A 262,274-nucleotide genomic window follows, 5' to 3' on the forward strand; every position below is an offset into this window, starting at 1 on the left:
GTAAGAAAGCCGTGTCAGAGGTTAGGAGCAGGCGACCTGCGGCCCGGCTGGGTACGCACCTCCAGGTCTAAGAGGACACTCCGCAGGAGCTGTTCCCACGATGACACGCTGATAGCTAGACAAGCCTTTCATCGGTTCGCGCTCCAGATCCACGTGCGCCGTTAGCCCTGGCAGCTCCTGAGGAGCCCATGCAAACTGCCTGGGTGGGTTTTGCTATGGTCTGAGGTGAGTTATCCTGCCACTGGCTCACCCTGCGTGTGAGACGCACCTGCGCACACCTCCCCCAGGGGAAGCACACACGTTCACAGCTAGCTGGCTGCTACAGGCAGCTCCTATCGCCCAAGTGATTTTTCAAAACCTTGGTTGAACTGAGCTGCTGGTCCTGGCTTGCGGCAGCACCACACCAGATGAAGCCTCGTCACAGCACTCTCTCGAAGGCTGTGCGCCCACGGTGACACCACCCACTGCGCCGGCCGAAGAGAGAGGGCGCGGCCCCCAGGCCTTTGCAGGGAACACTGTTCAGCTTACTTCAAAACCAGTCTGATGCTGGAAGCGGATGCCTTCCCAGAGTCGGTGACCGCTCAGTCTCCCCCCCCCCCCCTTGTGGTGGAAGAGCCTGTGTAAAAATAAACTGACCTAAGAATTTTCATCTGCTGATGGAGCTCATCAGTTGGCTGCCTGGCTTATTCTCCCGCTGGGCTGAAGACTTCCGTGTTTGAACCATGACATGGTTGGTTCTGGGGTGGGGAGCTGGCTATTTTCCACTAGAAATAAAGAGATCAAGCAGCTTCTAAAGGTCCTTACAAGAGAGACAACAAAAGAGCTGGTGGGGGGGACACTTGGGGCGGCGAGGGGGGCCCCTTTCAAAGCCTGCTTATGCCTTCCACACCGCACGGCTCCCGGGGAGACTTCTCTACTCTTGTTTCTAAGGAAAACACACTGCCACACAGCCTACTATACTTTTATAAACTGTTTAAAGGTACTTTTCTATTGTCATTTTAAAAAATAAAGTGCTTTTTCCAGCTGTCACACTATTGCTTGGCCAATTATTTTCTGCAAGATCAAGCAAGAGCCTCCCACCCTGCAGCCCAGCAGGTTCTTTCCCATTCTCGGTGCTGACAAAGCTGAGGCCAGAAGGCCTGAGGAAAGGGGATGGGATGGGACAGCCAGAGAGCAGCCTCTGCCACTGCTTGGCTGGGGGCACGCGGTGACCCACTGATGCCCTAGGGCCCGGAGGAGGATCTCCAGGTAGGTCCGCTCCCTCCTGGATGCCTTTTATCACACCCAACAGACCTCGCACCCACGTCAGCCTGCAAAGCCTTCGAAGCCTTCAAGCGTTCACTGAAGGGTCATTTAAGTGACAAGCCAAAGCAGGGACAGCCTGAGGCCGGTGACTCAGACCCATTTAGCCACCGCTTCTGCCCCCACCCCCCACCCCAGGGGCAGAGGAACCCACAGTGCTCCGTTCTGAGTAACCGCAACAACCAGGAGTACCTCTCCAGTAGTCTGGTGGGCGCTGACGCAGAGGGCCCAGTGTCCTTCAGTGCTCCCTCTGCGGAGGGACCACCCACCCGAAGCAGGTCCCAGTCCCGCCCTGGAGCGTCAGTATGACCACAGGCGGGGGGGGGCACTGGGCGGTCTGGGAACGGAGGGCAGCTGGCCCCAAAGGTGCTGCTCTGGGATGCGCCATCCCAGCCAGCAGCTCAGCACCAGCATGTCCATACGCTGTGTCCTCCGGGCCCCGGGCAGCGCTCTGCTGGTGGCCATCGCGACAGGTGCCACACTGGATGGATGATGTATCAGATATGTCCCCACTGACCAGTATGAAAATCCATATTCTCTGTCACCCTGGAACACGGCCACTCAGTCCTCGGTTTTGTCTGGTTGCCAAGTGACCCTTCGTGTTCACTTGGGCCACTTGTGAGCACAGGGCTGGCTATAAAGCTGACACCTGAAATTGAATACTATGCCTTCCATCTCTGAGACAAAACTACAAATTAATTTGGAAAATAACCCTAACACTTGCAAAATGAAAGGTACACTTCCAGGTGATCATTCAAGGGCTTCAGATTCCCCTTTTTGAACTTGGCCACAGTAACTTCTTGCAAGATACATCCACGAAGGCAAAAGAAACAAAAGCAAAAATGAACTATTGGGACTTCATCAAGATAAGAAGCTTTTGCACAGCAAAGGATACAGTCAACAAAACTCAAAGACAACCTACAGAATGGGAGAAGATATTTGCAAATAACATATCAGATAAAGGGCTAGTTTCCAAAATCTATAAAGAACTTATTAAACTCAACACCAAAGAAACAAACAATCCAATCATGAAATGGGCAAAAGACATGAAGAGAAATCTCACAGAGGAAGACACAGACATGGCCAACATGCACATGAGAAAATGCTCTGCATCACTTGCCATCAGGGAAATACAAATCAAAACCACAATGAGATACCACCTCACACCAGTGAGAATGGGGAAAATTAACAAGGCAGGAAACAACAAATGTTGGAGAGGATGCGGAGAAAAGGGAACCCTCTTACACTGTTGGTGGGAATGTGAACTGGTGCAGCCACTCTGGAAAACTGTATGGAGGTTCCTCAAAGAGTTAAAAATAGACCTGCCCTACGACCCAGCAATTGCACTGTTAGGGATTTACCCCAAAGATTCAGATGCAATGAAACGCCGGGACACCTGCACCCCGATGTTTCTAGCAGCAATGTCCACAATAGCCAAACTGTGGAAGGAGCCTCGGTGTCCATCGAAAGATGAATGGATAAAGAAGATGTGGTTTATGTATACAATGGAATATTACTCAGCCATTAGAAACGACAAATACCCACCATTTGCTTGAACGTGGATGGAACTGGAGGGTATTATGCTGAGTGAAGTAAGTCAATCCGAGAAGGACAAACAGTGTATGTTCTCATTCATTTGGGGAATATGAATAATAGTGAAAGGGAATATAAGGGAAGGGAGAAGAAATGTGTGGGAGATATCAGAAAGGGAGACAGAACATAGAGACTTCTAACTCTGGGAAATGAACTAGGTGTGGTGGAGGGGGAGGAGGGCGGGGGTGAATGGGTGATGGGCACTGAGGGGGACACTTGTCGGGATGAGCACTGGGTGTTATTCTGTATGTTGGTAAATTGAACACCAATAAAAATTAATTTATTAAAAAATAAAAAAAATTAAAAAATAAAATGGTTAAAATTAAAAAAAAAAAAAAGGGGGGGCTTCAGATTCACCGCACAGATGCTGGACCAACTGGGCGATCCCGGCCTTCACCTCTGAGGTTCACCCAAAGCCTAGGACCCCATGGCATCTTCGGGTCCTGACTTGTGTGGCATAAAGAACATTCTTGAGCATGAGGAGGTGTGGCTCATCTCTGTGAATTCCTTATATACTCAGCCGGTTTCGGGGTGACGAATCCGCTAGCTGTTCCTGGGGGCTCTGAGCAGGGAACGCTGAGCCTGAGGAGTATGTTCAGATTTCCCCGTGCTCCACACCACTGGGGCATCTGAAAGTTGGGTGAAAAGGGCATTCCTACCAGCCTGAAGAGCAGCGGCACGTGGCTGCCCTGAAGCTCCAGCTCTAAACCCCGCACCTTCTCTTGCTGCCACACACTTCCAACATCCTCAGAAGGCCCTAGAATACTTGTTACTGGTGAGATATTACCTGAAACTGCCCTCAAGACGCCTACACTAAAACCCACTGTGCTCATCTTGGGTTCTGAGTCTGAGCCCCAAGTAGGGCATACAGATTAAACAATTTGCACTCACTTGACACTCCCACGAACAGGCCAGAGGACACGTTCCAAGGTCCAGTTAGTGCAAGGGGGGTTCCTAGAGGACCTAGGATCTGCAGCCCACCCTCTGCTCCCACAGAACACCTATCAGGACGAGCTCAGGACGGGCTCACAAAAGACACGCTGGGCAAGAACATAATGTCCTACATGAACCCCCAGGGACAGCACTACGCTGATGACAGGTCGGCCTGTCACTGCTGTCCCCGCAGTGCCACTCCTGCCTTGCTACGCCGTTGACTGCTGGTCCTGACTTGTTCAGAACAATCTGGAAAAGCCTCACAAAACCCCCTATCTTCCTGGCAAACGAAACCTCTAATCAGCAGCTACAAGGAAGAGGGGACACTGAGTCTCACCCTCCGGCCTCAGAAAATCATCACTAGCTGGTAGGAACTGGGGAATTTACAAATCCAAATGCCATCATCCCACACTCAGAACATGTGTTGTCTGCCGGTGATTTCAAACAGCTCACCGAACAAATCACGGACGGCGTATTCATAGTGCCCTCCCCACGAACACGGACTGGACACGGTGGGTATCCCCCGCACTGCCTTCCAGCTGGGCCTCTGCTGCTCGGGCAACAGGTGCCCCTCCGTCATCTAGGGTGTGACAGCAGCAGCCGTATGTTCGTTATGTTTTGCCCAGGCACAGCCACCTGCCTCTTCCCTATCCCCTAAAAGCCTCAAATGTCATCAATTATAGAATAAAATACACTGCGGGTTGTCTTCACGTCTTAAATCACCCAGCCATGCCCAGTCCCACTTGCTTCTAGATGGCCAGCAGGCCCAGCAGAAATGGGCTGAGGCAAGAGCGGGACTCCACCTTGAATTTCTAGTGGCTATGTTTTTAGACCAAGAAGGTAAAAGCCTTCTTGTTGTGACACAACTGGGTCCCTCTCACAACTTCCCACAAAGGTGTATCTCTCCCCGTGTGTCACCAGGTGCCCCAATCCCGATACCGCAAGAACAAGTAGATAGAGAAATCTCTCTCCCACATACTGGGCAGAGGGGATCAAGGCATAACATTAAAAAAAAAAAAAAAAAAAAAAAGCAACTGGGCAGCCCTGGTGGCTCAGTGGTTTAGTGCCGCCTTCAGCCCAGGGCCTGATCCTGGAGACCCGGGATCGAGTCCCACGTTGGGCTCCCTGCATGGAGCCTGCTTCTCCCTCTGCCTGTGTCTCTTGCCCACCCCCCCCTCATGAATAAATAAATAAAATCTTTTTTAAAAAATGCAAGTAAATGAGGTAAAGCTACAGAATTTGCAAGCATGACCATTTAGCAAAATACTGCATTTCTCTACATCTCAATCTCTTTAGTTCTGAAAGGAGCTTAGACAAAAATCAACAAGCTGGTTTACAATACCGGGGAGCACAGGCCTAGCTAGAAACTACTAACAGCACATACCTGGAAGCAGGGTAGCTCACCTGAGAATCTGACGGCGGCCTTCAGGTATTTCTCCTTGCAAAACCAGATGAAGCGTTTGAGATGTCTGAAATGCATTTCCAGACCTAATCAATACAACAGGATGGTGACAGGTGATACCACCAAAATGGCAACCTAGGTCATTCCTGACTTTGCTCCCCTCACAAGAACAACTATACAAGGCCAAGACTACAGAGAAAATTCTGGAACACAAGGGGAGGTTGAAGCACCCTCCTGTGCCACGGAGACCAGACCCACCCTATCAGTAGAATAAAAGGAGCAGCAACTCACTGACTGCACCGCCCCCCTTGGCCTAGAGCTCCTCCAGTGGCAAGAACAGCCAGGGTGGCCATCAAGCTTCCCAACATTGTGGGTCACTTCTCAGGAGGCCCAACTCTGGTGTGGCCGCACCAGGATTTCAGGGGAATCTGCGGAGTTTGACCACTAGGAATCTGACCGTGACAGAGAAGGCAGGAAGGGCTCGCAGGAGCCAGCACTCAGACCGCAGTGGCCTGGGTTCTGACCCGTAGCACCCAAGCAGCAGCTCCAACCAGTGGCTTTGTTCATCTGCAGAAGTCAGTAGGTGATCCATTCTGACCAGGGAACCCAGTGGGGTGTAGAGCTGCCTGATTTTAGTCCTCAAGTGAAGAGGTTTTCCAGCCCTGGAAGGAGTATAGCTCAGGCCCCTGCCTGACCAGAAAGCCTGGCCAGAACATCTGGAGAGCGACGTAGCCCAAGACGCTCAAGCAGAGTCTGGCAGGAAGACTTCAGTAGTCTGCAAAGCCAGTGGCCCTGTTCAGCAAGAGAACCTGGGATGTGGGTTGGCTTAGATCAAGGCAAGTCTTACTGACCTTGAAGCTGGTTCTGCTGAGCCTGGGCAGGGAGACTGACCCGTAGCTCCCCCACTGCTGAATATAGCTTTCAGCCCCGCCAGCCAGGGAGCCTCACCAGAACACACAGGGAGCTGCGTGGATCACCTAACAGCCCTGCTTATGGTAGCACCTGAACAGAACACATACTCCCCACGTGTAGCGCAAAGTCATGGGTTCTAACTAAGCAGAGAATTCAATGTACAGTCATGCCTGATGTGGGTACCCAGACAATGAGCCACGCAGGCCCTGAGGCCTGTCCTGCTGCCCAACCATGGTAGAGAGGCTAATTCATAGCCCCACCTACTAAGTACGGTACCAAGTCCTGACCATCTAGAAAACCTGACCAGAGAACCCAGGCAATTGGAGAGTCCACCCTACAGACTCACTCTGGCAAGGAACCAAGCCAGTAGTCCTATCCAACTGCTCTCAGCCAGTAATACCTACCCCCCCACCCCTGACCTCGGAACTTGGGCGTGGCTTCATCAAAATACAGACCTGATAGCAAACCCTACCTGCCCAATGATGTTACTATCAGACAGCTCCAGAAACCCAAAGTAAGCTCACAGATAAATGTCTCTGCTAAAGTAAACATGCACAGTCTGAAAGAAAAGGAGATCTATGACCTTTGTCAAAGAATTCAAAATAATCCTTTTCAGGTTTAGTGAATTACACAAACAATGTCAAAAAACAATAAATGAACAAAAATGAGTTCAACAAAGAAAAAGAAACCACTAAAAAAAAAATTTGAGAGCTGAAAATACAATGATTGCACTGAAAAATTTTATTTTATTTTTTTGCACTAAAAAATTTTAATAAAGAGTTTCAAAAGTAGAGGAATCAGCAACCTGGGGATTAAAAATCATCCAGAGTTGCAAAATGAAAAAAGAATGAAAAAGAGTTAAGAAAACCTGTGGGATTTACTGGACAATCAAAAGAAACAACACTCATGGTATGAGAATTCCAGAAGAGAAAGGGAGAAAGTATACATAAAGCAATACTGGCAAAAGACTTCCCAAACCTGGGAGAGAAAAGGGACATTCAGACCCTGAGGCCCAAAAGAAAAGGCCCCAATTAGGTTGGACCCAAATAGGGATACACCAAGACACATTAAAAAAAAAAAAAAAAAGTTGTTAAAAATCAAAGAAAGAGGGCAGCCCCAGTGGCATAGCGGTTTAGCGCCGCCTGCAGCCCGCGGCATGATCCTGGAGACCCGGGATCGAGTCCCACGTCAGGCTCCTTACATGGAGCCTGCTTCTCCCTCTTCCTGTATCTCTGCCTCTCTGTGTCTCTCATGAATAAATAAAATCTTTTTTAAAAAATCAAAGAAAGAATTTTGAAAGCAGCAAAAGAAATTACATGCAAAGGAACCCACATAAGAATACTAGAGGATGTTTTTTGGGGCACCTGGGTGGTTCAGCAGGTGAGCATCTGCCTTCGGCTCAGGTCGTGATCCCAGGGTCCTGGGATTGAGTCCCACACTGAGCTCCCCGCGGGGAGCCTGATTCTCCTTCTGTGTCTCTGTGTCTCTCATGAATAATTTTTTTTAAAAAATCAAAAAATTGAAATACAGAAAACACCTTGACTGTATTAAAAAACAAGATCCAATGAAATGCTGCCTACAAGACACTCACTTTAGCCTTAAAGACATACACAGACTAAGATTGAAGGGACAATAAAAGATACTTCAAAGAAATGATAACCCCCCAAAAAGGAGTAGCTACATATAGCTCAGACAAAATAAACCTGAAATAAAAATGGTAAAAACATACAAAGTTCAATATATAATGATAAAGGGGGTCAATCCTTCAAGAAGATATGACAACTGTAAATATTTATGCACCAGGGGATTCCTGGGTGGCTCAGCGGTTTGGCACCTGCCTTCTAGCCCAGGATCAAGTCCCGTGTCAGGCTCCCTGCATGGAGCCTGCTTCTCCCTCTGCCTGTGTCTCTGCCTCTCTCTCTCTCTCATGAATAAATTAAAATCTTCAAAAAAAAATTTTTTTTAAATATTTATGCACCAGTACCAGAGCCCTCAAATATGTAAAGCAAAAACTAACAGCTAAAAGGTAAAATAAAGAGCAATACATTAATAGTTGGGGGTTTAACACTCCACTCTCGACAATGAATGGATCATTCGGACAGAGAACCAACAGAAAACAGATCTGAACAATACTTATAGACCAAATGGACCCAACAACCACATATAGAACATTCTATCTGACAACAGCAAGCTACACGTTCATCTCAGGCACACATGTAACATTTTCTAGGATAAACCACATGGTAGGCCAAATAATAAGTCTTAGTAAATTTAAGAAGGCTGAAATCATGCTAAGTTATCTTCTCTGACCACAATGGTATGAAACTAGATATCAATAAAAGAAAACTGGAAAAACCACAGATACATGGAAATTGAACACTCTCCTGAACAACCAATGGATCAAAGAAAAAATTAAATGAGAAATCAGAAAGTATCTTGAGACAAACAAAAGGGAAACCCAATCTACCAAAACTTATGGGATGCAGCAAAAGCAGGTTTTTTTAAGATTTTATTTATTTATTCATGAGATACACAGAGAGAGAGGCAGAGACACAGGCAGAGGGAGAAGCAGGCTCCCTGCAGGGAGCCCGACTCGATCCCAGGACTCCAGGATCCCACCCTGGGCCGAAGGCAGGCACTAAACCGCTGAGCCACCCAGGGATCCCCGAGGTTAACATTCAAAAATATTAAACTACAACAGCAAAAAAAGAAAAAAAAGAAAAATCCAACTAAAAACTGTATTTTTTTTTTTTAAAGATAGATACAGAGACAGAGACATAGGCAGAGGGAGAAGCAGGCTCCATGTAGGGAGCCTGATGCGAGACTCGATCCCAGGACTCCAGGATCACGCCCTGAGCCAAAGGCAGATGCTCAACTGCTGAGCCACCCAGGCGTCCCTAAAAACTGTATTTTCTCAAGAAAATATACAAATGGCCAACTGGCACATGAAAAAGATGCTCAACATCACTAATCGTTAGGGGAATGCAAATTAAATTACTATTAGCTAATAGAATGGCTAGCATCAGAAAAAATGAACAAATGCCGGGAAGGATGTGGAAGAAAGGGAACCCTTGTGCACTAATGGCGGGATTGGAAACTGGTACAGCCACTATAGAAAACATGGAAGTTTCTCAAAACAAAACAAAACAAAACAAAAAAAAAAGTAGAACTACCAGGTGATCTAGCAATTCCACTTTTGGGAATATAGCTGAAGTAAAAGAGAACAGTATGTGTAAGAGCTATCTGCATCCCTATGGAAATAACTTAAACGTCTATTAAGAGATGAGTGGAGGGGATCCCTGGATGGCTCAGTGATTTGATGCCTGCCTTCGGCCCAGGGCGTGGGATCGAGTCCCACATCGGGCTCCCTGCATGGAGCCTGCTTCTCCCTCTGCCTGTATCTCTGCATCTCGCTCTCTCTCTGAATGAATAAATAAAAACTTAAAAAAAAAAAAAAAAGATGAGTGGAAACAAAACAAAAAAAAACCCCGGAAACTCATAGAAGAGATCACATTTGTGGTTACCAAAGGCAGGTTTGGGGCAGCGGAAATTGGACAGAGGTGGTTAAAAGGTACAAATTTCAGTTCCAAGTAAGTACTGGGATGTAATGTACAGCATGATGATAGTTAACCCTGCTCTGTGGTACATATGAAAGACGTATATGGTATATATTAAGAGCAAATTCTAAGAGTTCTCACCATATGGATAAAATTTTCTATTTTTTTATATGAGATGATGGGTGGTAACTAAACTTACTGCGGTTATCATTTCCTAATATATTTTAAGTCAAATCATTATGCTGTACACTCAGCAGCTGAGTGTCTCTCTTTGGCTTGGCATGATCCTGTGGTCTGGGATCGAGTCCCCTATCAGGCTCCTTGTGGGGAGCCTGCTTCTCTGTCTCTGCCACTCCCCCTCTCTGTCTCTCATGGATAAATAAAATCTTAAAAAATAAACTCCTGCTTTATATCAACTATACCTAATATAACAGGGAAATACAACAGAATGGTGTTTATAGACCAAAAGTAGGCATACTTAGAGATAAGCTAGCTTCAGAATTTTTACAAGAAAACTAGTCTTGGGGCAGCCCGGGTGGCTCAGCGGTTTAGCACTACCTTCGGCCCAGATTGTGATCCTGGAGACCCGGGATCGAGCCCCACATCAGGCTTCCTGCATGGAGCCTGCCTCTCTCTCTTTCTGTGTCTCTCATGAATAAATAAATTAAATCTTTTTTTTTTTTTTTAAAGAAAGAAAACTAGTCTTATGTCATTAGACATTAAAAGTTCCTCCTTACAAGCAAAAAACAAAAACAAAAAACCAAAAAAAAAAAAAAAAAAAAAACAAAAAAAAACCCTGATACAAAGACACACTGAACATTCCATATTCTAAATTACTGTGGGGAGCCTCAGTTTTACATCTTCTGGGGCCATGTTTGGGGGCTGGGATGTAAGAAAGAGGAGACAAAGACAGGACTATATAAATGGATGAGAAATAAATCAAAAGGATAAAAAGAACTAAAACAGCAAAAAAGCTCATTTACATAAAGTACTTCCTGCTCTGGGTTACCATCACACCTTTCTTGAGAACACTGAATCTTTTTTTATAATCCTCTGCAATTTCAATTTATGCTATGAGGACTGTAAGAATCAACCCAAAGGACCACCATCCCAAGTGACAAGCAGAGATAAGGAAAACAAGTAGTTTGTAGTTTGCCATAGAAGGCTGGAATAACCACACAGACTTCCCTCCTATAAATCACTATGACCGCTAAGAACCCACATATTTGATAATGGCTCTCACGAGTTCAGCAGGTGAAGACAGAGGGAGTCTCCCCCTCCAAAAAAAATCAGGGTCAAATTCCATGAGGGTTGGTGCAGGGTGTACAGATGATGTTCAAGTTGGCAAGAAGACTCTATCCATCTTTGCTGGAGATGGCTTGAGCCCATGACTTGCAAAATCCAAGAAGCTAAATACTGATTTATGCTTTAAAAATATATATTAAAAATTACATACAGTGTATCTTTATTATCACATTTGCTAACAAGAGGCACGTCTTGTGTTCCAATTGTGAGATCCATATGCTTGGCACCACAGCACAAATCACAGTCTTCAACAACATCCCAAACATGCATCCTGTGGAAGTTAAAGACCAGAGCTGCCGTCTGCCATTGACAAGGACAGAAAGAAACAAACTGAATTCACTAACATCTTAGAGTTCCTTCTACAATGATTTTATTATAAATATGTTCTTTTGGAATAAACAAATATTGCATTCAAGACTATTTATCTGCCAACTTGTTCTAAAGTAATAAAGGAAGAAAAATGGAACCAGGAACCACTTAGAAATAGAAGTAGCAAAGACACCTGCATGCCATGCTAAGCGCCTTTCCCCCAGAAGTAACAGAAGGTTAACAGGGAATATCACATATCTCATTAGCCCATTCAATTAAAGAAAGCTTTGAGTTTGGTAATTTGCTCTTGTTCTGTAAACTGAACAGCTTCTCCCCTCAGTCCTAAGTAGCATGGGGAGACATCCTCAGAGCCCAGCATCAACAAGAAAGATCTTGAACTGTGTACTTATTAACTCCTGGCTCATGAACAAAACTGTTCCCTATTTGCCAGGAGCAATGTCAGAGTAGTCCTTCAGCACTCCAGCCAGGTGTTCGTTGTGGGTCTTAAACCGGCGCTTTTTCTGCGAAGCAGGCTTTTTCCTTCTCTGAATAGGGGCCTATAAGAAAAGGTAAAAACAGAAACAGCTACTCAGAAGGGCAGAATAGTGAGGATGTTATTAACAATGAGGAGAAACCTTTTTTCCTGCTTGGTGGACCAGCTTCATGTGCCAATCCCTCCCACGCACCCCAGCCTCTCCACTCTCCCCAGTATGCTTCCCAGCCACAAACGAGGCCAGAGTGACAGTGCCAAGCACAGCTCCACTGGGATAACTAGGCAGACACAAAAACCTCCCACAACTATCCTTGACACTAAGTGGATTCAAAAGAGGCAATAAAGTTCTTTTTCATTTCTATCATTAGGCTTAAAAATACATCCTCCATTACCAATAAAAAAGACTGGACATAAATATGGCTAAACACAGAGTTACACCAAATGGGGGAGTGGATGGGCACACAAAGATTTGTTAAATATTATTCCCCATTCTTTTCTGTGTACTTGAAATTTAAAATCACATGATTAAAAAAACATCAACAAACTAAGCAATAACAGGAAAAAAGAGCTCATAAAGTGCTACAACTCCACGAATTCAAGGAGATCACTGGGCAATACACCTTGCCTTTTAAGAAGTCCTACAAATTCATTAAATAAACACACATACACACACAAAATCACAAAGAAGGCAAGTTCCAAAGACTGAGAGTAGAAAAGGGAAAGGGAGAGGGGAAGAGCAGCTACAGTTAGGGTGTTCCCCAAACCAGGTTCATCCTTGGACTACAGACAACCAATTAGCAGGTACAAGGCAATTCACGTGTTTTTCCATTATAAATCCCTCCACTGATGGGGCTTTCGGGCTACGTGGCAACTGGTTCCTAAGGAATCTGAAAGCCCACAAGAACAACAGGGGCTGTGATAGGGGCTAAGGCAGAGCCAGGCATAGAGGCCATAGGGGTGGGTGGTGGAGCGAGGGGGAAGGGAGTGCCATTAAGGCCAAGATGAAGAAACAAAGTCCTTTTAGAAACCAGGAGGAAACAAATGAGCACTAGAGGACAGTCAGTATGACTTGAGTACTCACTGCTGGGACAAGGGCTGGAAGGGTAACGAGGAACGCTCCCACGTGCCTGGGTAGCAGCATCCGGGGGCAGAGATCCATTGGCCCCCAACATATCAGACAGGAACTGGTTTACATCTGACCAAGATCACTGATTAGGACACAGAAAAAACTAGAAGGGAGAACTGACTACCTCCTCTTCAGAGAGGCTCACAGTTCAAAGAATAGAGGATTACTTTTTTTATCCTCCCAAGAGACTACATACCACTTTCTTTGGTCCGGATTCCTGCATGGAAGAAATACCCTGTCGCTTCAGATATTCTTCAATTTTCTCCTCATCCATCGAATCCACAGTGACACTCCTCCAGAGTTTCTGAAACTCTACCGACAAGACAGCAGTTATTTTACAACAGATGTTTACAAGCTATAGCGTCTGTGACTGAAATCCAGGACTCACGATGATCTCTGGTCTGAAGTAGCACATTTAAGATTTCGTTCTAAAATCAAAGGCAGGGATCCCTGGGTGGCACAGCGGTTTGGCACCTGCCTTTGGCCCAGGGCGCGATCCCGGAGACCCGGGATCGAATCCCACGTCGGGCTCCCGGTGCATGGAGCCTGCTTCTCCCTCTGCCTGTGTCTCTGCCTCTCTCTCTTTCTCTCTCTCTCTCTCTCTCACTATATGACTATCATAAGTAAATAAATAAAAAATTTAAAAAAAAATAAAATAAAATCAAAGGCAGTGAGAAAAGAACACTTAAAGGCTGGACAGTGAGCAGCAGGAGGGCCTGAGACTACAAATGTAATCACGGACCAGAGCGTCGTATTCTACTCTTAGTCTAGTGATGCCAGCCCAGGTCCCTGAGAACTCCCTGCAGTGGAGATTCTCTTTTTAGTCCAAAACTCCATTCTCTCCAATGAAATAGTTACAAACTCCTGTTCATTCTCTAAACAACATGAAGGGAGATGGGGACTGAAGATTTATATGAGGATAAGAAGTTGTAAGAGTTAACGAGACTTCTGAAACCAAATAATCTGGAGATGAGTGACTGAGGCGTCATAAAAACTCTTACACAGTTTGGGTCATTTTTTTTTTTTAAGATTTTTTTCATGAGAGAGAAAGAGAGAGAGAGAGAGAGAGAGAGAGAGAGGCAGAGACACAGGCAGAGGGAGATGCAGGCTCCATGCAGAGAGCCTGACATGGGACTCGATCCCGGGTCTCCAGGATCATGCCCTGGGCTGAAGGCGGCACTAAACTGCTGAGCCACCCGGGCTGCCCGGGGTCAGTCATTTTAAAGAACGGCCTTCAGTTTGGGGTTGTCTAATACTTCATGATTAAACTGAGGTTATAAATTTTTGACAATAAGGCCACAGAAATGACATTCTGCCCTTCTAAGCACAAAGGGTACATGATGTCAAGGTCTCATTAACTGAGGCTGATAAACTGGTTGCGATTAAGCTGGTATCTCTCAGATTTCTCCATCGGGAAGCTATTATTTTTCCCTGTGTAATTAATGAGGATCTTGGAAACTAGCCCTTTACCTGATACGTCATTTGCAAATATCTTCTCCCATTCTGTAGGTTGTCTTTTAGTTTTGTTGACTGTATCCTTTGCTGTGCAAAAGCTTCTTATCTTGATGAAGTCCCAGTAGTTCATTTTTGCTTTTGTTTCTTTTGCCTTCGTGGATGTATCTTGCAAGAAGTTACTGTGGCCGAGTTCAAAAAGGGTGTTGCCTGTGTTCTCCTCTAGGATTTTGATGGAATCTTGTCTCACATTTAGATCTTTCATCCATTTTGAGTTTATCTTTGTGTATGGTGCAAGAGAGTGGTCATTCTTCTGCATGTGGATGTTCAATTTTCCCAGCACCATTTATTGAAGAGACTTTCTTCCAGTGGATAGTCTTTCCTCCTTTATCGAATATTAGTTGACCATAAAGTTCAGGGTCCACTTCTGGGTTCTCTATTCTGTTCCATTGATCTATGTGTCTGTTTTTGTGCCAGTACCACACTGTCTTGATGACCACAGCTTTGTAGTACAACCTGAAATCTGGCATTGTGATGCCCCCAGATATGGCTTTCTTTTTTAAAATTCCCCTGGCTATTCGGGGTCTTTTCTGATTCCACACAAATCTTAAAATAATTTGTTCCAACTCTCTGAAGAAAGTCCATGGTATTTTGATAGGGATTGCATTGAACGTGTAAATTGCCCTGGGTAACATTGACGTTTTCACAATATTAGTTCTGCCGATCCATGAGCATGGAATATTTTTCCATCTCTTTGTGTCTTCCTCAATTTCTTTCAGAAGTGTTCTGTAGTTTTTAGGGTATAGATACTTTACCTCTTTGGTGAGGTTTATTTCTAGGTATCTTATGCTTTTGGGTGCAATTGTAAATGGGATTGACTCCTTAATTTAACTTTCTTCAGTCTCATTATGTATAGAAATGCCACTGACTTCTGGGCATTGATTTTGTATCCTGCCATGCTGCCAAATTGCTGTATGAATTCTAGCAATCTTGGGGTGGAGGCTTTTGGGTTTTCAATGTAGAGTATCATGTCATCGGCGAAGAGGGAGAGTTTGACTTCTTCCTTGCCAATTTGAATGCCTTTAATGTCTTTTTGTTGTCTGATTGCTGAGGCTAGGACTTCCAGTACTATGTTGAATAGCAGTGGTGAGAGTGGACATCCCTGTCTTGTTCCTGATCTTAGGGAAAAGGCTCCCAGTATTTCCCCATTGAGAATTATATTTGCTGTGGGCTTTTCGTAGATGGCTTTTAAGATGTTGAGGAATGTTCCCTCTATCCCTACACTCTGAAGAGTTTTGATCAGGAATGGATGCTGTATTTTGTCAAATGCTTTCTCTGCATCTAATGAGAGGATCATATGGTTCTTGGTTTTTCTCTTGCTGATATGATGAATCACATTGATTGTTTTACGAGTGTTGAACCAGCCTTGTGTCCGGGGATAAATCCTACTTGGTCATGGTGAATAATTTTCTTAATGTACTGTTGAATCCTATTGGCCAGTATCTTGTTGAGAATTTTTGCATCCATGTTCATCAGGGATATTGGTCTATAATTCTCCCTTTTGGTGGGGTCTTTGTCTGGTTTTGGAATTAAGGTGATGCTGGCCTCATAGAACGAATTTGGAAGTACTCCATCTCTTTCTATCTTTCCAAACAGCTTTAGCAGAATAGGTATGGTTTCTTCTTTAAACGTTTGATAGAGGGGATCCCTGGGTGGCGCAGCGGTTTGGCGCCTGCCTTTGGCCCAGGGCGCAATCCTGGAGACCCGGGATCGAGTCCCACGTCGGGCTCCCGGTGTGTGGAGCCTGCTTCTCCCTCTGCCTGTGTCTCTGCCTCTCTCTCTCTCACACACTGTGTACCTATCATAAATAAATAAAAATTTAAAAAAACAAAAACAAAAAACGTTTGATAGAATTCCCCAGGGAAGTCATTTGGCCCTGGACTCTTGTGTCTTGGGAGGTTTTTGATGACTGCTTCAATTTCCTCCCTGGTTATTGGCCTGTTCAGGTTTTCTATTTCTTCCTGTTCCAGTGTTGGTAGTTTGTGGTTTTCCAGAAATGCGTCCATTTCTTCTAGATTGCCTAATTTATTGGCGTAGAGCTGTTCATAATATGTTTTTAAAATCGTTTGTATTTCCTTGGTGTTGGTATAGATCTCTCCTTTCTCATTCATGATTTTATTAATTTGAGTCTTCTCTCTCTTCTTTTTAATAAGGCTGGCTAATGGTTTATCAATCTTATTAATTCTTTCAAAGAACCAACTCCTAGTTTTGTTGATGTGTTCTACAGTTCTTCTGGTCTCAATTTCGTTGAGTTCTGCTCGAATCTTTATTAACTCTCTTCTTCTGCTGGGTGCAGGATCTATTTGCTGTTTTTTCCTCTAGCTCCTTTAGGTGTAAGGTTAGCTTTTGTATTTGAGTTCTTTCCAGTTTTTGGATGGATGCTTGTATTGCGATGTATTTCCCCCTCAGGACTGCTTTTGCTGTATCCCAAAGATTTTGAATGGTTGTATCTTCATTCTCATTAGTTTCCATGAATCTTTTTAATTCTTCCTTAAGTTCCTGGTTGACCCTTTCATCTTTTAGCAGGATGGTCCTTAACCTCCACGTGTTTGAAGTGCTTCCAAACTTCTTGTTGTGATTTAGTTCTAATTTCAAGGCATTATGGTCTGAGAATATGCAGGGGACGATCCCAATCTTTTGGTATCGGTTCAGACCGATTTGTGACCCAGTATGTGGTCTATTCTGGAGAAAGTTCCGTGCGCACTTGAGAAGAATGTGTATTCAGTTGAGTTTGGATGTAAAGTTCTGCAGATATCTGTGAATTCCATCTGGTCCAGTGTATCATTTAAAGCTCTTGTTTCTTTGGAGATGTTGTGTTTAGACGACCTATCGAGTGTAGAAAGCGCTAGATTGAAGTCACCAAGTATAAGTGTATTATTATCTAAGTATGTCTTAACTTTGGTTATTAATTGATTATATTTGGCAGCTCCCACATTCGGGCCATACATATTGAGGATTGTTAAGTCCTCTTGTTGGATAGATCTTTTAAGTATGATATAGTGTCCCTCTTCATCTCTCACTATAGTCTTCGAGGTAAATTTTAGTTTATCTGATATAAGGATGGCTACCCCTGCTTGCTTTCTTTTTTAAAAAAAAATATTTTATTTATTTATTCATGAGAGAGGCAGAGACACAGACAGAGGGAGAAGCAGGCTCCATGCAGGGAGCCCGATGCGGGACTTGATCCCGGGACTCCAAGATCATGCCCTGGGCCAAAGGCAGGCGCCAAACCACTGACCCACTCAGGGATCCCCTACCCTGCTTTCTTCTGAGGACCATTTGAATGGTAAATGGTTCTCCAACCTTTTCATTTTCAGGCTGTAGGTGTCCTTCTGTCTAAAATGAGCCTCTTGTAGACAGCAAATAGATGGGTCCTGCTTTTTTATCTAGTCTGAAACCCTGCGCCTTTTGATGGGGTCATTAAGCCGTTCATGTTCAGAGTTACTATTGAAAGATATGAGTTTAGTGTCATCATGATATCTATTCAGTCCTTGTTTTTGTGGATTGTTCCACTGGACTTCTTCTTAAAGGGGAATTTTAAGAGTCCCCCTTAAAATTTCTTGCAGAGCTGGCTTGGAGGTCACCTATTCTTTCAGTTCCTGCCTGTCTTGGAAGCTCTTTATCTCTCCTTCCATTTTGAATGAGAGCCTTGCTGGATAAAGTATTCTTGGTTGCATGTTTTTCTCATTTAGGATCCTGAATATATCCTGCCAGCCCTTTCTGGCCTGCCAGGTCTCTGTGGAGAGGTCTGCTGTTACCCTAATACTCCTCCCCATAAAAGTCAGGGATTTCTTGTCTCTTGCTGCTTTAAGGGTCTTCTCTTTATCTTTGGAATTTGCAAGCTTAACTATTAAATGTCGAGGTGTTGAACGGTTTTTATTGATTTTAGGGGGGGAATCTATTTCCTGGATCTGAATGCCCGTTTCCCTTCCCAGATTAGGAAAGTTTTCAGCTGGGATTTGTTCAAATACATATTCTGGACCTCTGTCCCTTTCGGCGTCTTCGGGAACCCCAATTAAACGTAGGTTTTTCTTCCTCAGGCTGTCATTTCCCTTAATCTATCCTCATGGTCTTTTAATTGTTTGTCTCTTTTTTCCTCAGTTTCCCTCTTTGCCATCAACTAGTCTTCTATGTCACTCAGTCGTTCTTCTACCTCGTTAACCCTCGTCGTTAGGACTTCTAGTTTGGATTGCATCTCATTCAATTGATTTTTAATTTCTGCCTGATTAGATCTAAATTCTGCAGTCATAAAGTCTGTTGAGTCCTTTATGCTTTTTTCTAGAGCCACGAGTAGCTTTATAATAATGCTTCTGAATTGGCTTTCTGACATTGAATTGTAATCTAAATTTTGTAACTCTGTGGGAGAGAGGACTGTTTCTGATTCTTTCTTTTGAGGGAGGTTTTCCTTCTAGTCATTTTGCTCAGTGCAGAGTGGCCAAAAACAAGTTGTATTGAGAAAAGGAGAAAAAGAGAGGAGAGAAGGAAAGAAAAGAGAAAAAGAAAAAAAAAGGAAGAAAAAAAGAAAAAAGAGAAGAAAATAAGAAAAAGAAAGAAAGGAAAAAAAAGGGTGGGGAAACAAACAGAAAAAAAAAAAAAAACCACGGGGGAGTATCTTCTGATTCTGTATACTTTAAGTCCCTTTACTTCCCCTGGAACTGGTCCATCCAGCTGGTCTTCTGGCGGAGGGGCCTGTTGTGCTGATTTTCAGGTGTCAGCACTTGGGGGAGCTGCTCTGCCCCTGCCTGGTGCAGGGCTCAGTGGGGGTTGTTTACCCCGTGAGGCCCCAGGAGGAACAACCCCAGGGGCGGGGCCAGCTCTGGAGCCCTGGATTCAGCTCCCGCAGTAGCTCCAGAGCTCTGTCTGCAGAGGCCTGGATGCTCCGGGGTGGGGCCGCTGATCTGCTCAGCTCGGGGCAGGAGCATCCTCGCTGTCCTGGGCCCTCCTGGCCTCTGCCTGTCCTGGGGGGAGGCCGGATCCTGGGCTGTGTCCCCGGCACCCAATGCTCCCGGGGCCACGCAGTCCCCTCCACGTGGAGCCTCTTCCTCTGCCGGAGCCGCCTCCGAGCTGCGCCCCTAAAGATTTTTTTCATGAAAGACACAGGGGCATGGGGGCAGAGACACAGGCAGAGGGAGAAGCAGGCTCCATGCAGGGAGCCCGATGTGGGACTCGATCCCAGGACTCCAGGATCATGTTGGGCCCACTTTAGAGTCTAAGTCTAAAGCAGTGAAGCCAAAGTGGGCTCCAGGTAGGGTCAAGGTCAGAGGAAATAGAGTAGACAGCTCTGCAGCTGTGTGAAGCCATGTCCCAGGCAACAGCAGGCCCCACACCTGCCCCACACAGCCACACACAGAGAAGTGTGTCCCAGCCTGGGCGGGGATACGGCAGACAGCTCCCACCCTGTCTGGCCTGCACCCTCCTAGCTGTAGCATTCCTGGTGCCCTTAGGAGCCACCACCCAACAACAGCTGAGATGGCAGCTCCCTGTGCACCAGTGTGGCAGCCTCACCAGTTGGCCTTCACTGCCTTGATGTCACTCATGAGGTTCTGGGCCAGGCAGATACCAAAGATCTGGGGGAGGGCGATGCCCACAAAGTGCCCGGCCCCAACACGGAGGCTGTCCTGCAGCCACTTCTCAAACTGGCCTGTGCAGCCTATGGTGTGGGTGGAGCCCTGCTGCTCCAGCTCCAGCCTGAGCTGGCTCCTGCAACCATACTGGGTGCTGAGCACTTCTTCTGCTGTGTCCCTGACGCAGCAGAAGGGGATCCTGCAGTGCTCCCCGCTCAGGTTCAAGTCAGTGCAGTTGAAACAGATATTGAGGTGCCATTAGGCCCTTTGGCTCCAGAGCAAAACCAATATTCTGGAGCAAAGGGACAGTAGAGGTTAACATCATCCTGACAGGGCTTGACACTATTACTGATAGAAGAAACTGAGCTGGCCTCAAATCCAGTCCTTGAATACAAAGGACAGGATCCCCTGTTGCCAAACTCCAGGAAGAAAATGAGGCTGAGGAACTTGAGCAAGAAGGCGTTCTCCCAGAGAGCCCAAGATAGCCATCAAAACGCAGCGCCAACACAAAGCCTCCAACCACTACAAACAGCCACGTGGGGTCACGGGCTCCCAGATGGGTCAGTGCTGAGATGCTGGGAGAGAACACCCTTCTCACCCCAGGCCCAGAGGCCAGTGGCCAAGAACAGGGCCTCCCAGCACCCAGAAGACGTCAAAGTCAAAAAGGAAGTAGTTCCCATGGCAATCGACCTCTGGTTCCTGAAGTGATGCTGCTTGCCCAGCAACCGGAACTGGGGTCGGGTCAGCCCTCCATGAGCCACCCTGGGGTAGAGCTGCCCAGGCTATATCACATCCTCTTTATCCATTCATCAATCCATGGATATGGGGATCCCTGGGTGGCTCAGCGGCTTGGCGCCTGCCTTTGGCCCAGGGCGCGACCCTGGAGTCCTGGGATAGAGTCCCACGTCGGGTTCCCTGCATGGGGCCTGCTTCTCCCTCTGCCTGTGTCTCTGCCTCTTTCTCTGTGTGTGTGTGTCTCTCATGAATGAATAAATAAATAAAATTTAAAAAAAATCCATGGATATTTGGGCTGCTTCCACATTGTAAAAATAATCCTACTATAAACAGAGGGGTGCATACCCCTGAGTCAGTGTTTTTGTATCTTCTGGGTAAATATCCAGTAGTGCAATTGCTGGATCCTAACATAGTTCTGTTTTTAACTTTGTGAGGAACATCCATACTGCTTTCCACAGGGGCTGTGCTAGCAAATTACTTTTAATCCAGGTCTTCTTCATATTTAAAGAGAGTTTCTAATAGACAGTATATACCAGGGCCTGCTTTTGTTTCTAATCTGCAAATCTGTCAATTATTATGTTTAGACAATTTACATCTGTCTCAATTATTATGTTTGAACAATTTAATATTAAAGTATTCAGATGATTTTGGATGTTTAAAGAGATTAAAGTCTTCATTAGTATGTTAAATGATTTAACATAATTATTAATAATGGTTGGAATAAAATCTATCATCTTACCATTTCTATTTGTTCCAGGTACTCTTCTGCTTTTTTCCTTCCATTTCTGTGTTCATTTGGACTAAGTGAATATATTTTTTCTGATTACATTTTATACTTGCTATTGGCACACTATACTTTTTTATTGAGATACAACTGACATTTAACACTGTATTAGGTTTAGGTGTAAAACACAATCATTTGATATATACATATATAAAAAAATGATTACCAAAGTAATTTAATACCCATCACACAGTTTTTTTTTCGTGATGAGAACTTTTAAGATCTACTCTCTTTCCAATGTATAATACAGTACTTTTAAGTATAGTTCCTTCTTTTTTGAAAACAATGATTTTAGTGGTTGTCCTAGGGTTTATAATACATATATAATTAATCAGAGCCTAGTTGCAAGTAAATTATACCAGTTCACATATAATGTAAACATGCTATATACAATACTGGGGGCACCTCAGTGGCACAGCTGATTAAGTGTCTGACTCTTCATTTTGGCTCAGGTCATAAGACTGATCCCCATGTTGGGCTCCATGCTTGGTGGGTGGGGACTCTGCTTGAGATTCTTTCCCTCTCCCTCCACCCCAGTCCTACACACACACTCCCTCTCTAAAATAAATCAACCTTGGGGCACCTGGGTGACTCAGTCAAGTGTCTGCCTTTGGCTCAGGTCATGATCTCAGGGGTTGTAGGATGGACCGTGCATGCGGGGGAGGGGAATTTCCACTCAGCAGGGGCTCTGCTTCTCCTCCTCTTTCTCAAATAAATAAAAAAAAATTTTTTTAAATTTTTATTTATTTATGATAGTCACAGAGAGAGAGAGAGAGAGAGGGAGGCAGAGACACAGGTAAAGGGAGAAGCAGGCTCCATGCACTGGGAGCCCGATGTGGGATTTGATCCCAGGTCTCCAGGATCGCGCCCTGGGCCAAAGGCAGGCGCCAAACCGCTGCACCACCCAGGGATCCCTAAATAAAAATCTTTAAAAACAGGGACGCCTGGGTGGCTCAGCGGTTGAGCGTCTGCCTTTGGCCTGAGGCGTGATCTGGGATTCGGGATCGAGTCTCGCATTGGGCTTCCTGCATGGAGCCTGCTTCTCCCTCTTCCTGTGTCTCTGCCTCTCTCTCTCTCTGTGCCTCTCATAAATAAATAAAATCTTGGGAAAAAAATTTTTTAAACATAAATAAATCTTTAAAAATAAAAAGATGTTATAATAGTATCTTTCCCTCTGACCTTTCAGCTATCATAAATTTTACTTCTATATTTGCTGTAAACATAAAATACATTTCTATTACTTTTCCTTTATACTGCTATCTTTTTCTTTTTAAAGATTTTTAAATTTATTTCAGAGAGAGAGAGCAAGAGAGACAGCACAAGGGGTAGGGGCGGCACAGAAGGAGAAGTAGAGTCCCCACTGAACAGGAAAGGACACGGGGCTTGATCCCAGTACCCTGGGATCATGACCTAAGCCTAAGGCAGATGCTTAACTGACTCAGCCACCCAAGCACCCTTTTTCTTTTTTCTTTTAAAAAAAAATTTTTTTTAATTTTTATTTATTTATGATAGTCACAGAGAGAGAGAGAGAGGCAGAGGGAGAAGCAGGCTCCATGCACCGGGAGCCCGATGTGGGATTCGATCCCGGGTCCCCAGGATTGCGCCCTGGGCCAAAGGCAGGCGCCAAACCGCTGCGCCACCCAGGGATCCCTCTTTTTTCTTAAGTAGGCTCCAGAACCCAATGCGAAGCTCGAGCTCAGAACCCTGAGATCAAGACCTGAGCGGAGATCAAGAGTGGGACACTTAACCAACTGACCCACCCAGGTGTCCCTTGAGCTCAACTGATAAGAAAAAAAATTTATTACATTTTTTAAGTGCTTTAATTAGAAAAACATGAATTTTATATTCACCTTCTATTTACAGCACACCTACTTATCTATATAGATTCAGGCTACTATCTAATATCATATCCCTTTTGCTTGAAAGAATTTCCTTAGTGAATCTGGTGACGCAGGTCTAATGACAATGAATTATCTCAGTTTCTGTGATACCCAGAGAATATTACTCTGAAAAACTATTTCTCCTTCATTTTTAAAAGACTGATTTTGTGGAGCACCTGGGTAGCTCAATTGGTTAAGCATCTGCCTTCAGCTCAGGTCATGACCTCAGGGTCCTGGATAGAGCCACACATCGGGCTCCCTGCTCAGTGGGGAGTCTGCTTCTCCCTCTCCCTCTGCCCTTCCCTTCACCTGTTCATTCTCCCTAATAAATAAAATGTTTTAAAAAAAGAAAAAAACTGATTTTGCTGGGTAGAAAATTCTAGGTTGAAAGTTTTTCCCTTTTGATCCTGCACTGTCTTTTGGTTTCCGTAGGTTTAAGTGACAAGTCTGCAGCAATTCTTTTTTTCCTCTATACTTTCAGTATTTTCTAATCATCATCAACTTTCAGCCAGTTTGAATATTAATTAACACGTGGGTGTTTCTATTTCCTATTTGTTTTGGGGGACTATTAGTGTGGTATCTACCATTACTTTTTCAAAATCTTTGACCATTATTTCTTTTGTCCTATTCTTTCTTTTCTCCTTCTAAGATTTGAATTACACATTCAGAACATGTGATATTATTCCCTCATAGACAACGGGTGTTCTATTATTCAGTTTTCTCTTTGCATTTTAGTTCAGATAATTTGCAATGGGGCTATGTTCATGTTGATAGATTTTTCCTTTGGTTATGCCAAGTATATGATGAGCTTATTGAAGGGATTCTTTGTCTATTACGGTATTGTTCACTTCTAAAATTTTCATTCAGGAGCACCAGCTTTGCGCAGTGGCAGTATCGTAGCCAATGAGGTTTACCCGAGGCGTGATTACTGCTAATTGAAAACTTCATTCAGGAGCACCTGGGTGGCTTGGTCAGTTAACTATCTGCCTTCAGCTCACAGTCTCGGAGTCCTGGGATCAAACCCACAGCAGGCTCCCTGCTCAGCAAGGAGTCCTTTTCTCCCCCTCCTTCTCCCTCTGTGCTCACTCTAAATAAATAAAAATCTTTTAAAATAGGGACGCCCAGGTGGCTCAGCAGTTGAGCATCTCCCTTTGGCTCAGGGTGTGATCCTGGGGTCCTGGAATCGAGTCCCACATCCAGCTCCTTGCAGGGAGTCTGCCTCTCCCTCTGTGTCCTTCATGAATAAATAAATAAAATCTTTTTAAAAATCTTTTGAAATAAAAAAACAAGGAAATAAAAATTTCATTTTCTTAGAATGTCTACCTTTGAAATATCTTACCTGATTGTGCATGTTACCTGCCTTTTCTACCAGAGGCCTTAACATATAAATCAGTTATCTTAAATTCCATGTCTAACAATTTCCAGTAACTGTGTCCTGAGGATTCTAACTCCCGTCTCAATACTCTATCACTTTTCTCCTTGTTTTTATACCTCATGGAGAGAGAGAGCAAATGTGTGCACGCAGGACATCCTCTGTAGGACAGCTGAGACTGAGATAAACAGTCTTTGTGTCTGGATATGACCATATCTTTCCTTATGTTAGGCCTTTAGTGTGTGGATGTAGAGTCATTCTATTGTCAGAATATGAGCTTGGTCTGGAATCTGTTGCTGCTGTGGATACCCATAATGCACCACAGTGTTCAAATTGCTCTAGCCATACCTTGTGTTTAGGGAAGAGGTTGTTTGCCAGAGACTTTTTCTCAGTGTCTACTCAATCTACGGTTTTAGGTCTTCCACTTAGGCTGCATCTCATACGGTCTCTCTGCCTCCAAGCTCCTGTGACTCTCACAGAATTCCAGTTACCCATTCCTCTACATCTCTTACCCTGGTATGAAGTGGGATTCTCTGAAATTCTGATCAAGCCTTGGTCACAGACAAGTACTATGTTCTTGGTATCTGGCATGTAGCCTTCTCCACGTTCCTGTCCACCCCCTAAGCTAAAGTTCAGGGTTGAGCACATATTTCTGCCCCTTCCCCAGGGTGGAAGGCTTTCTTTCTGTTCCATTACCTCTGCAGTTTAAGGTTTCTGTCTCACAGCAGACAGGCAGGACTCAGACAGGGCTTCATGTCTTTACAGAAGCATCTACCATTCCCTTCCTCCAGACCTGCCTAAAGACAACAGTACCCAGCCCTATATCTTTTTTATAAGCATCCAGTGAAAATCTATGGAAGATAGCCTGCAAGTAGGTATGAATTCTCTCCTATGGGTTCTCAGCTCCCAAGGATTCTGTATCTTCTTACTAATACAATTTAAGCCCTTAGCAGTTCTTTAGAATTGTCGAGTGGTGTTCATTTTGTCTGTCCCAGGTAAACAAGTGCTTGCATCCCATCTTTTCAGAGGTGCCTGTTTTTCCTTAGATTTCAGGGAAGAGCTGCAACCTCAGGTCTCTGACAGATTCAAGAAAACTGTAAATTTGCAGCTGTTTAGGGCTTATTATTATTACTGTAAGAGTAGAACAATACTTGACCAGCTTTCTCCATTTTAAGTGGAAGCCAGAAGTCCCCAACTATCCCCCTTTTTGGCTAAAGAACAATGGGATTGGGCAGCCCGGGTGGCTTAGCGGCCTTCAGCCCAGGGCCTGATCCTGGAGATCTGGGATCGAGTCCCACATCAGGCTCCCTGCATGGAGCCTGCTTCACCCTCTGCCTGTGCCTCTGCCCCTCTCTCTCTCTCCTGTGTATTCTCATGAATAAATAAATAAAATCTTAAAAAAAAAAAAAAAAGAACAGTGGGCTTAATGCAACTAGCTCTGCTCACTTTGGGCTTGTGTGAGAGAAAATAGTTTCAGGTCAAACTTCCAAGTCAGCAATAAAAACATGACTCTAATTCCAAGAAAACACAGAATATTTTTAAAAAATATGTATCAGAGGAGCCTTGGGTGGCTCAGCTGGTTAAGCATCGAACTTGATTTCAGCTCAGGTCATGATCTCAGGGTCGTGAGATCCAGCCCTGTGTCAGGCTCTATGCTCTGTGGGGAGTCTGCTGGAGATTTTCTCTCCCCCCCTCCTCTGCCCCTCCCCCTGCTCACTTTCTCCCTCTAAAATAAATATATTTTTAAAAGATTTTATTTATTTATTCATGAGACGGAGGAGGGGGGCAGAGACACAGGCAGAGGGAGAAGCAGGCTCCATGCAGGGAACCCACCGTGGGACGCCATCCTGTGTCCCCAGGATCATGCTCCGGGGCTGAAAGCAGCACTAAACCCCTGAGCCACCTGGGCTGCCCAATAAATAAATCTTTAAACACAAATAGGTAAATAAGTAAAATATATACCAAACCAGAATTTTATTCGTCAAATTTACCACAGTTGTTGAAGTATGTCACACCAAGAAGAATAATTCAGGCATTTTAACCCATGGCTTGTTAAATTCTAACTATTCTTCGTTTATCTAGAGTTAAGTATCACATGATATAACTGTATCTAGAATAAGCATCACATAATATAACATGATACTATGATACAGTATAACTATATACTTTTCTCTGTATAAGCAAAAAGAGAATAAAAGTACATATATGATAAAGACATCTTTTATTCAGAGGTAACTTCAGTCAATACACTCTTTATCAAGCATCTGTATTAGTAGCACTGCAAAATTTCAGTTCCTTTTTTTTTTTTAATTTATTTATTCATAGAGACACAGCTAGAGAGAGAAGCAGAGACAGGCAGAAGGAGAAGCAGGCACCATGCAGGGAGCCCGATGTAGGACTCGATCCCGGGTCTCCAGGATCTCGCCCTGGGCTGCAGGCGGTGCTAAACCGCTGCGCCACTGGGGCTGCCCAAAATTTCAGTTCCTTGAAGACTGAAACTACTGTGACTTTCTACTTGATATGTAGAAAGCTTATAGACTTCAAGCCTCTTATTATACAATCACAGAAGCAATAATACCTATTGGAATAGTGACAGAATGGTCTAGTAAGAATATGTATACTAGTACCACCAAAACAATACACAATATAAATTGTAATGGCACAATGGAACTGAAAGTACATTAAAACTGAATCTAACTACTTTCTTTTGCTAAAAGTGTTGCTTATACTATTTTCTGAGGAAAATCCATGAAAAAAGAACTCTTCAATGGGGACGCCTGGATGGTTCAGTCAGTTAAGCATCTAATTCTTGACTTCAGGTCATGATCTCAGGGTTGGGAGATTGGGCCCCACATAGGGCTCTGCACTGGGTATGCAGCCTGCTTAAGATTCTCTCTTCCCCTCTCCCTCTATCCCCCACCCTCCCCAAAATCTTTTTAAAATATCATTGTTTTGCGATAAAACATTTCTACATTAATCCCTGCCTTTCCTTAGCTTAGTGCTATCACAGTATTTAAATATTACATGTACTATATAAATGTATCACAGCTGCATAAATACTTTAAGATGAACAATGAAAAGCAGGGCCTAATTTTAGAGGCATGATCTCACAGGATCCCAAATTTAATTACATTATAATGTATGCAGGAACAAAAAATGTAGAGTTGAGAGAGGTACAAAATCATCTGATTTTCTGTAATTTCATAAAGTCAGTGCAAGAAAATACAAATTCAAGATAATCTCTATTTTCTATGAAGCTGGCAAAGTCAACTAAAAATATCTGGTACTGGTGATGGTAAATAATTGGATACTTTTTCATATACTGCTGTAAAGGGTAAATGGGTCCCAAAATATTGGTGCAAACTTTACAAAAGGCATAAAAGGCAAAGTGTTGAAAAATTTTAAAATACGCTTTATCTTCTGATCTTGCAATTCTACTTAAAGAACTACAATAAGGAAATAATCAGGCAAGGACACATATATTTATGTGCAAGTATTATTTTTAATAGCATATAGCAAAACAAAATCAAAAATTGCATTTCTATCTTAGAGCATCAAAAAAATTGTTTTAAGGTACATCCATACAATAGAAAGCCATTAAAAAATAATGAACTAAAACAGCATCAGAGCCCCATGAAAAGGGGCTCTGGGAGAAGGCCGTATTCTAAGGATAAAGTTGAAATCATTAGCAGCAATGAAAGAAAAGTCAGACTGTTATTGGATTTCTCACCAGGAATGCCCAGAAACTTTACAAAACTGCAAAAGATCACTGCAAATGTGACCTCACGTGGCTAAACTGGCTCTGGTTCTTTGCTATCTAACAAAACACAAAATTACAGATCCACCTAGTCAATAACCAGAGAGCTCAGTAAATGTGAATAAATAACTAGAATAGATTTAAGATTTAAACACCTAGTATTTTGATACCATTTGATATTTCGAATTCTACTAATAATAGCTAATAATACTATTACTATTACTACGTGCCAGGCTCTGTTCCAAGCTCTATGCACATTTATTTTTAACTCATTTAATTCTCATAAGGACCATGAGACAGATACCATTACTCCTATTTTATAAATGAGAAATCTCAGAAGTACCTCACCTAAGCTAATAAGGAGCAAAGGTAACATATACACCTACAGATTAACTATTCAAACCATCCTCTTGACCACTGCATTTATACTGCCTCTAAATGAATAAGATCCTGATAAAAGGAAATAAATGGCTTTGTGAAATAAGATATATACCTAAATTAAACTACTGTGTTCACTTACCCTATTTGACTTTCTAAATTATTACAAATAAACTCTCTCGTTTTGTGCTATATCTCATTTTAGAAGATTTGCTTCTATTACAGATAAAATGAAGGCTATCCTCAGCCTGATGGAAAGCTTCATCACTCAGTAATGCCTCTTTAGCTAAGACTGCCACCTACTGGGCTAAAACAAATATCTTCATCAATGCAATCAGGACAAAGCATTTTGAGTAAAATATGAACAAAAAGTGAGAGAAGACAAATGTTAGAATATGAATCAATTTCAGTGGATATTCTCTGGAAACACAATTTATATCATTAGCAAAAACTCATTTTTTTAAAAACTAGTGATTTATGCCATACTGACCATTTCAACTACAATAGTGTCCCAACCTTAAAGTTCCTATAGGTTGTGACTGTTCCCTCAAGTGTCTATAGTGTACAAACAGCACAATGATAGTATGCAAGAACCACTGTGTTCCTGTGTCAATCTTCCCTCAGTCTTAGGTAAGCTCAAGAACAGAGACCTTATTCACTTTGACATTCTTGCATCACTGAATGTGTTGAATGAAAGAATTCAAGAAAAGAAGCATGAAGACAACATGTCTTAATTAACTGTTGTCTATTTTATAAACATAAACCATACCTTTAAAATAATTTTCAACCCAGATAGTTCGTTTTATGGGGAACATTTGGAAATGTCTGGATACATTCTGGTTGTGACACACTGTGGGGGAAGGTACACTACTGGCACCTGAAGAAGCCAGGGATTCTGTTAAACATCTACAATAAATAGTGACAACCCCAACACCAAAATAAAAAAATTTATCCAGCTCCAAATCAATATTGTCATTGTTGAAAAATCTTTCTTCCTCCCAGCCATCTTTCTTAGAAAGTAAAGAGATTAATGAAAAAACACCAGCTGATGATAAGAAACTGAGCCTAGGGGACACCTGCGTGGCTCAGTAGTTGAGCATCCACCTTTGGGCTCAGGTCGTGATCCCGGGGTCCTGGGATCAAGTCCTGCATCAGGCTTACTGCAGGGAGACTGCTTCTCCCTCTGCCTATGTCTCTACCTCTCTCTGTGTCTCTCATGAATAAATAAATAAATAAAATCCTTAAAAGAAACAAAGAGGGCAGCCTGGGTGGCTCAGCGGTTTAGTGCCGCCTTCAGCTGATCCTGGAGACACAGGATCAAGTCCCAGGTCAGGCTCCCTGTATGGAGCCTGCTTCTCCCTCTGCCTGTGTCTGTGCCTCTCTCTCTCTCTCTCTCTCTCTCTGTGTGTCTCTCATGAATAAATAAAATCTTTAAAAGTCCTATGAAAGAATAGAAAAAAAAAAAAAAGAAAGAAAAGAAAAACTGAGCCTAGAACCAAATTCTGTTTACATATATAAACAAAGAACTTTTTATATTGGTTTAATACACACATGATTTTCTAGGAACATACAATGTATAATATAGAGAGAATACAGTACGATTAACCTTTGAAAAACTTCACTGTGTATTTTGCAGACCTCTGCCAAGAATTCTTTATCACTTATGGAAAACACCAATTATGCTATATAGGTTGCCACTGCATCACACCTGTACTGATCCATTTGTAGCTATCACATTCAATGGTGACTCTACATATTAATGTAAACAATTGTTACTTATATCCCTTTTATATTTTAATATAAACATGCTTGAATGATTACAAATATTAAAATACATTTTTAAAAAATAAATCAATTTCCTTTTATTTCTCCTTCTATTACAGTTAGAGTATTATACTTCTGGGGGAGGGGGGCAGAGGAAGAGGGAGAGAAAGAATCTTAAGCAGGGTCCAAACTCAGTGCAGAACCGGGTGTGGGGTCTCACAACCCTGAGACTATGAACTGAACCAAAATCAAGAGTTAGACATTTAACTGACTGAGCCACCCAGGGGCCCCACTTTTTTTTTAAGTAAGCTCTACACCCAATGTGGCACTTAATTCACCACCTGGAGATCAAGAGTTACATGCTCTATTGACTAAGCCAGCCAGGCCTCCCTGCATTATACTGACTTAAGAAATTATGTCTCAAAGTAGGCTATATGATCCAGAAATTATATATGACTAACGAACAGATTACAAAATATTTGTTCTCAGGCTGCACTGAATCAGATTTAATGATTAAAAACCACTAACCTATGAAAAAAATCAGAATCTTTACTATAGCCTTCGCCTTTACTACTCTCTGCTTGAACTCCACAATGGCACATACATGGACACCACTCTGGTACTTTGCAAGGTTAGCTCCATCTCATTTTTCCACAGCAGTCTTCTCTGAGTTCCACCCCTCCTACGGATTTACTATCTTGCACTACTTTATTTGTCTCTTTTCTAGAATTTGATACAATCTGTCATCATTTTTTATTTTTTATGTTGTCTATTTTATCCTTCAAAACTATGTAATAAACTCCACAAAGGCAGAGAGTTGCATACCTCCTTCATTACTGTGTCCCCTGCATTTAGCAAAATGACTGGGGCATATAACAGGACATCTGAATTTGTGCTGAATAAGTGAATTCATGAATACACAATAATAAATTGTTACCCAGAGTCCCCAGAAAGTGTTAACTAGGAAATAAAAATGAAGTTGATAAAATGATACCTAGAAGTTTAAGCAAATTACTTAGAGATCTAGAGAATCACTTTGTATATGAGAACCTCCCAAAATTATACACGTACCAAATAATGGGGCGAATATATCATGTAATAAAGATAATAAATATAAAATGACACTTCAGAACGTTAAAACCAACTTTCTGCCAATTACAAAGAAATTATTTAAACAAAAGATGACAGGGTATACAGTAAAAGAATGGGAAAAATATGAGTCCCCAAAAAAGGGCAAGGGATTAAAAGAATAATATGAGAGATTTCAAAGTAAAAGAACATTAAATACAACCAAGAGGGATGCTTTACAATGATTTTGAACACAATCCTTACACCATGAATGTCAAAAATCTTAACAAACCAAAAACTCTGCAGGAAAACATATACAGGAAGGAATAGCAAAATTAACATAACAAAAAAGTAATGGCAGATTTTAATGTTTGCTCAGTCACTACTCATACCAAATAGTCAAAAACTAGTACATAAAGGGTGATTTGACAGATTGTATTTTCCTTTAAAACAAAAATACAAAAGTAAAATAGATAAACCAACAGTATAAGGAAAAGAAAGTCCAAATACAAAAAGTTAGCAATAAAAAAGGGAAAACTACAGAAAAAAATTAAATTATAGGGCCATACTCTCCCAAAACCATATTAAATTTGAAATTAAAAATGGATTTTAGGAAAACAAAAATTACCAAAATTAATTCACAAGGTGGGAAAGTTAATGAAGGACATAACCAAAGAAGAGATAAAGAATACTGTCAAAGAGGCAACAAAGACAAATACTACTCATGGGCATCTGTGTTCAAATCTTCCAAGTAATTGAATATTCTCATAAAAATGGAAAGGGAGGGCAAAGGGTAGGAAGGAAGAGAGGAAGGGAAAACTGTACTTCTCTTTTGATGTACCAGCATCACACACAAACCAAACCCTGAGAAAGTAAACAAAAAAAGAAACTGGATACTAAAGCAAAAGTCCTTAAATACATAGAAAAAGAGTCCAGAGATATATAAAGTTAAAAAAGGGTTATTCTAGGCATATAAGGACAGCCAGTTTTAGGAAATCTTAGTAATACATTTCAAAACCTATTAAATAAGCTAACAACAAAGACTTAATAGATGCAAAAATAACTTATCAATTTCCCTTCCCAATACCTTCTGATATATATAGCTATTTCATTAACATAAAGAATGCATACACATATGCAGCATGTAAAGGGTTTAAGAATATTTGCTGCAGCATTAAGTACTTAAAATATCCATTCATCAGGTACACATACATAATGGAATACTAAGTAGCCACATAGCATTATAGAATATCTCTAATAGAAAAAAAAATAAACATCAACTTATATAATTTATTTCCAGATATGTGGGATTTTACTACCAAGCATATATGGTTACTTATCATCTGAGTGGAAAAAAGTGAAAATCCTCATCTTGGGGCACTTGGGTGGTACAGTCGGGTTAAGCGTCTGACTCCTGGTTTTACCTCAGGTCATGATTTCAGGGTCATGTCCTGCACTGGACTCCTGTTCAGCCCAGAGTCTGCTTAAAATCCTCTCTCCCTCTCCTACTGCTCCTTCCCATCCCAATCTCTCCCTCAAATAAATTACAGAGAGAAAAGGAGAGATGGAGGGAAAGAAAGAAAATTAATCCTCATCCTGTCCTTATAAACCAAGTAATGAGGAGATGGGAAAAGTTTAAGCCAACAAAGCCCATTAAAAAAATGGCAAATGAAAACAGGGGTAATATTAAGAAATAGAAATACAGAAAAAGATGCGCAAACAGGAAAAGGCTGAGCAAAGTTAAAACACAGATATCCACAGAAAAATCACACTGGGGACAGAAAATACTAATGATTTGGTATAATGATTAGTGTGAGAATTACAGCAGAACAGAAAGTATACTCTTAAAATTTCTCCAATAAATATTATCAAGAAATCCTAGAGTTCCATACTACTCCTAAAGAGCTACTGTAACCTCAATATTTGCTTCAATTTGAATATCTATGTAACAGAACAGATAAGTTACACTATGCTGCCATCTGAAGAGCAGACTTAATGCTAAAACTTCCCAAAGAACATTCAATTATTTTGATTGTTAAAGATACCAGAAAAATGGTAGAGAAACTAAAACAAGTGCTATACTGTATTAGAAAGTGGAGAGACAGAAGGTTTAATCAGCAATAAAAGAGTAAGTCATTCTAATACTTCAAGCTGAAAAATCAAGAACTAAAAATACAAGCATATTATTTAATACATTAAGGGAAAAACCACCCAAAGAATTAAAATAGGGACACCTGGGTGGCTCAGCAGTTGAGCATCTGCCTTTGGCTCAGGGCGTGATCCCGGAGTTCCAGGAACAAGTCCCATATCGGGCTCCCTGCATGGAGCCTGCTTCTCCCTCTGCCTATGTCTGTGCCTCTGTGTGTCTCTCATGAATAAATAAGTAAAATCTTAAAAAAAAAAAAAATTTTAAACCAGTTAAGTACTGCCACAAAGGGACCCAAAATAGTGAAAGGAAAAAATATATACACTTTTCACTGTAAGATCTTCCCACCTGAATAGGTGATACTCAATGTTCTTTAAAACTGTACATTTTTTTTTCAAATGGATTAACTATGTCAAAGAATAAAGGAATTAACTTTTAAACTTTCAAAAATAATTTTTTAAAGATTTTATTTACTTATTCACAAGAGACACACAGAGAGAAAGAGGCAGAGACACAGACAGGCAAAGGGAGAAGCAGGCTCAATGCAGGGAGCCCGATGTGGGACTCGATCCTGGGTCTCCAGGATCATGCCCTGGGCTGAAGGCAGCGCTAAACCGTTGAGCCACCTGGGCTGCCCAAACTTAAATTTTTAAAGAAGTTCACTTCTACCTAATTTACATACAAAAAGCTTACCTTATTACATAGTACAATACAGAATAACTGAAATACTTTGAAAAAAATTTTCTAAAGTAACAAACATTTACTGAGAACCAACTACACGCAAAGTACTCTCAAGCACAATTTTCCACCAAAACACAACATTCTATTTCCTAAAACAAATCATGGTCATCTAAAGTAACTTCAGGTTGACTGAACTCCTATCTACAAGCACCACAAGCCCAAATATCTACAGCCAGATAACATATTAAAAAAAAAAAATCTCAGCGCTATTGTACAAAATACAAAGTCATAATCAAGACATGTATGGGCTACTAAAGGGACAAGAATTCTATGTGCATTTTTAATACATTATTTCTTCAATAGAATCTCTTTTATTCGATACAATAAACAAGAGTCACTAGCACTACCAGACAGTTATAGCAGTTAGTTTCACTATTTGCAATCTAGTGTCACTTTTTTACTTTATGTAATTCTATACTGTTAGAATTTTTTGGTATGAGTTTGTACTACTTTTCAAATTTTATAATTAATATGGCATTTAATTATTTTCTTGCCTTTCAGTTTAAAATTACTACAGATTTACAGTACAATATCACATTTTTCTAATTGAGAATTTCTCTACTTGTATGCTAGAGATTTCCCAAGACTAAACTCTTGTTTACTATTTTATCTGACAAATACTGATGAAATATTTTTTAAAGATTTGAAAGAAAGAGAGGGACAGAGAGGGCCTGCACACAAGGGGGAAGAGAGGGGCGTAAGAGGAGGAACTGAAATCATGACCTGAGCCAAAATCAAGAGTCAGACATTCATCAACCGAGTCATCCAGGTGCCCCTGAAATATTTTTTAACTAAAATCCAAAACACAGGCATCACACATTTAGTACAAGACTCCTCAGAAGCTTATTAGCATCTGACTCGACAAGAGTCAGAAAAAAGTCATTTTCCCTATCCAATCTGATAATCAAAAGACTCAAAAATTACTTAAGAGAATATCAGTCACCAAGAAAAAGGTTTTTTTCCCATCCTGTATCAAGCTTTCACATCAAGATATGAATACTTGTAGAATATTAGAAATAAACTAGTACAGCTGAGCTATAAGCATAAGATATCATAACCTACTATACGATTACAATTAACCTAAAATCTTTCAAATTATATATTTCAAATTGCATTGAGAAACACTGTTAGTGCTGAGATTATTAGCTACGCTCTAAGAGATGATAAAGCTAATGAGCACTACTATAAAATTTAAGTTATATTTGGATTATAAATTGTGTCATCCTATATTTGTAACATACTTGAAAAATAACAGAAAGGCTCACCTTCATCCACGGAAAACTGACAGCTCTTATCATTGAAGAAAAGAATTTTCTTCTTATCAGGACGATTTACAAATATTATCTGGTCCCCTAAAGCCTTAAATGATAAAAAAAAAATTTTTTTTTCAGTCAATTCCAGAATTACATCACCCCAAAAGATTTTTTGTTAAACAACAAAGGACTCCTACTTCTTTTAACCTTCAGTATACTGTTAGGGTCTACTGCACCCAATTTTATTCTTGAGTTTCTTTCATGAGCAGTCTGGATTGATATTTCAAGACTAAATCTTAGACATTTTCCAAAGTACAAAAAAAAATTACTTATTTTTGAAAAACAAAACCCAATCTATGTTGCAATTATGATTTGAGTGCACTGGGGTCTAAAAATCTAAGAAAAATTGTGTGATCTTAGTGTTCTTACTTTTCCTCTACCTTAAAATACTGTGCCACTTATTTATCGTTATCCATCAATTATTTCCATTATGCTTTAAAATAAAACTAAAATAGTATTTTTTTAAGATTTTATTTATTTATTCATGAGAGACACACAGAGAGAAAGAGAGGCAGAGACACAGGCAGAGGGAGAAGCAGGCCCCCTGCAAGGAGCCCTATGTGGGACTCGACCCCAAGTTCCCAGGATCACACCCTGAGCCGCAGGCGGCACTAAACCGCTGTGCCACCGGGGCTGCCCTAAAATAGTATTTTTTTAAAAATGAGAGAATGATTAAATCACCTAGAAGTGTGATGCAACAGTGAAAAGCCACCTTTCAATTTTCTTACTGCATTGCCCAAACTGTTGTATCATCTTTCAAGAAGACATAAAAGACCACAGAGTGATCTTTGTTGTCTTTTAGCTTTCATTATATACAGTAGACAATTCTAAATTTTTTATTTCCTGCTTCTCAGAGCAATGACAAGAAAACTGACAAAGGATACTTCACTATTATTAATAAATGAAAACAAGAATGCAAAAAGCCTGGGATGCCTGGGTTGCTCAACGGTTGAGCACCTGCCTTCGGCCCAGGACATGATCCTGGAGTTCCGCATGGAGCCTGCTTCTCCCGCCTATGTCTCTGTCTCTCACGAAAAAATAAATTCTTAAAAAAAAAAAAATGCAAAAAGCCAGATAGTAGCACTCACTCTAGACTCTAATGGTGAAATGCATCACAGGAATAAAGTCTAAAAGTATGAGTCTTTAGATGACAATAGCTCAGATGAAACAATCTCAAGCTTAAGAATCAATGACTTGGGATCCCTGGGTGGCTCAGCAGTTAGCACCTGCCTTTGGCCCAGGGCGAGATCCTGGAGTCCCGGATCAAGTCCCACATCAGGCTCCCTACATGGAGCCTGCTTCTCCCTCTGTGTCTCTCCCTCTCTCTGTGTGTCTTTCATGAATAAATAAAATCTTAAAAAAAAAAAAATCAATGACTTAATGACCTATTTCTAAGAACGGAAAAAATTGAGGTATTTTCATTAAGTTATTCAACAGGAAGGAAGTCACCATGGAATACTGTGTGATAAGAGCCTTTACCATTTCACTTTGCTAAAAAGACATTATAGTATTCTTTTATCTTTCTGATGCATTTGCCAAAATATACTTGATAAAGAAGTCTGCTATGTCAAAATCTTATAAAAAATGAAGCTATTTTCCACCACCCCTTCATTCTTATCTATATAAATTATTCATGCATAAAATACTTTGAAAAATAATAGACTCCAATGGGCCCAAGTGGTGAATCATTATATATTAAAATAAACTAAGAGAACTCAAAAGACAGTGCAGAGAAGAATTAAAGACCAGGGCAGCCCGGGTGGCTCAGCAGTTTAGCACCGTCTTCAGCCCGGGGCCTAATCCTGGAGACCCAGGATCGAGTCCCACGTCGGGCTCCCTGCATGAAGCCTGCTTCTCCCTCTGCCTGTATCTCTGCCTCCTTCTCTGTGTATCTCATGAATAAATAAAATCTTTAAAATAAATAAATAAATAAAAAGAATTAAAGACAACACAAATAAATGAAAAAAAATCCATGTTCATGGATTAGAAGACTTAATATTTTTAACATATCAATAGTACTGAAAACAATGCACAGATTCAATGCAATCCCTACCAAAACTCCCAACGGTGCTTTTTGAAGAAGTGGAAAAATTCTTCCTGAAATTAATGTAGAGTGGCAAAAGACTCTTACCAGCCAAAACAATCTTTAAAAAGAATAAAGTTGGAGATCTGATAATTCCTAATTTCAAAACATATTATAGAAGATTCTAGAAAGAAGGCAAACTGTAAGAAGCACCAGGAAGCTGTCTCCCAACATAGACAACAATTACACTGGCAACATCAGTCTCCTGTAACTATTTTGAAATTCTAAGTCTTTAATAGCCTTGCAACTTCCAGGGGAAGATTAGGACAAAGTTAAATACATACAAAAACAACTACATAAACAAAGAAAATTACAGTGACAATGCATGCTGAGGAAAAAGATTCAGAATCTAAGTCCTTTAAAAATATTAAGTTTATACCTCCAGCTAGTCCTTAGCAGAGACACCTTACAACAATCTAAAACAAAAAGAAAATAAACAGGAAAACCTGGGGAAGGATGAGAATCCAATATCCAGAGTTATTATCGTATTATTAGATCCAAATGTCTAGTTTTCAACAAAAAAAATCGCAAAGCATACAAAGAAACAGGAAAGCATAGCCCATTTGAAGGAAAAAACTAAATTAACAGTCCCTAAAAAGACCTGATGGTAAATATATAAACAAAGACTTCAAAACAACTGCCCTAGAGATGATCAAAGAACTAAAGGAAAATGTGGAGAAAGTAAAAACAATATATTAATGAAATGGAAATACTGATAATGATAGAAATCACAAAGAAATCCTGGCGCTGAAAGTACAAAAAAATGAAATGAAAATTTCACTACAGGGATTCAAAAGTATTTTTCAGTAGGGAGAAGAAAATAAAGATCACTGAACATGAAGAATGGAAATTATTAAGTTTAAGGAACTGACAAAAAGAATTGAAAAAAGAGTGAACAGATCCTAAGAGACTGCTAGGACACCAACAAGCAGACCAACACACACTGTGGGAATCCCAGAAGGAGAGAGAGAAATGGGCAGACTATATTTCAAAAAAGAATGACTGAAAACTTCCCTTGAGGAAAGATATGAATATAATAAACACCCAAGAAGCTCAATGAACTCCAAAGAATATGAACTCAAAGAAACCTATAATGAGACACATTATAAACTTTCAAAAGATGAAAAGAATCTTGAAAGCGAGAGAAGCAAATCAGCACATACAAGGGATCCTCAAAAAGACTGCATTTCTCACCAGAAACTTTAGAGGTCAAGGGTAGCTATCTGGTAGCTCAGTCAACTAAGCATCCAACTCCTGGTTTTGGCTCAGGTCATGATCTAAGGGTCATGAGACACCCCCCCCATATTAGGCTCTCTGCTCTGTGCTGAGTTGGCTTGAGATTCTTCCCCCACCCCGTCTCCCTCCCATTCACACTCACCTTCTATTTAAAATAAATAAATAAAATATTTTTAAAAAGAAAATTTAGAAGCCAGAAAAGTAGCAGGCTAATATATATAAAATACTAAAAGAAAAATCTGTGAACCAAGAATCTTCTATCCAGCAAACCTATCCGTCAAAAGGAAAAAAAAAAATATTCCTAGATAAAAAAAAAAAAATTTGTTTACATATTTATTTATTTATTCACGAGAGACACAAAGAGAAGGAGGCAGAGATATAGGCAGAGGAAGAAGCAGGCCCCCTGCAGGGAGCCCGACGTGGGACTCGATCCCAGACTCCAGGATCATGCCCTGAGCCAAAGGCAGCACGGCGCTAAACTGCTGAGCCACCGGGCTGCCCCAAGACTAATAGATTTAAAAGAATTATTAGGGGGCAGCCCTGGTGGTGCAGCAGTTTGGCGCCACCTGCAGCCTGGGGTGTGATCCTGGAGACCTGCCTCTCTCTGTGTCTCTGCCTCTCTCTCTGTGTGTCTATAAATAAATAAATAAATAGATAGATAGATAAATAGATAGATAGATAGATAATAAATAAATAAATAAATAAATAAATAAATAAATAAATAAATAAATAAATAAATAAAGAATTATTAGTTTATGTTTTCGAGCAATGTGTGAACATGTAATATTATGACTTTTACAACAAAAAAACAGGGTGGGAATGCAGCTGTAAAGCAGTAAACCTTTAATATGCTACTGAAGTTAGGCTAATATAAATACAAACCAATAAAAATGTTATAACTTTAAGAGGTTAAATATAATCCCCATAGTAACCACAAGGAAAATAGCTATAGAATATACATGAAGGAAAAGAGAAAAGAACTTACACATTTCAGTATTTAAAAAGCACCAAGGGGCACCTGGGTGGCTCAGTCAGTTAAGCATCTGACTCTTGATTTCTGCTCAGGTCACGATCTTGGGGTCATGAGATAAGAGTCCCACATCAGGCTCCACATTGAGTATGGAGCCTGCTTAAGATTCTCTCTCCCCCACAAAAATAAATAAACACAAAACATAACAGTAATGAAGGGCACCTGGGTGGCTCAGTTGGTTGAGTGCCTGCCTTCAGCTCTGGTCATGACCCCAGAGTCCCGGGATCAAGCCCCATATGGGGCTCCCTGCTCAGAGGGTAGCCTGCTTCTCTCTCTCCCTCTGCCACTCCCCCTGCTTGTGCTTTCTTGCTCTCTCTCAAATAAAATCTTTAAAAAGAAAAAATAATGCAATAAAAGAACAAAAATGCAAGAAGGCATATAGAAAACTAATAGCAAAATGACATCCCCTTGAAGTAATTAAAATATAAAAAGATTAAACTCTGCAATCTAAAGAAAGAGGTTCCAAGCAGCATCTGCATGCATCGGAGCCCTTCCACAACACATCCACCCACCACCCAGTAGGCAGCTTCCAATAGCACCAGCAATCCACTCTCAAATAGCCTGTATTCTGGGGATTCCAGCCATGCACAGTAGAGAGTGCCTGCAGCTATTTGCAGGCAGGTCTCTCAGCCAGATAGGTCAGAGGCCAGCTCTATTCACCAGTAAACCACTAGCAGCTGCCACTGGGCCTCACAGACACAAAGGACAGTCCTGCACATCAACAAGTTCACACCAATTGTAGCCCAGACACAAAAGAAGAGTACATATATACAACTCACAAAGGGGATATCCCCAGGGTGCCTGCCTCGGGTTTGTACAGCTGAGCCCCACAGGACACCTTTTGCATAAAGCCACTCCTTCAAAACAAGGACATGCAATTGATCTAATATATAGAAACGCAGCTAGGCAAAGTAAGGGGACACAGGAATAGATTTCAGAGGAACAAAACAAAATCTAAAAGCAACAAAAACAAAAAACCCTAAACAAAATAGAGATAAGCAATCTACCAGATTATAAATTCAATGAAATGCTCGCCAAATTCAGAAGAATAGGGGAACACAGAACTTCAACAAAGAGGAAATTTAAAAAGAGACCTGAAGAATCAGAGCTAAAGAATACAACTGACAGGAAAAATACAATACAGGGAATTAATTACGGATCAGATGATACAGAAGAATGGATCAGAACAGGATAGTGGAAATGACCCAGTTGGAATAACAAAAAGAAAAACAACTCAAATATCTGATTAGGGGTTAATATCCCAAATATATAAAGAACTCATGGAACTTAATAATAAAAAACAATCTAATTTATAAATTGGTAGAGGATCTCAACAGACATGTTTCCCAAGAAGACCTACAGATGGCCACCAATATACTCAACATCACAGTCAGGGAAATGCAAAAATCACAATGAGATATCATCTCACACCTGTCAGAACAGCCATTATTAAAAAGATAGGATAGGACTAGTGGATAAAATGTGGAGAAAAGGGAACTCTCAAGTACTATTGCTGGGAATGTAAACTGGTACAACCACTGTGGAAAACAATACAGAGGCCCCTCAAAATATCAAAAATAGAACCACCATATGCTCCAATAATCCAGTTCTGGTACTTATCCAAAGAAAGCAAAAACACTAACTTAAAAAGATATATACATCCCCTTGTATACAGCAGCATTATTCACAATTGCCAAGAAACAAAAACAACCTAAGTGTCCACTGATGGATAATTGGATAAAAAATATGATATACATACACAAATGGAATATTATCTAGCCATAAAAGAGTGAAATCTTGCCTCTGTAATAAAATGGATGGATCTTGAGGGCATTATGCTAAGTGAAATAAGTGAGATGGAGAAAGACTAATACTGTATTTGTATTATTTCATCTTTATGTGGAATCTAAAAAAAAGAAAAAACAAAGCCTTGGAGGTTGCCAGCACAGCAGGTGTGGGATAGGGAAAATGCATGAAGTAGTCAAAAAGTACATACTATCAAGTTATAAGTCATAGAAATGTAAGGTTCAGCATGGTAACCACATGTTAATAATATTACATTGCAGATTTAAATGCTATTGAAAAGTTCTCATCACTAAAAAAATTTGGTGCTATGTATGGAGACAGGTGTTAATCAGACTTATTGTGGTGATCATTTTCACAATGTATACAAATATTGAACCATTAGGTTATACATCTAAAATATGTTATGTGTTTATTCTTATTTATTTTATTTATTTATTCATGAGACACACACAAAGAGAGGCAGAGACACAGGCAGAGGGAGAAGCAGACTCCATGCAGAAGCCCAATGTGGGAATCGATCCTGGGACCATGGGACCACGTCCTGAGCCAAAGGCAGATACCCAACTGCTAAGCCACCCAGGCGTCCCTAACGTTACATGTTTAAAAAACAGAAGAACTGTTTGAATAAAAGAATTCATCAAAGTAGCAGGATACAAAGTCAACACACAAAAATCAGTTGCATTTCTATATACTAACAATGAACAATCTGAAATGGAAGTTACAAGAACAATTCCATTCACAAAAGCATCAAATAGAATAAAATATTTAGGAATTAACTAAAACAAAGAGGTGGAGGACTTGCACCATGAAGATTGTAAAACGTTGCTGAAAGAGGGCATCTGGGTAGGCTGTCATTTAAGCATCTGCCTTTGCATGATCAAGGGCGCTGGGGTCCCTGCTCAGAGGGTACTCTGCTTCTTCCACTTCCTCTGCCCCTCCCCCTGCTCATGCTCTCTCTTAAATAAATAAAATCTTTAAATAAACTTCCTACGAGGGGATCCCTGGGTGGCGCAGCGGTTTAGCGCCTGCCTTTGGCCCAGGGCGCAATCCTGGAGACCCGGGATCGAGTCCCACGTCGGGCTCCCGGTGCATGGAGCCTGCTTCTCCCTCTGCCTATGTCTCTGCCTCTCTCTCTCTCTCTCACTGTGTGCCTATCATAAATTAAAAAAATAAAAAAAAAACTTCCTACGAATCTATAGTAATTAAAAGTGTAATACTGGCATAAAGACTGTTGAAGAGGGGTGTCTGGGTGGCTCAGCAGTTGAGTGTCTGCCTTTGGCCCAGGGAGTGATCCCAGGGTCCTGGGATCTAGTCCCACATTGGGCTCCCTGCGAGGAGCCTGCTTCTCCCTCTCCCTATGTCTCTGCCTTTTCTCTGGGTCTCTCATGAATAAATAAAATCTTTAAAAAAAAAACAAAACAAAACAAAAAAACACTGTTGAAGAGAGTGTCCAAAAATAAATCATCACACGTATTATGGTCAAACAACTTATGACAAGAGTGCCAGGACATTCAATGGGGAAAGACAATCTTTTCAATAAAAAATGCTAGGAAACTGGATATCCACATACAAAAGAATGAAACCTGACCCTTACCTAACACCATATATAAACAAACATTAACTTGAAATGGATTAAAGGCCTAAATGTAAAATGTGAAACTATAAAAATCTAGAAGAAAACTTAGGGCAAAAGCAAAAATAAATTTTTGCTTTTTAATAAAATAAATTTTTAAAAAATTCAAAGGGGATCCCTGGGTGGCTCAGTGGTTTAGCGCCTGCCTTCAGCCCAGGGCGTGACCCTGGAGTCCCGGGATCGAGTCCCATGTCAGGCTCCCTGCATGGAGCCTGCTTCTCCCTCTGCCAGTGTCTCTGCCATTCTCTCTCTTTGTCTCTCTCATGAATAAATAAATAAAATCTTAAAAAAAAAAAAAAATGAAAGCAGTCTTGAAGATTTTTACAACCATATCCACAGTAGCATTATTCCCAATAGCTAAAAAATGGAAGCAACCAAAATGATAAGCAAACTGGTGTGTACATATAATGCAGTATATCAACCTCAAAAAGGAAGGAAATTCTTATAAATGCTGCAACACAGAAGAAATTCAGATACTGTGCTAAGTATAATAAGCCAATTATAAATCAATAAGGTACAATTCCACTTTGCTGAGTTAGAGTAGTCTAAATCATATGAAGTAGAATGTTACTTGCTAGGGATTAGGAAGCAGGATGAGGAAAAGTGTTTAATGGATTTAGAGTTTCTGTTTTACAAAATATAGAAGTTCTGGATTATCTTTTGCACAAAAATGTGAACATACTTAACACTGATGGTGTATTCTTAAGACATGCTTATTATCTCCAACTTTACCTTATGTGGTTTTTACTGCAATCTAAAAAAAAAAAAAAAAAACCTTTTTTTAAACTAAAAAACAACCCGAGGAGTTGCTCGTTCAATATGTACTTTAAAATAAATCCTATTTCAAATCTGAATAGGTTCTGCTTCGGATAATGGCCAAGTCCCTCCTAAGGGACCAATTCTCTCACAGAAAACTTAACTGTAAACTCTGGATATTTTTAAAAGCATTAAAAGAAGAAAGAAGATGTATTATATGCCACCCACTGCAAAGAAGAGAAAGTTTGGAGTTTGAGTCTAGCCAAGTTAACTACCCATTTAAATATAAAACCAGGGTGCCTGGGTGGCTCAGTAGTTGAGTGTCTGCCTTTGGCTCAGGTCAGGATCCTGAAGTCCTGGGATTTAGTTCCGCACTGGGCTCCCTGCAGGAAGCCTGCTTCTCCCTCTGCCTATGTCTCTGTGTCTCTCATGAATAAATAAATAAAATCTTTAAAAAAGAAAAAAAAAAAACAAAACCAACAAAAACTTTCTAGAGGAATATAACAAAATCCTGAGTCTTTATTACACATATAATTCACAATATTTAAGACTCAAAAGAAATTTATTAGACATACAAAGAAACAGGAAAACATGATCCATACTCAAGAGACAAAGAGAGTCAGTACAGACCAGTTTCAAAATGACCCAGCTGTTGAATTAGAAAAGGAACATTTTTAAAGCAGTTGCAAGAAATTATACTTAAGAGTATACTGGAAAACAGGTTTATAATGAATAAAAACAAAAAAAAAAAACAAAAACTCAGCAAAGGAACAGAAACATAAAAAAAGAATGAAAAACCTAGAACTGAAAAACACCATCTCTAAAATAAGAAACTCACCAACGGGAATTCACAACAAATTAGATGTAAAGGAAAAAAATCCATGAACCTGACAACAGATTACAACAAAACAAAAACACCTTGAAAAAAATAAACAGAACCTCAATGACCTGTAGGATAACAAGTGTAACTTCATTATCAAGAAGTATAGGAAAGGGGCAAGTTTTACTCCATAGGTAGCAAAACAAATGAACTATCAATGATTAGCAATCAATCATTAGCAACTGTAGAAACAGAGATGAGCAGTCTTTCCGAGTGAGCTCCAACTTTAAACTGGAAATGTAATCTATAGCTTTCACTAGATAGCCTTTTAGGAATTCAAAACAGCCAGGTTATTAATCAATGCTTTCATGTCTAATACCTCTGGTTCCTCAGGTTAGCAGTGTCCGCAAGCATTGCTGAAGCAGTTCCTCTATACAAACATAATTTCTGAGAAAAAGACTAATGTCTTTGAGGAAAACTTACCAGAAATATTCTGAAAACACAATCATACTCAAAAATGATACAAAAAGGAGCTGTCAAAGTTATACAAAAATGTGTGTGCTCTGTCCTGCTCTGTAGCACAGAACCCAAATTTCAAATCTTCAGCTGGCTCACCGCAACCCCAAGTATATATAATGGAAGCTTTTTTTTTTTTTTTAAGATTTTATTTATTTATTCATGAGAGAGACAGAGAGGCAGAGACACAGGCAGAGGGAGAAACAGACTCCATGCAGGGAGCCCGATGTGGGACTCGATCCTAGGACTCCAAGGATCACGCCCTGGGCCAAAGGCAGGTACTAAACCGCTGAGCCACCCAGGGATTCCCTATAATGGAAGCTTTAAAAAAAATTTTTTAAAAACACTTGCTGTTTCTTTTAAAACAAGGCATTATTAATTCAAATTATACTAAGGCTTAGAAAGAAAAGAGAAGTTACCTTGACAGCTTTCTGGGAATTGGGCAGTCCTTCCTCTATGTCTTCTAAAAGAATTCCTCCTAAGCCTCGCTGGTCATGTTTATCTAACAGCCTAAGTAGGGCTTTCTTATCTTTCAAGTTGTATTTGGGCTTGAAGGCATACTTCCCATCTATTACTTCAATTTTGGGATTATTGACTAATGCCTGTAACAGTGACACAATTTGGATATATTAATAAAAGGAGAAACCTCATATACACATTCTTAAATTCTACTAATTATTTAAAAAATACTGATACCCAATACAATTGTAAATTACAAAGTATATTGTGAATATCAACTAGCAGATCTAAAATACTGGACATCCAGGATCCAAAAACCAACAGGTAGAGAGCAGCATGTTACTCACTTTTTATGATGATACTTTTTATTATTACATTAATTCTTTAAAGGAGAAAAACCATTTCATCACAACTGATGTGAAGAAACTGTACCCATATTTTTTGGAAGATAAAAGAAGATAAAGAATCAATAAATGCCAATTAACATTAATAGACAAAGTGAACTGGGTACTGCCTATCCCACCCTCAAAGTACAGTTTATTATATATTGACATTATGTGTAAACATAACCCTGGGATGAATATACCAACAGTCTGCCCCACCTGGTATCAGATGGCAATTACAGGTGTGGAAGGAACGGAAAAGCACCAGACTAGTGCATACAAGAAATTTACCTATAATGGCAGCTTGAGAATGAAACTGAGTAGGAATGCAGGAATTATTGAATATAATTATATTCCTAGTCAGTTCTGCTGTACAGCTACTACCAGAAGGAAAGCTCTTCAAGGAAGAGCTACCCTATTTATTTTCTTCTGCAGCTGCCAGCCTGACCCTGAAAAGGAGAAAGAAAAGAAACATAGAAGAAAGGAGGGAGAACAGAATAGTAATAAAAATAATTTTTAACTATTATTGGTAGCCTATGAAATTTCAAGATTAGGTAAAGCAACTGAATTCAAATGTGGATTACAACTATTTGTATATCACAACCACAACAAGCTATAATGTTACTGATTAGCCATTGATTTTATATTATAAAAATTAAGAACAATACTTTGCTCAGTAAAATTACTGAATTATACTTTAGGAATTTTACATTTGATCTTTAGAATACAACATGGGTCACAGAAAGTATTCCTAATTTTCATTTCATACTGAAATAGAAAAGACTGAAATGTGTGAATTTTTAAAAATGCTATTTCCAAATTAGTAGGGCCAGTGATTATTGTGGGGTTTCTTTTTTTTCCAATGATGTGTGTACATACACAATGTAAGGATGAGTTTTCCAAGTAATCTGTCAGAGTAACATCACTATCAACTCATAATAGTAGTAAGAATATAACAAATATTTCCCTAGCCCTACACTACCTCATAATTCAAATATTCTAAAATATATATAAAAACAATATAATTCTAAATTTAGCAATTAAAAAAGTATCAATTATCTGTAAAAACTTAAATGGAACCAGTACAATGACTGACTTCTTTATAATTCCATGCTAAAGGTCTTGGACATTTTAGATAAATACATAAATTTTTAAGAAAATCAAGAAATCAAACCACCTTAAAAAATGTGTATGTTTAAAAAACAAAGACCCTATACCAATTCTTTTAAGAATAAGTAAAAATAATTATCAGATTTCAGTATATTAAAAACCTTAGTTGTAATAAATATTTCATGGTAACCAACTAATTTTTTTAACTCCATTTTAAGCCTATTCTTACCTCAGTCATTAGCCACTGTTTCTGCTTGAGTCCTATATCTAAATGTTGTGTTTCATCCAAAATTTCTTCTAAAGTGAGAGGATGCGTATCTCCTCGCTGATGCCGTGTCTATTGAGAGAAGAAACTGTTATTAGGAGATAGTTTTAAACTGCTAGATGCATTAAGTAATAGAAGTAATGTAGAACATGTATTATTTGAGACAATACAATTATAGTGATGAAGAAAATGGACTATAAAATCAGAACCAGGTTCAAACTTGTAGCTCTTTAAAATCAAATGATAAACTGAGAGAAAATATTCTCAACCTGTATCACAAAGTAATCCTCCTAATATTTTAAAAGTCCCAAAACCCTAACAGGAAAATGACCCACAGAACAGAACATACATAATCACAGAAAAGGAAGAGGCACTGGGTGACTCAGTTAAGTGTCCAACTCTTGGTTTCAACTCAGGTCATGATCTCAGGGTGGTGACTAAGCCCCGCATTGGGCTCCGTGCTCAGTGTGGAGACTGTTTAGGACTCTCTTCCTCTGCCCCCAGCCCCAGCCCTCTCTTTTTCTCTAAGATAAATAAATCTTAAAAAAAAAAAAAAATCACAGAAAATGAATGGAAATAAACATATGAAGAGATACTCAGTTTCCACCAAAATATTTCAAACCTATTACACTGGCAAAATCCATGTTTGATGACTCCGTCAGTTATAAGGAAACACGCCCTCCCAACACACTGCTGGTAAAAACGCAAATTAATACAACTCCTAGGGAACACAATTTGCCAATAAGAATGCATTTAACCCTTTGGCCCAGCAATCCATTTCTAGGAATTTACCTTACAGATAGATATGCCCACACAACTCACAATTAGTGACACAGTCACAGCAGCCCTGGTTGCAAAAAGAAAACATTAGAAATGACCCATGGTCATCAACAGAGGACTAATTACATAAACTATAGCACCACTACAATACTATACAGATGTTTAAAAAGAAAATGCAGGGGCGCCTGGGTGGCTCAGTCAGTTGAGTGTTCAACTCTTGGTTTCAGCTCAGGTCATAATCTTGTGGGATTGAACCTCACTCAAATCGGGCTCTGCCCTCAGCAGGAAGTCTGCTTGAAGATTCTCTCCCTCCCACCCTCATCCCACTTGTGCCAGTGTGCATGCACTCTCGCTCTCCAAAATAAATATTGTCTTAAAAAAATAAAATGCAAATGTTCTCTACGTGCTAATAGGGAAAGATGTCCAGGACAAAATACTGAGTTAAAAAACATATGCAGATGTGCAGCCACTGTAAAAAAAACATGGAGGTTCCTCAAAAAGTTAACAATACCATATAATCCAGTAATTCCACTGCCAGGAATTATACTTACCCAAAGAAAACAAAAATGTTAATTCAAAAGGATACATGCACCTTATATTTACTGCAGCATTATTTATAACAGCTAAGACAGGGAAGCAACCCAAGTGTCCATCCATAGATAGATGGACAGATGTGGTGTACACACACAAACACACGGAACCTTATTTAGCCAAAAAAAGAAAGGAAATTCTGCCATTTATAACAACATGGTCAGACCTTGAAGGAATTACCCTAAGTACAAGTCAGACAGAATCTCATATGTGAAATCAAAACAAATTTACAAATTTACAAATAGAAATAGAGGCATGGAGTTTAGAGTAAGTGTACTGTATCTCTAGGTATAAAAACAATAGAAGAAGATATAAATGAAGAAGTCTTGTTCTCACATCTAATTCTACTTATTTTCTCCCCTGCCCTGTTTCCTAAATCTCTTTTTTCTGTTTCTAGTGATTCCTTATGGAGAAACAATGTATGAATATATGTTTTTATTTGGTTTCAGCTCAGGTCATGAACTCAAGGGTCAAGAGATCAAGCCCCAAGTCAGGTTCTTCAACTAGCATGGAGTTTGCTTGAGGATTCTCTCCCTCTGCCCCCTACTCACAAGTGCTCACTCTCTCAAATAAAATAAATCTCTAAAAGAAAACTATTCCTTCAAAGTCAAACTAGAATATTAACAGTGTCAGTTACAAATTGTTTTTTTAAAAAAAGTTTATGCAAAAAAAAAAAGTTTATGCTATGAAAAGAGTATTTTGAAAATATTTTAAGTTTTAAAATACAATAAAAACTCTCACTTCTATGTTAAAAAATTTAGAGAGGAGCCTGGTTGCCTCAGTGGGTTAAGCATCGGACTCTTGGGATGCCTGGGTAGCTCAGCAGTTGAGCATCTGTCTTCATCCTGGTTGGTGATTCTGGGATCAAGTCCCACATTGGGTTCCCCACAAGGAACCTGCTTCTCCCTCTACCTGTGTCTCTGCCTCTCTCTCCATGTCTCTCATGAATGAATAAATAAAATCTTAAAAAAAAAAAAAAAGCATCTGACTCCTGATATCTGCTTAAGATTCTCCCTCTGCCCCCTCTCCTCACTTCTTGTGCTTTCTCTAAAAGCAAAAAAAGGAAATTCAGAAATAATCTTTTATTCTTTTTTTTTTAAATTCCTTTTTTTTAATTTTTATTTATTTATGATAGTCACAGAGAGAGAGAGAGAAGCAGAGACACAGGCAGAGGGAGAAGCAGGCTCCATGCACCGGAAGCCCGACGTGGGATTCGATCCTGGATCTCCAGGATCGCGCCCTGGGCCAAAGGCAGGCGCTAAACCACTGCGCCACCCAGGGATCCCTAATCTTTTATTCTTAAAAGTCTTCCAAGTAAACCCCTCCTGTGAGTTTAAAATCAATTCATTAAAAAAATTTAAAATTATAAAACCTTTTGATACATTTGCATGAGCTGACTGGCATAAGGACAAATGGAAATTTACCTCACCAAACTGCTAATTTGTGAGATGGATTTTAAAAAATTAGAGCCATGGGGCATCTGGGTGGCTCAGTCAGTTAAACATCTGACTTTGGCTCAGGTCATGATCTCAAGGTTCTGGGATCCACACTGATCGAGGAGGCAGCTTGTCCTTCTCCTTCTGCCCCTCCACCCCACTTGTGCTCTCTCTCTCTCTGGTATTCTGCTCATTTTGGAAATACACAATATATTTATGCAAATTTTAGATATATAGACCTGAGAAGGGCACAACCTAAACTGGAAGGAAAAAAGGAGTTTAGTTTTACTTGTCTAGGGACAGCCAAATCAAGTCTTCAAAATACTTATTGTAGCCTTCATTATCACTGATTATCAAATCTAACATATAGGTCTTAGTTTTCTTGTTAAAAACTTTTCTGGGGTGCCCAGGTGGCCGAGTCGATTAAGTGTCGAACTCTTGATTTTGGCTAAGGTCATGATCTTCGTGTTGTAGGATCAAGCCTGGCACTGGGCTCCATGTTGGGCTCTGCACTGGGTGTGCAGCCTGCTTAAATTTCTCTGTCTGCACCCTACCCCCTACCCGCACCTCCACTCTCTCTCTTTAAAAAAAAAAAAAAAAAAAATTCTCTTCTCCCTTTGTCTCTCCCCCACCACTCTCTACCCTTCTCTTAAAAAGGAGAAAAAAAAAAAAAAAGAGAAAATTATTATGGGGCAACTGAGTGGTTCAGTCGATTGAATGTCCAATTTTTTTTTTTTTTAAGATTTTATCTTTTCATGAGAGACACAGAGAGAGGCAGAGACACAGACAGAGGGAGAAGCAGGCTCCATGCAGGGAGCCCTATGTGGGACTTGATCCCGGGTCTTCAGGATCAGGCCCTGGGCTGCAGGTGGCGCTAAACCGCTGAGCCACGGGGGCTGCCCTGAACATCCAACTCTTGATTTCCACTCAGGTCATGCATGATCTCAGGATTGTGCGATTAAGCCCCAAGTCCTACTCCACACTGGGCCTGAAGCCTGCTAGAGAAAGACTCATTCCTCACTCAATCTCTCTGTTTCCCCTCTGCCCCTCCCCTCCATCCCTCTCCTTAAAAAAAAAAAAAAAAAAAAAAAAAAAACTTTTCCCTCATTAGGTTAAATATAAGATTATCAAAAGGTCAATTTATCAGGAAATAAAAGCAAAAAGAATACAGCTCAAGAAAAATAAAAAAGCACTAACTCTGTCTTTATTAGTTTTTAATTTTAAAAGTGGAATTTTTAGAATCAGGACAAGCTCAAAAACAATACTCAACGTATGAAAGCCTCATCATTTTCACTGAACTACGTAAACAGAGAAGCCAAAAATACAGCTGTCAAATTGTCAAGTGAAAAGCTCTTATAAACAAAATGAGTAAAAAAAAAAAAAAAAGAAAAGAAAAGAAAAGAAAAGAAAAGAAAAAGAGATAAACCTGAGAAACTTGAAATTACTTCCTTATTTCTTGCTCTTAGATCAGGAAGATTTGGGACGCCTGAGTGGCTCAGTGGTTTAGAGCCTGCCTTTGGCCCAGGGTATGATCCGGGGGTCCCAAGATGGAGTCCCATATTGGGCTCCCTGCAGGGAGCCAGCTTTTTCCTCTGCCTATGTCTCTGCCTCTCTGTGTCTCTCATGAATAAATAAAATCTTAAAAAAAAAAAAAAAAAGAATCAGGAAGACTATAAAAAAAAAAAAAAAAAATGGAGGATGCCAGAGAGAATACATAATACTCTAAAGCTAAAGACTTTACCCAGTCTTCAGTGAAAAACAAATTACACATCTTTGTTAATTTTCTTCCTGGTCATTGGATGATTTTTGTATATGGCACTTCATATGTTATTTCATTTTCTAATTTTTTAAGTCTACAAAAACTGTTTTTCTTTATATTGGCCTTATTTTTAGCAACATTACTCAATACACCTTAATTCTAATAGTTTGCAGATTTTCCTGGCTTTCCTATGTACTTAATCATGTCATCTATAGTTTTACTTCTTCCTCTACAATTTTTATGTTACTTCTTTCTCGCTTTACTGCACTAGGTGGAACTTCCAGTGTAACACAGAATTGGTGTGACAATATCATTGTCTTTTTCTGATCTCAAGAGAAAAACATTCACTATTTTACCCTAAGTAGCCTCATTTTCATAGATACCTTCTCATCACAGGGTCTCTCGACCAGTATTCCACAGAACCCCAGGGTTCCATAAGAGGTCACTAGGGGCATTATAAGAAATTATGACTCTAAAAACAAACATCAATTTTTCAACTGCATATACCCTGTAACCTGAATGCTCCCAGTAACAGGCAACTACCAAGCTGCCACGCTAACGTTTTCATTAGAAGTCTCGGCACCATGTAGTAAGTAGGACTATGTTCATTTGGCTAAGTCCATTATTAGTTTTCGATGAAATAGAGAAGCCATCAATAACTGGTAAGCTCTATATTGCACAATGGAAGCACAGTAGGCTGACAATGTCAGCAATTCCCTTCCGAATTATCTCCCCCAACCTTCCATTTTACCATGCCAACTGACTTAGGGAATAAACGAGCTCTTCTGGCAAAAAAGGAAATCTGAGGGAAACATTCATTCTAAACAAGGAATTTTTACACACCAGGACTCAACTGCCCCAGGCTGCTCTGTTGTAAATGTTGTAAAATACAGATCACATAGCAAAAAAAGTAAAATACAATGTGAAGTGTTTGTGTTTTTTGCAATATTCTATTTAGTAATTCCCCGGGGTTTTATAATTTGTTAACATTTGTTGCATACACGTCTGACAACACAGTGCAATGATTTAGGATGAGATTAGTGACAGAAGACGATTCTAAGCCTAGACCCACAAACAATTCTAATAAGGTTAGTAAAAACAAAAACAAAAACCTGTAATCCCTTGTTAAATCACTATACTGTATACCTGAAACTAATATAACACTGTATGTTTACACTGGAATTAAAAACGTAATAAAAAAAACTAGGGGTGCCTGGCTGGCTCAGTCAGTAGAGCATGTGACTTTTGATCACGGGATTGTAATTTTCAGTACCATGTCGGGTACAGAGATTATTCAAAAATAAAATATTTTAAAAAACAAAACGCTATAACAGTCTGAGCCATTTCACTATACCAGTGCAACAAGTATGGATAGTTAGATTAAAAATATATTAATATTTTGACCGTCACAGTAAAAGGGATAGCTACTATAAAATGTTTATTGGGGGCTGTTATTCAAAGTATGTAATTGGAATAGGTAGAACGGGGAAGGGTGGATAAAAAATATAATGGTTATGAATAAAATTGTATAGTAGATTATATGAGTGCTCACACACGTATTGAACGGGACTCAATATAAGTATTTTAGGTGTTTTTTAGAGTTGGGTATGTATTGAAAAAAAGTGATTGAGTGTGGTTTTATTTTTTTTTTTATTGGTAAATGGATGATTTTATTAGAAATGGTAGATTGGTGGGTTTTTAGGTGGTGAATGTTTTGTGGGGGAGGTTGGTGGTTTGATATTAGGGTTGTTAATTTGGTTGGGTCTAAGGGGGAGGGGTGGGGTGAGAGGGAGTTAGAGAGTGTAGGCGAGAGTTTAGAGTATAAAACTCTGGTGGGAGATTGTTGGCGTTTTGGTAGTTTGGTGTTGGGGTATTTAGTTGTGTGGATATTGTAGATTGTGGGGTTGGTTTAGGTTTAATTTTGAGGTAGTTAATGGGGGGTATTTATGTGGGAAACAGACACATTGTTATATGTAATAGTATAAATTAGTGATTATGATGTTTTTTTGTGAACAGAGGATGGAGTGTGTAGAGTGTGGGATTTTTTTAGGTCATGATTTTTTAGTAATATTTTTTGATTTGTGGAGGATTTGGGGTTTGAGGGGAGGGAAGGATTTTAGGGTTTATTTGGGATGGAGGGGTGGTTAATAGGTAAGAAATGTTGGGAAAAATTATTGGGTGGAGATTGTATTTGGGGTTAGAGGGTTTTTTTATTTAATGATGTGGATATTATATAGAGGGAGGATGTGTGGTTATTGGTTATTTTTAACGCGAGTGTGAGAGAGTAGAGTGTGAAATTTTAAAATTAGTTGATTTTTTTGGTAGGAAGGTGGGTTTATGTGACCAATGCACCTCACCACAGAAATCTGCTACGTACGGAAATTCAGAGGCTTAGCAGAGGAGTCCTTCAAAGAACATTTAAGCTGAAAGGTGAATTACCAAAGTGCTTTCAAGAAAATAGTAGGCCATACTATACTGAATGCTTTGAAAATGAAGAATGACTGCAGAAGCTAGCTTTCTTAGCAGACATTTTTTAAATCCTATGAAACAATGCTTTTAGTGACAAGACTTCTAGATTCCAAAGGAAAACACAATCTCTGGGAAATCATGTGACAAAAGAAAATTCTGTAATGCTATTTGGTCTTGAGAGTGAGAAAGGATACCAGCAAGTCTCAAGCCTTACTGAAAACTACCTAGAAGAACATGAAAGAAAACAAATTTAAACAATGTTTCCCCTCCCTTTCAACACAAAGGTACACCTTGGATGAGGGACCCTTCCTCTGATTCTTCTGTTCATTAGAGAACAAGTTTCCTACTTAAATAAGGTTAAAAAAAAAAATCATAGATGGGGCACCTGAATGGCTGAGTTGGTGAAGCATGCAACTCCTGATCTCAGGCTTATGAGTTCGAGCCCCACGTTGGGTGTAAGGACTACTTAAAATCTTTAATCATAGAAAAAACTGAATTTTACCTATACTACTGATTTGCATTATAACTGATACACTTTTTCTGGGGAGGAGGAACCACACACAAAGAATAGGCAAAAAAAGAAAGAAAAAAGAAAAAGAAAAAGAAAAACCCGGGGCAAAATACCTACAAAGACAGAAAAATGTTATATTCTCCTCAAAAGAAAACTGACAATTACTGGCTTATTATATCTACAACTTACTGATTAAATAATATACCTCAACTTTAGATATAACAATTATTACAAAGGTCCTCTGAGACCTAAAAAAAAAAGAAAATATTTCAAGGGTTCTTTCAGGGTAAGATGACTGACAAAAGGCTCTTCTACTGGTTTAAGGCAGTTTGCTTCTACTACTCGTCTGTTAGAAGTTTTCATCATGAATTGGTGTTAAATTTTTTCAGAAGCGGGCAGCCTGGGCGGTTCAGCGGTTTAAGCGCCTGCCTTCTGCCCAGGGCATGATCCTGGAGTCCCCGGATCAAGTCCCACGTCAGACTCCCTGCATGGAGCCTGCTCCTCCCTCTGCCTGTGTGTCTCTGCCTCTGTGTGTGTGTGTCTAGCATGAATAAATGAATAAAATCTTAAAAAAAAAAATTTTTTTTCAGAAGCTTTTTTTTGTATCTGAAATGATCTTATGATTTTCTTTACTCTGTTAATATGACTTACACTGATGTTCAGATATTAACCACTACATTCCTAAAATTTTTTTTTTTAAAGATTTTATCTATTTATTATTGAGAGACAGAGAGAGAGAGAGGCAGAGACACAGGCAGAGGGAGGAGCAGGCTCCATGCAGGGAGCCTGACATGGAACTCGATCCCAGGTCTCTAGGATCACACCCTGGGCCTAAGGCGGCGCTAAACCACTGAGCCACCCGGGCTGCCCTACGTTCCTAAAATTCACTGTACTTCATCATAATATATTATCCTTCTCATGAGTAGTTTCCACTTGTTCATACATTTTAAGGATTTTTATGTCTGAATTTATGAGAAATATTGATATATAATTTAAATAATTTAAAACTGTAAATTAAAAAAAATTTGTTTAAAAACTAAATAGGGGCACTTGGGTGCCTCAGTGGTTGAGCATGTGCCTTTGGCTCAGGTCATGATCCTGGGGTCCTGGGATGGAGTCCTGCATCATGCTGCCTGTGGGGAGCCTGCTTCTTCCTCTGCCTATGTCTCTGCGTCTCTCATAAATAAATAATATATTTTAAAAAATAAAATAATTCAGGTTCTTGACCCATCCCTGCTATCAAACAGAACTGTGCCTATGAGCCAGTCATTTAATTTCTCCGGACTTCAGAGTTTCTAAATTCAAATATAATTGTTAGAATTAATTCAGACAGGAAGGGGGGTACCAGAGTGCCTCAGTTGGTTAAGTATTTGCCTTCAGCTCGGGCCATAAGCTCAAGGTCCTGGGAAAGAGCCCCTCATCTGGGCTCTCTGCTCAGCAGGGAGCCTACTGCTCCTTCTCCCTCTGCCCCTGCTCTAATAAATAAAAAAAAATCTTTAAAGAAATCAGACAGGAGGTAAGCCAGTTAATTCCCAAATTTTAGCTTGCATCAATCAGAATCACATGAAGGGCTATTAAACCAGACTGCTGAGCTGCTCTCCCAGAGTTTCAGCCTGAACAGATACAGGAAGGGGCCCTGAAAATTTCACTCCTAACAAGCTCCCAGGTTAAAAAAAATTAAATAACTACCCACGTGCTGCTGATGTCACTCACTGGAGAATGACACTCTGAAGACCACAGAGCTAGGCAAAACCAAACTAACCAAATTTTTCAACATGATGTTTTAAATAACTGAGATACATCTACATAAAACCACAGAAAAGGGGCAGCCCCGCTGGCTCAGCGGTTTAGTGCCTGCCTTCAGCCCAGGATGTAATCCTGGAGTCCCAGGATCAAGTCATGTCAGACTCCCTACATGGAGCCTGCTTCTCTCTCTGCCTGTGTCTCTGCCTCTCTCTCTCTCTCTCTCTCTCTCTCTCTCTCTCTCTCTCTCTCTCTCTCTCTGTCATGAATAAATAAAATCTTTAAAAAAAATAAAACCACAGAAAGGGCTAATAGTAAGAATCAGGAGAAAAATCATTCTATCAAAAAAAAAAAGTATACAACTGAAATACTATATGAGGACTACCAGTGTCTCATAAGGAGAAAAAGGCATCCTTCATAAAGGAATAATTTGGAGTGGGGTTTTTTAGACTTATTTTTTTAAGCAATGAAATTTGTTTTACATAAATTGTTTCTATTAAAATCCTTCTAAAATGGACCATGAAATTCTTTTATCTTCTCAAGTAGGCCTGCTAAACTTAATCATTTTGAAGTCCCAGTTACAGTTATACTGTAAGCTACTAGGCTATGGTATAATAGTAATAATCCCAGGAGTTAGTGAGATGTGTTGGGCAGTTTGTCCCTGTGCCATATGTCATCAGTATTAGGATTTTGAAGTGCTTGGGCAACCCAGATGGCTCAGCGGTTTAGTGCTGCTTTCAGCCCAGGGCCTGATCCTGGAAACCCGGGATCGAGTCCCACATGAGGCTCCCTGTATGGAGCGTGCTTCTCCCTCTGCCTGTGTCTCTGCCTCTCTGTGTCTCTCATGAATAAATAAATGAAATATTAAAAAAAAAAAAAAAAGAGGAAGAAGGGGGAACTGACAGACATTTGCAAAGTCTTGGTAAAGCCTTTATGACATACTTCCCAGAAACTAAAAAACAAGGACCAGGTAACAATCCTTGGCAAGTTAGGTGGTTCTTGTTCTTTCACTTTCAACAAAACTGAAGGAGAACATAATACAACTGTCAATTGATGGACACCTGATGAAAAATCTTTAATTTTCTTACTACCACAAAAATTCCAGTAGAATGAACTTACATGCACATTCATTTCTTAATAAATCTACCTATAAAACTTAAAAATGCCAATAAGGAAGAGGTGGGACAATTGCATTCACTTCATTAAAAAATGAACATCTGGGGATTCCCAGGTGGCTCAGCAGTTTAGCACCTGCTTTTGGCCTAGGCCTGACCCTGGAGTCCTGGGATCGAGTCCCATGTCGGGCTCCCTGCATGGAGCCTGTTTCTCCCTCTGCCTCTCTCTCTCTCTCTCTCATGAATAATTAAATAAAATCTTAAAAAAAAAAAAAAAAAAAGAACATCTGTTGGGGTGCCTGGGTGGCTCAGTCAGTTAAGCATCTGGCTCTCAGTTTCAGCTCAGGTTATAATCTCATGGGCAGTGGGATCAGCACTGTGTGGCGGTGGTTCAGGCCGGGGGGGGGGGGGGTCTGCATTTAGTAGGGAGTCTGCTTGAAGATTCTCTCCCTCTGCCCCTCCCCACTGCTTATGCACTCTCTCTAAATAAATAAATCTTTTTAAAAAAATGAATAAAAATGGACCTCTGTGGAGTAATTATTATATACAAAGTGAATTTTATCAAAATTTTAATGTGAGTTGTTCTAATCAGCTGTATGCTGATAATAATTGTGATAGTACTTAGAAGCTTATGGTCACAAGAAAAACACTTCTATTTCCAACTTATATATATTATTGTGGCAAAGAAGTTTGACAGATGAGGACTAAAATAGTTTCAAGCATAAAAATATGTAACATTAGGCTAAAATGCCATAGGAGTAACAGAACAGACATACAAGTTCAAAAGGAAAATAATTAAAATTTCCAAACATATGTTTGTATTTATATATAAATTTTTAAGATTTATTTATTCTAGAGAGACAGCATGTACACATGTCGGGGTGGGGAGGAGGAGAGTTGGCCTTAAGCCAACTCCACACTGAGCATAGAGCCCAACACTGGGCTCAATCTCATGACCCTGAGATCACAACCTGAGCCAAAACCAAGAGTCGGTCGCCCAACAGATTATGCCACCCAGGAGCAATTTTTTATATTTTTAATTAATAATGGCATTTATTAGATCCCCTCAGATAAATGAAAAACAGTGAGGTATTTGGTTGAAATATTACAATGTCAGAAATTCCATTCTTTGTCACTATTTCAACTTTTGCTAAAAAACTGTAATTGTCAAAAAAAACCTGTAATTGTCATTTAAACATGTGCAAAAGGATACACAATTTCTCAAAATTGTTCTAGGAAATAATTGAGCACAAATTTAAAGATTACAGTCCTAAAGAAAGATATTTTGGGGTTTTTTTTTGGGGGGGGGGTTGTTTTTTTCTTAAAGATTTTATTTATTTATTCATGAGAGACAGACACAGGCAGAGGGAGAAGCAGGCTCCCTAAGGGGAGCCTGATGCAAGACTCAACCCCAGGACCCCCAGGATCACACTCAGCTGAAGGCACATGCTCAACTACTGAGCCACCAAGGTGCCCCCAGTCCTAAAGGAAGTTAAGGATCATCTAGAGTAAGTGAAGACTGTACTAGTAGCATAGCAAAAACATGACATTTGAATGTCAATCTCCCTCAACAGACTAACAGCCATGAGGGCAAACACTTTTCGGAGTAGTCCCACCAATAGTGCTATAATAAATAGCATACAGTAGGTTTTAATAATTGTTTACAATATGGGGGAATGGGTGGATGGAATGAATGAACTGGGAATATGTGTCAAAGTGTATTATTTGATAATGGGAAATTATAAACTAACAGATTTCTTCTACAAATCAAACTACAAGATTTCAGACATAGCCAGACATTAAGTCTCTTAAATTAAAAAAGCCCTAACAGGGGCAGCCCAGGTGGCTCACCGGTTTAGTGCCCCCAAGGCCTGATCCTGGAGACCCAGATTCGAGTCCCACATCGGGCTCCCTGCGTGGAGCGTGCTTCTCCCTCTGCCTGTGTCTCTGCCTCTCTGTGTGTGTCTCTGATGAATAAATAAAATCTTTTTTAAAAATAAATAAATAAATAAATAAATAAATAAATAAGCCCTAACATAAAAACTTAATTTACATTTTAAGCAATATATAGCTGAAATTTGAAATAACATATACAGCATTTTGACTTTTTTCAAAACATGCAACTAGTAACAAAACAGGAATGAGTTTGGCAGAAGAAGGGAACAAATATGAAATTATTTAGCCATTTACCTATAAATGAACTAATGAACTAATGGGTTTTAATAGGTTAGGATTATTCAAAGTCTTTGGTAAAGCCAAAATGCCATATCATCAAAATTTCAAATCTTACTTCAAAAAAATAGTAAATCTTCTATCAAATCTTAAATTCTAAGTCATTTGTGAGTCAATGTTTTCCTAAGACCGTCAGTAATTTTCCAGTTTTCTCCTCCAAAGATCCAGAAAAGCCATCACCACCATATGCCTCAACTATATAGTAAGAATAACAGCCTGCAAATCATTCACCTCTTCCCATTGGTTTTCCCAACAAGTACTGAGTAATTAAGAAGTGACTGTACCTACTGCCTGGGATAATTTATAAGTGAAATGGTGGACTAAAATTGTATACTTGAATTAACATAAATTAAACATACTTAGGTGACTCATTGTAGTGCTAATATGATATAACATAAAAGGCTTGAAATACTAAGTATTTTTTGGTTTTACTGAGATGTAATAGGGATACAACAGACTGCACATACTGAAACACACAATTTGACATATTTTGACATGTATATACAAACTTACTCCTGAAACCCCAATCCTCTTCCTCTGCCAAAAAGTTAAATAGGATGTGTGTTATTTAAGAAAAATACTTACCTTCATGTAATTCACAATCTTAGCAAGAACGCCAAACTTATATCCAGAGCCTCCTGATAGAGCTTTCAAGTTAAATGATCCATTGCTATGATCTGGAAATGAGGTCCAAAAAACAATTATAACATTGTCATATTAGATTTGATTATGACTTTTAAGCAGCTAAAATAATTTTTAACTTTAGTAAAGTATTTCTTGTTTTGAGTTTTACATCTACTGAATACTACCCTGTAAAACTTTGGTGAAAATTCAAATCTTTAAGTATATAATAAACAACAATTTTCTCCACCATGGATAGGAATAAAGTCTAAATAATTCAAAAGTACTGAAACAGGGCAGCCCCAGTGGCACAGCGGTTTAGTGCCGCCTGCGGCCCCAGGCGTGATCCTGGAGACCCAGGATCGAGTCCCACATTGGGCTCCCTGCATGGAGCCCGCTTCTCCCTCTGCCTGTGTCTCTGCCTCTTTCTCTCTCTCTGTATGTCTCTATGAATAAACAAATTAAAAAAAAAAAACTTAAAAAAAAAAAAAAGTACTGAAACAGGGACTCCTGGGTGACTCACTGGTTGAGTGTCTGCTTTGGCCTCAGGTCATGATCTAGGGGTTCTGGGATCAAGTCCCGCATTAGGCTCCCTGTTAGTGCCTGCTTCTCCCTCTGCCTATGTCTCTGTCTCTGTCTATCATGAATAAATAAATAAATAAAATCTTTAAAAATAAATAAATAAATAAAAATAAATACTTAAAATCTTAAAAAAAAGAAAAAATATTTCAGAAGTATACATCCTATTAGCAAATCATCAACTCAGATTATTATAAAGTTCCCATACAGCTGCTGATTCACAAAGGAAGAGGTTAAATAAAAGGTGGGGGTGAGGGAGAGTAATCTCTGGCACCAGCTTGGTAATAACAAAAGAATGCATTAGAACAATGCAGTCAAATGTAACAATTGTCAGAGATCCAAAAGAATAGCTTTTAGATGGCAACATAATACTTCTTAGAGATTAGTTTGTGAAAAGGCTTTACTATATGCTTTCTCTTGAGACTAAAATGAGATTTGATATGCAATTTTCCTTCAAAAAGCACTGTTACAATTTTGACACCTGAACTGGCACATTATAGCTTACTATGTTTCCAAAAATAATATTATGGATGCCTTACAAGTATACTTTCATATTCATTATTTCAATTATGAAATACTACCTACATGGTTCATTTTCCCAAGGTGTTCAGGACATTTCAACAATAAAAGTAACTAAAAGAGACTCCTAGGTGGCTCAGTGATTGAGTGTCTGCCTTTGGCACAGGGTGTGATCCCAGAGTTTAGGATCGAGTCCCACCATCCGGCTCCTTGCAGGAAGCCTGCTTCCCCTCTGCCTGTCTGTGCGTCTCTCATGAACAAATAAATAAATCTTTAAAAAATAAAAATTTTAAAAGTAAGTAAATAAAAGTAACATTGGGAGGCCTGGGTGGCTGGCTCAGTAGCTGAGCCTCTGCCTCTGCTCAGGTTGTGATCCTGGGGTCCTGAGATGCAGTCCTGCATTGGGTGGAGCCTTGCTTCTCCCTCTCCCTATGTCTCTGCCTCTCCTTTTGTGTCTCTAATGAATAAATAAAATCTTTTTAAAAAATAACACTTACTGAACAGTTATTATTTGCTAAGTGTCATGCTAAATATCTGATTTTCTCATTTAATCCCTCCAAAAAAATCCTACTTAGGAAGTATCGTTGTCCCCTTTTAAACCTAAGAAAAGTGAGAGCAGTGCTCGTTTCGGCAACACATATACTAAAAAGAAAGTGAGAGCACTAAGTAGAGGAATACAGTTTCAAATTCGTTTGTAAACAGTGTGTTACTGCCTGTATAAGAATCATTAGTCTTTAATATAATACAGATTATTTCATCTGAAACTGGCTACTATTTTGTCAGAGTATAAAAATTCATAAACACAGATTTAATGTTTTCTTGTTTAATTTAGTAAAATATTGTTTATCCTATACTCCTATATAAACAACCAACTGGAAAAACTAAGAAAAGCAGATGACACTATGTTAAGGATAGGCACTATACAAATGCTCAATCATGAACTACATGCAGTTTTAGGTATCATGGAGTCTTGAACATTTATCTCAATGACAGGCCGAGTGAATACTCAGTAAGTACTAGCTGAATGAATAAATGAAGGTAGTAAGAATATTCCTATGTACCCCTTTATGGGCCTAGAAACAATATGCTAATTTGTAATTTTTTAAAAATAATGTGGTAGCACTGGGTGGCTCAGTCGGTTAAGTGTGGGACTCTTGATTTTGGCTAAGGTCATGATCTTGGGGTCCTGGGATCGAGTCCCACACTGGGCTCCTGGTTCAGCATGGAGTTAGCTTGAGATTCTTTCCCCCTCCCTACCCCTCTGCTCCTCCCCTGCTTGCACTCTCTCAGTCTTAAAAAAAAAAAAAACTATAAAATAAAGTCTGCACAGCAAGCATTTATTCAGTCTACTGTTGCTCTAATAGCCACTTTATAATTTAAAACCTCGATTTTGTTATCTTGGACCACAAACAACTCTAAATAATAGAAGACAGAATAAAATATTCTATTTTCAAACATTCATTGAGGATTCTTCTGTCATTTTAAAAAATATTTTTAAAAAATTTTTTGAGGGGTGCCTAAGTGGCAGAGTCAGTTGAGTGCCAATTCTTAGTTTCAGCTTAGGTCAATCAATGATCTCAGGGTCGGGGAGCCCTCGGGCTCCGTGTGGGCTCTGCCTGACATCATCTCTCCCTCTCCCTTCATCCCTCCCACTCATCCCCTGTCTCTCTCTCTCTCTCTCTCTCTCAAATAAATCTTTATAAAAAAATTTTTTATGTTAGTTTCCGGTATACAACACAGAATTCAACTTCTCTATAGACTATGCTATGTTCACCACAAACGTAGCTGCTGTCATCATACATGATTATAACATTTTTTTTTAAGATTTTATTTATTTATTCACAAGAGACACAGAGAGAGGGAGAGACATAGGCAGAGGAAGGAGCAGGCTCCCATTTGGAGCCCTGGCTCCATCTCAGGACCCTGGGATCATGACCTGAGCCAAAGGCAGACACTCAACCACTGAGCCACCCAGGCGTCCCTGATTATAACATTATTAACTATATTCCCTATGCTATATCTTTTATTCTCTTTTTTACCATTTAAATTTCACACACTGCTTTTTAATGTCAATAGTATATCTACCAAAACTAACCCTCTCCCTACTAGAACTGAAAACCTTCTTTTCCCTTAGAATTTCTCTTAAATAAAACCACCACATAGAAATAATCACTTCCAGAGGGCAAGATTTATACAACACAAGTATGGAAAGAAAATATCATTTATGAGATTTTATGCCCACTTCCTAAAGAAAGTATCAAGCTGGTAAACCTGGACTGTTTGTTTCCTAGGTTACTACCTCTCTCGACATTACCTTTTAGCCTGAGCAGTGAAATATTCACCGAAGGATCCAAAATCTTACCATTAAACACTAAGGAATCATCAGTTTGTTACTAATTCAAATTCCTTTACAGAAATTTAGCTTGAGGACAAAAAATAAGGCAAGAAAAAGAGGTGACAGTTGATATCCCAGACAGCTCTATTCAAGTTTATGAATGATTTACATTTAAGGGTGGCAGGACTTAATGCAAATGAACGAAGAGGAAATTGTCAGCTGCATTGTGGTTCAACCAATAGAAGCACAGCTCCATCTTGGATGTGCACTGGACTGCATTACAAACAGACGATACCATCGCTTCAACAGCAGCCTTCAGACAAGAGGTAGGTTTATACAATCTTTTTCATTTAGTAATACATGTCTTTATGATGTAATATAAAAATATTTTACCATAAAAACCAAGCAGAAAGCTTTGTTCCTGTAAAGATCAAAAAAAGCAATGTATTCATTTCACTGCTTGGTAGGATTTTATTATGAAAATGTGAAGACTGCCTGTGCTATTTGATAAGCACCCTTACCATCTGTGCCTTATGGAAAATTCATGAGATTTTCTATGAACCTGATCTATATCCAGACCTCAGAGTAAGCCATAAGCATTTAATGTTAAGTGGTTACTTGCTAATTTATTTTCTCTGAGCTATTTCATTTCAGCAAATTGGTCTGCCTTAACAAAGGATTTTTCTTAAAGAAAAATCTAGACTAAAAACGAATCCTGGACTAAAGCTTTCTGATTATATGTGCAAATTGTATTGGCTGGTAAAAAGCAGTTACTTAGAGGAAAGTTTGTTATATTTTTTAACAAATACAGAAAATAGTTCAAAACGGTTTATTTGACTTTGAGTGTAGATGCAAAGAATGCCGAGAAATTTTAATGACTGTGATTTATAAAAAGACCATAAAGGTACCGTTATATAGGCTGCATTATCCTATAACCAGAGATCATTTGTAGAGCTTCAGACTTTCCTAACATTTTACCTAAAATAATTTCTTATAAATATTAAAACCTGTATTTCTGTAATATACAAGTCATCCTATTATTAAATAACCTTCTTAAATAGCCTTTTATTTTTTAAATGCCACAGAAATACCTATAACCATATTTTATTTAAAGATTTTATTTATTTATTCATGAGAGACAGAGAGAGAGGCAGAGACACAGGCAGAGGGAGAAGCAGGCTCCATGCAGGGAGCCCGATGCGGGACTGGATCCCGGGACTCCAGGATCACACCCTGGGCTGAAGGCAGGCACTAAACTGCTGAGCCACCCAGGGATCCCCTAACCATATTTCAATATAATGTTAAAATTATTCTCCAACTGATTCCTCAAAATAAACACCGATTAAGTCTTTTTGATAAATTGCATTTTAAAATAAAAGTAGGTTTTAAGAAGAACTGGTTAGGGAAGAAGGTATGGTACCTTTCAAGGTAGGTAATAAGATCACTTTCATGGCTCAGAGTAACTATTCATGTCCACTAAAAATTGTACAACTACTGGCCAAATTTCTAATTTTATAAAGAGTTGAGCATAAAAATATCATTATGTAGAAGATCCTAGAATTCCAGGGTATTACTCAGACATATCAACCTAAAGATCCAACTTCAGACCTTTTCTTTGCTGATAAATCTATTTAAATTTTAAAAGATTATTTTCAAAACTTTTATTCCTTCTATTTCTTATTCAGCATTAAGTCAGCATGACCAAAGCATACCTTACAAAGCCCAAAGGTTGCTGTAAGAAGATATTAGAGCTCTCCAGGTTCAGAACAATGAGGCTAATTACCTAGAAAATATTCCTGCTTGCTGTACAAAGTATGGGAGCCAAAAAAAAGTCTCAGATAAAAACAACCTTGTCAAATAAAACTGTTAACTTAGAACTGAAATTTCAGGTAAACTCTAAACAGAAAAACCTCTACCACCCCCATTATTAGCACTATAATCAGGCTACATCTTACTGATATATGTAGAGCTGGCACAGATGTAGTAGGTTCATTGCTTTTTCACCAAACTGACTAAATGCTTGGTGCATCTCAGAGAGTTCCAGGGCTGGGTGAGCTGCTCTATATTTAAAGGCCAATATCATTAATTGATCACATTTCAAAGTGGTGTGTTTAAAAAAGCACTAGAGAATTCAACTCAAGGGCTTTTACCATAATTAGAGCAAGAGCATAATTTTATTCTGATCTGACAATTCAAGGTTCCAGAAGTTTTTTTTTTTAAGGTTTTATTTATTCATGAGACAGAGACAGACAGAGAGAGAGAGAGAGAGAGAGAGAGAGAGAGAGAGAGAGGCAGAGACACAGGCAGAGGGAGAAGCAGGCTCCACACAGGGAGCCTGACATGGGACTCCATCCCGAATCTCCAGGATCATGCCTGGGCTGAAGGTGGCGCTAAACCGCTCAGCCACCCAGGCTGCCCCCCCAAAACAGTTTTAAGTTCTGTCTCCATAAATATTTCACTAGGGCCTTCTGAAATGGGAGGAAAAATAGGTGAAGAGAATATATCAAAAATAAACTTCAAAATATATATATAAGGGGCAGCCCAGGTGGCTTAGCGGTTTGGCTGTAAGAAGATATTAGAGCTCTCCAGGTTCAGAACAATGAGGCTGATTACCTAGAAAATATTCCTGCTTGCTGTACAAAGTATGGGAGCCAAAAAAAGTCTCAGCCTGACGTAGGACTTGATCCCAGGTCTCCAGGATCACACCCTGGGCCGAAGGCAGCACTAAACCACTGAGCCACCCAGGCTACCCTCCTAGAAATCTTTCAGTATCATTACACAGTTATCTCTCAGTAATAATCAATTGTATGGATACACTATACTAATTTTAACCAGAATAGTTCATTGACAGGTACAAGTTAACTTCAAATAACTGAATTTTGTTTGTGTCTGTCCACCTTCTCCCTTCCCTCCCTCCATTTTTTCTGGGGGGGAGTGAGGCATGAGAGGGCTTGAAAAATTTTTAAACAGTTCACTTGTTTCCCAAAAATAAATAGAATACTGGGGCACGTAGGTAGCTCAGTTGGTTAAACACTGACTCCTTGTTTTAGCTTGGGTGATCTCAGGGTCATGGGATCGACCGGAGAGAGGGCTCCATGGTCAGTGGGGAGTCTCCTTGGGATTCTCTCTTCTTCTGTCCCTCCCCCACCCAATGCTCACACTTGTGCACACTCTCAAATACATCTTTTTAAAAAAATAAATAGAATATAAAGTTAAAATTTTAACTAATTCACTTGCACCTCAAAAATAAATAGAACAAAGTTTCTTAAACCAACTTTCTGGTAATTTTAAACTTTTATTTTGAAATCGAAACTGAGAAAAGAAAAGTTTGATATGTTAGGGAGACAGTATTAATGAAGCTTTTAATTTTTATTTAAAATCATAATGTAGGGATCCCTGGGTGGCGCAGCGGTTTAACGCCTGCCTTTGGCCCAGGGCGCGATCCTGGAGACCCGGGATCGAATCCCACGTCAGGCTCCCGGTATATGGAGCCTGCTTCTCCCTCTGCCTGTGTCTCTGCCTCTCTTTCTCTGTGTGCCTATCATAAATAAATAAAAAAAAAAAATCATAATGTAAAGGAAATAAAATTACAAGTTTCTGAAATCAATAATGAAATGACATTTTAAGTTAACATTAAGTTAATTAATAAGGCACATTAAACTAATTTTTAAGATTTGAGAGAGAGCACACATGTGCACACATGACGGGGTAGGTAGTGAGAATCCCAAGCAGACTCCCCACTGAGCACACAGCCCCACTAGAGGCAAAATCTCACAACCTAAGAATCAGGTATCATGCATGACCTGACCCAAAACCAAGAGTCAAGACACTAAACCCACTTAGCCATCCAGGTGCCCCTACATTAAATTAAAGGACATAATGTGGAAAGAAATCCCCAGATTTTAAAAAGGAATCAACCTAGGGCACCTGCGTGGCTGGCTCAGTCAGTAGAGCATGTGACTCTTGATTTCACGCTTGTGAGTTCAAGCTCCACACTGGGTGGAGAGATTACTATAAAACAAAACAACGAAAGAATCAACCTGAAAAGCCTTAACAGAAAGTCTAACGAATATTAAGCATCAATGCTGGAGAGGTCCTAGGTTAGTCCAGGTAAAATTATAAGGTACGCCCTCCAGTGATTCTTCCCATGCTTTCTACCTACCAATATAATAAATGGCACTGTTCTCACATTCCTCAAGATCCTCTTCTTCCTCTCCTCCTCTATGTGCTTGGTCTCTCAAAAAGGACCTGAAACTCATTCACACTGAAGTAAAAATAACTAACAATGTGTGCTACCCCTTCCAGGAGTAGCGTATTTTTGTTGTACTAAAAAATTTTAAAGGAGTTCCAAACCTGAATATTTTTTAGGCATTTGCATGTGTGTACACACCCATCACTACCCTATGATGAAGGCTGGTCAAAAGGAACTAACATGGGATCCCTGGGTGGCGCAGCGGTTTGGCGCCTGCCTTTGGCCCAGGGCGCGATCCTGGAGACCCGGGATCGAATCCCACATCGGGCTCCCGGTGCATGGAGCCTGCTTCTCCCTCTGCCTGTGTCTCTGCCTCTCTCTCTCTCTCTCTCTGTGACTATCATAAATAAATAAATAAATAAATAAAAAATAGAAAAAAAAAAAAAACAAAAGGAACTAACATTCTCTCCATTTGAGTTGGGTGTGTGGTGATTAGAATCAGAGGCAGAAACACTGCAGAAGCTGGACAAGTGGACTATCAGGACATCCACATTAGACTTGAAGGGGCACCACTTACAGTGTATTCTACGTGAATGGCACCTTACAATACAGCATGAATGGTGCTCCCTCGAAGGATGCAACATAGCAGCCCTTCTTTCTATAAAAATGCACTAGGAACAGAAAATGTTTAGGAAAGAAAAGGGTAACTCTAAAAGGCTAGATCTCCAAACAGTTTGAAAACACTGTAATATACTGGGAAGTTCCTCACATACCAGTGTTCCGGACAATATATTTTTATATGTCCCAGAACTAATAAAAGCAATTGATTCAATTACTGTCCATTAGTCTGTTGTCCCTCATTTCAAGATGAAGGATCACCACAAACCATGAAACTGAAGGATTCTTAAATTCAAAAAGAAAAAATGAATTTAAGCCTTACTTCTGGCCTCAGATCATTAATTTAACCCTCAAAATACAAAGAAGAAACCAAGTCCATCCGGAGAGGTGAAGTTACTTGCCAAGCAAATGTGATTTAAGATAGAAAACAAAAACCTTTGGGGCGCCTGGGTGGCTCAACCAGTAGAGCATGTGGCTCTTGGTCTTAGGATTTTGAGTTTCAGGCCCCATTGTTGGGCAGAGTTTATACTTAAAAAATAACACAGAAAACAAAAACCTTAGAAAATATTAACTTACCGACATCAAAGTTTTAAAATTACATTTATAAAGAAGACAAATTGAAGGAATTATACTGTTATGGCTTTGGTTTTAAGTCACTTTTTCATTTGTGGTGTGAAAATGATACTGTGGTTATATTTAAAAACAGAATTCTACCTTTTAAGAGATATACACTGAGTTATGTCTAGATGAAGTGATGATGTCTAGGATTTGCTTCAAAATAATCTACAGGTGGAAGCAAATGGGTGGATGTATAGATGAATTAATAAGTGAAGCTATGTTTTGACCATATAGGGAAGGGTTCATCATACTCTTATCTTTTAAAGGTTGATTTATTTATTTCTGTTTTGATTTGGCTTCTACTCAGGCCTTCTCAGCTCTTCATTTTTTTTTTTGATTTTATTTATTTATTCATGAGAGACAGAGAGACAGAGAGAGAGAGAGAGGCAGAGACACAGGCAGAGGGAGAAGCAGGCTCCATGCAGGGAGCCTGATGTGGGACTCGATCCCGGGTCTCCAGGATCACGCCCTGGGCTAAAGGCGGCGCTAAACCATTGAGCCACCCAGGGATCCCCCATTTTTTTATTTTTAAATATTTTAATTTAAATTCAATTTCATTAACATACACTATAAAGATTTATTTACTTACTTTGTGGGAAGAGAGAGAAAGCACAAATAGGAGGAACAGAGGGAGAAAAAATCCCAAGCAGACTCTGCGTACTGAGCACAAAGCCCAATATGCAGGGCTCTCAATCTCACAATCGTGAAATCAATATCTGAGCCACAATCAAGAGTCAGATGCTTAACTGATAGACCACCCAAACACCCCACTTTTTTTTTTTTAAGATTTATTCTAGAGAGAGGGAGACTATGCATGTGCAAGCAGGGGGAGGGGCAAAGGGAGACTGAGAGGGAGAGAATCTCAAACACACTCCTTGCTCAACATAATCTCCACATGGGGCTCAGTCTCCCCACCCAAAACCAAGATTGGGATGGCCAACTGACTGAGCCACCCAGGTGGCTCATTATACTCATACTCTTAAACTACCTTTAAGTTTCCTTTAATTGAAACATATACACATAAATATCGCCAGCATTTAGAAAACTATTTGATACACATTTATAAAAATGAATGAAAATCTAATAAAGCAAACTGACAACAGTCATTGAATTAAGGAAGTGGAACTTCTTCCTCTTATTTCCAAAAATTTCTTAGTATAAAAGCATCTTATAATTTCTTATTCTTTAAAGGATATTTTTGAAAGATCAAGATAATAAAATCTTCAATCTCATTTAAAGGCTAACAAGTATCAGGTCAAAAGAGTAAATCTTAATGCAAGAATACTAAAACTTGGGCAACCCTGGTGGCACAGCAGTTTAGCACCGCCTGCAGCCCAGGGTGTGATTCTGGAGATCTGGGATCAAGTCCCACGTTGGGCTCCCTGCATGGAGCCTGCTTCTCCCTCTGCCTGTGTCTCTGCCTCTCTCTCTCATGAATAAATAAATAAAATCCTTAAAAAAAAAAAAAAGAATACTAAAATTTTAACTCACTGGTTAATTTTGTAAAATGGAATGATAATTTAATAGTCAATATACCGGAGATAAATATACTGATTTAAAATACTCATTTCCGGGGGCAGCCCCGGTGGCGCAGCAGTTTAGCGCCGCCTGCAGCCCGGGGTGTGATCCTGGAGACCCGGGATTGAGTCCCACATCGGGCTCCCTGCGTGGAACCTACTTCTCCCTCTGCCTGTGTCTCTGCCTCTCTCTGTCTCTCATGAATAAATAAATTAATTAATTATTTTAAAAAAATTCGTCTCCGGGATGCCTGGGTGGCTCAGTGGTTGAGCGTCTGCCTTCGGGTCAGGGTGTGATCCCAGAATCTGGGACCGAGTCCTGCATCAGGCTCCCTATGAGGAGCCTGCTTCTCCTTCTCCCTCTGCGTATGTCTCTGCCTCTCTGTCTCTCTGATGAATAAATAAATCTTTAAAACATCTCCATAGCCCATTCATCTATATAAAACAGTTAATACTATCATATACATAACAAAAAAATCCTAAGATTAAGGTCTCTTCATAGGCAACTTGAACTTACTCTGAAAATTGTCATTATTTAGCTTTTCTTTCTCTAAGGTGTTTCACTTAGCCACTATTTCCTGATTTAGGTCACCTGTCCTCGAAGTTTTAAGGACTGGAAATAAAAATACACTGAGCCAACAAGGTAAGAAGGATCCACAAAGGTAATGAGAAAAGCCTTGGGGCCGGGGGTGGGGGGAATAGTGTAAAGAACACCACCTTAAAACACTAAGATTTTTTGTAAACCAATTCAGCTTCTTTTTCTGCTTCTATTAGCGTTAATTTCTGTTCAGAAATCTTAAACTTACATATTTGTCTAGCAAATGATACACATAAAAATACATAGTACAGTTTATAGGGTACAGTGCCATAAGATACAGAAAAAAAATTCAAAATACCATTTGGGCATTAATTCTGGCAGAAAACAACTCACATTACCTATAAAAATTTAATAACAAACCTTTGTACTGAGACTTGAATTGACAAATCTTTAGACTTTGGTTACATTTATTCATTTTCTACCTTTGTACAGATTCAAAAGAGAAATAAAAGAAGTAGAATCCCTAAGAATGGCCTCCCTAAGCTCCAGCCTCTGGAATGAAACCACTACATCTGTTTATCAGTACCTTGGTTTTCAAGTTCAAAAAATTTACCCTTTTCATGATAACTGGAACACTGCCTGCTTTGTCATTCTGCTTTTATTTATATTTACAGTGGTATCTTTAGTGGTGCTGGCTTTCCTTTATGAAGTGCTTGACTGTTGCTGCTGTGTAAAAAACAAAACTGTGAAAGACTTGAAAAGTGAACCTAACCCTCTTAGAAGTATGATGGATAACATCAGAAAACGTGAAATTGAAGTGGTCTAGCACTCTACCTAGGATGAACAAATCTCTGGAAACAGCTTTCAACTACTGAGAAAAAAAGGAAAATTTTCTGAGACAAACTGTTGTTATGAAAATTGACTCTGAATGATTAAAAGATTTCTAAACGAAGGGAAAAACAAGTCCAATATGCACTTTCTGTGTGTGTATCCCTTTCATTAAATGTACAGTAAAACTTTACAAATGTGAATAAGTTACCAATTTACTTAAAATGACAATTCAAAAACTAAATAAAAGATCCCTAGATTTCAATAGTAAACAACAAAAGGTAAGCCAGAAAACATAAGATCAAATAACTCTGACCTAAACAAACCATGTGGACTAAAAAATAAATTACCCTCCATGTATTTTGGTAATAAAAATGCTATTTAAAAGTACTACCTAAATCCAAAATAAAATAATTCCCCTTATACGTAAAATCCCTACTTATTAAAAAGCAGTTATTTTCTAGTTTATAGGACAACTTATACATTTTTTTGAAGATTTAGTTTTATGTGGGGATTAGCGTGGGGGGAAAAGTCTCAAAATAGAAAGGTAGTAAGTATACTTGCATATAAATCTCATAAAACTGACTTACTGTTTAATAGGAAACACATGGTATAAGAAGGGCAAGGTTATTTTCTTTTTTTTTTTTTTTAAGATTTTATTTATTTATTCATGAGAGACACACAGAGAGAGAGAGAGAGAGGCAGAGACACAGGCAGAGGGAGAAGCAGGCCCCATGCAGGAAGCCTGACGTGGGACTTGATCCTGGGACTTCAGGATCACACCCTGGGCCAAAGGTAGGCACTAAACCGCTGAGCCACCCAGGGATCCCCAGCAAGGCTATTTTCAAAATAAAACTTAACTATGGGATCCCTGGGTGGCTCAGTGGTTTGGTGCCTGCCTTTGGCCCAGGGCATGATCCTGTAGTGCCAGGATCAAGTCCCACACTGGGCTCCTGGCATAGAGCCTGCTTCTCCCTCTGCCTGTGTCTCTGCCTCTCTGCCCCCGCCCCCCATCATGAATAAATAAAATCTTAAAAAAAAAAAAAACTTAACTAGTATACCCCCTAAATTATATTTCCTGAGCCTATTCTTTCATTTTGCTGCTCATATTCATATTCTCAAGGGCTAAGGTACCCAATGCAGAAAAGATAACAACAATAACAAAAATGTGAAAAACAGGACCACAAAACATGTTAAACACTGCAGTTTTATTTCTTAGAATAACAAGGGCTGTGCAGATATATTTTATAATCCTAATACTATTTTGCTACCATCCATGAACAAAACTAAACATGCTCTTAACCACTACAACTGCCCTTAACCAGAAATATCATTCCTGGGAATTCACCCTGAGAAACTAGTTCAAAAGAAAAAGGCTCAAGATACAAAGAGATATCTAAAAGCATTACTCAAAAATAACAACCAAAAATGGAAATAACAGCCTTTAAATATAACAACATAGATTATTAAGAAGCTACTGAAAATTAAGGCACAATAAAAAATATCTGATATATGAAGTGAAAAACACATATCTATGGGGATCCCTGGGTGGCTCAGCGGTTTAGACCTGCCTTTGGCCCAGGGCGTGATCCTGGAGTCCTGGGATCGAATCCCATGTCAGCTCCCGGCATGGAGCCTGCTTCTCCTTCTGCCTGTGTCTCTGCCTATCTCTCTCTCTCTCTGTCTCTGTCTCTCATGAATAAATAAATAAAATCTTAAAAAAAAAATACATATCTAGGGGCACATGAGTGGCTTGGTCAGTTGGCTGTCTGACTCTGGTTTCAGCCCAGGCTTTGATCTCTTGGGTCTCAGGACTTGATTTCACAGGTTGTGAGGTGGAACCCCAAGTGGGGCTCAGCAGGGAGTCTGCCTGAAATATTCTCTCTTCTACCCTTCCCCCAGCTCTCCCTCTCTTTCTCTCTCAGATAAATAAATCTTAAAAATACATACCCATCATTTTAAACTTAGAGAACCTTGTCAGGGGATCCCTGGGTGGCTCAGTAGTTTAATGCCTGCCTTCGGCCTAGGGCGTGATCCTAGAGTCCCAGGATCCAGTCCCACGTCAGGCTCCCGCATGTAACCTGCTTCTCCCTGTGTCTCTGCCTCTCTCTCTCTCTCTCTCTCTCTCAGGATCCAGTCCCACATCAGGCTTCTGCATGTAACCTGCTTCTCCCTGTGACTCTGCCCCCTCTCTCTTTCTCTCTCTCTCATGAATAAATAAAATCTTAAAAAGAAAAAAACGATAATGTAACCAATTTTCAAAGTACTTGTGAAATGTGGTATACAAAATATTTTTGGTAACAGGAGATATTCCAAGCACTGTTAAAACCACATTTTCAGGGACGCCTGGGTGGCTACGTGGTTGAGCATCTGCCTTTGGCTCGGGTCATGATCCCAGGGTCCCGGGATCGAGTCCTCCATTAGGCTTCCCTCCTACTTCTCCCCCTGCCTGTGTCTGTGTCTCTCATGAATAAATAAAATCTTAAAAAAAAAAATAACACATTTTCATAAATGGCAAACTTTGGAGTCCTTGCCATAGATGAGAAGCATACAGATCCTTTAATTACTAAATTTCTTGATAATGGACACTACTTTTCCCTATGTAGGCTGTAATTTAACCACTCAACAAACATGTATCAAGTCCTTCTATGTATGAGAGATTAGGTTACAATGGCAAACAAGTAATCATGTAATTACAATGACACACAATAGCTTTGTCAGAAATAATGAGTGCTATGGGAATCAAAGGCTAAGCTCTGAATTCAAATAGGAAAGTAGAAATAATAGGACTTTTAAGCTCCAACCTAAAAGAGGATTAGAAGTTAGCCAAAGGAAAGAGAAGCTAAGAAACAATATTCCATCAAGAGGACATAATGTGGACAAAGGTCAAGAGGCCAAAGGGAGTAAAGCATGTTAAAGGATCTCCAGGCCAGTGTCGCAGGACAGAGTATAAGAAAAAAGTGAGATATGGATATAAAAGGAACTGGAGACTAGATCATGCAGGGCATGCAGACAGCAGGAAAAGATGGACTTCATGTGAAAAGTAATGATGATCAGGGATACATGGGCGGCTCAGTGGTTGAGCATATGCCTTTGGCCCAGGGCGTGATCCCAGGGTCCTGGGATCGAGTCCCCATATCAGGCTCCTCTTCCTCTGCCTGTGTCTCTGCCTCTCTCTGTGTCTCTCATGAATAAATAAATCTTTTTAAAAAAAAAAAAAGAGGGAAAGGAAAGGAAAGGAAAGGAAAGGAAAGGAAAGGAAAGGAAAGGAAAGGAAAGGAAAAGAAAAGAAAAGAAAAGAAAAGAAAAGAAAAGAAAAGAAAAGAAAAGAAAAGAAAAGAAAAGACGATCAGCTTTAAACAGTCACATCATCAGACTGTGGATTAGAAAAATCACTGCTAGGCAGCCCCAGTGGCGCAGCGGTTTAGCACTGCCTGCGGTCCAGGGTGTGATCCTGGAGACCTGGGATCGAGTCCCACCTCAGGCTCCCCGCATGGAGCCTACTTCTCCCTCTGCCTGTGTCTCTGCCTCTCTATGTCTCTCATGAATAAATAAATAAAATCTTTTAAAAAATTTTTAAAAAAAGAAAAATCACTGCTGTAGAGAGACATCAAGAAGTTAAGCGAGGAAACCCTTTAAGTACCTAATCAGGCAATCAATCCACTGATAGTGACCCAATCAATCTAGGGTAGTACGGCAATCTTCGGTGTTTATATCCAGTATTTCCAGCTCTCCCTTTTTAGAGAACTTGGAACCCCTTGTGTCTGGGTACAGCCCTGTGACTAGCTCTAGAAAATGAGTTGTGAGAGATAGTGATGTCTCCTCTCCAGGCAAGAGGATCTGAACTGCCAGGCAAGATCTTCAAGTTCTTTTTCCTGCTGGGACTGAAACCAACAACTTTTGAAATATCAGGTACTCTATGAGTCTGGGTCCTTTCAGTGATTATAAGGAGCTAACATCTTTGCCAACAGGTGATAAACACGTGGTATGAAAGAGAAACAAATCTTTGTCTTTAAGCCACTGAAATTCTGTAGTGTTTAAAAAAAAAAAGAAACCCACAGACCCAAATTCATGTCACTTTGACCAAGTTCCAAAATTGGTGCTTAAACTCCTAACTCTGGGAAACGAACTAGGGGTGGTGGAAGGGGAGGAGGGCGGAGGGTGGGGGTGACTGGTTGGCGGGATGAGCACTGGGTGTTATTCTGTATGTTGGCAAATTGAACACCAATAAAAAATAAATTTATTTTAAAAAATTGGTGCTTAATATAACACAATAGTTACAGTTCCAAACTCCCTCAGAAAAGTAGGGACACCTAGGTGGCTCAGCAGTTGAGTGTATGCCTTCGGTTCAGGGTGTGATCCTGGGGTCCTGGGATCAAGTCCCACATCGGGCTCTTTGCATGTATGTAGCCTGCTTCTCCCTCTGCCTGTGTCTCTGCCTCTCTCTCTCTCTGAATCTCTATGAATGTATAAATAAAATCTTTAAAAAAAAAAAAAGGTAACAGTCTAAGACTAAACTCAAAATAAGAAAAAAAGGAAATAATGGTGACATAGAAATAAAATAAAAAATAGAAAAACACAAAAGAAAAATAAATGAAACCAAAGTTGGCTTTTTGAAAAGAACAAATAAAACACAAATTCCTATAATCAGAAATGAAGGTCGAGAGGAATTATCATTACCAACCTCATAGAAATCAAAGGATTCCAAGAAAATATTGGAAAACTTTAGACAATGTAGATAATGAAATGGGCAAACTCCTAAGAGGATACAAAACACCAAAATTAATTCAAGAAGATAACAGATAACCTGAATTTCTACAAGAGCTTCCCACAAAGGAAAGTTCTAGCCCAAATAGCTTTACTCGTGAACTCTACCAAACATTTAAAGGGAAAATTATATCAAACCTTCACAAACTCTTCCAGAAAACAGTGGAAAAGGGAACACTTTACCAATCATTAGGCCAGAAATACCCTAGTGGGCACCACAAGAAAACTATACAAATCATAAACCTCATGAATATAAACACAAAATTCCTATACAAAATACCAGCAATCTGAATTCCATACCTCATAACATAACGAAGTAGGATTTATTCTAAGAATGCCAGATTGGCTTAACATCTGAAAATCAATTAATGTAATATTAATAAAGAACAAGAACAACATGATCTTCTCAATAAATGCAGAAAAAGCATTTGACAACATCCAATATCATTTAAGATTAGAAACTCTCAACAAGACGTAGACAGAAACTTCAACCTGATAATGGGCATCTACAAAATCTATGCAGCTAAGATCATACATAAAGGTGGAAGATTGAATGCCTTTCCCCTAAGATCAGGAACAAGGGAAAGATGTTCACGCTCACCATCTGTAGTCAATATCATATAGTCCAAGGAGGAAAGGAGGAAAAGAAGGAAGGGCATTCCAAAGGCATTTGGAGATCCCTGGGTGGCTCAGGGTGTGGTCCTGGGGTCCCAGGATCGGGTCCCACATCAGGCTCCCTGCATGGAGCCTGCTTCTCCCACTGCCTGTGTCTCTGTCTCTGTCTTTCATGAAAAAATAAATAAAATCTTTAAAAAAAAAAAAAAAAGGCATTTGGAAAGGACACAGTAAATCTGTCCTTCTTCACATATGACATAATCTTGTACATAAAAAGATCCTACAGAATTTACACACAGAACTAGAAACAATGAACAAGTTCAGCAAGGTTGCAGAATACAATATCAATGTAAAAAACACTATTGTATTTCTGGGGCACCTGGGTGGCTAAGTATCTGCCTCACTCTGGTCATAATCCCAGGGTGTTGTTCAGCAGAGTATCTGTTTTGCCCTATGCCCCTCCCCCATTCATACTCTCTCAAATCTCATTAAAAAAATTATTTTAAAAATCTATTGAGGGGATCCCTGGGCGGCTCAGCAGTTTAGCACCTGCCTTTGGTCCGGGCCTGATCCTGGAGTCCCGGGATCGATTCCCGCGTCAGGCTCCTGGCATGAAGCCTGCTTCTCCCCCCTCTGCCTGTATCTCTGCCTCTCTCTCCCTCTATGTCTATCATGAATAAATAAGTAAAATCTTAAAAAAAAAAAATCTATTGTATTTCTATATACTAATGAATAAATCAAAAATCAAAGTGAGAAAATAGTTTCATCAACAATATCAAAAAGAATAAACTACTTAGGAATTAATTTAATAACAAACATAGGGCAGCCCCGATGGCTCAGCAGTTTAGTCCAGGGCGGGATCCTGGAGACCGGGGATTGAGTCCCACATCTGGCTCCCTGAATGGAGCCTGCTTCTCCCTCTGCCTGTATCTCTGCCTCTCTCTGTCTCTCACGAATAAATAAATAAAATCTTAAAAAAATAAAAAATTAACATAAATGTAACACTTATACATAAAAACTATAAAACTATAAAAAAAGAAAAACCGGGGATCCCTGGGTGGCGCAGCGGTTTAGCGCCTGCCTTTGGCCCAGGGCGCAATCCTGGAGACCCAGGATCGAATCCCACATCGGGCTCCCGGTGCATGGAGCCTGCTTCTCCCTCTGCCTGTGTCTCTGCCTCTCTCTCTCTCTGTGTGACTATCATAAATAAATAAAAATTAAAAAAAATTTAAAAAGAAAAAAGAAAAAAAGAAAAACCTAAATTGATGAGAAGATATCCATGTTCATTGCCTGGAAGACTTAGTATTGTTAAGATAGCAATTCTCCCCAAATTGATTTATAGACTCAATGCAATCCCTATAAAAATCACAAATAGGGGATCCCCGGGTAGCTCAGTGGTTTAGCGCCTGCCTTTGACCCAGGGCGTGCTCCTGGAGTCCAGGATCAAGTTCCCCATCAGGCTCCCTGCATGGAGCCTGCTTCTCCCTCTGCCTGTGTCTCTGCCTCTCTCTCTCTCTCATGAATAAATCTTTTTAAAAATACTAATAATTAAATAAAAATTTAAAAAAACATGGATGCCTGCGTGGCTCAGCAGTTGAGCATCTGCCTTTGGCTCAGGGCATGATCCTGGGTTCCCGGGATCGAGACCCACCATATCAGGCTCCCTGCATGGAGCCTGTTTCTCCCTCTGCCTGTGTCTCTGCCTCTCTGTCTAAATAAAAATAAATTTAAAAATATTTTTAAAACCATATACACACAATGATATCACTTTATAACTACTAAAATACCTATAATCAAAAAGACAATAACAAGATTTACAAGAATGAAAAAAATAGAACCCTCATGCACTGATGGTGAGAATGTAAAATGTAAAATGGTATAGTCATTTTGGTAGTTTCTTAAAAAGTTAAACATAAATATACCACATGACTCAGAAGTTCCACTCTTAGGTACTCTATCCAAGAGGGAAAAAAAGTCCACAAAAAAGCTTGTACATTAATGTTCATAGCAGCAGCACTATTCATAACAGTCAAAAAGATATAATCAAAATGTCCACTGACTGATGAAGGGATAAACAAATTGTAGTATACCCATACAATGGATTACTTGCCAGCAATAAAATAGAATGAAATACTGACACATGCTACATATAGATGAATCCTGGACCAAAAAAATACCAGCAAACTGAATCCCACAATAAATAAAAAGAATTATACACCACAACCAAGTAGGATTTATTGCAAGAATGCAAGGACTGGTTTAACATCTGAAAAACCAACTAATGTAATATATATCATGTTAATTGCATAAACAACAAAAAAGAATACAATCATCTCAAAAAATGCTATATAAAAGAAGCCATACACTAAAGACTACATATTGTTCAATTCCATTTATATGAAATATCCAGAAAAGGCAAATATACAGAGACAGAAAATAGACTGTTTATTAAAAAAAAAAAAAAAAAAAGACTTATCTGGGGCAGGGGCGGAGACAAGAAGTGACTGCAAATGGGTGCAAAGGATCTTTTGGAGATGATGGAAATGTTCTAAAATTCAATTATAGTAATGATTGCACAATTCTGTAAATTTACTAAAAATTTTTGAATTGTACACTTTAAACGAGTGAACTAAACAGTATACAAATTAAAGTTATTTTCTGAAAAGATAATAACCTAAATTCTACCTATAATACAAGACTATTAACATCTTAAAAGCGATATATTCTCTTATCATTACATTCCCTTATACTTAACAGTGTTTAACAATAAATACAGATGGATGTTGGACTAAAAAATGAACTTGCCATGACTAAATGGTTTTCTGAAAAATAAAAACTAAACAATCCGAAAGTCAATTTTACTAACCAGAATTCTGTTTAGAGCCTGATGATCCTCCATGTTCTAGCTTTGCTTTCTTCTTCTTTGATGATGATGATGATGATTCAGAAGATACTGAACGTTTTTCTACTACAGGAGTGGAGAGAGCTCGTTTTTTGAACAGCTCCCGTTCTCTCAACAGGCTTGGATCCATAATTCTGCAAAGATATAAGTAAGTATCTTTAATACAAGCTCTAATCATTCAAACATATAGACCAAATCTCTAGCTCCCAAGAAGAATTACTTCCAAACAAAATTACCTTTTATTACCAGCTCTCCAGCATTTGTATTTATTCATTTAGTCACTCACTTAAAAATCTTTAATTAGTGCCTATTGTGTGCCAGGTACTATGCTAGACACTAGTAAAAAGAATTATTCTCTAAAGCTCCAGAACTATACTGTCCAGTATGATAGCCACTGGCCACATGTGCCTATGGAACACCTGAAATGGGGCTAGAATTGAGATGCACTTTAAGTATAAAATACAAATCAGATTTAAAACATAGTACAAAGAACTTTTAGAATTACTGATGATTTTTTTTTTTAAGATTTTATTAACTTATTCATGAGAGACACAGAGAGAGGCAGAGACATAGGCAGAGGGAGAAGCAGGCCCCTCACGAGGAGCCTGATACAAGACTCGATCCTGGGACTCCACAATCACACCCTGGGAGCTGAAGGCAGACACTCAACCACTGAGCCACCCAGGCATTCCTGATGAGATATTTTAGATTACATGTTGATGTGATAATATTTTGGATACACTAGGTTAAATAAAATATTAAAATTAGGTCACCTGGATGGTTCAGCGGTTTAGTGCCTGCCTTCGGCCCAGGGTGCGATCCTGGAGTCCCAGGGTGAGTCCCAGATCAGGCTCCCTGTATGGAGCCTGCTTCTCCCTCTGCCTAGGTCTCTGCCTCTCTCTCGAATAAATAACATCTTAAAAAAAAAAAAAAATTCCCCAAACAATATGATCATCTAATACATAAAAAGCATTTGACAAAATAAAAATCTGTTCAGGATAAAAATTCTCAACAAAGTGGGTTTAGAGGGAACATACTTCAACATAATTAAAACCAAATATGAAAAACTCAAAGTTAACATCATACTCAGTGGTAAAAGCTTTTCCTCTAAGACGAGGAATAAGACAGGGATATCTACTTTTATTCAACACAGCAGTGGAAGTACTAGATGTAGTAATCAGAAAAGAAAAAGCATCCAAACTTGTGGGGCACCTGGGTCAATTAAGTGTCTGACTTTGGATCAGGTCACCATCTCAGAGTCCTGGGATTAAGTCCCACATCAACCTTCATGCTCAGAAGGAGCCTGCTTCTGTTTCTCCCTCTCCTTCTCTCTACCCTTCCCCCTGCTTGTGTTGTCAAATAAGTAAATAAAATCTTAAAAAAATATACATATTTTTAAAAGGCAAACTAGCAATGAACACATAAAACTGTTACTATTTGCAGAAGACATAACTTAATATACAGAAAACCCTAAAGACGCCACCAAAAAAAATAGTACATGAATTCAGTAAAGTTGCAGGATATAAAAATCAATATACAGGAATTTGTTCTGTTCCTATACTCTAATAACAAAGTAGCAGAAAGAGAAATTAAGAAAAATAACCCCATTTACAACTGCACCAGAAAGAATAAAATACCCAAGAATAAATTTAACCACAAAGACCTACACTCTAAAAATTATAAAACATTGATGAAAGAAACTGAAGATGACATAAATGGAAAGATATTCCACATTCACGGATTAAAAGAGTATCATTAAAATGTCCTTACTTCTTAAAGCAATCTTCAGATTCAATGCAATCCCAATCAAAATACCATTAGCATTTTTTCACAGAACTAGAACACATAATCCTAAAATTTGTATAAAATCACAAAAGAGGGGATCCCTGGGTGGCGCAGCGGTTTGGCGCCTGCCTTTGGCCCAGGGCGCGATCCTGGAGACCCGGGATCGAATCCCACATCGGGCTCCCGGTGCATGGAGCCTGCTTCTCCCTCTGCCTGTGTCTCTGCCTGCCTCTCTCTCTCTCTCTCTCTCTCTCCATCATAAATAAATAAAAATTAAAAAAAAAATCACAAAAGAGGGGTACCTGGGTGGCTCAATCCCTTAAGCATCTGCCTTTGGCTCAGGTCATGATCCGAGATCCTGGGATCAAGCCCCACGTCAGGCTCTGTGCTCATCAAGGAGCCTGCTCTCTCTCTCCCTCTGCCTCTCCCCCTGCTTGGTGTCTTTCTCTCTTAACAAAATCTTAAAAAGAAAACAACACAAAAGACCCTGAGTAGCCAAAGTATTCTTGAAAAAGCAGCACAAAGCTGGAGGTATCACAATCCCAGATTTCAAGATATACTACAAAACTATGTAGTATGGCTCTCTCACAAAAAGAGACACCTAGATCAACAGAACAGAGATCCCAAAAACAAATCCATACCTATGTGGTCAATGAATCCATGACAAAGGAGGAAAGAATATACAACAGGGAAAAGATAGGCTCTTCAACAAATGGTGTTGGGGAAAACTGGACAGCTACATGCAAAAAAAAAAAAAAAAAAAAGCCCACGATGAAACGGGACCATTTTCTTACACCACACACAAATATAAACTCAAAATGGATTCAAGACCAGATGTAAGATCCGAAACTTTAATAAAACTCCTAAAAGAAAACATAGACAGTAATCTCTTGGACACTGGCCTTAGCAACATTTTTTCTAGATAGGTCTTCTCAAGCAAGGGAGACAAAAGCAAAAATAAACTACTGGGGCTTCATCAAAATAAAAAGCTTGTGCACAGCAAAAGAAACCACCAACAAAAAGATAACCTACTGAACGACAGAAGATACTTGTAAATTATATACCCGATAAGGGGTTAGTATCTAAAATATATAAAGAACTTATATAATTTAACACCAAAGGCAAAAAAAACAAAAACCCACAACCATGGAGTTCAAGCCTCTATTTAAAAACAAATGAATACTTGACGGGATGAGCACTGGGTGTTATTCTGTATGTTGGTAAATTGAACACCAATAAAAATTAATTTATAAAAAAATAAAATAAAATAAAAAAATAAAAATAAAAATAAAAACAAATGAATAAAATACTTGTTGAATGATCTGTGGCTTCCCTGGTTATACTGAAGCTGCTCAGAACTGGTGTTTTACAACTGGGGGGAAAAAGAAAAAAACAAAACAAAACAAAAACAAGAGTCCTGGGCAACCTGGGTTGCTGAGTGGTTTATCGCCGCCTTCTGCCCAGGGTATGATCCTGGAGACCCCAATGAGTCTCACGTCGGGCTCCCTACAGGGAGCCTGCTTCTCCCTCTGCCTTTGTCTCTGCTTCTCTCTCTGTTTCTCATGAATAAATAAAATCTTTTTTTTTTAAAGAACTCTAGTCCCACCTCCTTCTAAATCAGAAATTTTCTGTAGATATTTTTAATAAATTTTAATCCACAACCACTCTGATTAAAAAAATGGGTAGAGGATCTGAATAGACATTTTTCCAAAGACGACATACAAGTGGCCAACAGATATATGAAAAGATGTTTAACATTACTTAATCCAGGAAATGCAAATCAAAAACCACAGTAAGATTATCACCCAACATGGGCAGCCCAGGTAGCTCAGTGGTTTAGCACCGCCTTCAGCACAGGGTGTGATCCTGGAGACCTGGGATCGAGTCCCACATCAGGCTCCCTGCATGGAGCCTGCTTCTCCCTCTGCCTGTGTCTCTGCCTCTCTCTCTCATGAATAAATAAAAATCTTAAGAAAAAAAAAAAGATATCACCCCACATTAATCAGAATGGCTAATATCAAAAAAAAAAAAGAAAGAACAAGTGTTGACAAGAATGTGAAGAAAGGCAACCCTCATGCACTGTTGACAGGAAAGCAAACTGGTGCAGCCACTGTGGAAAACAGTACGGAAGTTCAAAAAAATTAAAACTAGAAATACCATATGATCCAATAATTCCACTACTGGCATTTACCCAAAGAAAACACTAATTCAAGGAAATATATGCAGCCCTATGTGTATTGCAGCATTATTTACAATAGCCAAGATATGGAGGCAACCCAAGCATCTGTCAACAAATAACCTGTGATACACACTCACAAGGGATATTAGCCATAAAAAAGAGTTCTTGCCATTTGAGACAACACTGCTAAACCTAGAGGATACAATGCTAAGTGAAATAACCAGAGAGACAAATACTGTATGATTTCATTTACATGTATAACCTAAAAAAAACAAATGAACAGACTCAAATACAGAGAACAAACTCATGGTTGCCAAAGGAGAGGTTGGTGGGGAGATAGGCAAAATAGGTAAAGACAATAAAGAGATATAGACTTCCAATTTTAAAATACCTAAGTTATGCAGATGAAAAGTACATTACTAAATATACTCAATAATAATGTTGCATGGTGACAATTGGGGACTATACTTATGGTGAGCACTGAGTAATGTATATAATTGTTGACTCAATATGTTGTACACCTAAACCTAATAAAACATTGTAGACACCTAGAGTCGATTATACTTTTTTTTTTTTTTTTTAAAGAAGTCCCCGAAAAGGTGTGGTTTAAAACTGGTGAACTCTCAGGATGCCTGGGTGGCTCAGCGGTTGAGTGTCTGCCTTTGGCTCAGGTCTTGATCCCGGAGTCCTGGGATCAAGTCCCACATCAGGCTGCCTGCATGGAGCCTGCTTCTCCCTCTGCCTGTGTCTCTGCTTTTCTCTCTCTCTCTCTCTTAAATAAATAAAATCTTAAAAAAAAATCTTAATAGAACTCTCTATTAAGTAAAATCAAAAATTTTACTCCAATTAAAAAAATTGGATTAAAATTAGTTAAAAATACCTACAGAAAATTCCTGATTCAGAAGGTGGTGAGACTAAACCTCTTTTGTTTTTTTCCCAGTCCTAAAACTCCAGTTTTTTTTTTTTGTAGTTTTATGGTTTTACTAACACAAATATGACATGCACATAATGTCAATTCATTTTCTTTGCTAAGCAGCCTGGCATTAGGATTGGTGACTCTGATGGCCAGCTGAGTTGCTCTTTCCACAATGGCTTTAGGGTTCTTGGATACATTGTGAGCAATCTCTGCACAGTAAGATTTGTTGCACATCAGCAGCACTTCAAGCTCCTTGACATTGTGGACTAGGAACTTCCTGAAGCCACTGGGTGCTTCACGTGCACGTGCTTTGTTTTCTTGTTGCTCCCACAACCAATGTTGGGCATCAAGATCTGGCCCTTGAATCTTCTATGTACCCTATTGTCAATGCCTCTGGGTTTCCACCAGTTGTGCTTAAATTTGACATATCGGTCTGACTGAATGAACTTATGAACATATCGGTGCTGGATGAACTCCTTGGTCCTCTTTTTAACGATCTTGGGCTTCACCAGAGGTCTGAGGGCAGCCATGATGCCCAGCATCAATGGCTGCCCTAAAACTCCAGTTCTAAGCAACTTCAGTACAACCAAGAGCCACAGATCATTCATGGATTTTATTTTATTCATTTGTTTTTAAGTAGGGGCTTGAACTCAGAATCATGATATTGAGACCTGTGCTGATATCAAGAGTCGGATATTTAACCTACTAAGCCACCCAGGTGACCCTCGACAAGTATTTGAATATGTTCCTCTCTTCTTTTACAACCCAATAATCATACTACAGGGTATTCAACCAAGGAAAACAGAAACTTGGGATGCCTAGGTGGCTCAGTTGTTGATAGTCTGCCTTGGGCTCAGGGTGTGATCCTGGTCTGGGATTAAGTCCTGCAACAGGCTCCCTGCAAGAAGCCTGCTTCTCCATCTGCTGGTGTCTCTGCCTCTCTCTCTCTCACACATGAATAAATAAATAAAATCTTTAAAAAAAAAAGAAAGAAAAATTACAAAAACTAATTCGAAAAGATATATTCACCCCCATGTTGACTGCAGCATTATTTACAAAGTCAAATTATGGAAGCAGCCCAAGTATCCACCGATAAAGGAATGGATAGAAAAGATGTGGAATATATACACAACAGAATGATTCAGCCATAAAAAGAATGATATCTTGCCATTTGCAACAATATGGATGGATCTGGAGAGTATAATGTTAAGCGAAATAAATCAGAGAAAGACAAATACCATATAATTTCATTCATATGTGGAATTTAAGAAACAAAACAAAGCAAAAACAGACCCTTAGCTATAGAGAACTGATGGTTACCAGGGGAGAGGTGAGAGAGATGGGTGAAATCGGTAATGGGGATTAAGAGTACACTTATCTTGATGAGCAAGGAGTATCGAATTGGTGAATCACTGTATTATACACCTGAAACTAATACAACACTGTACATTAACTACACTGGAATTAAATTCTTTTTTTAAAAAAAATTCCTCTCTTCACACCAGTAAGCACAGAATAAACTAATGGTTGCCAGAGAGGAGGTGGATGAGGGGAATATGGGGGACATGGGGATGGGCAAAATGGATGAAAGGGAGTGGGATATACAGGCCTCCAGTTATGGAATGAGTAAGTCATGGGGATGAAAGATTTAGCACAAGGAATAAAGTCAATGGTATCATAATAGCATTGTACAGTGACAAATGGTAGTTATACTTCTGATAAGCATAACATAAGGTACAGAGTTGTAAAATCACTATTTTGTATACTTGAAACTAATGTAAAATTGTGTGTAAAATACACTCCAAAAAAGTTCCCCTCTTGTTTGAACTCTCCCAGAATATGTGGAAAGTCTAGGAAGCACAACAAGTTGACCATGTAAATGATTTTTGCATTCTTCACAAGCAGGGAAGGAAGGTCTGGGAGGAAAAAGATCCTATCTTTGCTTTTGTTTTGCTTCTAAGTAGGTTCCCTGCACTGTGTGGAGCCCAACATGGGGTTTGAACTCACCCACCCTGAGATCAAGACCAGAGCCAAGCTCAAGTCAGACACTTAACCAACTGAGCCACCCGAGGGCCCCTATCTGAACTTTGAAAGCCTTCATGCAGAGAATAGCTCAATATTTGTTAAATGAATAATGAACACAAAAACATCTTTAAGTGGCTTTAGCCTTGTTACAGGTTTCACAAATCTTTATTAAATGTCTTGTGTTTGTGACTCTAAGCTTTGTATAGTTGTCTTGTGTTCATGTACTCCAGGTTTTGAAGAATTCTAGAAGATAAACCCTTGCCTTCAAGCAGCTTACATTTGAAAAATCTGAAAGAACTGAGCATCTTGCTTAAAAAGAAATGAATAAGGGCGGCCCGGGTGGCTCAGCAGTTTAGCGACGCCTTCAAGCCCAGGCCGTGATCCTGGAGACCAGGGATCCAGTCCCCCACAGGCTCCCTGCGTGGAGCCTGCTTCTCCCTCTGCCTGTGTCTCTGCCCACACCCCCCCCCCGTCTCTCATTAATAAATGAATAAAATCTTTAAAAAAAATGAATAAAATATGACTCAGAGTGCTAAAAGTCAAAAATATAAGCACTGATAGAAAATAATCAGAGTAAACTTGAATGAGTAAGAGCCACTGGCACTGTTATCAAAGACCTGACTTCTGGAATCCTCAGTAGTAATCTGTAACTGCAACATGACCTAGGCAATCCATAGACCTCACTAAATCCAATTTTATTATAAACAAAATGAAGATACTGTCAATGCTATCTCCATCTAACCCAACTTTAAAATGAGACAATACTTGTGAAAAGCAATTTTTTGAGTAAAAAGGCTATACAAATGTTACTTCACTGCTACTGTTCTGAGTTGGATCTGAAAAGGAAAAATAACAGGAGGATTATGCTAGGGTATTGGAAAGATAGCAGGCGAGGGGGGAGGGTAAGTGTTTGTGGGGAGGAGAAATCACAAGTGATTAAATGGGGGCAACAAGCCTAAAACAGGAAACATCTGTAGCTGTTTAAGTCATTGTGTTAGGACAGGTAATCAAACCAGGCTTTTAACCATGATTTTAACACAGGCTTAAACAAAAGCCTTACAATTTACAAAAACCTAAATGCTTACAGCAATTTGAGTCTCACAACTCTCTGAAGTGATAGGTACTAGTTTTATTCCTTATTTTAATACGTGAAATCTGAAGTGAGGAGGGGACCCTTAGGGTCACACAGCTGTTAAGTACCTAGGTCAGGACACGAATACTCGGCCTCCTCAATCAAAAGCTTCCTTACTCCAGACCTGAAATGCTGGTCAAGGCCTCTAATAAAACAAAGGCGACCTGTGCGATACCGGTAACGTTCAATGGCACCTAGGAGCAGAAGGCTGAAGGTCTCCCTCTCTCTCTCTCTCTCTCTCCCACCATCGCATGCTCCGCTTAACTTTTCCACCTCTTTTTTCAGACTACTCAGAAATCTGCAGTTTCACATATACTGACCTATGCAGGAGACCTATGCCCATTTCCCATTAAAAAAAAAAAAAAAAATCGGGATCCCTGGGTGGCGCAGCGGTTTGGCGCCTGCCTTTGGCCCAGGGCGCGATCCTGGAGACCCGGGATCGAATCCCACGTCGGGCTCTCAGTGCATGGAGTCTGCTTCTCCCTCTGCCTGTGTCTCTGCCTCTCTCTCTGCCTCTCTCTCTCTCTCTCTCTCTCTCTCTCTCTCTCTCTCTGTGACTATCATAAATAAATCAAAAAAAATTTAAAAAAAATCATCACAACTCAGGGAGTTCACGTGTTCTTCCATGGTCACTGAGCAGCCAAAAATTAAATCAAAATCTAGCTCCAGAGCACACGTTCTTCCCCCTCTACCATTCGCCTTTTATTTTTCAACCTTTCTACTTCTCCTTTGCTTCCTTCTCCGCATAAGCCCAAGAACATTGCCAAGAACAGCCGGCAAGGTAGGAAACGACACCGCTTACCTCCTAAGTCCCAGGAATGGGGGGATGGACGAAAAGGTACCCCAGTGTTTGGATTTGGAGCAGGTCTTAAGACTTTGCAGACATCGACTATAATAACTAAAGTTCAGGAATCATTACAAACCGAGTCTCCAAAACGCGGCTTAAAAAAAAAAAAAAGAGCCCTCCGAGGTGCATCCAAATCACCGCCTTTAGCTGGACCCCGCGGTTCCCTCAACTCCACACACGTCCCGCTCAGTTACGGCTCCTGTAAAGTCGGGGGCCAGGAAGAGAGACAGTCAGCTCCCTGACTGCGAATTTCCCCCTTTCCAACCCAAAAGTTTGCTCAATGGACCTCCGGCCTAAAAGACAATGCGTCCCAGAAGTTGGTACAGTTTGGCGTTTCGCGCAAGAACCGCAGACCCCGCGGTCTTCCGAGAGACGGAAGACAGGCTCGCCCCGCGGGAGGAGGCGGCCCCGAGGAACAACAGGCCGGGGCTCCGCTCCCCACACCCGGCGGCCGCGGCCGCGGCCCCTACCTGAGCGAGGAGGGCCGCCCCACGCGACCGGCCGCCGCCTCCCAGCGCCTCCACCTCGACCAGCCGCCCACGCCCGCGTGGCCGCAGCTTCCTGCTCCTCTTCAGCAGCGCCCCCGCCTGCCCGCACGCACGCCCAGCGCAGCCCCGCCAGGTCGGGGTCTCGGCACTGGCGGCGGCGGCGGCGGCGGCGGCGGCGGCTGAGGCGGCGCGACTCGGCCGGGAACTCCGCCCGCCACTTCCTGATCAGGCTACGAGGAGCTCCGTCCCGGCAGGCACCGCGGCGCCCCCGCCCGCGAGAACGCGCGTGCGCCGTCACGTGCCCCGCCAGGAGGCCCGCGGGAGGGGAGTCGGCCGGCCGGGGCGTCCCGGATTTCCAGGACAACGGCAGGCGGGCGGGCGGGCAGGAAAGGGGGGGGGGGGCGGAGAATGAGGCTTACGTCGGAAGAGGAGCGATTGCCAAAATGGAAAACAAAAATCTTTCCTTTCCCTGGGCGGCTCAGCGGTTTGGTGTCGCCTTCGGCCCAGGGCGTGACCCTGGAGACCTGGGATCGAGTCCCACGTCGGGCTCCCCGCGTGGAGCCTGCTTCTGCCTCTGTTTCTGCCTCTCTTTGTGTCTCTCATGAATAAATAAATAAAATCTTTAAAAGAAACAGAAGTCGGGTGAAGCTCAATGACCTGCTCAAGACGGCACAGCGCGCAACCAATTACGGGCGTGGAGCCCAGCTTAAATCCCCAACCACCACACCTGTGAACCCCCTTAGACAAGGATTTAGACTTAAAAGCTAGCATGAAGAGATAGGAGTAACGAATGAATGCTACGAAACAGACAACTGGCGCGGCCCACCGCCTGCAGGGTATTGGAGTGTGTCATATTTCCTGCGGCTGTCCTTTCTCTTACTACCGGCGGTGGCAGCAAAGCCAGTGCTCAACGCTATTATTTAATTACTTAGTGCTGGTTGGTCAAGTTACTTAACCTGTGCATCGGTTTTTGCATTTGAGAAATGGGAATAATTGTACTACCAAAATAAGGTACTTGCATTGGGCTGTTGTGCAGATTAGATGAAATAATAAATTTTTATTCAAAACTTGGAAATAAAGCCAAAAGATAACTGATGTGTGGCTTTTTTTTTTTTTTTTTGATGTGTACCTTTTTGAAATTAGTTTCATTCTGGAGGATTTCCTAATAAACTCACTTGATGTTCATGTGATACCTTCAAGAAATGTAACTTTGCTGGAATATTACAACCCGGTAAAGTCAGAAATTGGTTAAAAAAAAAACAAAAACTGATGAAGTGTAATGGGGAGAAGGGGCAGGCAGCAAATGAAAAATACTAACCCAAAAGTTAAAATTACCCTGTTCTGAGAAATAGGAGCCAGTTTTGTATCAATTTATTCCCTAGCATTGATGCTCTCTGCTCCCTTAGAGCCTTTCCCATACTTCTTAGGTAGCTTACCCAATTCTGTAAATATCTTTCCAGGACCCTGCTTCCTTCTCAGGCATTCATCCCATAAAGAAAAAAAGGTCTTTTTTCCGCTCTATCCATGTTAAGTTCTCCCAATAATTAGACTAACAAAAGAGACCATAACAAAAGAAAGACAAGTTTATTAGTGACCAGCACACATACACTTGGGAGATGAGTGATTCAAAGGGGTGGATAGAATTTGAGCTTATTTAGTATTTTTTTTAAGATTTTATTTTTAAGGGACGCCTGGGTGGCTTGTCGCTTAAGCCCTTCTGCCTTCGGCTCAGGGTGTGATCCTGGAGTACCTGGATGGAGTCCCACATTGGACTCTCTGCATGGAGCCTGGTTTTGGCTCTGCCTGTGTCTCTGCCTCTCTCTCTCTCTGCGTCTCTCATGAATAAATAAGATCTTTTAAAAAAAAGATTTTTTTAATGACAATCATTTTATATTATTTTTTTAATAATAAATTTATTCTGCGGGGCCACCCTGGTTTCAAGTGCTCTTACTGCCTCGGGGTATGGACCAGCCCCCCTCCAGCGCGTTGGGCTCAGGTCTGGCTGCCTTCGTGGACGAATTCGCCCCAGGAGGGGCAGGGACGATGCTTGGACCTGGATTCCTTATCTTAGCTCCTGCGGTCTGGCCGGTCAACACGGTCTGTCTCAAAAAAAATAAATAAAATAAAATAATAATAATAAATTTATTTTTTATTGGTGTTCAGTTTGCAAAAGATTTTATTTTTAAGTAATTGCTACATCCAACGTGGGCCTTGAACCCACAACCCAAAGATCAAGAGTGGCAAGCTCCATGGACTGAACTGTCTTAGCATCTTAACAAAAGAGCACTAAGGAGTGCCTGACTGGCTCAGTCTGTAGAGCATGTATCCCCTGGTCTTGGGGTTGTAGGTTTGAGTCCCATACTGAGTATAGAGATTACTAAAGAATAAAGTCTTTAAAAAAAAAAAAAGAATAAAGTCTTTAAGACAGATAGATATCTAGATAGATAGATGGGCAGATAGATAAATAAATATTTCTCTGGTAAAGAGAGCATGGGGACAACACCATTATAATTTATGTCCTACCTTTAGGCAAAAAGTGAGGAGAGGAAAAAGCTTTCTTATACCTGCTTCTCAATTATCTTCAGTTCATAATAATCTTTATGCCAAAGTGGCATATTTAAAAGGTGGGGGGGCATATTTTGTGGTGGCATATTCCACTACCGAAGACTACCCATCTTCGCTCTCACAAATTTTCTCCAAAAAGAAAACATTTGCCACTGCCTCTGCCTAGAACCTTTTACTCCACAGGGGTTCAAATACTAGCCTTGGAGCCAGATAGATCTGGCCTGAATTCCTACTCCACCACTTCCTACCTCTCTAATCCTCACTTGTAATGGAAAGGATTGTCTTAGTCAGTTTGGGCCGCTTTAACAAATTACCAGAGACTGGGTGACAGGCGTAAGCAACAGGCATTTATTTCTCAAAGTTCTGGAGGCTGCAAAGTCCAAGATCAAGGTACCAACAGATTTAGTATCTGGTGAGAGCCTGATTCCTGATTTGCTGATGGCTGTCTTCTTGCAGTGTCCTCACATGGCAGAGAGCAGAGAGGGGGCTGTAAAAGAGAGAGACTGGAAGGAAGCAAGTAAACTCTCTCCAGTCTCTTTTTTAAAAGCACTAATCCCATCCTAAGCACCCTCTCCTCTCAACCTAATTACCACGCAAAAGCTCCAGCTCCTAATACCATCCTTTGGGGAACTGGTTTCAACATGCAAATTTGAGGAGGAGCCTCTAAAGAGGATAAAAGTGACTTAATAAATAAAAGGCAACTACCATATTGTTTATTGTATGTAAACAATAGCAAGTAATCAGTCATTAGGGCCATTACCATTATTGCTCTTGATCCTTTGGAGATGCTGTGCCTGGAAGATCTATCAATTGTAGAAAGCGCCTTATTCAAGTCTCCAAGTAAAAGTGTATTATTATCTAAGTATGTCTTAACTTTGCTTAGCAATTGATTGATATCCGTGGCAGCTCCCACATTCGGGGCATAAATATCCATGATTGTTAGGTCGTCTTGTTGGATAGATCCTTTAAGTATGATCTAGTGACTATTTGAGGTTTCCCACATGGAGGATCATGTCCTCTGTGAAGAGTGAGAGTTTGACTTCTTTGCTGATCGGGATGCCTTTTCTTTCTGTTTTGGAATGTCACTGCGAAAGCTAGGACCACTACCACTCTGCCGGACAACAGCGTTGAGGGTGGACACCCTGTCGTGTTCCTGACCTTAAGGGAAAAAGCTCCAGGATTTTGCCAATGAAGAGGACGTTCCCTCTGGGTCTTTTGTAGATGGCTTTTATGATAATTGAGGTTTGCTCCCGGTATCCATACCTGGCAGAAGGTTTTCATCATGAAAGGATGGTCTGTTTTGTCAAATGCTTTTTCTGCATCTCCTGAGAGAATTCTATGGTTCTCGTCCTTTCTTTCACTAACGTGGAGAGGGAAGGAGAGACAGAGAACCGGAGGGGAGGGACGGACAGACACAGGGACGGGGACACAGACAGGGAGGGAGAGATAGGGATGGAGGGAGAGACAGTGAGACGGCGAGGGAGAGACGGAGACAAGGAGGGAGAGAGCCAGACACGGAAGGAGAGTCAGAGAGACAGGGAGGAAGAGACAGAGAGACAGGGAGGGAGAGAGAGATGGAGACAGGGAGGAGAGATTGAGACGACGGGGGTGAGAGATCGAGACAGGGGGAGAGACACAGGACAGGGAAGGAGGGATCCAGAGACAGGGAGGGAGAGATGAGCCAGAGGGGAGAGACCAAGGTGCAGGGAGGGAGACCGAGAGACAGGAGGGGAGACTGAGACAGGGAGGGAGAGTCAGAGACAGGGAGGGAGGAGAGACCGAGACAGAGACAGAGACAGGATGGAGAGAATGAGACAGGGAGGGAGACAAGTGAGAGACCGAGAGACAAGAAGGTAGACACAGGGACAGGGAGACAGAGACAGGGAGGGACAGGCCGAGATAGGGAGTGAGAGAAGAAAGACTGGGAGGGACACAGAGGCTGGGAGGGAGGGAGAGAGAGACGGGGGTCGGGGGGGGGGAGGGAGAGGCAGAGAGACGGGGGAAGGGAGACAGGGCAAGACCGGGAGGGAGAGACAGAGACCGGGGCGGGCGGAGGGACAGGGAGGGAGGCACAGAGCCAGAGAGAGGCTTCGTGCCTCCGTGAGCAGGAGGCCCTCGGGACTGAGCCGGGGGCGCAAGGCCCGGGACCCCGGCGCCGCGACCAGTCTAGCGGGCGGAGGCAGAGGCGGTCTCGGGTCCCCTCCGGGCTCGGCGGGGGGCGTGGCCGCGGCGTGGCCGGGGGCTTGCCGGGGCGCCTGACCCCGAGCGTGACCTGAAGGGCGCCGGGGCGTGGCCGCAGGAGGAGCTGGGCGCAGACGCGGCGACCCGACGCGGCCGTGGCAGGCGGTTGCGCGGCGGCAGCGCGGCTCCAGGCCTGCGGTTCCCGGCGCTGCGGGCTCCCGGCAGCGGCTCTGCAGGCCCCGGCCCCCGGCGCGCAGGTCGGCGTGGGCCCCGGGAGGCGTGAGGGGCCCCGGGGTGGCTGTGCGAGAGGCATGTGGCCCTCGCGTGTGGCGCGGCGGGTGCCTGGGAGGGGCCGGGCGGGGGACAGCGGGCCTCGGGGGCCGCCCCCCTTTGGGCCGCCAGGGTGCCGGGCCGAGGGCTGCGCGGGGGAGGAGGGGCGGGACCTGTTGGCGGAGGGGGGTTGCGTTGCGGTGGGGCCTCCTCCGGGTCAGGGCTCCTCCGGGCGGCTCAGGGAGGGTGCGGGGCCCCTCCCCCGGGGCTCGGGGAGGTGCCGCCGAACCCTTGCGCGCGCGCTCGGAGGGGTGAGGATGCAGGCACCGTCCACCGTCAGGGCACGGCCTTGGGGCGGTGGCTTGAGGGCCTGGGCTGCTGGGCCCCAGGAGCCCCCCAAGGCCCTTGGCTCTTCCTCCGCCCCCCTCCCCCCTCCCCGCTCTCAGGTCCCATCCCCTAAGCTCCCTAGCCTGGCCGGGAGCACGCGCCCCCCCCCCCCGCCCTCCCTTGGTCCCTATCAGGTGAGTATGGCTACTTCTGAAAGTTTTGAATTTTGAAAACGTGCCCCTTTCTCCACGGCCTCTCCCACATTTGGTGTTTCCTGCCCTGGCAATGTTCTCACCGGTGAGAAGTGTGAGGTGGGATCTCATTCTGGTTTTGATCTGTATTTCCCTGATGGCCAGTGATGCAGAGCATGGTCTCGTGTGCCTGTTGGCCACGACTACGTCTTCCTCGTGACTTTTCTGTTCGTGTCATTTGCCCATTTCCGGATTGGATGGTTGGTCTCCTTGCTGTGGAGTTGCAGAAGTTCTTCAGAGATCTTGGATGCTGGCCCTTTATCTGACGCGTCATTTGCACGTATCTTCTCCCGTCTGGAGGTTGTCTTTGAGTTTTGTTGAGTGCTGCTTTTGCTGTGCGGAAGCTGCTCATCTTGATGAAGCCCCAGTAGTCCATTTTCGCTTTTGTTTCTCTGGCCTTCGTGGATGATGTGATTTGTAAGGAGTTGCTGTGGCCCAGTTCAAGAAGGGTGTTGTTGCCTGTGTTCTCCCGGAGGATTTTGATGGAATCTTGTCTCACATTTACATCCTTCATCCATTTTGAGTTTTATCTCTGTGTACGGTGTGAGAGAATGGTCCAGTTTCACTCTTCTGCATGTGGCTGTCCAACGTTCCCCAGCAGCCTTTATTGAAGAGACTGTCTTTCTTCCAGTGGATGGTTTTCCTGCTTGGTGGAATATATGGTCTTGACCGTAGAGTTGAGGGTCCACTTCTGGATTTCTCTCTTCTGTCCCTTTGATCTGTGTTGTGTGTGTCTTTGTGCCAGTACCACACTGTCTTGATGAGCACAGCTTTGTAGCACAACCTGACATCCGACATTGTGATGCCGCCAGCTGTGGTTTTGTTTTCTAATATTGCCCTGGCCATTCAGGGTGTTTTCTGATTCCACACTAATCTTCAGATGATTTGTTCCAACTCTCTGAAGAGAGCCCGTGGTATTTGTGATAGGGATTGCGTTCAATGTGTACATTGCCCTGGGTCACGTTGACATTTTCCCAGTATATTAATTCTTCCAATCCAGGAGCATGGAATAGTTTTCCATCTCTTTGTGTCTTCCTCAATTTCTTTCAGAAGTGTTCTGTAGTTTTTCGGGTAGAGATCCTTTACCTCTTTGGTTAGGTGTATTCCTAGGTATCTCATGCTTTTGGGTGCAATTGTCAATGGGACTGACTCCTTAATTTCTCTTTCTTCAGTCTCATCGTTGGTGTATAGAGAGGCCACTGATTTCTGGGCATTGATATAGTATCCTGCCACGCTGCCGAATTAGCCATATGAGTTCTAGCAATCTTGGGGTGGAGTCTTTTGTGTTTTCTAGGTCCAGTATTATGTCATCGGCGAAGAGGGAGAGTTTGACTACTTCTTTGCCGGTTTGAATGCCTTTTATTTCTTTTTGTTGCTTGATTGCTGAGGCTGTGACATCTAGTAGTATGTTGAGTAGCCGTGGTGAGAGTGGACACCCCTGTCTCGTTCCTGATCTTCGGGGAAAGACTCCCAGTGTTTCCACATTGAGGATGATAATTTGCTGCGGGCTTTCTTTTCCGTAGATGGCTTTGAAGATGCTGGGGAACATTCCCTCTATCCCTGTACTCTGAAGCGTTTGGATCAGGAATGGATGCCGTATTTTGTCAAATGCTTTCTCTGCATCTCTTGAGAAGATCGTCTGGTTCTTGTTTCTTCTCTTGCAGATCTGATCAGTTACGTGGTATGCTTTCCGAGTGTTGAACCAGCCTTGCATCCCTGGGAGAAATCCCACCTGGTAATGGTGAGTAACTTCTTAATGTACCGTTGGATCCTATTGGCTCGTATCTTGTGGAGAATGTTTGCATCCGTGTTCATCAGGTCTATCGGTCTATAACTCTCCTTTTTTGGTGGGGTCTTTGTCTGCTTTTGGACTTAAGGTGATGCTGGCCTCCAAGAACGAGTTTGGAAGTATTCCATCTCTTTTCTGTCTTTCGGAACCGCTTTAGTAGAACAGGTACGGTTTCTTCTTTAAACGTTTGATAGCATTCCCCAGGGAAGCCATCCGGCCCTGGACTTTTGTGTCTTGGGAGGTCTTTGATGATGACTGCTTCAATTTCCTCCCTGGATATTGGCTTTTTCGGGTTTCCTTTTCCGGTTTTGGTAGTTTGTGGTTTTTCGGAAATGCGTCCGTTTCTTCTCGATTTCCCAATTTATTGGCGTTTAGCTGCTCAGAATGAGTTTTTAAGATCGTTTGTATTTCCTTGGTGGTGGTGGTGGTCTCTCCTTTCTCATTCATGATTTTATTAATTTGAGTCTTTTCTCTCTTCTTTTAATAAGGCTGGCTTAATGGTTTCTCTCTCATATTAGTTCTTTCAAAGAACCACCTCCTGTGTTTCCCCAGTTCTTCTGCTCTCTATTTCATTGAGTTCTGCTTGAATTTTTATTAACCGTTGTCTTCTGCTGGGTGAAGGTTTCATTTGCTCTTCCTTCTCCAGCTCCTTTAGGTGCAAGGTCAGCTTTTGTATTTGAGTTCTTTCCAGTGTTTGGATGGATGCTTGTTTGCGATGTATTTCCCCTATTTGGGACCGCTTTTGCTATATCCCAAAGATTTTGAATGATTGGTTGTATCTTCATTCTCATTGGTTTCCGTGAATCTTTTTAATTCTTCTCTAATGTCCTGGTTGACCCTTTCATCTTTTAGCAGGAAGGTCCTTAACCTGCACGTGTTTGAAATCCTTGCAAACTTCTTCTTGTGGTTGAGTTCTAGTTTCAGAGCATTATGGTCTGAAAATACGCAGGGGACGATCCCAATCTTTTGGTATCGGTTACGACCTGATTTGTGACCCAGTATGTGGTCTCTTCTGGACAAAGTTCCACGTGCACTTGAGAAGAATGTGAATTCAGTTGCATTTGGATGTAAAGTTCTGTAAATATCTGTGAGATCCATCTGGTCCAGTGTATCCCTTATAGAACCCAACTCTCCAGTTAAACTCTTTTCAAAGGTCACTGATGCTTTCCCAATTGCCAAATCCAATGGCATCTGTAGTAAACTGTATAATTGTTCATAATTATTCACCTCCTCTTCCAGAAGGAGTATACTGCCACCCTGTTGAACATAGGAGTGCTATGTGACTTGCTTTGGCTAATGGAATATGAACAAAATGACACATGTGACATCCAAGGAGAAGATTTCACTTAAGGGATGCCTGGGTGGCTCAGCAGTTGAGCATCTGCCTTTGGCTCAGGATGTGATCCCGGGACACGCATCCAGGGATCCATGATCAAGTCCCACATAGGGCTCCTTGCAGGGAGCCTGCTTCTCCCTCTGCCTTTGTCTCTGCCTCTCACTTGATATGTCTCTCATGAGTAAATAAATAAAATCTTTAAAAAAAAAAGATTTCACGTAAGAGCTATCTTTTAAAAAGCACCGTCTTGCTTTTCCCTCTGCCATGAGACCTTGCCATATTCCAGATTGGGGCACTTTGTCAACCTGATCCTGGAGTGAAGAAGGTATGAAGCAAAAGTAGGTACGGCCCATCCACAAGAACCATGTGGCATGAGTGAGAAATAAACTTCATGGTTGAAAGCCATTGAGTTCCTCCCAGCCAGATAAAGTGTGAATGCACTGACACTTTTTAGCTTTTGTGCCTATAAAGCTAAGGACCAATCTGTGTCCTACTACTTCATTAAGACTCCTCATAAAGTGGTCAACTGGTCTCCTAACACAACGTCTATAGTTAGTCTCTCTCTACTTTCAATGCCATCTTTTCTCACCTACAGCCTCTTAATATGCAAGTCAACTATTCCCAATAACCCCTTGCCTGACAGGGTCCTTACTGTCTTTCTGATAAGAACATATACAGATAGTGCATCAGTCAGCTCTATCCATTGCCAACATTTGCCTTGCTTTTGACAAGGTAGACTCCTGGACTCATTCTCATCCTTTGAATTCACTCCTTCTTCTGGAGCAATTTGTTGGATCTAATCCCTTTAAGTACCTTAACCTGATCTCTGAGTCCTTATTAACCCCTTCCACCTTTGCCTTTGCAAGGGAGCTTCCTACCATCAGGGTGCTCAGCCCTACCCAAAAGTCCCATCCACAGATCCCTTATAGCTCCTTTTCATCCAGTCCCTTCTTCATCTGAGATTCAGGCTAGTGAATCTTGAAACCCATCCACAAAACTGGGTGTTGAGCTACCACTCTCTCCAGGTATCTTACATAAAAATCATACTTTGTGCAGATATATATATATATATTTCTGTCTCCTCTGAAGGACCTACATCCCAACCTAGCCTGTTCTCCAACATCATCTCTAATTCCTTTAGTGCAGTGTCCAATCTTCATGCCCATCCCCCATGCCATGTTCTCCCCATTCAACAAATGCTATGATCTACGTTCTACCTCAGTGCTTTTTGTTGTTGTTGTTGTTGTTATTTTGTTTTTTAATTCATGAGAGACACAGAGAGAGAGAGAGAGGCAGAGACACAGGCAGAGGGAGAAGCAGGCTCCATGCAGGAAGCCCGACGTGGGACTCGATCCCGGGTCTCCAGTATCACGCCCTGGGCCGAAGGCGGCGCTAAACTGCTGAGCCACCCGGGCTGCCCCCTCAGTGCTATTTGGACACACAGATGAACAATACAAAGTTCTTATCTTAGTGGAGCTATTTTAGTGGGGAAGATAGACATACACACTCACAGCTATAAATATATCTATATACCTGTATGTATATGTAGACATATAAAATGTATTTGTATATATAAGTGTATAAACTATATATTTGTATGTTACTTTATATATTCATATGTATGAAACACATGACATTTGTTTAAGAATTAGTAAGACCAGAGGATAGGGAGTGACAGCATCAGAGAAGACACCTCTGATAAAGTGAGAGCGGAGAAGAGTGCTGAGGTAAAAGGAAAGATGAGCCATGTTGGGGAGAAGGGTGGGGAGCAAAGAGAAGAGCTTTTTTAAGGAGAGGGAACTGATGCTTTTTTTTGAGAGGAAGCCAGTGCATCACAGAGCAAATTTTATAAAGCCCTGCAAGCCATTTAAGAACCTTCACTTAAAAAAAAAAAAAGAAAAGAAAAAGAACCTTCACTTAGGGGCAGCCTGGGTGGTTCAGCGGTTTAGCACCACCTTCAACCCAGGGTGTGAGCCTGAAGACCCAGGATCAAGTCCCACATCAGGCTCCCTGCATGGAATGGAGCCTGCTTCTCCCTCTGCCTGTGTCTGTGCCTCTCTCTCTTTCTGTGTGTGTCTCTCATGAATAAATAAATAAAATATTTTTTTTAAAAAAAGAACTTTCACTTAAAGAGTGAAGTCAACAAAAAATTAAAATTAAAAATTAAATAGTGAAGTCAAGGATGACTACAAATCTTGGCTTTGAGTAACAGTGAATGGTGATCCATTTAATGAGAAAGCTGCATTAGGAAAGAAGCAAGTCTGGAGGAGGATATTGTTTTGTTTGGCCACATTAAGCTGACAATGCCTATCAGATATCTAGAAAGAATTGTTGGGTAGGCACTTGGCTGTAGGAATCAATTTAGAGATAGTATTTAAAGCCACAGAACTGGATCAGCTCCTCTACAGAGCAAATACAGATAGAAAAGAAAAGAAGGCCAAGGAATGAGCTTGAGGACACTCGAAGGAAGACCACCAAGGATGCTGAGAAGGTGTCAGTGAAGGAGAATAAGAACCAAAAGGGAGGGCAGCCCTGGTGGCCCAGTGGTTTAGCGCTGCCTTCGGCCCGGGGTGTGATCCTGGGGAGCCAGGATCAAGTCCCACGTCAGGCTCCCTGCATGGAGCCTGCTTCTCCCTCTGCCTGTGTCTCTGCCTCTCTCTTGGTGTCTCTCATGAATAAATAAATAAAATCTTTAAAAAAAAAAAAAAAGAACCAAAAGGGAGTGGGTATCCCAGAAGGCTGGTGAAGGCATTTCATGAAAGGTTTGATCAAATGATAAATACTGGTGGGAAGTCATGCAAGATGAAGCTTGAGAATTAACCATTGGGAGAATTAACCATTTCATATCACATGGTCATTAGTAACTTGTGCTGGGGCAATTTCCATGATGTGATGGAGATGAATGCCTGAGAATTGAGGAAGTAGAATGTCTACACAATTCTTTTAAGACTTTTGCTAGAAATAGATGCAAAGTAATGAAACAAGAGAGGATACAAGGTCAATGAAAGGTTTGGGTTCAATGGAAGCTAATTATAGAATTGTGTATGTTACTGGTTCTGATCCAGTAAGAAGACGTGGAAAGAAAAGGAAAGTTCTCTAGTCCAAAGCCTTCTCGGACCCCTCAGTGTGGGTTTCTCAGGCCCTTGGTTTGGTTCTAGCTCCTGGTACTACCCTAACATAACTCTCGCTACACTTGGCTCACGTGTCAGCTTTCCCTCCCCATAATTAGCAATTTGGTGAATGGATAGGGCTACATTTAGGATGAAAAAACCCAGGTTTGGGATGCCGGGGTGGCTCAATGGTTGAGCATCTGCTTTTAGCTCAGAGCATGATCCTGGGGTCCTGGGATTCAGTCTTGCATCAGGCTCCCTGCTCAGCAGGGAGTCTGCTCATCCTTCTGCCCCTCACCCTTGTGCTCTCCCTCCTACCCCCTATTTCTTTGCATCACTGGTTTCTGAGTAGTCAGGGGCAGATACATCTGATTGCTCAAGACTATGTCATGTGCCTTCTCTGTAGCAGCAAGGGAGCCGGGGAAGCATGCATCTGGCACTTTCAGGTTTATGTGGAGAGATAGGCTTTGTTTCTGAGACTCATTAAAGTTTGGGCCCCAAACTTAAGGAATCTAGATGCTGAACAGCTAAAGAACAAATGTCCGCTACTACAACTTATAGATAAAGAACTTAAAATAGGGAGCATGCGGGTGGGGGTGCCTGGGTGACTCAATCGGGTAAGTGTCTGCCTTTGGCTCAGGTCATGATCCCAGGGTCCTGGAGTTGGCTCCCTCCTCTGTGTGGAGTCTGCTTCTCATTCTCCCTCTGTCCCTTCCCCTCTCGTATGTGCTCACTCTCTCAAATGTCAATAAAATCTTTTAAAAAGGAGGAATTATTTCCATAAAAATTTCAAGTCTGGATACAACCAAGCCCTTGCATCCAACACTTTTCTACCTTTTGACACTGCCCCAACACATTAAATAGCACTTAAAACATACTACACAGGGACGTCTGGGTGGCTCAGTGGTTTAGCGCCTGCCTTCAGCCCAGGGCCTGATCCTGGAGACTGGGACCGAGTCCCATATCAGGCTCCCTGCATGGAGCCTGCTTCTCTCTCTGCCTGTGTCTCTGCCTCTGTCTTTCTCTCTGTGTCTCTCATGAATAAATAAATAAAATCTTCAAAATAAATAAATAATAAAAACACCTTAAGAAAACATACTACACAGAATACAGAAATGACTATATAATCACTTACCTTTAAAACACTGATCTTCACTTAAGAATCAACGTGCTAAAATACTGTACCAATGGCAATAAAGAGTATTTCTGAGTTAGGCACAATGAAAACCATCTTCTGTATCCATCTCTAACAGCTCTTCATCTACATCTACGAGGTCAGATTCATAGAATGGGAAAAACCTGTTGAAGACCTGAACACCCAGCCTATAATTTTTCAAAAAAGTAAAGGATAAGAATGTTGGCCTTTTCTACTACTTTAGTGTCAAAAATCACACAGTAATACGCGTTTGCCTTCTTGCAGCAAAAGTTGCTACAGGATATACTAGGAACAATACTGTGAAACTCAATACTGAGACTATAAAACTGATTGATGTTAAGTGTAAAATGACCAGGTGAACACGTACTGCAGACCCACTATGTGACTACAGTCCTACTATAAGGCAGGGTGTTATGGAAATATATAATACATAAAACTACTATAGAAGTACTATAGAAGTCTTCACAAAGATGGTTTAAGGTAAGCCTTGTAAACTAAGTTGGTAGGTGTGTGATTAAAGATGGACAAACTCTACCACACCTTCAACTGAAAGGTGAAGTCCGATTCACTTCCTCAAAAATCTGGGCTGGCCTTAGTGATTTGCTTAACCAATAGCATGTGGCACAGGTGATGTTCTAGAACTTCTGAGGTTGGATCATAAGGCTTGCAGCATCTGTGTAGGAATCTTGAAAACAATCTCTGAGAGCCCTGAGCTTCCATGTAAATCTACCAACTTTTAAGACTGCTAGGCTGGGAAAATCTACATATAGGCAACTCAGTTCACAGTCCCAGGTAAGGCCAGTCTTCTAATCAGTCATCCTTGTCTAAGTGCCAGATGAAAGAATGATGATTTTAGAATCTCTAGACCAGCCCCTTTGCCATTTGAGTACCAACAAATGATCTTTGCCAACAGCAACAGAAGAGTCATCCTTGCAAGCTGAGTCTTGCTCCTATTCCTGACCCTCAAAATTGCAATACATTAAAAAAAAAATTGCTATAAGGCATTAAGCTTTCAGGAAGTTTGTTATGGAGCAACACATAACCAGAACATCAGATAAATAAGTGGGGAAGAACATTCTACATAAAACCAACATCCACTCTAATGCTCCAACCAAATTGAACTCTATCATTCTCATATGTACTTTGCCCAGTTCTGCCTCACTGCACCTTCAACATGTTCTGGTCTTCTCCACAATCCCAAATTCCACACCCTATATAATCTCTTCTTCATGCCCTTTAGTTTTCCCAGCAAAATGGTACTTTCTGCCTCTTAATTTGCATACTTCTACCTCTTCCAATAATGCTTAGAGTGGCACTGTCCTGTTTTTCTACAATGGTACAAATTAATGCCTGTGGTTCCAGTTAATTAATAGTGCCCCCCCTTTCACTCCCAACGGTGTCCTATTCTAGGCAATAGATCATATGGTCACCCTGTGACTAGCACACTGTTTTGAATGAGTTATTAATGTAGAATTTTATCTCTAATTTCTAGACTTGAAAATACAGTTGATCCTTGAACAATGGGTTGAGGGGGTTATGGGCATCAATTCCCCCATGTAGTAAAACACCTGAATAACTTGACTCCCCATCAACTGAACTGCTAATAGCCTATGGTTGGCTGGAAGCCTTACTGATAACCTAAACAGTTGATTAACACATTATTTTGTATGTTGTATGTATTATATACTGCATTATTACAATAAAATAAGCTAGAGGGGTGTCTGACTGGCTGAGTCAGTAGAGCAGGAGACCTTGTGACTTTTGATCTTGGGGTCATGAGTTCAAGCCCTATACTGGGTGTAGAGCTCACTAAAAAACAAACAGATAAAACAAAATGTTAAGAAAATCAAAAGGAAAATACATTTACAGTACTGTAAAATACCCACATATAAGTAGATCCACACGATTCAAACCTATATTGCTCAAGGGTCAACTGTACCACACCTTTCCCTCAGCAAATATCTACTGGGGACCAATAATGTGCCAGAGGTTATACAATGTGCTACCTTGTACAGCTTCACATTGCCCAGTGCTTTGTGTAACCAAGCCTGTGGTGCTAGATCAACTCACAGGTTAGACCCATTTGGGAACTGATAAGAATGAAGGCCACAACTTGGAAAGGGTTTTCTGTATGTTGGTTTACTACAGACCCAGTAAAAAGCAGTGCAAAGAACATTGAAGATAAAAAATATATGGTGTTACAGTGGATGTAACTAGGAGGGTGTCCCCTATTCTTTACAAAGTCACACCCGAAGTCTGGGCCCTATGCAGAATAAGAAACAAACCAGGTCAGCAGAGCCCAGAACCTTAGTCCACTACCTTTTAGGCTATTGGCAAAGAGACTCGGGGACGGTGAGGAGGGGATATCAGTCCATGCCCAGGTTTTTGGATCCTATTTTCTTGCTGCAACAGTTACATAATCTAGTTATTAACATAGCATTTTTTTTTCTGTTGACATTGGGCTTACTCAACAAGTCAGGACAGCGACCTGGCCATGGCTAACCAGAAAGACATTCAGTAAAAGCTCCGTGAAAAAAGTCAGTAGCACTATGTCACTAATGAAAACTATGGAAAAATGTAACTAACTTACCTAGTTGGTACAAGCTAATGGTAATAAAATGCTAAAAACTAAGTGATTTCTAAACTGTTCTTCCTTTTCAATCATTAACTCTGTTTATTTTTTTTTTAAGATTTTATTTATTTATTCATGAGAGACACAGAGGCAGAGACTTAGGCAGAGGGAGAAGCAGACTCCTTGTGGGAGCCCAATGTGGGACTCGATCCCAAGACCCCAAAGTCATGACCTGAGCCAAAGGCAGACACTCAACCACTGAGCCACCCAGGTGTCCCTAAATGTTTCTCTTGAATACTGCTCTCAATCTATAAAAATCCACCTCTCATAAGGCCTTAAGCCTACATAAGGTAGCTCACTATTAGCATGTAATCTCCAACATGAAATAGTCTTAGAAAATGAACTATTAGCTATAAATTCATAATAACAGGTTTTTTTGAAAGATTTTATTTATTTATTCATGAGAGGCAGAGAGAGAGAGAGAGAGAGGCAGAGACACAGGCAGAGGGAGAAGCAGGCTCCACGCAGGGAACCCGACGTGGGACTCTATCCTGGATCTCCAGGATCACACCCTGGGCTGAAGGCGGCGCTAAACTGCTGGGCCACCAGGGCTGCCCATAATAACAAATTTTATAAGAAGAAAAGGCTATGCTTTTATTTTCAGGTTTTTGGAAATAGTTTTCAGGAAAAAAAATGACAAGAACACATAAAAAATTGAAATCATTCATTGAACTATGAACTCTTAGCAGAGGAAGAGACTTTGAATTCTTCTCCTTCTGAAAGTAGAAACTACTTCCAAAATGTCCCTCACTTATGAGGCACACATCTTTTCCAAGTGTGATGTACTTCACTTCATAAAAGGAACACGATTTTTAATCATTTTAAACAAAAATAAAATAAAATAGGGAAGGTGGGTCTCTCATGTTATGCTTTTAGAAAAAGGTCACATCTTTGAAGCAGCTTTGCAATATGCAGAGCACAGTACTGGCTTCAAAAGTTAACATGACTGTGCACTTGCATTATCTAAATGTGAAGAGCTGTTGTCATCTTCATCTATAAAAATTAGCAAGTTAATTTCTTTCAAGTACTTTAATTACCTGTACTTCATATAGTCTTCTACCTGGGATAAGGCTGAAACAAAAACAAAATAGAACAAAACAAAACAAAAAAACAGCTAGCAAAGAGCTGTTAATAAGGAAAAAAACAAAACAAAACAAAACAACCACCTTTAAAATATTGATTACTGTGAGATGCAATCAAATGAAAATCAATCCTGGATGACAAAACAAATTTCTAATTACATAAGTTCTATTATGCACTGAAAATTTCCACTATCAGAATATTCTGATTACAACAAAGAGATACATAAAATGGGAACAGTGAGAAAACATGTTATTTGGTTCGTTTTAGGTCTACTGGTCCACCTGCTGGCCATACAAGTCTCTGGGTTTTCAACGAAGTGTGACCAGTTCTTCGGAAGAGGTAGGGTGAATAGCAACTGTGTTGTCAAAGTCAGCTTTGGTCGCTCCCATTTTTACCGCAACAGCAAAACCCTGCAGCATTTCATCACACCCAATTCCTTGCATATGGATCCCAACCACCTGGGGGTAAAGAGGAAAAATTCTTAAAAGTTTTTATTAGGTAGACTAATATATTTTTTATTCGTCATGCAAGATATGTGATATTTTAAAACCTCTAAAAAACCTGAATCTCTTATCTGGACATGGCATGCCACAGCCTACAAGGTGCTACGCAGGCAGTCCTGTGTCCATATATTTCCCGGCCCACCCCACACAACCCTCCCTGCTCAGGCTCACCTCATTCTGGCCCCACTGGCTTTTCTTCTGTCCTGAGTATTCACCATGCTCTATCCTTTGTACAAGCTGTTACCTGTCTGGGCAATTCTTCCTCCCCTTTGGAGTTAAAGCTCCTTCATTCTTCAGATGGCCATACTTGCCTTCCCAACCAAGTTAAATTGTTTATCATGTGATTTCTCAGCACCAATATTTCTCCATCATGACTCTATCACAACCACAATGTTCTGTTTATGTGGAGATGGAAAATTAGAGTCCCATCTTCCCTGCAGATTTTACTCTCTAGACAGAGGGGACCTGCCTACATTTGCTTCCCACTCTCGCCATACAACGAAGCAAAAGATGGTGCTCAGTCCATACATACTGGACAACTGCTTGAAGGACCACTAAGAGGCATTTGTTTCATATTGTATTTTCCAGTTAGGCTTCTTAATAATTTCAAAACTATGCTAATGTTCACCCCAGCAAATACCCTTAGCAAAGTTAGAAAGTATAAAATGTAGCTCAAGAATATTTTGTTTAAAAATAAATCAAGGGACACCTGGGTGGCTAAGTGGTTGAGTGTCTGTCTGCCTTTGGCTCAGGTGATCCTGTGGTCCTGAGATCGAGTCCTGCATCAGGCTCTGTCTATGTCTTTGCCTATCTGTGTCTCTCATGAATAAATAAATAAAACCTTAAAAAAAAAAAATCAGGGGCAGCCCAGGTGGCTCAGCCGTTTAGTGCTGCCTTTGGCCCAGGGCCTGATCCTGAAGACCTGGGATCGAGTTCCATGTCAGGCTCCCTGCGTGGAGCCTGCTTCTCCCTCTGCCTATGTCTCTGCCACTCTCTCTCTCTCTGTGTGTGTCTCACGAATAAATAAATATTTTTTTAAAAATAAATAAAATAAAATTCAAGAATAAGGGTGGCTGGGTGGCTTAGTGGGTTAAGCATCCACCTGCAGCTCAGGTCATGATCCTAGGGCACTGGATTTTTTTTTTTATAATTTTTTTTTAATTTTTATTTATTTATGATAGGCACACAGTGAGAGAGAGAGGCAGAGACATAGGCAGAGGGAGAAGCAGGCTCCATGCACCGGGAGCCCGACGTGGGATCCGATCCCGGGTCTCCAGGATCGTGCCCTGGGCCAAAGGCAGGCGCTAAACCACTGTGCCACCCAGGGATCCCAGGGCACTGGAATTGAGCAGAGTCATAAAGTCATGCTCCCTGCTAAGCAGGGAGTCTGCTTCTCCCTCTCTTGCCCCTCTGCCCACTTGTGCGCTTACACTCACTACTCTCTCTCTCCCAAATAAATAAATAAAAATCTTAAAAAAAAAAATAAATCAAGAATATACTACTGAATGCTACACTTACAGTGGTGGGGGTAGAATGGAGCAGAGGGAGAGAGAGAAGCAGATTCCCTGCTGAGCAGGGAGCCCAACGTAGGACTTAATCCTAGGGCCCTGAGATCATGACCTGAGCCAAAGGCAGACACTTAATTGACCAAGCCACCCCAGGTGCCCCTGGAACCTTCTTTCTATATGAATTATTACAAAGAACTCTAATATATGTAGGCAGATAAAAGTGGGACTGCACTAGTTGAAACAGAGAAGGCTTAACTCCTTACTTGGTCTCTCTACCCCACACCTCACCAAAATACCCCCCCACACACAATCCCTGCCAAGTCTGAAGATATCCTTTAGTTTCCCACATTTTTCCCATACCTTTTCCTCCATGGTGGCACAAACCATTTTCATCACACATTTTGTTTTTCTTTTGGTAACTGCATGATACATTGGGGTAAAGGTGGTTGAATAGGTCTTCACATTTTCTTTTCCATATTTATAAATGGCCTCATCTATAATGCACAGGGAAAAAAGTATCTGTCAAAAACCTAAACAATTCCACTGAGCTATTGAAGAGATGGCCAGAAATATATAACCTGAGTCAAATCAGGAGGAAATATCAAACAAAACTACAAGGATCCTGGGACATTCTATAACATAAATGCCAATATCATGAAAGATGAAAGAAAAGCTAAGGAATTTTGTCTCTCAAATTAAACCAAAGAGGTATGAAAACTAAATACAATGCATCCCCTGGACTGAATCCTGGCCCTGGGGGAAAAAGTGTTAAATGACATTATTTGAGGGGCACTTGGCTGGCTCAGTCAGTGAAGCATATGACTTGATCTTGGGTTTGTGTACATTGGGTACAGAGATTACTTAAAAAAAAAAAATGGAAAGGAAAGAAAAATGATATTTGAGATAACTGGCAAAATGTGAATAAGATCTAAAGTTTGGATAATTTTGTATCAATTTACTTCTTTTTTAATAACTTTTTTTGTAAACTGAAGTATAACTGACATACAATATTGTTAGCTTCAGGTGTGCAACATACTGATTTGACAATCATAAACATTACAAAATGCTCACCATGATTAAGTGTAGTCACCATCTGTCAGCATACAAAGTTATTATAATATTAATAACTATATTCTCTATGCTGTGTTCTTCATTCCCATGACTTATTTATTTTATAAATCGAGGTCTTTACCTTCTACTTCCCCTTACCTATCTTGTCTATCCCTACATCCAATTTTATATCAATTTAAATGCTATCCATTTGAAAATTGTGGCTTGCTTATGTAAAGGAATGGCCTTGTTCCCCAGAAATAGATACTGGTGTGCGTGTGTGTGTGTGTGTGTATAGAGAAAAACTATGGTATAGCAAAAATGTTATAGATACACAGGAGTCCTTTGTACTATAATAGTCTCCTCTTATCCACCGGGAAAACATTCAGGGATTCCCAGTGGATGCCTGAAACGGTGTATAATATCAAAGCCTATGTATATAAATTTTTCCTATACATATATACCTATGATAAAGTTTAATTTATAAATTAGGCACAGTAGATTAACAATAGATAATAAAACAAGTAGATTAACAATAGATAATAAAACAAAAACAATGCACAATAAAAGTTACATGAATGTGGTCTCTCTCAAAATACCTTACCATACTTACTCGCCCTTCTTCCTGTGATGACATGAGATGATAAAATGCCTATGTGATGAGATGAAGTGAGGCAGTGATGTAGACACTGTGACCTAGCATTAGGCTACTATTGAGAGTAAGTCAGGAGGATCATCTTCCAAGACCACTGTTGGCCATGGGTAACAAAACCATGGAAAGTGAAGCCACAGATAAAGGGAACTACTATATTTTTGCAACTTTTCTTTAAACTTGAAATTAGTTCAAATAGAAAAAGCTTAAAAAAAAAAAAAAGGGCAGAGACACACAGGGCAGTGTGAGGAAAAGGAATTCTATTCCCCAAGTGTTAGCAGTTAGGGAGAAAACTGGAATTGTGAGAAGAGGCCAACCAGGAAGGAGTGTAGCTTAGGGGGTGAAGATAGATTTAGTCAGTAACTTCCCCCTGCATTTGGGGGAAGACAGAAACTATAAATTACCCATGTTTTTAAATACCTACCTTCTGTGAGTCCCACTGTCCCAATCGGGGGGTGGCTGAAGACGACTGTAGGGATGTTGTCATAGTCTAATTTGGAATCTTCTTTGCATTCAAAAAGTCTATGGGCAAGTTTTCGGCCAGCAGCTATGGCAACTACAAACATAATTTATTTATTTATCTATCTATCTATCTATCTATCTATCTATCTATCTATCTATTTATTTATTTATTTATTTATTATTTTTTTTTTTTTACAAACATAATTTTAAATCAGTGTTTCAGTTTATTACTCAACTTTAAAACTACCAGATGGTTCCACTAACCATTTCCTCATCTGGCTCAATGTACTACTTTTGCCAAAGTTTCATGCTCATGTTCATTATAGTATCTATGTCAATATAATGAAGACATAACAATGCCTTAGTTAACAATTCAAAACTACCAGCTTTGGCAGCCCTGGTGGCTCAGCGGTTTAGTGCCGCCTTCAGCCCAGGGTCTGATCCTGGAGACCCCGGATCGAGTCCCACGTCAGGCTCACTGCATGGAGCCTGCTTCTCCCTCTGCCTGTGTCTCTGCCCCACCCCACCCCACCCTCTCAGGAATAAATAAATAAAATATTTTTTAAAAAAATACTAGCTTATATAAATTCTGTAAATTCTCTCAGGGCAAAAAAAAAAGGGGGGGGGATATGTTTACTAGTTCCTGATCATCTAGCAGTTACCTAATTAGAGTATTAGCCTTTTGATACAATATTAATGAAGCAAACTATTTTAGTTTTGAGCAACTTCATTTGTACTTTTATAACCTCTACTTTTTTTTTTCTTTTAATTCCATAGAAGGCCCCCAGCCTCAGCCTCTCTGTCAGGTTATATCGTGACTCCTCTTCTCTGGCTGGTTCCGACAGATTAGGGCTCTGGTTGATAAGGATAAAGACCACAATCCTGGATGGTGAATGACACATTCTACCTTGCTGTCCAAGGGGACTTCTGATGACCATGGTTCTCAGACAATCACGTTATAAACACATAGTCATATTGCTACGGACTTGACAGAGTATTTTTTTTTTTAAGCAGGCTCCACCCAGTGTGGAGCCCAATAGGGAGCTTTAACTCATGACCCTGAGATCAAGGTCTGAACTGAGATTAAGAGTTAGATGCTTAATTGATGGAGCCACACAGGTGCTCTCAGATTTTTTTAAGTTTATTTTTTATTTTTTTAAAGATTTTATTTATTTATTCATGAGAATACACAGAGAGGAGAGAGAGAGAGAGAGGCAGAGACACAGGCAGAGGGAGAAGCAGGCTCCATGCAGGGAGCATGACGTGGGACTTGATTCTGCGACTCCAGGATCACGCCCTGGGCTGAAGGCGGCGCTAAACCGCTGAGCCACCCGGGCTGCCCGAGTTGTTTTGTTTTTTTTTTTAAAGATTTTTATTTATTTATTCATGAGAGACACAGAGAGTGTGAGAGGCAGAGACACAGGCAGAGGGAGAAGCAGGCTCCACACAGGGAGCCCGATGCAGGACTCGATCCCGGGTCTCCAGGATCACACCCTGGGCTGAAGGCAGCGCTAAACCGCTGAGCCACCCGGGCTCCCCAGTTTTATTTTTTAAAATTATTTTTACTTCTCATTTTTTTTAAAGTTTATTCTCCTTAGCCTGTTTTCATCTTGTACACAGAAAAAAATGCCTACATTCAGTAAAAGCACCAGTTATTAATTTTGTTGATTTCAGGGAAGCCCTGGTGGCTTAGTGGTTTAGCACTGCCTTTGGCCCAGGGTGTGATCCTGGAGACCAGAAATCCAGAACCACATCAGGCTCCCTGCTTGGAGCCTGCTTCTCCCTCTGCCTGTGTCTCTGCCTCTCCCTGTGTGTGTGTGTCTCTCATAAACAAATAAAATCTTTAAAAAAAAATTTTTGTTGATTTCAAAATGACAGTTTTTTCCCAAAATAAGGTATCAAAAGGATACATAAGAAATTTTTTTCACTTTGATAACATTTTTGACTCTTAGATTATGTTATCAAGTTTTTGAAATGTTGCTTGTTATTTTGCTACTGTTAAAAGAACTTCCTGAAGGAGCTAAAAGGCTTTGGGTGTGGGACTGGGGGGAGTTTCCATTCTGAGGAAAGACCCACGGCCATTTTAGAAAGGCTGGTGACATACGTACCACAGGGGTACAGAGTGAAAGCAGATGGAGTGATGACAGTAATAAAAGTGGGACAAAGAGCTTGAAATGGTGCCAGTTAACTCAGAAAGTAGATTGAGGTATAGGATTAGGGGAGATAGGTCAATCTCAGTCGTTATCAAATAACGACTAAATAATCAGGGCACCTGGCTGGCTCATCTGGTAGAGTGTGTGACTATCAATCTCAGGATCATGAGTTCAAGCCTCATGTTGGGCATGGAGCCTACTTAAAAAAAAAAACAAATTAAAAAATATGTATATACAAATAAAAATTAAAATCTTCCAAAAAATAGACTAAATAATCATATAAGAAGGCCACTCTAAATTACTTCTTTCTGGGACACCTTGGTGGCTCAGTGATTGAGCGCCTGCCTTTGGCCCAGGGTGTGATCCTGGAGACCCGGAATCAAGTCCCACATCAGGCTCCCTGCATGGAACCTGCTTCTGTCTCTGCCTCTCTGTGTCTCTCATGAATAAATAAATAAAAATATTTTTAAAAATAATAAATTATTCTTTCCAAAGCCACTTCCTTCCACTGTCACCATATGTAACTCAGATTCCATCTTACAGCAATCTTCAGAAGATGATCATATCATCTCTCTAACAATCTCAGTCTTCACTAAAGCATTTTAAAGGCCTTCTAAGGAAAAATTAATATTATTCAGAAAACATCAGGTACCAAGCTATTTCAATACATTGTTATTCTGACAACAGTAAGACACTCATCCTTTCCACTCTGCTTAAGCTGATCTGACTGTGAAAAAAGCTGAATGGTTTTATATGACACACAGAGCCTCTCTTACCCAAGAAAAAGACACAGTACCTGGAGTGAGAAGAGCTTTTCCACACACGTCCCCAACTGCATAGATGCCTTTCACGCTGGTATTCTGGAATTCATCTACTATGATATGACCTTTGTCATCAGTTTGAATCCCCTAAAAAAGTGAAAGGCTGTTATGTCAGTATTTGATATATCTAGGAAAAAATGACAGATCAAATTCCTGGATCTTCATTTCAAGAACCTCTTCAGCCTGAATCTTTAAAAACCACAACACTCAAGCACAAGATAAAAAAACATCTTAACAAGTTGACAAGTTCATGTCTTTTGCTTAGTTTAAAAGGTATTTTATCCAATTTTGAGATATTTAACAGGACTTGCCTTTGCTATACAAATCAACTCACCAGGGAAACATGAAAAGGAAACACTCAACTATCAGATGTGCTATTTCTATCACTGTGGAGTCCACCAAAGATAGTGCTTTCAAACTTTTTCGACTGAAAGGGGCGCCTGGGTGATTCAGTCGTTTAAGCGTCTGACTCTTGGTTTCGCCTCAGGTCAAGATCTGCCTATTGAGGGATTGAGCTCTGGGTCAGACTCTACACTCAGCATGGAGTCGGCTTTGGATTCTCTCTCTCTTCCCTTCCTCTCTCTCTCTCTCTCTCAAATAAATAAATAAAATATTTTTTTTAAAACCCACAAAAACATTAAAAAAAAAACTTTTTCCACTGAAGTACTCCTCTGGCAGCTAACTCACATGCTAACTCATAACTTAGCGGGGACAACCTGAAGCAATCATTAAAAGCAGGTTTCTTTGAGGCTTACCATTTTAATTTTAAAAATCCAAGGAAATATGGTATTCTCTCTAAAACATACTGATGTTTTCTTTACCAAAATTTTTTCCTGAGGCCAATGTTTGCTCCAAAAAGATGTGCCATGATTACATTGTGGCTTTGCAGATTCCATGTGTATAAACTCCCATGTGAGAAGACAGAGAGTAGAAATAGGTAGCACAGCGGTTAAGAATACAGCCTTTGGAAGGAGAGAGGCCTAGGTTCAAAACCCAGCTCTGCCACTTACTAGCTATGCCTATACTAGCTAGTATAGGCTTGTATAACTGCCGATTTATCAACAAATACTTAAGCTTCTAGTACAAATGAGGCATTAACCTACTCACTCTAAATAGTGATAAATAATACAGATATCCTGCCTAGCCAATAGAATTACAGTCTGGTGGGCTGTTTATTATCTATGTGCTTTCTTCATCCTTAGACCTCAAAGAGTTGTTGACAGGATTAAAGTAGGTTAGTGGGTGTTATTCTGTATGTTGGTAAATTGAACACCAATAAAAATTAATTTATTAAAAAAAAAGTAGGTTAGTAATATGTTGACAAGACCTACACATGGTAATAATTCCATTTGCATCATACAAAATTTATATTGTATGAGTCCCGCGTCGGGCTCCCTGTGTGGAGCCTGCTTCTCCCTCTGCCTGTGCCTCTCTCCCTCTCTCTCTGTGAATCGATTTTATTTATTTATTCACGAGAGACACACACAGAGAGAGAGGCAGAGACACAGGCAGAGGGAGAAGCAGGCTCCATGCAGGGAGCCTGATATGGGATTTGATCCCGGGACTCCAGGATCACACCCTGGGCTGAAGGCAGGCTCCAACCGCTGAGCCACCTGGGGATCCCTACAAATATATTTTAACATTGAATAAGACTTAAAACTTTTATCTCATTTTTAAAAGATTCAGCAAATATAATTGAAAATTAGACCTGGGGCACCTGGGTGGCTCAGCGGTTAAGTATCTGCCTTTGGCTCAAGTCATGATCCTGGGGTCCTGGGATCGAGTTTTGCATTGGGCTCCCTAAGAGGAGCCTGCTTCTTCCTCTATGTCTCTGCTTGCTTCTCTGTGTCACTCATAAATAAATAAAATCTTAAAAAAAAAAAAGAAAAGAAAACTAGACCTACCAAAGCCTATATCTGTACAATGACAAAGTTATCTCTTGAAAAGTGAAAATCTGGATGACTAGTTTTTTAATTTTTTTTTTTTATTTCTTTATTATAGTCACAGAGAGAGAGAGAGAGAGAGAGGGGGGCAGAGACACAGGCAGAGGGAGAAGCAGGCTCCATGCACCGGGAGCCCGACGTGGGACTCGACCCCGGGTCTCCAGGATCGCGCCCTGGGCCAAAGGCAGGCGCCAAACCGCTGCGCCACCCAGGGATCCCCGATGACTAGTTTTTTAATAGGAAAATAGATATCAAGTTTTATTAAATTTCACCAAATATTAAGATTAAAAACAAGAAAAACATCTCCCTGGATATTTTGCTTTTTTAAAATGCTGAAAAATACCTTTAATGAAATGAAAAAATAATCCACACAATAATGAATATTACTTAGAACAAATCAAAATGTTACACACTGCTCAAGAAGTTCCATCAAATATGTAAACCTCAAACATAAAATAATTCTATTATCACTTGTAGAGTAGTATAGTGTATCAGGAAAATCATCATTAACAACAGTAGATGGTTAACGTGGATTGAGTTCATATTATAAGCCAGCATCTAAACTAATTACTTTGCATGTACTTTCTCATCATCTACTGTAGCCTATAAGCCAGTGAGACAAGTACTATTTTTATTCCTGTACTTATATGAAGCAATTGAAACTTAACAGTAATTAAGCTGATTGCTTAAGGCCATGCAACTGGTAAGTAACAGAACTAAGATTCAAAATTGGATCAAACTCTGGGATCTGGACCCCAAGCTACTACAGTAGAATTTCTTTCAAAATTCAAAAGAACAGGGCGGCCCGGTGGCTCAGCGGTTTAGCGCCGCCTTCAGCCCAGAGCCAGATCCTGGAGACCCAGAATTAAGTCCCGCGTCGGGCTCCCTGTGTGGAGCCTGCTTCTCCCTCTGCCTGTGCCTGTGTCTCTCTCCCTCTCTCTCTGTGGATCTATCATGATTAAATAAATAAAATCTTAAAAAAAATTTTTTTCAAAAGAACAGGGGGACCTGGGTGGCTCAGTCAGTTAAGCATCTGCCTCTGGCTCAGGTGAGGATCCCCAGGGTCCTGGGATCAAGCCCCACATCAGGCTCTCTGCTCACAAGAAGCCTGCTTCTCCCTCTCCTCCCTGCCCATTCTCTCTCTCAAATAAATACATTTTAAAAAATTTTAAGAGAACTAAGGATGTTAATCGTAACACTGGTAGATCAGCTTCACATTCATTTCTATCCCCAAGTGCTCCAAATGTCCAGGATGATTGACACACCTCCAGCAATCGAGATTAAAGCTGCAGATGATAAGGAATAATTACAGGACTTTAAAAAGACAAGTATCCTTGTAAAAAGGAAACCTGTAAGGAAGAGGCTAGTCAGGGCACTGCTGGACAATCTAGATTTGAGGTGCAAAGACTTGATTTAGAGTGACCACACTAAACAGGGAAAATCGTTTTATTGTGTTTTTAATTTCAAAGAAATAATGGGATTTGATGACAAACTAGATGCATGAAATAAAAAGAAAAAAATCTAACAGAACTCACCAAAGTTTAGGGGGCTAAGGGGTGGGGAACACAGGAATGCTAACAGATTCAAGAATGTTTTGGTTAGATCAAGTCAGCTTACCACTTTGTCTAAATTCAGGCCACTGGAGTTTGGGTCCCGCCCAATGGCCCATAGCAGGCAGTCAACATCTGGAATTGTGGTCAAGGTGGGTTTCCTACCAGGAGCTGAAGTAATCATGCACAGTTCCAAGCCTGAGGATGTCTTTTTAACTTCCTTGACCTATTGGCAAATAAAATGTGTTAATTTGGGGAAAGGGAGAGAAGGTGGAGAACAAAGAAGAAATCAGAATTCTTAACATTTAAAAAACCTTCACCAAATCCTATATGTGGAGATCCTTCGTGCTGACATATTCACTTTTACCCAAAGGACACTAACACTCTTAGGAGCTGAGACCATTTCCTAGGTTGCCCTAAATCATCCACCCAATGGCCAGAAATGTCTGCTTGTGTCAACACCTTACTGCTTCAGCCTAAAAGCAAGTTTTTTAAACTGTGCTTCTTAAAAACCACAATAAAATTTAAGTTACAAATATAAGCACAGTGATAGGTGACTGGAGTATAGGAAGGAAATGGGCTGTAGGAACATCGCTAGGAAACTTGCTCATACCTCAAAATCGATACTTCTCCTGGATGTTCTAAATCAGAAGAGGGAGGGGATGAGAATTGGGTCAGAAGAGTTGGGTGCACACAGCTTGGTGAAGATCCCAAGGGGTTCTGACCCCAATACTAGGTTAGCACTTTTACATTCACAAAGCAACTTCACATTTGTTATTTTACTTGATAAGGCCATTGCTGAGGGTGCGGTTATTACAAGCCTATTATTACTCCAAGACAATTCTGAAATTTAGTGATTCCCTAGTACTCTGTAATTCAGCTCCAGTGGCCTGTAATTCTGTCCATTTGCAGACTCAAAAGGGTATACTTTAAAAATAGATTTCACAATATTATTTCCTGAAAAATAACCATGTTCAATAAGGCACTTGAGCACAAAACATGAGTTTTATTTCTAACTAAATTCAATTACCAGATTTCTATTCTTTTATACCTTGTTTTTACCATATATTGAGAAATATAGCTTCTTAGGATAAAGAAAAGAACTGGTAATACTCTAGAAAGCAATACAATGACTGGGGTAGACACGGTGTTTGTGTTTATGAAACACCCAGGTAGAAACCAAAAGCAGAAAGTATGGTTCAGGACACTCAGATGATGAAGAGTGGTAAGCATGCCCCAGGCTCGGCCATACCTGTGAGTACTTCAGGACCTCTATGCCGGAATTCTCCAGCTCTTCAGTGCAGTTTGAACTGATAATGGAGTCAAAATTTCTAAGTACCTGTATATAAACAGAGACACCTGAGGGATGAGTGATGGAAAAGGAATAAAACTTGATTGAAGATAGGTTATAAACTTGGGGGCCAAATATTAGCATCCTCCCTCCTCTCTCTTCCTTCATTCATGGCTATATTGTAAGTGGAGTTTTAATCTATTTTCCTACATCACCACCAATGTCTGTATTAGGTCTGATTTCAGCAACTCCAGTTTTAAAGTTAAATAGACAGGCAACCTTCAGGCTTCTACTCTCTTCACCATGCTTGCGTCCTTTTTCTATGATTATGTTTTGGGACCAGAAATTCTCCTTCCCCTTTCAGTATTGCAGGGCAGCTTCCACTCTGATATGATTCAAGGGAAGATCTTGTTGGGAAAAATCTCCTTATCTAAGCAAAGAAGTCAAGAACATGGCCTTGGAGAGGTTTTTGGAATAATCCACATGCAACAAACCTCAGGCAGGGTAAAGATGGGAGGTCATGAGTTATTCTCCAGAACTTTTCTTCTTACAAACTTGAAACTCTATACTCATTAAACCCCTCATTTCCTTCTGCCCTCAACTCCTGGCAACCACCATTCTACTTTCTGTTTTTATGAGTTTGACTATTCTAGATACCTCAGATTAAATGGATCACAATATTTGTCTTTTTGTGGTTGGTTTACTTCATTTGGCATAATGTCCTCAAAGTTCATCCATGTTGTAGCAGGTGTCAGAATGTCCTTCCATCATACAAAAATACACATTTTGTTTATTCATTCATCTGTCAATGGACACTTGGGTTGCTTCTACCTCTGGGCTATTGTGAATCATGCTGCCATGAACATGGGTATGCAAATATCTTTGATACATTTTTCTTTTTATATTTTTAAGGATTTATTTATTTAATTCATGAGAGACACAGAGAGAGAGAGAGGCAGAGACATAGGTAGAGGGAGAAGCAGGTTCCTCACAAGAAGCCTGATGTGAGACTCAATCCCAGATCCCAGAATCACGCCCTGAACCACAGGCAGATGCGTAACCACTGAGCCACCTAGGCATCCCGGTATGTTTTTCTTTTAATGCAAATAATATAGTAAAATTTTTTGACTGAGTGTTTTTAATCCAACACTACCTTCTGAGCATGTGAAATTGATTTCTAGAATAAGAAATTAACCTGACAGTCCATTCAATTAAACTAATATTTATATTTAAGCCTGCCTGTTTCCTTTTAAGGCACCTGATACTATCCACTGCTTCACGATGAAAATACCAGCCAGTTTGATCAAATCAAAATCATTATCAACTGACAGCTGGTGAGGAACATATGGCCCAATCAAATAGCTTATACGTAGTTCCATGCAGCACACACCAGTTGATGCCCACGTACTCTACACCCTAGAATTTAATGACAACATAAGAGTATTCTCAGGGTAGATTTTTTTAAAAGATTAGTGTCAAGCAAAGGGAATTTTGGAAAAAGACAGAATTTACCTTATCATGCCGTATCATTAGTGACGTCTTTGAACCCAGAGCAGAAAGAATCCCAGCTATCTCTACAGCAATGTAACCCGCACCAACGATGACACTGCGGCTAAAATGAGAGAGAGGGTTAATATTTTTAAATAAGCTTATTTTGGAATAATTTTAGATTTACAGAAAAGTTGAAAAGATAGTATAGTAGTGTCCTGTATACACTCTGCCCAGCTTCTCTGCAAGTTAACATCTTGCATAACCATGATACACTTGTCAAAACTAAGAAACTATTTGCTATTGACCAAACTCCAGGCTTTATCCAGACTTCACCGGTTTTCCCATTCATTTCCTTTTTCTGCTCTAGGATGCAATCCTGGATACCACATTGCAATTTTTTTTTTAAAGATTTTATTTATTTATTTATTCATGAGAGACACACAGAGAGAGAGGCACAGACACAGGCAGTGGGAGAAGCAGGCTCCATGAAGGGAGCCCGATGCGGGACTTGATCCTGGGTCTCCAGGATCACACCCTGGGCTGAAGGTGGCGCTAAACCGCTGAGCCACCCAGGCTGCCCCCACATTGCAATTTTATGCAGAAAATACTTCTTTGTGAAAGGGAAATATATTTTTAGTTGTTAAAAGTTCTTCAGGGCAGCCCCGGTGGCTCAGCGGTATAGCGCCGCCTTCAGCCCAGGACATGATCCTGGAGTCCAGGGATCAAGTCCCACGTTGGGCTCCCTGCAGGTAGCCTGCTTCTCCCTCTGCCTGTGTCTCTGCCTGTGTGTGTGTGTGTGTGTGTGTGTGTGTGTGTGTGTCTCATGAATAAATAAAATCTTATAAATAAATAAATAAAATAAAATAAAAGTTCTTCAGCCTCAGGGTACCTGAATGGTATAGCTGGTTGAGCCTCCGACACTTGGTTTCAGCTCAGGTCGTGATCTCAGGGTGCTGACCTTGGGGTCGTGAAATCGAGCCCCATGTCAGGCTCCATGCCCAGTGTGGAGTCTGCTAAAAAGATTTTTTTCTTACTCTTCTTTTGCCCCTCTCCCCTACACTCCACTCTCTCTCTCATATGAATATATAAACCTTTAAGAAAAAAAGTTCTTTAGTCTCATTTCTTCAGAGAATTAACAACAACAACAAAAAAAACCTTTGAAACTAGAGATGATTCCTTATGAGTAACATTTGCACCTAAAACTAAAACTGGCAACACTTACCATGATTCTTCCCTGCTCAGAACTTCTTCTTCTTTTTTTAAGATTTTATTTATTTATTTCACAGAGAAAGAGTGAAGAGAGTGAGAGAGAGCAAGCAAGTGAGCGCTGGCAGGGGGAGTGGTAAAGGGAGAAACAGGCTCCCTAGAGCAAGGAGCCCGATATGGGACTCGATCTCAGGACCTTGGGATCATGACCTGAGCCAATGGCAGACGCTTAACTGACTGAGCCACCCATGTGCCCTAGAAATTCTTGAGCACTATTCAATTCTACCCATCTTCGCAATAGGTTAAAGGCCAACTAAGCAAGCCATTTAAGTTATAGGATAGATCTGAAAAAGTAGACTCCCTGTATAAATTTCGGTCTAAGAAGGCATCTTAAACACTAGATAAATGCTAATGAAAGTCTGAATCATTGGTGAAGTCAATCCTGGCCCTAGAGCAATGAGGATTACTTCTATGCTACAGCCTGAATCATAAATGCCTCTTAGCCAGAGCCGCCCTGTTTGGGGCTGGAGTTCTCTAATGCTTCAAACAGGGTGCTCTATCATCATGACAATGCTTGGATGAGAAGTAACCAATCTGGAAAGAAAAAGAAAAACTTTCTTTACTATGTTCCAAAGGTAAGGCATCCATGTGGTGAGTCTGTGCCATCAGAGGGGTCTGGTCTAGATAGAGGACAAAGTGTGAACCCAAATAGCTACAAGTCAGCTTATTTTACAACCCAGGATTTGAAGAGAAATGGCTACACAGTAAACTATGAAATATCTCTTTCATCTCTACCTAACTCTTTCCTATTATATTTGACCTCTTCTCCTTTCTCATGATCAGGAGATCGAGCCCTGTGTCAAGGCTCCCCATTCAGTGAGAAGTCTGCTTCAATCTTTCTCCCTCCTCCTCCACCCCTCCCCGCTCTTGCACACTCCCACCCTCTCTCTCTCTCTCTAAAATAAATAAAATCTTAAAAGAAGAAAAATATTGTCCATTCATTTCCTATTTCCCAGAGTCTTTTGGTCCTAAGATGAATAAATTCACTTATTAAGCTTGTGTTGCTAGCATTTTAAATATTTTAAAATAAATGACTCTATTTTTAAATCATTTATTTTAAAATACTTTTTTTAAAAAAGATTTTATTTATTCATGAGAGACAGAGAGAGAGATGGCAGAGAACAGGCAGAGGGAGAAGCAGGCTCCATGCAGGGAGCCTGATGTGGAACTTGATTCCGGCTCTCCAGGATTAGGCCCTGGGCTGATGGCGAAGCTAAACCACTGAGCCACCCAGGGATCCCTATTTTAAAGTATTTAATGGACAGGTATCTATAAAGAAGCTTTTTTGAGGGTGAGTCTAGATTGACTTGTATCATCCAAACATGATGAGTCATGACCACATTTCTGGAAACATTCTCACATGTGTCATCATTCAACCCTAAAAACAAACAGTACAGGGTAGATCAATAGATCATGAGGAAAGAAAAGCTGTTGTCTAACACAGCTGCATGCCCTGCAGACAGCAAATCTAAAACAACTGTTTCCTTTTAAGTCAGAAGATTGCCTGCACCTTCATGGGAGATTTACACCACCGCTGTGGAACTCAAAGAAGCCCTCTTGCCCCTTAGTAACCATCTGTGGCTCCAGGTGAACTAAGATAAAGGTATGGACATGGATTATTAGTCACCCTCCATGAAGCACTTAATAAAATTACAGGATTAAGACCTCATACTGGGTTGGCAGCACTGCAGAGGGAGGGAGCAGCAGCGTTGAGTAATACTGATTCCAGAGTGAGAACTCCTCAGAGGGAGATAAAGGCGAGTCCTAGGCCAAAAGAAAAGGATCCCTCCTCCAGCTTCTAAGGTGTCTTCACTTATCATGAGTGAAAGGAGGCTCCCTCCGACCTAGAAAGCCCGCAACTGGCACCTTCTTCATGTTAGAGAAACAATCTTCCTCAGTATATCTTTTTCTAAGTATCTAAATCTATGACAGATGTTTACTAAGGTTGTTTGGACCAACACACATAAAAGATGAATTCAGAAAACCTATTTTTTTTTTTTTTTGAAAGTGACAGAGCCTTCATTTAGGACGATTTCCCCTAAACTAGCTCCTTTGGAAACAGAGTCAGTTACTTGAGACACATCATCAGTTGATGCTGTACTAAGGTGAAGAAAGTTTTAGGACTTAATATTTATTCTTCAAAACCACCCTCTATTTATTCTGGTCCTAAAAACTGTGATGAAAGGTCTGAGTCATGGGGCACCTGAGTGGTTCAGTCAGTTAAGCACCTGGCTCTTGATTTCAGCTCAGGTTGTAATTTCATGGTGGTGATCTCAGGGTCATGAGATTGAGCCCTGTGTCAGGCTCCACGCACAGCAGAGAGCCTGCTTCTTTCCCTTTTGCTCTGTACCTCCCTGCCCATGCTCTTTCTCTCTCTCCCTAAATAAATAAAAACATCTTTAAAAAGGAAAAGAAAGAGAGGGAGGGAGGGAGGAAGGAAGGAGAAGAAAGAAGAAAAGAAAAGAGAAAGAAAAAGAAACCAACACAAGTCACACAGGGTATTAGTGGATGAGATACCCAAGGTCATAAAAAGAGAAGTAGGTGATGAAAATTCAAGGAAAGCCCACACTTAATGGCTGGGAGGGAAAGGTAGAAGAAATGTTAGCTGGAGAGACTGGGGAAGAACGAACACTCAGGTTGGAAAGGGAGCCGGCTTACCCAGGTAATTCTTCCAGTTGGAAAAATCCATCACTGGTTATTCCTAGGCTGGCACCTATGTAGGAAAATGCAATACTGATCACACAGACTGAGCTTTCTCTTGTAAAACAATATCAACATTTTGTATAGGACCCAGACACGTTCTCTGCCATCACACACTGTTTTGACAAGTTCTGTCAAAGTCTCCACTTGGGAAGCTGCCAACCCAGTCTTCCCTGAGTGCACACTTCTGTTTTCTCTCTAGAAATAAGAGCAGTGATGACTATTGATTACCTTTCTCTGAAAACTAAAACTTTCTTGATTCTCATGAAGAGACTTTGCCAGCTCTGCTCCATTCTCCTGCCCTCAAATGTAGGCATGCACCCCTTGGCTCAGCCTTGGCTCTCTTCTGTGTTCTTCAAAGGTTTCAACCAACTCTTCCCCCTCACTGTGGAGGACTTTCAAACATTTGAGTTTTCACCTTTTCCCCAAGTTCCTGTCCAATATTTGTCTTTTAAGAAAAAATAGTTTATTTATTCATGAGAGACATAGAGAGGCAGAAACATAGGTAGAGGGAGAAGCAGGCTCCCTGTGGGGAGCCTGATCCGGGATACGATCCCGGGAACCCAGGATCACGCCCTGAGTCAAAGGCAGACGCTTAACCACTGAGCCACCAAGGTGCCCCCCTCCGAGTCCCATATTTCTAACTGCCCTGCTATATAATCCCACTTTTGCTTCAAACTCACTATTTTTAGAACTGAACCTTAATTTCATGTCCTGTCTCCCTCTCTCAAGTTTATCACTTGAGTTAAATGGAGCACCTTCCATAACCCAAGTGAAATCCTGAGGTGTCAATCTATAATTCCTTCTCTCAGTGACCCCCACAATATCTCATCAATTAATAAAAATGTCGCACTTTACCAAATTGGAGGTGCCATGATAAAATGACTTATCAGAGGCGCCTGGGTGGCGCAGTCGGTTAAGCATCCCACTTTTGGTTTTGGCTCAGGTCGTGTCTCGGGGTCATGAGATTGAGTCCCACATCGGGCTCTGTGCTCAGTGCAGAGTTTGCTTGAGCTTCTCTCTTTCTCCCTGGCCCTTCCACTTGTGCTCTCTCTCTCTCTCTCTCTCTCTCCAAGAGAAATAGATCTTTAAAAAAATAAAAAATAAAGGACACATCCTGCTTTCAGATGGGATGAATATACTTTAAAAAAAAAAGTATACAGTAGCAGATTCTTCCTTCTGAGGCTGTTACGCCTGTTCTCCTTGCTAAGGCCTGGCCCCCAGCAGTGGCTCAGTGACGGCTGCAGATCTGAGCTTCTCCTTTACAGGTCAGATGCTAACGCTGGGGTTTAGAACCATATCATCACCTCCTGTACATTCTACAGCCACAGCTTTCTATACCGATCTCCATCCTCTGTGAGTCACTGTCAGATTAGTTTTCTAAAATTATCGCTTAAGATCTTGACACAAGCCTATTTATAAGCCACCAGTTAGTTATCTGACCCCGTTGTCAGAATTACAGAGATTCTTTCATTTGACTTTGTAAGTCTCTACAATTTGACCCTAACCTCTTCTGGTTTCAGCTTAGTGAATGCGACCCCAGAACGTCAATGCTGGAAAAACTGGTTGAATCGGCTGGATATTTTTCGAAGACATCTTTATTACCCACTGGCTCTTTCAGTCTTCCTCTTCCTCAGCACATATCATTCCAGCCCCTTTTCTGGGAAGTCTTTTTGGTTTATACCATTCCATAGTAATCTGTCCCATCTGTGAGCACCCCAAGCCTCATGGTTTAGAAATAACCTGGGGACACATACCTTTTATTATTTCTTTTCATTTGTTATTCTAGGTTTTAAATTAATAAATGTATATATTTTAAAAATTCAAAAAGCACAACAGAACATCTAGTGAAAAGCATAGATCTTTCCCACCCCCGACCTCTAGTCCTCTCCCTATAGGGAGTCAGCATGACAGGACTTTGAGTATCCTTCCAGAGATATCCTGGTGCGTATGTACAGTCTCTTCCCCTTTTGAAAAAGACACAAATTGTAGCATACTATACACACTGTTCCACACCTTAATTTTTTCACTTAACAATCAATCTTCCCAATTAATTTTTAAGGTACTTGAGAACAGTATCTTACTGTCTTTTACAGTAGTTGGTCTTGACCTTTTGGGAGTCATGAAACCCTTTTATTTTTAATTTTTTTTTATTATTTATTTATGATAGTCACAGAGAGAGAGAGAGAGAGAGAGAGGCGCAGAGACATAGGCAGAGGGAGAAGCAGGCTCCATGCACCAGGAGCCCGATGTGGGATTCGATCCCGGGTCTCCAGGATTGCGCCCTGGGCCAAAGACAGGCGCCAAACCGCTGCACCACCCAGGGATCCCATGAAACCCTTTTAAAAGCTAGTAAAAACTGGGCAGCCCGGGTGGCTCAGCGGTTTAGCGCCACCTTCGGCCCAGGGTGTGATCCTGGAGACCTGGGATGGAGTCCCACATCGGGCTCCCTGCATGAAGCCTGCTTCTCCCTCTACCTGTGCTTCTGCCTCTCTGTCACTGTTTCTCTCATGAATAAATAAAATCTTAAAAAAAAAAAAAGCTAGTGAAAACTTTTGGATCCTCTCCCCCAAGGGAACAAAATACATAAATGCATATACACTCAAAAAAAGACCTTATAATCTAGTTAGGGAGAAAGACATGAACCATGTTTCTTTCTTTCTTTCTTTCTTTCTTTCTTTCTTTCTTTCTTTCTTTCTTTTTCTTTCTTTCTTTTTTTTTTAAGATTTTATTAATTTACTCATGAGACACAGAGAGAGAGAGCGAGAAGCAGAGACACAGGCAGAGGGAGAAGCAGGCTCCATGCAGGGAGCCCGACGTGGGACTCGATCCCGGGTCTCCAGGATCACGCCCTGGGTTGAAGGTGGCACTAAACCACTGAGCCACACAACTGTCCACGAACCACGTTTCTTATGTGAGAATAAGGTAGTATGTTCATGGTTTATCCCTGTGTGCATAAAACATAACAGCAAATATGACTATCTGGAATTCCTTACTGCTTTAATTTTATCATTCTCTATATGAGAAAACTATGCATACAAAGAAGGCTTAATAGATAATTATGTCATATCCCTACAAGATTTCACCTTCTTTTTTTTTTAATCTTTTTTTTTTTTTTTTTTTAGATTTTATTTATTTATTCATAGAGACAGAGAGAGAGAGAGGCAGAGACACAGGCAGAGGGAGAAGCAGGCATCATACAGAGAGCCTGATGTGGGACTCGATCCAGGGTCCCCAGGATCACGCCCCGGGCTGCAGGCGGCGCTAAACCGCTGCGCCACCGGGGCTGCCCCTTAAATTTTTTTTTTTTTTTTTTTTTTTTATGATAGTCACAGAGAGAGAGAGGCAGAGACACAGGCAGAGGGAGAAGCAGGCTCCATGCACCGGGAGCCCGATGTGGGATTCGATCCCGGGTCTCCAGGAAGGATTTCACCTTCTTGAACAAAATAGTAACTACAGAACATGTCTAACAAATAACAACCCATGTGACAAACTCAGGCAGGTGATCTGTCATGCTGAGAAGGAAAGGATGAGACTCTTCCCTGATTTTTCTCCTTGTGTTACCTGTAGTCAGTGTGAGCTTGGAGCTGGAAGAGATACCTTTCTCGGTCCCATTGCTGGGCACCAGTTAAGCCAATTACATTTCGGTTCTGCAGGGACCTCTCAGGGCCGTGTGGCCTTGTCCAAGAGAAAGAACTGGTTCAGACAGATCCCCTGGCATGGACTGTAAGGTTGAAGACAAGAGTAAACTCCGCTTGACTATTAACAACAAGACTTACCGGGGATCTGGCTCTCCTGAGGGCGGGAGGGCACGCCGCCTGTGGCAATCAGGATGTGAGGGGCAGTGTATTTGTTCCCATTGACCTCTATTGTGGGCTCAGAATCACACGTGAATGCCGCATGGCCATGGATGATTTCTATATGGGACTGGAGAAGGAACCGCAACATTAGTCTGTTCTCGTGATAAAAGAAAAACACCTGTGGCAACATATCAGCTCTTCCCATTTCTCTACGGAGGATTTGGATTTTAAGTTTGCTGATCCCAAGACAGCTCTCTAATGTCTGAGTTTCTGTAGAATTTCCGTTCATTGATCCTTAGGTAAGGCGGTTGCCATTCAATGAAGGAAGCATACCGTAAGAAATAAAAGATGCTATCTTGGGCCCAAATCCAGGGACCAAAAAACATGTGCAAATCACCTCCACAGGGAAAAACATTATATTTCTGTCCCCAGGAGTTGAGGAGAAAGTCCTCCTCATTTGTAATGAAATCACACTGAAGAATTTTATGTCTAGAAGAGGGAGAGAAGGATAAAGGTGAAGGAAGTGGAAGCAAAAGAGAAACACTCTGGCCAACGGAGGAAAATGCAATGCTTCTGTTTTCTTAAACTAGATGGAAGAACACCACAAAATACCTCAAAAATGAAGTTATTTGCTAGAGATGTAGAGAATTCAGACTGGGGCACCCTCTGTGCCAGGGCCTCCATCTGGGGATTGCGGGCAAGCTTCTGAAGCCATGACACATTTATGTATGGACAAACAAATCTGGGCAACTTAACCAGAATAGTGGAATCGTGATAGTGGAATTGCCTGATCACAAAATAGCATGTTTCAACATTCCAGAAAATGCTTCGTTTGGAATTAAGTCATTTCCTTCTTCCCAAACAGCCTATCAGGCCTATTCTACAGATGCTCTGCTTAACCAAGCTGAATCAAGATCAGTGCCAGAAGCTACAAGAAAAACCTTCCTCAGGAGGGAACAACCGGTTTCCCATAGGATGTTAGATAAAGAGGGGGTATGGGTCAACTGGCAATAGTAATCATTTGGTGGAGGAACGGATACAATTTTTATTTTCATTTCCTAAGATATGTGACAGAAAGCTGCCTTTTCTACTCAGAATTTCTGGATCGACAGTAAGTAATTCCTTTCTCATGAGGTCACACACAGTACATTCGACTACACACCAACATTTGTGAATATTGGGCAGTTCCGGTGGCGCAGCGGTTTGGCGCCGCCTGCAGCCTGGGGTGTGATCCTGGAGACCTGGGATCGAGTCCCACGTCAGGTTCCCTGCATGGAGCCTGCTTCTCCCTCTGCCTGTGTCTCTGCCTCTGTGTGTGTGTGTGTGTGTGTGTGTGTGTGTGTGTGTGTGTGTGTCTCATGAATAAATAAATAAAATCTTTTAAAAAAATTTGTGATTAAAAAAAAAAAGCTGTTCCCTGAGCAAATCCTAGCTCTTTGGCAAAAGTGTTTTAGCTTGCTCCATTTGTATTTTTTTTTAATTTTTTATTTATTTATGATAGTCACACAGAATGAGAGAGAGAGAGGCAGAGACATAGGCAGAGGGAGAAGCAGGCTCCATGCACTGGGAGCCCGACGTGGGATTCGATCCCGGGTCTCCAGGATCGCGCCCTGGGCCAAAGGCAGGCGCCAAACCGCTGCGCCACCCAGGGATCTCAGCTTGCTCCATTTGAAAAAAAAAAAACTGAGGGTCACTTGGGTGGCTCAGCGGTTGAGCATCAGCCTTTGGCTCTGGGCGTGATCCCGGGGTCCTGGGATGAAGCCCAGCATTGGGATCCCTGCAGGGAGCCTGCTTCTCCCTGTGCCTATGTCTCTGCCTTTTTCTCTGTGTCTCTCATGAATAAATAAATAAAATCTTTAAAAACAAATTAATAAAAAATTTTTAAAAATTGATGTCAGTGTTTTAGTATATAGCTAGTAGTACTTCTGTGGTCATGTCTAACAGTCTTAAAATCTCTTGTCAGCAGTGCAAAGGGGGGTGAAGGCCTCCCAACATTTCCCCCTTGAACTGGAGATAAAGGTCAGAAAATATCACTCTCCAAAAAATAAACCCATGAACAAGAATCAGTATAAAAATACATGAGCCATTTATAGAACTAATTCACTCTAAAAGTTGGTTTATAAACATGCTGCCAATCAGATTATGGTGGCTCAAATAGCACCAACAACCTACTGATCTAAATACAATCTAAAGTAGGCAGAAATCTTAGAAACTGCAAAGTGAAACCACAAAGGCAAATGAAGGGTGGGATGACATATGCTGTCAAGAAGGACAGCTGGCTGGTACACTGTTTGTTGATGTCTCCAGTAGCCCCTAGGGGAAGAAGTATGACATTTAAGCACCAAGGCAGAAAAAAGCCTCAGACCAGCAAAGGACAATATATATTTGCTGAAGGTAAACACACCTTTGCCCCATGTTCTTGATCAGACTTCTTTCACAAAAGCAACCTTCTGAACCATAATTTTCTCTTGAGTATAAGTAGCCAAGGACGAGATTGCTGTGAGCAAATGAACAATGGAAGGTTTCCAGCCAGGCAGTACTTCTGATTTTAATTAATAAGCTGGCATGCTGTTATATAAATCAGGCTCTTATTTTTTTAAATACACTTATTTATTTTTAAAAAATATTTTATATATTCATGAGAGAAGCAGAAACCTCGCCAGAGGGAGAAGCAGGCTCCTTGCAGGGAGCCTGACGCAGGCTCGATCCTCAGACCTGGGATCAAGCCCTGAGCTGAAGGCAGATGCTCAACCACTGAGCCACCCAGGTGTCCCTAAATCAGTCTCTTACTTATTTTTGGTTTCTAGAACTAACTGCAGGCCAGACCTACTCAAGGCACAGCCATCATGTGAGACCTGGTCTACCAATCATGGTAGGCACTGCCCACTCTGTAGAAAAAAGACAGGTCTACTGAGTCACAGACTTGTTCAAAATCATTATTTGCAAAAGAAATAAAAGAAACAACAAGAAATATGTGCAAAGGCTACGTTTTTGTCCAGCCAGACTGATAACCTACTCCAGCAGAGAGAACAGCTCCTTCTCAAAGTTCCAAACCCAGAACACTCACCTTAGTTAGATTATTCTGATAGATGGTATTTAGGCGGCTCACGTAGGCATCACGCTTTTCCTTTATAACCCTGCAGTGAAACTTGAGTCAGTACTGAGAAACAGGATTCTCTCCCCTTTTAGTTAGTTACTGGGGCACTGTCCCTGAACACTCTGTCAGCAGAGAATTACACACAGAACAGTCAACGAGAACCCCATGGGTGAGTATATCTGAAGGCAGCTGCCCTTTCCCGTGTCCATCTGCCCTGCCACACATAGAGAACCCTTATTCCAGGGAAATGTTCAGGTGGCATCCACAGGATGTGGATTTCTCTCTGCAGAGAAGACAGGGAGAGTTGCTTTGGCACAGTGCCTAGTACTGAGTGGCTAGTCAATAAATATGTGTTGAATAAATGATTGGATTTGCTAAATTTTTGAAAATTTGATGACTTCTAAAAGTTCATGGCAGTTCCTTACAGTTAAACATGAGGGATGCCTGGGTGGCTCAGCAATTGAACGTCTGCCTTCGGCTCAGGGCATGATCTTGCAGACCCGGGATCGAGTTCCACATTGGGCTCCTTGCATGGAGCCTGTTTCTCCCTCTGCCTGTGTCTCTGCCTTTCTCTATGTCTTTCATGAATAAATAAATAAAATCTTTAAAAAAAAAAGTTAAACATGAAATTGTCATTTGAGGAAGTGGGGAAAAAATAAAAATTAAAAAAATAATAATAAAATTGCCATCTGAACCAGCAATTTCACTTCGAGGTATAGACCTGAAAGAACTGAAAGCAGGGACTTGTGGATCAATGTTCACAGCAGCAATATTCACAGTAGACAAAAGGTAGAAACCACCTTGAAGTCCACTGAAGGATGAATGGATAAACAAAATGTGGTCTCAACACAAGGGAATATTTTCAGCCTTGCAAGGGAATGAAATTCTGACACATGCCACAATGTGGATAAATTCTCTAAACAGTATGCTAAGTGATATAAGCCAGGCATAAAAGGACAAATATCGTATGCAGTACCTAAAATAGGCAAATTCATAGAGACAGGAGGTAGGATAGTGATACCGGGGAGAGGAGGAGTTCTTATCTAACAAACCCTTTGTTTCTGTTCTGAACCATGGAAAAGTTCTCAAAAGGGGTGGTGGTGATGGTTGCACATCACTAGGAATGTACTTTTTTTTTCTTTTTAAAAATTTTTATTTATTTATTCATGAGACACACACAGAGAGAGGCAGAGACATAGGCAGAGGCAGAAGCAGGCTCCTTGCCAGGAGCCCGGGATCATGTCCTGAGCTGAAGGCAGATGCTCAACTGCTGAGCCACCCAGGCATCCCCCTAGGAATGTACTTAATGACTTTGTATTGACAACTTAAAAATAACTAAAATGGACCCTGTGTGTATTTGAAAATCATTTATTGAGGTAAGACCAACATACAAAAAACTGTACATATTTACTGTATGCAACTTGAGGAATTTAGAGAGAAGCATATACCTGTAAAACTAGCATCACAAGCTAGGCCACAGATACATCGATCACCTCCAAAGTTTAGGTTATATATATTTTACCACTGTAACACCCTCCCAAAAAAGTTTATGGTTAATTTAATCATGAAAGAAAAATATTTATATTTGTAAACAGAGCCCTCTGAGCATTAACTCTTACCGCCAATTGAATTTGCTCTCACAACTTTGAAAGCCGTAATCAACGTGATCATGCATGAATTCAGAGTGGACAGCTGTGTTCCACATTACCTGTAAAAAAAAAAAAAAAAAAAAAAAAAAGAGAGAAAAGAAAAAAAGTAGCCACAACAGTAGTACATGAGTCCTGAGAAAAAAAAAGAAATCCTGTATGAAAGGTAACTATAGGGATCCCTGGGTGGCGCAGCGGTTTGGCGCCTGCCTTTGGCCCAGGGTGCAATCCCGGAGACCTGGGATCAAATCCCACGTCAGGCTCCCGGTGCATGGAGCCTGCTTCTCCCTCTGCCTATGTCTCTGCCTCTCTCTCTCTCTCTCTCTCTCTCTCTCTCTCTCTCTCTCTGTGACTATCATTAAAAAAAAAAAAAGTATATAATGGCAAATAAAAATAATGAACTTTAAACTAAAAACAAAACTAAACATTTTAAAAGTTCAGAAATATGACCAGACAGATTTTGCAGGGAAGCGGCTAAATGTCGTGGGGAATTATTTCTATTAAATTCTCTACATTATAAACCCTATAGGGCAGCCCCGGTGGCGCAGTGGTTTGGCGCCGCCTGCAGCCTGGGGTGTGATCCTGGAGACCCGGGATTGAGTCCCACGTCGGGCTCCCTGTGTGGAGCCTGCTTCTCCCTCTGCCTGTGTCTCTGCCCCTCTCTCTCTGTCTCTATGAACAAATAAAATCTTAACAAAAAACCAAACCCTATAGAGGCAGGATGTTATAAACCTCCCAAGCCTTCCAGTAAAATTTATTATTGCTGGGACACCTGGGTGGCTCAGTGATTGAGCATCTGCCTTTGGCTCAGGGTGATCCCAGATCCCAGGATCGAGTCTCACACTGGGCTCCTCTGCAGGTAGTCTGCTTCTTCCTCTGCCTATGTCTCTGCCTCTCTCTATGTGTCTCTCATGAATAAATAAATCTTTAAAAAAATTTATTATTGCTTACATTTTAAGTTTCAGATTTGTTGAAGCCCTATCTTCTGTGATTAGTTCTAGGAAATGGAACTGCATCTGCAGCTTTATATTTATAGTAAAGTGATTTAGAGGAAGCTATGGGATCAGGATGAGGACTAAAAACCTTAAGAGAATGAATTCCTGTCATAAACTCGGTACCTACGAACATGTCCTTTTAAGGACCTGTGTAATCAGACACCTGGAACTCAAAGGTTTGTTGCATCTCTGAGGAATGTAGCCTAACATCTGTAAAGGCCTTTTATGCCAACTGATCATCATGATGACTGAATTCAAGTTGGCAGCCAAAACTCTAGATGACAAACTATCATTTTTGTCAGACAAGCCTGAGACTCCATTTTTGACAAGCCTTAGATTCCTTCTTTGTACTGTTCTCCCTTTATGTCTAAAGATGAAGAAGCGATGACCCTGTTGGACTCTGCTCCTTTTTTTAAATTGAGGTAAAATTCATGATACAAAATTAACCATTTTATCCGCTAGATTGTTTATCTTAAATAATACATATGAAAGCTTTGTCAATACTACAAAATAAATTATTTTAATAAACACTATACAGCATCCCGTCATGAGGTATTATGCTCATTTATTTAGTTTTAAATATTTTATTTATTTATGAGAGACAGAGAGAGAGGCAGAGACACAGGCAGAGGGAGAAGCAGGCTCCCTGTGGGGAGCCCAATGCAGAACTCGATCCCGGGACACTGGGATCACGCCCTGAGCCAAAGGCAGACGCTCAACCATTAAACCACTCAGGTGTCCTGGTATCATATTTATTCTTTTCCAATTCATGTTATATATGATGCTACAGCATCAGACACCCTCTGGAGAAGGTGCTCTATATGAACTACATTGGACTTCTAGGCTCATCCTAATGAGGGTAGTAGCAGGTCTATCCATCTGATTCCTTTTCTACTGCTGTCTCACTCTACCCTTCTAGAGGGCAGTTACTCCAGGCTTCAGGCTGTTCTAGAAAACAAGAGGCAATTACCAACTCATCTTCAAAAATGCAAAAGCGCTTTGAAGTCAGTAGAGCCCTATGAAAATATTAGGTAAGTGTCCTGCATGTATCATCAGAACAGAAGAAATAAATGACATATAATATATGGGAACAAAATATTACAATCTCAGGCTACTATGCCCAGAAAATATTTTAAAATAATGAGGTAGCACCAATTAACAGACTTTCTACCATAACTGGTTTAAACTACATAAAACCCCTTATAACTGATTTACATAATTCACGTATCATAATTGCTTGACTCCAATTAGAACATATTCCAAAATCAAAGACCAAAGAGAAAGAAAATAATTGAGGAAAAGTGTCCCACAGAAAAAAGAAACTTTCCTATGATAAAACACCCACACACACCCAAACCCAAACCCCACCTACTTATACTAGGGAAGAGATTATAAAAAACCCTTCTGCCATTATACTCAGGTATGTGTCACTGATGAGATTAGGAACATTTGCTTACCTGTTACAAAAAAAAAAAAAAAAAATGCCAGTTTAGAATGAAATCTCAGTAACAAAAGTTTCTAAATTTAGGATTATAACATGTTTTGAAAGCACATTTAAATGTAGAGTTAAAACAATTTGCCAGTATAAGCAAGATGCAGCTTTTGGAAATAAGTGTTTCCATTTCTTCCTCTTTTGTCACAGGTAAAGGACAAGTTCATTCAGTGTGCCCTGTACCACAGATACTAGGAGTGAAAATCACCATAGTTAAGAGAATTCATGAGGCTACAGAATTAAATGGGAATACTTATGAAGATTCCATTCAGTAAATTAAATTGAGAAAAAGCAATCCTGCACAGATTGACCAGTCCTAATTAATGGACCTAGATATAATCTCACTCACTCACTCTAAGCTAATAAATCAACACTTTTCTTTATCAAATATGTAAAAGGAGTATGAAAGGAAGAAGAAATAAAAATTCTACCTTTTTTGGTACACATCCAACATTCACCTAGGGGGGAAAAAAGGAACAAATTTTAAGAATATTAAACTCAAATCATCACATAAACCTTTAAGAAATGAACCCCAAGCATCAACCCAGGAGATTTCCTTAAGTTCTAAGTCACAATCTACAGGTACTTTCTTTTTTCTATTACAGAGTTGTTAAAGGTATGTTCTTTTTTTTAATTTTTTAAAATTTATTTATTCATGAGAGATACACACACCGAGAGGGGGGGGGGCAGAGACAGGCAGAGGCAGCCACAGAGGCTGCCCAAGATACGTTCTTTTTCTTACATGATGAGGCAGAAAATTTTATTCATCAGCATCTTCCCAAGAAAAATAGTCACTGAGAAAAAGAAATTAATTCCATGTCCATGGCGCCATGCAGAGCAGAGTTGGTATAGGTCAGAGAGAGAAACAGCAGCAAGAGGACCCACCAGCTGAATAAGGGCAATTGAAACATCTGAGCAGCTAATCTAGAGGATTTCTGGGAAACTTATTGGTATATGCTGGGCAAAACCCTCAGAATGCCCCTTTGGAAAAATCTCTAGCAGAAATCTACATTCATTTTCAGGACCAAAGGACAATGAAGAATCAAGCAGTAAGGTTCATCTATGCTATTATATACGTATATATGTGTATGTATGTATTTATGTATGCATACACATCTGTGTGTGTGTGTGTGTGTCCATACACACACACAAATACATGCTGAGGGGATCCCTGGGTGGCTCAGCAGTTTAGCGCCTGCCTCCAGACCAGGTCCTGGAGACCTGGGATCGAGTCCCACATTGGGCTCCCCACAAAGCGCCTGCTTCTCCCTCTGCCTTTGTCTCTGCCTCTCTGTGTCTTATGAATAAAAAAATAAAATCTTTAAATAAATAAGTAAACAAATGAATGAATGAATGCTGATATATATCCATGTTTATATACTTGACAGAGACAGACCACAAATTTGATCCTTAGCCTTCTAGCTGCCAAAACACAAAGGAAAACAGTTGTTAAGATTTCACAAAAAAACTAGCCAAATGTTTAAGAAAACAACTATTCATACCCCTCAGACTAAAGGAAAATTCTTCTCATCAGTCCCTGTAAACAAGCTGTGATATATATTTACACACAAATTTTTGTTTATATCTGTTTATTTCCTTTTGATTGCATGCTAAAATTTATAACATGGAAAAAAGCACAAGATTAAGAGTGTAAGAGTAAGATTAATTATATTTATTTTTTTTAATTTTTTATTTATTTATGATAGTCACAGAGAGAGAGAGAGAGAGAGAGAGAGAGAGAGAGAGAGGCAGAGACACAGGCAGAGGGAGAAGCAGGCTCCATGCACCGGGAGCCCGATATGGGATTCGATCCCGGGTCTCCAGGATCGCGCCCTGGGCCAAAGGCAGGCGCTAAACCGCTGCGCCACCCAGGGATCCCCGATTAATTATAATATAGACCATAATATTGTATATAATTATGTACTGTGATAAATATCATTACATTGAAGATCACATTATAATATATAAATGTATCAAAGTAACATGCTGTATACCTTAAACTTCCACAAATGTTACACGTTAAATGAATTCAATTTTTTTTAAAGATTTTATTTATTTATTCATGAGAGACCCAGAAAGAGAGAGGCAGAGACACAGGCAGAAGGCGAAACAGGCTCCATACAGGGAGCCCAGTGTGGGACTCGATCCCGGGACTCCAGGATCAGGCTCTGGGCCAAAGGCAGGCGCTAAACCGCTGAGCCACCCAGGGATCCCATGTTAAATGAATTCAATAAAAAAATAAAGAGTAAAAGTGATTTTTTAAAAAAAAGATTTTACTTATTTATTAGAGAGAAAGAAAACGAGAGACAGAGCACAAACACAGGAACAGCAAGCAGAGGCAGGAAAGAAGCAGACTCCCGGATGAGCAAGGAGCCCGATGTAGGGCTCAATCCCCAGGACTCATGACCTGAGCCAAAGGCAGACAGTTAACTGACTGAGCCACCCAGGGTCCCGAGTAAAACTGATTAAAACTGCCCCAAAGATGAGAAAATTTGTACTCAGCTAAATGGTTACACACTGGGTATATCTTAGCAGAGGAGCTGGTTGCAGAAGGAAAACTAGACTCTCACACTTTTGTTTTTTAAGATTTTATTTATTCATAAGAGACACACACAGAGAGAGAGGCAGAGACACAGGTAGAGGGAGAAGCAGGCTCCATGCAGGAAGCCTGATGTGGGAGTCGATCCCAGTCTCCAGGATCAGGCCCCAGGGTTAAGGCGATACTAAACCACTGAGCCACCTGGGCTTCCCTACTCTTTTGAAGGGCAAATTAGAGACCCCCTCAGCTCTGGAAACCTGTCATATAATATGTATTGCAGATATCCTTTAATCTTAAAATATTGCCTAGGAGGTATTGGTGACATATTGGGAATTACAATGAAGTTATAAGACTTTTAAAAATTTTTTTAGAGAGAAAGAGCACAGCGGGGACAGGAGGGGGTGGTGGGGGAGCAGTTGGAGAGGAAGAGAATCTTAAGCAGGCTCCATACCCAGCACAGAGCCTGATGGAGCTCGATCTCACAACCCTGAGATTATGATCCAAGCCGAAATCAAAAGTCCAGGTGCCCCTGAAGTTATGAGATTTAAATGAGGTCTCAACTGTATATCCTTAAAAAAGTCAGTTATGTTCACTCATGCCTATTGGCATGGAGTAAAGACTAAATATTTAAATACTGGTGTCTTCTGGACATAATTTATACTAGGTGCTTGCAGATCTGCTGATCATGACCCTGAGGAATTAGGTTGGCTCCCCATAAGTATTTTTTTTTTTTAAGATTGTATTTATTTGACAGAGAGAGAGAGAGAGAGCACAAGCAGGTGGAGGGTGAGACGCAGACTCCCAGTTGAGCAGGGAGCCAGATGCTGGGCTCAATCCCAGGATCCCAGGACCATGATCCAAGCTGAAGGCAGACACCCAACCAACTGAGCCACCCAGGAACCCCACAAGCCTATCTCTCACAGAATATTTTCTGGGCATCCTGTGGTCTGAACTATATACGCACTTGACAAGGGACTTTATATGAAATGCTAGAGTAAAAATCCTGCCCAAATCTCATGAAGATCTCGAATATTTGAAAAAAAAAGGTCTTATGAACAGTCACCTGCTATTCCTCTAGTTCCACATGCTGCTTGCTAGCAGCATACCTACCTGCAATTTCATTATAATCCTATTATATTGCACTCAGGAATTATAAAGGAGTGAGAGTTATGTTTCCATACAATTTCAAGCTATCAGTCATTTGGAGGTTTTTCTCCTAGAAAGAGACAGGTCATTGTGGACTTGGATCTTTTATGAGCTCTTGCTATGGTGAGGTTTCAGAAGGCAATAGAAGTGGGAACTCACGGGATTGAGAGGGTGCAGAATTCAAGCCTCATAAAATACAGGAATCACACCTACAATAGCATTACAAGCAGGGTATTCAGAAAGTACTTTATATTAGCAAGTAGAATAATTTATGGCTTTCTCCCTACACTGCCCTGCCATCTGTCTAAGCAGAGGACATGCTATTTCTCAACTCCTAAGTATCTGAGTTACGGGAATAGATGGAATGAGCCAATTTTAAGGAAAGAGGAGGACAGGTGCTTCCCATGTGGTAGAAGAGAGGAAGCCAGCTGAATCCCAGCCCATTGTGAGAAAGATTTTATCATCAGACTTGCCTTTTCCAGTTCATTTGGCAGGCAGAGTGCTTCCTGGTTCTGTCTATCCACATCTCTACACTCTGCAGTTCAAAGCTTACATTCACTAAGAGGATTCAATGGTGACAGACTCCAAAACTAATTTCTCCAAAAGCAGAGATGATTTCAACACATGAAATAAATACACTGTATTTGTCCTATAGTCAACCGTCTCTGGCTTCCCAGGAACCTCTAAAAGCAATTTAAATTATCTTAAGGTACTAACTGTTCTGAACCACTCTCAGGCATCGTCAATTTATTCTTCATGTACATTTGACGTATCTATAAGTTACTTAAGACAATTAAAAAAAAAAAAAACTTTGGGACATGCTTTTACTTCTAAGGGCCAAGATGGCCTGACTTTCATTGGTGCCAAATGTTATGACTAACTTTGGTTTACTTTTTAGAAGTTTCTGCATTTTTTGCCTTCTAAAACATTTTAACTTGCAACCATTCATTCATTCAGAAATATTGACCAAGGGGATCCCTGGGTGGCTCAGCGGTTTAGCACCTGCCTTTGGCCCAGGGCGCGATCCTGGAGTCCCGGGATCAAGTCCCACGTTGGGCTCCTGGCATGAAGCCTGCTTCTCCCTCCTCCTGTGTCTCTGCCTCTCTCTCTCTCTCTCATAAATAAATAAAATAAATCTTTAAAAAAAAAAGACGTATTGATCAAGCATTCATTCACTTGTGTCAGGCATTATGTAAAACAAAGCCCTCAATAGGTATAGTTAGTCCCTGTTCTCATGGAACCTACAGTTCCAGAGTCTCAGCCTATCCAAGATGTTAACTCAAGGGGCAACAGCAGCAGAATCACTCCAATCCCTAAAATTTCATGGTGTTTTTTTCCTTAATATTTATTTTAGAAAGAAAGAGAGAGAGAGAGAACAAGTGGGAGAGGGAGAGAGAATCTCAAGCAGACTCCATGCTGAGCCTGGAGCCTGACCTGGGGCTCAATCTTATGACTGAGATCATGACCTGAGCCAAAATCAATACGGGCCCACGGGAAGGGAGCTAGAAGCGGCGGGTGGTCGACCTGAAGGTGACGGTGATGAGCCTCCACTGCCCGTCTCGGGTGGCCTCCCCCCCACCCCCCCCCCGCCACCGTCAGTTAGCCTCTCCTGACCCCTGCAAGGAAGGCCCGGGCCAGCCTCAGCTCCAAAGGGCCATTGCGGACACCATCGACTCCCCGGGCCTCCCAAGAATCAGATGCTTAACCAATTGTGCCATCCAGGAGCCCCCATTCCCTACAATTTTGAAGCCTTGGGCTAGAAATTTTGAGGGAAAGGATAATTGTGACCTTTTTGGGCCAAGGAGACCACAGTATACTTTGGGTCTGTGAGTGGGGCTATAATGGAAAAGAAACCCATGACCTTGAAATATAACTCGCCCTGAGGTGCCTAGGTGGGTCAGTTGTTTAAGTGGCTGACTTGATTTCAGTTCAAATCATGATCTTGGGGTCCTGGGATAAAGACTTGTGTTCAGCTCCCCACTCAGCATGGAGTCTGTTTTTCTCCCTCTCTCTCTGCTTGCTCTCTCTCAAATAATCTTAAAGAGAGAGAGAGAGATTGAGAGGAGATACAACTCGCCCTATTTTGGCAGCTCCTATTAATAGGCCTCCAGGGCTTTCCACTGGTTTTACAAGCCTAGTTACACTTCGGCACAACACAACTGATGGCCAGTTGTGAGGATGAAAACAGCTTTTAGTTATCAAACGAGCTGAGGACGCCAGGGGTGGAAAGCTCTGTACGGTCATGTTCAACCTTATTCCTCTCTAGCTGACAAGTGCCTTAGGTCATCAGAAAGAACACAAGCATAGAGTCAGACAGACATGAGTTTGAATCCCAACCTTCCCTCCCATTTACTGGCTGTTGGTGGGTAAGTTTCTAAATCTTTGAGCTCAGTTTCTTAAGTCCATAAAATGGGAATGGTAATATATAATAGAGGTTTTGAGAAGATGAGAGATAATGCAAATAAAGCACCTCTTTTCTCATTTATAATAGATCTGACGATGAGATTGACTCCCCTGAATTATTTCTGCACTCTGCTAGATCCCCAAGCTCACAAAAGGCTTACTGAAAAGAAAGGAGATAAACGTCCCTGGTGGCTGGCTCCCTTTAGGAATGAATCAACTGGATGGCATAAAGCTTGCCTCCCAGGCTGGCACACCACAATGATGGGTTCTCAGGACACTGACTCTCCAAGGGCGCACACAGCCGATAAGACCTGAAACAACACTCGCCACCTGGCAAATTTCCCTTCAGAGCCCTCATTCCCTAGGGGGACATTAACTAACGATAAGCCTTAGAGACAAGTTTCTCGAACTCCTGAGTACACCCAATGCCAGAAACACTCCGGTAGCTTTGTCTCCTTTGCAATCTGACAATCCGTCTCTAAGAACTCCCTGTCCCGACCTGGTGTTCAGAATCCTGTTCCATCGGCCTGCCAGCATCCGCTCACAGTAAAGACGGGCCTCTCCCAACAGGGACAGAACGTGTAAGAGTCCGATGATACATGTGGCAGCATTCAGGCACTTTACCATTTTTATAGGCTGGGCCCTCTCACCTTCAGTTCAGCTGAAATTAAGTAAAAACTTCCCATTGCCCATGTTGGTGGTAAAACAAGGGTTTGTTCCATTGACAACTGCACCTGTCAAGAATGCCACCTGTGCTTAACCTTAAGCTTCCTTTTGGTTACCCCTTCTGTCTCCTGTCACAGACTTGTCTTCAGATTCCTGTTTTGCATCCTACCATCTAGTTCAAGATGGATATGGGGAAGGAACACGGAGAGTCTGATGAACCAGTCATCATTCACTACCAAAACCCTATCAATTCATCAACTCATTCTTTCAGCAACTCTATACTGAATACCCACTTAATGCATGACTGACTGTCCTAGGAGTTGGAATAAGTAGGCAAGCAGAACAAAGATCTCTGTCTTTGTCAAATTTCATCAGCTTCACACCAACAGTGACTAAAGGGGGATCCCTGGGTGGCACAGCGGTTTAGCGCCTGCCTTTGGCCCAGTGCGCGGTCCTGGAGACCCGGGATCGAATCCCACGTCGGGCTCCCGGTGTGTGGAGCCTGCTTCTCCCTCTGCCTGTGTCTCTGCCTCTCTCTCTCTCTCTGTGATGACTATCATAAATTAAATAAATAAATAAATAAATAAATAAATAAACAAACAAACAGTGACTAAAGGCCCTTGGCCTGTACAACGCTGATGCCAACTCCAAAGTGTGTAAAATTTTCCAGGCCATCAAGCAATTAACTCAATTTTTTTTTTTAAAGATTTTATTTATTTATTCATGAGACACAGAGAGAGAGGCAGAGACACAGGCAGAGGGAGAAGCAGGCTCCCTGCAAGGAGCCTGAGGCAGGACTTGATCCCAGGACCCCGGGATCACGACCTGAGCCACCCAGGTGCCCCAGTTAACTCAGTTCTGACATTATCTACCTGGAGATAACATCAGCTCCCACAGATTGAGGGTTTGGTCCTTCAAGCCTGCTGGCTGCCCCTACTTCACATGTTAATCTGCAAGTCCAGCTGTCACCTGTGCTTCAGAGTAACATCTCCTACTCTCACCAAAAGAAAAAGATCTAGGATCCTATATCCTAATTTAATATCTAATGTTGTAATAACTAGTGAATAAATGGTTATCAATTATAAGGTCTTTAGTCTTTCCGCAAAATTCCTTCAACCCCACTCTATAAGAAATAGTCTGCTATGACTTGTTCAAAGTGCCTCTTATTTTTTTAAAGATTTATTTATTCGTGAAAGACACGGTGGGGGCGGGAGGGGGGGGAGAGGCAGACACAGGCAGAGGGAGAAGCAGGCTCCATGCAGGGGGCCTGACGTGGGACTCAATCCCATGTCTCCAGGATCAGGCCCTGGGCTGAAGGCAGTGCTAAACCGCTGAGCCCAAAGTGCCTCTTAGAAATAGGACCTCTGACGGATTCAGAAGCAGCCTTTCTTTTCTGGCTCTGAAGATTTAGTGGGTTCTAAGGCAGATAGCAAAGTAATATCATACTAATCCTAGTGCAAAAAATTAAACAATCAACAGTGTAAATCAAAAGACCAATTTCAACATTAGGATTTGCCTACTTCAACTAACCCCACCCTTTCTGATCACTCCTTTATTTGGCACTTACGAATATAGGTGTGCCACACTTTATGAAACTCTAAACCCAGAAAACAAATTAGGGTAACTTTCTGTTTCTGAGGGTTACCTGTCAATACTGACGGTGTATTGGGGTACCTAGGTGGGTGGCTCAGTTGGTTAAGATTCTGCCTTTGGCTCAGGTCATGATCCCAGGGTCCTAGGATGGAGCCCCATTATCAGGCTTCCTGCTCAATGGAGAGCCTGCTTCTCCCTCTGCCCTTCCCTGACTGGTTATGCGTGTGCACACTCTCTCCCTTAAAGAAGTAAAATCTTAAAAAAAAAAAAAAAAAAACCTGAAGGTGTGTGATCTCCTTTATGCAAATGTACATTTAAAAATGCACATTCAACTTAGGACATTATACTAAAATAAGGGAAATAAGTCAAATATTACATGATTCCACTTACATGAGATACCTAAAATGCTCAAATTCAGGGATGCCGGGGTGGTTCAGTGGTTGAGCATCTGCCTTCAGCTCAGGGCATGATCCCGGGATCCTGGGATTGAGTCCTGCATCAGGCTCCCTGCATGGAGCCTGCTTCTCCCTCTGCCTATGTCTCTGCCTCTCTGCCTCTCTCTCTCTCATGAATAAATAAATCAAATCTTAAAAAAAAAAAAAAAAAAGATGTCAAATTCAGGGTGCCTGGGTGGCTCAGTCCATTGAGCATCTGGCCTTCTGTTCAGGTCATGATCCCGGAGTCCCAGCATCAAGCCCCACATCAGGCTCCCTGCTCAGTGGGGAGTCTGCTTCTCCCTCCATTCCCCCACCCTGACCCAGCTCATTTTCTCTCTCACTCTCTCTCAAAATCTTTTTTTTTAAGATTTTATTAATTTATTCATGAGAGACACACACACACAGAGAGGCAGAGACACAGGCAGAGGGAGAAGCAGGCTTCATGCAGGGAGCCCGATGTGGAACTCGATCCCGGGACTCCAGGATCAGGCCCCGGGCTGAAGGCAGGCGCTAAACCACTGAGCCACTCAGGGATCCCTCTCAAATAAAATCTTATTTAAAATCTTTTTAAAAATCTTAAAAAATCTTTTAAAATCTTTAAAAAAAAAAATTCATAGAACCAAAGAATGGAATGGTGATTCCCAGGGTCTGGGCAGATGTGGGAGAGGAATGGGAAGTTATTAATCAACAGGCACAAAATTTCAGTGAAGCAGGATAAGTAAGTTCTAGGTATCCTGCTTTACCATATTGTACTGTAGTCAGCAATACTGTATTATATGCTTAAAAATCTATTAAGAGCATAGATTTCATGTTAAGTGTTCTTACCATTAAAATTTTTAAGAAGTATATTCAGCCTTATGTAGAGATACAGACATAATATCAAAGTACACACTATCACATCAAGTTAGGTTGATTTACATGTTGCTAAGTCATTGTTTTCAGCCTAGATAAATACAAACAACAGTCTACTGAGAAGCCTGTTTTTCAGACATCTTTTAAAACCCCCACCTTGGGACGCCTGGGTGGCTCAGTGGTTGACGTCAGCCTTCGGCTCAGGGCGTGATCCAGGGATCTGGGATCAAGTCCCATATTGGGCTCCTTGCAGGAGGCCTGCTTATCCCTCTGCCTGTGTCTCTACCTCAATCTGTCTCTCATGAATGAATGAATGAATGAATGAGCCCCCACCCTTTCCTGCTGGCATCTCCATTGGCACTCCAATGGCAACACCATTCACAGGGACTTTTTTTTTTTTTAAGATTTTATTTATTCATGAGAGACACAGAGAGAGAGAGGTAGAGACACAGGCAGAGGGAGAAGCAGGCTCCATGCAGGGATCCCAACGTGGGATTTGATCCCGGGTCTCCAGGATCACAACCTGGGCTGAAGGCGGCGCTAAACCACTGAGCTACCTGGGCTGCCCCATTCACAGTGACATTAATAATCAAGTCTTTACCAGGTACAAACTTCCAGTTATAAAATCAACAAGTCATGGGGATGTAATGTACAGCATGGTGACTGGAGCTAATAATAACCGTATTGCTTATTAGGAAGTTGCTAAGAGAGTAGATTTTTTTTTTTAAAGCTAATGATTTCATTTATTATTTATTTATTTATGATAGTCACACACAGAGAGAGAGAGAGAGAGAGAGGCAGAGACACAGGCAGAGGGAGAAGCAGGCTCCATGTACCGGGAGCCCGACGTGGGATTCGATCCCGGGTCTCCAGGATCGCGCCCTGGGCCAAAGGCAGGCGCCAAACCGCTGCGCCACCCAGGGATCCCTAAGAGAGTAGATCTTAAAAGCTCTTGTCACAAGAAAAAAAGATTTGTAACTATGTAGGCGACAAGCTTAACTAGACTACTGCTGGTGATCATTCCACAGTATACCCAAATCATTATGCTGTACAGCAAAACTAATACAGTGTTAGATGTCAACTATACCTCAATTAAAAAGAAAAAGAGGGATCCCTGGGTGGCGCAGCGGTTTGGCGCCTGCCTTTGGCCCAGGGCGCGATCCTGGAGACCCGGGATCGAATCCCACGTCGGGCTCCCGGTGCATGGAGCCTGCTTCTCCCTCTGCCTGTGTCTCTGCCTCTCTCTCTCTCTCTCTCTCTCTCTCTCTCTCTCATAAATAAAAAAAAAAAAAGAAAGAAAAGAAAAAGAAAACTTTTGACCGGGTAATTAACCCTTAGTACCAACTCTCATTGGTGAGAACTGCACGCGTATACCACAAGAACCCGGTTACTCCTTATCACAAAATCAGCACACTCAGCAAGAACACTGGAACATGTGCTCCCACAGGCCCTGGGGCCTAGGGAGCAGTAAATCAGAAACAACTCCTCAAGCTGATTCCTCCTGCGTCTGCGTAGGCAGAAAACTGAACCGCAGAGACAAAGCTCCCAGAAGTCTCTCATTTACCTTGGCTGTGGGCAATCTTTGCATTTCTCCTTGGTCATGAGAGAAGTATTACATTTAACTTTTTGGAGATGCCAGAAACTAGATTTGAAGGTCATCTCCTTTATTTTTTCTGCCCTTAGAAATGACTTAATTGCAATATGCAACAAGAGATCATTATCCCTACTGAATTCTAGGGAAATGTAGATGATTTCCTTCAGTTTCCCACTTTTAGCATCTAACCTAATACCCTACAACTTTTTGCCTAATGGTGAAAAAATAAAGACCAATTTAAGGGTGGAATCAGGTTATTAGAGCTACACATGCCTCTTGACTTGGTTTATTCATTAGTTTAGTAGCAATTCTGGCCTCTGTTGCTTCTTTTACTTTGAACTAAAGAAGATCAGGATATGCCACCCCAAACCGTGCTACTTTGGCATGCAGATCATTTTGAGCTAAAGATAATTAAGAGCAAAGGAGGACCTCTCTCCCTCCCCCTTTCTGCTAAAAGCAGGGCATACATTTCCCTTTGGGAAGGTATCCCTCATCCCTCTTCTGTGCCAGGATGAGGTGAACAACCTTTATCACCAAAGATGGAAAAATTAACACTGAGCTGAATCTATACAAAAAATCTTATTAAAGTGATCTTTATGGGGCACCAGTTGGGCATCTGCCTTCAGCTGAGGTCATGATCTCGGAGTCCTGGGATCAAGCTCTGAATCTGCTCCATGCTCAGCGGGGAGTCTGGTTCTCCCTCTCCGCCCCCCCCCCCTTGCATGCCACTCTCTTGCTCTCTTTCTCTTTCGCGCTCTTGCTCTCTTTCTCAAATAAATAAAATCTTTAAAAAAAGTAACCTTGGGATCCCTGGGTGGCGCAGCGGTTTGGCGCCTGCCTTTGGCCCAGGGCGTGATCCTGGAGACCCAGGATCGAATCCCACATCGGGCTCCTGGTGCATGGAGCCTGCTTCTCCCTCTGCCTGTGTCTCTGTGCCTCTCTCTCTCTCTCCCTCTGTGACTATCATAAATAAATAAATAAATAAAATTTAAAAAAAAAATAAAAATAAAAAAAGTAACCTTTATCTTTCATATGTTCCCCTCATGTATTTACCTTCCCACAATTTACTGCTACTTGGAGCCCAAACCCCCTTTCCTTTGTTAGTCACTTCTCCACAATTTATCACCCTTTGTTCTATTGGTATTAAGCTTCCAGGCCAGAGTGCTCCTTTTACCACCACCACCACCTCCCCTCTGTGATACTCTGGTGCATGTGAAATAAACTCCTACATATCTGTCTACTGTTGGTCTAATTTGCAGGCTCCAGCTACTGAACCTAAAAGGGTAGAGGAAAAGTTTTCCTCCCCTACAGAACACAATATGGGACAAAGTCATCTCATACCTGAATTTAACAGCTTAAAAAAAATTATAAAAAAAAAAAAAAAAAAAAAAACTTGGGACTCCTGGGTGGCTCAGTGGTGAGCGGCTGCCTTCAGCTCAGGGTGTGATCCCGGGGTCCTGGGATTTAGTCCCACATGGGGCTCCCCATAGGGAGCCTGCTTCTCCCTCTGGCTATGTCTCTGCCTCTCTGTCTCTCTCATGAATAAATATAATCTTTAAAAAAAATCAGTTTTTTAAATGAAAATGATTTTTCTTAAAGATTTTATTTATTTGAGAGAGAGAGAACCGGCAGGGCGGAAGGCAGAGGGAGAGGGAGAAGCAGGCTCCTCACTGAGCAGGAAGCCCAAAGCCAGGGGGAGGGGGCCCTCAATCCCAGGACCCTGGGATCCTGACCTGAGCCAAAAGCAGATGCTTAACCAACTGTCCTACCCAAGTGCCCCAAAAGGTGAACTCTTAAGAACACAAAGATGCATCACTCATCTTGAAAATGTTTATCTTCTTGAAGGGGTCTACCCTATCAGATTGCAGAAGTTTACAAAAAAAAGCCTTCTAGGAAGGAAAAGTCAGAAAATAAAGGCATACAGTCATTAGGTGTAGAGACAACCTTCAAGGGCATTCTCCACTAGCTGCTTCAGAAGCATAATAATGCAACCAGGAAATGAATGACTCTACAACCAAAGTCACTGTCATCTGACCTGCACATTTATGCAGAATTTACCAGATTCGTCCCAATGCTTCATACTGTCCCTTCTTCCTATGAAGACCCTGCCACTGTGTCTGGCTCACATTACACCAAAACCAGAATGGAGCTCTTTTTTAAAAATACATCTGCTTTGCTTCACACCACACCTACTAAATCAGGAGCTATATAGTGAAGACCTATGTGGTAGATCCTTAACTGTTTTTGGAGTAAATGCTGTCTGGTTCCTAAGAAGGAAGTTAAGAAGGCCCCTCCCCTGAAGTAAAGAATAATGCTTAAACAGGTTCATCAAGTCACAGTTTACTCCATACTAATACACCAAAACTATAGTTTCTGATGGCCGGGCCCATCAGTTCCCTAGGTTACAGTATGCTTGGTTTGTTTTCAACCATATTTTAGCTGACACTCACTCTGCTCCTCCGTAAAGTAAGGGTGCTGAACCAGAACAATGCTTCCCAAATTCCTACAAGGATCTGAGTCCAATCCTAAATGAAATGAAAATAACATGGTCCATGTAGTGTTTCATAAAGCTAAAAGTATTGGGGCGCCCGGGTGGCTCAGTCAGTTAAGCATCTGCCTTTGGCTCCGGTCAAGATCCCACAGCAAGGAGTCTGCTTCTCCCTTTCCCTCTGCTTGTGACGTTTTTTTTTTTCTCTCTCGAAATCTTAAAAAAAAAAAAAAAAAAGTATTCAATTTCAAGAACTGTCCTTTACTTGAAATTATAAGCCTCCTACTTATTAATACATCATTTTTTATTTTGAAAAAGACAGTAATAGGGAAACCTGGGTGGCTCAGGGGCTGAGAGTCTGCCTTCTGTTCAGGGTGAGATCCTGGAGTCCCGGGATCAAGTCCTGCATCGAGCTCCCTGAGGGGAGCCTGCTTCTCTCTCTGCCTGTGTCTCTGCCTGTCTCTCTCAAGAATAAATAAGATCCTTAAAAAAAATTTTTTTTAATAAAATAAATAGGGACGCCTGGGTGGCTCAGCGGTTGAGCATCTGCCTTTGACTCAGGGTGTGATCCTGCAGTCCTGAGAGTCCCGCATTGGGCTCCCCACAGGGAGCCTGCTTCTCCCTCTGCCTGTGTCTCTGCCTGTCTCTCTGTGTCTCTCATGAATAAATAAAATCTTTAAAAAATAAAAATATAAATAAATAAGACAGTGATAGAAAAAAAATTTTTTTTAAGATTTTATTTGGGCAGCCCGAGTGGCTCAGGGGTTTAGCACCACCTTCAGCCCAGGGTGTGATTCTGGAGACCTGGGATCGAGTCCCACGTCAGGCTCCCTGCATGGAGCCTGCTTCTTCCTCTGCCTGTGTCTCTGCCTCTCTGTGTGTGTGTGTATTCTCATGAATAAATAAATAAAATCTAAAAAAAAAAATTTATGTATTTATTCCTGAGAGACAGAGAGAGCGTGAGAGAGAGGCAGGGACACAGGCAGAGGACACAGGCAGAGGGAGAAGCAGGCTCCACACAGGGAGCCCGAATTGGGACTCGATCTCGGGGTCTCCAGGCTCATGCCCTGGGCTAAAGGCAGCGCTAAATCCCTGAGCCACCCAGGCTGCCCAGAAAAAAAAATCTTTTTTAAAGATTTTATTTATTTATTCATGAGAAACACAGGGAGAGAGAGGCAGAGACACAGGCAGAGGGAGAAGCAGGCTCTATGCAGGGAGCCTGATGTGGGACTTGATCCTAGGACTCCAGCATTACATCCTGGGCTGAAGGCAGGCACTAAACTGCTGAGCCACCCAGGCATCCCCTCCCAGAAAAAAAAAATTTTTTTTTTTCCAGAAAAAATTTTTAATAACCACTCCACTAGGGGCACCTGGGTGGCTCAGTGATTGAGTGCCTTTGGCTCCGGTCATGATCCCAGGGTCCTAGGATCAAGTCCCATATCAGGCTCCCATGGGGAGCCTGCTTCTCCCTCTGCCTGTGTCTCTCTCTGCCTCTCACGAATAAATAAAATCCTAAAAAAAAAAAAAAAAAAGACCACTACTCTAAAAAAACTAAGTCAGCAAGCTTATGTTAGTGCTTCTATCTTCAAAAAAGACTGTAGTCAATCTGGATTATTGGCTCTCCAAAATCACTTCCAGCTCTATCACTCCATGAGTCTAAACTTCCACGGAGGAAGGTTTACAACAGACCAAAAAACAAAGCAAAACAAAAACAAACAAACAAACAACCCTAAAAACAAGAACTTGGTCTTTATTTTTTTTAAAGACTTTGATTTTTTTTTTTATTTAGTTATGATAGTCACAGAGAGAGAGAGAGAGAGAGAGAGAGAGAGAGGCAGAGACACAGGCAGAGGGAGAAGCAGGCTCCATGCACCGGAAGCCCGACGTGGGATTCGATCCCGGGTCTCCAGGATCGCGCCCTGGGCCAAAGGCAGGCGCCAAACCGCTGCGCCACCCAGGGATCCCCAAGAACTTGGTCTTTAAAAAAAAAAAAAACTATTACAAAAATATTGCATGGAAAACTTAGAAACTACAGATAACAAGTAAGCTCCACAAGGACAGGAATTTGTTTGTTGCCATGATTCTAGCATCTAAAAAAGTACCTGAAAAAAAAAAAAGTACCTGTATACCTGGCATAAGAATTAGTAAATGAGCAAACAAAAATAAAACAAAAACAAAACACTGGGCACCTGGTGGCTCAGTCAATTGAGCGTCTGCCTTCAGCTCGGGTTGCGGTCTCAGGGTCCTGGGATCCAGCCCCATATAGGGATCCCTGCTCCGTGGGGAGTCTGCTTCTCCTTCTCCCTTTCTTTCTCCCTCTGCTCCTCCCCCTGGCTGTGCACTCTCTCTCTCAAATAAATAAATTAATTAAATATTAAAAAAAGAAAACAAAAACACAATCCCATTAACTACTGGAAGACTTTAATTTGAATCTTCAAGGTGAATTCACCCACAGCAACTTAAAATATTCACCACGGTCCAGAATCAAAATATTTTATTTAGGAAAAAAAAAATGGTCAAACTATCAATACTAAAGAAACTTCTATTTGATTTCCCCAAAGGACAGCTCTCAATAGTACTATCACAAAACCACTTTTATTGATGCACTCCTCCAACTCAAAACCCCTTCCACACAATTGACTTCATTTTTTTTAAGGTAAGCTCTACACCCAATGTGGGGTTTAAACTCACACCCCAAGATCAAGAGTCACATGCTCTATGGACTGAGCCAGCCAAGCACCCTTAGAAACTTCATATTTTTAACACAACCAACCCATCACCTCCCCCTATCTTACTTCTTTAAGAGACACCCCTATTCCAGTCAAATCCGATTACACAACATACTCTGCCTCTGACCCTACCCTATCAAAACATGGTATTCATTCCATTCAAGTTCAGAAGGATACTCTCTCCTTCACAGAACCATCCATCCCGTGGTAACCAGGCAGAAAAGATGATTCCAACACTCTCGACTACTTTGTTTACTATTGCAGCAATTAACACAGACCATCTCACTTTGGAGGTGACGTCACATTTTGCTCCCACACCATACTGCAAATTCCCTGTGGGAGGGGATCTTTGCCTTATATATGTTCGTATCTACCCTTTTCTATCCGCCAGCCTCAATCCAAGTACTTAGCACTTAGAATACAGGAAATGAGGACTCGAACAAATGAAATGTGTTTCAGAAGGCCTATGTTCCCTATACCAGCTTGTAAATCACTGGATATCATAAGTTTGATATTGCAACTAGTGATAGCCTAGATAATTGGAATTTTTTTTTTTAAGATCTTATTTATTTGAGAGAGAGAAATGGAGACAGTGGCAGAGATACCAAGAGAGGAAGAGCAGGGAGGCGGGAGAAGCAGGCTCCCCACTGCGCAGGGAGCCTGTGGGGCCAGATCACAGAACTGCAAGATCATGACCTGAGCTGAAGGCAGATGCTCAATCAACTGAGCCACCCAGGTGCCCCAGATAATTGGAGTTCTTAAATCTAAATTCTGGTCTTATTGATTGTAATATATTCTCTGATATTCAACACATACCTACACCCTTCCTTGTAATTCAACACCAAAAGCCAATTTGAAAAGAACCCCAATGGAATGTCATAAAGATGTGAAATAGGGGATTTCCTCAAGATACCAATGCTCACAGGAAAACAAAAGTTGCTGTAGCAGAATGAAACAAGCAAGGCCAGGCACTGTATAAGGAAGCAGTAAATGGCTGGCTGTCCAAACCTGTCCTTCACTCGCTCTCAGAAGTAATTTACCTCTTAGTGAATTCATATTCCTAACAAGTACCTAAAAATGACGCCAGCCCCTTCTCTTGATTAATATCAGTGGAACCAGACAATGATGATGGATGCCACAAACAGATCATGATATAATGCACAAGGTGGAAAACTGAGAAAAGAGGTACAGGGGGGCCTGGCTGGCTCAGTCAGTAGAGCATGTGACTCGATCTTGGGGTTATAAATTCGAGCCTCACGTTGGGTGTAGAGATTACTTAAAAAATAAAATCTGAAAAAAAAAAAGACAAAGAAAAGTAAAGGAATAGAAAGAAGTCATCAAGTGCTCTCACAAGCTGCCCAGGGGGACCCCTCAATCTGCTTTCTGCAGACACAAGACTTCTAGTGGAGGTATGCACTAAGATGTCAAGGTGCAAGTTGATCATTACCAGGGATTTTTTCCTTTCCTCCTTTCTACTCCCACTTTCATTTTGAATTTGAAAAATAAGTACTGGACAATGGAGTCAGCCCTTTCACAAACTGTCAATTCTGAGTTTGATTCATTACACGTATGGTTATTGAGCAAGATATTTTGTTAAGATGATAAGAGGTGCACAAACACAGGAACCCATCCCTGCCCTTAAGGAGTTCCCAATTTGGTATAAACACCAGTTTCCAAAATAATTTGGAGAACCCTTCCCAATTCCAGGTTAGTCTTGGACACAGAATTTTAATGTTAACAGCAAGTACCTCACCCAAGTCTTGTGATAGAAAAGGTCACACCAATAACATGGGAACAAAAAATTTTTTTTAAATGATGGGGATTCTTGGGGCAGCCTGGGTGGCTCAGCGGTTGAGTGCCGCCTTCAGCCCAGGGTATGATCCTGGAAACCCAGGATCGAGTCCCAGGTCAGGCTCCCTGCGTGGAGCCCGCTTCTCCCTCTGCCTGTGTCTCTGCCTCTCTCTGTGTGTGTGTCTTTCATGAATAAATAAATAAAAATCTTTAAAAATAAATAAATGTGATGAGGTTTCTCAATCGTTAAGATTTACGACCCTCTTTTTTGGAAGCAGTTTTAAAACCCGCTCTCGTCCGCCCCCCCCCCCCCAAAAAAAAAAGAAAAGACTTAACAAAAAACAAAGAAACAAACGAACGTCTGAGAATTCAGTAACTCCTACTCTGGAGTAACCTACAGTCCGTGATTATCAACGTTGGCTGCGATCAGAACCCCTGTGGAGCTTCTAAACCTCCCAAAGCCCAGGCTGCACCTCGGGCCAGTGAAATCAGAAGCCACGGGAGTGGAACCCACAGCAGAATTTTTCCAACTCCTCAGGTGCTCCGAATTCGCAAGGCAAGGGTGAGAACCACTACTGTAAAATCACTCTGCCCCTGAAACTGAAAGGAGAGGATCAGGATTCGCATCTCTCAAGGGCATGTCCCCCGTTCCGCTCCCCAACACCCGGACCCCCGAGGCCGGCTGCAATTCTTCCACGGGCAGTTCTGCTCCACGGATCTGGGGGTGCGATCAAGGGGGGATTACGGTGCCCTTCCCACTGGAGGAGGAAGGATGCGGGGAAGTTCTGTTAGATGCACCCCCTACGGTTAAGGCTGCACCCGGGCTTAGCTCCGGGGCCCCACCAAGGAGCCGGTCTCCTCTACCCCGGCCGGGAGCCCGCCCGCCGCCGCGGACCGACGGACCGCGCCAGGCAAAGAGCACGGGCAGCCCGCACCGGGCGGAGACAAAGCCGGGCTGCGGGGCCCCGTACTCACGCATGTGCCGCCCAGCTTGTGGCTCTCCACCACGGCGGCCCGGGCGCCCAGCTCCGCCGCCCTGCGCGCGCTGGCCAGCCCGCCCGAGCCGCCGCCGATCACCAAGTAGTCGAACGAGGCCGCGGCGGCGGGCGGCGGGCGCTGCGGCTGCGGGCTCCTGCCTGCAGGCCATGGCGCGGGAGAGCGCGCGGGTGGGCCGCTGCCGCGGGAAGCCGGGGAAGGCGCGCGCCGCCGGCCGCCAGCTCGGCCCCGCGCTCGCGCCCAGGGCCCGGGGCAGCAGGGCCATGCACGCGGAAGTGCGCGCAGGGGAGCGGCCCGCGGGCGCTCCGGGGAGGGGGTGCGCGGGCCCCGGGCGAGCGCAGCCTCACGGTGACTAAGCACCCGGCTGGGCGCGGGGGGAGGGGGCAGGGCCGGGGAGGGGCTCCCGGGCCGCGGCCCCGCGGGCGCCGAGGGGGACCCGCCCCCACCCCGCCCTCTGAGCGCCCGCGGGCCGGCCCTGCCCACACCCAGCGGCGGCGCGGACTCCTCCGCCTTCACCCCGCACCTGGGACCTCGCGTCCCACCCGCATCAACCCGATGTAGGTTTCCGAAGGCCGCCGGGCGCGGGAGGGTGAAAGCCCTGCTTTGGTCTCCCCCCGGTCCCCCCGCCTTTTCCTGAGCTGGTAGGCACCTTGGGAGTTGCCAGTGGCGCCAACGTCTGGATGAAGGGAGGTTTGCCCTTCATCCTTTTGGAAGGTGATGTTTCTCAAAGTGTGATCCGCACACTATACCCGGATTGCTGATTCCTGCGCCTTAATCCAGATCTACTGAGTTAAATTGGACTCTCTTGGTGCCGAACCCCAGCAATCCATGCTTTAAACAATTCTCTAGCCTTCAGGTGACTGTAGAGCACATTTAGACTGGGAAACATTTGGAATAAATGTTTCTGTGACCCCCAAGTTAAGCAGAAAGGTAGGGTAGAGATGGAGACCAAAGGCATTTTATTCCCAAACAATTGAGACGAGTGTTGTTTTATGTATGTATGAGATCACAGAGGAAGTGGGAGAAGCAAACTCCCCACTGAGCGGAGGAATTGGAAGGCCAGGGCTTAACCCACTGAGCCACCCAGGTGCACCTCGAGCGTCCTTTTCGAATATCTGGAACTGGCAACTGCATACACAACAGAAGAATGGGCTTCGAATTTGTGTGATGATAGTCCACCCTTTGCAGGAATATGACCCAGCCCATCACCCACAGGCTGAGAGCCCTCAACTGGAGGCCCAGGAATGAAAGTCCGTGTCCAGAGAAACTCACCCAGCACCTTGAAGCAGAATGGGAACTAACTACACTCCAGTTAAAATGGCATCAGCTTTCTTTCTTTTCTTTTTCTTTCTTTTTCTTTCTTTCTTTCTTTCTTTCTTTCTTTCTTTCTTTCTTTCTTTTTAAAATATTTTATTTATTCATGAGACACAGAGAGTGACAGAGACATAGGCAAAGGGAGAAGCAGGCTCCCTTGAGGAGTCTGATAGGGGACTTGATCCTAGGACCAGAGGATCACAACCTGAGCCAAAGACAAATGCTCGACCCCTGAGCCACCCACGCACTCCTCCATTTTATTTTTTAAGGTTCTTAAAATCCTGCTTAAAAAGTAAGATAGGGGAAGAAGGGAAAGTTCCTCCAGTACAAATCCATGTAATAAATGTAGAAGGAGCAACAGTTAGGAAAGTCACCATTTTGCAACTATCATAGTGATAAGTGTGTCATTAAACATCAGTGAATATTAAAGCCACTTGGGTGAAAATTTGACAGTCTTAGAATATGTCTCCACAGATTACTATTGATCACAAAGGGAGGAAAGCAACTTTACAGGGGTCCAGACACTGTCATACCCAAGTGATTGAAGTTGAATATTGTCACTAATGAGACTGTCATAGTGTGCTCTGTGATGTGATTCACTAAGAAGCACACAACTTCACTTATGTAGTATTCCTGCTGGAAATCCCTAATCTGAATCTATTTTTTTTTTTAAGATTCTATTTATTTATTCCTGAGAAACACAGAGAGAGAGAATGGCAGAGACACAGGCAGAGGGAGAAGCAGGCTCCATGCGGGGAGCCCGACACGGGACTCGATTCCAGGTCTCCAGGATCACGCCCTGGACCGAAGGTGGCGCTAAACCGCTGAGCCACTGGGGCTGCCCCCTAATCTGAATCTAATCACGAGGTAAGGTTCAGAAAAACCCACACTGAGGAGAATTTTACAAACAACTAGCCTTATTCTTTAAAAAAAAAAAATGTTAATGTCTTGGGGCACCTATGTGGCTCAGTCAGTTGAGTGTCCCCCCTCTTGGTTTCAGCTCAGGTCATGATCTCACGGGTCCTGGGATTGAGCCCCACCATGGGTTCCATGCTCCACTGGGGAGTCTGCTTAAAGATTCTCTTCCTCTGCGCCCCCCCCCTTCAAATAATAGTTTTTTTTTTTTTTCAAATAATAGTTTTAAAAAGTAAAAAAAAAAAAAAAAGAAAGAAGAAAGAAAGAAAAAAAAACTAGCAATGTCTTGAAAATAAAGCAAGGCAAAGGATCTATTCCAGGTTAAAGAATATTGAAGAGGGGCTCCGTGGGTGGCTCAGCGATTTAGCGCCTGCCTTCAGCCCCGGGCGTGGTCCTGGAGATCCGGAATCGAGTCCCCTCGGGCTCCCTGCGTGGAGCCTGCTTCTCCCTCTCCCTCTCCCTCTGCCTGTGTCTCTGTCTCTGTCTCTCTCTCTCTCTCTCTCTCTCTCTGTGCCTCTCATGAATAAATAAATAAAATCTTAAAAAAAAAAGAATATTGAAGAAATATGAGAAATAAAGACCAGGCTTGATCCTGGATGGCATTCTGAATTGGGGAAAATTCACTATAAAGAATAGTTGGTGATATCTGAAGTGTGGCCTATATAATATATCCTGATACTACATCGATGCAAAATTTCTTCCTGTGATCATTGTACTGTGGTTATGTGAGACAATATCCTTGTTTCTTAGGAGATACACACCGGAGTATTTAGGAGTCACTGAAGTATTTAGGGGAGTCAAGAGTCTGGAATCCCTGGGTGGCTCAACGGTTTGGTGCCTGCCTTTGGCCCAGGGCGCTATCCTGGAGTCCCGGGATGGAGTCCCACATCGGGCTCCTGGCACGGAGCTCGCTTCTCTCTCTGCCTCTCTGTGTGTGTGTGTGTGTGTGTGTGTGTATCATAAATAAATAAATAAATAAATAAATAAATAAATAAATAAATAAATACATAAATAAATAAATACATAAATAAATAAATAAATAAATAGATCTTTTAAAAAAAAAAGGAGTCAAGAGTCTGAGAAACTTGGATTCATTTCCTGCCACAGACATTATCCTAATCACTTCTTCAATTGTGAAATGGGAAGGCTGGCAAAAAGGAGGTAGGAATGTCAAATAAAGAGGATAACTTTGTAGGAAATGAGTCCGTAGGGGTAGGATAATGAGTGGATAGATACATCAGTAGAGGAGTACAGATTGACTGGACTGTAGGAAATTTGAAAAAGGGGTAATGGGAGTTCTGTGGAGTCCTGGAAAGTCTTGCTTGTACCCAGGCTAAGGTGTTTAGACATTAGTCCAGAGGCCATAAGTAGTTGCTGAAAATTTCTGAGATATCTTTCCCTGGAAATATCTGACATGAACTGGAGATGGTAAAATTGACTATATAGGAGCCCAAGGCCGTTTTGAGAACAGATAGGAAGAAACAGATTGGACAGGTATAACTAAGTGAAGGTTGGAGGGAGGGTACAATAGTCAAGGATGACAAGTTTTGAACCAGGAAATATGAGAGAAAGATGACACCATAAAACTACACAAAGAAGATGAAAGGAGGTAAAGTCTATATAAATCCTTGCTAGTTGTAAAGGAGGAAAGAATCTTTTGCCATCTAATTACATAAACCTATGCAGTATGTTGAAACTAAAGATTTATAAGGTATTGTTTGGGACTAAAATGTTTTATTTTCATATAAGTGTTTTTACCTTTTGGTTCTTTTTTTTTTTTTCTTTTTTTTTTAATTTTTATTTATTTATGATAGTCACACACAGAGAGAGAGAGAGGCAGAGACACAGGCAGAGGGAGAAGCAGGCTCCATGCACCGGGAGCCCGACGTGGGATTCGATCCGGGGTCTCCAGAATCACGCCCTGGGCCAAAGGCAGGCGCCAAACCACTGCACCACCCAGGGATCCCTACCTTTTGGTTCTGACTTACATGGGAAGGGGAACAGGTAGCCATATCCCAAGCACTTGAAGATTACAGACAGTTTCTAAGTTTTCTTCAAAGAAAAAAATTATCAGCTATACTAAAAATATAGTCAAGGTAGTTAATAAGAGGTAGATTTAGGATATTAAATGCTGAAAATGGAGGCAACTCGATGGCTTATTAGGAAAAGCATGTGACTCTTGGTCTCTGGGTCTTGAGTTTGAGTCCCATGTTTGGTGTAGAGATCAATAAATAAACTAAACAAACTTTTAAAATGATGAGAATTGGGGATCCCTGGGTGGCTCAGCAGTTTGGCTCCTGCCTTTGGCCCAGGGCATGATCCTGGAGACCCGGGATCGAGTCCCATGTCAGGCTCCCAGCATGGAGCCTGCTTCTCCCTCCTCCTGTGTCTCTGCCTCTCTCTCTCTCTCTCTCTCTCTCTCTCTCTCTCTCTCTCTCATAAATAAATAAATAAATAAATAAATAAATAAATAAATATTTTTAAAAATTAGTTTTTCTTTAAAAAAAAATAAAAAATAAAAAATGATGAGAATGGGGCAGCCCGGGTGGCTCAGTGGTTTAGTGCCACCTTCGGCCCAGGGCGTGATCCTGGAGACCAGGGATCCAGTCCTACATTGGGCTCCCCGCAGGGTGCCTGCTTCTCCCTCTGCCTGTGTCTCTGCCTCTTTCTCTCTCTTGTCTCTCATGAATAAATAAACAAAATATTTTTAAAAATTTTTTAAAAAAAGACAAGAATGAAAACTAAGTTATTTTGTGAAAAATAGCAGAACCCCAAGCAATTACTTCATCTCTTAATAATTTCATCATTGAATTTTTCTTTGAACATTAGAAAACTTAGGTTATTTACACCAAGACACTGTGAAATATTTGTCAAAATAATAAACCAATAATTAGGGACCCCTGGGTGGCTCAGCGGTTGAGCATCTGCCTTTGGCTCAGGGCATGATACTGAAGACCTGGGATTGAGTCCCATATCGGGCTCCCTGCATGGTGCCTGCTTCTCTCTCTGCCTGTGTCTCTGCCTCTCTCTGTGTGTCTCTCTCAGGAATAAGGAAATAAAATCTTTTAAAAAAATAAAAATTATTTAAAAAATAAACCAACAACTAACATATAAATAAGTACTATGCTTAAGAGCTTTATTAGGTGTAATGCTAAGAACTTTATGTTATCTCTTCCTCAACCTAAGAAATAAATACCATTATTATCTCCATTGTATAGATGGAAAGACTGAGGTTCAGAGAAGATAAATAGCCTGTACAAGACTACACCGCTGGTAAACGGTAGAGCTGGAATTCAAATCTAGAGTCATTTTTTTTTAATTTTATTTATTTATGATAGGCACACAGTGAGAGAGAGAGAGAGAGAGAGAGAGAGGCAGAGACACAGGCAGAGGGAGAAGCAGGCTCCATGCACCGGGAGCCCGACGTGGGATTCGATCCCGGGTCTCCAGGATCGCGCCCTGGGCCAAAGGCAGGCGCCAAACCGCTGCGCCACCCAGGGATCCCCAAATCTAGAGTCCTAACTCTGAAGTCTATTCTCTTAACAATTACCGGAGAGAAACCATTATAGATAGTGTCCTATGGTAAAAACTAAAGAAGCCAATATTCTTTCATGGTATTTTGTGTAGGAGAAAATGTCAAATATCATTTTTTATCTCTTCATTTACCTATTTTTAAAAACCACTGAGGGACACCTGGGTGGCTCAGTGGTTAAGCTTTTGCCTTAGGCTCAGGGTGTGATCCTGGAATCCCAGGATCAAGTCCCACATTAGGCTCCCTCCACGGAGTCTGCTTCTCCCTCTGCCTATGTCTCTGCTTCTCTCTCTCTCTCTCTCTCTCTCTCTGTCTCTGTCTCTCATGAATAAATAAAATCTTTTTAAAAAATTGAGAATTTACATACATAAAATTTACCAGCTGTACGTGGGTACAAGTGAATGATTTTTTAAATTCCAGTATGATTAACATAGTTATATTAGTTTCAATGATGCATATATGTATACGTATATATGCATATTTACATATTTATAGTGATTCAACAATTCCATACATTACTCAATACTCATCATAATCTTAATCCCTATCACCTATTTCATTCATTCCCCTACCCTACTCCCCTCTGGTAACCATCAGTTTGTTCCCTAGAATTAAGAGTCTGTTTTTTGGTCTCTTTTTCCTTTGTTCATTTTTTCTTGGTTTCTTAAATTCCCCATATGACTAAAATTGTATGGCATTTGTCTTTCTCCGAATGACTTATTTCACTTAACATTATACCCCCCCCCTTTTTTTTAATGTAGCCTCTTTCTCCTTCTGCATTCTCTCTATAGTATAATTTGTAGGAAATGTATTCATGACTCATCAGTGACTAATTTATATCACAACTTTGTGTTATTTGAGGTTACAGATCAAGAGCTATTATACTAGTTGGAAGGTGGTAATAGTACTTTTATAAACAATCTGAGAAGTCTGTACAGGAAATAATGGTATACAAAGAATCTTGCACAACCAGGTTGCTCAATGACATGCATTTCTTATGATGCATATGTAAAGATAATTGCAGGGGATCCCTGGGTGGCGCAGCGGTTTGGCGCCTGCCTTTGGCCCAGGGCGCGATCCTGGAGACCCGGGATCAAGTCCCACGTCGGGCTCCCGGTGCATGGAGCCTGCTTCTCCCTCTGCCTGTGTCTCTGCCTCTCTCTCTCTCACTGTGTGCCTATCATAAATAAATAAAAATTAAAAAAATATTTAAAAAAAAATAAAGATAATTGCAGTCACTTATGAGGATAAAAATAATATGAGGAAGGAATAAAACAAATATTACTAGTTACACAATTTCAGTGTGTAATACTGAGGAAAGGATAAATCATGAAGAGATAGAGAATAGCTGTAACTGAAAGTGAGATTAACAAAAAGAATTTTACAGTAAGCAGAAGGAATCTTTCTGACAAGAACAGCAAGTCTGCTTTGTGGGGAACTTGGACACTATTTCAGAAGACAAATCTAGGGGGAAATCACACATGCACTCAATAGCTCTTTCACCCTTTGAATCTCTACTTAATTGTGTTAGCAATGTATTTTGAAAGAAGATGGGGGAGATCATAAAAAGCTTTAGCAATAGGGTGCCTGAGTGCCTCAGCGGTTGAGCATCTGCCTTCAGCTCAGGGCACCATCCTGGAGTCCTGGGATGGAGTCCCACATTGGGCTTCCAGCATGGAGCCTGCTTCTCCCTCTGCCTTGTCTCTGCCTCTCTCTCTCTCTCTCTCTCTGTGTGTGTCTCTCATGAATAAATAAAATCTTTAACAACAACAACAACAACAACAAATTTCTTTAGAAATGTCCCTTTATCTCTAAACCCCCAAGATATGTGTTGGTAATCATCCTCCAAGCACCTGGCCCACCTACATACATCTGAAGGGTCTCATGACTCAGGTTTTATTAGATGGTAATAAGTGACCTTTTCCCAACAATAGCTAGCCCCCTCAAGGTCCTGGAAATCTTGCTTCCAAAATTCCTTAGAGAGTATACTATCCTCAAACCCCTCCCAATTCCCAGGTGTATAATCAGTCACCCCTCACAAGCCCCGGGCAGGAGCTCTTCCTGCCCACGGGTCCTGCCCCGTGCTTTAATAAAACCACCATTTTGCACCAAAGAAATCTTTCTTGAGGGAGACAGAACATAAAGACTCCTAACTCTGGGAAATGAACTAGGGGTGGTAGAAGGGGAGGAGGGCGGAGGGTGGGGGTGAATGGGTGACGGGCACTGAGGGGGGCACTTGACAGGATGAGCACTGGGTGTTATTCTGTATGTTGGCAAATTGAACACCAATAAAAAATAAATTTATTATTAAAAAAAAAGAATTCTAAAAAAAAAAAAAAGAATTCTTTCTTGGTCATTGGCTCTTGACCTCATCCCACTAAACCTCACTTATATTCCAAAACTACATCAGTACTACTTAGGTAATCTGCTTGATAGACCCCTGCCATCGCCTAAAGGAAAGTAATCTTGCAATAACCAACCTATTTTTTGCCTAGAATAACTTCATTATTCTCTCTTCCTCTGGCTATAAAAGTCTCAGAGCTCCTTTGTGTCTCCTGGATTGGATGCTGCCCAATTCGAATAGATTTTTGCTCAAATAAATACCTAAAGTTTTCAATATCCCTTAGTTTATCTTTTAACAATGTTTATACTGGAACTCAAGCAATGTGCAGTTTAGATATTTACGTTTTTTCGTAGTTAATGATAGGCATGCTAGAGTATGCATATCATGTCAAGTATACATAATCATAACATACAGTTAATGATATGCGCACTGAAGTATATTGGGCGAAGTGTACTAATGTCTGCAACTTTTTTTTTTTTTTTTTTACATTTTATTGATTCATTTGAAAGAGAAAGCAAGAGAGCCTGAGAGGAAGGAGGGGCAGAGGAAGAAGAAGAAGCAGACTCCCCACTGAGTAGGGAGCTCAGGATTAATCCTGAGCAAGGATTAATCCACAGGGCAGGATTAATCCCAGGACCCCAGGGGGATCATGACCTGAACAGAAGGCAGATGCTTAACTGACTGAGCCATGCAGGCACCTGTTGTTTATTTGCTTGTTTGTTTTAATTTTTAACTAGGTTCCACACTCAGCGTGGAGCCCAATGTGGGGCTTGAATTCATGACACTGAGATCAAGATCTGAGCTGAGATTAATGGTCAGACACTTAACCAAGCCACCAGGAGCCCTTAATGTCTACAACTTTGCAATGCTACAAAAAAAAGACAAGTTAAAAAAAAAGAGAAGACAGGTTCGTAGATATGTGATTAAAATATGTATAATAAAATGTGGTGGGTATATGGATACTCACTACATTTTTTAACTTTCTTGTCTGAAAATTTTCTTTTTTTTCTTTTTAAAGTTTTATTTAAGTAATCTTTTCATTTTTTTATTTTATTTTATTTTACTTTAAATTTTTATTTATTTATGACAGTCACAGAGAGAGAAAGAGAGAGAGGCAGAGGCAGAAGCAGGCTCCATGCACCGGGAGCCCGATGTGGGATTCGATCCCGGGTCTCCAGGATCGTGCCCTGGGCCAAAGGCAGGTGCCAAACCGCTGCGCCACCCAGGGATCCCAATCTTTTCATTTTTTAAGTAATGTCTACTCCCCACATTAGGCTTGAATTATGACCCCAAGGTCAAGGGTCACATGCTCTTCAGACTGAACCAGCTAGGCACCCCTTGTCTGAAAAATAACTTAATAAAATATTGAAAAAAAATTTATTTTATTTTTATTTTATTTTACTTTTAAAGATTTATTTATTTATTTATTTATTTATTTATTTATTTATAATATAATTTTTTATTTGTGTTCAATTTGTCAACATACAGAATAACACCCAGTACTCATCCCGTCAAGTGTCAAGTGCCCACCTCAGTCACCCCCACCCCCCGCCTACCGCCCAAGATTTTATTTATTTATTCATGAGAGACACAGAGAGAGAGAGGCAGAGACACAGGCAGAGGGAGAAGCGGGCTCCATGCAGGGAGCCCGGCGTGGGACTCGATCCGGGGTCTCCAGTATCACACGCTAGGTTGTAGGCAGCGCTAAACTGCTGAGCCACCTGGGCTGCCCTGAAAAAAAATTTTAAACAGTATTTTTAAAAATAGGTAATCTCTATACTCTACAGGGGCTCAAACTCACAGCCCCAAGATCAAGAGTTGCATGATCTAGTGACTGAGCCAGCTAGGCGTTCCAACTAGTTGATTTTTTAAAATGCAAAATTCCAAAATTTCATCACAAAAGCATTTTGGATACACTTAATGTATATAATTCAGGCTACATTTTAATAAATATTAGTTCCCTTACCAAATATGATTATATATAATTTTTAAAAAAGATTTTATTTATTCATGAGAGACACCCACATGCACAGAGGCAGAGACACAGGCAGAGGGAGAAGCAAGCTCCAAGCAGGGAGCCCAACGTGGGACTTGATTCCGGGTCTCCAGGATCACGCCCCAGGCTGAAGGTGGCGCTAAACCGCTGAGCCACCAGGGCTGCCCAATTATATATAATTTTTAAATATGTTGGCAATCCTACTTTTTTTTTTTTGCAATCCTACTTTTTAATACATGAACAGGTTGCATCACTTGTTAAGAAAAAATGTGAAATTTGTGCTTTAAGAATATTAATAATTTAATATGAAGTATGTAGATTTTAAAATCTCTTTCTCGGGATCCCTGGGTGGCGCAGCGGTTTGGCGCCTGCCTTTGGCCCAGGGCGCGATCCTGGAGACCCGGGATCGAATCCCACATCGGGCTTCCGGTGCATGGAGCCTGCTTCTCCCTCTGCCTGTGTCTCTGCCTCTCTCTCTCTCTGTGACTATCATAAATAAATAAAAAAATTAAAAAAAAAAACAGAAATTAAAAAATAAATAAAAAAAAAATAAAATCTCTTTCTCTTATACTACACCCAAGGATGTTTATAAGATTGTATTGTGAGAACTGAGACATCCGTAGTGCATGGGTTATAAAATCACTTAGAATTACATCAATCAAAAAAAAAAAAGAATTACATAAATCACCATAATGAGTCTACTATTGTTCCAGGAAATTCTTGCCCGTAAGTAGGCTGTCAGTACATAACTCATTAACTTTAAATTTTCCTGAAAATCCATTTATCTGAACAATAGGTTGCTCATCTAGGTAAAAAGTTTCCCTCTCAGGTACTGAGAAGTTGAACTCATCACTCAATTGGCAAATCCCCTTCTTTACCAAAAAAAGGAAACTCACCTGCTGTCAAGTCTGGTATCTTGCTCAGCCCACCAGTACTAAACTACTATACCATGCACTATGTCCAATCCCGGTGAGGTACCCACAAAGGAATTGAAAAGCCCACCTTAAACCACTCCAATCTAAACTTCAAAATCCTTGACCTTTTCTCTGAGACACTATTAAGACTTTGTCAAGATAGTATTCTCCCTTAATGTAGTGGGTGGGAAACTTGGTTTTACTAAAACGGATTATTTTGCTGGTCTTTTTGCAAGGAGTTAGCATAGATAATTACAATGGACAGAGAGAGATTTCACAATGGACAAAGTTTGGAAAATGTGTATGACCCTGGAGTACTTGCAAGCCTCCACTTTACTCTCTTGACAGAAATTCACTGGCGCTATCAACAGATGAAATTAGGAATATAGAAAGCCAGGGATGCCTGGGTGGCTCAGCGGTTAAATGTCTGCCTTCAGCTCAGAGCATAATCCTGGAGTCCCAGGATCAAGTCCTGCATCGGGCTCCTTGCATGGAGCCTGCTTCTCCCTCTGCCTGTGTCTCTGCCTCTCTCTCTGTCTCTCTCTCTCTGTCTCTCATGAATAAATAAATAAAAATCTTAAAAAAAAGAGGAATATATAAAGCCAGAGAACAATAACAAGAAAAATACCTAAAGGAGGAAACTGTATAAAAATGAATATGGTAAGACCTGTGGAACTTTCTTTTCCTGTGTTCATACAGACAACAAGTAAGAATCTCTTAGTGAGTCAATATATTTAATTATTTAATTGGTATGTCATGTTATAATTTATATTACTTCACCGAACTGATTTTGAGATTGTGCCTTCCTATTTTGCACTTTCAGGTTCAGGACAAAGTTCTTAGCCCATAAACAAAGCAAAGTTCCCTGTGGGCCTAGCTCCAACCTATGTATACATCTCCATTCAAACTTTTTTTTTGAAATATTATTTATTCATGAGAGACACACAGAGAGAGGCAGAGACACAGGCAGAGGGAGAAGCAGGCTCCATGCAGGAAGCCTGATGTGGGACTTGATATAAAAAAAATTTTTATAAGATTTACTATTTATTCATGAGACACACAGAGAGAGACAGAGACATAGGCAGAGGGAGAAGCAGGCTCCCTGTGAGGAGCCTGATGCAGGATTCGATCCCAGGACCCCTGGGATCATGACCTGAGCCAAAGGCAGATGCTCAACCACTGAGCGGTCCCTCCATTCAAACTTTAAACTGCATTATTTTAAACTATTAAGTATTTAATATTTAAACTATTTAAACCATTATATACTTGAACTGGTAATTCCTCTGCATTGCTTCCTAAATTTGAAATCCCACTCTTCCTTTAGTCCTCACTGCCAATCCTCCACTCAACTCCTGACATTTACAACACAATTTGAAGGCTTTCCCCCCAAACCACTGGGGTAGAGTTCATTGTACGGGGTGGGTATCCCTATCATAGCACTCAAGTGCTGTATTATATTCATCCGTTTTGTTTTTTTTTTTTTAATTTATTCATGAGACACAGACAGAGACAGAGACATAGGCAGAGGGAGAGGCAGGTTCCTTGCAGGGAGCGGGATGCAGACTCCATCCCCAGACTGGGATCCTGCCCTGAGCTGAAAGCAGATGCTCAACCACTGAACCACCCAGGCGTCCCTGTATTTATCTGTTTACAGGCAGGGCTAGTAAACTGAGTTTCTTGAGGACAAATTTAGTAACTTACATATATTTGAATTTCCCATAGTTCTACAGTACCAGGCACACTGGGGAGTTCAATAAATGTGTTGGACTCCACAGAAGGGTGAGGTGGGAGGATTGATGGATGGGCCAGAACACAAAACTTTAAAGCAAGAAACTTTGTAAACTGTGGAGACCACTGTCATTTAAGAGTTGCAGGTGGGCAGAAGCGCCACAGAGGCGAGTCATGGGATAGCAATGAGGTCATAGAACCATGACGCCAAGGTAAGTCATTCACAGTAACACTACACTTTATCTTCCAATGCGTTTTACTCTTCAGAGTTCTCTTTCACAGCTTCCAGAGTCCAACTCGCCGCCGAGGGACGAGCGCTGCGGGCCCGGCCTCCCGGGTGCAGCCGCCAGCGCCCAAGCTCTGCTATCTCACGTCTGGCCAGGGAGGGGGGCTGCCAGGCACGCCATCTCTTCTGGACATAATGTGACGTGGGGAGATGATCTGCATTTCTTCTGATATAAGGCTACAGGTTATGAGTTCAAAAACAGGGGCTATCGTAGTCGAACCAACCACCGGGCTTCAGGGTCTAGCCGACCCCGAAGACCGCCCCCTCACTAAGGGCTCCGTTCCTTACCGTCCAGAGGAAGGCGCAACCGGAAGAGGCGGGGCTCCCGCCCGGACGCGGCGCTCCCGCCACCATGGCTTCTCGTGGGGTTGTTGGCATTTTCCTCCTCTCTGCTCTCCCCATCTTGTGTCTGGAGCTCCGGCGTGGGAGCCCTGATCTAGGTAAGTGTTGTCTTTTCCATTCTGGCATTCACAGCCGCATAACTTTCCCATGAATGTGTTCGAATTCCTGTCTCGCGGTCGCGTCTTCTTCGGCGTCTGGGACTACAATTCCCAGACCGCACCGCGCCCGTCTCTCTTCTGGCGCCGGGTCCGCAGCCGCTCTGAGGGAGGTCGACCGGTCTTCGCGCTGGAGGCGTCCGTCTGGTTTCGCGTGCAAGGGGACACAGGCTGGCGGGAAGCGCAGGACGCGCGTAGACGCTACTTTCAGATTGTCTTGAACGCTCACAAAGAAGTAGGGCGAGGTGGTGATAGAGGCCTTCTAAGGAATTTAAGGAAATGCTACGGAGCCAGAGTCCAAACATTCCAGACGAAAGGAATTGTGACCTGTTGGAGGAAAGGGCTGAAGACCACTGTTGATGGATCAGGGAGACTTAGGGGGAGAGTGGCTTGAGATGACAACATGTCACTGGGCATCTGTTACAAGCCTCGCTCTAAGTGCTGTTTATCCATTATCTTATCCAATCTGCATTATAACTATGGGGGAGGGGGCGTCTGTACTTAGTAGAATCCTCATCCTACGCTTGAGGAAACAAGACTTGGCGGAGGTTAAGCACATCCCTAAGGCTTTGAGAGTCACTAGAGGACTGGCTGGCTCCGTCTGTGGAGCGTGCGACTCTTGATCTCAGGCCGTGAGTTCAAGCTCCACATTGGGCGAAGAGATTATTAGTCAGTCAGTGGATTCTGTGGAGAATGTGTGGGAAGGAGGCTGTAGTGGAAGCAGTGAAGCAAGTGAGGCTCTGAGTGAAGTAGGCAAGTAGTGATGATGGCCTGGACTAGGATGATAACTGATGAAAAAAACGTTCACAGATTTAGAATTTTTTCTTTTAAGATTTTATTCATGAGACACACACAGAGGCAGAGACACAGGCAGAGGGAGAAGCAGGCTCCCTATGAGGAGCCCCCTGTAGGACATGATCCCAGGACCCTGGAATCACGACCTGAGCCACAGGCAGATAGATGCTCAGCCACTGAGCCATCCAGGCGCCACGGATTTGGAATATTTACAAAGTAGAATCAACAGGATTTGTGGATGGATTAATGGGAGAGGAGGGATCAAGAATGACTAGAATGACTCCTACCTATGAAATTGAACAACCCTAAGTAGTTGGTTGTTGGAGTGATAAAGGGAAAACAGGAAAAATGGTGGACCTGTGGAGAATCAGTCCGTCTTTGGATATATTAGTGGTGGATTTAACCTTCATGTTTCCCTCTTTATGTTGAATTGTTTTTTTTTTTTTTAATTTATTCATGAGAGACAGAGAGAGAGAGAGGCAGAGACACAGGCAGAGGGAGAAGCAGGCTCCCTATGAGGAGCCCCCTGTAGGACATGATCCCAGGACCCTGGAATCACGACCTGAGCCACAGGCAGATAGATGCTCAGCCACTGAGCCATCCAGGCGCCACGGATTTGGAATATTTACAAAGTAGAATCAACAGGATTTGTGGATGGATTAATGGGAGAGGAGGGATCAAGAATGACTAGAATGACTCCTACCTATGAAATTGAACAACCCTAAGTAGTTGGTTGTTGGAGTGATAAAGGGAAAACAGGAAAAATGGTGGACCTGTGGAGAATCAGTCCGTTTTTGGATATATTAGTGGTGGATTTAACCTTCATGTTTCCCTCTTTATGTTGAATTCTTTTTTTTTTTTTTTAATTTATTCATGAGAGACACACAGAGAGAGAGAGAGGCAGAGACACAGGCAGAGGGAGAATCAGGCTCCATGCAGGGAGCCGGTCGTGGGACTGGATCCCGGGTGTCTAGGATCAGGCCCTGGACTGAAGGCGGCACTAAACCGCTGAACCACCCGGGCTGCCCTTTATGTTCAATTCTGAAGTAGTTCCGATGAAACCTAGCTTTGTATATTTCTCTCTCCCCCACCCAGGAAGGAGTCAAGTACTACAAGTGTTGATTGCCCTGCACATGGGCTCTTGAGAATAAGTACCCAAAAAATCGATTTAATTAAGTAATTTTTTACTTGAAAGATGTACACACAAATCTAGTTCTTTTATATTCCCATATGACATTTGCAAATTGCTTGCTTGTTAGAACACAAAAGCAGTATTATGGAACATAAATCCTATAACTTAGTGATTTCTCTAAATACCAATACTGTAGGTATTTTTTTTTAAAGATTTTATTTATTTATTCATGAAAGACACAGAGAGAGAGAGGCAGAGGCATAGAGGGAGAAGCAGGCTCCCTGCGGAGAGCCCGATGGGGAACTCAGTCCCAGGACCCCAGGATCATGACCTGAGCTGAAGGCAGATGCTCAACCACCGAGCCACCCAGGGGTCCCCAGTACTGTCGGTATTAAATTACTTTTCTAATACCCTAGACTTAGTTAGGTGTTGTTTTGAACAACACTTAAATCAACAGCTAATGCTGGCAAAAATTGGAGGACTGTGAGGCAAAACAAGTATCTCTTCTCTAAACAACTTTAAATTGCTATTTTTGAAAAGGATAACATATATATCGCGTTTCAGTTAAAAATGAAATATTTATGGGACACCTGGCTAGCTCAGTCAGAAGAGTGTGTGACTCTTGATCTCCAAGTTGTGAATTTGAGCCCCACACTGGGTACAGAGATTACTTAAATAATTTTTTTTTTAAATTTTTATTTATTTATGATAGTCACATAGAATGAGAGAGAGAGAGGCAGAGACACAGGCAGAGGGAGAAGCAGGCTCCATGCACCGGGAGCCCGACGTGGGATTCGATCCCGGGTCTCCAGGATCGCGCCCTGGGCCAAAGGCAGGCGCCAAACCGCTGCGCCACCCAGGGATCCCCTTAAATAAATTTTTTTAAAAAATAAATTAACTTATTAAATTAAAAGAAATAAAATCTTTATCACAAGTGTAGTCAATGATACTTCAAGAAAGAAAGAAAGATTTAAGTCTGTATATATATTTTCTTCATTAATCTTAAATTGACTAATTACCAGCCCTGAATGTGATGGTTTTTCTGTACCTTTGCCTGGAAACTTTTAGAGCTACAAAACTAAAAACTCCTGGAGCATAGAAATTATTTTTAACCCAACTTTATTTTTGCTCCCTCACCATGTAGCAAATTGTGTTACATGAAGTGCAGGTGGTTATTACACTTTTGCTCATTTGATTTTCATATTTATTCTTAAAATGAGACAAAATACTGAATTTTTACTTTTTTCTAGGCAAACATGGAGGTATATAGAAATTTTCTTTGCAAATGACTGAATTAATATTGAGGAATAGAGAGGTATACAGGAGCATAATTTAACTATGAGAAATATGAATTTCGTGTTTCAGAATGACTTTTTAAATAGAATGAGAATTTGACAAGATGATACTGTCAAAATTTAATTCCCAATGGGATAATTTTATTTCCTCTGGACAGAGGGAAACCAGAATTTATGCGTTATTGATAGTCATAATGTTTATAATGTAGCCAGTCACTTGAATTATATTTCTGAGACAGAAGCTATTCTAAAATTGTTTTCTGAAAACTTGTTTTGGTAATGATATCTGCAATGAGTTTTTTTTTTTAATTTTTATTTATTTATGATAGTCACACACAGAGAGAGAGAGAGAGAGGCAGAGACATAGGCAGAGGGAGAAGAAGCAGGCTCCATGTACCAGGAGCCCGACGTGGGATTCAATCCCGGGTCTCCAGGATCGCGCCCTGGGCCAAAGGCAGGCGCCAAACCGCTGCGCCACCCAGGGATCCCCTGCAATGAGTTTTAGCTTACTAAGGAGACTATATGAAAAAAATCGTAAGACAGTTGCGTATATTAACTTTTACTGTACTTTACTATAAATAATCTTAATGCCTTACTATTTATTAATATCAAGAAAAGTGTCTTGAATTTTAATAGTAATTTTTTTTTCTTTACCTTTATAAGGAGTTAAAGATCTAATTTTGCTGTGTGGTCGGATTTTCTTACTGCTTGCTCTTCTTACTTTAATTATTTCTGTGACTACCTCATGGCTTAATTCATTTAAATCATCTCAAGTATATCTGAAAGGTAAGTTTATTGTTTATGCTACCCTTTTATAATTGTATACTTAAATTCTTTGTTGATTCTAGAACTTTGCGTAACAAGAACCATTTACTGTTAATTTGTGATGTCCCACTTCAAGGTAATCATTGCAACTTTTGTCTTGATTTTTTTTTTTAAGATTTTATTTTATTTATTTGACAGCACAAGCAGGAGGAGTGGCAGGCAGAGGGAGAAGGAAAGCAGGCTTCCCACAAAGCAGGGAGCCCAAAGTGGGGGGCTCAATCCCAGAACCCTGGGATCATGACCTGAGCCGATGGTAGGTGCTCAAACAACTGAGCCACCTGGGTGCCCCTCTTCTTGATTTTTAATGGATGATAAATCGCCAGTTAAAATTTTTTTAAAAAAATTTATTTTGAGAGAGAGCGAGAGAGCATGAGTGGGAGGGGCAGAGGGAGAGGAGAGAGAGAGAGAGAGAGAGAGAGAGAGAGAGAATCTCAAGCAGACTCCTTCCTTAGCATGGAACCTGACAAGGGGCTTCATCACCTGGAGATCACTACCTGAACTGAAACCAAGAGTCTGACACTCAACTGACTGCACCACCCAGATGCCCTTAAACCCAACATTATTTTTTAAAAAAGATTTTATTTATTTATTGGAGAGAGAGCATGAGCAGGGAAGAATAGAGGGAGAAGCAGACTCCCTGTTGAGCAGAGAGCTCGACGTGGGGCTCAATCCCAGGACTCTGGGATCATGACCTAAGCTGAAAGCAGATGCTTAACCAACTGAACCACCCAGTTGCCCCTAAACCCAACATTTATATGCATATAAAGGAAATTGTACATTATCCTTTATATGGAAATTGTACATTATCCTTTATGTGCATTTGAAATGATACCATTTCTATATTGATACATTGCAAATTCTCTAATTTTAAATTGTGCAGCTTATTTATTTTTATTTATTTATTTTTTAAGATTTTATTTATTCATGAGAGACAGAGAGAGAGGCAGAGATACAGAGGGAGAAGCAGGCTTCTTGCAGGGAGCCTGATGTGGGACTGGATCCTGGGATTCCAGGACCACGCCCTGGGCCGAAGGCAGGCGCTAAACTGCTGAGTCACCCAGGGATCCCCATGTTTATTTATTTATTTATTAAAGATTTTATTTATTCATGAAAGACAGAGACAGAGAGGCAGAGGGAGAAGCAGGGTTCCTGCAGAGAGCCCAGTGCAGGACTTGATCCCAGAACCCTGGGATCACGACCTGAGCCAAAGGCAGACGCTCAACCTCTGAGCCTTCCAGATGCCCCAGTTTATTTATTTTTAAAGATTTTATTTGAGAGAGAGAGAAAGAGAACGAGAACGTGCGTATGGGTGCAGGAGTTGGGGAAAGGAGGGGGAGGGGCAGAAGGAGAGGGAGACACAGACTCCCTGCTGAGCAGGGACCCTGACACAGGGCTCAGTCCAGACCCTGACATCATGACCTGAGCCCAAGGCTGATGCCTAACCAACTGAGCCACCTAGATGTCCCTAAATTGTGCAGTTTAATTGTTCTTTGAGGTTTTCAGTTTATAAACTATTCAACAATTGGTAATTGTGTCTACCATTAATTTGTAAAGGCTTTTCAACCTAGTTTATCTTTCATTTCACTGTGGTAGTTTTTCTTTACACTTATTTATCTGTAGAGTTAGGTGCTTACTCCTAACTTTAGGAAACCATGCTTGTTCTTATTTTTGATGAGTAAAATGTTTAACTGTTAAAAGCCTTTAATAATATTAAAAGTGTTAGAAGCTGGGCACTTGGGTGACTCAGTTGTTAAGAGTCAGCCTTCAGCTCAGGTCACTATCCCAGGGTCCAGGGATCAAGCCCCATGTTGGGCTCCCTGCTGAGCACGGAGCCTCCTCCTCCTTCTCCATGCTGCTTGTGCTCTCTCTCTCTCAAATAAATAAATAAAATCTTTAAAGAGAGAGAGACAGAGAGAGAGAGAGAGAGAGAGAGAGAGGTGCCTGTGTGGCTTAGTTGGTTGAATGTCTGCTTTCAGCTCAGGTCATGATTCTGGCGCCCAGGGATCAAGCCCTATGTTGGTCCCCCTCCTGAGTAGGGAGACTGCTTCTCCCTCCCCCTGCTCTTGCTCTCTTTCTCAAATAAATATATAAAATCTTCAAAAAAAAAAAAGTAATTAAAACTGCATAAAGTGCTTAAGTATTGTCAGATTTTCTTCAAATTAGTAAAAAATCAGCTTGTTTATACACTTTCTATCTTCCCTAGTGTCATCAGATGTTGAGATACAAGACTTCAGATTCATCCAAAATTTTAATCCTCCATGTTTTATAAAGATTTGCATGATGAAGTCTATCAAAGTTCAGAAGTAGTCAATTCTCAATGGCTTTAAGGATTAAAGCTCCTTGGGGCACCTGGCCGTTTAGTCGATAGATCATATGACTCTTGATCCCAGGGTCATGAGTTCAAGCCCCACATTGGGCATGGAGCCTCCTTAAAAAAAAAAAAAAAGGATTAAGGCCCCTTAACCACCTGTTATTGATTTATTTAGAAGCTATATTCTTTGACTCAGAGTTCAGGAGGGAGTCTTAAGATCATTAAGTCTGACTCATCACACAGCAGATTAGTGGCCTCCTGATTTCCTATGTGGTTTGCTACTGCCCTAATCTTTCCCCTTAATAAACTTGAGGAAATATTTATTGCCAGGAAAGAAAGTAGTTGACAAAGGAATGCTGCTATTTAAGGAGCCAGGCACATTAAGGGATATATTTTTCAAAAGGATGGATAATTCCTTAAGAGAACACAGTTAAGGGATCCCTGGGTGGCACAGCAGTTTGGCGCCTGCCTTTGGCCCAGGGCGCGATCCTGGAGACCCGGGATCGAATCCCACGTCAGGCTCCCGGTGCATGGAGCCTGCTTCTCCCTCTGCCTACGTCTCTGCCTCTCTCTCTCTCTCCCTGTGTGACTATCATAAATAAAAATTAAAATAAAAAAAATCTTTATAAAAAAAAAAAGAGAACACAGTTAAATGAAATTAATTTAAATGAAATTTAGTAGAGGCTCCTGGATGCCTCAGTTGGTTAAGCATCCGACTCTTGATACCAGCTTTGGTCTTGATCTCAGGGTTGTGAACTCAAGCCTACTTTAACTAACTAGCTAACTTGGTGTACCCAGAATATAAAAGGTCATACAACAGCAAAAATCCTTTCTCTTGCCATTTAGCTGATAACCTAATATTGGTTCAGTCATGGGAGTTGCCAAACACACCCCAGCTTTAGAATATAGGCATGTTGCATTTATTATTTTTTTAATGATTTTATGATTTTATTTTTAAGAAATCTCTACATCCAATGTGGAGCTTGAACTTACAACCCCGAGATCAGGAGTCACATGTTCTACTGACTGGAACCGCCAGGTGCCCAGGCATGTTGCTTTTATGATCATGTCCAAGGGTGACCAAATGGTACTCATGTCTGTAGTGCAGTGTTCCACACTTCATGTGCAGTAAGTAATGAGTTTCCATGGCATGTCTTGAAGCTGCTGAAGCCCTATAAGGGCCTACATGAAAAATCCAACTTTTTTTTTTTTAAGATTTATTTATGTTATTTATTCATTCATGAGAAACAGGGAGAAGGAAGCCCCCTGCCAGGAGCACAGTGTGGAACTCGATCCCAGAACACTGGGATCACGACTTGAGCCAAAGGTAGATGCTCAACTCCTGAGCTATCCAGGCGTCCCTTTTTTTTATTTTTATTTTTTATTTTTTTTAAGTAAAGTGGAGCCCAGTGCAGGGGTTGGACTCACAGCCCTGAGATCAAGACCTGAGCTGAGATCAGGAGTCGAATGCTTAACCACCTGAGCCAATGAGGTGGTCCCCAACATAATCATTCTTTTTTTTTTTTTTTTTTAAGATTTTATTTTTTTGACAGCATGATGTGGGGAGGGGCAGAGGGAGAGGGAGAAGCAGACTCCCCCCTAAGCAGGGAGCCTGACTTGGGGCTCAATCCCAGGACTCTGGGATTATAACTTGAGCTGAAGGCAGATGTGTAGATGACTGAACCACCCAGGTGCTCCCATAGTCATTCTTGAAGCCTCCTCACCAAAAATACAACTATTTAATATTAATACATGTCAGAAAATTGTTGTCTCAGACCTTTTCTTATAGATTTTACTTGTGGATTTCTTTGTTTGAACTGTCTGTATATATGTCATTTTCATTATTTGAAAAATAGTCTGTTTTTTGAAAGGTTGTCTCTTCTTGTCTCCAAAATGTTGTCTACAGACTACTTTCAGAGAAAACTTTCAATTCATGATATTTGGAAATAAAAAGCACTTTTATGTTTGCTGTTTTAGAAGAAGAAGAGAAGAATGAGAAACGGCAAAAACTTGTCAGAAAAAAGCAACAAGAGGCACAAGGTGAAAAGGTAAAGCATACTTTTTTTTTTAAGGATTTTATTTATTCATGAGAGACACACACAGAGACAGGCAGAGATGCGAGATGCAGGCAGAGAGAGAAGCAGGCTCCATGCAGGGAGCCTGATGTAGGACTTGATCCCAGAACCCTGGGATCATGACCTGAGCTGAAGGCAGACAGTCAGCCACTGAGCGAGGCACCCAGGTGCCCCCGTATTCACTTTTTGAAGAACGACCAAACTGTTTTCTACACCAGCTATACCATTTTTATTCTCACCAGCAGTTTCTGAGGGGTCCAATTTCTCCATATCCTCACTGATATTTATTATCCCATCCCCACCTCCTTTTAGATACCCATTGTAATGAGTATGAAGTGTTATAACCTGGTGGTTTTGATCAGCATTTCCCTAATGACTAATGATGTTGAGTATCTTTTTGTGTGCTTGTTGGAGAAATGTCTCTTCCTATATCTTTACAGTGATATCTGTTCAGGTTCTTTGCCCATTTTTGGATTGAGTTTTGTTTTTAAAAATATTTATTCATAAATAAATATCATAAATAAATATTCATGTGAGACACACACAGAGAGGCAGAGACATAGGCAGAGGGAGCCCAATGCAGAACTTGATCCCAAGACCCCAAAGACAGAAGCTCAACCTCTGAGCCACCCAGGCATCCTGTCTTTTTTTTTTTTTTAAGATTTTATTAATTTATTCATGAAAGAGACACACACACACAGAGAGAGAGAGAGAGAGAGAGAGAGGCAGAGACACAGGCAGAGGGAGAAGCCCGATGCAGGGCTCAATCCCAGGTCTCCAGGATCACGACCTGGGCAGAAGGCAGGCGCTAAACTGCTGAGCCACCTGGGCTGCCCCCATCTTTTTTTTATGAATTCTTTTTCTTTATGTACTCTAAATACTAGCCTTTTATCAGTTACATTATTTCCAAGTATTTTCTCCCATTGTGTGGGTTATCTTTTCACTCTTTTTTTTTTTTTTAAGATTTTATTTATTTATTCATGAGAGAGACAGAGACACAGGCAGAGGGAGAAGCAGGCTCCATACAGGGAGCCCGATGTGGGACTCGATCCGGGGACTCCAGGGTCACGTCCTGGGCCAAAGGCAGGCGCCGAACTGCTGAGCCACCCAGGGATCCCCTCACTCTTTTGATAGTGTTCTTTGATGACAACAGTTTTGATGAAATCTGTTTATTTCTCTTGATCCTCATGTTTTTGGTGTCCTATTTAAGAATCCATTGCCAAAAAAAAAAAAAAAAAGAATCCATTGCCAAATCAAAAGCCATGAACATTTATTCCTTTTTTTTTTAAAAGATTTTATTTACTTATGAGAGAGAGAGAGGTGGGGGGGGGGCAGAGACATAGGCAGAAGGAGAAGGAGGTTCCATGCAAGAAGCCTGATGTGGGACTCAATCCTGGACTCTGGGATCACGCCCTGAGCCAAAGGCAGAGGCTTAACTGCTGAGCCACTCGGGCGTCCCTTATTCCTATATATTTTCTTCTTATGAGCCTGCTTCTCCCTCCTCCTGTGTCTCTGCCTCTCTCTCTCTATGTCTCTCATGAATAAATAAATAAAATCTTAAAAAATAAAAAAAAATTATTCTTTAATTAGATGTTCATAGCTATAACTTTCCTTCTTAGCATTGCTTTTGCCATATCCTTTTTTTTTTTTTTAATTTTTTTTATTTATTTACGATAGTCATACAGAGAGAGAGAGAGAGAGGCAGAGACACAGGCAGAGGGAGAAGCAGGCTCCATGCACCGGGAGCCCGACGTGGGATTCGATCCCGGGTCTCCAGGATCGCGCCCTGGGCCAAAGGCAGGCGCCAAACCGCTGCGCCACCCAGGGATCCCCTGCTTTTGCCATATCCTATTCAAGATTGTGTTTGCTGTCTAGGAATTACATTTACTATGGATGATTATCTAACACTTATTTCTTGACCTTGAACTGTAAGCACTCAGGTAGTTGGCAGATTGATGATTAACCTTTGTGAAAGAGGAGACTCCTGTGGACTTCCACCTAAATATTAAAAACAAACTTTTTTAAAAAAATTTATTTATTTATTCATGAGAGACACAGAGAGGCAGGCAGAGACATACACAGAGGGAGAAGCAGGCTCCAAGCAGGGAGCCCGATGTGGGACTCGATCCCAGGACCGTGGGATCACGCCCTGAGCTGAAGGCAGACGCTCAACTGCTGAGCCACCCAGGTGTCCCTAAAAACATAAACTCTTTACAAAGACCTTAGTACAAGGACATTAATATTTTGAAAGCTATCAACTTGTTTTCAATTTGTTATCAACGGGTTTCAACATCTAAACAACTTGTTCTTCTGGTGAACAAATTATTCCTTTTTAAGTAAACAAGTGAAGGCTGAAAACAAATCACAAGAGTAAAAGTCTATGTATTTGTTAGGGGTTGGGAGATTACTACACGTGTAACTACCCTGATCTGAATTTAGAACAGTAAAAGTGTTGTTGTGAGATCTTTTTGTAAGAAAGAAGCTCTCTTGTAAATATTTGAACTTTTGAAGCTTAATGTTATTTCCTGTGGAAGTAACTATTAATTGTAAAGCCTTGCATGATAATTAGTATTATAATTATATCTAGGGGCGAACTATCTGTAATTGGCATGGGTAATTCCTAAGGGTATGTAAAGTTAGGATTCTTTAGTTTGGCAAAAGTCTTTAACTCATTGAAGTTCTCTCTTTGGACAAAAGAAAATTAATAAATCAGTATCTTGGTATAGTCTGTGTGCGTGGTGAAGTGCCCAACTTGTACAGATACATACCTGCTGATAAATAAAATTTTGAGGCTTCGCATTGTAAAAAGGTAAGTCTTCTCTTCTGACACTTGATTGATAGTTTGATTTGGCACAGAATTGCAGTTTGAAAATCACTAGAATTTTGAGATACTGCATCATTAAACCTCAAAATTCCAGTGTGGTTTTTCAAGTTCCATTTTCTCTGTTAATTGTAGTCTCCATTTTTTGTGTTGGAGACTTTAATCGTGTGGTAATCCTTGGCTCTGTCCTTTGAGCTTTAAGAAAGATGCACCAAAAAGTTATTTGATGGAATATGCATCTGTAAAATTTCATCAAGCTTTGGATTCTTTAGTGTTTGTAAGTTACACTTAAATAAAACAAAAGGAAAATAAAGCTAATTGGAATTTCTGTGTATGGGGGCAGGGTTTGATGGTTCTCTGCTGGTGTTGGGTGTACACCAGTTTACCCTTTGGGTGATGGAGGAGTAGTTTAACTTTGTCATTGTCTCTTTGTTCTTTTGCCATTCACCTTCTCCAGAAGGGGCACCTCCATTCTCTCACCTTGGGAGCAAAAGCCCGACTGGCAGCAGTCTGAGTCAAGTGGGGAAGGCGGATGGGGAGTCTCCATTGTCGATCTGTACATTTTCATGTACAACGTGCTTCCAGTTTGCACTCCTGCTCGCACTCGGCCTGGGATGTGGGACTCTCGAGCCTCTCTGGTTTATATTCCCAGAGAATAAACCTTCCATCCCTGGGTATGCAGTAGGGTACTGGGTGTGGGGGTCCAAAAGTTCTTTTCCCTTTTTAACCTCCCTTTTTTCCTTCAGTTACAAAGACATCTGTGGTTCACTACAATCTCATCATTGGTTGATGTGTGGCTTCCTCCGCCACTCCCCATTTTCAGCTCTGCACCTCACCCCACATCCCAGCCATGGTATGTGGTGGTGTGTCTTCTTCCTAAATTGTTCTGCATCTGTGGAGCGCTCTGGCTTTCTTTTTCCTGTGCTCCTCTTCTGCAGACACTTAGGCTGCAGCTTTCTCACTGTGTGCTATCAGTTACCCCACTCCTCCATAGGTCCTTACACACAGTGGGTTTGGTGCCTGTAGTATTTCTTTGTTTCACCAGTGATGGAATTTAGGTTTCTCTTTCTTGTTTCTTGGTTTTAGGGATGAGTTTTAAGAGGAGAAGGAGGCAGAAATAATTTCACTGTGTCATCTTAAAACCAGACTCTCCATTTCTTTTAAATCCAAAAATATGTTTAACTTTCCTATGATTAAGCTATTCAGTGAATGTTCTTCCAAGTGACTTCATGTGTTGGGCATCATGCCATCAACAGTTGATGCTGATGTGTTGATGTGAAGCTCCTAGAAGTCAAGAATCACATCCTATGCATCTTTACGTCCCTAACACCTAGTAGTTTTCATTGCACTGAAGACACAGTCAAGGGGCACCTGATTGGCTCAGTTGGTGGAGCACACAATTTGTGATCTCTTGATCTCAGGGTTGTGAGTTCAAGCCCTACGTTGGGTGTAGAGATGACTTAAAAATAAATGACTTAAAAGTCATTTTTAATTACTTAAAAAACAAAATCTTATTAAAACAAAAAGAAATGAAAACACACTAAAGGCTATAGAGACACACTTCCAGATAAGCATAAATATAGAACATTTTTTTTAGAACATTTGTTTTTATCTGCATTATGTATAAATGTAGATTTTTAGAGAGTACTGTAAACATGGAAGATGCTGCTTTTTTGGAAAATTGAGTTAGTGTGAAAACCCAGTTTCTTCACCTGGTTCTTCATCTTCATAACTTTATAGACGTAAAATCTTAGGAATGTTAAAGTAACAATGCATTTATTTTTTTTTTGAACAGGCCAGCAGATACATAGAGAATGTTCTAAAACCTCACCAGGAAATGAAATTGAGAAAACTGGAAGAGCGCTTTTATCAGATGACGGGTGAAACCTGGAAGTTAAGCACCGGTCATAAACTTGGGGTTAGAAAATAATTCTCACTCTTTTCTTGAATTCTCATATATATGCAAAATATGTATATTACATACAATGTATAATGTATATCACATATATTTTTAAAGATTTTATTTATTTATTCATGGAAGACACAGAGAAAAGAGAGAGGCAGAGACACAGGCAGAGAGAGAAGCAGGCTCCATGCAGGGAGCCCGACATGGGACTTGATCCCGGGACTCCCAGGATCATGCCCTGGGCCAAAGGCAGGCTCTAAACCGCTGAGCCACCCAGGTGTCCCATCATATATATTGATTTTTAAAAATTTTCAAATGATGTTAAACTGCTAGTATGGTCTGTTTTTTAGGAGTCTTTATTTATTATGGTTGTACATAGAACATATTTGTGTGTTGAAGGGCTAATTAAGTGCTTTTGTTGCCCAAAGAATGTATAACTTAGATGCCTGAGAAGCTCTCACATAAGAGTAGTCTTTGAGAAAACTGTTGATCAGTCACCATATGTTTTATGAGGAAATTCAGATCTTTCCTTAAGTAAGATCTTCCTGGTACTATAAACTCACATTATACTCATTATGTTTGGCTTTGTTTCTATAAAGTCAAATTAACCATTGACTCTTTTTTGCTTTTGGCATTGTATATGAACTTGTCATTTGCTACTGGAAGTTTACAATTTCAAGGGTTTTTTTTTGTTTTTTTTTTTGTAGATTTTATTTATTCATGAGAGACACAGAGAGAAAGGCAGAGACGTAGGCAGAGGGAGAAGCAGGCTCCATGCAGGGAGCCCAATGTGGGACTCATTCCCAGGACTCCAGGATCATGCCCTGGGCCAAACGCAGGTGCTCAACTGCTGAGCCACCCAGGTGTCCCAACAATTTCAAGTTTTGTTACAGAGGAAAAGGGATATTCATAAAGGAGTGGAGTTTTAGAGTAACTGGTCACAGATTTTATGTATAAGGTCATATCTGTCCTAAACACTTTTTGGGGTTTTCTTTTTTGCTTTCTGTTTCTATCATGCCTTTTACCATCTTGTAAAGAAAGTGATCCTGTAAAGGTTAGCAGGATTCTTATAGTGAAGCAGAATCAGTTTTTATTCGTTTTGTAATGCTAAATAGGTAATAAAGCAATCAAGAGTGAGTAATGAAATTACTGTGAAAGATGTGCCACGTGAAATGCACCTGCTCTGGGGAGTGATTTCACTTCTGAGTCTGTCTTCTGTTTGGTTTTGTGGTGTTGGACACTGACAGCCTGATTTTAGCTGGCCACATCTTTTTTGGAAATGGTCACAGTGTGAATTAGTCATTCTGCCCCTTGCTTTTAGCCTTGTGTCTTCATGGCACTACTAGTATATATTTTATTTTATTTACTTATTCATGAGAGAATAAGTAGACTTAGGCAGAGGGAGAAGCAGGCTCCCTGCAGGAGGCCTGATGTGGGACTGGATCCCAGGACCCCAGGATCATGCCCTGAGCCAAAGGCAGACCTCAACCACTGAGTCACCCATGTGTCCCTCTAGTATATATTTTAATCTAGTTAGTGAGGACAAGAAGTCAGGGACAGAGCAGACCATTGCCATTGTTATGACTTAAGGTTCTTAGGACAATTGAGAATGTGAGAATTGGAATGTTAACTGCTAAGAGGAGGTATGGGCATCAGCTGAAACCTGGCAATTTGTAGTCAGCCTAAGTTTGGCCAGTTAATTATTGAGCATAAAGACCTCCTGATTCCCATTGACCTTGCTTCTTCCAAGTTTTCTTAGGGCAAAGGAATGGGGAAAAAGCCCACCAAAATGGTGGCCATTTTAATCCGATGAAGGGAACGTTTACAGGTCAGGAGATTGGCAAAAAGGCATTATTGAGCTAATAAATGTATCTGAGAATTTGACAATTATTTTGCGTGTGAAAAAGTTTTAATGAATAATATTAATAAAGTAATCTTTATGATTTCTGGAATAAAATCCTTTTCCTTCTTTTTTTTTTAATTTTTATTTTTTAAAATATTTTATTTATTCATTCATGAGAGACAGAGAGGGAGAGAGGCAGAGGGAGAGGCAGGCTCCACACAGGGAGCCCGATGTGGGACTCGATCCCGGGACTCCAGGATCACACCCTGAGCCGAAGGCAGGTGCCAAACCGCTGAGCCACCTAGGGATCCCCCAAATCCTTTTCCTTCTAAAGTGATTAATTCAAAAGAAAGGTCAGAGTTTAATTTGAGAACAAAATACGTTCATATATAACTAAAATATGTTTATATATGACAGGGCCAAGTTCAGCTATGAAGGTATTGCTGGTCACATACAGACATGTTTTTATGTACATGCTCTATTTCCACAGCCTTTTAAGGCATAATCCCTTGCATTAGGCTTGCTTCCTTCCATGAAAGTAGAAAACAATATCATTCAGATTTTCTTCTTTCTTCCATCCTACTAAAAAACTTGGGGATCTGTTAAAATGGAAAGAGCTGTCTTGGCCTTGTATCTATCAGAGAGAGCCCCAGAGCTAGATAAGGGTAGTTTCCACAAGATGTTAAGCTCCATGTTTTCTTGTCTAAGGAGATATACCTTAAATTTCTGGGCCTAATAATGACTAAATTATTTTTTTTTATGTAGGCTCCACGCCCAATGTGGGGCTTGAACTCATGACCCTGAGATTAAGAGCTCCATGCTTTATGACCCAGGCACCCCAACTAAATCCTGTTTTTTTTTTACTGAAATGCCATCATAGTAAAAGAAATAACTACTGTGAATGGGATAAAGGTGGTAATAGAGAGCATTTAGAAATTGTCTGTTATTTTTGACCAGGGTGACGAAGATTTGGGGCTTGAAAATGAGAGCCAGACATCTTTTGAAACATCAAACAGAGAAGCAGCAAAGAGAAGGAACTTGCCTAAGCCTCTAACCAAAATTTCACCATCTGCTGAGCAGCCTACGCAGAAGGAGGTTCATTACCGAATGCCTATTCATTTAATTTTATCAGTGTGCAGTAGGAATATTGTTCTCTGGGCCAGGTGGTATACTGGGTGAAAACTAGGACTGGCTTTTAATCCAGGTGGTATCTTCCCACTATTTTACAAAGGGATCAGCTTCATTGAGAATCACTTTTCCTATTTGCTATTAATGCTGTGAACCCCACATAGAAGGAAGACATGAAAGTAAATGCTAATAGGTTTTGAAGATACTCAGTTTTTGTTTTTAATATTTTATTTATTTATTCATGAGAGACACAGAGAGAGGCAGAGAGACAGGCAGGGAGAAGCAGGCTCCCCACAAGGAGCCCAATGTGGTACTCGATCCTGGATCCCAGGATCATGCCCTGAGCCAAAGGCAGATGCTCAACTGCTAAGCCACACTGGCATCCTGAAGATACTCTGTTCTTTTTGATGAAGGGATTCAGTTATGTAGAAATGAAAAATATAATGATTACTAAAGGATACATTCCTATGGGTATCTAAGACATGATTAGAAAAAAAAAACATGATTAGCTCATATTTAGTGAGTAATTTTTTTTTTTTTAAGATTTTATTTATTCATGAGAGACAAGGAGAGAGAGACTAAGCAGAGGGAGAAGCAGGCTCCATGCAGGGAGCCCAACGAGGGACTCGATCCTGGGTCACCAGGATCATGCCCTGGGCCAAAGGCAGGTGCCAAACCACTGAGCCACCCAGGGATCCCCAAGATTTTATTTATTTATTAGAGACATAGAGAGAGGGAGAGAGAGAGAGAGAGAGACATGGGCAGAGGGAGAAGCAGGTTCCATGCGGGGAGCTGGATGTGGGACTCCATCCTGGCACTATGGGATCACGACCTGAGACGAAGGCAGATGTCAACCACTGAACCACCCAGGCGTCCCTAGTGAGTGGGTAATATTATTAACATGTGAGTATCATTTTTCTTAGTGGCCCTCCTAGGAAATGGGTTAGCAACCATTCGCTTTGGAACAGTCCTCAGATTTATTATTTCTTCTGTTCTTTTTTTTAAAGATTTTATTTATTTATTCATGAGATACACAGAATGAGAGAGAGATAGACAGAGGCAGAGACAGGCAGAGGGAGAAGCCAGGCTCCCTGCAGGGAGCCTGACGTGGGACTCGATCCTGGGTCTTCAGGATCATGCTCTGGGCTGAAGGCGGCACTAAACTGCTGAGGCACCCAGGCTGCCCCTATTTCTTCTGTTCTTTACAATCTTCAATCCTGTCTCCTCTCTCATTTGGAAGTGGCAAAGGTTGGAAATAAGTCTCTTTGCATTGGCTCTTAGGGAAAATTGGGAGGCCGTATATTCCCTGAAAATAGTTTCTCATGTATTGCTTCTGTGTCTGAGGACTCTTGGCCCCTTAATGGGGCATGAAGGGGGCAATCAGGTCACTGAACTATTCTAGCATTTCACAAAGATCTAATGAATTGTAAGGACTAAGTAAAAATTTAGGATTCTTTGCTTTTTGTTACTAACGTGATTTGTCTCGTGTTGATGGTAAATTTTGGTTGACTGTCATATGCTTTTGATACCAAAGGAAAACAGATGGTTTTTTGATAAAATGCAATTAATGCTGGTTAGATAAAATGCTATAAAACATGAGTAGTATGAAAAAGCAAAAAGCATCCCCGAAGATGAAATTGTTGGCAACGGTGTTTAATGAGAGAAAATGGTCTGAACACCTGGTTTTGTCATGGATAAGTAAAACTAGGGAAATGTGAGTAAATTGTGAAGACAACCAAAGTGAATGGTAGTTACCCAGTCTCTGACAAGTGCCGATAAAGAAAAATATGCACTTTAAGTGTGTATATGTATGAACCTAAATAATTTGGGGTCTGTTAAACTTAATATTTATCCTTTGTTTCTTTAAATATTATATATCTTAGAAAATCATAAAAATAAGATTCTTACATGCACATAGATGGGTAGCTGTCATCTCACATCCTGTTACTATAATCTACTTAGCACAAAGTTGCTTGTCCAAAAATGTTTATTGAGCTCTTTCATATTGTAAATTCTTTATAAATTTCTATTAAAAGACTTCACTAAGCTTAAATGTACCTAAACTCTGTATTAAAAGGAACTCTTCTCACTGTGATTGATTTTTTTTCTTCTTCAAAATATTTACATTCCTCTTACACACCCTCACTTTTCTTTAGGTTCTTAATCTACCTGAAGAACCTCCTGAAGCAGCTGAAGAAGTAAGCTTATTTTTTTTCCTTTGGAAATTAAATATATTCTCTGTTTTCTTTAACATCAAGTGAGTATGTCTTTTTTAAATCTTTTTTTTTTTAATTTTTATTTATTTATGGTAGTTACACACACAGAGAGAGAGAGAGGCAGAGACACAGGCAGAGGGAGAAGCAGGCTCCATGCACTGGGAGCCCGACGTGGGATTCGATCCTCGGTCTCCAGGATCGCGCCCTGGGCCAAAGGCAGGCGCCAAACCGCTGCGCCACCCAGGGATCCCAGTATGTCTTATTTCAGTTTGAGTTTAGAAAGAGAAGAAAGCACCCATGTTTATGCGATCGCACTGTAACTAGGCCTGTTTTTTTTTTTTTTTTTTTTTTTTTTTTTTTTTTTTAAACTAGGCCTGTTTTGAATGTGCTGTAATCTCAACCCCTCCACTCCCGTCCTGCTTTGGAGTGGCTGGCTTTACCCTGAAGGGTTTCAGAGCCCTCCCACTGCATCAGGCAGAGGGAGGATACCTGGGCTTTTCTAGAACATTAGGGTCGGCAAAGGAGTTACTTAAACAGAATCAGGATAATAGGATTACTTAAAATTGTGGTTTTCCCCTTAAAATAGAGGAACTAAAGAATGCAGCTGCTGTGTAGATGTTTGAATTGAAGGATAGTTTGTGGGTTTGGGGGCAGGGTCTCACTGAACCTCCACTCAGGGTAGAAGAGCCTTCTGCCTGGCAGCTTTGCTATGGTGTCTGCTGCCTTCCTCCAGTTGGCCAGCTGAGTTCCAGATGGGTCTCCAATGTCCTGGGGGCACCTGTCTTTAAAGCCAAAAAGTCCTTCAGGTGAAGGAAAGCCTTGATGGTTTTCTATGTCTTAGGGCTCTAAGCTGGGCTGTTCTACTCCTTGAAAACCGGTTTTGAGGCTACCAGGAAAGCCACTGGGAGGGTCTCATTTTTATCAACACATTCTCAGCAATTCAGTTGAGTACGTTGGACATCTGAGGAAAATCCCAAAGTCATACAAAAATAGAGACAATGAAGTGTACAATCCAGATCCTGACCCTCCAGGAGAAACACAATTAAAAAAGGAAAAACAGGGATCCCTGGGTGGCGCAGTGGTTTGGCGCCTGCCTTTGGCCCAGGGCGCGATCCTGGAGACCCGGGATTGAATCCCACGTCGGGCTCCTGGTGCATGGAGCCTGCTTCTCCCTCTGCCTGTGTCTCTGCCCCCCTCTCTCTCTCTGTATGACTATCATAAATAAATAAAAAAAAAATTAAAAAAAATAAAAAAGGAAAAACAACTTCTAATTCCTTTCTGTGATATCCAACAAATTCAAGTCTGTGATATGTCCATCCTGACCTGCACACTCTACATTCTCACTTCTCATCAAGCACTGGGTTGGTATCCATGACGACCATTTATAACACAGAAGTAATTAAATATAGCTCAGGATTGACAGGGAATACCTGTCTATGAATTTACTCTTTTATGAATTTACTCTTGGCTTTAAAACACATAACTTAAGTCCTACAGGACAGCAGTCTGTCACCAAAGGTGCATGGATCACAGAGGTCATGTTGTCAATGCATGCTTTATTTAAATTGCACCTTTTTGTGATGGTGGGTAGCAGTCAGGTGTTTCTTGAGGATCTCAGCTCTGTGTGTGTAATTTTACCTTTAGAGATGCTGGAAATTATGATTTTCATGAAATCTCTTATTTCCTTATTATAGTCCCATTAAATGTCTGATGTCACCCACAGAATAGAGAAACATCTTTATAATTCTGTATTGCTAAGGGAAGGGACTAACTTTTTTTTTTCTTAATTATATATTTGAGACAGAGAACACAAGCAAGGAGGAGAGGGAGAAGCAGATTCCCCACTGAGCAGGGAGCACATGGGGCCTGATCCTAGGGCCCTGAGATCATGACCTGAGCCAAAGACAGACACTTAACTGAGCCACCTCGGTTGCCCCCTAAGATTCATTTAAAAGGTTTTCAGAACTAGATGGAGCTTTTACTATATATGTATGTATATTCCTGTATATGGTAGCTGTGACTCTATGATAGTGAGCCATAAGAAATTCCTATTCTGGTGGAAGGCTGCTTGGATTTAGGAGTGGACTAATAGATGAGCAAACTAATGACTCCATGGATTTCTGATAGGAAAGGGAAAGATTTTTAAATATAATTAATGCTATTCTCACTTAAGCAGTACACTCTTTTTTAAGTGCCTGTTATTTATTTAGTATTGCAACCATCCATAGAGTTCTAAAATAATATGGTAAGAATTTAAAAATGAGAGGAGGGGCACCTGAGTGGCTCAGTTGGTTAAGCATCTGCTTCTGGCTCCAGCACCCAGGTCAGGCCCCGGGCTCAGCAGGGACTCTGCTTCTCCTTCTTTCCTTGGCCTCTCCCACCCATTCAAATGCATGCACGTACTCGCTCTCTCTCTCTCTTTCTGCCTCTCAAACAGATAAAATTTAAAAAAAATAAGTGAGTGGGGCAGCCCGCGTGGCGTAGGGGTTTAGCGCCGCCTTCAGCCCAGGGCATGATCCTGGAGACCCCGGATCGAGTCCCACGTCGGGCTCCCTGCATGGAGCCTGCTTCTCCCTCTGCCTGTGTCTCTGCCTCTTTCTCTCTCTCTCTGTCTCTCATGAATAAATGAATAAAATCTTTAAAAAAAAATAAGTGAGTAGAGGAAATAAGTCCTGGTAGTCTAGAATGTAGAATATTTACCAGATATTACAGTTATACTTTTAAATTGAAAAGACAACAGCTATAGAATTGAAGATGACTTGAAAATTTTGTAAATCATTATGTAACTATATTACCATCAACTATTTTCATTATGTATACTATCTTTCATTTTAAGGAGTCCCTGGGAATCAAATTTTAATTATTCCTGCTGCTTTTTAAAAAAATATTTAAAAAATTTTAAGTGATCTCTACACCCAGTGTAGGGTTTGAACTTGATCAAGAGTCAGGTGCTCCACAGACTGAGCCAGCCAGCTTGCTGCCACTTTTAATTTAGATTTCATTTAACAATCTGTGTTTGGCATAATGATTTACTTTCCAATTTGGATTGTGTTCCCCTGTTCATTTGTCAGTCTATATGCTGTCAGTAACATTAGGAGAAATGGCACAACCAACTTTCATAGTAATTGTAGTAACAGAAGAATTGCTAGATTTCAAACAATGATAGTTGATTTCCCTCGAGTAATCTAATCATAATGGGAAACATTAATTCACTATAATATATATTTTTAATTCACTAGATTTTAACCCTAGTTTTTCATAAACCATTTGGCTTTAATTCTGCTTCCAGATCATTAACCTTTGAACAAAACCTCACTATAAAGGTTAAATTTTGTTGTTTCTAAAAATAAGCAAAATTGGCTTTTAATCTGTGATTTAGTTGTTTTGTGATTTTTTTTTTTTACTATAAAACTTATTAGAAGTACTAACAACACAGCATTGCACTCGTTTGGATATGAATCAGATACCTACTTGAATGGAAATATTTTCTAACATGGCTTTCCTGTGGAGGATAGGTGCTGCTGCAAAACCACCATCTCTATGTCCTAGGATGCCTGCATAACTCCCAAGACAGTTATGATAATGTTAACCATAAGAAAGGGTTTCCTGACAGTTATTATTATTATTATTTTTTATTATTTAATAAAAGAAAAAAATGACTACTTCACCTTTTTTTTAATGTCTTTTTTTTTTTTAAGATTTTATTTATTTATTCATTAGAGATACAGAGAGAGAGAGAGGCAGAGACACAGGCAGAGGGAGAAGCAGGCTCTGTGCAGGGAGCCCGACATGGGACTCGATCCCGGGTGTCCAGGATCACACCCTGAGCTGAAGGCGGCGCTAAACTGCTGAGCCACCGGGGCTGCCCTTTAAATGTCTTTTAATATTAACTAGCCATTTGCAAGCTCTTTTTAGCTATTTAACTGTTGACTCAAGGAAAAATGATGGGGGAAACTGGGTACATAATGCAGATAGAGCAGGAGCTCTATCCCAGCTTCTAGGACCAACTCCAGGCTGGAATGATAGAGTAACCTGGGAAACTTTTTCCTTCCAGTCCAGTGTTTTTCTTGTCTCTAGACTGGGATGGCACAGGATCTTCTTGGTTTGGTAGATGAATTTTTTTTTTTAAAGATTTTATTTATTTATTCATGAGAGACACAGAGAGAGAGGCAGAGACACAGGGAGAGGGAGAAGCAGGCTCCATGCAAGGAGCCCAACGTGGGACTTGATCCCGGGTCCCCAGGATCACACCCTGGGCTGCAGGCGGCGCCAAACCGCAGCACCACCAGGGCTGCCCTGGTAGATGAATTTTTGAAGCCCACGTGCAGCCTTGATACCATCTGGACAGACAGAAGCATGTAGTTTCTGTTGTCCTCTCTGGAGGGCTTTGTCACTGATCTCCATCAGTAGGAAGATGTTCTTCCATTTCAGAAGGCATTTTTAAATTCAGAGTGAATTTTATCTGGATCTTCATGTTGGCCTACTACTCTCAGAGCTAAATGCCTACAAACCCCCCACACAAACTGTTTAGAATTATGGACGTTTCACAAGAGTAGCAATTTTGGAATTGCAAGAGCAGTGCACTGGAATATTTTTTTTATCATTTTTAAAAAGGATTTTATTTATTTATTCATGACAGACATGGAGAGAGAGAGAGAGAGGGGCAGAAACACAGGCAGAGGGAGAAGCAGGCTCAGTGCAGGGAGCCCGACACAGAACTCGATCCCGGGCCCCAAGGATCACACCCGGGGCCGAAGGCAGTGCCAAACCACTGGGCCACCAGGGCTGCCCTATGCACTGGAATTCTTATTTGAACATTTTTACTCCTTAGGTAGTTACTGTTGCTCTCCGATGTCCAAGCGGGAATGTCCTGAGAAGAAGATTTTTGAAGTCTTGCAGTTCACAGGTGAGGAAATCCCTATTTTGAGAAATGCTTTTGTTGAATTTGACAGTAATTTACTCTAATGCAGTGGGGGAGGTATTACCACTTTCTTGTCTGGTACTCCCTTCAGGTGAGGGTAGAGGGGATTATATGTACTCTGTGTTGCAGAAATTTGATAATTTGGCATGCTGGATCTTTCTGAATTGTGATTGCAACACTTTTTTTTTTTTTTTTTCAGTTCTTTTCCTATTTTTCAGTGTGAATCCTTTATTGTCCTGTAAGGTCATGGCATAACTGATTTTATGTAGAACAGGTAGTTCTCATTTCTGAATTAGCTGCTCTGCTAATTCATTTTGTTATTAATTACTTTTTCACAGCTTGGTAGATATGATGCTTTCAAATCCAAGCACCTGTGGTGCTTAGTCAGTAGAGTGTCTGCCTTCCACTCAGGTCATGATCCCAGGGATTGAGCCCTGCATCAGACTCCCTGCTCAGTGGGGAGCCTGCTTCTCCCTCTGCTACCCTCTTGCTATCTCTGTCTCCCTCTCAAATAAATAAAATCTTTAAAAAGACAAGATGCTTTTAAATCTCTATGTAATTTTTAGATCATTCTTTAGAGGTCTTTTTTTCTCTTAAAAACAATGCTGTATTCATTAGCCATATTCTGGAAAATCTAGAAAAATAGAAAATAGAAAAAAGACTTGATCTGCTGTTTGACACCAAGGCAGATTGCTAATATTTTGGTGTATTTCTACTTTTAAGCACACTTGAGTATGAATTTTATTAGAAATATGTCTAAACACTCCAAAAAAAAAAATATGTCTAAACAGTTTTCTGTCCTGATTGTTGGATTTAGCCATCTATGAAGAGCATGCTGTGAACTATAATGGAAAATATTGAAGGATTTGACTACATAGAAATGTAAAATTCTTTTTTTTTTTTTTTTTTAAGATTAAATCTGGGGGAAAAAAAAAAGATTTTATTTATCTGGAACACCTGGGTGGCTCAGCAGTTTAGAGCCTATCCTGCCTTCGGCCCAGGGCATGATCCTGGGGTCCTGGGATCGAGTCCCACATCGGGCTCCCTGCATGGAGCCTGCTTCTTCCTCTGTGTCTGTGCCTCTCTCTGTGTGTCTCTCATGAATAAATAAATAAAATTTGGGGGATCCCTGGCTGGTTCAGTGGTTTGGTGCCTGCCTTCGGCCCAGGGCGTGATCCTGGAGTCCTGGGATCGAGTCCCAAATCAGGCTCCCTGCATGGAGCCTGCTTCTTCCTCTGCCTGCGTCTCTGCCTCTCTCTCTCTCTCTCTCTCTGTGTCCCTCATGAATAAATAAATAAAATCTTTTAAAAAATAAAAAAAATATTTTATTTATCTGAGAGAGACAGAGATAGCAACAGAGATAGCAAGAGAGAGCATGAGCCAGGAAGGAGAGAGAGAAGTAGGCTCCCCGCTGAGCAGGGAGCCCAACATGGGACTGGATCCCAGGACCCCAGGACCCCAGGATCATGATCTGAGCTGAAGGCAGATGCTCAACCAACTGAGCCACCCAAGTGCCCTGAAATGTAAAATTCTATAAAGGAAAAGTTAAGGGGCACCTGGGTCACTCAGTCGGTTGAACATCTGCCTTTGGCTCTGGCTCTGGGATCAAACCCCACATCAGGCCCCCTGCTCAGGGGAGAGTCTGCTTCCCCCTCTTCCTTTGCCCCTCCCTACCACTTGTGATTTCTCTCTCAAATAAATAAAATCTTGTTTTAAAAAAGAGAGAGGGATCCCTGGGTGGCGCAGCAGTTTAGCGCCTGCCTTTGGCCCAGGGCGCGATCTTGGAGACTCAGGATCGAATCCCATGTCGGGCTCCCGGTGCATGGAGCCTGCTTCTCCTTCTGCCTATGTCTCTGCCTCTCTCTCTCTCTCTCTCTCTCCCTCTCTCTATCATAAATAAAAATTAAAAAAAATAAAATAAAAAAAGAAAGTTCATAAAGCTAAAACTTCAGAAAAAATATTTTACATCTATATATGATAGTCATTTTTTTATGATGAGGTATTGTACAAATCAAGGAAATTAGAATGGCAGATTAAAAAAAAAATGAAGGATTTCCTAAAGAAAAAAACAAGTGACATAAAAATTTTGGCCTTACTTAGAATCAAAGATGTGCAAACTGAAATGGGACACAATTCTCTACCTATTAGATTGTTGTAGATTAAAAAGATGAGTACGCAGTTTTGGCCTGTGTGTGGAGAAAACAGTGATTCTCCTTAATTGTTCATGTGAATATAAATTGGGCCTCTGTTCCTAAGGATAATTAATCTTTATATCTTTTGGTTCATTAATTTTTTTTAAGATTTTATTTGAGAGAGAGATAGAGCCAGAGAAGACAAGCAGGGTGGGGAAGGGCAGAGGGAAGAGAAGCAGGTACCCGGCTGAGCAAAGAGCCTGATGTAGGGCTCTATCCCAAGACTGTGGAATCCTGACCTGAGCTGAAGGCAGGCACTTAACTGATTGAGCCACTCAGGTGCTCCCATTAATTTCATCATGAGAATCTATTCTATGGAAATAAGTGAAATGATCAAAGGTGTGTGTTTATATAGGGATTGGTTGAATTAAGGCATATCCAAATATTAGAAAATTACGAAGCTTTATGACCTAGATGTATGTTTATTACATGGAATGTCAGTAGATTCTTGGATGGTGGTTACCCGGAGAAGTCAGAGATTATCTATAATTGAGTATCTGTAATTGATACTCTAGCTTCTCCCAAGAATATTCTAGGATCCAGCTTTCTTCCGAAAGCAGCAAACAGCCGTTTGGCAGACATTTTTAGGCAGTAGTACCTGGAAGTTTTGACAGTTACTGTGGAAATCTTCATAACAGGAAATGTCCTCAATTTATAGGAATAGCCCATTGAAAATGGGGATCATAAGGCAGAGTCACTGGGGCCTGGACAGGTCTCTGGTGACAAAGTTCCTGAGTCATTTTGATGTGGACTGTTGGCTTAGATTTTGTTCTAAATAACTTTTTTCCAAGTGCTTACTTTTCGTTCTCAACTTATAAATTGAATAACCTTTTTATTCTCTATGGTTGGGTCTTTCCTAAGTGTTAAATGTCCCTGCTGTCGATCAGTGCCTTTAGGCCCTAGGCCTTCTCTGAAACTTTGGAAAGGTATTTAAGGTATTTGCATCAGGGGTACCTGGGTGGCTCAGTCGGTTAAGCATCTGCCTTCCGCTAGGTCATGATCTCAGGGTCCTGGGATTAAACCTGAAATCGGGTTCCCTGCTCAGTGGAGAGTCTGTTTTTCCCTCTCCCTCTGCCCCTCCCTGCTGCTCATGCTTTCTCTCACACTCTCTCACAAATACATAAAATCTTTAGAAAAACAAAACAAAAAAGGTATTTGCATTTCACGATTCTTGGCATGCTGTTTTCCTTTATACTCTAGAAGGTTCTGTAATCATGCTGTTACCCCTAGGATTTAACAGTGAAAGAATTATAAAATATCATTGGTGACCTCGAGGGGCACAACTGTACTCCGTATTTGATAGCTAAACTTTTTATCTTCTAGGTCTTATTTGACTGGATGAAGAAAATCGGGTACCACACATCCCTATACAGCCTTTCTACTTCCTTTCCCAGACGGCCTCTGGAAGTGGGGGGAGGCTGGTCACTGCAGGACATAGGAATAACCGTGGATACTGTACTCAACGTGGAAGAGAGAGAGCAGAGCAGCTAATTCAGAAATGAGAACTACCTGTTCTACATAAAATCAGTTATGCCATGACCTTACAGGACAATAAAGGATTCACATTGAAATTACGCCATTGGCTTGATTCAGCTCAAGTAGATAAACACTTTAATGTTGATATCCTTGGGAACATAGGGACAGAGGATTAGAAAAGGATTACTCTCTGTATATAATAGTTTTTGGAATGTGCCATTTTACAGTATACCAAATGAAAACTAGATAAAGATGTATTTGGTAAGCACTCAAAGATTTGTATTTTTCCTAGCCGACATCATCTATCGCTGTGTTGAAAAACAAAGTCATATGACTCGGTTTTCTGCCTCTTTGGTCCACCTTGTCACACTGAACATTTCATAATTCGGTCAAATTCTCTAATGCCTGTTAAGTAAGAATGTTTGTTCTGCTGTATTTCTAGAAATTAAACCTTAAAAGACATTTCAAAGGTCTTTAATGCTCTAAAGTTCTTTTCGATAATCTGATAAAGGGTTAGTATCCAAAATATGTAAAGAACTTACACAACTCAATACCCCAAAACCCCCAAATAATCCAATTAAAAATGGGCAGAAGGAATCCCTGGGTGGCGCAGCGGTTTAGCGCCTGCCTTTGGCCCAGGGTGCGATCCTGGAGACCCGGGATCGAATCCCACGTCGGGTTCCCAGTGCATGGAGCCTGCTTCTCCCTCTGCCTGTGTCTCTGCCCCTCTCTCTCTGTGTGTGTGTGACTATCATAAATAAATAAAAATTAAAAAAATATATTAAAAAAAAAGAGCTTTAAAAAAAAATGGGCAGAAGACATGAACAGACATTTCTCCAAAGAAGACATCCTGATGGCCAATAAACACATGAAAAGCTGCTCACCATCACTCATCATCAGGGAAATACAAATCAAAACTACAATGAGGTATCACCTCATACCTGTCAGAATGTCTAGAACCAAAAACACAACAGGTGCTGGCAAGAATGTGGAGAGGAGTCCTCTTGCACTCTTGGTGTGAATGCAAACTGGTGCAGCCACTGTGGAAAACAGTATGGAAGGAGGTTTCTCAAAACATTAAAAATAGAACTACCCTGTGATCTAGTAATTGCACTATTAGGTATTTACAAAAAAAAAAAAAAGAATACAAGAATACTAATTCAAAGGGATACATGCACCCTTATATTTATAGCAGCATTATTTACGATAGCCAAGATATGGAAGCAGCCAAGTGTCCTGTCAGTTGATGAATGGATAAAGAGGTGGGTACACACACTGGAATATGACTCAGCCATAAAAAAGAACAAAATCTTATCATTTGCAATGACATGGATAGAGCTAGAGAGTATAATGCTAAGCAAAATAAGTCAGAGAAAGATAAATACATTATTTCACTTGTGGAATTTAAGAGGTAAAACAAGCAAAGGGAAAAAAACAGACTCAACTATAGAGAATAAACTGATGATTATCAGAGGGGAGGTTGGGGGGATGGATGAACTAGGTGATGGGGATTAATGAGGGCACTTACCCTTGTGAGTGCTGGGTGACTAAAAAAAAAATGAAAAAAAGTTTTAGAAAAGTTTTTTGATAAGTATGTTATACTGAATTAATTTTACTGAATTGTTTACTGAATTAATGTCAAGATTTATTTAACTTCACCTTGCATTAAATTGGAACATTCACAAGTTCCAGGATCAGTATTTTAAAAATAAAACAATGAAAACATTATAGGTAAATTAAATATATGTGTATATATGTATATATGTATATATATTATATTTAAATCTGGTTATTTCATTTTCCTGCAGTGGTATATTCATATGCTATAATACCAAGTTCAGCTCACAAGTGTGGTCTAAAAAGCTCTTTGTTCTGGTCACTCCCTTTTTCTTATGTTCTATGTTAAGGGTCAGTTAAGTTGGGCATCCCGGGCTGCTCAGCGGTTTAGCGCCACCTTCAGCCCAAGGTGTGATCCTGGAGACCCGGGATTGAGTCCCATGTCAGGCTCCCTGCATGGAGCCTGCTTCTCCCTCTGCCCGTATCTCTGCCTCTCTCTGTCTCTCATGAATAAATAAAATCTTAAAAAAAAAAAAAAAAGTTAAGTTGACTCCTCTGTGTATTGGCCTTTCTTTTTTTCTTTTTTTCTTTTTTTAAAGATGTCCTGGCAGGGGGTGGAATAAGATATCCCTGGGATGAACAACTTTTACTGTTCTGGATAGATTCTTTAGTTTCTTTAGTGGCTGGTAACTTGTCTTAGAATTCCTTAGAAGAGTCAGTAAGCTTCCATTATTATTTGAAGTAGACTCAAATGCAGATAGGAATACAAAAGAAAATGAACACTTCCATATTTACCTGTTGCAATCCCAGACTTTCATAAGTTATATTTTCAGTTGTCCATTCACAAACCTGTCCAAAGATACAGACTACAGAAAATGATTATCATAAAAATTATATATAATAATATCTCTCTCTCTGTGTGTGTCTCATGAATAAATAAATAAAATCTTAAAAAAAATTTATATATATATGGGGTGCCTGGGTGGTTCAGTCAATTAAGCATCGGACTCTTGATTTCAACTCAGGTCCTGATTTTAGGGTTGTGGAATGGAGCTCCTCACCCAGTGGGGGGTCAGCTTGAGAGTCTCCATCTCCCTCTGGCCTCCCCGCCCCCCCCACCAAAATAAATCTTAAAAAAAAAAATTCTCATTTAAAAAGCCAAAATTTTAGTAATTAACAAATAGTCCTTAAAATTTGTGGAATAAAGTTTCCTTCTGTTCCTCCAATTTCTTTTTTTTTTTTAAGATTTTTATTTATTCATGAGAGACACAGAGAGACAAAGAGGCAGAGACACAGGCAGAGAGAGAGAAACAGGCTCCATCCTGGGAGCCCGACGTGGGACTCGATCTTGGGTCTCCAGGATCAGGCCCTGAGCTGAAGGTGGTGCTAAACCGCTGAGCCACCCAGGCTGCCCTGTTCCTCCAATTTCTAACACAAAAATCATTAGGGCCAATTTCTTTGCGTAGCAATACATTTTTCTTTAAACAAAAAACACTATGTTGCATGTATAGCTGAAGTGCTAATGATAGATGGTTAATTGTTTCCTTGGTTACAAAAGCTAATTCTTCCCTCTGGGTGTAGGGAAGGGAATTAGAGATGCCTTAAATCTTTAAATTCTTCGGTAATACTACTATTCTATACTATAGTCTTCTTGCAATGAGTTGGAAAAATTAGGAACATAATTGAGGAATTATTTTTAGGTGTGACAATGGCATTGTGTGCGATAGAAAACATCTAAAGGGGATCCCTGGGTGGCTCAGTGGTTTGGGGCCTGCCTTTGGCCCAGGGCGTGATCCTGGAGTCCCGGGATCGAGTCCCACGTCGGGCTCCCAGCATGGGGCCTTCTTCTCCCTCCTGTCTCTCTCTCTCTCTCTCTCTCTGTGTGTGTCTATCATAAGTAAATAAATAAATCTAAAAAAAGAATATCTCTACAGATACATGCTACAGTATGATAGGAATTAGGGCAAAATTTTGCTTCAAAATAATGGGGAGAGGACAGTAGGTAGAGATTTAGCTGAATAAATAAAGTTAAGGAAAAGATACACTGGGGTACCTTACACGCTTCTTTCTAATTTTGTATAATTTTCCATGATACCTACTGGCTTAAGATTAAAAAAAAAAAGGAGAGACTTGTAAATTTGTCAAGTGATATATGAGAAAGCAGACTTAAAATAGCTTTAGATTAAAAAAAAAAAAACCAATAGCCCCAGGGAACACTAACTTGAATCCTATTTCAACTTAGCCTGCTTATTATTATTTTGGGTTTTTTTTTTAAGATTTTATTTATTTATTCATGAGCGACAGGGTGGGAGGGTGGGGGGGTGGGGGGAGAGACATAGGCAGAGGGAGAAGCAGGCTCCATGCAGGGAGCCTGATGCAGGACCTGATCCTGAGACTCTGGGATCACGCCCCAAACCGAAAGGCTGTCGCTCAACCACTGAGCCAACCAGGAGCCCCTATTGTTTTAATAATACAGTTGAGTGAAGAACTGAAATTGAAGAACTAAAAGACCTACATCTTAAGTATAATAAATAATATTCTGAGTATTTAAATGTAGCATGTAGTCAAAATGACCAGGAGGGCACTATACAACCTATTTCTCTCTAGCACATGCGCCACATATCTTTAATTTTTCCTAATTTTATTACTCTTCATCTCTGTTCATGCTTTACTTTTTTTTCTTAAAGATTTATTTATTAAAGGGGCATCTGGATAGGTGACTCATTTGGTTAAGCCTCGAGTTGGGCTCCCTGCTCAGTGGGGAGTCTGCTTATCCCTTTCCCTCTGCCCCTCTTAGCTGCTCATGCTCGCTCATGTGCTCTCTCTGTCTCTCTCTCTTGTTCTCTCACTCAAATAAAATCCTTTTTTTTCTGGGGGTGGGGGGAGACTAACACATTATATTTACACAAACCAGGCCACCTAGCCATCACCCAATCAGCTATTCATGAAAACCTACAAAACCCAGACAAATACAATCACTAGAGGAGGCAGCAAGCAGGGGAGACAAGAACCCAGGATCATACACACATCACCCAATGTGTTCTATTGCATCTGCCCCATTTCAACACCGTCAGGTAGGTTTGTGGTGATCTCACAGCATATTAAGTAAAACCTTCTTTTATCCTTTAGCTACCAAGACCCTAATCACTGCTGCAGCAGTGCAGGACACTGGCTCTGGACACTGCAAGGGAGCCATGGCTTATGGTCTCTCTGGAAGTCAACAAGAAAAGCCCAGACTTTATAAAGGTTAAGAAAGTTAGCCTTTGCTTCATACACTCCATCCCTGGGCAGCTCAAGATGGGTTCCAGAGTTTCTATTCTTAAACCTATCCTTACCAACTCATCTTTAAAACATGTGCGTGCATGCACACACACACCCTGCTGTGCATGGTAGGCCTAGCCCAATCCAGCAAAGGATGGATCTGGTATGTAGAGTGAATCCCATGCCCTAGGATTAGAAATCTGGAACAGGAATCTTTTATTACACGTAAAGACAACCCTTGACTAATCCTGGCTTCCCCTCTGCACCTTTCAGCTGGTGCGGCCTCTCCTAATGTTACTTCCTGTACCAGCTTTTCCTGTTTAGACCAATTTCCAATCTTCCACTAGAAGGAGATTAAGTCATGGGGCAACTGAGTTAAAACCTCATCTCCCTTGAAACACTGAAGGTAGAGGGGTTTCAAGAGAACACTGTGGCAGAAAAGCCAGCTCTAATTGGCAAAAATGAGGTAATTCAATAGGCTATGCACTCCAAATAGTTCGCCCTGGTGATAAAAAAAGTATTCCTGCTTAAGGAAAAGATACATTGGGGTACCTTACATGCTTCTTTCTAATTTTGTATAATTTTCCATGATACTAACTGGCTTAAGATTTAAAAAAAAGGACAGACTTGTAAATTTGTCAAGTGATATATGAGAAAGCTGACTTAAAATAACTTTAGATTTAAAAAAAAAATAGCCCCAGGGAACACTAACTTGAATCCTATTTCAACTTAGCCTCATTATTATTTGTTTAAGATTTTATTTATTTATTCACTAGAGACACAGGGAGAGAGGCAGAGACAAAGGCAGAGGGAGGAGACATAGGCATAGTCTCTCCTAAAGGGAGCCTGATGCGGATGGGATCCCTGATGCTGACTTATCCCTGAGATTGCTCATGTACCTGAGAACACAGTGCAGGAACAAGGGCCTTAAGATTAAAATGCACAAAAATACAAAAACCAGAATATTTATATTACGGAAAAAAAAAGTTAAAATGCACAAGATACATCATTCGCACACAGCTAGTGCAGTTGGCGTCCTGGAGAAAGTGGGGCCCAAGGTGCTGTCGTCCAAGGGAGCAAATACATAAAATCCTATCGACCCAGAATGGGGTGGGATTAAGTTTAGGAACAGGAGGTCTGTAGCTATTCCCCCAAGAATCCCTGTGGCTATATCACAACCCATTGCTTGGGACCGTCCTCCGCACCCTATCCCAAGAGTGGGTTATGGGACACGACGTGGGAAAACCCTGCCTTACGCCTTAGAGATTCCCTCCCCACAGAATCTAGTGGTTCGTGGGTGGGGCCCACCATTCTGATCTCATGCTTCAACTCTACACTCTGGCTTGGGAAAAATTACTACTACTACTACTACTACTACTACTACTACTACTACTACTACTACTACTACTTCTTCTTCTTCTTCTTCTTCTTCTTCTTCTTCTTCTTCTTCTTCATCCTTCTTCCTTCTTCTTCTTCCTCCTCCTCCTCCTTTTTCTTCTTCTTCTCTTCCTCCTTCTCCTCCTTCTTCCTCTTCCTCTTTTTAAGATTTTATTTATTTACTCATGAGAGGCAGAGACACAGGCAGAGGGAGAAACAGGCTCCATGCAGGGAGCCCAGAGTGGAACTGGATCCTGGGTCTCCAGGGCCATGCCCTGGGCTGAAGGTGGCACTAAACGTTTCACTGAGGCACCCGGGCTGCCCTACATGTCCTTCTTTGAAAGGAAAACAACTTCCTATCCAGGCCACTTTCAAAAGCTGGAGATCTGAGGGTGGAGACTCAGGTAAAGCACACGGGGAGGGATTTTCTCCAGAACCCTCCATAAGCATTTGGATAGAGCATGGTTGTAGTTCATTTGCCTCACCCCTTCCCCCCTACCCTGCGCCAAGAAGGAAGAGGGGGTGATGTTGTGGGACCCCTGCCTGAGATCTATGGCAGAGCCAGCTGCCCCCTACCACCTTGTCCCTACTTTCTCCACTCTGCCCATTGACGCCTGCTCCTCCAAACTTCCTGATCACAAAAGGATTGCCCCCACCCACTGTAGCTCAATGCTGGGCCTCTGGGAGTAGGGCAGGGCTATGGATCTCTTCTTCCTCCCGAAAGTAGGCTGGCTTTCCCTGCGAGCTGGGGGCCTGCTGGGCCTTCAGTGGACACGAGGCCACCGTGTGGCTGATGCCCTGGCACAAGTGGCCCTTCTTGGGCTGGGGTGGCAGCTTGCGCTCCTTGGATGGTGGCCTAGGCCTCCACAGTTGTAGCACCTGTGTCTCTGCGACCTGCGCGTCTGCGTGTTCTTCCCTTTGGGCGGCCTCCCACTCCCGATAAATATACCCCAGCAGGCGGTGACCCGGATAGGCTCCAAGCCTTTAGCAGACGTCTTAAAGGTGGGCCCCCCGCCTCACCCTCCTTCAGGCTCCGGAAGCCCTCCATGCGCAGCTTGCTCTGATGCCCCAGACACCCACCCGGGGTCAAGGACAGGAGGGATCCCTGGGTGGCGCAGCGGTTTGGTGCCTGCCTTTGGCCCAGGGCGCGATCCTGGAGACCCGGGATCGAGTCCCACTTCGGGCTCCCGGTGCATGGAGCCTGTGTCTCTGCCTCTCTCTCTCTCTCTCTCTCTCTGTGTGTGTGACTATCATAAATAAATAAAAAATTAAAAAAAAAAAAAAAAAGGACAGGAAGCCGAGCCCCGTGCGCACGTTGAACCACTTACAGGTGCGGGCACCGCGCAGCAGCTGCGGCTCCTCTGCCGACCTGGCGGCCTCCCCAGGCGCCTCGCACAGCCACCTGCTGGCTGCTGGTTTGACGCAGAGCCCACGGTAGTCGGCTGAGCCCCGGCCCCGGGCCCCTGGTCGGGTGGCTGCTGGCCCCAGACAAGTCCGGAGGCAAAGGGCTCAAATAAAATCTTCAAAAAAAAAAAAAATCTTCCAAAAAAAGATTTGAGAGAGAAAGTGAAGGCATGGGGGGCGGGTGCAGAGGGAGGGAATCTCAAGCAGGCTGCCCACTGAGCATGGAGCCTGATGTGGGGCTTGATCTCAAGACTCTGAGATCATGACCTGAGCCAAAACCAAGAGCCAGATGCTCAACCAACTGAGCCACCCAGGTACCACCCAGGTACTCTTTACTTTGCAAACTGCACTGTAATGGACTCATGTGGCAGGTGACTCATTTGAACTTGGTAATACAATAGCTACCTGTTATCAAAACAACATAAATGTCACTTTGGGTTGCCCTGTTATGACTACGACACTAAGGGGTATCTTGTCATGGGGGAAAATGAACATAGAGCCATTTCTAAAAAAAATTTTTTCCCCTGGGAAAAAAAATTTTACTGTGCCATTCTCCTTTAAGGGGGGAGGGGGGATGCCTGGGTGGCTCAGTGGTTGGGCATCTGCCTTTGGCTCAGGTCGTGATCCCAGGCCAGGGTCCTGGGATCGAGACCTGCATCGGGCTCCCCATGGGGACCCTGCTTCTCCCTCTGCCTGTGTCTGCCTTTCTCTCTCTCTCTCTCTCTCTCTGTTTCTCATGAATAAATAAATCTTACATAATTTTTTTTCTTCTGCCTTAAAGACTTATTTTAAAAAGAGTATTAAAGAATATTTCTTGTAGGTAAGTCTGTTGGTGATGAAGTCCTTGCGTGTCTGTACGTCTGACCTGTTGCATTTTGGCACATGTTTTCAGTAGGGGTATGGTTCTATCATTCCCCAAACTCCGAGCCCAGGGCCCTCAATTCCGCCAACGGGGGGCTGCTGCTACCACCTTGAATCGCGGGTCGGGCTGGGGCCTGGTGTCCTGTGCGCGGCTCTCGGCTCCGCCTCCCAGCGCCCCGCTCCCGCGCGCCCTGACCCTGCGCGTTGCCGCGGCCTCCAGCTGGTGCCGGGGGGCGGGGGTGGAGGGGGGCGAGGCGCCCCGCAGTCCTAACCCGGCCGCAGCTCGGGCAGGCCCTTTGCGCTCCGGCCTCCCAGGTGAGGCTTCCCGAGGAAGACTCGGGCTCCTCCCACCTGTGGCACCCAAGTCCGCCTTTGTCTGTGGCGGGCGGAGGGTGGCTGTGCTGTGCGCACCCCCGCAAGAGCAGCGGCCTGGGCTGCACCTACCCCAGAACACTTCTGCTTCTGCGCTTCCTCCAGCAGCAACGCATCTTTCACCTGTGTCTCGAGGGAGGCGGACCGATTTTGCTTTTTACTGCTTCTCGAAACAATCCATGCCAGGGTCCTGTGGTCATGGTTCCCGGTGAACCGCCTGCGGTGGATTAGGACTCTGGCTTTGTAGGGGTGAAGGATCCCGGAAAGCTAGGGAGCTTAGGCTTGCTCCTCCACCGCCGCCAGTCGCCTGATCTGCAACCGGGGTGCCCCCCACCCCCCGCCCGGGGCCTCCTGCAGGCTCTCGCCCCGTCCCAGGAACACCTGTGAAGGGCTTTCAGGTGAGCGGAAACTCCGTGGCTGAGGCCCCGGCTCTGGAGGCATCATCTTGAACTCTTCCTTGTTCAGCAAGGTTTCCCGCATTTTTATTTAGCACCAAGACCCACAAATAGCCAGTCCCATTCCAAAGTGATAGAATAGCCCACCCCTTTAAAAATGTTTAAAATCTGGGGCACCTGGGTGGCTCAGTGGGTTGAGTCTGCCTTTAGCTGAGGTCATGATCTCAGGGTCCTGGGACTGAGCCCCGCATTGGACTCCCTGCTCAGTGGGGAGCCTGCTCCTTATGCTCTCTCATGCTCTCTCTCTCTCTCTCTCAAATCAATAAATAAAATCTTTAAAAAGATGTTTAAAATCTTCCCCGGGTTTTTATTATCCGTTTGTAGAACCCCCATAATTCTGTCCTGTTCTGCCAAAGGGAAGACCGTGGGGGTGTCCTGGCTCTCCTGGGGGTGGATTACCCCTCTCTGGAATTCAGGTTCCATGGATTCTTTGCAGCCTCAGCAATCTGAGGCGCAGAGGTTATGATTTTGTATAGCATCCAGCTGTTCCTTGTTAGACTGAGAGAAACATTCTTTGCAGCTTTCATGAGCCTAAGCAGAAATCCAAAACTGCTGCATGGTTTGGAACTTGTTATTTTTAGGATCTCAGTTTCAGCTGGTAGAGCAATTAACTGATTAAGACTAGTTTTCCGCCTCCTCCTCCCCCCTCTGCCCGCCTTTTTTTTTTTTTTTTTAAGATTTTATTTATTCATGAGAGACCTAGAGAGAGGCAGAGACCCAGGCAGAGGGAGTAGCAGGCTCCCCATGGGGAGCACGATGTGGGACTTGATCCCAGGGCCCCAGGATCATGCTTGGAGCCAAAGGCAGATGCTCAACCGCTGAGCCACCCAGGCGTCCCTAGTGTTTTCATTTTCTTTGGGTAAATACCGAGTAGTGGAATTATTGGCTTACATGGTAATTCTATGTTTTTAATTTTTTTTTAATTTATTTATGATAGTCACACACACACACACACACACACACACAGAGAGAGAGAGAGAGAGAGAGAGAGGCAGAGGGAGAAGCAGGCTCCATGCACCGGGAGCCTGACGTGGGATTCGATCCCAGGTCTCCAGGATTGCGCCCTGGGCCAAAGGCAGGCACCAAACCACTGCGCCACCCAGGGATCCCCTAATTCTATGTTTTTAAAAAAGATTTTATTTATTTATTCATGAGAGACAGAGGAAGAGGCAGAGACACAGGCAGAGGGAGAAGCAGGCTCCATGCAGGGAGCCCGACGTGGGACTCGATTCCAGGTCCCCAGGATCACACCCTGGGCTGAAGGCGGCGCTAAACCGCGGAGCCACCCAGGCTGCCTGGTAATTCTATTCTTTTAAAAAATAGATTTTATTTATTTATTTGACAGAGAGAGTGAGAGAGCATAAGTAGGAGGAACACCAGGCAGAGGGAGAAGTAGGCTCTCTGTTGAACAGGGAGTCCAACGCAAGGCTTGAACCCAGGACCCTGGGATCATGACCTGAGCCAAAGGCAGACACTTAACTGACTGGGCTACTCAGGTGCCCTGGTAATTCTGTTTTTAATTTTCTGAGGAATTGCCATACTGTTTTCCACAATGGCTGTACCCGCTTGCATTTCCATCATTTCCTTTTTCTTCACATCCTTGCCAACACTTACTTATTCTGTTTTTTAATTTAGCCATTCTGACAGGGTTAAGGTTTAAGACAGGTATCTCGTTGTAGTTTCGATTTGCATTTCCCTAATGGTGAGTGATGATTGAACATGTTTTCAAGTGTCTGTTGAACATCTATGTATCTTCCTTGGAAATATGTCCGTTTGTATTCTCTGCTCATTTTTAATTTGATTTTTTTTTGTAATGAGTTAAGTTCTTTATATATTTTGGATATTAACCTCTTATCCTAGATAGCATTTACAAATATCTTCTGCCATTCAGTAGATTGTCTTTTTGCTTTGTTGATAATTTCCTTCACTGTGCAAAAGATTTTTGGAGTAGTCCCAATAGTTTATTTTTGGTTTCGTTTCCTTTGCCAAAAGAGACCTATCTAGAAAAACGTTTCTATGGCTGATGTCAAAGTTATTACTGCCTATGTTTTCTTCTAGAAATTTTATGGTTTCAGGTCTCATATTTAGGTCTTTAATCCATTTTGAATTTATTTTTGTGTATGGTGTAAGTGGCCCAGTTTCATTCTTTTGCATGTAGCTGTCCAGTTTTCCCAGTACCATTTGTTGAAGAGACTTTCCTTTTCCTATTTTTTTTAAGATTTTATTTATTTATTCATGAAAGACACAGAGAGTGAGACAGAGATATAGGCAGAGGGAGAAGCAGACTCCCTGTGAGGAGCCTGATGCAGGACTCGAACCCAGGACCCCAGGATCATGACCTGAGCCAAAGGCAGACACTAAACTGCTGAGCTGCCCAGGTGCCCCTCCTTTTCCTATTGTTGCATCTTCTGTCATAGGTTCACTGACCATAGAATCATGGGTTTGTTTCTGGACTGTATTCTTTTTTTTTTCTTTTTAAGATTTTATTTATTCATGAGAGACACAGAGAGAGAGGCAGAGACACAGGCAGAGGGAGAAACAGGCTCCATGCAGGGACTAGAACCCCCCGGGGGGGTCTCCAGGATCACACTCTGGGCTGAAGGTGGCGCTAAACTGCTGAGCCAGCCGGGCTGCCCTAGTCTATTCTAGTCTATTGATCTGTGTGTCTGTTTTTGTGCTAATACCCTCCTGTTTTGATTAGTACATCTTTGAAATCTGGGATTATGATACTTAAGTTTTGTGCTGCTTTTTCAAGATTGATTTGCCTATTTGGAGTCTTTTGTGGTTCCATACCAATTTTACAGTTATTTGTTTGATTCTGTGAAAAATGCTGTTGGTAGTTTGATAGGAATTATGTTAAATTTGTAGATTGCTTTGAGTAGTAGGGACATTTTAACAATATTAGTTCTCCCAATCCATGAACATAGATATTTTTCTATTTATTTGTGTCATCTTCAATTTCTTTCATCAGTGTTTTATTACAGTTTTTTTGGAATACAGGTGTTTTACCTCCTAGGTTAAGTTTATTAAGTATTTTATTCTTTTTGATGCACTTGTAAATGGTTTTTTTTTTCTTAGTTTCTGTTTCTGCTACTTCATTATTAGTGTATAGAAAGACAGTGGATTTCTTTTTTCTTTCTTTTTAAGGATTTTTATTTATTCATGAAAGACAGAGAGAGAGAGAGAGAGAGAGAGAGAGAGAGGAGAGGCAGAGACACAGGCAGAGGGAGAAGCAGGCTCCACACAGGGACCCCAATGTGGGACTGGATCCCGGGACCCAGGATCAAGCCCTGAGCTGAAGGCAGATGCTCAACTGCTGAGCCACCCAGGTGTCCCATCTTTCTTTCTTTTTAAGTAGGCTCTGTGCCTTAGCATGAGCTTGAACTCCCAACCCTGAACTAAAGACCTGAGGTAAGGTAAAGAGTCAGATGCTTAACCAACTGAGCCACCCAGGCACCCCTGCTGTGGATTTCTGTATATTAACACTCTACCTTGCAACATTACTGATTTCACTTATGAGTTCTAGTAGTTTTTTGGTGGAGTCTTTAGGGTTTTCTATATATAGCATCATATTATTTGCAAATAGTGAAAGTTTTACTTCCTCCTTACCAATTTGGATGCCTTATATTTCTCGTCTGATTGCTGTGGCTAGGTCTTCCAGTACTATGTCGAATAAAAGTGATGAGAGTGGGCATCCTTTCTTGTTCCTGATCTTAGAGGAAAATCTATTTTTCCCCATTGAATACAATGTTAGCTGTGGGATTTTCATATATGGCCTTTATTATGTTGAGGTATATTTCCTTTAAACCTATTTTGTTGAGAGTTTTTATCATGAATAGATGTACTTTGTTGAATGTTTTTTCTGCATTTATTAAAATGTTCATATGGTTTTTATCCTTTCTTTTGTTGATATATCATGTTGATTTGTGAATATTGAGCCCACCCTTGCATCCCTGTAATAAATAAATCCCACTTGATTGTGGTGAATGATTTTTAAATATTTTGTTGGATTCAGTTCACTAACATTTTGTTGAGGATTTTTTTTTTTTTTTTTTTTTTTTTTTGTTGTTGAGGATTTTTGTATCTATGCTCATGAGAGATACTGGCCTGTAGTTCGTTCTCTCTCTCTCTCTCTCTCTCTTTTTTTTGTTAGGCCTTTATCTGGTTTTGGTATCTAAGTAATTCCAGCCTCAGAATTTGGAATCTTTCCTTCCTCTTGTGTTTTTTTGGAATAGTTTGAGAAGTATTAAGTCATATTTAATTGTTAGAATTCACCTGTGAAACCATCTGGTCCTGGACTTCTGTTTTTTGAGAGTTTTTTGATTGCTGAGTCAACTTCATTGCTTAGTAACCTATCTGTTCAAATTTTCTATTTCTTCCTCATTCAGTTTTGGAAGGCTTTATGATTCTACAAATTTATTCATTTCCTCTAGTTTGTCCAATTTGTTGGCATATAGTTTTTCATAATATTCTTATAATCCTTTGTATCTCTGTGGTGTCAATTGTTATTTCTCCTCTTTCACTTCTTTTAAAAAAGATTTTATTTACTCATGAATAAAAGAGAGAGAGGCAAAGACAGAGACAGAGGGAGAATCAGGCTCTTCACAGGGAGTCCGATGTGGGACTTGATCCCTGGACCCAGGATTATGCCCCAAACCAAAGGCAGACGCTCAACCGCTGAGGTACCCAGGCATCCCTTTCATTTCTGATTTTGAGTTCTCTCACCTTTCTTTTTTTAATGAGTCTCACTAAAGTTTTATCAATTTTGTTGATCTTTTCAAAGAACACCAGCTCCCAGTTTCATTGATCTGTTCTATTGTGTTTTTAGTTTCTATTTCATTTATTTCTGCTCTAATTTTTATTATATTTATCCTTCCACTGGCTTTGTTTTTTTTTTCTAGCTGCTTTAGGGGTAAGGTTAAGTTGTGTTTACTTAAGATTTTTCTTGTTTCTTGAGGTAGGCACATACTGCTGTAAATTTCCCTCTTAGAACTGCTTTTGCTGCATCCCAAAAATTTTGGACCATTGTGTTTTCACAATGTTACTTGTTTCAAGATTGTTTTTATAATTTTTTTTAAAAACTATTTATTTATTCATGAAAGACACACAGAGAGAGGCAGAGACATAAGTACAGGGAGAAGCAGGCTCCCTGCAGAGAGCCCAGTGTGGGACTCGCCAGGACCCTGGGATCATGCCCTGAGCCAAAGGCAGACACTCAACCACTGAGCCTCCCAGGCGCCCTCCTCAGCTCAAATTAGAAGCAACTCACCAGTAACCCTCTGTTCTCTATAGTTAAGAGTATGTTTTCTGGTTTTCATCTCTTTTATTCCTTCATGTTCATCTGTTTTGTTTCTTAAATTACGCATATGAGTGAAATCATGTGGTACTGGTCTTTCTCTGACTTATTTTGCTTAGCATTATACTCTCTAGTTCCATCTGTGTCATTGCACTTGGCAAGATTTCATTCTTTTTATGGCTGAATAATATTCCACTATCTCTGTCTATCTCTAGGTATATATAGATATCTATATAAAGAAGAGGTGGTATATGGGGCATCTGAGTGGCTAAGTTGGTTAATCTCTATCGGTAGAGAGAGATAATGGAATATTATTTTATATATAAATATATATATAAAACCCTTTTATTTTATTTTTTTATTCATGAGAGACACAGCGAGAGAGAGGCAGAACATAGGCAGAGAGAGAAGCAGGCTCCATGCAGGGAGACTGATGTGGGACTCGACCCCTGGGACTCCAGGATCATGCCCTGGGCTGAAGGCAGGTGTTCAACTGGTGAGCCACCCAGGCTTCCCTTTTTATTCTTTTAAGTAAGCTCCACCCTGGGTCTGAGATCAAGACCTGAGCTGAGATCATGAGTTGGATGCTTAACCAACTTAGCCACTCAGATGCCCCATATACCATTTCTTCTTTATCTATTTATCAGTCAGTGGACATGTGGGCTCTTTCCATAATTTGTCTATTGTTGATAATGCTGCTACAAACATCGGGGTGCATGTATCCTTTTAAATCAGTATTTTTGTATCCTTTGGGAAAATACCTAGCAATGCAATTGCTGGGTCATAGGGTAGTTCTAATTTTAACTTTTTGAGGGACCTCCATATTGTTTTCCAGAGTGGCTGTACCAGTTTGCATTCCCACCAACAGTGTAAGGGTTTCCCTTTCTCCACATCTTTGCCAACATGTTGTTTCCCATGTTGTAATTTTAGCCATCCTGACAGGTATGAGGTGGTATCTCAGTTTTGATTCATAGTCCCCTAATGTTGAGTACCTTTTCATGTCTCTGTTGGCCATGTGCACATCTTCTTTGGAAAAATGTTTGTGGGGCAGCCCAGGTGGCTCAGCAGTTTAGTGCCTGCCTTTGGCCCAGGGTGTGACCCTGGAGACCTGGGATCGACTCCCACATCGGGCTCCCTGTGAAGAGCCTGCTTCTCCCTCCTGCCCGTGTCTCTGCCTCTCTTTCTGTGTACACACTCTCGTGAATAAATCTTTTTTTATTTTTTAAAATATTTTATTTATTTATTCATGAGAGACACACAGAGAGAGGCAGCAGCACAGAGGGAGAAGCAGGCTCCCCACAAGGAGCCCAATGTGGGACTCGATCCCAGACCCCAGGATCACTCCCTGAGCCAAAGGCAGGCGCTCAACCATTGAGCCACCCAGGCATCCCTAAATAAAATCTTTTTTTTTTTTTTCCAAAAAAGGAAAAATGTGACTTTTGCTCTTTTCTTAACTGGATAATTTGTTTTTTGGGTGTTGAGTGTGTAGATTCTTTATAGATTTTGGATAGTAATCCTCTATCAGATATGTCATTTGCAAATATCTCCTCCCATTCTGTAGGTTGCCTTTTAGTTTTGTTGTTTTGCTGTGCAGTTTTAAGATTTTATTTATTTATTCATGAGAGAGAGAGAGAGAGACAGAGAGAGAGAGAGAGAGAGGCAGAGGGAGAAGCAGGCTCCATGCAGGAAGCCCGATGTGGGACTCAATCCTGGGTCTCCAGGATCATGCCCTGGGCCAAAGGCAGGCGTTAAACTGCTGAGCCATCTGGGCTGCCCACTGTGCAGCTTTTTTATCTTGATGAAGTCGTAATATTCCATTTTTGCTTTTGTTTCCCTTGCCTCTGGAGATGTATCTAGTAAGAAGTTGCTACAGCTGATGTCAAAGAGGTTGCTGCCAAGGATGGGGAGGGGCAGAGGGAGAGGAAGAGAGAGTGGAGCCTGATGTGGGACTCGATCTCATGATTCTGAGCTGAAATCAAGTCAGAAGCTTAATTGAGCCCCAGTTGCCCCTCTATTATAACAATCTTATTAAAAATACCTACATCTTTGACTTAATAATAGAGTTGAGGGCAGCCCTATAGTTGGATTTTAAAAAATCAAATTTGACCCTCTTTTAACTAGAGAACTCTGTCCATTGTCGTTGTTACTCTACCATCTTTTTTTCTTCTATAAATATAGACTTAAATTTAGTTGTGTCTTCCACCCTCCCACTCACCCTCAACATTTCCTCCTTCTACTTGGAATTTATATTATACATTAGTAATGGTGCTATTAGTATACTACTTCTAAATTTTCTTTTGGAGATTAATTTCCTCTTCTTTCTAAGCCAATGGATAAAAATATACTTTGGCTTTTAAGAGTCTTCTAAGCTACAGAACATTCTACAGTTTTAGTATATACTCCAAACTTGAATACTTATTTGAGAGAGAGAGCACAAGCAGGGGGAGCTGCTAAGGGAGAGGGAGAAGCAGACTCCATCCCAGGATCCAGGATCCCAGGCTGAGCTGAAGGCAGATGCTAAACCGACTGAGCCACTCCAGGTGGCCCACAAACTACCTATTGAAATGATGTTTAGAAATAAAAATTGTTTTTATGGTCTATAAGTTACGATCCTACTATTTGAAGTTTTCTTCTGCATATAAGCCTTATACAGAGAACATTATTATACTTAAATTATCTCAACACAACTGTTTGTCACAGGTTAAAAGGTTTTATTTTTTTTTTATCAAGTGTCAAAATAGCAGAACTTTTCATTTAAAGTGTACCACAGTAAACCAATCTGTTTTTGTTTAAAATGGAAAGTTTATTTGCTTAGTACACCAAATAGGATGCAAGCACTGTCATGACAAATATACAGAAATATGCAGATCAACATAAAACAGTAATTTAGTTTAAATGAAGGGAAACCTTTTAAAATGTTATGACAACATACTCCCAAGAATCTTTTCTTCAGTTAATTTAACTATACATTTCAATAAAATAAAGGGTAATGGATTAAATGGAAGTTAGCTTGTGAATTTTTCTTAAAAATAAAACTCCAACTCTATCAATCCATGCCAGTTAAACACTATAACTAAAATTTCCAAATAAGTGCAAAAGGAGATGAAGGAGTTAGTTACCTTTTTTGCTTGAACAGTCCAGAGGAAAATGGTTAATACAAATACAGCAGGCAAACTGTTAAGACTGACCGATATAGAACATATTGTACTAAATTTCAGTCTCAAATTGTGCTAAATGCTCATCATTAGTATGGCACATTTTGGTCCATGATATGGTTTAATGCCAAGACAGATCCCAATTTGTTACAGAAACACATACATTACTGTTGCTTTTTTTGTTTTGTTTTTAAATATATATATTTTAAAAAGCCAGGTATACTTCCACATACAAAGGCATGTTTTTCCCAGGAGAAATTTACAGGAAGTAGTCTGGGGTGCGCCGGGTAACATGAGGCTCTCCACGACGAGGTGCTGGGTCAAACTGAAGGCTGTAAATAGGAAAAAAGAAAGCAAATAGTTAAAGGACTTGACTTGAATAAAGGACTTGAACTTGAATTTGAATCAAAGAATAAGACACTGTAGTATAAAGAGCAGTACTGATTTCCACTTTTATCATGTTTATGACTGGAATGACCCTGGGCCAGTCACTGTAGGTGTGTTCTTCCATAAAACTATCTCCCAAAGGTTCAATGATGAACCTCTTTTATCTGTTTTAACTGAAACAGATAAAATGTCTGGTTCAGTGCCTGGCATAAAAGATTTGCAATATAATTATCAGTTGAATGTAAGTTGTGAAAATAGCCATGTCTGTTTTCTAGACTTCAGACAGAAAGCATTTAGTCTCTCATGATTAAGAATGATTAGGGGTGCCTGGTGTCAGCCTCCCTGGTTGGTGTAGAGTCGGCTTCTCCCTCTTCCTCAGCCCCGACCCATGCTTGTGAGCTCACTCACTTTCAGATAAATAAAATCTTAAAAAAAAATTCATGTATTAATACACGTTCCAGTTTTCTAGTTTTATTCCTTTGTGTTTGAAGAACATATTTTGTATGACTTCAATATTTGAGGGGCAGAGGGGGAGAGAGAATCTTTTTTTATTTTTAATTTTTTATTTATTTATGATAGTCACAGAGAGAGAGAGAGAGAGAGAGAGAAGAGAGAGAGAGAGAGGCAGAGACATAGGCAGAGGGAGAAGCAGGCTCCATGCACTGGGAGCCCGATGTGGGATTCGATCCCGGGTCTCCAGGATCGCGCCCTGGGCCAAAGGCAGGCGCCAAACCGCTGCGCCACCCAGGGATCCCGAGAGAGAGAATCTTGAAGCTCCATGCCCAGTGTGGAGCCTAAGGTGGGGCTTGATCTCATGACCTTGAGGTGACCTGAGCCAAAATTAAGAGCTGGGTGCTCAACGGACTGAGCTACCCACACACCCCTCAATATTCCTAAATTTACTGAGGCTTGGTTGATAGCCCAGCATATAGTCAATCTCAGAGAATGTTCCATGTGCATGTGACAAAATCATATTCTGGTACTGTTGGGTGCAGTGTTCATAAATGTTTATAGTACTTCTCAAATCTTCTATGTCACTGGTGATCTGACTGAAAGTGGAATAAAGTCTCCAACTCCAATAAAGTGGAAGAGAAGTCTATTTCTCTCTTCAATTCTGTTCATTTTTGCTCCATAGTTAAGTGCATATGTTTACATCTGGTAACTCTCAACGTATGACTCATCATTGTGAAATGTCTTTATGTCTAGTAACAATTTTTACTTTGAAATCTATTTTGTCTAATTATTAGTATAACCAGTTCGGCAGTCATGTGGTTGCTATTAGCATGGTATATCTTTTTCCACCTAATTTACTTTTAACCCATTTTTTTTTTAAAGATTTTTACTTATTTATGATAGAGGGGGGGGGAGAAGGGGAGGGAGAGAGAGAGAGAGAGAGAGAGGGAGGGAGAGAGAGAGAGAGAGGGCAGAGACACAGGCAGAGGGAGAAGCAGGCTCCATGCACTGGGAGCCCGACGTGGGATTCGATCCCGGGTCTCCAGGATTGCGCCCTGGGCCAAAGGCAAGTGCTAAACCGCTGGGCCACCCAGGGATCCCTAACCCATTTGTTTTTAATCTAAATTATGTTTTCCGTAGCTATCAAAAGCTGGATCTTAAAAAACAAAACAATCTGATCTTTGCCTTTTGACTGCATTACTTAAACCACTCACATTTAATATTGATATGACAAGATTTATACCTGCCATTTTCTTTTCCTGTTTCTTGATTCCCACTTTAACTGCTTTCTTTTTATTAAAAGGATATTTTCTTTTCTTTTTTTTTTTTAAAAAGGATATTTTCTAGTGTGTCATTTTAATTTAATAACTTAAGTTATTGGGATCCCTGGGTGGCGCAGTGGTTTGGCGCCTGCCTTTGGCCCAGGGCGCGATCCTGGAGACCCGGGATCGAATCCCATATCGGGCTCCCGGTACATGGAGCCTGCTTCTCCCTCTGCCTGTGTCTCTGCCTCTCTCTCTCTGTGACTATCATAAAATAAAAAAGAAAAAAAAAAAGAAAAGTTATTTTTCCTAAATTATTGTATCACTAGTTGCTCAAGAACTTAACTTACGGAATACTACTGCAGATTTATAAATTCTAGTGAATTAAAGAGAAATTTGTTCCTATATAGTATCTGATGTTATGTTATAACCCCCAAAAGGCAGTTAGAATTACTATTTCATACAACCTCATGCCCTTAAAGAAGTTGAGAAAGGAGAGCATGTGTATTATTCATATTCTTCTTTTGGATTCAACTTATCAGTTAAGAAACACACAACAGTAATTATAAATGATAGTATAATTGCATTTTCCTAACGGATTTAAAAACCAGGGGCATATGGGTGCGAAAACAATATGCACGCATTTGTAATACAGCTGAATTTCTAAGAAACATAGTACACAAAAGAAGAGGCAAGAAAAGCCTTCCTGGGATCATATCAACATGACTGTGCACATATTTTAGCTATACCCACACAGGAACAATTAGAGTAGCATTTAGGGTATTCTTATTTTTTTCTTATAAGATTTATTTATTCATGATAGAGAAAGAGAGAGAGAGAGACAGAGACACAGGCAGAGGGAGAAGCAGGCTCCATGCCGGGAGCCCAACATGGGACTTGATCCTGGGACTCCAGGATCGCACCCGGGGCCAAAGGCAGGTGCCAAACCGCTGAGCCAGCCAGGGATCCCCAGGGTATTCTTCTTTAAGAAGACTGATATTCATTCATTCATTAGTTCATTCATAAGAGAGAGAGAGGGGGGCAGAGAAGCAGGCTCCCCGCAAGGAGCCCGATGCAGGATTCGATCCCAGACCCCAGGATCACACCCTTAGCCAAAGGCAGGTGCTCAACTGCCAAGCCACCCAGGCACCCTGCATTTAGGGTATTCTTGAAAACATTTCCAAGTCACATACAGACTATGCTGGGTCAAATGGTTTACCCTCCAAATTCATGTCTGTTCAGAATCTCAGAATGTGACACTATTTGGAAATAAGGTCATTGCAGATGTTTTAAAGTGAGGTCATACTGGATTAGGCTGAGCCCTAAATTCAATCTGGTAGTATCATCATCCCCCTCCCCCCTTTTTTTTAAAGAGGAGGGTGAATGGGGGAGGGGCAGAGGGAGAATCTCAAGCAGGTTTCACGCTCAGCATGGAGCCCAACATGGGGCTCTATCTCATGACCCTAATCATGACCTAAGCCAAAATCAAGTCAGTGGCTTAGCCAACTGAGCCACCCAGGTGCCCCATCATTCTGATGGTATCTTTACAAGAAGAAACATAGACACACAGGGGAGAGTGCCATTTGAGGACAGAAACTGGAGTGATGCATCTATATAAAACAAGGATTGTAGGAGCCACCAGAAGCTAGGGGGAGGGAAGAAAGGATTCTCCCCTAGAAACATCACCCTGCCAACACCCTGATTTCAAACTTCTAGCCTCCACGAATGTGAGAATTAATTTCATTTAACACACCCACTTTGTGGTAATGTGTTACAGCAGCCCTAGGAAACTAATACATAGATTAATCAACAAAAGGGTATAATCCTCAATGATACTAGGGGCTAAAACACAATCTCTAATCAAATACTGTCTGAAGAAGTTACTCTGACCCAGTAGCAAATCCTAGGAAGTCAGGCTTAAAATCCCAATTACATACATCTCTGACAGTCTGGAAAAGAACACTATGTGCATCCTTAAAGTTGCACCCTCTCAGAATTAATCAAGCGAGGAGAATTCAAGGTACTAGTGCTTGGTTGAATTGTGAACCAAAATGTGAATTCCTTCAACTTTGATGGCAACTTCTTAGCCATATACATTCTTAGTGGTCTCACTAGATTAGGGTGAGCCCTTAATTTTTTTTTTTTTAAAGATTTTATTTATTCATGAGAGACAGAGAAAGAGGCAGACATAGGCAGAGGAAGAAGCAGGCTCCATGCAGGGAGCCTGATGGGAGACTCAATCCCAGGACTACAGGACCATGCCCAGAGCTGAATGCCCAACCACTGAGCCATCCAGGAGTCCTGAGCCCTAAAATTTTAATGACCAAAGAAGCTTGAGCACAACCTCTGACCAAAAAGTGGCTTGTGCCACCCAGAGGGAACCTCTAAATAACTGTTTAGTTTAAACAGAAGCTTAAAGATTAAAACCAGAGAAAAATCTGAGCAGGGCCCAGAGCAGACTGACTATGGAGTAGCTTCTATACAAGGGATCTGGAAAGATGGGAAGGGAACAGGTGGTGGCTCAAATTCCACAGATGCTGGCTGTTACTACTGAGATTTATTATCATTATTTTTTAAATATTTTATTTATTTATGAGAGACACAGGCAGAGGGAGAAGCAGGCTCCATACAGGGAGCCTGATGTGGGACTCGATCCCAAGACTCCGGGATCACACCCTGAGCCAAAGGCAGATGCTCAACTGCTGAGCCACCCAGGTGTCCCTACTACTGATATTTAGATTTTCTAAAGTAAGTGTTTCTCGGGATCCCTGGGTGGCGCAGCGGTTTGGCGCCTGCCTTTGGCCCAGGGCGCGATCCTGGAGACCCGGGATCGAGTCCCACATCGGGCTCCCGATGCATGGAGCCTGCTTCTCCCTCTGCCTGTGTCTCTGCCTCTCTCTCTATCATAAATAAATAAAAAAAAAAAATTAAAAAAAAATAAGTGTTTCTCTATGGGCTGTATGCATTTAGAACAACATTCAGAAACCTACAATAATTGTTTAAAATAACTTTTTCCAGTTAAGTGATTGTTTCTGTTGGGGAGAGGGTTTGGCACGTTCCTCACGCCACTATTCCAGAAGCAGAAGCAGAAATCCTCTAATTTTAATAATGTACATTTAACTTTTTCCTTCTAAAAGCAATTATATACAATTACATTTTTTTCTGTTACTTACAAGGAATATTTTAAAGTGTCATCTAATTCCATGATAGCAGCCTGGTTCCCACAACGATAACAGTAATTGGGTGCACTGAAAATGGTAACCACATTCCGATCATGACACCAATTGTATCCCTGCAGCATTAAGAAAAACACCAATATTTCACTACAAAATCAGACTCCTGACATGGCTAAATTTAGAAAACTAAATTCAGAAATTACAAATATTCTTGGTGGAAATGTAGTCTTCTATGCTGCCTTAAATGGCGTTCATCCTTAACACTACACACCTCAAAAAAAAAAAAAAAAAAACAACAAAAAAAACCATACTACAAACCTCCAATGAATATTCAACTGCTGAGCACAGGGTACTGCGACATGGAGCTCAGTAATAGTGTTGTTTTATTTAAATCTATGCTTCAGGTCTTGGCTAGAATATGTATTAAAATTTCTCCCACAATGATGGAAGATTTAATTTTTCCTTTTATCAGTTTTTGCTTTATATATTTTCAATCTATTTATTACTAAGCAAACACAAACTCAGAATTATTTCTTCCCTAGAGAACTGGACCAATTTTCATCAGTAATGACCTCTTTTTATTTCTATATATACTCTTTATCTTAGAGGTATTCTGATGAACACTATTAGCTATACTTTGGAAAGTTACCTAATTGATATTCCAATATACCATTTCCCCTCTACTTATAGTCTGTAGTGTCATTAAGTTTTAATTTTTATTATTTATTTTTTTCATTATGTTTTAGATTCATCCCAAGTAACAGCTGAATTTTTATTATCTAATTCAGAGTCTCAGTATTTTTAGGGAAGTAAACATTTTCATCCGTTCACATTTCTTAGAATTACTGATATAATTATGTTTACCTTTACCATATGAATTTATATTCCTTATTAACCATATATTCCATTATTAACTCCTCATGCCACAATTGGGTTGAAGTTTTCTCTAACATTTTGAAGCTATTCTCTGATTTAAAAGAATAAAAATTCTATTTATATTCCTTTAGTATTTAAAAAATAGTAACATCATGGTAGTTAAGCTGGTAGCTACCAAATTTCTGTGAGTGATTCAAGCGGATACCACCAAGGGTGGGATAAATAGATTCCATGACCCTAATATGATGCACTGGGGAGAATATCACATCATGCTGTGGTGTGCCTGCCCAAAATGCATACCCCGAATCTTAAGGAAACATCAGTCAAACCATAAATGGAGGATACTTCTACAAAATAAAATCAAAGAACTGTTCACCGAACAGAGAAAATCCAAGGAATTATTTCCGTATCAAAAGAGACTGAATGTAGCATTCAGTCAGATCCTGGATTAGATTATACAAGCATACACACAATTAAGTTTTTTCCAAACAAGAATGTTAGTGAGATACTAAAAAAAATTCAAATGAAATGTTTAGATCATAGTACTATATGAATGCAAACTTCTAGACTGTGGTACTGTGGTAATTATACTGTAGTAACATGAGAATATCTTTATGTTTGCAAAATACACATGGAAATTTAGAGGTAAAGAACCATGTCTGCAATTGACATTCAAATTGCAATTGACTAGGACTTTCCCCTATTTGCTAAAACCAGCTCAATTTTTTTCTCCTTTTGTTTAGTTAATAGGGAGGAATGTTTCATGAAGCCTTATTACAGAGACCTAGATCTATTTGAAATAAAAACCATCATCATACCTCCATTACAAGTTGGTGAGCTCGAGAAACCAGTGTGAGACCATTGGCGTGGTTAAATGTTTCAGAAATGTCTTGTCCAAATGTGTAGCCAGCACCACGAGGTGAAATACCCCACCCACCACGATCATCTGGATCTGACCACAACAGATCACACATTGGGCCCTGGCCAAGAAAATTAAGTACATGTTAGACATTTTTAACAGTCAAAAAAAAAAAAAAAATTTAACAGTCAAGTTTAACCAATTTAGCTTTACCACAATGTGGTTGTATTTCTTTCCTTTCAAAATTAAAACTAAGTTTACCTCATGTGGAACTTCTTGTAAACGATCCAAAGCTCTGATATGATCCAGTGTATCTATGGATGGAGAGAGGCCACCGTGGAGGCAGAATATCTGTTTGTGAATAAAAAAAAAAAAGTTTTATTAAATGCTGAAAGTTAATTCAGAGTAAAATAAATAATGGTTACAAAATGTAAATCTTTAAAAAATTGTAAATCTTTTTTTTTTAAGATTTTATTTATTCATGATAGATAGATAGATAGATAGATAGATAGATAGATAGATAGAGGCAGAGACACAGGCAGAAGGGAGACGCAGGCTCCATGTTTGGAGCCTGACACGGGACTCGATCCCGGGACTCCAGGATCGTGCGCCCTGGGCCAAAGGCAGGCGCCAAACTGCTAAGCCACCCAGGGATCCCTGTAAATCTTTTTTTTTTTTTTTTAATTTTATTTACTCATGAGAGCAAGAGAGAGAGGAGCGTGAGTGAGCAACACGGGCAGAGGGAGAAGCAGGCTCCATGTAGGGAGCCTGATGTGGGACTCGATCCCCAGTTTCCAGGATCAGACCCCGGGCTGAAGGTGGTGCTAAACCACTGAGCCACCCGGGCTGCCCCTAAAAAATGTAAATCTTGATAGCTCTTCTTTTCAAAATAGAGTTTAATAATATTCACTGTGGAAAATTTCGAAAATATTTTGTAGTGTTTCTTCCCCCTTCTCTAGTGAATAGGATCTTTATTCTTGGGATTCACCATTACATTTCCTGCTAACACATAAGTTTTGTTGCTTCTCTTACAGCAAAGACACTACCAATTCCTGTTATTGGCTCCAGTAGCTTTTCAGCTTTCTTAGAGTTCTGAGTACATAATCATGTTGTTAGCAAAATATTTCTTAATTTCTTCTCAATGTTTATACATTTTAATTATTTTTTAAGATTTTATTTATTTATTCATGAGAGACGCAGAGACACAGGCAGAGGGAGAAGTAGGCTCCATGCAGGAAGCCCGACGTGGGACTCGATCCCGGGTCTCCAGGATCATGCCCTGGGCTGAAGGTGGCGCTAAACCACTGAGCCACCCAAGCTACCCCATTTTAATTATTTTTATTGCTCAGTGCACTAGCAAGAATTTCTAAGACAAAACTGAAAAATACATTGTTTTGTATGTTTTGGGTAAAATATCTATCCCCAGACCCATCCTCTGATAGTAATGTCTTATTTCTCATTCTTAGTGGTTTTTGGTGACTTTTTTAAGATTTATTTATTTGAGGGAGTAGGGAAAGGGGAAGGTTAGGACACAGAAAGATTATAATCAAATTCTGAATGGATCTATTATGCCTATGACAATTCTGGGCTTTTATGCAGTTTAGGAACTGTACACTTGTACCATAGGTTATATATTTATTTTTTGGTACACATGTTTTATATTTAAGTAAAAAAAAAAAGTTAAATCAGTTCATGTTCACAGTGATTATGTTAGAAACTGGGATAATAAAAACTTGCACAATTTTCTTGTATTTCTGAATGTTTTACAGTAGGTCTATAATACTCATTACAGGTGGAAACAAAGCATGTACTTCTTAATAGAGATGTAATACACAATATTACTGCTTGCAATTACCATGAAAACAGGAATAAAAAGTTTTTAATGGTAACCAGCAAACACTGTCTATGTATGGAACTAGTTTTTAAAATTTATTTATTTATTATTTTTAAAAGATTTTATTTATTTATTCATAGAGACAGAGAGAGGCAGAGAAGCAGGCTCCATGCAGGGAGCCTGACACGGGACTTGATCCCAGGTCTCCAGGATCAGACCCCGGGCTGCAGGCGGCGCTAAACCGCTGTGTCACCAGGGCTGCCCTGGAGCTAGTTTTAAAAAAGAGCTTTGCTTTATTAATACTGTACTTCAGGATCTTAAGTATTTATTTATTTATTTATGATATTTATCTGTAACAGAAAAATCATACTGACAAATTCTTTGGCCGAAACATTTACACACATATCTGAGACAAAAGGGAACTCTGCCGGTCACAATGTACATAAAACTTATCCTAATTCACTATTCTGAGATTTTAATTATAAGGAAAAGAGGCAGAAAAAGCCAAGGAGATGCAGAAATCATGTCATGTAAATCTAAACCCTAAATTACTAATAGAAAATCTTTTCTTTCATTCCTCCCCCACCCACCAAACAAGCGGATACACACCTGTCCATCTACTAAAGCTGTAAGTGGAAGATAATCAAATAGATCTGTGAAATATTTCCAAACATTGGCATTTCCATACTTTCGTAGACATTCATCGTAAAAGCCATATACTTGGGTAATTTGTCGGCTTTCATGGTTTCCTCTCAATATTGTAATGCGTTCTGGATAACGCACCTGCACGAAGAGCAAAAGAAATTCATGGTATAAAACATATTTTTACTAGAGTTACATTAAGCACATTAACTTCTGACCCAATTCTTTTTTTTTTTTTTTTAATTGTTATTTATTTATGATAGGCACACAGTGAGAGAGAGAGAGAGAGGCAGAGACACAGGCAGAGGGAGAAGCAGGCTCCATGCACCGGGAGCCCGATGTGGGATTCGATCCCGGGTCTCCAGGATCGCGCCCTGGGCCAAAGGCAGGCACCAAACCACTGCGCCACCCAGGGATCCCCTGACCCAATTCTTTAAATGTTTCTTTTGTGTGCTGTTACATTAAATGTTAATTCTGTTTCAAAATTAAAAATTTTCTCATTATTGACTGACCTTCAAAATATTTATAGTCCTTTATTTCTATTTATACCACCCTCAATGGAACCCTTACTAACTGATACCTGCTATTATAATAAAATTGTATCTGATTCTTGGTCTTTAATATCTTCTTCATCCTCATATGATCACCAGTCTTCTAGGTCTTTCCACAACACTATGATGTCTTATTGCTGAATGGATACAGAAGGTTACAGATTTGTACCTGAGATAAACTCCTTTATATATTAATTTCTTCCTCCCCTTTCAATTTTTATTTCCCACAGAAAGACTGTATTTGCTAACAAAAACAGGCCCTTGCCAAATCTGGACAAGATTTCAAACGTATTTAAAGTCTCCTTTTCATAACAAAACACGGAGACATACCTTATAGCATACTATTTAGTTAGGAATGTGTCTGATAAGAAGTATGAAAAAGCAACAGATTCTGTAAATCAAATTAACCTAAAAGCTGCAAATCGTATTTCAATTTATACATATAAACTATCCATTATGTGTCCAAAATTAAGCTCACTGTTTAAAGCTAGGTGCCAGATCCACATAAACGTTAATAGATGACTTCTGTTTAGAGACTCATCTCACTTACAAGGTATGAGATGTAAATAATACAAACTGTGCAGTGAGGAGCTAAAGTGTTTCCTTCAGAGCTCCTTCAATCACTTCAGCGGAGTAAAGAGTTGAAGGGACTGGCATGGTGTCTGGCATCTTTCATAACTGATAGTGCAGTTGCTGGAAGAACAGAGCTAACCCATGCAGATTAACAGTAGGGAAACATCCTGAAACTACTCTGGAGTCCAAATAAAACGACTGGATTCGAGTTTCACGAACAAGGAGACTGGTCCATGGACGATTTGCTACAGATGAGTTAAATGAGACTGAGACTCAGAAAAAGTTACTCCTGAGGTCAAGAGCTAATAAGTTAAATAAGAGTTGGATCACAAGTCAGATTTTCTCCAAATTCCGTGTTTGACATGTATTCATTCAGTCATTCCACAAATGTCTACTGAGCACCCAGTATGAGTCAGGCACTGCTCTTTGGGGGATGCGATAGAAAACAACACAAATTCATAGTGTGCTCCTCTTGATCCACATTTCAGTCAGCAGAGACAATCAATAAACAAATAAGTAAAATAAAAATAAAAGATGTAAAAAAAAACAAAACAAAACACTATGCAATATAAATAAGGGTGGGAAAGTAAGTTTCCCAGTAATTGAGTGTAGAAGGAGTAAGGCTAAAATGGGTGAAGGCCTCAAGGAAGATGTAACTGAGTCTTGGCAGAAGACGTAAGAAATCAGGGTGACCTTATGGGGAAATCAGAGAAGGAAATAATCAAGACAGGCAGAGCACTGAAACTCTTTGACTGGAGACTCAGAATTTATGCTACCAACTACTGGCAGACAAATTCTGGCTACACTACAAAGGGCCAGCCAAGGAGTCTGAGCTTGATTCTATAGGTAAGATGGAATCTCTGAAGAGTTTGGGAGCAGAAAAGTAACAACAGGAAAGTGTTAAATAACGGAGATTTAATCTCAAAACATATGTAAGGCAAATTTGGAGGGGTCAGAAACATTAGTTCCCATACTCTTACACTAACTGAAGCTGTGAAGTGATGAAGGTATGGATTGTGTGGCAAAAATAGAAACCGGAATAACAGACTTCTCAAGGCAAGAATTAAAAAAAAAACTTGCTAATTGACTGTATATGAGGGATACCTGCCTAAGTAAAAAATGGTTCCAAGACTTCAGCTGTGAATTACCTAAGGGAATGGTACAGAAGTAGGCAGGGCAAGTTCAATGTATCATTTTCATTTCTCTCTCTTTTACAAGGTGTAAAACCAACTATTATATTTTAAGGGGCTATAAACTGAATAGATCATAAAATAGAACAGATGACATGCAATATAACCACCCTCACATTTAAGTTTGGAAAAAAAACTGGATTTCATTCATCATACCTTTAATGCCACAAGAAGAGTCACAGTCTCCACTGAGTAATAGCCTCTGTCTACATAGTCACCCATGAACAGATAGTTTGTATCTGGTGATTTTCCACCAATTCGAAAGAGTTCCATAAGATCATGAAATTGACCATGCACATCTCCGCATACCGTTACAGGACAACGAACCTCTTGCACATTTGATTCTTTTGTTAAAATTTCCTTAGCCTGTTAAAAAAAAAAAAAGGAATGAAATCATTAAAAACGTCATTTTTTGCATGTTAAAATAAATACTGGGAAAAAAGACATCTGAAATTAGTCTTAGAAAATCATAATCAACTTAAACCACAATGAGATACCAATTTACATCTACCAGGATAGCTAAATTTAAAAGGTAACAAATGTTTCTGAGGATGTGGAGACACTGGAACTCTTTTTTTTTTTTTTAATTTTTATTTATTTATGATAGTCACAGAGAGAGAGAGAGAGGCAGAGACACATGCAGAGGGAGAAGCAGGCTCCATGCACCGGAAGCCCGACGTGGGATTCGATCCCAGGTCTCCAGGATCGTGCCCTGGGCCAAAGGCAGGCGCCAAACCGCTGCGCCACCCAGGGATCCCGACACTGGAACTCTTAAACACTGTTGGTGGGAATGTAAAGTGGTACAGCTGCCATGGAAAACAGTCTGGCAGTTCCTCAAAATGTTAAACAGAATTACATGTGATCCAGCAATTCTGTTCTTAGGTATATGCTTAAGAGAAATAAAAACTTAAGTTTACACATGTTCATGGCAGCTTTATTCATAATAGGCAAAAAGTAGAAACTACCCAGATGTCCAATAAGTGATGAGGCGATAAATAAAATGTGATATTGCTCTTTCAGTGGAGTATTATTCAGCAGTAAAAAGTACTGATACATGCCACAACTCTGAAAACACTGTTAAATGCAAGAAGGCAGTCACAAATGGCCATATGTATTATGACTCAAATTACATGATACATCCAGAAGAGGCAAATCAACAGAGAGAAAGATTTAAAGGTTGCCTGGGGCTGAGAGGAGTAAGGGATAAAAGCATACAAGAGGTTCCTTTGGTGGGTAATGAAAATGTTCTAATACTGTGGTGATGTACATATCTGTACTATACTAAAAGGCAGTGAGCTGTATACTCTAAATGAATGCACTATACGCATGAGAAAGATGTCAAAGGGAATTCTATCTCAAAAACTTTTTTGGGAGACACGAGGACCATGTTCTGATGCAAGCTGACGGCCCTTGACTACCACAACCTGGCTAGCTTCAACTGCAAAGATGAAACAGAATTTAGAAACTTTATTGTTTGGCTTGAAGACCAGAAAATCAGACACTACAAGATTGTAGACAGAGGTAATTTAAGAAACATCCACAGCAGTGACTGGCCCAAGTTCTTTGAAAAGTATCTCAGAGATGTTAACTGTCCTTTCAAGATTCAAGATCAACAAGAAGCAATTGACTGGCTTCTTGGTTTAGCTGTTAGACTTCAATATAGAGATAATGCTGAAAAATACAAGGACTTAATACAAAGATTGCTGACAATACAAAGATTGCTGACAATACAAAGATTGCTGACATCGCAGCTTAAAATGCCGAGCGGTTGATCAATTTGGATGTAAATAATCCTGATTTTAAGGCTGGTATGATGGTTTTGGCTAACCTTCCTCAGATTCAGCATCATGATGATTACCTGGTAATGCTTAAGGCAATTCGCATTTTGGTACGGGAGTGCCTGACATAAGATGCAGTTGCCAAAGCAAACCAAACAAAAGAGGGCTTGCCTGTTGCATTAGATAAACACGTTCTTGGTTTTGACACAGGAGATGCAGTTCTTAATGAAGCTGCTCAAATTCTGCGATTACTGCATATAGAAGAGCTCAGAGAGCTACAGACAAAAATTAATGAAGCCATAGTAGCTGTGCAGGCAATTATTGCAGATACAAAGACAGACCACAGACTGGGTAAAGTTGGAAGATGAACGTTTTAGGATTTCAGCTTCTCATCTGATTGTACAATTGGGAACCATGTACGCTCTGGCATGTGTTTGGAAATCAAATGTCACATTTTCAAGGGAAGAATCCTAGAAAATTGATTATGTTCTCAAGATTTACCATCGTTTTTTTCTTTAATAAAGTTCAGGAAAGTGGAAAAAAACCCTGTTTTTTGGGGGGGCACCTGGTGGTTCAGTCAGTTAAGCGTCAAACTCTTGATCTCAGCTCAGGTTTCGATTTCAGGGTTGTGAGTTCAAGCCCTGTCCTGGGCTCCACGCTGGGCATGGAGCCTATTTAAAAACAAAACAAAAAGCCCCCCCTTTCTTCCCTGTCAACAAATAATCTTATTTGCATTTTTATTTTTTAAGATTTTACTTATTTGAGACAGAGAGAGCATACTCAAACACAAATAGGATGGAGGGGGAGATGGAGAGGGTGAAGTAGATGCCTCACTGAGCAGAGAATCTGATGTAGGGCTCGATCCCAAGACCCTGAGATCACAACCTGAGAGGAAGCCAGACAGCTGACTGAGCCACCCAGATGGCCCTTATTTGCATTTTTAAAAAGGTTAATAAAGTTACAAATCAGTTATTCTAATTTTTTGGTAAACACCTTCTAACATTATACCTCATCTACCCAGCAACTCTAATAGAAAGAGCCCAGAATCAGAGCAAATTAAAAAGGCCTCTGAAGTATAAAGCAGATTATGATTAAAGTAGATGCACCTCCCCACTAACTTGCCAGAAGAGTCTGTTAGGGCTTTTTCTGGCCCTATTGTTACGTGCAAAATTCTAATAAGCTATTTATGGAGTTTCCAGATCTGTGGCAGATTAGGAACAGAAAACCAAGAACAAGAGGTAAGAACTGGGCCCATTGTAGACATACAAACTAAGAGTAAGAAACAACCCAATATGTGAGGATGATGGCAGAGAAAATGACATGGCAACAGAATTCAAACACTAAGGATGAGACTTAAAGTAGGACCCAGCACAGAAAAGTGGAGGCTGGTAGGAGAGTAGAATTTTAGCGACAGATATCTGCCTTGCCAGATGTGATCATCTAAAGAGCATTAAGAGCATGAATTTTGAGTTCCTATCATTCTGCATCTGTGTTAACTGATCTTAACATTCTTGCCAATGGGTGTGAAATAGTATTTTAATTTGCACCTCTGACAGGTAAATTTTTTTTAAATGGCTTTTTTTTTTTAAAGATTTTATTTATTTATTCATGAGAGGCACAGAGAGAGAGAGGCAGAGGGAGAAGCAGGCTTCACACAGGGAGCCCGATGTGGGACTCGATCCCGGGTCTCCAGGATCACACCCTGGGCTGAAGGCGGCGTTAAACCGCTGAGCCATCCGGGCTGCCCTTAAGTGGCTTTTTTTTTTTTTAATTTTTTTTTTTTTTTTTAAGATTTTACTTACCTATTCATGAGAGACAGAGAGAGACAGAGAGAGAGAGAGAGAGAGGCAGAGACACAGGCAGAGGAAGAAGCAGGCTCCATGCAGGGAGCCCGATGTGGGTCTCGATCCCAGGACTCCAGGATCGTGCCCTGGGCCGAAGGCAGGCACCAAACCACTGAGCCATCCAGGGATCCCCTTAAGTGGCTTTTTAATGTTTACTGGTCTTTTTTTTTTTTTTTTTTTTTGGTGAAATGCTTAACTCAAAATTAGGCTAATTTTTCTATTTGGTTTATATTTTCCCTATAGAGTTGTACTAGTTTTCCCTCTTTATGATCTGTGCTGCTTGGGTCTTCTTTTAGAAATTGTTCTCCAGGGGCTCCTGGGTGGCTCAGTTAAGTACCTGCCTTCGGCTCAGGTCATGATCTCAGGGTTCTGGGATGGAGCTCTGTGCCATGCTCCCTGCTTAGCAAAGAGTCTGCTTCTCCTGCTCCCTCTGTACCTCGTTCCCCCAACCCCTTGTGCGCACTTAAACAAATAAAATCTTAAAAACAAAAAACCCTGTTCTCCATGAAGATGGTAAAAAAAGGCACTCCTGCATTTTTTATCCTAGTTTTGTTTTTCACATTTAACAGGTCTTTAATTCAGCTGGAAATTGTTATATAATGTAGGGATTTTTTCTTTTAAAAGATTTTAAGTAATCTCTACACCCAATGCGGGGCTCGAATTTACAAACTCCCAAGATCAAGAGTCGCATGCTCTTGTGACTGAGCCAGGCAGGTACCCTGTGATTCATTCTTTCTTTATTTTTCCTATCGGCTAATCAGCTAGTCCAGCATTATTTATATAGTGCCATCCTTTTGTAAAGACCCATATTCTGTTTCCTGATTTCTTATTTGTACTGGAAACAACCTCTATCTATACTCTCTCTGATTTTCCTGAAGAAGCAGTCTTTTGAACTGTAGTGCTGTCATCACTGATGGTGCCCTGAGCTGGCTAGAATCTAGGCTGAAGTTGTGGACGTGGTCCTCACGCTGGGCCTGGACTCTGCCGAGCTGCTCCTCTATTTCCAGACATGGATGGAATGCCACATGGTTAGGGGCTGAAAGTGGGATGCACAATCTGGAAATAGGTGGGAGTCATTTCATCGTGTGCTTGACCAGTGGAAAAGAGAAAGAAGGAACAGGAAAATAAACTGCCATCCTGTTTTTTCCTTTCGTGGACTCCTCTGAGGTAGCATTTGTCTGGATTCGAATGGCAGAAGCCCTACCTCCCAAGGCAACATCATCATATATCACACTGTTTCTTCCTGTTCTTTAGGATGAAGTTTGCTTTTTTATTTTGGGTTCTTTGTATAGTGTATTTCCCAAGCTATATATTCCTTCCTTGCTGGCAGTTATTTGCTTGCCATGCTGTTCTCCCTTTGTCACTGAGCTATCAGTCTAAACTTTCTATTTACTCCAACATATTGTGTGACATTTATTAACTCCCACTCTACCAACATGTGGAGTTGATTTGTACTCCCCCAATGAACCACAGGTTTAAAGTCAAGGTGCAAAAGAACTGTAATTCTTTTTGTAGCCAAGAAAGGTGAGAGGGCTCACAAGGGGGAATGTGGGATCTAGAATGCCCTCAAACTGTATTCACTTATGAGGGTTTTTAGGGGCTACTCCATTCCCACAGGAAAATACTCTTAGGCTTTGGACATGTTCCCCAGTCAATGTGTTGTCTTAGTTTGAGCAGTCTTGATGCATTCAATTCTGTCCCTGTCATTCCCCATTTTTTTCCAATAGCCATTTCCACTATTTCTCAGACAAAAGAGGACTGAGCTCAAGATCCCACTTAACTGTCTCTTTTCAGAGATACTGTGATATCAGTGAGAATCCTTTGGATTTTGCTGGCTCATGCACATAGTTTGGAGTGGCAGGGTATAGTAAGGAGTGGTACCTCACTGTGTCACTCCGTGATCACAGCCCGGGGCTATGTCTCTTTTCAGTTACTGATTATTTCCTGTCCTTTAACTTTTTTCCTGTTGGTTGTTCACATCATTTTTAGTAGTCAGAAAAACAGCAGGTAATTATTTTCCTTGTTGTTGGCCAGACCACATCTGGAGTAACACGATGCATTAGGTGGTAAACAAAGGGGCGGTGACCACAAACATATGCTTCTTTTCCATCCATGAGATTGGTATAAATGACATTTACCCACTGTTAGCAAGGCTCTTCTTCTCTTCTTTTTTTTTTTAAAGCAAGGCTGTTCTCATACCCTATTGGTGAAAATGTACATTTACACATCTTCTTTGGAAAGTAACTGACAGTAGCTAACAAAATGTAAGATGATCTGAGGCAAAGACTGCCTAACCTCAATGTCTACTCTCTCCTTTCTTCTCCATAATTAATATAATTGTAGTCAAGGTAGCCATATTCCCAGCTCAAAGACTACTTTCCAGCTGCCTTAGTTCAGGCTGCTATGACAAACACAATAGACGAGGTGGCTTCAACAGCAGAAACTGCTTTCTCACAGTTCTGAAGGTTGGAAATTCCAATATCAAGGTGCCAGCTGACTTGATTCCTGGTGAGGACCCTCATCCTGTTTTGTAGAGGCATGCTTACATCATAGTGAGAAAAATAATCTCTCTAGTGTCTCTGATAATGGCACTAATCCCACTCATGGGAGCTTTATTTTCATGACCTATCTCTCAAAGACCTCACCTCCAAATACCATCACATTGGTAATTAGCCTTCATATATAAATTTTGGGAGGACACAAATATTCAATCCATAGTACCAGCCTCTTGTGCAGCTACAAAGGGCCATAAGACTAAGTTCGGGTTAGTGAGATATAAGAAGTGTTATATGGGGATCAGAAAGTTTCCTTGAGGGGGCATGCCCTTCAACACTCTCCATCTTGTTTCCTGGAATGTTTATGTAACAATGGCTGGAACTCCAGAGGCCATGTCAGACCACAAGGACAAGAGCTGCTCCCTCATAACAGCAGAGCAGAGTGCTAGAAGATGTGGCAGGCTGAAAAAACACCCACAAAGATACAGTCACTTCCTGATCATCAAAACCCGTGAATATTATCTCACGTGAAAAACATGCAATTAAGGATTTTGACAGGAGGAGCTTATCCTAGATTATCCTGACAGACCCTAAATGAGTTTTGAGAGAGACAGAGACAGATACACACATCCCCAGAAGACAGACAGAATGAAGCGCTGTGGCCAAGGAATGCCAGCAGCCACCAGAAGCCTGTAAGAGGCAAGGGACAGATTGTCCCAGAGCTTCCAGAGGGCGTATGGCCCTACTGACACCTTGATCTTGGACTTCCGGCCTCCAGAGCTGTGAGAAAATATATTTCTGGTCTTTTAAGCCAGGCAGTTTGTAATAATTTGTTATAGTAACCACAGAAAAGTAATACAGCAAGTGCCTGGTTTCCTAGCAACTTTGTAGAGCTACCATATCATCCCAGGAGTGCTTATCTATGTATTTGCTTATACATAAGAAAAGTACAAAAATTGCTACTTTAGTTAAGCCTTTACTTTGGGTTTTCTGTTACATATGTGAAACCTAATGCTGATATTGGATATAAAAGGTATTTGATATAAAAATGAAAAAGGCAAGTCATAAAACTACTACATGCTCATCTGTTAAGTAAGGATAACTGTCTAGGAGCTCCACTCTAACTAAGAAGCTGCACTACTAATTTTTAAGTATGTTAGGTTTTCCAAATAGCTGGTTTAGCTCATAGGGGCAAAATACTTATAGCAAAGTCAGCCAAGTCCAGTGAAACCCCTGATGCATCAGGGGGTAAAGAAGAAAGTTTTTAAGGAGTTTATAAAATCCAAATCCTAAAGTCAACAGTATCCTAGTAAAATAGCTGAAGACTGAGAAAACAATTAGCAGAGGTTTTTCAAAAGCAACATAACCTCCTGCAATGGAACTATCAACGGGGAAAAAAAGCCAATGGCAACAAGCTTAAAATGAGAAAGCTTAAAATTGTCATTTACTTAGCAAGCAACAAGTAATTTGTTTTTCAAGTTAAATAGGAGTAACCGAAATTTTGCAGTTAAATAGAATCCTCAAATCATAGAATATTAAGAATTTAGCCAGCTAATCACATGTAAAAATCCACTAAAGGAAACATCAAAAACAGAGAAAAAGTTACTTAACAGATAGTAATTGTATGGGACAACATTCATTAGGCTGATAAACCATTCACTTTGATGTACACCATACATAGCATTCACCCAACACATCAAAATATTCCTGAATGTAACGTTTATGTGTTCCTGCAACAAACATTTATTTGTAAAGTATCTGTTGTAGGCCAGGCACTAGAGATAAAGAGAGGAACAGGGAAACTCTCTAGCATCAACAGGCTGGCTTAGATGGACTCAACTAAACAAAATAAAACTTTCTGTATACAGTAAGAGATAAAGGAGAAGCTTGGGAAAATATTTATAGCACACAAAAGAATAGAAACATACTGACCTCTATCATCTAGAGATAGCTGTAGAATAAACTATAATATGTCTTTAAAAAATCTGATTGGCAGTCACATTTTTGGGAAATCCTAAGAAACTGTGAGTATTTGGAAATATAAAGCTCTGAATTAGCCATCTCTGTTTCAATTGTTAAATGGAAGAGGGCTTGTAACTATTTTTATACTAACGGGCTTAAACTACAATTTAAAGTTATATTTTCCTGTCTTGTAACATCATAAACTTATTTTAGGTCTAGGTAAGGAGATTTTGTAATATTGATGGTTTTAATAGTTCCAAGATTTGTAATATTGAGACTGTTGAAAAAACTTTTTTTGAAATTTGCTTTATTTGCCAATAAAATATCAGTAATACAACCTACAAAAGGAAAAGCTCTTTTCAATCCTTAAATGTTAAGAGTATAAAGGGGTCAGGAGCCTAAGAAGCTTCAAAATTTCTATGCTAATGCCTGTTCTGTTGACCAACATGTAATGTGAGAGATCATAGAAAAGGTAAGCAGATTCATATTTCTACAAAGACATGTATCTTGTTCACATCAACTTGTTTTCAGTGACTGTTAGTGTCCTATTACTCTAATCCAAAGTACTAAAGTTAGAATATGTAAAACAAATCACAAGGAAAGTCTGCATTTATGTTGTAGGAATCACAAAGTCTATTTCTGGATTCATCTAGGTCAACTGGGTGCACCTAGCCCTGACTTTTATTTTTTTTTTTATTTTTTTTTTAAGTTTTATTTATTTATGATAGTCACAGAGAGAGAGAGAGAGGCAGAGACACAGGCAGAGGGAGAAGCAGGCTCCATGCACCGGGAGCCCGATGTGGGATTCGATCCCGGGTCTCCAGGATCGCGCCCTGGGCCAAAGGCAGGCGCCAAACCGCTGCGCCACCCAGGGATCCCTAGCCCTGACTTTTAATTTGAAGTGACCCTAAGCAGTAGGGACAATGGCAAGTTCTATTCCAAGAGCTGTCCTCTCCAGCGTTCTAAAACATTTCTAAGGTATGATTTTGACTGTGGGCTCCATTAGCTCTTAATTCCTGTAAAATTTCCTTCTGGGTTTTCCAGCTTTCCTTTTGATTCTAGGCTACTATATATTTTTCCATTTCTGCTTAAATTAGCCTGGTAGACTTTCCTAAGAGTTATGAACAATGTAGCCCGTATTTTTTCTTCTCTTTGCCTGTGGTTGGTTAGAATGAGATATGTGTATAGAAATCTTCCAGGAAATAGCGACTCTCCTCCTGGTTCAAATCTAACTGTGTAACCGTAAGAGTTATTTACTTTTCACTTTCTTCATTTAGAAAAGGTATCTATTGGTCTGTAATTCTAAAATATGATCTTGAGGGTTGTGAATTTGAGCCCAATGGTGGGTGTAGAGATCACTGAAATAAAAAAGACATGCCGTCTTACTTCCGCATGTAGAATCTGGGAATAGCTCTTCTTTTCCAATCCGAAATTCTTTAAGGGCTGATTTTTTAGCTGTTTGGTAAATACATTATTTTATTATATTACTGAAATTGTCCTTTTCTGGTTGGAGGGGCAGAGAAGACAAACTGTGGGCTTATTTTTCTCACATTAATGAGAAGCCTGGAGGTAGGTGTCCCTGGATTTGTGGCCCTTAAGGGCCATCACGGCAGGAGTCTTTACACTCACCTTCTTTGTGACCCTCAGTAAACCAAAATGCCAACTTGTGGTCACAAGATGGTGGTGCATCTCTAGTCACTGTATCTGGTACCCTATTTCAGCAAGAAGGCAGAAAGGACAAAGGACCAGAGAGTACATGCTAGCCTAGTTTATCCATCTTACAAAACTTTCCCAGAAGTCTCACTCAGCCATTCCTGTTACCTCTTACTAGCCAGCTGAGACAAGCTCCCTGCTGCTCCAATGTATCACTGGCATGCAACTAGAGTAAGGTAGAGTTGCTGCAACGTGTAATTCCAATTACAACTGAAGGAAATTTTTTCTAAGATTTATTCATGAGACACACACACACATAGAGGCAGAGAAACAGGCAGAGGGAAAAGCAGGATCCCCACGGGGAGCCCGATGAGGGACTCAATCCCAGGACCCTGGGTTCACGACCTGAGCCAAAGGCAGATGCTCAATCACAGCCACCCAGATGCCCTCAAGGAAATTTTAAATTATCAGTCCTCTAACACAGGGTCTGACAAATAGTTCAAAAGTGTCTAAAAATCACAAATGAAACAATTTTTTACCAAGTTTACTCCATATGAGAGCTTCCCAATTTTGTTCAGGAGAAAACAAATCTACTGAATAGCAAAAATCAGTAGAAAGTTCAACTGGAGCTGATGTCATCTATTTTTTTTTTTCATTTTTAAAAAAGATTTTATTTATTCTTGAAAGACAGAGAGAGACACAGAGAGAGAGACAGAGAGGCAGAGACACAGGCAGAGAGAGAAGCAGGCTCCATGCAGGAAGCCCGAAGCGAGACTCAATCCCGCAGGCCCTGAGCTGAAGGCAGATGTTCAACCACTGAGCCACCCAGGTGTCTGTCTGTGTCTCTATCTATCTATCTATCTATCTATCTATCTATCTATCTATCTATCTATCTCAACCAATCAGTTCCAACTCTGAAAAGCAAATCTGCTTGATATGTAATCTCTATCATTTACTGTCTTACTTTAAATATAAACATAAAAAGCACCAAAATGCGAATATTATCCAATGCAATTGTTCTTTTAAGTTTTCTATTCGTGAATTTTGCACCTCGGATAAACCTCATTGGCTATGATACCGCCACTGCACAAAGCTCAATTGTTCTTCTAAGAATATATGGTTATCTTAAACCAGATTTTACAAATCTACAAGGATGCGTTAATAAGATTGGATACAGAATGTGTGTATGTTTCACAGTTATACTCCCTGAGCTTCTAACTACATAGTAGTGAAGACAGTACTTCTCAGGCCAGTGTGATAACCACTCCACTCCCCCAATTTTTACCTCCACTGTATAGATCCTCTGATGTTTTTTAAACATTGGATTTTTAACTTCTACCTTTTCTTCAGATACCTGGCTCACCGAGCGATCATATTATTGTAAGATCACTTTGGCTTGCCTTCAGGGAAATTGTGTCGTACTGGTAGAAGTATACAGTTCAGCTAATATTTAAAATTCTTAATGTAAAAACTTTTGTGTGTCAGGGGCCCCCCAAAACATCCCCAGGTCTGGTAGTGATTCACAAAGACCAACAGAACTCAGTATAGAGTCATACTGATGATTTATTACATTAGGATACAAAGTAAAATCAGCAAAGGGAAAAGGCACAGGGAAGCAAAGTCTAGAGTAAGTCAGGTGCAAGCTTCCAAGTCCTCTTCCTGGGAAGCCTCAGAGTGCACAGGATGCCTGCAGCAATGAGTTATGACAAGTGTGAAATGCTGACTACCAGGGAAGCTCACTAGAGACTTAGTGCCCAGGATCTGTAATTGGGACCTGGTAACATAGGTACCCCTGCCTAGCATTTACCAAAGTGAGGAAAGCATGTGCTCAGCATAAATCACACCGTCTGTGTAACAGTTTAGGCACCGTGAGTCATTCTTAACGGGGATGGTGGGAACTCTCCCCAAATTAAAATTCCCAGACATCAAAACGAGGCCTTTCTACAGATTTTCAGGACCACTAGGTCAACTTTCTTCTGTACAACTTGTGATTCTATATGTAAAAGTCATGAATGATTTCTAATGTTACTTAGCACCCAAATTTTAAATATGTCTAGGACACCTATAAGACTAATTTTAAACCTGTAATGTGAATGGCTGTGGGGATGCCACTTGGCAGGAAGCTGTTACTGTTGCACCCAATGCTGTATACCTAGCCATTCAAACTTGTTTCCTTTCTCACCTATTTAAAGACATAATCTTTTTTGCTGCTATGAACCAAATCTATTTAGGAAGAGAACTGAGAAAACAAAAATTTGTGAATAATGTTCAAATGAAATAGGATGAAATGAAACATTTTCCCTTCTACCAATGTTTTAGGAACACAGAATATGAAAACATGCTAAAATCTCCTCTGCCCAAAAGGTGACATTCCATTTCTATTTTTGTGCTGGTGCCCATTACCAGAGCCACATTAATGAGAAACTACTGAATCTAGTTTTGGCAGAGTCAGTATGCAGATTTTCTGTCCCCTCTATTTACACATAAATTATCAGTTCTAAAACATTATATGTAAATTCATCTGAAGAAAGCCACAGAACAGGGATGCCTAGGTGGCTCAGCTGTTGAGCATCTGCCTTCTGTTCAGGGTGTGATCCTGGTCCAGGGATGCAGTTCCCTGCATCAGGCTCCCTGCGAGGAGCCTGCTTCTCCCTCTGCCTGTGTCTCTGCTTCTCTGTGTCTCATGAATAAATAAAATCTTAACAAAACAAAACAAAACAGGGATGCCCCGGTGGCTCAGCGGTTGAGAATCTGCCTTCGAGAATCTGCCTTCGGCCTAGGGCAAGTCCCATGTCAGGCTCCCAGCATGGAGCCTGCTTCTCTCTCTGCCTATGCCTCTGCCTCTCTCTGTCTCTCAGGAAAGAAAAAAAACAAAAACAAAAACAAAAACAAAAAAAAACAAAAAAAACCAAAACCCACCCCTCTCTTAAAAAAGCCACAGAACAGACTGATCTGTGAAACAGGTGAGATTAAATGAAATTAAAAGTTCTGCAAAGCTAAGTTAATAATAAGCAGGGTGCCCATCCTCCTACAGTTACAAGGTTCTTTTTTTTTTTTTAAAGATTTTATTTATTTATTCATGATAGTCACAGAGAGGAGGGGGGGAGGGGCAGAGACACAGGCAGAGGGAGAAGCAGGCTCCGTGCAGGGAGCCTGACATGGGACTTGATCCCAGGTCTCCAGGATCGTGCCCTGGGCCAAAGGCAGGCGCTAAACCGCTGCGCCACCCAGGGATCCCCACAAGATTCTTGATAAATGACATTTGATCTATTTTTTTCCCCGAGTATAGTTTATACTGTATTATATTAGTTTTCATGTGTACAGGAGAATGATTCAACAATTCCATACATCTCTTGTGTTCAAGGTACTGGTAATCCCGTTTACCCATTTCACCTGTGTCCTCATCCCACCCCTCTGGTAATCACCAGTTTGTTCGCTGTATTTTAGAGTCTTTTTGTTTCATTTTTTATTTGTTCATTTGTTTTGTTTCTGAAATTCCATCTATGAGTGAAATCATACAGTATTTGTTTTTCCCTGACTTATTTTGCTTAGCATTATACCCTCTAGGTCCATTCATGTTGCAAATGGCAATATTTCATTATTTTTTTACTGAGCAGTATCACATATACAGCTTCTTTATCCATTCTTCTATCACTGGACACTGCAGCTGCTTCCATTTTTTGGCTATTATAAATAAATAATGCTGTGATAAACATAAGGGTGCAAAGATTTTATTTAATTAATGTTTCTTTTTACTTGGGTAAATAGTAGTGGAATTACTGGATCATATGATGATCCTATTTTTAATATTTTGGGGAAACTCTACAGTTTTCCACAGTGCTTGCATCAATTTACATCCTACCAACAGTGCACAAAGGTTCCTTCTCCACATCCTTACCAACACTTGCTATTTCTTGTGTTTTTGACTTTAGCCATGCAGTTACAAGGTTCTTCCATAAATGACAGTTGACCTTTTTTTTTTTATACAAGGAAATAAACCTTTCCTTTCAGTTGAGCAATAGTCAAGTATCAGTATGATTGCTCAGGGAAAAGTTTTAGGATGTTATACCAATGATCCCATTTTAATAAAAACAATATACCAAAAATACCCTACTCCCCAACACATGATTTTTGCACAGCAAGACCAAACTGTGGAAGACTACGTTTGTCCTTGATGTAAGAGGGCAGTGGCTGGGGAAGGTGGGTGTAATAGTAAAGAGCATTTGCGTTCTTTGCCCTACATTTGTAAGGTATTTACATTTTTAAAAGTATGTATTACTTTTTAAATCTGAAAAAATAATTTTAAACTTAAAAAAATTCCAGATGGCAATAACTTAGTTATAAAAACAATCACAGAGCTAAATCCATAGAATTTTATTCAGCCATGAAAAGGAATGAAGCACTGATATTTGCTACAACATGGAAGGGTATTGAAAATTTTATGCCAAGTAAAAGAAGCCAGACACAAAAGACTACATACTACATGATTTCATTTATATAAAATGCCTCGAATAGCTAAATCTATAAAGAAAGTAGATTAGTGGCTGACAAGGGATGGGGGAGGGGAGAATAGGGAGTGATTGCTAATGGGCACAGTTTCTTTCCCGGGATGATGAAAATGTGAGAAATACTGTTGTAGCCCAATGGAGTTAGAACAAGATTATTTAGTGGTTTTGAATCCTACCCAATCATTTCTCTCTATATGGGCAGTTTTCACTCTGTGTTAGTTCCTATATGCACGAATTTCAGTCACTGTGGTTTAATTAGGTCCCTAACAACATGGTTGAAATTTGAGTTAACACACTGTATTTACTGCAATTAAAAATTGTGCTGCTGGTATACAAGTCACTACATAAACAGAAGGTATGGCATCGTGATCAATAACCAATCACATCACTTCTTTTAAAGTCTCTTAGGGATGGGTCATAGCACATCTGTTACTAGGTTTATACCCAGACAGCAAAGTATATAGCTGTATTGCCTCCTTATCTTGTGACATTTTACAAAACTGGATACTTAAAAGAGGGATTTGGTCAACAACGATAAAACTGAGCAAAGAAATGAAAAGAGGTAAAACTGGAAATGAAATTCAACTAAGAAATATATATAAAATGGTTGACTGCAGGATGCGGATACTGGTGCCCTTGGAGAGACTCTAGATAGGCAGCCAGGAAATAGACTTAGTAACATAAATAAATATGGAAACTTATTGAAATATATGAAGAAAGAGGTTGTGGCAAAAAGAATGAAGATATCCCAGAGGAAGTGACACTGGCAAAAATCTCAGTAAAGAAACTCCGAAAGCACAAAGAAACTGTTGGAAGCTGATCCAAACTTAAGAAAAAAGGTAAATCAGAATCTTACTTAGCATATTCCTCAAAGTAGCATTTCTCAAAATGCAATCTGGAATTAAGACTTGCGATGTCTTTAAAAATGCAGATTTTTGGATTGCCAAGCCATAATCAGTCTCTGGAATGGAATTAAGAAACCTCAACTTTTTATTTCCTTTCCAAGTGATTCTTATGCACACAAAGTTTAAGGAAAAGCTGGACCATTCTGACTGCACAAAAATGCTAAAACGTCCAAGTAGAAATTTATAAAGGTAAAGAATATTTTATTTTACTTTATTTTTTAAATATGTTATTTATTTGACAGAGAGGAGAGAGAGAACACAAGCAGGGGTAGTGGCAGGCAGAGGGAGAAGCAGGCTCCCCACTGACAAGAGAGCCCTATGTGGGGCTCCATCCCAGGACCCTGGGATCATGACCTGAGCCCAAAACAGATGGTTAACTAAGTACCCAGATGCCCCAGGGAAAGAATATTTTAAACATTAAATGGCTAACTTTCTGCATTTGCAAAGAGTTTACAAAGTCCAAAAGAAAATGTCATGAAATTACAACAAAGAATATACCATCTCAATTAGCAGGAAAATAACCTTATATCCTACACACTATGATTCTGATAAATGTACCCATGTTTTCTTCATGTATCTGGCATTATTTTTCCATTGATTATTTATGAAAGTTTTTGTCACCTAAAATTTGTGGTGTAAAGACCTGTGTAGTTAAGAACCCTACTCAGAGAGAGGTTTGACATATGCTCTTGCCTACTGGGAGGCAACTGCTGGGCCCCGGAATGTCCTGCTTCATATGAGTGTCTTTGCCTGGGGGCTTTGACCACTGGACAGTCTAACAAGCTGATTTATAATGAGGGCTTTGGGTGACCCACTGTCCAGTCTGCCTCTGAAGGAACTAGAGATGGAAGATACCAGGCCTTCCTAAATTCTGCCCTGTGTGTCTCTTCCCTTGGCTGATTTTAAACTGTATACTTTCCCTGTAGTCACAAGTATAACAGCTTTCATGAGTTTTGCAATGTGTTCCTGTGAATTACTGAACCTGAGAGAGCAGTTCTGGGACCAACTGAACACGTAATTGGTGTTACACATGAGGGCAGTCTTGGGAACTGTGCCCTCTAATTCTTGCAATACCCATTCAGATCACGAAAGTAAATTACCTTATGAAGAATTTGCAAGGCTTTCTCTGACCACTCTATTAAAAGAGCCTTCTAAGCTCAAGCCCATCACTCTCCCCTATCCTCTGCTTTTTCTTTCTACCAGGAATCCATCTGGTATTCTATTAAATCTGTTTATCATTTGTCCCCTCTTCTGTTCATAGCTGAATTTCCAGCACTTTGAACAGCGTCTGGCACATAGGAGTACAACTAAAATGTGTTGAATCTATGATGTAAAAATGGAATGACAGCATTATTTAGCCACTCTTCTTCTCATTTCCCACAGAACAAGTACCTCTCTTGCTACTAAAGCAAAGGCAAGACTGCACCTAGGCAATTCTCCTTATCCAGGTAGAAGAAACTTTATAACTACTTTACTCTCTATGACATGGAAAGAGCAAAATTAAAGCCTAGCCTATACACTACCTTGGCACAATAAAAAAAAAAAATGCTAAAAAGTCACTTCAAACAAAGTTTCACGTAGAACTGCATGGGCGAGGGGCACCTGGGTGACTCTGAGTCTAGGTTTTGCTCAGGTCATGATCTCAGGGTCGTGAGACCAAATCCCACATGGGGGGTGCACAGTGAGGATTCTGCTTGAGATTTTCTCCTCCCTCTGCCCCTCCCCCTGTTCATGCTCTAAAAATAAATCTTAAAGAAAAAGAGACTGAATTGAATTGGTAAGGACAGTCTCACCTTCCCATCCCATTCTCAAAATAAAATGACTATCTTTGTATAAAATATTATTTAGATCTTCAATGTAATTTTGCACACTTGTACTATATCATAGTGCTACTGTAGTACAATTCAGTTATCTCAGATTGCACAAGTTTATAATATAATTCTCTTGCTCAAAAAAGTTATTTCAAATCTTGCTCAAAAAAGTTATTTCAAAGGACAGTTTGCAAGGCATAGTAAACTGTCTCAGAGTACAAGAGACAACAAACCAAGTCTAAGCCTGAGCTCCCTTATTCCCTAGAAAAGAAACCAAATCTGTAATAAACTGACCTCATTCCCTAGCTTAATATTATTAAAGAAATAAAGACTTGAAAAGTAATGTTATATAGGAAGTACAGACAAGACTTAATCATTAATAAAGTAACAGTGTGAAAGAAAATATTTCTTTACACAAGTTATTCTGAAGAACCAAGATTAGGTTTACATTAAAAAAAAAAAAAAAGATTTTACTTATTCATGAGAGACACAGAGAGAGGGGTAGAAACATAGGCAGAAGGAGAAGCAGGCCCTGCAGGGAACCCGATGCAGGACTCAAGCCCAGGACCTCGGGATCATGATCTAAGCCAAAGGCAGACACTTAACCGCTGAGCCACCCAGGTGCCCCTAGGTTTATACTTAACATACATTTACACGAAGGAGAATTATAAGGAAATCAGTCCAAAACAATTCAAAATTCCTATTTAAAGTAAACCTAAATTCTCATACACAATAGATATGTCTATGATTTTAATGCATTCTCATTAGAAAGACTAAGTTCAGAAAATATAGTTTATAAAGTCTAAAACACAGTGATTGTTTTGGCATTAATTTTTATTTTCAAAGCATGGTATGTTGTTTCCTTTTACCAAAGAAATTCATTCACTAAGTCCCTCATAGTATTTATCCTGAAGAAAAGATGAAGAAAAAATTTCTGCAGGTCTTCAAATTAGAAGGCATATGCTACAAAATCACTAGTCCAATGGAAAAAAAAAAAGGTATGTAATGTAGACTTCATCTACCTACAGATACTGTTTCACACATCATATATAAAGTAGAGAAATGAATTGATTTTCAAAAGTCTGCTCTAGTCATTAGTAGTTCATGCTAGTCTAGTTTGCCTCAGTTTCTTTACCTGTTTGCTATGAGAGGCTGGCTTAGATAAGCAATGGAAACAACAAGTGGTTCAGTCAGAAGAATTGGGTTTTAACCTCATATTCCACTTTAATCAGGTCATTCTGTTATAGTTAAGAAAGGAAACTACTTTCTGCATCACTGCATTTTAGACTCTGTCAAATGGACCACCAAAGCTCAAGGGAAATTAAAATGAAGTACCAGTTATGCTTTCTGGCTCTTAAGACCACTAATTTTTCACTACAATCTATCAAGGAAAAAAGTAATCCAAGAGATTTTTCTCTATGCACAAAAATCATTCATTTTTACTAGAATCTAATCTTCATTAAGATGGTTTCAGACATTCTGGAATTTAAGCATGCTACTTCACATTAATGGGGTAAGTAATATCCTAATGATATTTCTGTTTATTTCAAAGCTGAAGCCACAACCCAAAAACCTATCCATTAGTCTTACATAATATTTACATATTTATATTTTTACAAAAGCCTCAAAATTTTTCTAAGTAGGCACTTTATAATCATGAGAATAAAGATTCTGCTAGCACACAAATAGGCTAAATTTCCCTATCTACTCAGAGTACCACAAGGGAGGTTCTTCAGTATAAAATAAAGTTTATCAGGTAAAAGAGACTAAAATGTTTCTCTTCCTGAGATCTACCAAGAATTAAATATAGTTCTAGTCACACAATGTCCTGAACAGTGCCAGACTGGCTCTCCAGGCACACTATCTTTTAAAATTACTGTACACACTGCTGATGCAGAAATGAATCACAGAAACAGTTTCTCTATACACATAAGTCAAATTTGCAATTAGCTTCAAAAGCTGGACTGCTAAAAAAAAAAAAAGCTGGACTGCTAATTTAAGAGCTAGTCTTCTCAAAAGATATGCCTTACTATTTTATACAAACTTTTTTTTTCTGTGCAGAAATTAACCTCGAAGGCCAGACCATCCATATCCATACTTCTTGTATTTCTTCCCCTTTTGGCATTAGGATGGATATTATTTTTGCCACTACCTCAAAATAGGGCTTTCATCAGTACCACTTTAGTCTCAATTTCAGCTGACTCCTTCAGTTTTCAGGCAACCTGAATTAGAACAGGAATTCAATCTTTTTTTTTTTTTTTAAAGATTTTATTTATTCATGAGAGACACACACACACAGAGAGGCAGAGACATAGGCAGAGGGAGAAGCAGGCTCCTTATGGAGAGCCTGACGTGGGACTTGAACCCAGGACCCCGGGGATCACGACCTGAGCCAAAGGCAGATAGATGCTCAACCACTGAGCCACCCAGGTGCCCTGAATAGGAATTTAAGATTTTAGATTTTATTTTTTTTAAAATTTTATTTATTTATTCATGATAGACACAGAGAGGCACAGACACAGGCAGAGGCAGAAGCAGACTCCACGCAGAGAGCCCGACTCAGGACCCGATCCCGGGACCCCAGGATCACGCCCTGGTCCGAAGGCAGGCACCAAACCACTGAGCCACTCAGCGATCCCCAGATTTTAGATTTTATATAAAATCTCTTTTGAAGTACATTCTCCAGGGATGCCTGGAGAATTTATCTCTGGATAAATACAGAAAGCCTCCTCAAGACTTAAATTGTGACTGAGGGGTACCTGGCTAGCTCAGTCAGATAAGCATCCCACTCTTGATCTCATGGTTGTGAGTTCGAGAACCATGTTTGGTATAGAGATTAAAGAAAAGTTTTAAAAACTCCACAAAAAGATTTAAGTGTGAATTCTTCTCTAGGAATATATCAAAATTATTAGAGAGTCAAAGGGATTCAACATCAGCTTTGTTCATAACTTCAAGTTTTTAATGTTCATAGCAGGGTTAACTGACTCAACTAATTTCAAGACTAGGTATTTTAAGATTGAATGCTGACACTAGACCTTGAGAGAGCAATTTATTTTTTATTTTTATTTTTAAATTTATTTATTTATTTGAAGGGGGGCAGGGTTGACACAGGCAGAGGGAGAAGCAGGCTCCACGCAGGGAGCCTGACGCCGGACTCGATCCCGGGTCCCCAGGACAAGGCCCTGGGCTGAAGGCAGCGCTAAACCACTGAGCCACCCGGGCTGCCCAAGAGAGCAAGTTAAAATGTAAAATTTAAGACTCGTGAAATTTTAGGTTATCAAACAAGCACACAGAATGTCTACTTGAAGCTGTAAGTAATGTTTGTTTCAGAAAGAAAAAAATACCACTGGCTTGGCAGTCCTATTTACACAAATTCTCCTGTTAACAAAGAGGGAGTGAGTGATTTATTTATTTAAAAGATTTTATTCATGACACACACACAGAGAGAGGCAGAGGACACAGGCAGAAGGAGAAGCAGGCTCCATGCAGGGAGCCTGATGCAGGACTCGATCCTAAGACCCCCAGGATCACGCCCCGAGCCAAAGGCAGACGCTCAACGGCTGAGCCACGGAGGCGTCCCGCAACGAGTTATATAATATACAAAAGTGCTAGGCAACATTACACTTGTTAAAAACTATTCTAATTTAACATTAGCTATTATTCCTCCATCCCTAAGTTGCATAATTTTAAGAGTGCCCTATTACTGGGGATGCCTAGGCGGGTGCTCAGCGGGTTGAGCGTCTGCCTGCCTTCAGCTCAGGGCGTGATTCCTGAGGCCGGGATTCAGTCCCGCATCCGGCTCCCTGCGAGGCGATTTCCCTCTGCCTGTGTCTGCCTCTTTATGTCTCTCATGAATAAATAAAATCTTAAAAATTAAAAAAAAAAAAAGGAATGCCCTCTCCAATGCATTTCTAAGGCATTCCGATTTCCAAACACAAACTCTCAAAAAAAAGTCTCATATTTATGCCTTAAAAATACAAACAAATCCAACAGCATTAAGAATAACTTGGTTAGGGACGCCTGTGTGGCTCAGCCGTGGAGCGTCTGCCTTCAGCCCAGGGCGTGATCCCAGAGTCCTGGGGTCGAGTCCTGCCTGCGTCAGGCTCCCTACATGGAGCCTGTTTCTCCCTCGGCCTGTCTCTCACGAATAAATAAATAAAATCTTAAAAAAAAAAAAAAAAAAAAGAACGAACTTGGTTACTCTTTCATACAGACTTTTTTTCCATAAAAATGTGTGAAAGTTATCTAGTCCAATCATAAAAACTGAACGAGAAGAATTCCTAGACTTATCCGGTAAGATGAAGAGTGTGAAACAACTCCAGCGGTTAAGAAAACAATGGACACAGAATTCAAGAAAGTTGTCCAAGATCACCCAGTCAAGGACGACTGTGCGCAGTTTGTCACTTGCAGATTTTATTACCCTGGGACAAGAGAAAAGAAAGAAAAGAAAAGAAAAGAAAAGAAAAGAAAAGAAAAGAAAAGAAAAGAAAAGAAAAGAAAAGAAAAGAACCCCAAACACTTTACATATAACAGAAACGGAAATAACTTTTGAAAAGGGCTGCCCTGAATCAAAGACACGTAGCCCAGCTATCATTTCAAGTTATCACTGTGGCCAAACTATTTTTTTAAAAGCTTTTTATTTACCTATTCATGAGAGGCAGAGACACAGGCAGAGGGAGAAGCAGGCTCCCTGCGAGGAGCCCGACGTGGGACTCGACCCCAGGACCCCCGGGGCACGACCTGGGCTAAAGGCGGACGCTCAATCACTGGGCCACCCAGGTGCCCGTGTGGTCCAATTTAAAAGACAGACCGCCTGGTTTCGGACAATCAAGAATCCGTGCGAAGACCAGTGGCCGCGTGCTGAGATCGAAGGCAGCCTCGGTTTACCCATCCGTCTGCCACTACGCCCACCCCTCCAAAGACAAACGGGCCGGCGCATCCCAAGCTGGTGATTTTTGAAGCCCCCCCCCCCCATTCACCCGAGAATAGCCCCACGTCTCTTAACAAGCTCGGTTAATAATTAAGACCATCCAGGTTCACTTTCGGTGCATTTTCCAGCAAAAGCTCGCACTGGATTACCCCGCCGGTGGCGCGCACGTGAGACGTTAGGGTCAGGAATCCCCAGCGGGGCCCCGGGGCCCCCGACCCACGGCGGGGCGTGGGCTCCCCGGCCAGGGCAGGGGGCTTCCGGAGGGCGGGGGCCCGGGAGCAGCGGCCCGCCCCGCCCCGCCCGCCCGCCCCGCCGAGCCCCGGCCCCGCTCCCGCCGACGCGCCGCCCCCGCAGGCCGCTTCGCTTACCTTCTCGCACAGCGTCCGCACCTGGTTCTCGTTCAGCTGCTTACACTCGTTGAGCTGCTCGACCCACTGGTCCAGCTCCTTGGTGAACGCCTTGTCGTCCATGGCGGCCCGCTGCCTCCCTCCCCCCACCCCGCCCCTGCCCTCCCGCGCCCCGCGCGCCGCTCCCCTCTCCCGCCGCCAGCGGCTCCCAGCGGCAGAGGAGGGAGCGGGGCGGCGCGGCTGCGGGCCCCTCGCCCCGCCCAAGGCCAGCGGGCGGCTCCCGGCGCGCGGCCTGCGGGGACCCTCGCCCGCCCCGGAGCCGGCGAAGGGCGCGAGGAGGTCGGCGGGAGCGCGGCGCGGGCCTTCGGCGAACCACCCGCCGGACGCTCACCCCGAGCCGCCGCCGCCGCCGCCGCCGCCGCCGCCGGCCTCTCCCGGCTCTCTCGCCCCTTCCCTCGCTCCCTCTCTCCCCTCCCTCCGGGTTTCCGTCATCGCCCGGGCATTTCCGCCGGGAGCGGGGAGCCGGCGGCGCCCGCCGGGGCTCGGGACGCAAGGAAGGCTGCAGCGCCCCCGTGCGGCTCGGCGGACAAACGGCCTGGGGATGGCGCCGAGGCGGGCTCCTGTCCCTCCCTCCTCCCGTGTCTCTCTTCCTTTCCCACTTGGGGTCCGGACTAATAGCCCCTGGCCTTTTCTTCACGTCCTTTTCTCTGGGGACGTAGGCCCACCTTAGCCTCTTGCAGTGCTGTTTCCGCACTCTGGAGAGGAGCTGGGAAACCTGGGCCTTTCCCCTGCAGCGCTGTCCCCCCCCCCCCCCCCCAGTCCAGCACTCCCAGAGCAAGCATTCAGTGTTTATTGGGTGTATAAATGAATTCTTTCTAGCCTTAACCCTGCCGCTAACTAGCCGTGGACCCTAACATCTTAAAGCCTCTTTTTCTTTTCTTTTCTTTTTTTTTTAGGTCCCCCTCCCCCCCCCCCGGGCTTGCCAGCGCGAGTGGAGGGTGGGGCAGAGGGCGAGGGACAAGCAGATGCCCCCTCTGGGGGGAAGGGAGGGGAGGGGGGGAGCCTGACACCAGCCGCATCGCAGGACCCCGAGATCACGACCCCAGCCGAAGTCCCCCGCTTAACCGACTGAGCCACCCAGGCGGCTCTCCAAGCCTCCCTTTCATGATTTTTCCATGTTAACAATCTGTGTCCCTTCCAGCTCCAGCGTTCTTCCCTGCATTTTCTGCAGTGTTTACTGCGTTCTAATGATTTGGACATTCAACAAATACTTACTGAGCACCTGCTAAGTGCCACATCCCTTGTAGAGCAGGTGCTAAGCAGCTATACTGACTCTACAGAAGACACATACTGCCACTCAACCCAGGCGAGAGCAACATCCTCTGTCAGAAGGGGAGCGCTGGGATCTTGGCTTTGCCAACTTCATAGCAGTGTCCTTGGGTAATCACCAAATCTCTCCCAACCTCAGATTCCTCATCTATTAAAAGGGCTCAGAAAGGCCTACCTTTTCAGGTTGTGAAGAAACATTTTACAAGTGCCTATCCAATAGTACAGTAGGGGAGCAACATGCCTTATCCCTCCTGGGCAACAGTTACAGAAAGCTTTAGGACGGTGGCATTGGAATTGAATTTTGAACCTTCTTCCCAGGCAAAACTTTGAATTTGTCTGAAGAAGAGGAAAGAAGTTGCAAGGAATTTTTTTTTTTTTTTTGGTAGAGAACACGTGTGAAATATTATGGTCTGGAAAGCTACTTTAATCAATAGACATAGGTCATATGGTGCAAAATAAGGCTGGAAGAGAAGCACAAAACATGAAAAGGTGATGAAACAATACTGAAGAGCCTGGCACCTGTTTAACTGCAATAGATGTGGTAGTCTCTGTGGACATTAGTCTACAGAGGTTTAAAGGAGGCTGAATTATAGCCACGCCTGGAGAGCTCAGAGCTCAAATGAGGATGGTATTTCTGAAGTTCTAGAGAATTGAGAACAGTAAAACAAAACAAAACAAAACAAACAACAACAAAAGCCAGAGGAGAAATGGGAGCTATGGATAGTGGTTGGGGAGAGAGGTCCTCAAAGTAGAAGCAAATGTGTTCAGAATTAACGTTGAGAATGTTCTTAGAGTTGGAGTAGGGAAATGAATTTGTGAAAATGGTACTTCTGAAAAGTTTAGCTTTTTTTTTTTTTGAGTCCTTCCTAGATGCTATGCGTTTTACTTGTATCTTCCTGTTTAATCCTTCAATAATCCTATGACACAGGTATTACTATCATCTTCTATTTTACAGGTGAAGAAACAGACACCTAGGGGGTCAAAAACATATCAAGTCACACAGATAGGAACTGATGGAGTAGGAATGAACACCCAAGTCAGCCTGATTTCTACTTTTATTTTGCATTATGTTCTATGACCTCTGCAGTCCCATCGGAGTAGGGAAAGCTGAGGTTGGCTGAGCAGTCAAGGGACTTGGTCGGGATCACTGGGTGGCTCAGCGGTTTAGCTCCTGCCTTTGGCCCAAGGCGCGATCCTGGAGACCCGGGATGTAGTCCCGGATCGAGTCCCACATTGGGCTCCGGGCATGGAGACTGCTTCTCCCTCCTCCTGTGTCTCTGCCTCTCTCTCTGTCTATCATAAATCAATCAATCAATCTTTAAAAAAAGGGACTTGGTGATTGCATTATCAGTTTTTGGTATTTTGGTTGTAAAGGCATCTTAAAAAAACTAATTCTTTTTTTTTTAAAGGTTTTATTTATTCATGAGAGACACAGAGAGAGACAGAGACAGAGACACAGGCAAAGGGAGCAGCAGGCGACGTGGGACTCGATCCTGGGTCTCCAGGATCAGACCCTGGGCTGAGGGCAGCGCTAAACCGCTGAACCACCTGGGCTCCCCCCCCCAAACTATAATTCTTTTTTAAAAGATTTTATTTATTTATTCATGATAGTCACACACACACACACACAGAGAGAGAGAGGCAGAGACACAGGCAGAGGGAGAAGCAGGCTCCATGCAGGGAGCCCGACGTGGGATTCGATCCTGGGTCTCCAGGATCGCGCCCTGGGCCAAAGGCAGGCGCTAAACCGCTGCCGCCACCCAGGGATCCCCCCAAACTATAATTCTTAAACAACTTTCTTTCTCTTTTCTTCTACCATGCATGTACGTATATACATGTTGTGTGTTTCATCTTGTGGAACATAATCATCAATCTCTGATCCTTACTCATCACTTGCCATATAAAACTGCATTTAATCTTAGGTTTGCAAGCCACTTCTAATTTTCTTTGTTTACCAGAACTGTTCTCATTTGTATTTGTTTACCTCTTTCCTTTTGGTCAAATACTTTTAAAATAATTGATTTCAGCAGATCCTTTGCCTTAAAATTACATGCTAGATTTTGTTCTTACATGACTGACTGGGTTCTTTTAAAATATATAAATATTCGGATGCCTGGGTGGCCCATCAGCTGAGCCTTTGCCTCAGGGTGTGATCTCAGGGTCCAGGGATGGAGTCCCCCATCAGGCTCCCTGCAAGGAGCCTGCTTCTCCCTCTGCCTATGTCTCTGCCTCTCTTTCTGTGTTTCTGAATAAATAAAATCTTTTTAAAAATTAAATAAATAAAATAAAAATATTGATTTTTCTTGATTTCAATGGCTTTATGCTATTAAAAATATGAATCATTTATATTTTGTAACATATCCAGAAAATTATATGCTACATTTAAAATTATATGTTGTATTGTTCTAAAACACTCTTCTATACCATAGTATTCAAAAAATTAAATAAATACCTTTACTTCTGGTTAAAAAACTTTCTGATAGTTAGAAGGTGAAGATAATATTACCGAAATTGACAAAGGGAATTCTGTGTTAGAATCTCCATCAGTGATGATGCAATTAAAAACACAGGGGTACCTGGGTGGCTCAGTCATTTAAGCGTCCAACTCTTGATCTCAGTTTAGGTCTTGATCTCAGGGTTGTGAGTTCCAGTCCAGTGTTGAGCCCCACACAGGTCATGGAGCTTACATAAAAAAAATAAGGGGGATCCCTGGGTGGCGCAGCGGTTTGGCGCCTGCCTTTGGCCCGGGGCGCGATCCTGGAGACCCGGGATCGAGTCCCACGTCGGGCTCCTGGTGCATGGAGCCTGCTTCTCCCTCTGCCTGTGTCTCTGCCTCTCTCTCTCTCTCACTGTGTGCCTGTCATAAATAAAATAAAAAAAAAATTTAAAAAAAAAAATAAGGGACTCCAAGGTAGCTCCGTGGTTGAGCCTTTGGCTCAGGGCATGATCCCGGGGTCCTGGGATCAAGTCCTGCATTGGATTAATGCAGGGAGCCTGCTTCTCCCTCTGCCTAGGTCTCTGCCTCTCTGTCTCTTGTGAATAAATAAATATTTAAAAAAATAAAAATAAAAATATAAAGTCAAATTGGAAATGCTTTATTTGAATTTAAAAACTACAGATTGCTACCAACAAGCTAATAATTAAAAGATTATAGTTGTTATCACAATTTTGATACCATAATTTTCATTCTAGTCAACACTGGTATAGCAGAGATTGCTGGAAGCCTAGCTAATATCCACTGTACAATTCTGTTTGGAATAAAAGAAAAAAAATGCCCTACTTAAAAAAAAATGCCTAAGAGTGGTCATGTGATGTAATTCTGGCCAAAGAGATGTTAATAGAGGTAGCTGAGAGGGACTGTACTAGACTTATTAAGCGGAGTAAACTTGAAATGCTCTTGCCTAGAACTAATTGTAGAAGATGGAACAGCTGTTTTGAACCTACAAGATAAAAGCAAGAGGCTCTAGACCGTAGATCCTAAGGGATAGCTAAGAAGAAAGATGAAAAGAACTTGGGTTCCTTATAGCAATGTGAAACCAGAATAGCAGCTCTGGACTGCCTACTTCCAAACTTATTGTGAGGGAAAAACCCCTTCATATCTGTTTAAGTTTCATTTGGAGGTTTTGTTAAATCTAAACACCAACCTGACTGGATATATCCAGATACAATTTATTGTATGCTTTGACTACATTAGGTGGAAAATCGTATGATTTTTTTTTTGGGCAATTAGTGAGGTTGAGCAATTTTTCATATTTTTTGACATTTAAATTGTGTATGTGAATTGAATGCTCATTACTGAGTTTTTCACTTCCTTTGTACTGATTTATAGGCAGCCTGATAGACATGTTTTAAATATTTTACACAGTGTGTTACTTGGATACAAAAGTGTTTTACTTTTAAGAAAAAACATGATTTTAAGATTTTATTTTATTTTTTAAAGATTTATTTATTTATTTGGGAGAGAGGTAGAGGGAGCATGGGAAGGAGGGGCAGAAGGAGAGGGAAAAAGAATCTTAAGCAGACTTAGCGTAAGCCCCACACGGGGCTCAATCCCTCAATCCCAAAATCATGTGGAAACCAAGAGTCAGATGCTTGACCAACTGTGTCACCCAGGTTCACCTTCTATGTATTTTATTTTTTTAAATTAAAACATTTTTTTTAAAAGTAATCTTACAGAGATCCCTGGGTGGCGCAGCAGTTTGGCGCCTGCCTTTGGCCCAGGGCGCGATCCTGGAGACCCGGGATCGAATCCCATGTCGGGCTCCCGGTGCATGGAGCCTGCTTCTCCCTCTGCCTGTGTCTCTGCCTCTCTCTCTCTCATTCTATGTGACTATCATAAATAAATAAAAATTTAAAAAATTTTTTTAAAGTAATCTTACACCTAAGGTGGGCCTTGAAGACCTAGAATCACGTGCTCCACTGACTGAGCCAGCTGGGTGCTCTCATTTTAACCATTTTTAAGCATACAGTTTCATGGCATTGAGTACATTCACAACACATGAATGAGTACATTCACTATCATGAATGATAGTGGTTAAGCAACTCAACCACTATCATCTTCAAAGCTTTTTCATCACCCCAAACTGAAACTCTGTACCAATTAAACAATAATCATCATTCTCCCTAATGTACATATGCCTTTAAAAAAAAAAGATTTAGTTATTTATTTTAGAGAGAGTGCATGCAAGTGGGGGAGGGGGAGGGGGAGGGAGATGGGAAATTGACTCTCCCCCTGAGTGCGGGAGTCTGCCTTAGGGCTCAATCTCACAACCCTGAGATCAGGACCTGAGCCCAAACCAAGAGCAGAATGCTTAACCAACTGAGCCACCCGGGTGCCCCCACATTAATCTTTATATATTTATTATAAGCCTTAGGAGAGCCCTTCCCCTGACAGACAAGAAAGCTTTTGGTGCTTATTCTAATACTCTTGAGTTATCTGGATTATTATTATTATTTTTTGAGTTAACTGGATTACTGATCTAACTCTAATTTCTACTGATTTTAAGATACTGTTTTCCCCCCCATAGTGTAACATCTCTGAAATTGAGTCCCATCTTACTATCAATGACATCTTAGATTTAATCAAATCCCTTTTTAGAATGAGGTTTTATAGCCAAGGTGCTATGTTCAAGTTATTTCAGTTTGGTCTCTCTCTGCTCTTCATTTCAGTATGGTTATTGTATTCATTTAACAATTAATTTTGTTTCTGCTTGCATATAGTTTAAGTTACTTCCATCCTTACTGATTTAATTTTCTTTCTGATATGTAGAACATTATGTAAGTTTCCAAAAGTAACACTTATCCAAAAAGGTGAATTCAGAAAAATGTCCCTCTTTCCCTTATCCCATTCACCCAGTTTTCTATGTAGTAACCAGTTTCATTGTTTTCTGCTTTTTCCAGTGTTCTTTTATGCAAAAATATGCATATGTATTTCCCTTTTTCCTATGCTTTTCTCAATTTAATATTTCACAGAAAACACTCATTGTTGGCTCATATAGATTGTCCTCATTCTGTTTACAACTGCATAGTTCTCCATTGGTATATGTAACATAGTTGTTCAACTATGCCTGAATGTTTGGGCATTTAGGTAATTGCCAAGATTTTGCAATTACAAATAATACATTTACATTTTATATGAGAGATTTATCATCTAAATAAATTCCTGCAAGCAGGGTTACTGGATCAGAGAGTAAAGGCATATGTAGTTTCATTAGATATTGACAATTTCTGCTGTTATTGAAAGTGTACAACTTAACATTCCCACAGTGTATGAGTGTCTGTTTCCCCATAGCTTCTCCAACAGAGTACATGTTCAAGCTTTTAAACTTTTGCCAAAATGATAGATGAGAAATGGTATCTCATGTGTTTTTAATTTGCATTTGTCTATTTTTCATTTTTCTCCCAAACTAGATTACTATGAGTGGCTTAATTATGAATAATTCCTGAGATCTGGAGCAGGGATGTATATTCCGCCTATTTCAAGGACACTCCATGCAGTATCTGAACAAAATTGGAGTTTGGTTAACAGCAAAGAAATGCATGCCTAACCAGGGATAGCTGTTGAGTAGGCAAAGAACAGTCTGTCACACATACAGAGGGTATGTCTATCCAAAATTTATTTATGCATGTTTTCTCACATGATGAGCCTTCAAGGAAATTAAGATGCAAAAAGTCAGTGAGTAATTAAGAAACACACTGGTACATTTATTAGTGCTGTTGCTAACAGGCAAGGTAGGGAGTAAATGTCAAGAATTGGATGAGTTATTAATCGTTTTAAAAATAACAAAATCATTTAAAAATTAGTGTTGAGATGGATTCTGACTCAAGATCTGAAAGCTATGAATGTTTGGAAATTGGAAAGTGGAGGTACCTCAGGTAATTAAAAAACAAAGTACTGGATACAAAGACCAAAAAGTAGTAATCAAACTGGAAAAGAGTATCGCGGGGAATAATGTTTTACAACAGTGAACATAGTAAAATAAGATCTTGTGGATAAGAAATACAGTAAATAAAATACATTAAATACTGACAGAAGCAAAAGATTTCATTTAACAAAGTGCTTGATGTACTGATTCATTCTGAGAGCTGTTTTTGGAGATACACGTGAAATAAAAAACAGGAGAACACTTGAGAGTACTCAGCAACTGTCTATGAGTTAATGAATACTGGGATTAAATCACCTGAAAATGTTCCATGTTTCTGCACTGCACAAAAAGCCACTGATAATAACACTGAAAGCTAGAACAGCAAAAGTTATTCTGAGTTTATTTATCTATTTATATTTTCATTTCTTTTATGGCCTTATTTAAATCTACTAAATATATCACAGGCCAATAAGGTGAAAAATCTTCCATAATAATCCTTATTTGTCTATTTCTGGGGTCTTAAAATTTTTTTTCCTAAAATTTTTTCCAATTTTGAAGTACACAATATTATGTATAATACATTCATATATTATGTATTGATATTAACTTTATAACTTATTACTCTCCAATTTTATCTTAATGTAAGTTTGCTTATTAATATATCACCAATTTTCTTTTCTACAGGACAATTGGTAAATCTTTACCCATTATTAAACTGTGAAGATTGTTTCTCTTTCCACTTATAACACCTTTTATATGTAACAGTGGTATGATAAGGAATGTATCTGGGGGCACCCGGCTAGCTCAGTAGGACTCTTGATTTTGGAGTCATGAGTTTAATCTGCACATTGGGCATAGTTTTTTTTTTTAGATTTTATTTTTTTATTCATGAGAGACATACAGAGAGAGGCAGAGACATAGGCAGAGGGAGAAGCAGGCATGGGGAGCCTGATGTGGAACTCAACTCTAGAACCGCAAGACCATACATAACCTGAGCCAAAGGCAGACACTCAACCACTGAGCCACGCAGATGCCCTGGGCATAGATCTTACTTTAAAAAATAGTTAAAAAGATAAAAAGAATGTATCTGGTCTTTGTTCCTGGTTTCTGACACCAACCTTCCAAAAGCCTTGGAATTTCCTGAGTGATAGGAGTATCTTTTGTGTTTCTTTTTTTGTTTGATGTTTTAGAGAGAGATGGGAGAGAGAGAACAGAAGGAGAGAGAAAGAATCTCAAGCAGACTCCATGCCCAGAGTGTTAGCCCAACACCGGGCTTGATCCCACAATTTTGAGCTCATGATCTCAGCCAAAATCAAGAGTCCCATGCTTGACTGAGCCACCCAGGCACCCCAGGAGTGTCTTTGTTATACTAACCAGGTGACTCACAGTCGGCCTCAAAATAGCTTCTGATCACTCAAAAGACACATCGTATGATGGGTCAGCCAACTTACTTTGGGCCAGCCTGAATGTGGAGCTGGAGCTGGAGATTGAGCTCAATTGCGTGATCAATGATTTGCTTAAGCATACTTACATAATAGAACGCAACGAAAACTCTTGACATCAGAACTCTTGAGGATATTCCAAGTTGGTGAACACATCAATGTGCTGGGAGATAAGGTGCCTGGATTTTACAAGAAGAGAAGGCACAGAAGCTCTGCGTCCCCATTCACTGGCAAGAAACTTGCTCTGCGCATTTCTTAGTTTGGCTCTTCCTGACCTATCCTTTATAATAAAACTATAATTATAACTATAGTGTTTGAGTGAATTTTGTAACTTGTTCAAGCAAATTACTGAATCTAAAAGGGTCATGGGAACCCCTGAATTTGTAGCCTGTATGGGGTACACCTGAAACTTTGTGGCTGAGCTGAAGTGGGCTGTGTCCTGAAATGGGGACAGTTTTATGAAGGACTTTGTACATCACTTGAGGGCTCTACCACCATGTAGTGTCAGAATTGAAATGAATTGCAATACACCCATTTACTGTCATGGAATTAGTGACAGAACAGTGCAACACATAAAGTTTTTATCTTAATACATCTTTTGACAGGTGAACTTATGACATTTCCAGTCTTGGTTACAACTATATTTAGCTAATTATCATCTTAACATTTAAAAAAAGTTGCCATAGTTACATAATTTTTAAAATTCACGTATATAGTTTACATCCTTTCGTAGTTTGCTGTAGAAATTAACTCCCCACTTTCTTTTGGTTCTCACACGCATAGGTATAATTATTTTAGGCATTTTGTCAACAAGTCTGTGCAAAATCCTTGCTTTTCTCTTTCTTCCTGGATACAGAATCTCATTTCTCTCTCTTGAAAAGTATTCTTTAATGTATTTGATATATATCCTTGAATTATCCATGTAAAATATATACTCTTATGTCTCATATGCATTTAAATATATTTATATTGTACCATGTATACATTTATTTCCAACTTCACTAAATGGTGGTCATTACTGGATTTAGTATTTAGCTTCTAACTTTTAATATGTAGTATTCCACTGTCTGTCTGAATCCACTGTAGTTAATTTCTCCAATAATATTACCTACTTTTCTGATTTTTTTTTGAAATTCTGAGGAGTATGAAGTGGTATTTCATTGTAATTTGCATTTTTCCTCTACTAGTTAGTTTGAACATCTTTTTATACATTTGTTGGCCATTTGGACATCATCTTCTGTGATTTGCCTATTCAAATCACAGGAGGCTCAATATTCTTGTTTGTTGATTTCTGGGAGTATGTTCTATATGTCAGTCTCTAGTTTTATTTGTGTCAAGTAACTTTTCTCAGTCTGTCATCTCTCTCTGAAGTTCTTTGAACAGAAACTGTTGCCAAATCCATTTGATTTTCCTTTTTGGGATTGTTGAGTCTTAAATCATTCCCAGTCTTAGGTCTACATTTTAGTTTAACTCTTAGTATATGTTTGTCCACTGTGAAAAGCAGGGGTCCAGATGAAGATGTAATGATAGGGAAACACCACATAAACTCAGACTGAGGGACATTTTATAAATTATGTTTCAAATGTGTCAAGGTATACAAAAATCAAGAAAAGACTGAGGAGACATTCTAGTCTAACGAGACCTGGCCATGAAATACAACATGTGGTTTTCAACTGGATCCTTTTGCTATAAGGCCCACTACTGGGACAAATGGTGAACATTACACGGGGTCTAAGGATAGATGGTAGTAAAGTAATGGTTTTCATTTCTTGATTTTGATGATTGCACTATTATGTAGGAGAATTTTCTTCTTTGTAGGAAAACACACTGAAGTATTCAGGAGTGGTGAGGAATCAAGTCAGTAACTTACCCTTAAATAGTTCAAGAGTAAAAGCTTTTCCAACTTTCCTGTAAGTTTGTGACTGTTTAAAAAACTATTTTATTCTGCAGATCCAAATAGAGGTAAAAATCAGTAACCCTTACCTGAAAACAAGATCATTTTACATCAACAGGAGCCCATTTTCCAATTTTTTAAATGGGAAAAAGTATAATGCACACGCCAGCCCCAAATTTCCAATTTCCTAAAATGTAGCAAAAACACGATACATACATATACAAATAACAGGCTACCATGTTCGAGTGTAAAATGCTTAAAACATGGATTTCTGATCACCAATGTTCTTTAATTTTTAATTTTTTTAAAAAATTAACTATTTTTAAAAGATTTTATTTATTCATGAGACACACATAGAGAGAGGCAGAGACATAGGCAGAGGGAGAAGCAGGCTTTGCGCAGGGACCCCGATGCTGGACTTGATCCCGAAACTCTGGGATCACACCCTGAGCCGAAGGCAGATGCTCAATCGCTGAGCCACCCAGGCGTCCCTAAGTTTAAATTTTTTAAAGAAGATTTTATTTGTTCATGAGAGGCACACACGAGAGAGAGGCAGAGACACAGGCATAAGGAGAAGCAGGCCTCCCTCCCGCCCTGCCAGGTGGGGAACCCAATCCAGGACTCGATCCCAGAACCCGCAGATCATGATCTGAGCCGAAGGCAGACATTCAGCCACTGAGACTGAGCCACCCAGGCATCCCAACAATATGGTTTTAATAAAAAGTAGCTTTGTATATGCTAGTTATCTTTTCTATCTACAAATTTCTTCAATGTGCTTTCATCTGGCATGGGACTCATAACAGGTACAAGGCATACTGTTCATACACATGAAAGATAAATGTGGAAAAAAGCCTTTAGGACAAATATGCAATAGCTAAGAAAAGTTCACCTTGAGTATTGGCTGTGATATCAAGATACGTATCCTATTTTTGACAGTTGGGGCATTTCTAAAAAAGGGATTCTAAAAGATCTATCTTTGCCTTTGGAATGTCACAAGACTTTCCTATACATCATGTTGTTAAACATTTCATCAAATGTGGGGGGTATATTTTTTCCAATATTAAACTGGCTGAAAAAATATATAGTGAGTTTTGTATATTAAAAGCCAAATAGCAGCATTGGGGAAATGAAAATCAACACTGCAAAGATATATCACCTCGTATCCATTAGGATGACTACAATGAAAAAACACAAACATGGGGCGCCTGGGTGGTTCATCCAAAATAATGAAAAGAAGTCTTTTTTTGGAAAATATTTTATTTTAAATATTTTATTTATTCATGAGACACACACAGAGAGAGGCAGAGACAGAGGGAGAAGCAGACGCCTCACAGAGAGCCCGATGTGGGACTCCATCCCCGGACTGGGATCACACCCTGAGCTGAAGGCAGATGCTCAACTGCTGAGCCACCCAGTCTTCCCTAAAAAGATTTTATTTGAAAGCACAAGCAGGGGAGAGGGGTGGAGGGTGGGGGGGAGAAGCAGACTCCCCATTGAGCAGGGATTCCAATGTGAGGTTCGATCCCAATACCCAGAGATCATGACCTGAGCTGTAGAAGCCCAACCATCTGAGCCACCCAGGAGCCCTTGAAAAGCATTTTTTTTTGGTATGTTTTTTTTATTGGAGTTCGATTTGACAACATATAGCATAACATCCAGTGCTCATCCCGTCAAGTGCCCCCCTCAGTGCCCGTCCCCCAGTCATCCCATCCCCCCCCCACCTCCCCTTCTACTACCCCTTGTTTGTTTCCCAGCGTTAGGAGTCTCTCGTGTTCTGTCTCCCTCACTGATGAAAAGCAGTCTTGAAGAGATACTTGTGCATCAGTAATTCATAACAGTATTATTCATAATCGACAAAAAATGAAAGCAACACAAATGTTCATAGGATGAATGGATAAACAAAACGAGTATATACATACAAGGAAATACTGTTCAGCCTTAAAAAGGAAATTGTGACACATGCTACAACATGGATGGACCTGGAGGACATTATGCTAAGTGAAATGTCAAAAAAGAACAAATATTGTAGGACTCCTTTTCTGAGGAGTCAAAATCAGAGACAAACTAGTGGTTGCTAGGACTGGAGAAGAGAGAAAAAGAGGGAGTTGTTTAATGGGTTTAGTTTCGGCTTTGCCAGTTGTAAAAGTTCGGGAGATGGGTGGCACTTTCTTCAAAATTGATTCTGTTCCCCGCCCCCAACTTATTCTCTTCAAATGCTATTCTGAAGCTTATTCTGCTCCATATCCCTCAGGAGAGGCAGGCTCTCTACCTCTCTTCCTTTCTCATTATCCCCAAACCATTTACTTCTCTGGTAATTTCCTGGCTTTATACCCACCCTCTTAAAACAGGGTCCCACAGGTCAACTATACCAAATAAAACAAAGTAATGTTTCAAATATGTCATCTATTGAAAATGCTCACATACAGCCTGCTCAGCCAGCTATGCTACTTTTGTGATCTTCCACTAATTTTTCAGGGCAAAATATTGGGGATGGACTAAAAAACAATTTTCTCACCCTGCTTTTTGGGTTCTTGATCTAGGAACCTGCAATAATGAAAAACTTCTCCTATAACCTCTGTGAGTACCCATCAAATGGCAAAGTAAAAGCAATTTGTGAATAATTTATCCTGAGTGTTCCTCTTGGCGGTTAGAGTAAAAAAAAAAATCAGAAAAGAGCTGATGATATTGACAAGTTTGCTTGTTTTTGAAAAGACAAAATGAAAATCCATTCCATTCGGTATTTACTCTAAGTTACAAACAGCAGATATATATTAAGCATATTCTGAGCTCAGCAGTATGATGGACATTTGGAATTGAAGAATCAATGAGATATCTCTGGCTTGAAAGCAGTGTACAGTCTTTGTTAAGGGTGGGAGAGACAAAAAAAAAAAAGACAAAAAAAAAAAAAAGAGTGGGAGAGACATGCAGGAAACCAGCCGTTAAAACAAAGTGAGGTAAATAATGTGAGATGCTTCTTGTTGGTGTTAATAGGTCTTAAGACTATATAATTCATCCTACTAGAATTTGGAACACTTAGAAGAGTAAGGCAACCCTAGCCTGAGTCTTGAACAACCTTTTTTGAGTTATACATGTTGAAAAGTTCAGAGGTCTTTAGATAGAGGGGACATATGTGATTATAACCTAAAGAATTCCACTCATGTATGTGGGTGTATGCATTATGGGGAAGTAAAAGGGATACACATCACACCCCATTTCCCATGGAATGATTTAAGTTGACAAAGAGAAATAGCATTATCCCTTGGCTGAACCCTCAGTTTACCCCAGGAAGAAAAGGAAGTACAGGCACATCCCATAGAACATATCCCTGGTTCAAGTATTCCTGGTAGAGTTCTTATTTTTTTTATTTTTTATTTTTTAATTTATGATAGTCACAGAGAGAGAGAGAGAGAGGCAGAGACACAGGCAGAGGGAGAAGCAGGCTCCATGCACCGGAAGCCCGACGTGGGATTCGATCCCGGGTCCCCAGGATCGCGCCCTGGGCCAAAGGCAGGCGCCAAACCGCTGCGCCACCCAGGGATCCCAGTTCTTATTTTTTTAATGGTGAAATGTACATAACAAAATTTATCACCCTATTTTTCAAGTTTACAGTTAGCAGTAATATTTTCATTAATATTCAGATGAGGTTTCAGAACACCTTGGTTGAGAATGAGTATAAGTCATTAGTTACTTGATATAGCAGAACTCCCAACATGAAAAATACATTCACTTCTCAATACAACTAAAATGATCCTAGCCAAAGGACTAGAAATACTTTGTATGCACAGAGAACAATTAATTTTTAATCAAACATGCAAAAATGTAAAATTACTGTATTGCTTTTGCATATTCTGTAATTCAAATTTTAAAAGAAAGGATTATGTATAAGGTACATAAATTGATGTCTGGAATTAAAAAAGCAAGTGACATGTCAAAGAAGAGAAACTTAAGACATCT

General features: G+C 41.1%; 5 protein-coding genes, 1 non-coding gene and 5 pseudogenes across 11 annotated transcripts; 5 read left to right on the forward strand and 6 right to left on the reverse strand.

The window, feature by feature from the left end:
* Positions 1-11,351: 11,351 nt before the first annotated feature.
* Positions 11,352-90,927, reverse strand: GTF2E2 (general transcription factor IIE subunit 2). 3 transcript variants are annotated; one of them, XM_055334673.1, is made up of 9 exons: positions 90,683-90,922; positions 90,168-90,411; positions 81,293-81,462; positions 61,265-61,356; positions 48,008-48,115; positions 46,246-46,428; positions 35,899-35,992; positions 13,129-13,244; positions 11,352-11,870 (listed from the first exon to the last, which is right to left on the reverse strand). In XM_055334673.1, the coding sequence occupies exons 3-9, from the start codon at positions 81,456-81,458 to the stop codon at positions 11,754-11,756; spliced, it is 876 nt and encodes a 291-aa protein (XP_055190648.1). In that variant the 5' UTR covers positions 81,459-81,462; positions 90,168-90,411; positions 90,683-90,922; the 3' UTR covers positions 11,352-11,753. The 3 variants fall into 3 exon arrangements, with proteins under 3 accessions (XP_055190648.1, XP_055190649.1, XP_055190650.1); XM_055334674.1 differs by lacking the exon at positions 90,168-90,411; XM_055334675.1 differs by lacking the exons at positions 11,352-11,870; positions 13,129-13,244 and adding an exon at positions 32,385-32,610 and having other exon boundaries at positions 90,683-90,927.
* Positions 17,708-25,370, reverse strand: LOC129516084 (tetraspanin-17-like; annotated as a pseudogene).
* LOC129516227 (U4 spliceosomal RNA) lies at positions 24,282-24,359 on the forward strand (annotated as a pseudogene).
* On the forward strand, positions 65,023-73,153 carry SMIM18 (small integral membrane protein 18). Its single transcript, XM_055334681.1, has 3 exons — positions 65,023-65,059; positions 72,266-72,321; positions 72,709-73,153. The coding sequence occupies exon 3, from the start codon at positions 72,746-72,748 to the stop codon at positions 73,040-73,042; it is 297 nt and encodes a 98-aa protein (XP_055190656.1). The 5' UTR covers positions 65,023-65,059; positions 72,266-72,321; positions 72,709-72,745; the 3' UTR covers positions 73,043-73,153.
* Positions 84,480-86,738, reverse strand: LOC129516108 (60S ribosomal protein L32-like; annotated as a pseudogene).
* A 4,638-nt stretch (positions 90,928-95,565) lies between the features above and the next one.
* On the forward strand, positions 95,566-197,557 carry UBXN8 (UBX domain protein 8). Of its 4 annotated transcripts, XM_055334677.1 has the most exons (11): positions 95,566-95,703; positions 97,959-98,035; positions 107,668-107,739; positions 168,080-168,523; positions 172,466-172,588; positions 176,916-176,986; positions 181,630-181,752; positions 184,541-184,678; positions 186,868-186,909; positions 191,759-191,833; positions 195,364-197,557. In XM_055334677.1, exons 4-11 carry the CDS (start codon positions 168,436-168,438, stop codon positions 195,529-195,531), a joined length of 828 nt encoding a protein of 275 aa, XP_055190652.1. In that variant the 5' UTR covers positions 95,566-95,703; positions 97,959-98,035; positions 107,668-107,739; positions 168,080-168,435; the 3' UTR covers positions 195,532-197,557. The 4 variants fall into 4 exon arrangements, with proteins under 4 accessions (XP_055190652.1, XP_055190654.1, XP_055190653.1 ...); XM_055334679.1 differs by lacking the exon at positions 172,466-172,588; XM_055334678.1 differs by lacking the exon at positions 97,959-98,035 and having other exon boundaries at positions 95,573-95,703.
* GSR (glutathione-disulfide reductase) lies at positions 106,390-155,420 on the reverse strand. The gene is given in 14 exon segments (XM_055334671.1): positions 106,390-107,858; positions 109,772-109,905; positions 111,538-111,669; positions 114,525-114,636; positions 118,110-118,268; positions 119,295-119,381; positions 120,846-120,945; positions 124,749-124,803; positions 128,570-128,717; positions 131,658-131,727; positions 133,307-133,395; positions 136,252-136,278; positions 155,034-155,186; positions 155,188-155,420. Coding segments are annotated over 14 exon segments (1,548 nt in total). The 5' UTR covers positions 155,320-155,420; the 3' UTR covers positions 106,390-107,708.
* TRNAD-AUC (transfer RNA aspartic acid (anticodon AUC)) lies at positions 113,846-113,918 on the forward strand. Its single transcript has one exon. It is a non-coding gene; the product is annotated as a tRNA-Asp (tRNA).
* Positions 197,558-202,377: 4,820 nt separating the features above from the next.
* Positions 202,378-203,989, reverse strand: LOC129516109 (protein lin-28 homolog A-like; annotated as a pseudogene).
* An 8,892-nt stretch (positions 203,990-212,881) lies between these two features.
* On the reverse strand, positions 212,882-247,456 carry PPP2CB (protein phosphatase 2 catalytic subunit beta). Its single transcript, XM_055334672.1, has 7 exons — positions 247,312-247,456; positions 225,214-225,423; positions 222,711-222,884; positions 220,529-220,618; positions 220,227-220,388; positions 218,530-218,648; positions 212,882-213,586 (listed from the first exon to the last, which is right to left on the reverse strand). Exons 1-7 carry the CDS (start codon positions 247,411-247,413, stop codon positions 213,514-213,516), a joined length of 930 nt encoding a protein of 309 aa, XP_055190647.1. The 5' UTR covers positions 247,414-247,456; the 3' UTR covers positions 212,882-213,513.
* LOC129515678 (RNA transcription, translation and transport factor protein-like) lies at positions 226,443-227,203 on the forward strand (annotated as a pseudogene).
* Positions 247,457-262,274: the final 14,818 nt, after the last annotated feature.

Source organism: Nyctereutes procyonoides, unplaced genomic scaffold (genome assembly GCF_905146905.1).
Source record: "Nyctereutes procyonoides isolate TBG_1078 unplaced genomic scaffold, NYPRO_anot_genome, whole genome shotgun sequence".
Lineage (NCBI taxonomy): Eukaryota > Metazoa > Chordata > Mammalia > Carnivora > Canidae > Nyctereutes > Nyctereutes procyonoides.

Coding starts and splice junctions, on each gene's coding strand:
- SMIM18 (XM_055334681.1), top strand. CDS start 72,746: ATGGCCTCCCTAAGCTCCAGCCTCTGGAATGAAACCACTACATCTGTT.
- GTF2E2 (XM_055334674.1), bottom strand. CDS start 81,458: ATGGATCCAAGCCTGTTGAGAGAACGGGAGCTGTTCAAAAAACGAGCT. Junction 48,116..61,264: donor AGATTGTGAATTACATGAAG/GTAAGTATTTTT, acceptor TTCTCTCAATAG/ACACGGCATCAGCGAGGAGA. Junction 13,245..35,898: donor TCAGTTTTCCGTGGATGAAG/GTGAGCCTTTCT, acceptor TCTTGTCGGTAG/AGTTTCAGAAACTCTGGAGG.
- UBXN8 (XM_055334677.1), top strand. CDS start 168,436: ATGGCTTCTCGTGGGGTTGTTGGCATTTTCCTCCTCTCTGCTCTCCCC. Junction 181,753..184,540: donor GCACCGGTCATAAACTTGGG/GTTAGAAAATAA, acceptor ATTTTTGACCAG/GGTGACGAAGATTTGGGGCT. Junction 191,834..195,363: donor TGAAGTCTTGCAGTTCACAG/GTGAGGAAATCC, acceptor TTTATCTTCTAG/GTCTTATTTGACTGGATGAA.
- PPP2CB (XM_055334672.1), bottom strand. CDS start 247,413: ATGGACGACAAGGCGTTCACCAAGGAGCTGGACCAGTGGGTCGAGCAG. Junction 220,389..220,528: donor TACAAGAAGTTCCACATGAG/GTAAACTTAGTT, acceptor TTTCTTGGCCAG/GGCCCAATGTGTGATCTGTT. Junction 218,649..220,226: donor CTCACCAACTTGTAATGGAG/GTATGATGATGG, acceptor TTAATGCTGCAG/GGATACAATTGGTGTCATGA.